Raw genomic sequence first — 287,141 nt, 5'->3', positions numbered from 1 at the left:
AGAAAAAATGCAAATATATACATGTGGGATTTTTCTTTGTCCCTTTAAGTCGGGTATGATCTAGGTCTCTACATGGTGCCTCATTAAAAAATCTTTTCAGGAAAAAGAGCACATCCATTTAGTGAGATCCTTTACCTTTTCTAACTGTAGTACCTTCTTAGGTTGCAGGCGTACCATGATCGATGAAGCTCTCGTCCATCAAGCTCGGACAGTCTGTAGTAGCCCTTCCCCAGTACTTCAATGACTCGGTAGGGTCCTTTCCAGTTTGCTGCCAGCTTTCCTTCTCCGGGTCGAGCTGTTCCAATGTCATTTCTAATTAGGATGAGATCATTCTCTGCAAAACTTCTCGGCACTACCTTTAGATTATATCTGGAAGCCATTCGTCGTTTTAGAGCTTCTTCCCTGATTCGAGCTCTTTCTTGGATTTCGGGTAACAAATCGAGCTCTTCTCTCTGAAGTTGAGAGTTTGCTCGTTCATTGTAGTGGACTACTCGGGGAGATCCTTCTTCGATTTCTATTGGAATCATTGCCTCCGCTCCGTATGCCAGTCGGAATGGTGATTCGTTTGTAGTAGAATGGGGGGTTGTTCGATACGCCCATAGGACTTGTGGGAGTTCCTCGGCCCAAGCTCCTTTTGCTTCTTGTAGCTTCCGCTTTAGTCCGGCCAATATGACTTTGTTGGCCGCTTCGGCTTGTCCATTGGCTTTGGGATGTTCGACAGAGGTGAACTGGTGTTTTATGTTCAAGTCGACCACCAATTTTCTGAAGCCTGCCTCTGTAAATTGGGTACCGTTGTCCGTGGTGATGGAGTATGGTACCCCGAACCTCGTAATAATGTTCCTATATAGGAATTTTCGACTTCTTTGAGCGGTGCCATTGGCCATGGGTTCTGCCTCGATCTATTTTGTGAAATAGTCTACTCCTACTATGAGGAATTTTACTTGTCCCGATCCCTGTGGGAAGGGTCCGAGAAGGTCGAGTCCCTATTTCACAAATGGCCAGGGTGAGGTCACGCTGATGAGCTTTTCTGGTGGGGCAATGTGAAAGTTGGCATGCTTCTGGCATGGTGGACATGTCCTTACAAATTCTGTAGCCTCCTTTTGTAGAGTTGGCCAATAGAATCCCGCCCGGAGTATCTTTTTGGTGAGAGCTTGCGCTCCGAGATGATTACCACAAATGCCGCTGTGTACTTCCTCCAAGACTTCCTTTGTGTTGGAAGTTGGTACACATTTTAGTAAAGGTGTTGATATCCCTCTTTTGTACAGCGTGTTGTTTATGATAGTGTAGTACTGTGCCTCCCTTTTCAGCCTCTTTGCCTCCTTTTCATCTGTAGGGAGTTCTTCTGTTTTGAGGTAGTTTATTATGGGGGTCATCCATCCTTGATCCCGACCTATTATGGCTAGGATTCTTTCTTCTTCCGCTATTGACGGGTTCTGTAATAGCTCCTGGATGAGGCTTCTGTTGTTGCCCCCTGGTTTGGTGCTGGCTAATTTTGAAAGGGCGTCAGCTCGGGCATTTTGCTCACGAGGTATGTGGTGGATCCTATATTCCCCGAGTTGTCCGAGCTGTTCTTTGGTTTTATCCAAATATTTTTTCATGGTCGGATCTTTGGCTTGGTAGCTTCCTGTTATTTGTGAGGTGATGACTTGTGAGTCACTGTAGATGTTGAGTTTCCGAGCTCCAACTTCCCTAGCCAGCTTCAGACCAGCTAATAGTGCTTCGTATTCTGCCTGGTTGTTTGAGGCCGGGAATCCGAATTTAAGGGAGAGCTCAAGTTGAGTTCCTTGGTTGCTTTCAATTATCACACCCGCACCGCTTCCTGTTTTATTCGAGGATCCGTCTACGTATATGTTCCATTCTATGGGGATTTCCGGGATGTCTGTAAATTCTGCGATGAAGTTGGCCAGGTGTTGCGATTTGATTGCTGTACGCGCCTCGTATTGGAGGTCGAATTCGGACAACTCGATTGCCCATTTGTAGGATTTTTCCTGCTAGATCTATTTTCTGCAATATCCCTTTTATGGGTTGGTTGGTTCGAACTTTAATGGTATGCGCTTGGAAATATGGGCGAAGCCGCCGGGATGTGAGGATCAGAGCGTAGGCAAACTTTTCTATTTTCTAGTAGTTCAACTCGGATCCCTGTAGTGCTTTGCTAATGAAGTAGACGGTTTTTTGCCCATATTCGTCTTCTCTGACTAGTGCTGAGGCTATTGCCCGGCTCCCTACTGCGAGATATAATATGAGCGGTTCTCCTTCTCGTGGCCGAGATAGGATAGGTGGCCGTCCTAAGAACTCCTTGAAGTCTAGGAAGGCTTGCTCACATTCTGTCGTCCATTCGAACTGTTTTCCCTTTCTTAAAGTAGCATAGAAGGGAAGAGATCTTATCGCAGCTCCTGCTAAGAATCGGGATAGAGCGGCCAACCTCCCGTTGAGTTGTTGTACTTCTTTGATACAGGTTGGGCTCTTCATGTTGAGTATGGCTCGACACTTGTCTAGATTTGCTTCAATCCCCCTTTGTGTGAGCATGAAGCCCAAGAATTTGCCAGCTTCTACTGCGAAGGTGCATTTTGCGGGATTGAGCCGCATGTTGTGTTTCCTGATAGTGTAAAACACTTGAGTCAGGTCGGATAACAATGTATCTTCATTTTGTGTCTTTATCAACATATCGTCTACATAAACTTCCATGATTTTTCCGATGTGATCTGAGAAAACTTTATTCATTAGCCTTTGATAAGTAGCTCCTGCGTTCTTGAGACCAAAAGGCATCACGATGTAACAGTAGTTTGCTTTCGGTGTTAGGAACGAGGTTTTTTCTTGATCTGGTGGATACATGGGGATTTGGTTGTACCCTGAATATGCGTCCATGAATGAGAGATACTTATATCCTGATGAAGCATCCACTAGAGCGTCGATGCTTGGGAGTGGGTAGGGGTCTTTTGGGCAGGCTTTGTTGAGGTCGGTGTAGTCGGTGCACATTCGCCACTTTCCATTTGACTTTTTCACCAAGACGACGTTTGCTAGCCATAGTGGATATTTGACTTCCCTTATGAACCCGGCCTCAAGTAGCGCTTGTACTTGTTCTTCTACAGCTTGAGCTCGTTCTGGTCCAAGTTTTCTTCGTCTTTGTTGTACCGGCCGGGATCCCGGATAGACTGCCAATTTGTGGCTCATTAGTTCGGGATCAATACCTGGCATGTCGGCAGCTTTCCATGCGAAGAGATCAACATTATCTCGTAGGAACCGTATTAGTGATTCCTTTATGTCTCCTTTCAGGATCGTGCCAATATTAGTTGTTTTATCCGAGGTGTCTCCGATCTGGATTATTTCTACTTCTCCTTCGGGTTGTGGTCGGAATTCTTCTCGCCTCTGAACTCCACCGAGCTCGATTGTGTGGAACTCTCCTCCTTCACCTCGGAGGTTTAGGCTTTCGTTATAACAGCGACGTGCCATCTTTTGATCTGCCTTTATCGTAGCTATCCCTTCCGCAGTTGGGAATTTCATACATAGATGTGGGGTTGAAAGTATTGCGCCGAGTTGATTTAACGTTGTCCGACCTATTAAGGCATTGTAGGCTGAGCTTACATCGACCACGATGTAGTCTATCTTGAGTGTTCTGGATTGGTTCCCCTTTTCGAAGGTTGTATGCAGCGATACGTATCCCAGCGGTTGAACTGGGGCATCTCCTAGTCCGAATAGGCTGTTCGGGTATGCTCTTAGCTCTTTTTCTTCTAGACCGAGTTTGTCGAAGACAGTTTTGAATAGGATGTCGGCAGAGCTTCCCTGGTCAATTAATGTACGGTGAAGGTTGGCGTTTGCCAGTATGATCATAATGACCATGGGGTCGTCGTGTCCCGAGATGATTCCGGATGCGTCTTCCTTGGTAAACGTGATTGCTGGGATGTCTGGGGCTTCCTTTTTTCCTTCGACGTGGTATACTTCTTTGAGGTGTCGCTTTCGGGATGATTTGGAAATTCCTCCTCCGGCAAATCCGCCGTGTATTACGTGAACGTGTCTTTCCGGTGTGCGAGGTGATCGTTCAGATCGTCCACCATCCTCATCCCTTCTTCTTTTTCTTGGTTCGTCATCTCGATTGGCCAAAAACCGATCTAGCTTTCCTTCTCTTACTAGTTTTTCTATGACGTTTTTCAAGTCGAAGCATTCGTTGGTAGAATGCCCTCGAAGTTGGTGATACTCACAGTACTCATTCCGATTTCCTCCTCCTCTTTTGCCTTTAAGTGGCCGAGCTGGAGGGATTTTCTCTGTATGGCAGACTTCTTTGTAAACATCTACCAAGGATACCCTAAGAGGAGTATAGTTATGATATTTTTTATTTTCTCTCCGGAGCGATCTTCCTTTTTCTTGGATTTTTTATCTCGGTAGGCAGAACCGAACCTTGAGGTTTCGCCAAGTCGAGAGTTTTCCTCCATGTTGATGTATTTTTGTGCCCGTTCTTGTACTTCGTCTAAGGATGTAGGGTATCTCTTTGATATAGATTGGCTAAATGGTCCTTCTCGTAGGCCATTTATAAGGCCCATAATGGCAGCCTCTGTTGGTAGACTTTGTATGTCCATGCATGTTTTGTTGAATCTTTCCATGTAGTTGCGAAGGCTCTCCCGATCTCCTTGCTTGATCCCTAGTAGGCTAGGTGCGTGTTAGGCTTTGTCCTTTTGTATGGAGAATTGGGCCAGGAACTTCTTGGCCAGATCGTCGAAACTCGAGATGGATTTTGGAGGTAGGTTGTCAAACCATTTAATGGCTGTCTTGGTGAGAGTTGTTGGAAAGGCTTTGCAGCGAACTGCATCTGAGGCATCTGTGAGGTACATTCTACTTCTGAAGTTGCTGAGATGATGGTTGGGGTCCGAGGTGCCGCCATATAGAGTCATATCCGGAAGCTTGAAATCTTTTGGAGTTTTGGTCTTCATAATTTCTCTGGTGAATGGATCTTGATCTTTCTGAGAGCTATCTTCTGCGGATGATCGAGTAGCTTTAGTTTTAAGATCGGCTTCGAGTTTTACAAGCTTATCTTCTAGTTCTCTGCGCCGCCTTATCTCCCGGCGTAGATCTTCTTCCTTTTCACGTCGATGTTGGGCTTCTTTCTCGAGTTGCTCCAATCGATTTTGAAGTGCTTCTATTACTCCTGGATTTGATTAATTTTTGTCTCCATTGGTTTCTGGAGTATCTTTCAGTATTGTGTCCGCGTTTTTATGCGGCGTTCTATCTTCCAAACCTGAATCGTGGTCGTTGTCATGGTCATCTGCCATGACAATGGGATGACTTCCAGGTTCCCCGGCAATAGCGCCAATGTTCCGAGGGTTACCTGAAACTGTAGGTCGATCTTGGATGAGATCGTCTGTGTTGGTCGGAACCGACGTGTCCGGCAGGTGGGTATCAGCCGGAGCTGGTGTGTCCGACTTGTTGGACTTGGTGGTGGTGCTGATCCTTCATCCCCGGAGGGTGGAAGGTACCTGCAAGAGACTCCGATGCTTAAGTTAGCAAGGGTATTAAGCAGGTATTGAGTAGAATCAGAGTATGAGTTATACCTGGGTGCTCCAGTATATTTATAATGGTGAGATGTGGCCTTCTGTGGATAAGATAAGTTAGTTATCTTATCTTATCTTTATCTTTAAGTGAGGTCATCTTTATCTTTTAAGGGAACCGCCCTTCTCTCTGTAGGCTTGGGCCGCCTTAGGATTTGGGGCGTGTTCCTCTATTTGGGCCCTTCTTTGGGCTTTCTGGGGACTTGGCCGAGCTCTTTGGGAAGAGGTCGGTTTGTCCTGACCTAAAGAGGTCGGTCGCTTTGCCTGTAGAACATCCCGGGTCGGACAGCTCGGCCCAGGGTATGAACAACGATGTTCCTATATAGGAATTTCCGGTTTCTTTGAGCAGTGGCATTGGCTAGGGGTTCTGCCTCGATTCATTTCGTGAAATAGTCTATCCCTACTATGAGGAATTTTACTTGTCCCGATCCCTGTGGAAAGGGTCCGAGAAGATCGAATCCCCATTTTGCAAATGGCCAGGGTGAGGTCACGCTGATGAGTTTTTCTGGCGGGATGATGTGAAAGTTGGCATACTTCTGACATGGTGGACATGTCTTTACAAATTTTGTAGCTTCCCTTTGTAGAGTTGGCCAATAGAATCCCGCTCGGAGTACCTTTTTGGTGAGAGCTTGCGCTCCAAGATGATTGCCACAAATGCCGTTGTATACTTCCTCCAAGACTTCCTTTGTGTTGGAAGTCGGTACGCACTTTAATAATGGTATTGAGATCCCTCTTTTGTACAGTGTGTTGTTTATGATAGTGTAGTACTGTGCTTACCTTTTTAACCTCTTTGCCTCTTTTTCATCTGTAGGGAGAGTTTCTGTTTTGAGGTAATTAATTATGGGGGTTATCCACCCTTGATCCCGACCTGTTATGGCTAGGACTTTTTCTTCTTCCGATATTGATGGGTTCTGCAGTATTTCCTGGATGAGGCTTCTATTGTTGCCCCCTAGTTTGGTGCTGGCTAGTTTTGAGAGTGCGTCAGCTCGGGCATTCTGCTCGCGGGGTATGTGGCAGATCCTATATTCCCCGAGTTGTCCGAGCTATTCCTTGGTTTTATCCAAATATTTTTTCATAGTAGGATTTTTGGCTTGGTAACTCCCTGTTATTTGTGAGGTAACGACTTGTGAGTTGCTGTAGATGTTGAGTTTCCGAGCTCCAACTTCTCTAGCCAGCTTCAAGCCAGCTAATAATGCTTCGTATTCTGCCTGGTTGTTTGAGGCCGGGAATCCAAATTTGAGGGAAAGCTCAAGTTGGGTTCTGTTCCGAGGGTTACCTGAAACTGTAGGTCGATCTCGGACGAGATCTTCTGTGCTAGTCGGAACTGATGTGTTCGGCTGGTGAATAGCGGCCGGAGCTGGTGCGTCCGACTTGTTGGACTGAATGTGCTGCTAATCCTTTGTCACCGAAGGGTGGGGGGTACCTGCAAGGGACTTCGATGCTTAAGTTAGCAAGGGTATTAAGCAGGTTTATGTAGAATCAGAGTATGAGTTATACCTGGGCGCTCCAGTGTATTTATAATGGTGAGATGTGACCTTTGGATAAGATAAGTTAGTTATCTTATCTTTATCTTTAGCTTTGAGTTGAGGTCAGCGTATCTTTCAACGGAACCGCCTTTATCTCTATAGGCTTAGGCCGCCTTAGGATTTGCGTCGTGCTCCTCTATTTAGGCCCTTTACTGGGCTCTTCTGTCGATTTGGACGAGCTCTTTAAGAAGAGATCGGATAGTCTGACCTGAAGAGGTCGGTCGCTTTATCTCCAATCATCCCGGGTCGGATAGCTCGACCCAGGGTATGAACAGTTCCCCTGCTTGAGCTCGGTTCTTCCTTTGGAGGTCGAGTCCTTGACTTCGGTCCTTCTTTAGTGAAGTCGAACTCAAGCATTTTGTCGATTCCTTTCTTTGTAGAGTCTTTTTTGAATGTAGAACGTTTTCCTCTAAAAGCGCGCGCTTTTGTATTAGCGCTTTTTTGGGAACGCAAGCGGTTTTAACATCCGCATTTAATTGGCATTAATTGCCCCCATTCTCTCTTGGCTTTATTTTGAATTTTTCTCAATCAAAAACGATTTTTCTTCTTCATTTCTTCTTCGTAACTTCTCCCTTTACTCTCTCGTTTTCTGTTTCTCTCATCTGCTCTCTGTCTTTCATTTGCGCTTCTGCTTTCTTGCGTTGCGGCATCACTTGGCGATTTTCTGGGCAGCCTTTGTTTCTGCGCTTCCATTCTTTTCCTCGAAGCTTCTTTCGTCTCCAGGTTAGTCCCATTTCGTGTTTCCTCATTTATTTTTGACTTTGCGATGGAGTTTTCCTTTTGATCTTCCTTTTGGAGAAAGTTTGGATCTTTCTGTTTTTATTATGCTTGACTTGTTGCATGCTCTGGATTTTTCCCCTTTTTTGGTGCGAATCTCTTCTTTGTTTGCTTGAATCTTTTTCTTTTGCATGTTGCCGCCGTTTCTGCCTGTGCTTTTGCTGATGATTTTTTACTTGATTTCAAAAAGTTTGCGCCTTTGCTGTTTTTCTTCTTGGTCCTTTTGGTGTTCTGATAAACTGTAGCAGTAGTGTTTTTCACTGATAAACTGTAGGAGCGATGCTTTTTCTGATAAACTGTAGAAGGGTGGTGTTTTTGCGTTTTTTTTTTTTTTTTTGCTTCTTTTGTTTCTTTCAGGATTTTATTTTCTTTTTGATGAGTGCCGGGATGTAGGCTGTAGAAACAACTTGAAAACCTTGCCTGTTTACTGCCTCCAAGGGATGCCCTCAGACTTTCTTATCTTGAGTCTTGGGGCTTTTCCTTTCTGTTTGTCGAGATGTTTTGCTCCTCGTCCGGAATGTTTTTAAGCAATCCATTCTTCTCTTCTTTTGTAGGATTTAGTTGACCTCATGTCTTCCCGAAATAACGTTGTAGAGATGCCTTCCCAGGTTCCTGCGGGTATGGCCAATTGGGTGGACTCCATGGTTCTCATGTGTGTCTCGCTGGTTGATTCTGAGTTTTGTGCTCAGCTTAGCCAGTTTCATAGTGTTTGTAGTAAGTCTGGTGATGAGAAGAATTATGAACTTGTCCCTCCCTCTTCTGACGAGAGAGTCTGCTTTTCAACTCGGGTTGTTGATGGTCGCCCTTTCTTTTATGCTTATGATTTTTTCTTTGGTCAGCTGGGTATTGCCCTTCCTTTTACTCAATTTGAAACCGACCTGTTATGGTCTTGTAATGTTGCCCCCTCTCAACTTCACCCCAATTCCTGGGGTTTCATAAAAAATTTTCAATTGTTGTGCAATGGTTTTGGTATTCCTGCTTCCCAATCTCTCTTTTTCTACTTGTTTGTCTTGACTAAGCCCGGAGTGGTGAAAAAGAAGGCAGCTTGGGTCTCCTTTCGTTCCACCCAGGGAAAGAAGGTCTTTTCCATGTTTGACGAGTCATTCTGCAATTTTAAAAACTACTTTTTCAAGGTCCGAGCTGTTGAAGGAACTCGGCCCTTTTTTCTGGATGAAAATGATGAGCCTGCCTTTCCTTTGGAATGGCAAAAAGACGTTAGGGTCTCCAGGTATTCTTGGGAAATGTTGGATGAGGCTGAGCGAGCCTTTGTTACTGTTTTGGAAGAACGCTGGGGTCAACCTCCCCATCTTGATACAAAAAAATTTCTAACCAATCCTTCTCTTCTTCAAACTGAACTGGGTATCTTGTGTTTCCTTTATTATCTGTTTATGTTGCTTGTAGCTGTCTTTCCGACTTGTCCGACTTGTAGCTTAACTTTCTGTTTTATTTGCAGAGGCAATGAAGAATAATGAATCTATGAAAGCTTTTAAGAGGGCACAGAAGGCGACTGCTGCCAGAAATATTGCTGCCAAGGCGGCTGGGGAGGGGTCCTCCCAAGTGCGCGAGAAGCCATCAGTGCCGAGTTCCCCCGGGGTGAAGAAGGTGATCCCAACACCTCGGGTCCGCTTGGTGGATCCTCACCCTACTTCTGCCGCTCCATCTGCTGCCCCTCCAAGTAAGAAGCAATAGACGGCTGAGCCCTTCGACCTCAATGCCCCTGATTTCAATGCCATTGAGTTTGTAGATCAACAAATCAGGCCCTATGGTACCATCTCCATGGACGATGTGTCCATTCTCCATCATCTGGAGTTTATGGCCCGAAATCATGTAAAGATGGCATATATGTCGGCTGCTATACATCGGACTGCTCAGAATCTCCCTCTCCATGCCACCAAAGCATTTATAGAGGAGGCAAAACAAGAGTTCGACTGGATGAGGGGGCTGAAGGAGGAACTTGAGGTGAAGGAGGCCAAGCTGGAGAAGGACTTAGAGAACGAGAAGGCGAGTTCTCAATCTCTGGCAGCTTCTTTGAGGTTAGCTGAGGACACAGCCATGATGCATAAGGAGAGTTATGTTACATCTTATCGGGAGGTGATGCGCCTGAGGGGGGAGCTCGACAATGTCCGGGAAGATTATTCTGAGCTCCAAAGTCATCTCGTTGGCAGCGTGACTGCTGCTTACGAGAACTTGAAGGAGCAAGTTCGAGTTATTACTCCCGAGGCCGATCTCACCCTCTTTAGCCTGGATAATGTTGTCAGGGATGGCAAGATTATCCCTGATGATGAGGGTGATGATGATGAGGTTGCTCCTCCCCCTGTGTCCTCTACCAAAGTGCCGATTTCTTCTGTTCCTCTGGTTGCTCCTGATTCGGATTGCCAGATTCTGAACCGGGAGTATGAAATTGTAGATGCTGTGCCCATTCAGACTCGCCCTCCTTCTCCTTGTCCTGATGCTGCCAAGAAAACCCCTGATGTTTGTTGATCTTTTGCTGGATGTAGTTGGCCCGGCTTGTGGGCTTTCGAAACTTTTTATTTAATTGCTGACATTTCTTAGTTGCTTATCTAGCAAATTTTTATTTTGAAAGACAAACAATAGCTTGCTATCTTTTTGATAGTAGGTTTTGGTGGCCTTTCAAGGCCTTTATAACTCTGTAGAAAAAGAAGTAGTTTTTTGACTTGGCATCTTCTTCTATTTTCTGCTGATGTTGAAATCTTGCAGCTCGACCTCCTTGGATTATTTCGTTTTATTGCTTGTATCTCGGATCCTTTGAGGCTGTGATTGTATAGGTCCAACTTGTTTCTCGGTTTTCTGTATTTGTGATCGATTCCTTTGCGTCGGTCCTCTTCTAAGTTATTTTTGTAATCCTCTTTTTGGACCTTTGTCAGGTCTCTTTCAGGGATTACTTTGATAACTTTTTAGTGGTAGGAGTCCGACTTGGTTATGTCGGTCTCCTTTAAGTTATTTTTTGTAGTCCTCTTTCTTGGATCTTTGTCAGATCTCTTTCAGGGACTACTTGTATAACTTTTTAGTGGTAGGAGTCCGACTTGGTTATGTCGGTCTCCTTTAAGTTATTTTTTGTAGTCCTCTTTCTTGGATCTTTGTCAGATCTCTTTCAGAGACTACTTGTATAACTTTTTAGTGGTAGGAGTCCGACTTGGTTATGTCAGTCTCCTTTAAGTTATTTTTTGTAGTCCTCTTTCTTGGATCTTTGTCAGATCTCTTTCAGGGACTACTTGTATAACTTTTTAGTGGTAGGAGTCCGACTTGGTTATGTCGGTCTCCTTTAAGTTATTTTTTGTAGTCCTCTTTCTTGGATCTTTGTCAGATCTCTTTCAGGGACTACTTGTATGACTTTTTGTTTTGGGCTGACTTTTACGTCAGGCCCTTCTAAGTTAAAGTAATCCTCTTTAATAGGGTTGGCCAGACCTCTTTCCAGGGTTTACTTATAACTTGGGTTGACTTGGTTCGACTTCTTAACGTTCAACCAGTCCTTAAGTTATTATTTTAGCGATCCGTAAGACCTCGTCAGGTTCTTTTTTGGATTGCTTTCGATAACTTCTTACATTATTCTGTGTTCACCTTCGCCGATTTGTAGAAAGTGGTTGGCATCTTTATATCGTCCTTTGGGTGAATCGCGTTTTCACCTTTATCAGACGATTTATCTTTATCGTGGTCGTGCAATGAAATTGTTTTTCACTTTCTGCCGACCTGTCGCTTTATAATCGGACGATGAATACTTCAGATTAATGCGTCTTGGATTCTTTGTAGAATATCTAAATAAACTTTATTCAAAGAAAAAATACAAATATATACATGTGGGAATTTTCTTATCCCTTTAAGTCGGGCATGACCTAGATCTCAACATGGTGCCTCATTAAAAAACCTTTTCAGGAAAAAGAGCACATCCACTAGTGAGATCCGTTGCCTTTTCTAGCTGTAGTACCTTCTTAGGTTGCAGGCGTGCCATGATCTGGGAAGTTCTCGTCCATCGAGTTCGGACAGTCGGTAGTAGCCCTTCCCAAGTACTTCTATGACTCGGTAGGGTCCTTTCCAGTTTGCTGCCAGCTTCCCTTCTCCGGGCCGAGTTGTTCCAATGTTGTTTCGGATTAAGATGAGATCGTTCTCAGAAAAACTTCTTGGTACTACCCTTTGATTATATCTGGAAGCCATTCGACGTTTTAGAGCTTCTTCTCTGATCCGAGCTCTTTCCTGGATTTCAGGTAGTAGGTCGAGTTCTTCCCTCTGAAGTTGGGAGTTTGCTCCCTCATTATAATGGACTACTCTATGCGATCCTTTTTCAATTTCTACTGGAATCATTGCCTCCATTCCGTATGCTAATCGGAAAGGGGATTCCTTTGTGGTGGAATGTGGCGTCGTTCGATATGCCCATAGAACCTGTGGAAGCTCCTCTGCCCAGGCTCCCTTTGCATCTTGCAGTCTTCGTTTTAACCCTGCCAATATGACTTTGTTGGCGACTTCGGCCTGTCCATTGGCTTGTAGATGTTCGACAGAGGTGTACTGGTGCTTTATATTCAAGTTGGCTACTAATTTTCTGAAGCCTGTGTCTGTGAATTGGGTGCCATTGTCTGTGGTTATTGAATATGGGACTCCGAACCTCGTGACAATGTTTCTATATAAGAATTTTCGGCTTCTTTGGGCGGTGGCATCGGCTAGGGGTTCTGCCTCGATCCATTTTGTAAAGTAATCTACCCCTACTATGAGGAATTTAACTTGCCCTGATCCCTGGGAAAAGGGACCGAGAAGGTTGAGTCCCCATTTTGCGAACGGCCAAGGCGAAGTCACGCTAATGAGTTCTTCTGGCGGGGCGATGTGGAAGTTGGCATGTTTCTGACATGGTGGACATGTCTTTATAAATTCTGTAGATTCTTTCTGTAAGGTTGGCCAATAAAACCCTGCCCAAAGTATCTTTTTGGCGAGAGCCCGTGCTCCGAGATGATTGCCACAAATGCCACCGTGTACCTCTTCTAACACTTCCCTGGTGTGGGAGGTCGGCACGCATTTTAGTAATGGTACCGAGATCCCTCTTTTGTACAGGATGTTGTTTATGATGGTGTAGTACTGTGCCTCCCTTTTTAGCCTCTTTGCTTCCTTTTCTTCTGTAGAGAGCATTCCTGTTTTGAGGTAGTTGATTATGGGGATCATCCATCCTTGGTCCTGGCCTGTTATGGTTAGGACTTTTTCTGCTTCCGAGATTGATGGGTTCTGTAACATTTCCTGGATGAGGCTTCTATTGTTGCCCCCTGATTTGGTGCTGGCTAGTTTTGAGAGTGCGTCAGCTCGGGCATTTTGCTCACGGGGTATGTGGCAGATCTTGTATTCCCCGATTTGTCTGAGATGTTCCTTGGTCTTATCCAAATACTTTTTCATGGTGGGATCTTTGGCTTGGTAGCTCCCTGTTATTTGTGATGTGACCACTTGCGAATCGCTGTAAATGTTAAGTTTTTGAGCTCCCACCTCTTCAGCCAGTTTCAAACCAGCTAGCAATGCTTCGTATTCCGCCTGGTTATTTGAAGCTGGGAATCCGAACTTGAGGGAGAGCTTAACTTGGGTTCCCTGGTTGCTTTCTATTATCACTCCTGCGCCGCTTCCCGTTTTATTTGAAGAACCGTCCATATAGAGATTCCACTCTATGGGGGTTTCCAGGGCATCTGTGAATTCTGCGATAAAGTCGGCCAGGTATTGTGATTTGATGGCCGTCCGAGCTTCATATTGGAGGTCAAACTCTGACAGCTCGACTGCCCATTGTAGAATTCTGCCTGCTAAATCTGTTTTCTGCAATATTCCTTTTAAGGGCTGGTTAGTTCGAACTTTAATGGTGTGGGCCTGGAAATAAGGGCGGAGTCGTCGAGATGTTAGAACGAGAGTATAGGCAAATTTTTCTATTTTCTGATAGTTCAGCTCGGATCCCTGTAGTGCTTTGCTAATGAAATAGACGGGTTGTTGTCCGTTTTCGTCTTCTCTGACCAGTGCTGACGCTACTGCCCTGCTTCCTACTGCGAGATATAATATGAGTGGTTCTCCTTCTCGTGGTCGGGATAGGATAGGTGGCTGTCCTAAGAACTTCTTAAAGTCTTGGAAGGCTTGTTCGCATTCTGTCGTCCATTCGAACTGTTTTCCCTTTCTTAAAGTAGCATAGAAGGGGAGGCTCTTATCGCGGCTCCTGCTAAGAATCGGGATAGGGCAGCCAATCTCCCGTTGAGTTGCTGTACTTCTTTGATGCAGGTTGGGCTCTTCATGCTGAGTATGGCCTGGCATTTATCTGGATTTGCTTCAATTCCTCTTTGTGTGAGCATAAAACCTAAGAATTTGCCTGCTTCTACCGCAAAGGTGCATTTTGTTGAATTGAGTCGCATATCATGCTTCCTAATGGTGTCAAACACTTGGGCTAGGTCGGACAATAATGTCTCTTTACTTTGTGTTTTAATTAGCATGTCGTCCACGTAGACTTCCATGATCTTTCCGATGTGATCTGAGAAGACTTTATTCATTAGCCTTTGGTAAGTAGCTCCTGCGTTCTTGAGACCGAAAGGCATCACGATGTAGCAGTAGTTTGCTTTCGGTGTTAGGAATAATGTCTTTTCTTGATCTGATGGATACATGGGGATTTGATTGTACCCCGAGTATGCGTCCATAAACGAGAGATATTTGTATCCGGAGGAAGCATCTACTAGAGCGTCAATACTTGGGAGTGGGTATGGATCTTTTGGACAAGCCTTGTTGAGATCGGTGTAATCGGTGCACATTCGCCACTTCCCATTTGATTTTTTCACCAAGACAACGTTGGCTAGCCATAGCGGGTATTTGACTTCTCTTATGAATCCGGCTTCCAGTAGTGCCTGTACCTGCTCGTCCACAGCTTGGGATCGCTCTGGCCCAAGTTTTCTTCGTCTCTGCTGCACCGATCGAGATCCTGGATAAACTGCCAACTTATGACACATTAGCTTAGGGTCTATGCCTGGCATGTCTGCGACTTTCCACGCGAAGAGATCGACGTTATCTCGCAAGAATTGTATTAGTAATTCTTTTAAATCTCCTTTTAGGATTGTGCCGATATTGGTTGTTTTTTCTGAGGTGTCCCTGATCTGAATCTTTTCTATCTCGCCTTCTAGCTGGGGACGAAGTTCTTCTCGTCGGTGAACTCCGCCCAGCTCGATTGTGTGGAACTCTTCTCCTTTGCCTCTGAGGTTTAGGCTTTCGTTATAACAGCGACGTGCCGTCTTTTGGTCTGCTTTTATCGTGGCTATCCCTTTTGGGGTTGGGAACTTCATACATAGGTGTAGGGTCGAGACTATTGCGCCGAGTTGGTTGAGTGTTGTCCGTCCTATGAGAGCGTTGTAAGCTAAACTTACATCGACTACGATGTAGTCTATTTTGAGGGTCCTGGATTGGTCCCCTTTTCCGAAGTTTGTATGTAGTGGTATGTATCCGAGTGGTCAAACCGGGGTATCTCCTAGCCCAAACAGGCTGTTTGGATATGCTTTAAGTTCTTTTTCTTCCAAACCGAGTTTATCAAAGGCTGTTTTGAATAAGATGTCGGCAGAACTCCCTTGGTCTATTAAGGTGCGGTGTAGGTTGGCGTTTGCCAATATGATGGTGATAACCATGGGATCATCATGTCCCGTGATGATGCCGGATGCGTCCTCTTTAGTGAATGTAATTGCCGGCATGTTGAGTGTTTTCTCCTCTCCTTCGACATGATATACTTCTTTGAGATATCTTTTGCGAGAGGATTTGAAGATCCCACCTGCTGTGAATCCCCCGTGTATCATGTGGACATGTCTTTCTGGTGTCCGAGGTGATCGTTCTGTTCGTTTGGTATCTTCATCCCTTCGTCTCTTTCTTTGATCATCATCTCGGGTGGCCAGGAATCGATCTAATTTTCCTTCTCTCACCAATTTTTCTATGATATTTTTTAAGTCGAAGCATTCGTTTGTGGAGTGTCCTCGGACTCGATGGTATTCACAATATTCCTTCCGGTTTCCTCCTCCCCTTTTGCCTTTGAGTGGCCGTGCTGGGGGGATTTTTTCTGTATGGCAGACTTCTTTGTATATCTCGACCAGGGATGCCCTGAGAGGAGTGAAATTATGGTATTTTTTGACTTTCTCCCCTTGTCGATCTTCTTTTCTCTTGGATTCCTTGTCTCTGTCATGGTAGGAGGCCCCTGATTTTGAGGTCTCTCCTAACCAAGCGTTTTCTTCCATGTTGATGTATTTTTCTGCTCGTTCCTGTACTTCGTCTAAGGAGGTCGGGTACTTTTTTGAGATAGATTGGCTGAAAGGTCCCTCTCGTAGGCCATTGATGAGTCCCATAATGGTGGCCTCCATTGGTAAACTTTGTATGTCCATGCATGTTTTGTTGAATCTCTCCATGTAGTTGCGGAGGCTCTCCCGATCTCCTTGTTTGATCTCTAGTAAACTGGGGGCGTGCTTGGCTTTATCTTTCTGAATGGAGAATCTGGCTAGGAATTTTTTAGCTAACTCATCAAAGCTTGAGATGGACTTCGGGGGTAGGTTGTCGAACCATCGGATCACTGTCTTTGTGAGAGTTATTGGAAAAGCCTTGCAGCGAACAGCATCTGGGGCATCAGTGAGGTACATTCTACTTCTGAAGTTGCTGAGGTGGTGGTTGGGATCCGTGGTGCCATCATACAGGGTCATATCTGGGAGTTTGAAGTCTTTTGGAATTTTGGTTTTCATGATTTCTCTGGTGAACGGGTCTTGCTCTTTGCGTGAATTTTCCTCGAGATTAGCCCGGGGGGCTTTTGATTTGAGATCGGCTTCCAATTGTTGTAGTTTTTCTTCCAACTCCCGACGTCGTCGCACCTCTCTTTGGAGATCTCTTCCAATTTCCCGTTGTTGTTGGGTTTCTTTTTCCAGTTGTTTTAGGCGATCCAGGAGCGCTTCTATTGCCCCTGAATTTGGTGAGTCTTTGTCTTTGTTGGTTTCCGGAGTGTTTTGTAGCGTGACATCCGCGTTTTTGTGCGGTGTCTGATCCTCCAGACCTGAATCGTGGTCGTTGTCATGGTCGTCCGCCATGGTGATAGGATGACTTCCAGGTTCCCCGGCAACGGCGCCAATGTTCCGAGGGTTACCTGAAACTGTAGGTCGATCTCGGACGAGATCTTCTGTGCTGGTCGGAACCGATGTGTCCGGCTGGTGAATAGCGGCCGGAGCTGGTGCGTCCGACTTGTTGGACTGAATGTGCTGCTGATCCTTTGTCACCGAAGGGCGGGGGGTACCTGCAAGGGACTCCGATGCTTAAGTTAGCAAGGGTATTAAGCAGGTTTATGTAGAATCAAAGTATGAGTTATACCTGGGCGCTCCAGTGTATTTATAATGGTGAGATGTGACCTTTGGATAAGATAAGTTAGTTATCTTATCTTTATCTTTAGATTTGAGTTGATGTCAGCGTATCTTTCAACAGAACTGCCTTTATCTCTATAGGCTTAGGCCGCCTTAGGATTTGGGTCGTGCTCCGTTATTTGGGCCCTTTACTGGGCTCTTCTGTCGATTTGGCCGAGCTCTTTAAGAAGAGATCGGATAGTCTGACCTGAAGAGGTCAGTCGCTTTATCTCCAATCATCCCGGGTCGGATAGCTCGACCCAGGGTATGAACAGATTCCTTGGTTGCCTTCGATTATCACACCTGCACCACTTTCGGCTTTATTCGAGGAACCGTCCACGTATATATTCCACTCTATGGGGATCTCCGAGGTGTCTGTGAATTCTGCAATGAAGTCGGCTAGGTATTGTGATTTGATGGCTGTCCACGCTTCGTATTGGAGGTCGAACTCGGACAACTCGATTGCCCATTGTAGGATTCTTCCTGCTAGATCTGTTTTCTGCAATATCCCATTTGTGGGCTGGTTGGTCCGAACCTTAATGGTATGCGCTTGGAAGTACGGGCGAAGTCGTCGGGATGTGAGTATGAGAGCGTAGGCAAACTTCTCTATTTTCTGGTAGTTCATCTCTGACTCCTACAGTGCTTTACTAATGAAGTAGACGGGTTGTTGCCCACCCTCGTCTTCTCTAATTAGTACTGAGGCTATTGCTCGACTTCCTACTGCGAGGTACAATATGAGTGGTTCCCCTGCTCGTGGTCGAGATAGGATAGGTGGCTGTCCCAAGAATTCTTTGAAGTCTTGGAAGGCTTGTTCACATTCCATTGTCCACTCAAAGTTCTTTCCCTTCCTTAAAGTAGCGTAGAAAGGGAGGGATCTTATCGCTGACCCTGCTAGGAATCTGGATAAGGCTGCCAGTCTCCCATTGAGTTGTTGTACCTCTTTAACGCAGGTTGGGCTCTTCATGTTGAGTATGGCCTGTCATTTATCTGAATTTGCCTTGATTCCTCTTTGTGTGAGGATAAAGCCCAAGAACTTACCGGCTTCCACTACGAAGGTGCATTTAGCCGGGTTAAGTCGCATGCCATGCTTCCGTATGGTGTCGAATACTTGAACCAAGTCAGACAGTAATGTTTCTTCACTTTGTGTCTTTATCAACATGTCATCCACGTAGACTTCCATGATTTTTCCGATGTGGCCTGAGAAGACCTTATTCATTAGCCTTTGATAAGTAGCTCCCGCGTTCTTAAGGCCAAAAGGCATTACGATGTAACAATAGTTTGCTTTGGGTGTTAGAAACGAGGTTTTTTCTTGATCCGGTGGATACATTAGGGTCTGGTTGTATCCCGAGTATGCATCCATAAACGAGAGATACTTATATCCCGATGAGGCATCTACTAGAGCGTCGATGCTTGGTAGTAGATAAGGGTCTTTTGGGCAGGCTTTGTTGAGGTCGGTGTAGTCAGTGCACATTCGCCACTTCCCATTTGACTTTCTCACCAAGACAACGTTTGCTAGCCATAGTGGGTACTTAACTTCTCTTATGAACCCTGCCTCTAGTAGTGCTTGCACCTATTCTGCTACAGCCTGAGACCGTTCTGCCCCGAGTTTTCTTCGTCGTTGTTGTACCGGCCGGGATCCCGGATAGACTGCCAACTTGTGGCTCATCAGTTCGGGATCTATGCCTGGCATGTCGGCAGCTTTCTATGCGAAGAGATCAACATTATCTCGTAGGAACTGTATGAGTGATTCCTTTGCGTCTCATTTCAGGATCGTGCCAATATTAGTTGTCTTATTCGAGGTGTCTCCGATCTGAACTTTCTCTACTTCACCTTCGGGTTGTGGACGGAGTTCTTCTCGTCTCTGAACTCCGCCAAGTTCGATTGTGTAGAACTCTCCTCCTTCGCCTCTGAGGTTTAGACTTTCGTTATAACAGCGACGCGCCATCTTTTGATCTGCTTTTATTGTAGCTATCCCTTCTGTAGTTGGGAATTTCATACATAGATGTGGAGTTGAAACTATTGCGCCGAGTTGGTTTAACGTCGTCCGACCTATTAAGGCATTGTAGGCTGAGCTTACGTCGACCATGATGTAGTCTATCTTAAGTGTTCTGGATTGGTTCCCCTTTCCAAAGGTTGTATGTAGCGATACGTATCCCAGTGGTTGTACTGGGGTATCCCCAAGTCCGAACGGCTGTTCGGATATGCTCTTAGCTCTTTTTCTTCTAAGCCGACCTTGTCGAAGGCAGTTTTGAATAAGATGTCGGCGGAGCTTCCTTGGTCAATTAATGTACGGTGGAGGTTGGCGTTTGCCAGTATGATAGTGATGACCATAGGGTCGTCGTGTCCCGAGATGATTCTAGATGCGTCTTCTTTGGTAAACGTGATTGCTGGGATGTCTGGCGCCTCCTTCTTTCCTTCGACATGGTATACTTCTTTAAGGTGTCGCTTGCGAGATGATTTGGAGATTCCTCCTCCCACAAATCCGCCGTGTATCACGTGGACGTGTCTCTCTGGTGTGCGAGGTGATCGTTCAGACCGTCCGATATCTTCATCCCTTCTTCTTTTTCTTGGCTCTTTGTCCCGGTTGGCCAAAAACCGATCTAGTTTTCCTTCTCTTACTAATTTTTCTATGACGTTTTTCAAGTCGAAGCATTCGTTGGTAAAATGTCCTCGAACTCGATGATACTCACAGTATTCGTTCCGATTCCCTCCTCCTCTTTTGCCTTTGAGTGGCCGAGCTGGGGGTATTTTTTCCGTATGGCAGACTTCTTTGTAAACATCTACTAAGGATACCCTGAGAGGGGTGTAGTTATGATATTTTTAATTTTCTTTCCGGAGCGATCTTCCTTTTTCTTGGATTCTTTATCTTTATCTCGGTAGGCAGAACCGAACCTCGAGGCTTCCCCAAGTCGAGAATTCTCCTCCATGTTGATGTACTTCTGTGCTCGTTCTTGTACTTTGTCCAGGGATGCAGGGTACTTCTTTGATATAGATTGGCTGAACGGTCCTTCTCGTAGGCCATTTATGAGGCCCATAATGGCAGCTTCTATTGGTAGGCTTTGTATGTCCATGCATGTTTTGTTGAATCTTTCCATGTAGTTACGAAGACTCTCCCGATCTCCTTGCTTGATTCCTAGTAGGCTGGGTGCGTGTTTAGCCTTGTCTTTCTGTATGGAAAATCTGGCCAGGAACTTTTTGGCCAGGTCGTCGAAGCTCGAGATGGACTTTGGAGGTAGGTTGTCGAACCATCTAATGGCTGTTTTGGTAAGAGTTGTTAGAAAGGCTTTGCAGCGAACTGCATCTGAGGCATCAGTGAGGTACATTCTACTTCTGAAATTGCTGAGATGATGGTTGGGGTCCGAGGTGCTGTCATACAGAGTCATATCCGGAAGTTTGAAGTCCTTTGGGATTTTGGTCTTCATAATTTCCCTGGTGAATAGATCTTGATCCTTGCGAGGGCTATCCTCTGGAGTGGATCGAGGAGCTTTAGTTTTGAGATCGGCTTCGAGTTTTAGAAGCTTATTTTCTAATTCTCGGCGTCGCCTTATCTCCCAATGTAGATCCTCTTCTTTTTCGCGTTGATGTTGGGCTTCTTTCTCAAGTTTCTTTAATCGATCTTGAAGCGCCTCTATCACCCCTGGATTTGATGAATTTTGTCCCCGTTGGGCTCCGGAGTATCTTTGAGTATAGCATCCACATTCTTGTGCGGCGTTCTATCTTCCAAACCTGAATCGTGGTCATTGTCATGGTCGTCTGCCATGGTGATGGGATGACTTCCAGGTTCCCCGGCAACGACGCCAATGTTCCGAGGGTTACCTGAAACGGTAGGTCAATCTCGGACGAGATCTTCTGTGCTGGTCGGAGCCGACGCGTTCGGCAGGTGTATAGCGGCCGGAGCTGGTGTGTCCGACTTGTGGAATTGAGAATGCTGTTGATCCCTTGTCATCGAAGGGTGGGGGGTACCTGCAAGGGACTCCGATGCTTAAGTTAGCAAGGGTATTAAACATGTATTGAGTAGAATCAGAGTATGAGTTATACCTGGGTGCTCCACTGTATTTATAATGGTGAGGAGTGACCTTCTGTGGATAGGATAAGTTAGTTATCTTATCTTATCTTTATCTTCAAGTGAGGTCATCTTATCTTCAAGGGAACCGCCCTTCTCTCTGTAAGCTTGGGCTGCCTTAGGATTTGGGGCGTGTTCCTCTATTTGGGCCCTTCTTTGGGCTTTCCTGGTGACTTGGCCGAGCTCTTAAGAAAGAGGTCGGGTTGTCCTGACCTGAAGAGGTCGGTCGCTTTGTCTATCGAACATCCCGGGTCGGACAGCTCGACCCAGGGTATGAACAGAAACCATCAACAAAAATGCATAAAGTGTTCATAAAAGAGCCCACAAGTCGGGCCTTAGTAACATCATCATTTTGGACCAAGGAGAGGATTTGAGTCGTCAGTAGGAGAGAAGATCGGTTCAGCTGCAGGAGTCGGAGGGGTCGGCGAGATCTCTTTGGCATTAGAAGTTGGAACCACCTCGGGAGCTGCCGAAGAACTCGGCAATTTGACTTCACGAGGGGGGACTCAATTATACGTTGCCCCGCCGTCTTCAACTCGGAGTCTATTTCAGGACAAGGAGGAAAAACTATCTCTCTATTGACAACAACCTTGTCAGGATGAAGAGGTGACAAGTCCAAGTCGGGAGCAATAACTCCGACCTGTTGTTTCAGCACCCTGAACCCCTCTTCAGTGCCCTCAACAATGGAGTCCTCCAAGTCCTGATAACCCTCCCGAAGTTGTTCCATCTCTTTTTTCAAATCAATATTGGCCAAAAAAATCCTGATGTAGTTCTGCTCAGCCTTCTCCTTCAAGCCCTCAGCCATTGCACAGGAGCCCATTAACTGCTTCTCTCTTTCCCGAGCTCGGGAGAGTTCTTCCTTCAATCGAACATTCTCCTCCTGCAGCCTCTTCTCATCTTCTTGATACATGGCAATTCTCCCCTGGAGATTCTTCAAAGAGTGCTGTGTCGCTCTCAAAGGAGTCTTCTCCAACTCCTCGAGAAGAGAGGTGTAAACCCCCATAGTCTGAATCCCTCCCCGGATCAAAACCTGGAGGTGAGTTCGGATAGAAGCATCATCTATTCCAAAAGAACAATAGGGGATGATGTGCTTCTTACTGAACTTCACCCCATCAATGCTGGTGTCACCAACATTAGAGGCACCAGCTTCCAAGGTCTTACGCTTCTTGGAAATAGGATCCGAGGAGGGAAGAACGGGAGGAGTAGGCACAAAAGGAAGAGGAGGAGGAGGAGGAGGAGGAGGAGGAGGATTGAGAAGATTTACCGACCTAGCCAGAGAAGCCGTCCCCGCCTCCGACTTGGGAGGAGAAGAAGTAGCCGACATCCCGCCCTCCTGTGCCTGAGCAGCTCGGACGCGTGCATTCTTTTTTGCCTCTTGCACTTTAAGATAGGCTGTCTTTGACCCACTTTTCATTTTTCTGAAAGAAAAAATGAGAAACAATTAGCACACAAGTTGGGAGAACAAATCGAAAAAATACGAAAATACCTATAAAATAAAAAAAAAGCTACCTAGCTCAGTCCGGATAAAGCTCGGAGATCCAAGAAGAAATCTCTTAGTGTCAAGGTTTGGAGCATGCCCCAATCCTCTCGGAAAAACTCAACCACCGCCTCCTCTACCTCCTCCAAGTCTACTAGGTTGTATTTTTCCACGGGGGCTGTCTCTACCCAGTACAAGGGAAAGAAAGGTTCATTGTTCTCATTCAAGAAAAAGAGATGATAACCTTCAACAGCTTGGATTTTTAAAAAGAAATTCTTAAAGTCGTGGAACGACTCGTCAAAAATAGAAAAACTTTCCAACCTTGAATAACTCGGAAAAAAACCCACTGTTGCTTATTTTTAGCACTAAAAGACTTTGTCAAATGAAAAAGATAGAAAAAGATTTTTAAAGAAACAAAAAATCCGAGTTCATGGCTGACGAGTCGATAAATTTTGAGAAAATCCCAAGAATTGGGATAAAGTTGGAAAAGAGCTACCCTACAATGGGACAACACCTCTATCTCAAAATCAGAGAAAGGAAAGGTAACTCCCAAACAGATAAACAGACAGTCATACAAAAAGAAAAAATGCGGATCAGAGTCGTTAATTCTCCCACAACAAACTCGGTCCTCTGGGTCAAGGGCCACTATTTCGTACTTGATTTCGTCAGCATCAGAACTACAAATCCTATGTTGTTTACGGAGTTCAGTTATAAAGACGCCATCTACTATAGGATGTTTAGAAAAGACAGAGGAGTCTACCCATCCCAATAGAGCCTCAGAAACTCGAGAAGACATTTTTTCAGAAATAAGAAAAGATATATAAGGGGATATACCTACATCATAGAGGAAAGAAATCATCAAAAACAAGTTCGAAACAAAACAGTCCTCTCCAAATAAAGCAAAAGAACAGTCAACAACCACAAAAGAAACGATTCTTGTGAAGAAAAATCTCAAAGTCTCCTACTATGAACAATAAAGCCTACTCAGAATCTCCCTCTCAATCATTCAATTCACTTAACAGAAACAAAGAAAATGCTGTAAAAGCCAAGAAGGAAGAAATGCAGCGAGAAACTAACCTTTTTGTAGAAAAGGAAGTTGTATGCAGAAATGGAGTGAGCAAAACACCAAAGCACCAAGATGTATGGATGAAGAAAGCGTGAAAGTTCGAAGAGAAGACGAAAAAAAAGAAAGAGAAAGAGGGAGAAAGTATTTATAAGATGCCAGGGACACAGTCGTAAAATAGCCCACTCATTAAAGAGATGAGTCGTTACCAATGTTACTGCCCTCCACGTGTCGAAGCTGAAAAGCCTACAGACCTGACGGTTCACAACATGAGATCACATAAGTTTTTAATACAAATCACGTTGGTTTTACGACTTGAAAAAGAACTGCCGATTTACGACTCTCTGACCTTATCTAATACTCGAATCCGAATCAAATAAAGAGATTGGACTCAAGTAGGGGCACTGTTCATACATTGGCCCAAAATGTAAGCTAGACCCAATGCGAATAAAAGGCCCGATCCAGTAGGACGGCCTCGTCCACATATCCGACCTCTTCTACGAGGTCGGAACATATTAAACAAGCAACTCACACTTAACTACGTGAGTAACTGGCTGCCAGAATCTCTCACCTACTTCTAAAAGAGAGATTTCAACAACCCTAAGATAAAGGGACGGTTATCCACCCTTAGATGTGGAACTATTTCAACGGTAGTTATTGGTTCATCCTCTATAAATACACTGACACACTTAGGTAAAGATAAGTTCCAATACACAAAACCTATTTAATCCTTTGCTAACTTAGGTATCGGAGTACCTTGCCGGTACCACCCCCACCTATTCAACCGTATTCATACAACTCGGACGTCGGTTTCTGGACGCGAACAAATCAGAGACCACCATCCTTCAACGTTTGGGCCTTCCATTTGAGCCCAATCACCCAGTTTCAGGTAAACCCCGAAATAATTATATATTTGATTTACAATTTTAAATTGAGGAACTTCTTAAAATTTTGAAAAAGAACCATGTTAATTATCTCTATAATTTTCTCTTAGTGAGATTTTTTTAAATGAAATTGCTAAAAATATTATTTATGGATGGATCTTACTAAGATTATGTTTTCTAAACACAATCGTCACTATTATTTAAAATAAATATTAAAAAAATTTTAATAAATATACTATAAAATATTAAAAGCTTAACCTTATTTAAAATTTTTTAATAAATATACTGCAAAATATTAAAAGCTTAACCTTGTTGAAGTATTTAATTTATAAAATGTATATTTAGTACTTTAAAAAGTACAATACAACATTTATTAGAAAATTTTATTTAAAAAAATTAAATAAAACAAATATATATTAATAAACTATTTTTTATTAATATATATCAATTAATATATATTTAAAAAAATTAAATAAAACAAATATATGCATATCAATTCTAAAATAAACTATTTTTTATTATTTTTTATAATATTATCTTTTAGTTTGACGTTTCAATAATTAATTTATAATAGATATATATTAATAAAATTTGGTTTCTTCACACACCAATTTTTTCATAAATCACCACAGAGTGCAGCAATTTCTGCATGTACACTATTTAACATAAATCATGACAGATTGTACGTATAATATAGTAACGTATTTTTTCAAACAATTTAAATGAGTAAATTATCCATAATTATAATTAATATGAACAAATAAAATATTTATCTCAATCAAATTAAATTAATTAATTAATTAATTAATATATTTAAATAAATCAAATAAAATAAACAGAAAATACTTTCACAAATATACCACATCAACTCTTCAGCTATACTATTAATTAAAGAAAACTGATTTTAATAATATATAATAAATTTATACCTATTTATTTCCATATTCCTATTATATATAAATAAAAAATATTAATATATAAACCACAAAACGTTTATACAGCGTGAGCATTAAAGCCTACTTTTTTTATTGATTTTTTTTTCGAGTTAACTATTAATTTGATATACGAAAGATTCAGTCACTCACAACAAAAATTTTTTATCAACAAAATAGTCTATATGAATTATTTAAAAATAGGATAAAAAGAACTAATACATATTATAATTTATGTAAGTAACAAAAAAACTTTCATATTTTGCAAATAACTTATTCACTAAATTTAAATTTTTGTGGTAATATTTGAATAAATATTTAGAAATTATACAAAAAAAAATTAAGATAAAATTTGATCTTTAAATTTTTTTATTTTTTTTAAAAATATGATTATTCACAATATTTTTTTTAATTCACTTGACAAAAATTACTAAATTTTAAAAATAAAAAATCTTAATTTTTTAATAATGATTACAAAATTTTTTATCAAAAATTAATCTCAAATTAGTTTTTAAAATATATTTAATATATATATATTTTTTGGTAGTATTTTTAAATTTGTTGGAACTTATTTATAGCATGAGTGAGTGTTGTCGCTTCTGCATTGGGAATTTCATTTCATCATGAATTTATAGGTGGCCAGTATTGTAACTAAAGGCCTAAACCATTGTACTCTCTATAACTTAACCAAAATCATGTGTTACAATATAATATTACATAAAGTAATATCTAATATTAAAATATTTGATACCAAAAAAATTAAAATCAACCAAAATTTATTTTATTTGGTATTTATTAATTATTATTAAAAGTAATATTAAATAAAATAAATTTAAATTTTTTTATTTTTAACAATTTTTATTTATATAAATTTATGATTTTTTTTCCATCTCACCTTTAAAAAACGCTAAAAAAGTTATAGATATATAAAGAGTTTGTTTGGATGAGCTTTTAAGTAAAGATCTTTTTTTAGTTATCTTTTTTTAAAAAATCTTATAAAAAAGTAAAAATAATTTTATGTTTGGATATCTATGCAAAAAGATCTTTTTATCTATCAATTATGTTTGTGCATAACAATATAAAAGTACTTTTTTATTTATTTATTATATAAAAAATATCTTTTTTTTTAAGAAAAAAAGATCTTTTAAAAAAGATATAAATTACAGTTTTTTAAAAAAAATTATTTTTTATTTTTCTAATAATTTTATTTTTATTACTAAAAATTTGCCAAACACATTAAAATTTTTTTTTTTAATAAAATAATGGCGCCCAAACAACCACAAAACCTAAAAATAAAAAGAAGCTTTTATATAAATATAGTATATGACGTAATAACGAGTGTTTCATCAAAATAGTTACTTATGTAAAGTTTCTTTGATATTTATAAAAAGATTTAACTATTACATGTCTAAAAAAAAATTATTTTAGAGCATTGTTTTAGGGTTAGGTGGTCACTTAAAAATACTACGAGCATAACAAAAAAAATTAATAACTAGAATAATTCTGTATATTTTTAATATGTATTGTTTAACTTATTTGAGGTGGATTTTAAGAAGGGTCAATAATTTTTAATATTTTTTTGTTATCAACATAAATATTAAATTATATTTAATAAATAAATTTTATTAATTAATAAGTACAAAATTTGAAAAATTGTAGGAATAAATGGTATTGATTCATGTACATAAAACTCTAATAAATATGAATATAAATTATATATTTTGTGTATATAAAACTTATATAAATATGAATGTAAGTACTGACAAAAAAAAATATTTGTTAGTAATATAGCACTGTTCGAACTTAATATGACTATATTATACTAACTATGATGACTATATAAGTGTTGTTAAAAACATAATTATATATTTTTTTATATTTTTGTTATACCTTTTTAAATAATATTTATAAAAAAACATTAATAAAAAAATTATAATTATCAATAATTACCGTAATATATTCATACTAAAATGAATCAGTGCTTGATTTAGTTATTGATTCTTTATTAATCCTTAGTATGATTTCCCTGCATGAATGTACTAGTTAGTTATATGGTAAACGATTTTCATAACTAACATGTAAGTACCCAGTGAATTTTATATTTAATAGTATCCTGATACATAGTGGAACTCTTGCTTAATCAGTTAAACTAGGATTTCTTATTAAAGTTTCTGCTAGTTCTGTGTACCACATTTGGGCTTCTCCCATTTGCAAGATCTCTTTCTAGTTTTTTTTTTTTACTTCTGTATTGGGCAGGTTGTAGGCCTTTGTTTTTGTGATGGCCGAAAGCATAATAGGCTTTTCTTTTGATTTCATGCTATGAGCAATTAATATTCGTGCATGAAGAAAAACTCGTATACTAAACTATTCAAGCTATGATGTTAATAGTTTAATTAGGTGGAGTGAAAGTTAAGAGAAAAAAAAATTAATTTTTTTTTATTTTAAAAAATCTTATGTATTCCTACTATAATTAATTATCATTAATATGATATTAATAAAAAAATAATCTAGATAACAAAGTATAAAGCTTCAAACAGGAAAAAAATTGGATTTCAATAATTTTCTATTCCATGTTAAGTCACAGTGTGTTATGTTTTTGGTTTGAAAGGCCCAACATGTCTAGTAGTTAAGCATATGTTAGTATGATAATAAATTAATAATAGAGATAATTTAAAATTAAATTAAAAAGACAAACATTTATCTTGAGCATACATTTACTTCAAACAAAAACGCTTACTATATTATATATAATTAAATGAGTATATACCTATTTTGGTCCTCAAAGAATTTCATACTGGACACTTTAGTCCCCAACTAAAATTAATTACTCGATTGGTCCCTAACAATTAACTCCGTCAGTCACTTAGGTCCTTTACTCCGTTAATTCTAACGGAGGACAAAATAGTCCCTGACAACTCTAACAGGGGACAAAATGGTCCCTGGCCTCCTCTGTTCAGAAACGACACTGTTCTCTCCCATTTCCATCATATCTCGCATAACACTAACAGTCTAACACTATAACTTCAAACTACACAATGCACACTCTATAAATTTAATGTCCACAAGAAAAAAAATTTTCAACTTATTCTCAACCAATTCATACTCAGGAAACTAATGCTTATGTCTCTCAACTAGTTGTCGTCTTCGATGGATCCCATGAATCCAGACAGCAAGTCTGATTTGTTAACGTCTTTCACCTTCTTCTTCGAACCAATGTTCAGTAATCGCTTCAGTTTCCATATGAGTGGCAACGGCGACATTGCTCGTTGTAATAGCTTGGATGCGAGGTCGAAGCTGTCTGCCAACTTGGACTCTGGGAAAGAAGGAATGAAACATTCGGTGTCTATTTCAAATGAGAATTTGCATATGATGTCGAAGGAGAATCTTCTCATGATGTCCTAATGTCTAACAGTCTATATTGCTTGCTGGAGAGTGGAGAAAGGCGTGCCCTTGGAATAGTTGTGGAACTTGGTCTTGAGAATGTCGCGGACGTTGTTAGGGTTGGAGGTGATGTTATCAAAGATGTGCAAGTGGATGCTTTTGGTGGGTGAAGTGCAGAGGAGGTGGATGTACCAGTCACAAAGATTTAGGAAGTGTGTGGTCCATGACATGTTGAGGTAGGTGCGACACGTGTGACAATTACACCATGGCTTAATCTTGGAGCTAAAGAGAAGGAAGGAAGAGATGGAAAAGAAGATTGTGAAGGTGAAGAAGGAGAGTATGAATGTTAGGATTATGCGAGATATGATAAAAATTGGGGAAGAACAGTGTCGTTTTCGAATAAATGGATCAGAGATCATTTTGTCCCTTATTAGAGTTGTCAGAGATCATTTTGTCCCATGTTAAGAGTTTTCAGGGACCATTTTGTCTTCCGTTAGAGTTGACAAAACCAAGGACCTAAGTGACTGACGGAATTAATTGTTAGGGACCAATCGAGTAATTAATTTTAGTTGGGGACTAAAATGTCTAGTTTGAAATTCTTTGAGGACCAAAATGGGTATATACTCTAATTAAATTCATTAGAAAAGTAATTTGTAATATTAGTATTCTTCTTTTTCATGTGAAAAATGTGTGTATTGTCTTTTAACATATAGGTATGAGTTGATGATTCATTCCCTTTTAATTACAGAAGTTTATCATTAACAATGAAATAGATTCTAGTCATGAACCAATGTCAATTCAACTGTGTCTAACATAATATACTCTAATCACCGTTTTAAAGAAGTACTTTTCATACTACAATGATTGTTAATAATATATGAAAGATCTGATTGTAATCAAGCAAAGCTAAGCTACCCGTTATCATCATTTCACTTCACAAGTCGCATTCTCTAACTCTAATTAAAGTTATGATAACTTGAAAGTGATGTTTGTTCAAACATCTTTTTTTTCTATTACATGTTTAATATTTGATCAGGTAGCAATTAATTAATTAACTAATTATCTATAAAGAATGCTGTACTAGTCAATGATCATATGTAATTACATGTAAATTTTAATTTCTTCACAAGTCTGCCAAAAATTGAAATATATAATTTATGTATATATCTTTCTCATCTATACTATAATTCTACCCTTTCTTTTTTTGCTAATGTAATGATTAATAACGTGCGTTATTCCCTTGAATAATCCAAATTGATCAGTGAATTATTAGAGGGCATGGAACTGCACAGAGTTTTGGTAAGGCATCATATTCAAAATTTGTAGCTAATAGTAGTGGTCGCAAAATAAGGCACTCAAGCTAGTCCATAACTCCATATATAGCCATTATCATCATGTATGTTAATGTTTATTTTGGTCAAGATTGTGAAAAGGATATTATTTGGTGTCTGATTTGCATTACTATGTGTTTCTACCCATCAAGTCACTATTTTCTCAGCTTCCATAGTGGTAGTGGTAGAGACATCATTCTTGCTTAGCTTGAGGCATATGCCAAAATATATATTATTAGAAAAATTAAAGAAAAAGAAAACTACTACTCTTGATTTCTTTTTTTTTTTTTTGAAAAAAAATATTATTCTTTCTATTTCAAATTGTTAAGGTAATTTTACAACCGCTAGAAATTAGAATAGCTAATAATAATTTTATTAATTAAAACAAAAAATACTATTCGTACGTTAAAATCAGCTACTAATATATTTATATATAAATACATATATAGTTTAATTTATTTTTAATATGTATTTATCTTTTAACATGTATTTTATACTGCTGACTGATTTTAGTATACACATAGTATAGTCTAATTAAAAATTACGTATTATTATCTTAATAATAATATTGTTGGTTAGACGCTATTGGCTATAGTCCCATGAATGGTTAATGAGACGTACGTGAAAGTGATGGGAGACAGAAAATGTTATATACCAAACAGATGATACAGCGTGGTTGGTATCTTCTCAATTCTTGCTAAGGTTACGTCAATTGTATTGGTCCTAAAGACAAAAAAATGTTATTCTCAAACTATATACTTATTATGGATCTTTGAGTAACATACTTAAGAAAAGGTACTTTGTTTGATATTAATTTTATCACACAACCCTTGGCGTTTCCTTCAAACCAATTTGATTGCTTAAACCCCACAACAAATTCATATGACAATAATTAATGTATTTTCCATGTAACACATCTTTATGATAGGTGGAGTCATTATGTGACATATTTATTACTAAATATATTGTTCGTATTATACAAGAATTAATACCAAATCCACATTGTCATATCATGCAATCTCCGGTATTGAAGTTGTTTGAGTTGATGATGAACATTAGATTAGATTAGGTGTTATTGTTTTTATTTATATATAGCTACTTTTCTCTTGAAAGCTAAGACATTTTCAGACTTTTTCTACTGCCTTGAATTTCGCTTCTTCCCTACTCAAAGGTAGCATTTTATGGCTTTTACATATGAATGGCCATCTCCACCTAACATATACATATCACACAACAAAAATAACACATTGCTTTTGGACTCAAACGAATAAGGGCTTAGTCAGTAAGTAAATTAACCCTTTTTGGTTCAATAGTAAATCTGAGACCAAACCTATATGAATTATAGAAAGTGATCATGCATGATTACTAGTTACAAAGCACAATCCAGTGAGCAGTGCCTAGTGGTAGCTAGAAGCCTTAATAAGCATCTAAGATTGAATCATAAGCTAGCTAGATTCAGTTCTGCTTTATTATATATATGAAGTGACTTAGGAGTTGTGGTGCACAGATCTAAGACACAATGAAATCAATTAGAGCAAAAAAAGACCCCACATTTTGCTTCCATGATATGGAGTCACTTACATGCAATATAGGGTCGCTGACCCCTTCATTTAGGCATGTGTACACTACACTTGCGAAAATTGCAATTATACTCTATGGGGATCAATGTATATAAAATATATATAATCATATTTGCAATACATTTATTATTATTATTTTTTTTTTGAGACAACCTGTTGATGTTTTCGTTCAACCAGAAAGGTTGGACCTATATATGATCACAAATTACTACTTAGCTTACAAAAAGAACCATGCTGAATTGCTTTGGAATAAGTTATGTTATAAGGTACTAAGCTTAATTAATTAAAGGGTTTAGTCAAAGCATAGTTTTATTGTCACGTTATATTTATATGTAAGATTATAAGAATCCGTGACCAGCAAAGAATAATGCTATTTTGGACTTTAATCTATAAGTGCTTGTGAATAATTAGACATCAAATGACATGATGGGTCATCCAAATTTGTTTTACCTTAATTGTCTCGTTATATCGTGTCATTAAAAGAAAAAATGCAGCTTCATCCTTTACCCTTCAGATAATTCCCTAACTAACCCCCATAAATTCTGCAAATAAAAAGTGATCTTCTATTCTTGGTGGGGATATGGTCAATATCTTAATGCTTTTTTATTCGGGATTGTCATGACCACGGGGGCAGCTTTAATTTACTCTTTTGCTTTGAGCCTGCTCCCTATGCTATTACCGTTTGGTCCCTTCTATTCATGATATCTCGTGAACCCTACTTTTGTCGCTTTAAACTATGTGTTATAGTGATAATCCAAGCTAGGTTAAATAGTAAATATTATTTTACACCAAAAACAATGATCTGATATCTATGTATGCTCAAGTATAGCAACTACAAGAAGATAGACTCTGGTATTATACTCAACTTATACAAACTTAACTCAACCATAAAAGCTAATTCAAAGGGTGTGAATTATGTACTTATAAAGATGATCGAAATCATATTCTTAATTTAATTAAAAATTTGACTGAGGTGAGCATGCGGCTATAGACTCCTTTGGCTTTCCTTGGACTCTTGTTTTACTGTCTAGGGTTTAGAAGGGAGAATAAGAAAAGTGGGTGGAAAAGAAAGAAACTTTTGTGTGAATTAGTTCTTGTTATTGTTATTTCACTCAAAAGGAGGTCTCTGCTTGCTCAAGGCATCCAACCCAACAAAGGGATTCACATGGGTGGCCCTCTCATTTCCCATTTCTACTTCTTTTTCTCATCTTATATATTAAGCTGTGGTCCATCACTTGCACTTTCCTATCTACTGATTCACAATCCTCGCTCTTATTTATAATCACCCCTTTAATATATGGCTGATGCAATTTCTACATATGCATCTCATAATTATGCAAATTTTAAATACAATTTTAGTCTTGATAGAGATACTAACGCTTTGTGTTTCCATGCCCTGAAGAATCAGAATCAGAATCACTTTACTTGTGTCTAACTTTTTAATTAGACAAGTAAAATAGTGGGGTTATTAAGCTACCTACTACGTCTTCAGTAACAGTAAACTGATTAATCCTGCTACTAAATAACTGTTAACTGCTAACTTCCATTTCCATCACAAAAATAAGATTAATTATAAAAAGGTGCAAGATTTTGTAATGCATGCTCTGTTTGCTTGTAGCTTACCTTACCTATTCGTTTGGTTGCTTTTTTTTTTTTCATAATTAAGTTCCCTTTCGTGTCCTATGTTTTAAGAATTTTATTATAATATAGTAATGTTATGTGTGTTTCCAAATGTAATATGGACAAAACCATCTCCCAATTTAAGTCAATCCAAACAGGGCACTCTCATCTGTCTCATTTCGGTTTTCTTTTCCATTTGCCTTCAACTTCCAACGAAACAACTCACCATTAAATGACACAACTACCCCACAGAAGCACAAGATTACATTTTCTAGGGAGAATTCTAGGAGGGTATTTCGGTAAAATCAGTTACTAGTATCCAAGTCTGTATCAGCTGCAATCTAAGGGATAAGCACAGATCTGCCGGAAAAAAAAAAGAACTTCTTTCTATTTCTCTGACTCTCTTTGTTTTCTTTTATGATAAGATCGTTGCTCGGATTATAACCATCGTGACCTGGCCGCAATATTATCACCGGAAATGGGTTTCCACCACAGCCACTGATAACACTGAAAATATTTAATAGGGAATATGGGTAACGAAGAAGACTTCGCCGGAGAACCCAACTCCTTTAGGAAGGAGGCACCCGCCGGAACTTCCAACCTCCTCCGGCGAGCAGCGGAGCTCATTGCCACCGTTCTCTCCCTCTCCCTCTCGATCAGGGCCTTCGCCACCAAATGGCAACTCATCCGGACCAAGCTCGAGGAGCTCCACTCCGGCCTAATCGCCGCCGAGAACTGCGACTCCGGCGAGAACCCACAGCTCACGGGCATCCTCCCATCGGTGATTTCGACCGCCGGAGAGTGCCGCGACTTGGCGCGCCGTTGCTCCGACCTCTCCTACAGCGGGAAGCTCCTTATGCAGAGCGATTTGGACGTGGCGATCGCAAAGCTGGACGGCCACGTCAGCACCCTCTCGGAGATTTACAAAAAGGGAATATTGGCGAATGGGTCTGCCCTCGTCGTTTCAAAACCGAGTCTTGGCGCTTCAAGAGAAGACATAAGGTTCTACGTGAGGGACCTATTAACGAGGATGAAGATTGGGGATTTGGGTATGAAGAAAGTGGCTCTCAGGAACCTGTACGAGGTTGTCGTCGAGGATGAGAGGTACGTTAAGGCCGTTGTGGACGTTGGTGACGTGGTTCATGTGCTGGTTGGGTTTCTTGGTTCAACTGAATCGGGACTCCAAGAGGAGAGTGCAAAGGTTGTTTCTGTGATTGCAGGATTTGGTTGCTACAAGGGCAATTTGGTAAATTCAGGAGTGGTTGCGCCGTTGGTTAGGGTGCTGGATTGTGGGAGCGAAGAAGGGAAAGTTGCTGCAGCGAGGTGTTTGGTGAAGCTCACTGAGAATTCTGATAACGCTTGGTGTGTTTCTGCACATGGTGGTGTCACTGCGTTGCTTAGAATTTGTGATGGTGATGATGGTGGTTGTGACGGAGATTTGATTGGTCATGCGTGCGGTGTGTTAAGCAATCTTGTTAGTGTTGAAGAGATTAAGAGGTTTATGATTGAGGAAGGTGCGGTTTCTACGTTTATAAGGCTTGTGAGGTCCAGGGATGAAGCCATTCAAGTGAATTCAATAGGCTTCATTCAGAACATTGCCTCTGGTGACGAATTGGTTAAGCAGATGGTGATTAGAGAAGGTGGAATCCGTGCTCTGTTGCGTGTTCTTGATCCTAAATGGCCCTGTTCTTACAAAACAAGGGAGATTTCAATAAGGGCTATTGAGAATTTGTTTTTCTCTCCGCTTAGCTCTGTGAGTGCTTTGATTAGTTACGGTTTTGTGGATAGTTTGCTGTATTATGTTCGAAATGGCGAGGTTTCCATTCAAGAATTGGCGCTGAAAGTGGCATTTCGATTGTCTGGAACGTCCGAGGAGGCCAAGAAATCAATGGGGGATGCAGGTTTCATGGCTGAGCTTGTGAAATTCCTGAATGCGAAATCGTTCGAGGTTCGCGAAATGGCAGCTGAGGCACTCTCTGGGTTGGTTATGTTGCCTAAGAACAGAAAGAGGTTTGTGCAGGATGACCATAACATTGCACTTATCCTTCAATTGCTTGATCCTGAAGAGGGGAATTCAGGTAACAAAAAGTACTTAATCTCAATCTTAATGTCATTGACAAGTTGCAATAGTGGGAGGAAAAAGATTGTTAGTTCTGGTTATGCAAAGAACATTGAGAAGCTTGCAGATGCTCAAGTTTCTTCTGATGCCAAGAAACTTGCAAAGAAGCTATCCACAAACAGGTTCCGCAGCTTGTTCAGTGGAATCTGGCATTCATGAATGAATCTGATTCTTTTTTTTCTTTTCTTTTTAACTGTATATTTACATAAGTGTCTTACAAGTTTTGCTAATTGGTTTCTTCTGTTTTCATTTCATGACAAGAATAGCACAGCTTCGTGTTGAGATTTGTAACAAGATGTAGTGATGATACCATAAAAGCTTTGTTGTAGATTTTTAAAGAGTTATTATATTATTATATTATATGATATGACAAACAAATAATGTTAATTAATTACTAATTACAGATATCTATTTTGGTGTGTTGTTGGAATTATTCTTGAGAAATATTTTATTGTTATGAATTTGTGGATGAGTGTGTGTGACCACATGGGAAAGACAGACACTTCAATCCGTGGGAAGCATGTGAGTATGCGAAGAAGATAGCGATAGATGAAGTTTCCATCTGCATTATTTGTCTCTAGCAATGCTTGCTCTTGGCTTTTACTGATTTTTTGTTTATACTTTATAGTAAATTCCTTGCTGCTGATGAAGAATGTATACACCAACATTTTCTTTTATTGATGCATATACTTTTTTGTTTTCTTCCTTTTATTAATTACTATTTGCTTTTCAAGTTCTAAAATAGCACATTTGTCTTATCTAGAGTAAAGTGTGTTTAGGTATAATCGGTGATTGGTGAAATCAATGATTTAAAATTTTGTCAAAGACACGCATAATAACCATCTTGTAAACATGTATTGATTATTTCACTTAATTTTCACGCGAGTGGGTGGCTAAGGATGTAGATTTTACTCTTTTATGTTGGTTAAAGATTCAGCCACTTGATGTAAATAAATAAATGGTTTAAACTTTAAAGGTGTGAATGGTGGAAATCTATAACCTTGTGTTATGTGAAGATGTGAAGGTGTTGGGTCAATAAAACCAAAGGTAGATATGGCTACACAATGGGAAACATGTGAATTTGCATATCCAATAGGCTCATCCTGGAAGGCACAGAAAACTCAAAAGATTTGAAGCTCTCATTCCGAATTTATTATTTCACTTATTGAAGGCTTTCAAGGTTCAAAGATTTGTGTTATTTTATAATATTGGATCAACATTATTCAATAGAATCCAATGCATGGAGAACACTGTTCACATTTAATTTCTTAACCATGTTTTCAAGATTGGTGTGCATATATACAAACATATTGTGGCGGTTTTCTAGTGATGTCACTTGTTCCTAAATGCAGTTAAGAAAACATGATAAAGCCATTTAGAGTTACAAATTATCTTTGTTACATCAGTTAGCTTGGATTCGGATGTTTTCCTTTTCAAAGAGAACATGAGAGAGTAGAGTTTCTTTTTTACTTTTTACTTTGGTTAAGGTGAGTGTAGAGTTTGTATCTCCGCGCCTACAACTATAAACAAGATTGCGGAGATTGGAGAACGTGGCCAAAGAGAACATGGATTAATCCGCGAATTGAATGAGTTGCTCTATGCAGAATTCAAACCCTGAAATTTGTTAAAGCGGATTAGTTAACCACTAGACCAAGTCATGTTGGTTTCAACTTTTAAGGGACTATGACCAAACTACCTAATACCAAACGGAATCTATGATAAGATAAAAATCAAAGAGAGTGACTCATTCTATCTCAATTTGATTTCTTATGCAACAATTAAGAGAATCACTTTACCTCTCATATTCACACCTAAGTTTTTTAAAAAATTCAAAGAAATTTCATTCATCAAAATTGAAAAAAAAATGACTACAAAGTTTAGAAGTTTTTATACTTCTTAGTTTTAAAATCCTAACTTATAAGTTTACTAAAACAAAATGAGTCAAATTATAATTGGGTCTAAAACAATAAAAGTAAAATAAAGCAAAATAAGTCCTAAAAAAATACTAACAAAATGATGCATATTTGATTCAATTTTACTAATGAGAGTCTTCAATACAACTTGAAAATAGTAATATGTTTGATTTTTTATAATTGTATCCGGTATCCATCTTGGCTAATTTTACAAATAATTTAACTATGTTTCCAAAATGTTCTTTTATTTTCTTAGATATTACTTTTGTAATTAGGCTATTTTTTTTGGTCAAGTGGACCCTCAATCTTAAGCATTAGCCCCATGTACTACACACTTACACACACTATATGGGTACACACAAATAGCTCTAAATTCTTCCATGAGAATTTGAACCCGGTGCACTCTATGTGAGGCAAACAAAGTTGCCATCCCACAAAACTCATCTCTACCAATAGAGAATAGGTTTTGATTTTTACAAAAATGGGCTGAACTGGGCTTTGATTTCCCATAACCCAATAATTCCTAAGACGGACCAATATTGAACCATGTCCAGACTTGGATTAAAATCAAAATCAGAATAGAATCAATTTACCGGGCTAAATCAAAACCAGACATGACAACAACAAAAAATCAAAACCAGACATTCGTGTTCCAAAAAAAAAACTAAAATAATACTTTCATCATCTTTTTAAGTAAATTTTTAAGCCATATAAATATTTAAATCTGAAAATAGCTACTTCAAATGAGTGTTGGGCTGCTGGGTGTTTACAATGCAATTAATTACAATTTAGAATCGATCATTTTAAATAAAAAATCAAATCAATTTAAAAACCCCTAATAATATTCATACATACCTTTAATAATACATATGTAATATGTACATATGATGTGGCAAAGTCAACACTTCTTGATACTTTAGCAGGTATATCTTCAGAGATTCGTTTACAACGTTTTACTACTTTTGAAAATATTTACATTTGACATTATATTAATTAACTTTTATATACAGTACTTCTAGAAAAATAGCTAGCAAATGCAATTGTGTTTCTGTATATTAGTTATAAATGAATTTTAGCTAATTATTTAATAAAATATTTAAAGGGCTTCACACTTGAACCATGCCTTGAAATTCATACAATAATTCAGGTAGATTGGGTTCAAACAAAAGTCAAACCGGAGATATTGTTGTCAATGATCAGAAACAATCACTGGCTTATGGAACCACGGTACAAAATCTAAAATCTTCTAACAATAAAACCAAGGTTCTAATTAATTATTATGTGTGATGTCACATGAGACCGCTAATTCAATAATAATCCTTATTGTGATCCTAGGAGAAAAACAGGGTAAATCCAGTATGTGCTTGCATAATAAAACTGCTCTCTGATTTATCAATATATGCATAATAATAGCATAGTATTATTAACACGTATATACATTATGTAAGGTTTGTGGGAAAATGACTTGTACATGTGATTCTATCTGTTACAATCTAGATACATCTACCTCACGTAAATAGTTTAGGTGATTGGGTCCAACAACATCAGTATATAGTGTGGGGACTTGGAAGAAGCTTCCTCCAACTTGTGTGTTACTTTCTTTGAGAATCACAGTGGGTGGGTCCAACCATGCAAGATGATATAGACCTAGCTGAGATAACAACAAAAAAGTTTGCTGCTTTTATGTCACTCTTGTAGAAAACGAGAATTGAATTATTCATAAGCAACCGTTGCTACTTGCTATCCAATTTTTAATCGCACCTGGGTGATTTAGTTAAGAATCGCAATCTCCAAATAACCCCTTTTATATATGTCCCACATTCGATCCCTCTAAGAACAAAAAATCTTGATGTAAGTTGTTTGGTTATGTTAATTTGTTATATTGGACTAATAATAAAATAATTAATTAAAAGCATGTGAAAGTGCGGGATTGAAGAATCGATGATGATAGGGTTGCTTGGTGTGTGTTTGTTTATGATCAGCCTATCAATTCTCACTTGTCACCTTCATTTTTTATGTCGTAATTATATTTCCCACTTGGACCCTCCATATTATATACAATCCAAAGTAGGCTAAAATTTTTATATATGAATAATTTTAATGTGAAATACAAAAATATTTGATCATTTTGGTGTTCTACACAGTTGTGGTAGTAGCACAAAACGTCATTGACGTTTTGTAATAAAAAAAATTTTTTAATCATAAAAGAACAAAATGTTACTGACGTTTTGTAATAAAAAATATTATTTTAATTATTAAAACACAAAACGTCATTGACGTTTTGTTAAAAAATTATTATTTTAATTAAAAAAACACAAAATGTTACTGACGTTTTGTAAATAACCATAGTTGTGTTTAACACACAGTTTGGTTCATGATGAAGGATTTCCCCAATAGCAATACAATATTAAAAAGAAAAAGTTCTCCAAAGTACTATTGGATTCTTTATGACTCAGAATTGGACTATATACGCCATAGGAACTTATTTTTACTTTCTTTTTTCCCTGGCATCAAGCACAACTATACTACTAAACACAGTATTAATGAATGATCAAAAGTAATAAATTTTGATAATCCTTTAACATTTTTCGTATTTAATTAACTTAATATTATAATGGGTCGTCTTCACTTGCAAATTTTCCAAGTCAAGTGAATGTGTACGTATAAGTTGGCAGACTTTTCCAGTCAACGTCAACGTCAACCGTATGAACACAGAAGAAATTAAAGGCAAACCACTTATTGGAATCCATCAGTAGATTGCATTATTGGCTTTAACATCACTGCAATTTCTGCAGTCAAAAACGGTGTTCTTCTCTTAGACAAGCGACAATGGAAGACCATATGGTTGTCTCAATCTTATTTTAGAATTGAATTTTCAAAGATTCTTGTGATGGTCCAGTGCAAATTAATTCTCGTAAATTACTGTATTTGGTAGTCCAAATATAAAAGACCATACGAAGATATATAAATCGGAATACACAAAAATATGTTTCGAGTTTGAAACTATTCTAGAATACAAATTTTTTACGTTTTTATCTCTGTATTTATATCAGATTCGGTTTAGATACCAATCAAGAGCCTCTGCACACCAAACCTTGTAACATGTACTGATGTACATGCTTTCATGGGACCCTTGGTCCTTCACCTAACATCATTGTAACATGTAAATGCTCCCCAAGAGTGTGTGTAGTAAATGCTATATAATGATTTACCAGGAAAAACTATATGCACTTATATATTAACTTTGTCAACGTCAAATTGTGCATATACATATGAGTATATCACCATTGATTACAACATTGCATGGTACTTAATTCTTAAATACTTGGAATGGTCCTTTCTTGCTAAGCACATGGTATTGGAATCCAAGTTCGCTCTTTTTCACTCAATTTATGACATTAGGTTGTTCCCATCTCTTCTACATTTTAATTATATCTTGCTAACTAAAACCTGCTCTGTTTACATATTAGTATATGTGTTTGCAGATGAAAGATTTTTATTATCACCAAATAAAGAGAATGTTTACAGCATCGTGCTTTTGTTTAACTGTACGTCTAAGATTGTTAATCAATAACGAATTGAATAATTAGGCAGCATTTAGTTCTCTGCATTTTAATAACGAAAATATTTTATAACAAAAAAAATTAGCTAAAAGTAGTTTAAACTTACTTTATTTAATATTTATTAATTCTAAATAAGGTTAGACTATTTTTTTGTTGCATTATCATTCAATAATTACAATGATATAATTTCTGCTTGTCATCCATCATACAAACGGTTGTCTTATTCAAAATTGTTCTTTGTTTTTCCTTTTTGTATGACCTATAATGATTGGGAGAACAAGCAGATTCACAAGAAATATTGATGTTGCAGTTTATATCCAATTAATTATTAAGAAGATTAAATTGTGCAATATACAATTATTTCATGATTAGGACTAGCGGAGATCAGCCAGCTAAAACTAAAATTTTAATATATTATTATCATCTGGTCTTATGCAGCACATATTCTGAAAATACATCATTGGCCGCTGAACATGTTTGAATATTTTATCAAAGTTAGTTGAATATTTTAACATATAAAATCCACTGAACATGTTTCAGAGAAAATTAATGGACAACAAGGTAAAAGAAAAAAAATAAACTAATAAAATCAATAACTAATCATAGTTAAAGCAAATCTCATGGTCTACTCTGCTATACATATTATATCCCCTGTTTTATCTTTTATGTCATACGGTAACATTTAAAAAAAATTAAAACTAATAACTTTAATTTAAAAATATTAATATTATAGAAAATTTTCAAATGCATTGATATATCGGTATTTTAATCATTTTTAGTGGTTGAGTTTAATTATAAAAAGATATATAATATATATAATTAAAATTAATCGTTAAAAATTATTGAAATATTGGTATATCGACATATTTAAAAAAATTTTAACATTATAAAAAGAGTTTTAAGTGTATCAAAAATATTGATGTTCTAGTTATTTTAATCGTTGATCTAAATTATAAAAAATATTTATAATATATATTAATTAAAATAAACGGTTAAAATAATTGAAACACGGATGTTTCTAATATACTTAAAATTTTTTTAATACTATAAATCTATAACCATAGCTAGTATTATTTGCATGCGGACTTTAGATTTTATTTTAGGGTAATACTATGGTGCTGAATAAAAAATTTTTCAGTAAGTGCTGAAAATAGGTGGCACAGTGAAAGAGTTACGCGTGTGTAGGTTGTCTTAATGATAGTTGACAATTTCTGCAGCGTGGTCAGAGAGTGATGGAAGAAAACTCTTAATTAGATGTTATTTAATTTAGTTAATGATAATGATTATGTTATTGGACTGTTTTTGGGAGTCCAACAAATATTAGATGATGACAAAAAAATGGATAACAAAATTTAAATTTTTGGTTGCTTCTTCAATCATTTTAAATAGTCTCTAAACTTTAGATAGTCCATTTTCAGTCATTTTTTTTATTCTTTTATAATATTTTTTTGACTTATTTTTTTATAGCAAATTTTAAATTTTAAAAATTTAAATATTAATTTTTTATTTTTTTTAACAAATTAGACAATTTTTTTAAGTATAATAAGCAGTGACGAATTTAAAAAAATTTAGGAGTGGAGGAAAAATATATATATTAAAAAATTTTGTTGAACATTATTAATTATATGGAGATATAAAATTTAAAAAGAGTTAGTGAATATTTTTTATTTTAAAATACTATTCATTATATATATTTTATAAAAAAATATTTTTTATTTTTAAAATTTGAACTTAAAATATTTTAATTAATTATAGATAACTTGTTATCTTAACTAATTTTTTTATAATTTAACAATAAAAGACTGAATTAATTAGCACATTAGCGTCTAATGATATACTAATATTTAAAATTTGAAATTAGAACTATATATAAATACTAAAAAAAATTAAATCTGTATATGGAAAGTATATTTATATAAAATAATAAAAACTTAATTTATAATATTTTTTCTTTCTTTTTAAAATAATTAAATTTGTTATATATTTTCTTAATTTAATTTTGGTATAATGTTGGATAAAAGATTTTATGCCTTTGTCTAATTATGTATTATAATTAAAATATTTTTTATTACTATTTCTAAAAATAAAAAATATATTTTAAATTAGTAAATTAATCGATTTATTTTAAAATTATATATGTAATATAGGTACATATAATAAAACAAAAGATAAAAGAAAAATAATAGGGATGAATAAATTGAGATTAAAATAAAATATATAAAGTCATAAAGAGAATAAAAAATTAGATTAATACATAAATTATAATTATTTGAATTAAAATTTGTAATTAAAAATATTAAAAAGAGAAACAATAAAATTAGAAGATACATAGAGTTATTGAGAGCTATATAAAAAAAGGATAATTTAAAATTTACCTTTTGATGAAGAGAATATGACCACTAGACAAGGAATAGAAAAAGAAGGTTGAAAACATAAAAATAAGAAAATGGTGTAAGAGAATAAAAGAGCGACGACACAAGAACTAAATTTGATTAGGTTAAATAATAGTCAAAATAATAGAAAAATAAAAAAGTGAATTTGAAACTTTGACTAATTGAATTTAATTTATTTCTATTAGGTCACTTAAAATTTAAAATGAGAATATATTATATATAACTGTTTTTTTTTTTAATTAAAAACACAATGGGATAAATGTCCCCTCATTTTTGTTACTGGGTTTGTGCTTGACAATTGGTCAATAACAATCACTTTTATTTACTTAAAAAATAGAGAATATAATATTCTTTTGTTTCAGACAATAATAAGAGTATAATATTTAATCGTTTGGTTTAAAAAATTTTAATTCATTTTTGAAGACTATCTTTAAAAATATGTTTTTTTTTTAATTTAATTTATCTAAATAATTTATTCTTATAAAAAGTTATTGTGGTAAAATTTAAAAATTTTATTTTTATTCTAAAAGCAACAATAAATATGTATAAAAAAACATGTTTAAAATTATTTTCATTATTTTTTGAGAGTGTTCAAGAAAAAGATTTTATTTTTATGTTCTATAAATATAAAAAAATTTATAACTATGATCAATTGTATATAGTCATGTAAAAAAATAAATAAGTTTAATTGAATGATAATACAGATTTTAAATTTTTATTTATTAAAAAGTATATAAAATTTAAAATTTTAATATATTTCTGGTCAAATCTAACAACATGAATACATATAATCAAATTTTGAAGAATATTTTCAAAAATAAAATAATTTTTTAAATAAACGGTTAAATATTATATTCTTATTATTGTCTATAACAAAAAAATATTATACTCTTTATTTTTTAAATAAATAAAGGTGATTGCTATTGATCTATTGTACTTAAAAAAATGTCTAATTTGTAAGAAAAAATTAAAAATTAATACTTAAATAAAAAATATAAAAATAAGTAAATTTTAAAATTTAAAATTTTTTATAAAAATAAATAAAAAATTATAAAAGAATAAAAAATGACTGAAAATTTGGACTATTTAAAATTTGGAGACTATCTAAAATGAATTGAGTAATACAGAAAGAAGCAGCCAAAAATTTAAATTTTGCTATATATTTTTTTATGTCAACATCTAATATTTATTGTAGTCCTAAAAAATGTCATACTAAAATTTGTTGAACTTCCAAAAACAGCCCATCAACATAATCATCATCATTAACGAAACCAAATAACATTTAAGTAAACGTTCATTTCCATCACTTTATGGCCACACTGCAGGAATTGTCGGCTATCATCAAAGCAACCTATACACGCGTAGCTCTTTCACTCCGCCACCTATTTTCAGCACCTGCTGAAATTTTTTTTCTTCAGCACTATAGTAAAACCCTTTATTTTATGCTATGAAACAACAGCAAACTAAACCTTGAAAACCGCGCAACAATTGTTTAATTATTAATATGCCAGCTGATGAGACCATGTGGAAGGAGGTTAACATCCAAAGATTTATTTCTCAACTTTGCATATATTATGATTATGGTGGATAACTAGTATTAAAATAAAGTTATCTTCACATCTAGTGGTACTATTAGATATTCAGTTATGTGAATTAATTATGGGGAGGAGAATAAACAAAACAAAGTGTTTAAAAAGTAGTACGAAGGATGAATTTGATTAAAAAAAAATTTTGGGGCGAATTTAAAAAATAACTAATTTTTTAAAGATAAATTTTGTTGTGATAAAAGTGGATGACCATGGATAACCACGCAAGGCTTAGCTGGATTTCATTCTCAAGACTAAATGAATCCATTTACAAGACAAATGGAAATAAATGAAAGTTGAAAGTGGTATCATTCTTCATGTATAAATAGCAAGCATCCTCGTATGCTTTTACACACACAGCAATAAAAGAAAGCTAATATACTCTCTCTCTCTCTCTTCTTACTAATACTTCTCTCTTTTATGTTGCAACCAAATACCCTTCTTCTTATATTACTATTACAATTCTTTCTCTTCTTTTATTTTATAAGTATTTTAAATTCTATTTTCTATTACTCTTTACATATAATATTAATAGCAATATTAACCATCTTTATTATATTGAGATAGTGTCAAATGCAAATTTCTCTCTCTTTATTTTTAATACTTTTTCTTATCTTTGTATATATATATATACAATACAACATATAATATTATTATATATATATAAAAATTATTGAGCTAATTATATTAATAATAGAGTCTTCTATTTTATATATCCTTTATTTTACAACACGTTATCAGCACGAGACTCTGATCAAATTTTTAGGAAGACTCAGGTAATATTTTCATTATGTCGAAGCTCTCTCATCTTGAATTCAATGCTCTTGATATATCTGGAAACAATTATTTATCATGGATATTAGATGCTGAAATCCATCTTGATTCAATGGATCTTGGAGATACCATTAAAGTTGAGAATAATGCATCTCAGAAGGATAAAGCTAAAGCCATGATTTTTCTCCGTCGTCATCTTGACGAAGGATTGAAAAATGAATATCTTACATTAAAAGATCCTGCAGATCTTTGGAAAGACCTTGAAGAAAGGTACAATCATCAGAAAACGGTGATACTTCCTCAAGCCCGGTATGAATGGACGCATTTGCGTTTACAAGATTTTAAATCTATAAATGAATATAATTCTGCAATGTTTCGAATCACCTCACGAATGAAATTGTGTGGGGAAAAAATAACTGATCATGATATGTTGGAGAAAACTTTCTCAACCTTCCATGCCTCGAATGTGCTCCTGCAGCAGCAGTATCGAGAGAAAGGGTTTAAAAAATATTCTGAGTTAATTTCTTGCCTTCTTGTTGCCGAACGCAACAATGAGTTGTTATTAAAAAATCATGAAGCGCGCCCAGCTGGCGCCGCCCCATTTCCTGAAGTAAATGCGGCAAATCATTACCCCAGAAGAGGTAAATGGCAAGCTTTTAATAACAAGAAAAATTATGGAAGGAAAAAGAATTATGTTCAAAAGAGAGGATCTCACCAGAAGTGGGACAAAGAAAGGAATATCGGGCAGAATAAATCAACCGAGGAGAAGTGTTTCCGCTGTGGTGGAAAGGGCCATTGGTCACGTACCTGTCGTACCCCAAGGCACCTAGTCGATCTTTACCAGGCATCTTTGAAAAAGAACGACAAAGGAAAGGAAACAAATTTTGTTTCAAATGATGCTGAGAACTCCACCACTCATTATGATGTATCTGATTTCTTTGAGGACCCTGAAGGAAATATTGGTCATTTGATCAATGATGGAATAGTTTAATATGTGGGATTGTGAAGTATATATGTAAATAAATAATGTAAAGAACTTATTGTTAAGTTTTATTTTCTATGTATTTAAGTTTCAAATGTGATGTACATAAATAATGAAATATTAATATGAATTTTGAAATTATTAAATGTGTCAAATTTTAAAATAAAATTTTAGTATATGACATTATTTTATGTACAGTGTTTCTTAGAAAAATAATTCTGATCAAGTATTCAATTTAACTGTGCATATTACTCATTTTATTATTTGTTTTTGAAGAATGGCAAGGATATGTAATGAAGATGTATGCCTTGCGGATAGTGCAAGTTCGCACACTATTCTCAAAAGTGATATATATTTTACCCGTCTTGTGCCAAAAGAGGAATATGTTAATACTATTATTGGCTCAGGCAATGTGATAGAAGGCTCCGGAAGAGCTGTAATTTTGTTTCCTGGAGGAACAAAATTTATAATAAATAATGCACTATTATCTACCAAGTCTCTGAGAAACTTGTTGAGTTTCAAAGATATTCGCCGAAATGGATATCATGTTGAGACGATGAATGAGGGAAATCATGAGTATTTATATATCACAACTCATGATTCAAATAAGAAAGTTATATTAGAAAAATTACCCTCACTTTCATCTGGGCTGTATTATACCAAGATTAGTGCAATTGAATCACATGCCACTGTAAACCAGAAGTTTACTAGCCCAAATGAATTCATAACTTGGCACGACCGTTTGGGTCATCCGGGAACAACCATGATGAGAAGAATTATTGAAAACTCTCATGGACATTCACTAAAGAACCAGAAGATTCTTAAAACTAGTGAATTTTGTTGTGCTGCATGTTCTCAGGGAAAGCTAATTTTAAAGCCATCACCAGTAAAGATTGGATTTGAGTCTCCTGAATTCCTAGAAAGGATTCAAGGTGATATATGTGGACCTATTCATCCACCATGTGGATCTTTTAGATATTTTATGGTCCTAATAGACGCATCTTCGAGATGGTCACATGTGTGTTTATTATCTTCTCACAACCTGGCGTTTGCGAGATTATTGGCTCAAATTATTCGATTAAAAGCACAATTTCCAGAAAATCCAATTAAAGCAATTCGTCTTGATAATGCTGGTGAATTTACTTCCCAAGCTTTTGATGCTTATTGTATGGCTAATGGAATAAGTGTTGAACATCCAGTAGCTTATGTTCACACATAAAATGGGTTAGCAGAATCACTTATTAAGCGCCTCCAATTAATTGCTAGACCCTTACTTATGAGAACAAATCTCCCAACTTCGGTTTGGGGGCATGCTATTTTACATGCCGCAGCACTTATTCGTTTGAGGCCAACGAGTTACCATCGGTTCTCTCCTATGCAATTAGCTTTTGGCCAGCAGCCAAATGTCTCCCATTTAAGAATATTTGGGTGTGCGATATATGTTCCCATTGCACCACCTAATCGCACCAAAATGGGACCCCAAAGAAAATTGGGGATATATGTTGGATATGATTCTCCCTCTATAGTGAGGTATCTTGAGATACAAACTGGTGATGTGTTTAAAGCCCGGTTTGCGGATTGTCATTTTGATGAATCAAAATTTCCAACATTAGGGGGAGAGAATAAGCTTCCTGAAAAGGAACTTAATTGGAATGCATCATCGTTGATGCATTTAGATCCTCGATCAGGGCAATGTGAACTAGAAGTTCAAAAGATTATACATTTGCAAAGAATAGCAAATGAATTGCCTGATGCATTTTCCGATACAAAGAGGATAACCAAATCTTACATACCAGCGGAAAATGCCTCAATTCGAATTGACGTCCCAGTAGGACAAGTAGCCACTGAAGCAAATTCACGCCAGAAGCGTGGCAGGGCGGAAAATGCCCCAATTCGAATTGATGTCCCAGTAGGACAAATAGCCACGGAAGCAAATACACGCCAGAAGCGTGGCAGGCCTGTCGGTTCCAAAGATAAAAATCCTCGAAAGAGAAAAGAGGTAAATATTCCTGTTGAAAAAGACATAGTAAAGACACCTGCAGTTGTCCAAAATTTTGATATAACGCCAGAAGACGTTCAGGTACCTGAAAATTGTGAAAATGACGAGATCTCGATAAATTATGTCTTTACAGGAGAGAAATGGGACCGAAATAAGACAATTGTCAATGAAATATTTGCATATAATGTGGCATCAGATATCATGCATGAAAGTAAGGATCTTGAGCCAAGATCAGTCGAAGAATGTCGACAAAGAAATGATTGGCCAAAATGGGAAGCAGCCATGAAGGCTGAATTAGACTCACTTGCAAAACGTGAAGTCTTTGGACCTATAGTCCGTACACCTGAAGATGTAAAACCTGTTGGATATAAGTGGGTATTTGTGAGAAAACGAAATGAGAAAAACGAAGTCGTGCGCTACAAAGCCCGACTTGTGGCACAAGGTTTTTCACAAAGGCCCGGTATAGATTATGAAGAAACGTATTCCCCTGTAGTGGATGCGATAACTTTGCGTTATTTGGTCAGCTTATCTGCATATCATAAACTGCATATGCATTTAATGGATGTGGTAACAGCCTATTTATACGGCTCATTAGATCGGGATATCTATATGAAAGTCCCTGAAGGATTAAAGATATCTAAACCATCCAATGAATATTTGCAAGGGTTATACTCAGTCAAATTGCAAAGATCTTTATATGGTCTAAAGCAATCTGGACGAATGTGGTATAATCGTCTTACTGAGTATCTGACCAAAAACGGATTCAAGAATGATGATATCTGCCCATGTGTTTTCATAAAGAAATCTGCATCTGGATTCGTTATAATTGCTGTGTACGTTGATGATTTAAATATCATTGGGACTCCTGAAGAGATTCCAACAATTATAAAAACTCTAAAAGAAGAGTTTGAGATGAAAGATCTTGGAAAGACTAAATTTTGTCTCGGCCTGCAGATCGAGCATATAAAAGACGGGATCTTTATTCATCAAACAACATACACAGAAAAGATCTTGAAGAGATTTTATATGGATAAGTCACATCCATTAAGTACCCCAATGATCGTAAGATCTTTGGATGTGAAAAAGGATCAATTCCGTCCTAAAGAAGAAAATGAAGATATCCTTGGTCCTGAAGTGCCATATCTTAGTGCCATTGGAGCACTAATGTATCTTGCTAATAATACGCGACCTGACATATCATTTGCTGTAAATTTACTAGCAAGATATAGTTCCTCTCCAACCAGAAGACATTGGAGTGGAATCAAACAAATTTTTCGATATCTTCATGGAACGGTTGATATGGGATTGTTTTATCCCTATGGATCCAAATCACAACTAGTTGGCTATGCAGATGCCGGATACTTGTCTGATCCACATAAAGGGAGATCTCAAACAGGATACCTGTTCACATATGGTGGTACAGCTATATCTTGGAGGTCCACAAAACAGACGATTGCTGCAACATCCTCTAATCATGCTGAAATACTGGCGATTCATGAAGCTAGTCGCGAGTGTTTTTGGCTGAGGAGTCTGATTCAATATATTCTATCATCATGTGGACTGATTGATCATAAGATAGCTCCAACCATCCTGTTTGAAGATAATACAGCATGCATTGCTCAACTTAAGGGAGGATACATCAAAGGTGATAGAACAAAGCATATTTCTCCCAAATTCTTCTTCACTCATGACCTTCAAAATCAAGGGACAATTGATGTCCAACAGATCCGTTCAAGTGACAATCTGGCAGATTTATTTACAAAGTCACTCCCAAAATCCTCCTTTGAAAGATTGGCACATGAGATTGGGATGCGTCGATTTCAAGACATTAAATGATGTCGACAAGAGGGGGAGACTGTACTCTTTTTTCCTTGGTCAGGTTTTTTTCCCATTGGATTTTTCTTGACAAGGTTTTTAATGAGGCAGTCCCTATCACTAAAGGATATTGTACTCTTTTTCCTTCACTAAAGTTTTTTTCCCACTGGGTTTTTCTTTAGTAAGGTTTTAACGAGGCAATAATCCTAAATGGTCATCCAAGGGGGAGTGTTGTGATAAAAGTGGATGACCATGGATAACCACGCAAGGCTTAGCTGGATTTCATTCTCAAGACTAAATGAATCCATTTACAAGACAAATGGAAATAAATGAAAGTTGAAAGTGGTATCATTCTTCATGTATAAATAGCAAGCATCCTCGTATGCTTTTACACACACAGCAATAAAAGAAAGCTAATATACTCTCTCTCTCTCTCTTCTTACTAATACTTCTCTCTTTTATGTTGCAACCAAATACCCTTCTTCTTATATTATTATTACAATTCTTTCTCTTCTTTTATTTTATAAGTATTTTAAATTCTATTTTCTATTACTCTTTACATATAATATTAATAGCAATATTAACCATCTTTATTATATTGAGATAGTGTCAAATGCAAATTTCTCTTTCTTTATTTTTAATACTTTTTCTTATCTTTGTATATATATATACAATACAACATATAATATTATTATATATATATAAAAATTATTGAGCTAATTATATTAATAATAGAGTCTTCTATTTTATATATCCTTTATTTTACAACAAATTTGATCATTTATCCTAAACATATACGTAACTTCAGCGGCCCTCTAATATGAAAAGACAACATAGAAGTAAGCACCATAAGGCAAAGTGATAACGTTTGAATATTATTTTGATTGAACTATTGGAAGATAGTATTTAATTTTTGCATGCATACGACATTGGAATACATCATCAAATTGTGAGATTGTCCTTTCGAACTTGAAATTGCATCTATTTGTCCCATAAAGCACCGTTTTGTAGCCATACTCATCACAATAGTGTGAGTGAGGATGTTAAATTCAAAATAAACGGCATTTATAATTAAAATCTTATCCAAACAGATAAGGTTAAAAGGGATTTTAGATGTATTGAAAAAAAAACCTAATAAATTAATACATGAAAAGATTATTTTTATTTTTTTATAAAATTTTAAGTGATAGAAAATATGAAAAAAATTAAAAAATAAAAATTCTAACCAAAAGTGAATTGGTTATAAAATTTATTGTACAGAGACAATCTTAAAAATTAAATCCGAGATATGATGAATAACTCAAACAATACTATTTGTGCCCGCTTAGACATTGTAACTAAGCTAGTTGTATTTTAAAAGACTTGAAAGAATCAAAATTGTTGAATTGTCCTCAATAACCTTTAGTAAGGAGTGACATATTCCTTTTCTCATCACAAACATTCATGTCTCAATATTGTCATGTTAAGATAAAGGAACCTTAATTACTTTCCCCCATAAGCCAATGCTCAACGAAAAAAAATAAATTGAAAATTAATTATAAATAGGGGCATGGTCGTCAATGTATATTGGAGTCAGAATTTCCAGCTATTAGTCCATGTTACGTGACCTATCCTCGCCCATAACTTATTATTTCAATTATCGTGATTTATTATTATTTTCAATACAAGTGGTTATCCAAATCATAAGAATACTGCATATTCACATTTGACTTTGTTGCTATAATATTCATTTTATAAAAATAGTATTGTATTTATTTTGTTCTTGCATTTTCTTTGTTGCTTTAATCATAGATTTTTTGGGCGTTGACCTAATGCATGCACAAGGTTGTCATTTAATTTTCCAGAGCTTATCAATTGACGCGGCTCCTTTAATGTCCTTCTTCATTCTCTCCTTTAAAGATGATGGAGTTTCTAATCTAATTCATAACTCTATCATCAACATCATGTTGTGGCAGGAATTCGAAACAGAGTGCGTGGAGTTTGGATATGCCATCAATTAGCTTTCACTTTATTGTCAATAGTAATAATAAAATTTAATCAAATTAATTCGACACAAATTATTCTTTTTTTAGTATTATTCATACTTTTTACAACTCAACTAATCAATAATACTAATTAATTGCTAATTGATAATTCCATTCTGGAGACTAGAAAGATGTTTAAAATATTCAGCAATGAATGGATCGCGACAGCCTAACTTAACTAATTAACCTAGTTTCTTAACTATGTAATAAAAAATTTTAATTTTCACCAATAAAAACATTTTATGATTAATCATCTTTTTTGTATCATGTCCAACATTAAATCGAATAAATTCTAATACCATATTTTTACTAATGAACTAATTCAACATCTCGTATTTATAAATACCATAAAAAATTTTATCTTTATTAATTCGGGACTTGTAAAAATCAAATAAATAATTTAAAAAATAAACTTTTATGAGACATGATAGATACATTATACATAGATATATACTTATTTCTGTATCTCTTTTTATAAGGAAATAGATAACTTGCTTTTGATAAACAAATAGAAAAATATATTAAAATAAGAAAATTGCTCAAAAATAACAAGTATTGTGCAATTGAAATGGGTGTTCAATTGTTGTTTTCATTATGGTGGAGCAGATATATGACTATATTCCTTTCCTAGGTTTTGTGTGGGACTGTTCATAGTTCATAGGAAATTTGGAAACACACGTGGGAAACGGATGACTTTGGTAGGGTGAAATGGGGACCCATGCACTTTCATGGAAACAGCGTAATAGTAAAATATGAATTGGGTGTGGTTGGCGCCATATGGAAAAGAACATGGTTACGTAGGACATTATCCAAGTAGCATTACAATTTGCTCCTATACGTGCTTACCTACTTTGAGCCAACCACGTTTGAATATGGTAATGTCCTTCATTACACTCCTCAAATGCTTAGATACGTAACTCTTCACCTCTCTTTTATTCCTCAAGATCTCAACTATATATGTTCTAATGCACCTCTTATAGTTAACAAGCTAAGAGTAATTATTATTACTAATGACTCGTAGTGCTAAACTTTTAAATTAGTCTACATCCAAGTGTCTAATTAATGTATAGACAAATGGGCTAATAAAAAATATGGAAAACAAAAATATTTTGTCGTACATATATATACATATGAAAGAGAAGTTGCAAATAAAACAATTAATTAAAATAGCTAAAATTAAGAAGAGTGTTTGTTTAAACGAGCAAATATTTTGTGCTTGTTTAAGCACCATTAAATCGATAAAAAAAATAAAATTGTCAATTAAAATTTTGTTTAATGTATTTGATAAATTTTTAATAATAAAATTAAAAATATTAAAAAAATTAAAAAATTTTTTTTTAAAAATTATAATTTTACATTTTTTAAAAGATGTTTTTTTAAAAAAATTATTTTTTACATAATAAATAAATAAAAAAATATTTTTATCTTATTTTATTTAAATATAATTGATAAATAAAAATATCTTTTTATACGAAATATTCAAATATAAATTATTTTTATTTTTATAAAAAATTTTTTATAAAATATCATTTAAAATTTTTTATTTTTTGAGAATGATGCTCAACACAAATTGTTAATGTGAAAGAGCACGATGCTAATCAATTAAGGGAATATTGTATGAGAAGAATAATGTGATAAAGAATTGGTTCTCTCTTTTCCCAAGCACAAATGGGATCAATTTCTTTTCCTTTTAGTAAACTTTCATTTTGTTGATATTTGATTTTATGAGATGCTCTTCATCATCAACGGAATTTGAACTTCTTTTACGATATTAGAGAGATTCTCATCTCTTTTTATCACTTTTGTTAAAGTAGTGAAAAATGCTGAATTGATGCCCTTGCGGAGATTTCGTGGTTGGTAGCAGGTTAAATTGATTTGGTCCTCATACAGCAAGAAGGTTTAGCCTCTTTGGCTCTTTAACCCCAAAACCCAGATATTAATGCCGTAATGCCTCTTTACCAAAAGCTGAAAATCTATAATGTATCTCCAACGACAGCAAATCCTTTTTTTTTTTAATTTATACCTGGTGAATAATGTGATTTATTCAATCTATCTTTTAAAAACAAAATTAATTATCAAATCAGTCTATATAAAATATGTTATAATAATACAACATGTATATTAAAAATATGTAAAATATAAAAATATTATTTAAAAACTATTTTATGAAGATAGATCTTATGAACGTTGAAATTATACTTAAAGGCTTAGTTTCATTTTGAATTAATAATAATAATAATAATAATAATAATAATAATAATAAGTCACACTTGTATAAAAAATCACCGATAATGAACATTCACCTATTCTCTCTTTTTTCTCTGACTTTTCTCTGTTTTTAACCTCTTGCTAAGATTTTCACAAATTTAAACAGTAAACTTTGATTTAATGAATATATGCTTAATAAAAAATAGCATAGTTTCTATTCTAGTAGAAAAAATTTCAATACCCATAATAAACGTATGCTTGTACAAAAATAGTCCTGTGGGATTAATTCACAATATACTTAATTTATCTTTAAAAAAACACACGGATTATTATATTGTAGTGGATATTTATTATCCTATCGCAGTATCGCTTATTATTTGAGTTATTTCTCATCCTTTGATTTTTAATCGTCTAGTAGCAAAGCATGACTATTTGATAGTCCATGATGACGTGTGAAATTATAGATGGGGACGTAGGGTGTGGATTAAATCGCAATAAAATGCATTGAAGAGGTTACTGTATGTGTCAGAAGATCAGAAATCTTTTTTAGCATTATGGGCTGTCTTTTTCCGGATGTTTAGGAAACAGGCCACAGCCTATCACCGTCCAAGTTCCACCGCGTCAGCTTTAATCCGTTTCCTACGTTGTCCCCAACGTACACTACCCTATTCATATATACATACAACTCTCTCTTCGTATTTTAATACGAAAAATATTTATTAGATAAATATTTACATGTAATTAGTTTTATGTAAAATTATATATAATTATAAACCTTTTTTATTATTTTTTATTTTGTATATAATTATTCTTTTTTTTAAATATTCTACATTTTTATTGAAGTTGTCATTTTTTCCCTACATGTTGTCAAAATTATTATTACATTTTTTTCTAGAAAATAAATATTAGATATAAAAAAAATAGTACTAATTAAATAGCAAAATCATTTTAACATTATTATCACTATCGCCCCCCATTATACTAGCTAATACTAATATTAATATATATAGCTATATATTATTACGTTTAGATTCATCCAAGAAAAAAGGGATATCACATTTGTCATGATAGTGATAAACTCTTTAACGCTAGAATAAGTGTTTACAAAATTCATTCATGATTGTGGTTGGAGAAACTTTAATATATATTCTCCTTAACAATAATGTTGGATGAACTGTTCTTTAATTTTTACTTTTTTAATGTTATTTAAATGTTTCAATTTTATCTTTATCCTATTCATATTATGAATAAAAAACAATATGAAATTTAAGTACACTACTGTTAATGAAAATGTGTTCATCCATCGTATGTATATATAATTATATATATTGACATATCTATGGCATTTCCTAATCCAAACTTTTTTGTACCTTTTTTTATTAAGTATCTAAGATTCGATTTCATGCTTTCACGGTTTCAGCCTTTGCTGTAAAGGCCTTAGAAGTCACGAATCCTAATCCTCTCCACGGCTACATACTATTAGTACTATTACTACAAACACCGACATTATCCATTTCCCAACTACTATGTTCAAATAGCACCCACTATTATTATTATCCCGTGCCACTCATCGTATCTTGATTTTTTATTTTCATATTGTAGAGCAGTATATATATATATATATATATATATATATATATATATATATATATATATATATATATATATATATATATATATATATAAAATATATTTTTAAATCTGCTTTTAATAAATTATTTGTATTACAGGTGCTCTTAAAAAAATTGTTAAATATTAAATCATCTAAAATTTAAATAATTCAGTAACACTAAAATAATATATAAAAAATTAGTCATCGTATTTTTTTGAACAAATTATCTAAATAAAACAAATGAAATTCAAAATTATACAATTACAATTTTCTACAAACTATTATAAACGTATGTATTTTTTGGCATTTTTATATAAACCGGTCGTAGTGGTTTAGTATTTGATTGTAATTCACTACAAAAATAGCGTAGTTTATGTTAAAAAAAATGAAGAACAAGAATCGCTATAAGAATGTAGCGATTTTTGAATTAACTGAAGCATGCATAAATCGCTAGAGGATATAGGGATTTATGTGAAAATAATGTGCAACCTAATCTGTTAAAGGAGTGCAGCAGTTTTGTGGAAGTGGTCTATAAAATCAGTGCACTACTTAGACTGCTTTTGGTAATTTTTTATAAACCATATGCACATAAATTACTACATTCTTTTAGCGGATTACTTTGCAATTATTTACGCATAAATTACTGCATTTTTCTAACGATTTACGCATGTTTCAGCTAATTTAGAAACGGCCATACTCCTTTAACGATATTTGTTTTTTACTTTTTTTCAACATAAATCACGTTATTTTTGTAGTAGATTACGCTTAAATATTAAATTACTACCGCCTGTAATAATTTATATAAAAATATCAAAAAGCACATACGTATAACAGTATACAGAAAATTATACTTATATAATTTTAAACTTTATTTATTTTATTTAGATAATTTATTCTATTTTTTTTATGCACTTACCTAATTCTTAATAATATATATTTTTTTCTATAGATCAATGGTCAATGGATAAATCTAAGTATCTAATTATTACCACTTTAATTTTTTTCCAACCAAATTTTGCTGACTCACCAGCCATATCCATTTAATTAATATGAGAATCACAAGAAATAAAAGAATCAATATTCAAAGCTTACACACAGAAAAGAAACTCCCGGCTCATATACCCTGTGAAATTCCGAGTATTATCTGACGTGTGAAACAACCCACGCTGTATATCTTCCAAAATTGAAGACCATTTGTGATTGGATTGGGGTAAAGGCAAATCTTGGATACAACTAAATATTAAAGAACTTTGTAATGGAGAGTAATATATATACCCTACTTCTATATATTGTCAACCGCGCCTCCGTCGGAATAAATCCAATTTTTCTCTATTAAAAAAAAAAAAGAAAAAATGTGAACTTTGATTTTTTTTTTTTTTATATAGGCTCGTCCAACGGCGAAACACACAAGCAAGAGTGACAGTCTGACAGAGACAGCGCCAGTGTACCTGTACGTAGACACTAAGAAAAATAGCAATGAATTCATGTAGATATATATAGTCATAGTGTTTAAAATTGGATAAGTAGGCTCTAAATGGTAGAATATGATTAACATATTCTTTCATATTTTTAACAAATATTTATATATAATTATATATTTTCCTACCACTTATAATATATCAAGTTTAATGGCAAAATTATAGATATCCTAATATTTAAGGTATGTAGCATTCTTCAATAATCAAATACTAAATTAAAACAACAGACTAAATTTCACATTTTCACACTTATTGTATGAAGCTGAGTCATCGTGCATGTGGATAATTTTTTAAGCTACTGAGATAATGACATAATAAAGATATAAAATTATATTAATAAATAAAATATAAATAGAGATATTATATTTAAAAATATTAAATTAATATATTTTATATTTATTTTAATAAAAAAATAAAAAAGTATAATTTATTTTTTATTTTTTATTATTTTTATTAATTTTTATAATTATATATTTTTTTAATTTTAAATATAAAAATAAAATAAATTAAATTTTTATAATTTATTTTAATTTATTATTAAATAAAATATAAAAATATTATTTTTTTATTTTTTATATTTTATTTTTAATGTCTTATCTCATCTGTGTTTAGAATCAAATGCGGCCTAATAGAATGATTTTACATTGTTTTTTATTATGTTGATAATTTGATTTATTGACTATAGGATATATAAAAAATATACGCTTTTAACGAATGAGATCAATTAAAAAAAAATCTCTTATCTAAAAGGGACCTTGATATTTCAACAATTTAGGCAAGTTTGACAATTAAGTTGCTGCATGCCTTCGTTAATCCTAATTCCTATACACCGGATATAAATTGGTCCTTTTCAATAATACACAGTTCAACATGATTAATAATAAATATTTTATTATTTATTAGAATATTAAAATATGAATTTTTGTAACAAATATGTAAACATACTTCCTATGAATCCATAAATAAAATAGTTTTAACAGAAGACTATTTTTTTTTAAGTTTCTACTAATACATAAATTTTTAAATTATATCCTTAATATATATGGTAGATCGCAAAACCTTTAGAAATGTAGTGTTATTTTTTCTTCTGTAAATTCAGCATTTTAAATACATTTTTATAATTTCATAGTTTATTTCTTTAAACATGAATATTAAGTGTTTACAATATAGTTTAGAATGATTGAAAGTAAAAAATAAATCAACATAAACACTCCTAAATCATAAATATTAATACACACGTAATACGTAGATATATATGAGGAGTAGTGTATTGGTATTTTTTTGTATTATGACTGACAGCTCAACAAAAAGAAAAGATGAAGAGAGAATTTAAAGATAATCAAGAAAAGAGAAAAAATAATAAAAAAATGGAGTTAGCGCTCTATTTAAACACTTGCCACTCCCCATCGTAAAGCTCCACATTGTTTCCCTTTCGCTCTCTGATCTTCTCTCTCTCTATATATATCTCTCTCGTCAGAATGCCGGCCGTGGGAGGAATTGGCCCCGGAGGGGGCAAGGAGTATCCCGGAAACCTAACTCCTTTCGTTACAGTAACATGCATAGTTGCAGCCATGGGAGGCTTGATCTTCGGTTACGATATAGGAATCTCCGGTATAATAGAAAAACAAGATTTGAAGCTTATTACGAATAACTTGAATGAAACAGATCTAAGAACTAATTTGAATTTGTTTGCATGTGGTGAATAGGTGGAGTGACTTCAATGGATCCGTTCTTGAAGAAGTTCTTCATGTCGGTGTACCGCAAGAAGCACAACGACAAGACCACCAACGAGTACTGCCAATACGACAGCCAGACGCTCACCATGTTCACCTCTTCCCTCTATCTGGCGGCGCTGCTTTCCTCCCTGGTGGCTTCCACCATCACCAGGAGGTTCGGCCGGAAACTCTCCATGCTCTTCGGCGGCCTCCTCTTTCTTATCGGTGCTCTCATTAATGGCTTCGCCCAAGCCATTTGGATGTTGATCGTTGGTCGGATCTTGCTCGGTTTCGGTATCGGTTTCGCCAATCAGGTATATCTTTTTTCTCATTTCTGTGAGTTATAAATAATTATTTTGCTTCGGAGTCTCTTTAAAGTATTCAATTATTCCTTAAGATTCTTGACCGTGAATCTGTTTTTCTTTCAATATTGACAATTAAAAATTTCACTCGGTTGATTTCAAAGCACACGTTAGCTAAATTTTTAGAGAAAAAATATCTAATTTTAATTTGAAAAAATATCAGTGTGTTGTCTTATTGGGCAGCACCGAACATGGCTATGTCTCCGATATTCTCTGTCTCTGTGCTGAAATGAACTACAAATCTCCGCTGTTTCAAATTAAGACAGGAAACGAGACAGATCTCTGTTGAGCTTTGATTCCATCCTTCCGTTTTCTTCTTTTATTTTATTTTATAATAATCTAAGAACGGGCAATTAGAGTCGTTCAATGCGTCCGTTTTCCACTATTTGATCATCATTATTGGTTATATCAAGTTTTCATTTTTATTTTTTCTTTCCTTTTTTTTAAATATATTTTTCCAGATCTGTAAACTTATTTTCCTGCTGTCGTAAATTAATCCTTACCCTCTAAAAAAACAAAAGGTAGCCGGTACTGAAAAGACAACAACAGAGAAATATATTTATTTATTTAAGCTGAAAGAAGAAGAGACCAAGTCTTGGTAGAAAGTTACTGACAGATAGTAAAATGCACTTGTAAATCTTTTAATCATTTATTTCATTGAACATATTTAAAATTTTATTTAGCCCCAAAAGTCACACATCTAATTTTCGGCTTGATTTGACTCTCTGCTTCTGAAGCCTTGTTCAATTGGAGCAAATTTCATTTCCACCCCTGTTTTTTCCTCTCCAATTTGAAGGTTGAGTGTGTGTAATGGCTCAATTGGGACTTAAATTAGTCCAGCTTGGCAGCTTTTAAATTACTAGTGGCAATATTATTGTGGAACAATGGCACGTTTTTCATCCCATGTGATGTGACATCCTCGATTTTAATTTCCTCTCTGCTTAATCCTTTTTCCACGGCGTTGATATGACCGTTTTGATTAATCTATATAATTAAAATTAAAAGAAAAAGAGAGGCCCACCAATGAATAGAGCTGTTAGTTGCACGGTTCTACTTTTTCCAAGAAACGTGACAAGTTGTTTCATATTGTGTATATGAACATGAGTGTTTACTATTTAATATTTGATTTTACAATTAACCATTATGGTGAATTATTTAACAGTCCGTGCCATTGTACTTGTCGGAGATGGCTCCATACAAATACAGAGGAGCTTTGAACATTGGATTTCAATTATCTATCACAGTTGGGATCTTAGTAGCAAATGTGCTCAACTACTTCTTCGCAAAGATCAAAGGTGGATGGGGATGGAGGCTTAGTTTAGGTGGTGCAATGGTCCCTGCTCTCATCATCACAATCGGATCATTGGTCCTTCCAGATACACCCAACTCCATGATCGAGCGTGGAGAGCACGAAAAGGCCAGACAACAACTGAGGAAGGTTCGCGGCGTAGAAGACATTGATGAAGAGTTCAACGATCTTATTGCCGCAAGCGAAGAATCGAAGAAGGTGGAACACCCTTGGAGGAACCTGCTGCAGCGCAAGTACAGGCCTCACCTCACCATGGCAATCATGATTCCATTCTTCCAGCAATTCACGGGCATTAATGTCATCATGTTTTATGCGCCTGTGTTGTTCGGCTCCATTGGCTTCAAGGACGACTCTGCTCTCATGTCAGCCGTCATTACCGGCGTCGTAAATGTGGCTGCCACAGTTGTCTCTATCTATGGGGTTGACAAGTGGGGTAGGAGAGCCCTTTTTCTAGAAGGTGGAGCCCAAATGATCATATGTCAGGCCGTAGTAGCTGCTGCTATTGGAGCCAAGTTCGGAATTGATGGAAACCCCGGTGATTTGCCAAAGTGGTATGCTATTGTGGTGGTGATGTTTATTTGCATCTATGTGGCCGGATTTGCATGGTCATGGGGTCCTCTTGGGTGGTTGGTGCCCAGTGAGATCTTTCCATTGGAAATTCGTTCAGCCGCTCAAAGTATCAACGTGTCTGTCAACATGCTCTTCACTTTTTTTGTGGCGCAAATATTCTTGACCATGCTTTGCCACATGAAATTTGGCTTGTTCATCTTCTTTGGATTCTTTGTTGTCATAATGACCATCTTCATCTACTTCTTCCTCCCTGAAACTAAGGGTATCCCAATTGAAGAGATGGGCAAGGTTTGGAAGGCACACCCATACTGGTCTAGATTCGTTGAGAATGATGATTATGGCCATGGAGTTGAGTTGAATAAGGGAGCTGTCAAGAATGTGTAATTACACTAAGCATTTTATCTTTTCTGTTTCTAGTGGCTAGTCTTTATTTTTATTTTTTTTCCTGGTTAAAAATTAAATGATAATCAGTTTCAATTTCAATGTCAATGTATGTATTTTCCTCTCAAATGAACAAAGTCCAAGTTTACTCAGGATATGCTTTTTTCTTTCAATATTATCCAATCCAATGACACAATTGTTACGAATTTTCTGGATTTCATTTTCATATAAGCAGTCCAATATTTTTAGTATAAAATGGTTGCTCTGATTATTGCGAGTTGAAGGGCGCCTAAATGGGTGATACGGTTAAAGTAATAATAATGACATCATAATTTATCAAATTTAAATAAAGTCAATAGCGTGGACTTACAACCGCTTATGGTTAAAGGGACCATTCACAAATCACAACGAAGAATCATCTGCCACAGTATAAAATATAAAAGCTCTCACACGAATACAGCATAAATTTTCTGTCTCAAGATATTTGTTACACGAACACATCCAACACAACACAGCACAACCAGCGAAACATAAAACATTTGTTATGGTTTATTTGCATCAATATAATATAGTTTTCTCAATTTAACGTCTCGTCTCTCGTGTGTAGGTTGCTTAGAGAAATAAAATCCAATTACTAGAAATGCCCTTCATAGTCTATAACTCAATATGTTGATGAATTAATAATACACACACACGATGGTCTTGGACTGAGAGCAACACAAACGATGGAACAAGATTTCCCAAATAATTTGGAACTTTTGCCGTGCTAAATTTTAGGTGAAAACTCAAGTGTAATCGACTTCAAGTGAAGTTGATAATCAAGAGTCGTTAGATGATTTGACTGATTTGACTAAATTTTCATCCAACAGCTCTCAACTATCAACTTCACGTGAAGTCGACTGCACTTGTATTCTCACCTAAATTTTATTTAGTGCTAATAGATCAATAATCTCCAACCAACTTAACTTATTATTGCATGCTGATTCAATCGTATTTTTGGAAGACATATAGGAATTGCACTTAATTAAAAAAGGTATAAACCAGCCAGATATAATGGACACGAAAAATCTCTCATTTCTCAAATGATTTCTTCTTTAATCATTCAACACAAGACAAGAATATAGTCCTAGCTAGTTTTCTGGGATCAAAATGATTGCTTTGTTGGAAATTTTGAAGCCACTATTTACTCTAAAAGTAAAAACTAACTATATAAAAATTAAGCTCTAACCCTTGTTTTTTTTTTTTCTGTCCTTGGGAAAGTTCGTTGGAGGTTCCAACTGCCAACAATAAAAGTTTCTCATGCTTTTGAGTAGCACTTCTTTTCCCTTTTTTCATTGATGTAATGAAGAGAGTGTAGTACCTTTCGGTGGACAAGCGTGACCATCAAAATAAACCAAAGATGTAACTTATATCTTATCATCATATATCATGACTCACAACTTACTAAGAGGAACAAAATCTTTGGGGCCAAAAAGGAGAGGTGTCCCTCAATTAAATCACGGTCTTTGCACCAAAGCAAGGGAGTATAGCACGAGAATGAACGCTTTTCGATGTATTTGGCTTTCTTTTTCTTGTGTCTCTAAGGATATGTTTTTGGATAAGAAAGAATTTAATTAAGAAATGGAATTAATTGCTTCCTTAGCTTATTGAACACTCGTTATCCCTCTTTCTGGCCTTCTTATATAGGCACCATATATCATATGCCGTTGTTTTGGGGCCCTCCTACAACTTTACTTAATGGAGACTAACATGTCTTCCACCTTCATATTTATTTGGATGGCGAAATGCTTTTCACGTCACCATGACAAACACCAATTGAAAACTCACATGGAAGTAGTGTTAATTATATCTTCTTTGTTTTCTATGAGATGAACAAGTATTAACTATATTCTACAGCGAGGTTTGTTGATTTGTTTCAAGTAATCATTAAATTGGGTAGAAATTCACTTACAATTATATTCATATGAATGACTGATAATTCCTTCAATCTTTGAGTATTGTCTGGGAAAATGAGAGCGAGAGAGAGAGGGGGTGGGAAACACAGGGAGGGGTAGGCATAGGGAACGTGACAAGGATCCAAGGGTTTGGAATCAAGAAGAGTATCGGTGGCTGGAGAATGAATCATTTTCTGTCTTTGTGAGTAATCTGCCGCAGGACATATCTAAGAGAGTATTATTCCAATTGTTCAACTGGACGGGACGAATCAATGATATATATTTATCACGAAAATAAAAAAGTGGAAATATATACATGATTGCTTTCGTGCGATACAGAACCAAAGGAGGGACATTGAAGGCTGTTGCGGAAATGAATCATCAGAGACTGAGAGGAAATATTTTGTTTGTGGAAGAGGCAAAATACAGAAGAATGTCGGGAGCAGTAATAACAAGTAATAGACATGCGGAGGGAGACAAGCGACAAAACGCTACATGGCAGCCACGTAGAAAAGTTGCTGAGACTAATCCTGAGGCTCCTGGAAATGAGGAGCTGAAACAGGAAAGCGACAAAGATCCGTATGAAAAGGGTCGGACGAAGAAAGTGAAAGTAGCAATGGCAACAGAGAATCTGGAATGGTTGCAGAAGAGCATCGTCGGGGCACGACCAAAGCCATTAACTTCGATTCTTTAAAGGAAATGATCGCAAAGAATGTGCCTAATGTTGTTCAGGTGCGGGAGATGGGCGCATATAAAGCACTTCTGACTTTTGACAGTGTACGGAATGCTGACGATGCCTACACCTTTAACATGAATAGCCTCTTACAGTTATTCCATAGAGTGTGGCAATAGGAGGAGTCGGAACATAGTGAAACTCGAAGGGTGTAGCTGGAATGCTTTGGGGTCCCGCTGCACGCTTGGTCAGTTAACACTTTTAGAACGATAGGAGGCCAATGGGGTGAAGTCGTTGGATGTGCCAAAGAAACGGAAATGTGTAGCTCTTTCACTGTAGGTCGTGTTCAGATTGACACTTGCGTAATGGATGTGATTCAAGAATGGATCCACGTCACAGTTGGTACGGGAGGCTTCGATGTCCTGGTGAAGGAGGTTGGACATGAGGCGTGTAATCTGCTTTGCACCAGAAAATCTGAAGATGAAAAGACAAGTATACAAGGAAATTCCGATAGCAAAAGCAACAGTGCCGGCGGGGATATAATGCAGAATTCTGATGAAGGGTCATTGCATGAAAGGATACAGGATGAAGATCGGTTGTTGTTGGTTCCACGGGATGATGAAGAAGACAAGGGCAGAATTGTAATTATAGACACAATTTTGAATGAATGGAATAATGGCTACGCGCAGCGTAATCTCGGAAAAATCGGAACGTATCCGGCATTAACTAAGGATAATCATGTTATGCACGAATTGGGGGGAAGAGTCGTTATGCTCTATGAGGAAGATTCTGAAAAAACAGTAAATGGTGCCCTAATTGGGCTGGAAAGGGAGTCCGCAAGTGCAGCACTAAAAAAGTCACACTTAGAAAGGACTTGGGCCATAACACAACATGGGGACAGACAGCAAAGGTTGGGCCCAGGAGTCCAAGTCCACGAGCAAGCGGACGCGGGTCAGCGGCCCTGTGAAGCTGGTTCGGGTCGGACTCCATTGGGAGATGAGGGTCGCGATTCTACCAACCTGACCTGCACGGGAGAACAATGCGGCGCCCTTGGAGAGTTCCCAGTCGCTGGCAGGCAGGCGGCGATCAACGGGGAAGGTCGCGGAAAGGGTAGCCTCGGCGAGAACATGGGGGGCAGATGATATGGGCTGGGTCTGACCGCCTCCAAATCACCAGGACTGATGTTGATGACGACGCGGGGAGTGGAGTCGGTGGTGGGGAAGTTGGCTCTTTGGCGGCGGTCGACCAGGGTCTGTATGGCGCTTCAGATCTCAAGGTGGCAAGGGGAGAATGACGTGACAAACTCCATGAGAGCAGCAGGCATGGAGGCGCGGTAATGGTTGATTACGCAGAGGGGAGGCACGGGAAATAGAGCGCCAGACCAGGGAATGAAACTGGGAGTGACCAAATGCCACATAATTGTTGTGGGCGAGCCGGTAGGATGCTATGCAGGCAGGTTGAGGAAGACTTTGCAGAGACTGAACCGGGCCAAGAAGGAAGGGGGAATGATGCGGAAGCAAGTGACAATCAGCACACCGATCTAGAGGAGCAGCTGGTAGAAAATAGAAAGACCTGGGAGCTGACACGCGAATCAGGAGCGATATTATACAATGAAAAATACGACATCATGGCAATTCTACAAGCACAGAATGAAGAAATAGCTCGTAAAAGAAAGATGGCAAAGCAGAAAGCAAAAATGAGACGATGCAGACCCAAACATGCAAAACAGGTGTGTAAAACAATTTTAAAATGATTTTCAGTTCATGGAATGTTCAGGGGTTGAGGGGAGATGAAAAGTTGAGAATGGTAAAGGACCTAAGGAATAAACATAGGCTACAAATTTTAGGTTTGATTGAAACTAAAAGGCAGATAGTGACGAGATTCGATGTTGCCAGAATATGGGGACAAGGTAGTCCAGGTTGGGAATATGTAGGGTCTGATGGGGCGTCTGGTGGACTATTGCTAATTTGGGATGAGGAGATGTTCAAATTGAATAACTGTTATAAGGTAGAGAGGTGGTTGTGTGTTGAGGAAGTGATATTAAAAAGTAGTTTTAACTGTGCATTTGTCTTGGTCTATGGTGCACATGATAGAGATGAGAAGATGCAGGTATGGGAGGAGCTGAGCTATATAGCGGGGTTATGTCAGGTTCTGTGCTGTTTTATGGGAGACTTCAATGAAATAGTACATATAGAGGAACAGAGAGGCACTACTGGGTTGACACGGTCTGTGGAAGATTTTAAGTTTTGGATACAGGACATGAACTTAGTGGATTTGCTGCTCACTGATCGGAAGTTTACATGGTTTTGCGGGCGTTCTTGCAGTCGCATAGATAGAGTCCTGGTTAGCTTGGAGTGGCTAGAAGAGTTCTGATAAACCACTATTTTATGGTTTATCTTGTGCTCAATTGAGTAGTTTTTATCAACTCTTTACCCACTTATTCATATGATTTGCATGTTTTACATTCCCTTCCCAGAATTTGTGCTATGACTGAAAACATGCTTCTTTGGTCTTAATTTTGCTATGTTTAATCCTCTCTTATTACCATTTGATGCCGTGATATGTGTGTTAAGTGTTTTCAGAGATTACAGGGCAGGAATGGCTTAGAGGATGGAAAGAAAGCATGCAAAAGTGGAAGAAATACAAGAAGTTGAAGGAACTACAAAGCTGTCAGCCTGACCCTCTTGCACTAAAACGGTCATAACTTGAGCTACAGAGATCCAAATTATACGGTTTCAGTTGCGTTGGAAAGCTAACGTCCGGGGCTTCGATTTGATATATAATTTACCATAGTGGCCGTACAGTTAGGCGACGCAAATGCGTGCTCTACGCGGACGCATTGCAGTGACGAAAATCAGCGTGGCAGATTTCGCAACCAGCGAATCCTGGGCTATTTTCGGCCCAGTTTCAAGCCCAGAAAACACAGATTAAAGGCTGCAAAGTGGAGGAATAAAGGGGACACCTCAGATCAGATCATAATTCACTTTTCATAATTTTAGATGTAGTTTTTAGAGAGAGAGTTTCTCTCCTCTCTCTTAGGATTTAGGATTAGGGTTTTTAGAATTTAGGAATATTTCTTCTTCATCTCAAGTTCAATGTTCTTTTTATTTTTCTCTTTTATTTGTTTAATGACATTCATGTTATGATTTTATTAATCAATATACATTGAGGTATTTCAGACTCATGATTGCTTTTCTCTATTTTTAATTTAGATTATTTACTATTGGCTTTGGTTGATTAATTGGTAACTCTTGAGTTGTCAAACTCATCGTGATTGATAATTATTGTTCTTGCTGATTGATTTAGATTCCTATAACTCTAGTCTTTCCTTAAGGAGTTGACTAAGACTTTAGGTATTAAATTAATTTGTCCACTTAACTGACCTTCATAGTTAGAGGTTGACTTAGTGGTAGCAAAAATATAGTTATCATCACCATTGAGAAGGATAACTAGGATGGGACTTTCAGTTTTCATACCTTGCCAAGAGTTTTTAGTTATTAATTTATAAATTCCTATAATCTCTTTCACCTGTTCAAAACCTTTTTCAAAACTCCAAAATATATCTTTTTATATAACCAATAATAAATCATACTTCCATGCAATTCCTTAAGAAGACGACCCGAGATTTAAATACTTCGGTTATCAATTCCAAAGGGGTTTGTTAATTGTGACAACCAAAACTTTTGTAAGAAAGGTTGATTGCTTGGTTTAGAAACTATACTTGCAACGAGAATTTATCATAAATTCTAAACCATCAATTTTCAGTTCTTCAAAATGGCGCTGTTGTCGGGGAATTGCAAACGTGTGCCTTATTATTGGTTATTGTAAATATTTTTCAAAAAAAAAATTCAGATTTTTATTTTAAAATTCTTTTATCTTATCTTTTTTTTTTTCAAAAATCATATCTTTTTTCAAAATCTTATCTTATCTTTTTTCAAAAATTATATCTTTTTCAAAATATTTCATTTTTATTAGTTTTTGTTTTTATTTTCTCCTACTACTATGAACTCTCACCCCTCTAACTTTAAGTTTGATTCCAATGTTATTGTTAGGAATGGGAACTATAATGAGAACATACATCAAGGTTGGAATAATCAAAGATGGGAGGAGCCACAAAAATTTAATCAACCCTCATAGCAACAACCACCTCCAATGGACTATCAACAACCGTTCTATGATGCATATTAAGGCAATGGCTATGGTGAGCACTCTTTTGATTATCAACAACTCCCACCATATGCCTATGAACCCCCTCTTCAACATGACTTTGGACCACCATACTCACAAGCCCCTTTCCACCATTCACCTCCATATGACCCTAACCTCTATCCACCATACCAACCACCGTATGAGCCAAATGAACCATACATAGAACCACCCCCATTCCAACACAATTACTCTCATGAACCACCACCTCAATATACACCATCTCCTTATCATTATCGAGCTGAATCCTCCTATCCACCCCAAACCTCCATGGAGAACACACTTACCTCTCTCAGGGGTCTCACCTCTAAACTCCAAAATCTTATATCCTGCATGGACCAACCCTCCACCTTCAATGTTCAACCCTCAAGCTCCAGTGTACTTCCACCTCAACCACAGAAGGATCTCTCCATCCCATCACCACCATCTATGGAAGAGCACCCACATCCATCAATCCAAGAGCAACATGATTTCAATGCTGCTATTGACATGGAACAAGAAAGAAGGAATCATCCTCGCGAATCCATACTTCATAAGGAGTTAGAGGAGGCATTAAAGGTGAAGGTAGAAGAGACCTTTGCAGCTGAAGGAGTAGTTGAAAGGAGTTGTCATAGAAAAGAAGCCATCAAGGAGGAATACAATTTCATACTTAAACACCTGGATCAAGCGATAAATCGATTACCTTTCTGACGTTCGGACATTCAAGGAACCCCCATGGCTTCATGTAGAGAATCTACTGAAGAACATGGCATGAAGGAGAAGTTAGAAACTCCGGTGGACAGTGAGCAGCACGATTTGGTATTGGAACAATTGGAAGAAGCTACGCCTGCCATTGAAGAGGAAGAAGTGGTTGAAGACTTAGGAGATGCGAAACCTCCATGGGAAACTCAAGTTGCAGAGCCCCCTTCTAAGGAGTTTGAAACTGATGTTGAGGAGGGTGTACAACCTCCAAGGCATCTCATGATTGAAAACTTTGAAAGGGATGATCAAGAGATGAATTCAATCATTAATAAATTCTTATCTACATTTGAATCCTCTCCCATTGGACTTGACATGGAGATTAAAGAAGAAGAAGCACAACCTCCCATGCCCTTGGTGAACAATGAAGAAGAAATTAAATCAGAAAAAAGCTACCAAGAGGAAGAGGTTGATATTGAAGAAGCTTGCAAAGAGGTGGAAGATGTCAAAGAAGAGCACAAGGGAGTGGAGCTTGCACGTTCATTAGAAACACCTCCCCCTAAGTTGCCATCATCCTTCACAACATTCAAGTGGGTAAAATTCATATCCCTTAGCTTTCTAATTCCACTTGAATATGGGCTACTGGAGACGGATGGTCAACTTAGAGCTCTTTGTGGCATTAAGAGTAAGAGGAAGATGGTCAGTGGTAAGAATTGTCCTGCAAGGTTCATTATGGTTGGAAGTTTTAAGTTTAAACGTAAAGGTTGGTATAGAGCTCAATTGAATGCGTCTAGGAAGTTGTTTGGATGTTTCAGTGAGAATTCTAAAGCTGAACCACCCGGATGGAATCATGATAATCAACTTGAAGACGGATGTAGAAACAAGATTTGGGATCCGGGAATATATGAGGATCAATTTTGGGAGCTCAAAGCTTGTAAAGAACTCCATCAAAGCTTGAGGAATTTAATTAGTATGGATAGAGCTTATTGGAAGACCAAGCATTGGTGGAAGTTTCAGGATGAGTTCAAGCACAAGCCGCCATGACAAGGAGCTCACCAAATGTCCAACTTAAGGACTTTAACTAAAAGTGCTAGGTGGGAGACAACCCACCATGGTATGATCGTTCCTTTTTCAGTTTTAATTTTAGTCTGTTTTTGAGTTTTGATTGAACCTGGAATCATGTATAACATTCATATTAGCATTGCATTCTATACACTGCATTATAAAAAAAAAATTTCGCACGTGACGCGACAGCGTCACCGACGCATCTGCGTCATAGGTGTGTTGGGAAGAAAACAAAATTGAACAGAGAGTCACGCGAAAGCGCGGCTAGAGGCGTGCCTTTGGCACAAATTGGTCCACGCGACCGCGTCGATGACGCATCCGCGTCATGTGGGAAAAACGCCTACCACGCGTCCGCGTCACCCACGCGAACGCGTGCCTCAAAATCGACATAAAAAAGGGTGTATGGCCGAAAGTTGAGCTAGAATTGGGCTGGACTCGTGCTAGAAGCACAAGCCCTGCCACCCGTACGCGTGCCCCACGCGTCCGCGCCGTTTTCAAATTTAGGCCATCCATGCGATCGCGTCAACCACGCGACCGCGTCACCCAAAGATTTGGCAATATGAATTTCAAGCAGAGAGTTGCGCGACCGCGAGGCTGCCCTCGCGCTAATGGCACAAATCGATCCACGCGACCGCGTGGATGATGCGTCCGCGTCATTTCATAGAAGCGCTATCCGCGCGAACGCGTGACCCACGCGTCCGCGTCGAATGCGCCGCACAACTTATCTTAATCTGCCAAAATATCTTATCTTTTTCTTCCCCAAATCCTACTTTTTCTTTTCCTTTCTTATTTCTTTCTTCCCCCTTCCTCCTTCTTCCTTCTTTCTTCTTTCTTCTTTCTTTCTTTTTTATTTTCATGCATTTTTATGTTGGTGTTGGAGCTTTATTTGGACTTTACTTTATTATAACTGAGCTTATGGATATTATAAGGATTGGTTTGATAATTGATATTTTAAATTTGGCTCTCATATATATTTAGATTTATTACTTTCATTCCTCTTTTAACGCACACTACTTGTAATCCACCTGTATTTGAGATTATCATTCACAATTGTCATCATACAAGTGCTCTTTAATCCAGCTTATTTTAACAATTGATGCTTGACCTATGCTTCTCATGCCTTTGCCTGCATGCTTTTACACATCTTGCATCTAATTGATTTAATATGCCTTGCTATATTTCCATTGATGTCCTAATTGCATGTAGTCGCGACCATGTATTTAAGACATTATCCCTTACCTTGGTATTGATTATCACTTAAATCTTCCTCCTCCCGGTTCTAGCTATTTGAATTACATGTCCCTTTCCTTTCTCCCTTTTTCAGGATGGCCACCAAGAAGGGTAGAAAGAAAGCTACTCCCAAACCACCGGCAAGGAAAGGAACAAAAAGAGCACCAGCTGAGGAACCACAACCCCCATTCACCTGCACATCTCAGCATGCACCGAGGACGGTGTAATATTTAAGTGTGGGGAGGTCGATACCGACTTCCGCGGGTTAGTTATTTTCTGACTCAACACCAATTTTTAAACTTCTTTGTAGTTAGTTCTTGCATTTGCATGTTTGATTGCATTATAGTTAGATTTTGTGCATATTTTACCACCACTTGGTTGAAGTAATAGATTTCTTTTTAAGACCCTATTTTTAAAAAATTTCACTAATTTAAATTTAAAAAATTAAAATTTTCTATGTGTTAAATTTGTTTGAAGTTGTATTTAGAACATGGTTTTTGAGCCAAAGAACACACAATCTGTGAGATTTTGAGCTTATTTACATGGTTACATTATTTAACCATAAATTTTTATTCTTGTGTGTTTTCTTCTCTATGATTGTAATCTTTATTTTGTTCCAATCTATATGTCCAATATTTATTGTATTTACATGCTTGCATATGATTGAGGCCTGATAAACCACTATTTTATGGTTCATCTTGTGCTTAATTGAGTGAATTTTATCAATTCTTTACTCACTTATTCATACAATTCGCATGTTTTACATTTTCCTTCCCGATTTTGTGCTATGATTGAAAACATGCTTCTTTGATCCTATATTTGCTTATTATTAATCCTCTCTTATTACCATTAGATGCCTTAATATGTGTGTTAAGTGTTTTCAGATATTATAGGGCAGGAATGGCTTGGAGGATGGAAAGGAAGCATGAAAAAGTGGAAGGAATACAGGAAGTTGGAGAAACTGCTAAGCTGTCCAGCCTGACCTCTTCGCACTCAAACGGCTATAACTTTAGCTACAGAGGTCCAAATGACGCGATTCCAGTTGCGTTGGAAAGTTAACATCCGGGGCTTCGATTTGATATATAATTCGCCATAGCTGTCTCGACGCCAGGCGACGCGAACGCGTGACCTGGCAGGAAAGCAACCCGCGCGGCCGCGTGAGCCATGCGGCCGCGTCACTTTTCCGCGACCTGTACGGACCAGAAAGCGCTGGAAGTGACTTCTGGGCTGTTTCTGACCCAGTTTTCGGCCCAGAGAACACAGATTAGAGGTTATAAAGTGGGGGAATCCATCCATTCATTATCAAGCACTCATAATTCACTTTCCATGATTTAGATTTAGTTTGGAGAGAGGTTCTCTCCTCTCTCTCTCTTAGGATTTAGGACTTCTCTTAGTTTTAGGAGTGACCCTCAATCCCAAGTTCTTTATTTTTATTTATCCCAATTTAATTTATGAACTTTTCCATGTTAAGATTTGAATATTTTATTTAATGATATTTGAAGCATTTCAGTTTATGATTGTTTCTTTTTATTATTCCCAATCTGAGGATATTGTTATTCTAGTAGATTTAGTTTTTCCCCTTTTGGCCTTGGTTAAATAATTGGTAACTCTTGATTTATCAAACTCATTGCTGATTGAAAATTGGAATTAATTCATCCACTTAACTTACCTTCATAGTTAGAGGTTAACAAAGTGGGAGAAAAATCCAATTCTCATTACAATTGATAAGGATAACCAGGATAGGACATCCAGTTCTCATACCTTGCCAAGAGTTTATTTTATAGTTATTTATTTATTTTTCTTATTATTTTTTGTGCAACATACTGCCCTCTTACTTCTAAAACCCCAATTTTACCTTTTTCATAGCCAATAATAAGAACATACCTCCCTGCAATTACTTGAGAAGACGACCCGAGGTTTAAATACTCGGTTAACAATTTTTAAAGGGGTTTGTTACTTGTGACAACCAAAACGTTTGTACGAAGGGATTTCTGTCGGTTTAGAGACTATATCTACAACGCGACTATTTTTATGAAATTCTATACTGGCAAAAATCCCAACGTCAAAATGGCGCCGTTGCCGGGGAATTGCAAACGTGTGCCTTATTATTGGTTATTGTAAATATTTTTCAAAAAAAAATATCTTTCTTTTACTTGTTTATTTGTTTTCTCTTTTTCTCCCTTATTTCTGATAGCTACTATAGATTCTCACCCCTATCGCTTTGAGTTTAGTTCTAACTTTGTTGAAGGAAATAGAAACCACAGTAGGAATATGCATCAAGGTCAGACCAATCAAGGATGGATGGAGTCAAGAGGATCTAATCAACCCTTTAGGCAACAACACCCTCCAAGATATCATGGACAACGACCATTCTACAATGCATACCCAGCTGAAAGATATGGTGGACAACCTTGTAACTACCAACAAGCCCCACCCCGTGCCTATAGACCATCCTCTCAACATGACTTCGAACCACCATACTCAAAAGCTTCTTTTCGCCATTCGCCACCATACGATCCTTATCCGCCCCAATACCAATCCAATTACTCCCAAGAACCACCACTCCCCCATACGCATTACCCATATCCATCAAAGTCAAAATCACAGGTTAGCCTCGAAGAATCAATGAAACAATGTACTGCACTCCTTCATCAATTGGAGCAAGCAATGGTGGAGAAGTTAAAACAATTATCTTCCAGACACTCAGCCCCTCAACAGACCCTCATGGCTTTATGTAGAGAATCCAATGAAGAACGCAGTACAAAGCAGTCGCTGGAAGCTCTAGTGAATAGCACAGAGCATAACTTCGTACTAGAACAAGCAGAGAAAGTTGTCATTGCAGAAGAAGAAGAGTCGGTTGTTGTGGAGAACTCCGTCAAGGATGTTACAATTGACGCTGAGGAGGATTTTGCACCGCCTCCAATGCAAATATCTTATGAAGAACTGAACGGAATAACCCAGGACACAGGTTTCCTTGATGATGATGATCACGAGACTTATTCTCTTAGTGACGACCTTGCATCCGCAAGTGATTTCTCTGAGACAGAAGAATCTTCCCCGAGTGAATATGAAGATGATGCTAAGGTAGATTTTTCTCAACTCCAATATATGACTTGAGCGATGATGAGGGAGAAATTGAAGACTCTGATCAAGAGATGGTTGAAGTGGAAGAATTCACAGAAGATTATAAGGGAGTAGAACTTACAGAACCACTGGAAACACCTGTCCCAAGGCCGTTACTGCCCACCACAAACTACAAGTGGGTAAAATCCTTGTCTTTTATATTCAATATTCCACTTGAATATGGTTTGCTTGAAACAGATGGCCAGCTTAGAGCTCTCTGCGGCTTTAAGAGTAAAAGGGAAATGGCTCATACTCAAAGCCGGTGCACAAGGTTCAATAAGGTTCCACGCTTCAACTCGAAGTATATGGATTGGTATCATGCTCAATTGCATGGATCACGGAGAATGTTTGGTCACCATGGTGAGATTCTACCTTTTAAACCGCCCGGATGGAAACATATAGATCAAGACGGAGGCGGATTTAAAAGCAAGGCTTGGAATCCTGGAGTTTATTCTGACATTTGTCACCCCGGGAGCCTAACAATCTGTTTGAAGCTGCTCAGAAGCTTTACATACCTAGTTTGGGACCCCGGGAGCCTAACAATCTGTTTGAAGCTGCTCAGAAGCTTTACATGCCTAGTTTGGGACCCCGGAGGCTATTGGCATTCCAAGCACTGGTGGAGATTTTTGGACGAGTTTAAACATAAGCCGCCATAACATGAAGCTCCTCCACTGTCCAATTTAAGGACTTTAACTAAAAGTGCTAGGTGGGAGACAACCCACCATGGTATGGTCGCTTCTTTTTCAGTTTATTTCATATTATTTGTTTTTATTTTTATTTCCTTTTTATTTTATTTTTATTGAACCTGGCATCATGCATAGCATTCATATTAATCACTGCATTTTGCATTTTTCATGCATAATAAAAAAAACACACGCGACGCGGCAGCGTCACTGACGCGTCCGTGTCGCAAGTGCATTAGGAGAAAAGAAAAGTGAACAGAGAGTCATGCGAAAGCGTGGCTGGAGGCGTGCCTTTGGCACAATTTGACCCACGCGACCGCGTCGCTGACGCGTCCGTGTCACATGGGAACCACGCCTCCCACGCGTCCGCGTCACCCACGCGACCGCGTGACTTGGTAATCGACGTAAAAGGGGTGCATGGCCGAAAGTTGTGCTGGAGTAAGGCTGGACTAGCGCTAGACGCACAAGCCTTATCACGCGAACACGTGCCCCACGCGTCCGCGTCATCCTCCAATCTTGGCCACCCATGCGATCGCGTCAACCACGCGACCGTGTCACCATAAAAATTGGCAAAAAGAATTTCGAACAGAGAGTTGCGCGAACGCGAGGCTGCACTCGCGCCAATCGCACAAATCAGGCTACGCGTTCGTGTGCCCCACGTGTCTGCGTCGCCTAAACTTATTGCGCCCCACGCGGCCGCGTCACCCACGCGACCGCGTCACCAGCGTCGCACAACCTATCCCGATCAGTGCCAATTTTCTTATCTTTTCTTCTCTAATCCTAATTTTTTCTATCTTTTCTTATTCTATCTTCCTCCTCTCTTATTTACTTCTTCTTCCCTACTTTCTCTTCTCATTCTTTTTATCTTTCATTTTATTTTACTTAATTTATTTGCATATTTCGTTCATTGCATTTTAATTTAGTGCATATTTTTCTTTTCTTTTCTAATTTCATTATTTTTTTCTTTGGTGTAAAAAATTTTTTTATTTAGCTGTTGCATCTTCTCTTGAATTATTTTGGGTGCTTAGTGACTTGTTTTATTCTGGTTAGGTAATATTATGTAAATCAATGCATATCTTTTATACCTGTATTAATTTTTCATTGACATGAATTTACATTACCTCTCCTTACCCACACTCTCCCTAATTGTTGCAAAATTTTGCACCACTAGTATGCCATGTGCTTCTGTTGTTTTCTCACTTGCATGTTGCAGCTACCATGTAATTGAGACCTTTATTATTTGGCATTAACACCCATATTTTATTTACGTTCTTATCCTTATCTCTGTGTTACCGTTCTTCTTTTTCACTTCTTCCAGGCTGGCCACCGAAGACGGGAAAAGGGAGGAACTTTTAAAAGGGGAGACAAACAAGTCCATCTGCACAATCCTTGAAGAAAAGTATCAGTTGGAACCACCCGTCCACCTGCATATCTCAGCAAGCACCGAGGACGGTGCAATCTTTAAGTGTGGGGAGGTCGATACCGATCTCCATGGGTTAGTTATTTCCTATTTCAACACTAATATTTTATTTTATTTGATTGTTCATTGTTGCATTTGCATATTTGTTTGATTTTTGCATATTTTACCACTTGGTTAAAGTAATAATTTCTTTTGCAAGAAACTTTTTATAGTATTTCACTAATTTAAATTGAAAATTTTGTGTTAAACTTGTTTTGAAGTTGTATTTGGAATATGGTTTTTGAGCCAAAGAACACACAACTTGTGAGATTTTGAGCTTATTTATATGGTTACATTATTAAACCATAAATTTTTATTCTTGTGTGTTTTCTTCTCTATAATTGTAATCTTAGCTTTGTTCCATTCTATATGTCCAATACTTAATATATTTACATGCTTGCATATGATTGAGGCCATTGTTTGATTCTAGCTCACTTATCCCAAAATTAGCCTACCTTTTACATCACTCTTGTCAGCCCCCTTGAGCCTTTAATTCCCTCTTATTCTATAAACCACAACACTAGCCTTAAGCAGAAAAACAAATTTAAAATTCCAAGTTGAATCCTTGGTTAACTTAAGATAGAAATTGTGTAATTGTTTAAATGTGGGAAACCTATTGGGAACATGGATGATAAAAACAAAGGGTAGGAAGCTAAAAAGAATGAAATAATTCAAAATAAAAATTTTGGGAAGCATGCTCATGTGAAATCAAAATAATTGAATTACCATGTGCATTAAAAAAAATAATTCAGTATTTGAATAAAGGGGATACAAAAGAATTCCCCAAATGCAAAATAAAGCAATGCACATGGGACAAAATTAAAACTAATACATGAGCATGTAACATCAAAAGTGGGAAAAATATGGGAGAATAGGTAAAGAAGCTTTGCTTTACAAAGTGTGTATGTTAGGTGAGATCTTAGACTAATCAAGGATTCACTTAATTAGCTCACTTAGCCTTATATATACCCTTACCTTTACCTCAGCCCCATTACAACCCTGAAAAGACCTCATGATGTTTGCATTGGTATGCTAAATATTTGTTGATTGATTAGATGAGGAACAAAAGTTTAGAAAGCATGATTAGAGAAGAGTAGAGAGATTGACCCTAGACACTTGAGAGATTAGAGTGATATACACTACCAGTGAGGGTTCAGTGCTTAATTCTATGTTCCTTGCTTTCATGAGCTATCTTCTTACAAGTTTACTTGTCTTTATTTTATATGATTTGAATTAGTGAAATCTGATTTATGTTTGTCTTGGAGAACTTATTTATTTTTAACCAAGTAGGTAGAAACATTTTTTGCATGTAGTTGCATTCATCTAGATAGGTTGCATTTCATACATCCTACCATTCCTTTTCATCTTTATAGTTTCTCTTGAGTTTAGCATGAGGACATGCTATTGTTTAAGTGTGGGGAGGTTGATAAACCACTATTTATGGTTCATCTTGTGCTTAATTGAGTGGATTTTATCAACTCTTTACTCACTTATTCATACAATTCGCATGTTTTACATTTTCCTTCCCGATTTTGTGCTATGATTGAAAACATGCTTCTTTGATCCTATATTTGCTTATTATTAATCCTCTCTTATTACCATTAGATGCCTTGATATGTGTGATAAGTGTTTTCAGATATTATAGGGCAGGAATGGCTTGGAGGATGGAAAGGAAGCATGAAAAAGTGGAAGGAATACAGGAAGTTGGAGAAACTGCTAAGCTGTCCAGCCTGACCTCTTCGCACTCAAACGGCTATAACTTTAGCTATAGAGGTCCAAATGACGCGGTTTCAGTTGCGTTGGAAAGCTAACGTCCGAGGCTTCGATTTGATATATAATTTGTCATAGCTGCCGCGATGCCAGGCGACGCGAACGCGTGAGTCACGCGGACACGTGACCTGGCAGGAACGCAACCCGCGCGGCCGCGTGAGCCATGCGGCCGCGTCACTTTTCCGCGACCTGTACGGACCAGAAAGCATTGGAAGTGACTTTTGGGCTGTTTCTAACCCAGTTTTCGGCCCAGAGAACACAGATTAGAGGTTATAAAGTGGGGAAATGCATCCATTCATTATCAAGCACTCATAATTCACTTTCCATGATTTAGATTTTGGAGAGAGGTTCTCTCCTCTCTCTCTCTCTTAGGATTTAGGACTTCTCTTAGTTTTAGGAGTGACCCTCAATACCAGGTTCTTTATTTTTATTTATCCCAATTTAATTTATGAACTTTTCCATGTTAAGATTTGAATATTTTATTTAATGATATTTGAAGCATTTCAGTTTATGATTGTTCCTTTTTATTATTTCCAATCTGAGGATATTGTTATTCTAGTAGATTTAGTTTTTCCCCTTTTGGCCTTGGTTAAATAATTGGTAACTCTTGATTTATCAAACTCATTGCTGATTGAAAATTGGAATTAATTCATCCACTTAACTTACCTTCATAGTTAGAGGTTAACAAAGTGGGAGAAAAATCCAATTCTCATTACAATTGATAAGGATAACCAGGATAGGACCTCCAGTTTCCATGCCTTGCCAAGAGTTTATTTTATAGTTATTTATTTATTTTTCTTATTATTTTTTGTGCAACATACTGCCCTCTTACTTCCAAAACCCCAATTTTACCTTTTTCATAGCCAATAATAAGAACATACCTCCCTGCAATTCCTTGAGAAGACGACCCGAGGTTTAAATACTCGGTTAACAGTTTTTAAAGGGGTTTGTTACTTGTGACAACCAAAACGTTTGTACGAAGGGATTTCTGTCGGTTTAGAGACTATATCTACAACGCGACTGTTTTTATGAAATTCTATACTGGCAAAAATTCCAACGTCAAGGCCATTACTTTTTTTGCTCACTTATCCCAAATAAGCCTTCCCTTTTATGTCACCCTTGTTAGCCAATTTGAGCTTTTTAATCCCCTTCTGTTCTATAACCATATCACTAGTCTTAAGCAAAAAAACAAATTAAATATCCCAATTAAATCTTTGGTTAGTTTAAGATAGAGGTTGTGCATCAACTAAGTGTGGAGAAACTATGGGAACATGGGTTAATAAGGGAATGTATCATGTTTCTAATTCTGAATATTAGGAAATTTGGGTATCTACTCATGTAAAACAGAAAATTAAAAATTCCATATGCATTGATGTGTTATTTTAGTTTTTATGTCTCTATAAAAAAAAGAGAGAGAAAAAGAAAAAAAAATATATAATATAAATAAATAAATAAGGGGACAAAATTACCCCAATGTTAAGTTAATAAAAGATCAATGCATATGTGACACAAATTAAAAGAATAGTTGATACATGAGTATGTGATACAAAAGTGGGAATGATGGATAGCTAGATTTTAGAAGTTATATAGAATGTATGTAAGTTAGGTGATAGCCCAGGTTACTCAAAGATTCAATTTATAGTTCACTTAGCCATATATATATCCTCACCCTTGCCTTGGCCCCATTACAACATTGAAAAGACCTCATGATGTTTGCATTAGTATACTAAATATTTGTTGATTGGTTAGATGAAGAACAAAGTTTAGAAAGCATGATTAGAGAAGAATAGAGTGATTAACCCTAAACACTTGAGAGATTATAATGATATACACTACCAGTGAGGGTTCAATGCTTGATTCTATATTCCCTGCTTTCATGAGCTATCTTCTTACGAGTTTACTTGCTTTTTATTATATGATTTGAATTAGTGGAATTTTGTTTGTATTTGTCTTAGAGAGCTTGTTTACTTTTAACCAAGTAGGTAGCAACATTTTGCATGTAGTTGCATTCACATAGATAGGTTGCATTGCATACTCTCTATCATTCCTCTTCACTCCTTTATAGCTTCTCTTGAGCTTAGCATAAGGATATGCTAATGTTTAAGTGTGGGGAGGTTGATAAACCACTATTTTATGGTTTATCTTGTGCTCAATTGAGTGGTTTTTATCAACTCTTTACCCACTTATTCATATGATTTGCATGCTTTACATTCCCTTCCCAGAATTTGTGCTATGACTGAAAACATGCTTCTTTGGTCTTAATTTTGGTATGTTTAATCCTCTCTTATTACCATTCGATGCCGTGATATGTGTGTTAAGTGTTTTCAGAGATTACAGGGCAGAAATGGCTTAGAGGATGGAAAGGAAGCATGCAAAAGTGGAAGGAATACAAGAAGTTGAAGGAACTGCAAAGCTGTCAGCCTGACCCTCTCGCACTAAAACGGTCATAACTTGAGCTACAGAGGTCCAAATGATGCGGTTTTAGTTGCTTTGGAAAGCTAACGTCCGAGGCTTCGATTTGATATTTAATTTGCCATAGTGGCCGTACAGCTAGGTGACGCAAATACATGCTCCATGTGGACGCATCGCAGTGACTAAAATCAGCGTGGCAGATTTTGCAACCAGCGAATCCTGGGCTATTTCCGGCCCAGTTTCAAGCCAAGAAAACCAGATTAAAGGCTGCAAAGTGGAGGAATGAAGGGGACACCTCAGATCAGATCATAATTCACTTTTCATAATTTTAGATGTAGTTTTTAGAGAGAGAGGTTCTCTCCTCTCTCTTAGGATTTAGGATTAGGATTTTTAGAATTTAGGAATATTTCTTCTTCATCTCAAGTTCAATGTTCTTTTTATTTTTCTCTTTTATTTGTTTAATGACATTCATGTTATGATTTTATTAATTAATATACATTGAGGTATTTCAGACTCATGATTGCTTTTCTCTATTTTTAATTTAGATTATTTACTATTGGCTTTGGTTGATTAATTGGTAACTCTTGAGTTGTCAAACTCATTGTGATTGATAATTATTGTTCTTGCTGATTGATTTAGATTCCTATAACTCTAGTCTTTCCTTAAGGAGTTGACTAGGACTTTAGGTATTAAATTAATTTGTCCACTTAACTGACCTTCATAGTTAGAGGTTGACTTAGTGGTAGCAAAAATATAGTTATCATCACCATTGATAAGGATAACTAGGATGAGACTTTCAGTTTTCATACCTTGCCAAGAGTTTTTAGTTATTAATTTATAAATTTCTATAATCTCTTTCTCCTGTTCAAAACCCTTTTCAAAATCCCAAAATATATGTTTTTACATAACCAATAATAAATCATACTTCCATGCAATTCCTTAAGAAGACGACCCGAGGTTTAAATACTTCGGTTATCAATTCCAAATGGGTTTGTTAATTGTGACAACCAAAATTTTTGTAAGAAAGGTTGATTGCTTGGTTTAGAAACTATACTTGCAACGAGAATTTATCATAAATTCTAAACCATCAATCTTCAGTTCTTCAAGTTCCTAGAGGCACATTTAAGAGGTGGACCAAGGGGTTTGTTAGATCATTGCCCACTAATAGTGGAGGGTAGGAAGTTGAGAGGAGGTCCCAGGCCGTTCCGGAGCCTTGATTCATGGTTTACGCATGAGAGATTTTGCAGGATGGTGAAGGAGGAATGGAGAGGGTTGGAAGAGCTACAATTCACAGATAAATTGAAGGCGCTAACAGAACCACTGAGAAGATGGCATAAGGCAAATTTTGGTGACATGGATAAGAAGATTATAAAGTTTGAGGAAGAGATCAAGAGGATTGATGATATGGTCAGCAATGGAGTATATGATGGAACATTGGAGGCTAGAAGAAAGGAGTTGGTTAAGTGCTATGAGCGATGGTATGTGAGGAAAGAAGTACATTGGAAGCAGCTGTCGCAGTCTTGGCACGTGAATGATATGGACAAAAATACAAGATACTTCCACAATATAGCTTCAGCAAGAAGGCGGAACAATAGGATTAATACTCTGGTTATCAACGGCAAGTTGGTTCGGAATCAGGCTAAAATAAAGGTTGCTATCAGAGAGTTTTATAAGGACTTATATCATCAAGAAGACTCTCCTATTATGGGTTTCAGAGATGGTCTGGTGGTTCAAATAAGTGAGGAGGATGCTATGGCTCTAGAAGTGATGCCGTCGGCAGAGGAGATCAGAGAGGCCGTGTGGGACTGTGAGTCCTCCAAGGCGCCAGGGTGTGACGGATACAACATGAACTTCATCAAGCGATGTTGGGATGAGATTGATTCTGAATTCACAGTTGCAGTGATGGGGTTTTTCCAGACGGCCAGGTTACCGACAGATGCCAATATCACTTGGGTGGCGCTGGCACCTAAATTCATAGGTGCGAAGGAGATTAAAGACTTGCGACCTATCAGTATGGTGGGTGGTGCACGAAATTGTGATCAATACTTTTCACAGCTCAAATAATCCCTGGTAATGAATCCAAAAACTTGGTGCTCAATACCATGGCATAAACACAACTTCGCACAACTAACCAGCAAGTGCACTGGGTCGTCCAAGTAATAAACCTTACGCGAGTAAGGGTCGATCCCACGGAGATTGTTGGTATGAAGCAAGCTATGGTCACCTTGTAAATCTCAGTCAGGCAGACTCAAATAGGTATAGTGATAAACGAATAAAGCATAAAGATAAAGATAGAGGTACTTATGTGTATCATTGGTGAGAGCTTCAGACAAGCGTATGAAGATGCCTTCTCTTCCGTCTCTCTGCTTTCCTACTGTCTTCATCCAATCCTTCTTACTCCTTTCCATGGCAAGCTCATGTAGGGTTTCACCGTTGTCAGTGGCTACCTCCCATCCTCTCAGTGAAAATGTTCCTATGCTCTGTCACAGCATATGGCTAATCAGCTGTCGGTTCTCGGTCAGGCCGGAATAAAATCCATCGATCCTTTTGCGTCTGTCACTAACGCCCCGCCTGCTAGGAGTTTGAAGCACGTCACAGTCATTCAATCATTGAATCCTACTCAGAATACCACAGACAAGGTTAGACCTTCCGGATTCTCTTGAATGCCGCCATCAGTTCTCGCCTATACCACGAAGACTCTGATCTCACGGAATGGCTGGCTCGTTTGTCAGGCGAGCACTCGGTTGTCAGGCGATCAACCATGCATCGTGTATCAGGAATCCAAGAGATAAACACTAAAGCCTTGATTGCTTGTAGAACAAGAGTGGTTGTCAGTCACCTTGTTCATGAGTGAGAATGATAATGAGTGTCACGGATCATCACATTCATCAAGTTGAAGAACAAGTGATATCTTGGAACAAGAACAAGCGGAATTGAATAGAAGAATAATAGTAATTGCATTAATACTCGAGGTACAGCAGAGCTCCACACCTTAATCTATGGTGTGTAGAAACTCCACCGTTGAAAATACATAAGAACAAGGTCTAGGCATGGCCGAATGGCCAGCCTCCCAAAGAGGGTTCAATCATAAAAACATGATCAAAAGGCTCCCAAATGATCTAAGATAGCATGAAACTCAAAGATAGCTACCAAGATGTAAATACAATAGTAAAAGGTCCTACTTATAGAAAACTAGTAGCCTAAGGTGTACAGAGATGAGTAAATGACATAAAAATCCACTTCCGGGCCCACTTGGTGTGTGCTTGGGCTGAGCAATGAAGCATTTTCGTGTAGAGACTCTTCTTGGAGTTAAACGCCAGCTTTTATGCCAGTTTGGGCGTTTAACTCCCATTTAGGTGCCAGTTCCGGCGTTTAACGCTGGAATTTCTGTAGGTGACTTTGAACGCCGGTTTGGGCCATCAAATCTTGGGCAAAGTATGGACTATCATATATTGCTGGAAAGCCCAGGATGTCTAATTTCCAACGCCGTTGAGAGCGCGCCAATTGAGCTTCTGTAGCTCTAGAAAATCCACTTCGAGTGCAGGGAGGTCAGAATCCAACAGCATCTGCAGTCCTTTTGAGTCTCTGGATCAGATTTTTGCTCAGGTCCCTCAATTTCAGCCAGAAAATACCTGAAATCACAGAAAAACACACAAACTCATAGTAAAGTCCAGAAAAGTAAATTTTAACTAAAAACTAATAAGAATATACTAAAAACTAACTAGATCATACTAAAAACATACTAAAAACAATGCCAAAAAGCGTACAAATTATCCGCTCATCAGTGGGGTGTGTGTATAAGGTTATTTCGAAGGTGCTAGTTAGGAGGATGAGATCAGTGATTCCAGCATTAGTAGGAGAGACTCAGAGTACATTTGTACAAGAAAGGAAAATCCATGATGGGGCGCTTATTGCATGTAAAACTGTTAGTTGGCTTAAACTGAGGAAAAAAGAGGCTGCCTTAATCAAGCTTGACTTCCAAAAGGCATATGACAGGGTTAAGTGGAGCTTTGTGAACATTGTGCTGCAGAAGATGGGATTTGGGCATAAATAGAGAGCATGGGTGATGGAGTGTGTAGCCACTGCGTCTATGTCGGTGCTGATAAATGGATCGCCATCTAAGCCTTTCAACATGGAAAGAGGATTGAGACAAGGTGACCCACTATCTCCATTTTTGTTTGTACTTGTGGTGGATGTGCTGTATCAAATGATTGGAGAGGCAGTGAGGAATGGTCGTATATCACCGTTGCTGGTTGGTAGATATAGTGTAGCATTGTCACATCTTTAGTTTGCTGATGACACTATCCTCTTTTGCCCACCAGAAGAGGAGACTATAAAGAATTACAAGAGGCTTCTGCGATTCTTCGAGTTGATGTCAGGCCTGAGTATCAATTTTGATAAGTCTAGCCTGATTCCAATTAATTGTAAAGAGCAATGGGTCGAGCGTATGTGTAACTTGCTGGGTTGTAATAAATACCTTGGAATATCCCTAGGAGCTAATCTGAGGTTGGTGAAGACATGGAAGCCTATCATAGATAAGGTGGAGGAGAAACTCAGCTTGTGGAAGGCTAAGGTGCTAAACAAAGCTGGGAAGTTGGTACTTATCAAATCTGTGTTGAATAGTCTGCCAGTATATTATTTGAGCTTGTTCAAGATGCCGAAAGCTGTTGCTGAGAAATTGATTTCGCTGTAGAGAAGATTCCTGTGGAGCTCAGAAGAGGGTAGGACTGGCATGGCATTAGTAAGGTGGAAAGTGGTACAGGCGCCGAGGAAGTTAGGTGGGCTGGGAGTTAGGGATGCTATGGTTCGCAACACAGCGCTGTTGTTTAAGTGGTGGTGGCAATTTGTGAAGGAAGATTGCCCACTATGGAAAAAAGTCATAGTTTCTTGTCATAATCTAAACCCCAATGAGCCTTTATCGACTCAAGACTTGCCTACTAGAGGAGGACCATGGAAGGATATCTACTAGTTACACATCAGGAACCAACATTTAAGGGATAAGATGGTCGCAGGCCTGTCCATGGAGGTTGGGGACGGGTGTAGGACACGATTTTGGGAGGATGCATGGGTGCTTGGTGGATCTCTGAAGAACCGATTCCTGAGGCTTTTCTCTGTTTCAAACTAGTGTGGATCTGTTATAGGGGATTGTGGTTTTTGGGATGGGTTTGAGTGGATTTGGAACTTCCAATGGAGGCGAGAGCTCTTCCAATGGGAGTTGGAACTCTTGAGTGCTTTGCATGAGGTTTTGAGACCCGTGAAATTAGTTCATAATAGAGAGGACAGAGTGGTGTGAAAATATGATAGGCGAGGTATTTTTACAACTAACTCATTTGTGCAGGTGATGCAGGAGGAACTGATCCCAGCGGAGGTAACTAGTTACAGCTTCACCAAGACTGTCTGGAAGGGGTTGGTTCCGCCTAGAGTGGAGCTGTTTGTCTGGTTTGTTCTGATAGGAAGAGTGAATACAAAGGACAGGTTGAGACGGTTTGGAATCATCAGTCAGGAAGATGTTACTTGTGTTCTTTGTAACAACGAGGTGGAGGATGTACATCACTTGTTTCTAGGATATCTATTTGCATGGCAGGTGTGGAGTGCTTGGATTTCAGCCTTTGGCCGACGATGGTCTTACCCGAGATCGATAAAAGAACACTTTCTTAGTTGGATAGAAGAACCAAGGAGGATGGAAGAGCATAACGAGTGGAGCGATGGGGATCCCTTTAGTTGTTGATGGCTATGCCAGAGATGACATGGGGACGGATTTGTGTTGTTATATTTGCTAGGTCTGTTTGTTTTTAGTTGTGTGACTCTGGTGCTCCACTACTATTGTGTTGAGCTATTTACTTTCAAAAAAAAAAAATATTCATATGAAGTTGTTAGTCGAGATTATTAGATAACAATTTAATCAAACATGTTAAATCATCTAACCATATCAACTAACTTCTTTATATGAAGATAATGCATATGAATCGGATATAAATTTCTTATGTAAGTGAAATAAATCGAATATTGCATACCAAATTTGTTCACAATGAATAAGAAAATCATTAATGGTAACAATGTGCAAGAATCTAACTATTTTTAGGAGATAATAAAGTTCTATTTTCACTGTATTAAGATATAAAATAACTCAATATCATTTTGTTTCTATTATTACTTTCTAAATTATAGGATGCATTAAATAAATTTAAAAAAAAAAAGATTCCAAATTATTTCCGAATGATTATGAACTTTATTTTATGTTCTTTTTAATTGTTGGAATTAATTCACAATTAACTTTAGATATGAAGTAGGCATTATTTTATCTTCTATGAAATAAATTTTTGTACTCCATGAAAAAATCATCCATTCATTTGAATAAATTAAAAAAGAGAAAAGAATAAAGAGAAAATAAAAACTTATAGATAAATACATTAGAATAAGAAATTAATTTACACCATAAAATAAACAAGAATTTTTCTACTTCTTTTTTTTTTTTTTGGTCAAGAAGAATTTTTCTACTTCGAGCGTGGTTCACAAAGTAAATGGGCCACTTAAGTTCACATTGCTTATGAATAATTGGGCCAGAAGTGTAGTTTAAATATCGTTTTTTCAGGTAACAATTGTTAGATAATAAAAACCCAAACTCTGACGCGTAATTAGGGAATGGCCTTGGTCCAATTTTATGGGAGTGGAATAGCCCAAATTTGGCCCAAAGGGGGGTACATGCAAAAGTAGAGCGAGGAATTACCGTCCAAAAACAAAGTTATATTTTTATTCGAGAGAAATGGAGCATGAATATGAGATTATACAACAACAACAATAACAATAATAATTCAATACATGATTACAGCATAAAGGTAATAATATTATAAAATTCAATCAACAACATTTATTTATATATTTATTTACAATAGCATAATGAAATCATATCAAATAAGAATAAATGGCCTAAATCTGGAATCAAGTGCGTCTCTAATGGCTGGATCATCCCACACTAGATTGTTCCACCATTCTGTTTCACCAGTTATTTGAATTAGTGTGTCCTTAGAGTGAAAATTCAGAGGCAGCTTCCGCAGATGATCGCATCCAACAACCATGATGAATTTCAATGAATGAAAAGGCAATACTCCATTGTATATTCTCTTGAGTCTCACCAGAAAAGATAGTTTAAGAAATCTAAGATGTGGAAACAAATCCATGTCCACAGTTTCGCCTTGGTCTTCCTTCACCAACTCTTGAATTGAGTTGCAATTTCTAACTTGAAGAATCTCAAGGCACTGAGCATGCTTCAGCCATGTCAAGTGAGTTATTGAATCACATCCGTTGATCTCTACATCACGAAGCGCCTCGAGGTGACACGTGTAAGTGATGGATGGAACTTCCTTGATGTTGTACAAATATTGCAAAGTTATAAGCTCCAAATGCTTCATTTTAGACCAAGATGCCAACAATGTTGCAATCTCAATTGGCTCATCAATAAAACTAAGCCAAACATATCTCAAGCAACCTTGCAACTTGGTGGAGCTAAGCAATTTTTGGATGCCTCTCATGGTTTTTAAGTTGATGCAAAGTTCCTCCAATTGAGGCAAGCTTTCTAATTTGTCTATCAAGATTGCTTCTTGATTATTATCTACCTCACTAAAAGACATGCCTCCTCCCACCCTCCCTCCATACCCAACTCTTAGAATCTGCAACTGTTTAAGGCTTTCCAAAACCTCAAGAATGTTTGATGAAGTAAAAGTATCTTTCATGAGGAGGACCTTCAATTTCTCCAACTTCTTCAATTCAATTGGCAACTGAATCTGTGTGGATACTTCTGAGAGTGACAGGTTAAGAAACTCCAAGTTGATCACCATGCCTATTTCACTTGGAAGGTGTCTGATATGCCTATTGTTTGATAAATCCAACACCTTCAATTTTGACATGATTTGTAGATTTGAGAAATCAACATCGTCCTCAAGATTTTGCAAACACAGGGTTACTAGATTGGGACAAGGCGGTAACTGGCGCAATCCGGAGGCTCTTATAATGGAAATCTTCTCAACAAGTTCCATCTTTTGGGAATGTAGATGGAAAGCGTGCTCCTCCACCACCACTTTGTCATCTTGATCGCATGCTATCCACAGAGCCATATCTCGCATCACATCATGCATCTTGATCCTAGGCCACCACTGGAAGATATCAGCCATAACATCCTCAACCAAACAACAAAGCTTTAATTTTTCAATAATAGAATGGCCTTCCTCACGCATATCATATATGCTCTTCTTACTCCTCCTCCCAAGAAACCCTTCTCCGATCCATCTATCAATGACATCTTCAACTTTGATCTCGTAGTCTTCTGGATACACGGCGCAATACAGGAAGCAGTTCTTGTGCGCTTCATCTGGCAGCCTGTCGTAGCTAAACTTGAGAACACCGAACACATTCTTCTCCAAATCGGAAGCAATCCATGGGTTCCTCCTCAACTCATGTTTGGCTTGCCTCCAAGAATCAATACTCCTGACTCCAGACATGGCACTCCCCACAATGACAAGTGCTAGTGGCAACCCTTTACACTCTTTAGCCATCTTCTTTGCCTGCCTTGGAATTTCCACATTGCTCTTTATTGTTCCTTCACCTACTTTCTTGCAGAACAAGGCAAATGAATCCTCTTCACTCAAAACTTCCATTTTGAACTTCTTATCTGCTTGCATCTTATCACACACATCCTCTTCCCTTGTCGTAAACACTACTTTTGATCTACAACCGGCCTTCTTCGGATTCGGTACTCCTACCTCTTGAAGCTCCAACTTCCCCCATAGATCATCCAACATCAACACAAACCTCCTCTGCCTTAGGACTTGGTAGATTTTGCCCACCTTCTCATGCTCGCTACTTCTGTTCCAAGAATCGTCCTTCACCCCTAACCTGTTTCGAATATCATTCATCACTTTGGCATTATCACAATCTTTAGCAATGGTAATCCACAACACAAGATCAAACTCGTGATTGCGGTTTCCAAACTCATTGTGAATTCTCTTCATGAGAGTGGTTTTTCCCACCCCACCCATGCCATATATTCCAATGATGCCCACATTTTCATCTTGAAGGCTGTTCCACACTCTGTCTACCATCGAATCCACACCCACGGTCTCTATGTGAGGAATTTCATATATCGGCTTCAATGATAGGTGGTGAGTGATATCAACACTGTGTGTGTAACCTTCTCCTTTACTCAAAACTTCGTTAACTTTGAAGATCATCTTATGAACTCTTTTTCCAAACTTATATCTTGACACACAATTACTTTGTCCACAACAGATTAGACATTTTTTGTTGGGTTCTGGAAGATCTTTAGTTTCCTCCATTTCCTGTAATTATACGATTGGTATTAATTTTTTAATATTTATTCTTTGTTTCATTTGCCTATGACTTAAAGTTTTTCAGTTATAACTTTGTACCTATTTCAAATTTGTTTTAAATAAGAGTAAGCCTAGCTACAAAAGAAAATTATTGAAATATTTGACCAACAAAATAAAATGTATAATAAAACTAGGTAAAGCTTCCCCTTTTCATCTTTGCACAATCCCTCTCCCCTTGATTTTAGTGTGTGTGTTTGATTTACAATTGTCATTAATATTTACTAAGTTCAAGAATTTATGTGATTGGGACGTATTCTCCGTTATTATTTTTTATGTTGGGAGATTTTGTTGAATTTTATCCTTTTTCTATTATTATTCTTTTGTGTTGCAAAGCTCTTGTTTTTTTAGTTTAATAGTAATAGATTACTAACATCTATCTTATGTTTTGTACTCTATTAATCGTATGGCATAAATTCTCAAAGATTATAGCATATAATTTCATTTGCTAGCAAAATTTTCTCTTCTAGTATTGAAAGAATGGACTTCATGTAAGTGTATGAATAAGTGAAAAATTGGTCATCAGTTAGTAGAGATACCTGTTGGAGATTCCGAACTTGTTGGAGCCAACCATTGACTTCATGTCTTCTACGCCTCTCTCCGTGGATCTCATCGTTCTCAATTCTTATCACCACATCTCTGCAAATGTTATCAAGATGTTCCATCTTTTCTTTTAATTTGGTTAGGTTCTCCTCTTGCTTCACAATGTAATCAGCGTGCACTTTGATGCAACTGTACAAACGGTTACCAGCATCCCACAATATTCCCACAGCCTGTTCCATCCTTAATTTATTTGATTATCTACTTCTAAATCAAGCTTACTTCGTCCATTATCTTCTTCATTTTTTCATGAAAATACACACACATAGAAACAGAGATAAGCTAAACATTAGAACCTTTTATATGGTTATCCTAAAATTAAACAAGAGGAAGAATAATTTCATTTGTACGCATGATGAAGATTATTTAACATAGCAATTCAACTCGAGTAAAAATGTGTAACGTAACATGTAAATGATATTATAATCTTAAAAAGATATTATGTGATCATTTTGTCTCATTCATTAAGCTGACATATATATTTTTTGGATTAGATAGGGTTTGATACTTTTGAGGTTATATCACACCTTGCAATAATATTTGTTGACTTATACCGGACAAGAATAATTATAAATAATACATTTATATGTAGTAGTGCTTTGATTACCTCCTATTGAACTGGGCAGCCCGGCACTTAATTTATGTATAGCTTGTATTTTATTGCCTACAATGCTATTTATAGGATTAGCGTGGAGATTCTTATCGTACGTGTTTATGGTAGAATATTGCCCAAGCATTCTTTAATTTGCATTTGTCGTTTTCTTCTATTAGAGGTTTAGAATCTTTGCTTTTGCTTTTGTTACTCTTTGGTCTTATTACAAGAAAGAATTTTTGAAAACCGAATTATAAATTACGCCATTCCATGAACATGGATTTCGCGCAATGTTTTGAAAACACTTCATTTATAGTTCACTTGGTTAAATAGTCAAAGTTACAATTGATGCCCCTGATAAAAAATAAAAATCAAAACAAATTACAATTGAACAAGGAAGTAATTGCATCACACGATGTATATCTCTCGAACTGAATACAAAGGTATGCCCATCAGATGATCAAATCTAAAATCTGTCCTAAAGCATTATAAACCATTATATTTGACTATAAAATCAAAGCGTAACAGACACAAGGATTTAGAGTTCAAGAACTTAACACAGTGACATCTAGTTTCTTAAGAAGATGAATCACTTATCAGAGAAGGAACACCACCAGTAAAGTCATCGAGCGTATGTACATAGACAAACTTGATTCTAGTTTTTGAATGGAATATCAAACTTACAAACATCTCTTCACTCAATGATTCTTTCCCACGCCGAGAATTTGAGCCATCATGGCAGTAGAGGAATTGAATTTATATCATGGCAACAATCCGTTATGCAAAGTTGCAAACTGGAATAAACTATTTCACATCAACCCATCAAAAACAGCAGACCTATTACAAAATGACATTTATCTACATATAGGATGATCGCCCACCCAAGCACAGTTTTCTCCAAAGTACACTTGCCATTCACCTGATATATTTTTCTTACCAAAAAATATAAACTAAAAAAGACAACGCTGAGATTTTATAATTTGATTCTCTGAAGACTTAACCACAACGTTCTTTCCTATTCAATCATTGTATTTCCAGACCAACACCACTATACAGAGTCTACTACCACGTCGCCCTGCTGCTTTGCAAGGTATCTTTCCCTCCTTTCTTTCTGAAAAGAAAATAGATTGTATAGATGGAGCATTTCTAAAATGTAACATTGCAAAAAAGACTTCCCATCAAAAGTCTAAGAGAAAATACTCACCCATTCATCTATGACAAGCCCTTCTCCAATGATCTTAGGACCTGCATCTTCTGCAGGTTTCTTGCGTGCCTCAAGTGCAGCATCAGCCTCAGACAGCTGACGGTTCAGTTTTTCCAAAGCCTAAATCAGAGAAACTTACAATCTCATAAGTACATTACTTGGAAGACAACCACCATAAACATGAGGTGAAAAAGGGAACAGCAGAAACCAAAAGTCTTAAACACACTTAAAGCAACAGATACTTAAATGAATAGGTGCAAAAAGTGAGATTATAAAGGAAAGGTAATAAGCACCAAGACACATGAACATGCAAAATTTCAGTACTCACTGAGGTGGGACGCTCTGGATCTAGAAAAACAACCCGCAAAATCTGCTCCACTGCTACTTGGTCTTTCTGCTCATCAAACTGTACCCGGGAAAAAAGAAGGGAAAGAGAAGAAAAGGGAGAGAGGGGGGATACTTGCAGTTAGAAACAAATTTAAATGCAATACCATGAAGTGGACAACCATCAAAACAAAATTCCACAAGTCCTCCTATGGTGCCCGTTAATAAACTAAAAACAGCAAAAATTTGCAGGATTATTAATAACATGAAGATTATATTGATAAGTATAGAGAAAATCAGACAAAAAAAAAAGGATGTGTTATTCAAATGAATCTTTCACTGCATCCTTTTGGATAAAAGTATGACGAAACTCAAGTAACAAATTCTTTTATTATAGTATGAAATATACGATAGGTGATCCAACAAGATACGTTATTGTTAGATGTTCATGCTGTGGTCAGAGTAGATGGGGATTTGGAATAGGAAGGCAGGCAAGACAACTGCAGTATCCACTGATAAAATCATCAGCATGATATTTTATAACTAAATAATGAAGTTGTGGTCAGAGTAGATGGGGATTTGGAATAGGAAGGCAGGCAAGACAACTGCAGTATCCACTGATAAAATCATCAGCATCATATTTTATAACTAAATAATGAAGTTAACTAACCAGCTCGGGGACGTAATCAATTGATCCTTTGACCTTCAAGCTCATGATTTTAAATTTGAGTCCAGTTTTTTCTGGCTTTTCATTATTTTCTGGTTGCTCTACAAACTTGAACACTATCAAGCAAAACATAAATGGTAAGGTAACTTGGCCTTGTATTTCCAACAATCTTCTGGTACACATAAAAAGAAACATACAGAGAAATAATATATTGATCATTACCGGTTGCTATGATACTCTCACCCGGTGCGAGGATAGCCCCAGGAGGACGCATGAAGCAGCTTTTAGGTGCAGTCGTTTGAAACTGCATATACATATGAAATAATAATAATAAAAAAGGAATCTTGTCAACATATATAGCTAAGTTGTCCTACTGATTTAAAATCATAACATATATCATTAATTAATTAATACAGTTCGAATTGTTCTCCTGCAAACTATTAGAAAGTAAGTAAGTAACAAAAAGAATACACAATTGAGTTCAAGATTCAGCCAAAGTAACTCAATAGTAACAAATATTAGAATTGGGGAAAAGGAAATGCTAAAAGGGGGGAATAAATCAGCAGTTTTAGATATTCACTCTACCTTGAAAGCTACATAGGATTTACTGGTGTTTTTAATCCTGATAGCACTCCTAACCTGTTTGCCTGGCTCATCTATAGAAGATAGCAAGGAACGATCAGACATCCACATAACACAAGGATTAGATTGAGCAATCATCCACAGCATCAGCATAAAGAATCTTATCTATTGGATAAAGATCAAAACCACGCATTGAGCAAAAAAATATGAAAAAACGAGCAGTGTGTGACGTCAACACATGCTGAATTGCTGAGACAGGAAGATGCAAGAGAAGCACAAAGAACTTGCTATCTTTTTGCTAACTATCTCATTTATTAAACCTATTGCTTTCAGACTTTATGGTTGAGACTTGTCGATCAGAAACATCCATAGGATTTACCTTATGATAAGTAGGCTAAACTGTACAAAGTATTTAGTCTTCCATAGCATGTACATTAGGGTGTCACATTGTTAACATGAAAATTTAACGTCCTAAAAGAGAAAACATGAATACAGAAAAGCATTCAAGGCACACAAAATGGATGGACCTGTTTTGTTATAATTTATAAAGGCAAATGTCCGTTAGCAGGAATTCATGTTGAACACTTATCTGCCAACTTTTCATCTAAATCAACTTCTCAAGTTCCAACCTCTTATATCTGTCGAGACCAGAAGTGATTTAGTGACAATCATAAGCAAAACTTTTCTTTTTTGAAAACAAAAAAAGTTTCCTTTCTTTGTTAACATAAAATGTTTGCTGCCATCATTTAATTTCCATTATCATATGGACATGCGCGACTACATCAATAACGAATGCATGAATTAACAGTTTTAACCTTTAGAATACCGCAATCCACTCCAGCTGAAAGTGTAACAACCGTGATTGGAAATACATCAACAACAGCAGATAATGTCATCGAATTGTAACGATATAGTATCTTAATTCTAGAAAAGTAAAAACACACCCAGCGCCAGCTCGCTTTAAATTTAACATTTATGGAAAGTTTGAAACACTTCAACTGTGATTAAACATTTTCACAAGCCGTTATATTTTTCCCTTCTTATTGATTTATTGAAAGGAAGCGAAAAGCACGCAATGATCTAAAAGTTTCTATTTTTAGGATAGTCTAATTAAAGCCCCTACGCCTGGTGAGGTTTAATTTGAATTAACATCAGCAAAACAGAAAGTACAGTTGAAGCCCTAAACCCCAAAATTAAGATCAGAAGCAGAGCAATTAAGCATGTATTAACAATAAGTGAAACAAATGAAAAAGGAAAAACGAAAGGAGAAGACATACAAGGGAAAAAGAGCTTGTTGGAAGGGTCAAGCTTGAGACGACGTCGTGTTGGGAGGAACGACCTTGCTACAGAAGAGACGGAACTAGAGGCGTGGTTGGAGGAGGAGCCATCGAGCGGAGGATTGTGTGAGGTAGGGTTGGTGTGGTGGTGGTAGCCGTGATGAGACGACGTCGTGGTGGAGGTATTGGGAGGCATGGTGCCGGAGGTAGCTGAGGAATGGCGAAAGGGACGCTTGAAGAAGTTCCAGACCTTAGGTTCCGAGTGAGGCTTGGGTTCAGCTACGGCCATGCGTTCTTCTTCTTTTCTGATCAGGAACGAGAAACGGTGAGAGACAGTGAGAGAGTCTCTGACGAGAAAGGGAGCAAAACGACTTAACGACGACTCGAGCGAGTGGAAAGCGAGCCTTGACTTTTTCGTTAAAGGTATAAACGGCGTCGTTTATGCGGTTCCAGCATTTGACGCGCGGATGTGAGAGAGGCTCTGAACTGCTATGTAGAAGAAAGTTTCAAGTCCACGCGTTTGGCCTTTTCTTCTCTTCTTCTTTAGTTAAGTGCTGTACTGCTGTTGGATTATGCAGGGTGATTGGTATGCGCCGAAAACGTGTTTTCCTCTTATTGGTAGGGTCCTCTCTTAACAATTTAACATAACTTGTTCACATTCTAATGCCGTAGTTAGTATATACGGGGGTTTGACTTTTGCGGCAAATGTCATTTTTCACTTCTTGCGCTTGCTTCTTTTGAGGGAAATCCATCATATTCATCTCAACAAAATAAATTAATACCAACCTTAAGTCGCTCTAATAATCAGCTAACTCGTTTCTATAACCAACATATAGTCTTGCTTAAGATATAAAAATAATAACGGAGGAGTTTTTTTGTTGGGTGAACTGGAGGAGCCTGAGCCTAAAGATAAGACAAAACTACATCACTTCTAAATCTCTTGGGGTTCTTTTTTATTGACATCACACATTAACTTGATAATTAATCCATTGGGAGGAAGATCTAGAACCAGAAACCTAGGAGGTTTACGCATAACTCATTTTTTTTTGTTGCTGTATGCAAAGGCGGAATTCGAACTCCCGACACTTGCTTAAGTGGAATAGTGAGTTAATCACTAGACCAACCCAACTTAGTTGCATAACTCATTAATTTGTCGTTTTTTTTTCTTCTTTTCTTCTTATAATTTGTCGTTTTTTTCTTCTTTTCTTCTTTTTTTTTTGTTGGTCACGAGCCTACTACTACAATCAAAATTTATTCACCAGATTTTTGTTTAAAAAATCTTAAGCCCAAAGATATCCCAAGACAGGATTCCTTCTCTGTGAGAAAGGTTGAATATTAAGCCCATTATTTTTCAACAGGTGTCAATGTCATTTTGCTATCATTTTCTTCTTATTTTCTTGGCTAGTATAGTATAGAATTAAACTAATCCATATTAATTATCATCAATATGGTTAATAGTATTCTTAAATTCATAAGAGAAAGTTGCAGAACCTGTGTACAAACGAGAAGATAACTCAATTTTTTTAAACAATAAAATTATACAACCAAACAAAATAATTAACTAAATTCAATCAAGTATTTAAATTCTTGTGCGAACGTTCATTTTTGTTGTTGCTTCTTCTTTTTTACTTTTATTGTGTATTTTTTTCCGTCTCCATTATATTTTTTGTTATCATCGTCGTCACTACTACCTCCTCCTCCTCCTCCTCCTCCTTTTTTATTTGAATTTGTTCTTTTTCTTCATTTTTCTCCACCTCTTTTTCCATCATTATCATCATCATTTTCGTTATCGTATTTTTGTCCTCATTGTTGTTGTTCTTTTATTGTTACTATTATTGCTGCATTTTTTTCTTTTTCTCTTCTTATTTCTAGTGATTTTTCTAGCATTATATATTTTTTCTTATTCTTTATTTGGTTTTTTCTTATTTTTATTCTTGTTAAAAGAATAAATATAAGAAGAATCATGAAAAGGTAAAACAAGTTAAAAGGGAGAAGATAACAAAAAAAGAAGAAGATAATAATAATGGAGGAGGAATTTGCTTGTGCGTCGTTGTTATTAAGTAATTTCGGTGCATTCTGAGTTTAATTTCAGTGCATTTTTGTTTGAACTTAATTTAAACTAAGTTTGTTTATGTATCGTCATCATTAAGAATTTTCGGTGCATTCTGAATTTAAATAAAGTATACACAATTCAAAACTCTTCTTCCTCCTCCCTTTCATCTTCTACTTTGTCTTCTTCTTTTTAATTTTTTTTTCATCTTCTCTTTTTTATTTCATTTTTTCATAGTTATTCTTGTTTTACTTTTTTTAAGAGGAATAAAATCAAGAAAAATAAAAGAAAAAAATAAGTGACTACAATAACATGAAAAGGAGAAAGAAAAGAAAAAACAAAAACAAAATATAACAATGTAACAACAACACCAATATATAGAAGAAAGAGGAGAAAAGCATGAAGATAGGAATCGTTTTTCATATTCTTTGAGTACGGCACACAAAATGTCATTGAAGTAGGCATTTCGTTTCCATTAGTAAAGTGCGCATATGTACACGATGTGTAATAAAAATAAATTTTTGTTAGATTTGAGCTAATTTAATTAAATTTAATTGTCAAACAATTTAAATATATAACAGAATTGTTTTTTAAATTAACTAAGCAAGCACAGCTGACTTATATGTGTTTTATAATACTGATGATTTGCAAATATGTGGATGACTATGAGCTAGAAAACCCTAAAATTTGGGGAGAAATAATAATTTGCTCGATAAGTTAGGTTTTAAAGTATATAAACAAAATATAGCTTCTTAGGGACAAGATCTAAGTCATCTAACGAACAATCCACGTACATAAGCTATAAGATTAGTTGTATGACATGGAAGTGTCTCAAGGAAATCAGACACAAGGGAAGATTAGCAAGCAAAGCATCATAATTTCTGTTCTTAATATAAAGTAAAATTTGGTTTCATATTAAGCTTACGCAATTAGTTGTTGACTAGCTAGGGCTCCAATTTTCAAAATATGAACACCTTCTGCAATTATTATTGGCCCAAAATTAAATAGTTGAGGCTACGTAAACCTAAGGGAAGAAAATTAGCAAGCTAGCTAGCCAAAAAGAGCTGTTATATATATATATAACTTATTTGAGTGTTATTAAATCGTTAAAAAGAATTAGTATGTTTAATAAATTTTTAGTAATAAAAATAAAAGTATTAAAAAAAATTATTTTTTTAAAAATTACAATTTAACATAATAAATAAATAAATAAATAATTTTATATTATTGTAATTAATAAATAAATAAAATTGATATGAAATATTTAAATATTAAATTATTTTTATTTTTATTTATAAAAAACCTTAAAAAAATTTTTAAAAATTCATTTAAATAAGTTCATAGTAGGTTTAAAGTTCTTAAAATAAGAATATTAAAAAACTAACGAAATTTATTATGTTTAATAAAAATTTAAACAACAACATTTAAAAAGATAAATAAAAAATATATTATTAAATGATTAGACTAAAATTAAATTAATAATTAAAAATATTAATAAAAAATAATAAATTTTATTAGTTTTTTTAATTTTTTTTCTCTTGAAATACATTGAGTTATGATCTCATATATATGGAATTGGAAATATCCGTACATGCAAGGTTAATTAAATATTATTGGCTGACTTATACCGTGGAATTGGCATAGTTGAAAGAGGCTGCCCTTCTGTTTTTTCCACTTAATCTAACGAATTGCATAAGTACTTGTATTAGAATTAGAATAAAATAAATTCATAAGATGATGATGAAATTTACATTGATAAACTTTTACTTTATGATAAAGAAATATTAAATTACCATCGTTTCAACTTTAAATGAATAGAATAGTAAGATAAAAACAAAAGCATATCATTATTTTAAGGTGGATATTAATTACCATAAAAATTTTATAATTATTTTTATATAAAAATATTTTTTATTATTAAATAATAAATTATAAAATTTAATTTTAATATATTACAAAATATTAATTTTTTTTAAAATATAACTAAACAAACAAAATATATTTTTAGTATCTTCATCTAAATAGGAATTTTATCTTAATGGAGAGAACTCGACTTTTTACTATAATTAATTATTCAACTATATTTAACAAACACTATAAAGTAAGTGATTTTTCAAAGTAAATTCGGGTCATACATATGGACGCACGCCAGCTTTACCGCAGCAGAAATAATAACATTATCCAACCTCGTGAGTATTCATTCTGTCGTCCTTATTCAATTAAAGTCAGTAATATATGTTTTTACTCACTCTAATATATATATATATATATATATATATATATATATATATATATATATATATATATATATTAAATTTAAATTTAAATTATATTATATATATAATAATAATTATATAAATTTCAAATTTTAGTTTTATTTATTAGATTTAATAATTATAGGACTGAATAAAAATAAAATGAATACCTACAAAAATGAATTTAGGAGTTCAATTTTTTAATTTTTTCGAAAAAATCGAAGGGAACTCTAGGTAGATTATTATAATGCTACTTAACAGTATTTTATTTTATTTTTGTAATACTAAAATAAAAAGCATTTTAGTATACTTAAATTTGTCTACTTCTTTTCTTTTTATGTACTATAGTATTGACCGTTGGTATCGGAGATGCAAGTGCATATATATATATATACATATATATATATATATAATGCTGTAAAACCCACATGCATGATTATTGATGAACATATATGCTTCAAAAAAGGGAACGCTTGTTATTTTTCTTTTTTGACTATGTCGCTATTTCGGCTGTTAGATTTGACAGTGGCTTAAAAATGTGTTACAATTTAAGTATTCAGGTAGTCAAAGATGATAAAAACTCTTTTTAGAAAAAGTAGGTATTCGAGGGACTACAACTAAAATAAAATTAATAAATATGCATGTGTATGGTTCAGAACGGCATCTCTTGTATGTGGTTCTATATTCTAAAAAGGATTACATATAATAAACATGGTAAAACTAAAGGGCGGTGATTGATTGACAATTGCACTTATAACTGATTCGCTTCAAGAATTTTATGTAGCCATGTTTAGTCTCAACTATTCTTAGTCTCCTAAGAAATTGAAAAGAAAAATACTAGTTTGAAGTATTACGCACATTATTGTATATACAGGTAAAACAGTAAATAATCAAGGTGAGATCATGTCGTGAGTTATTTGAACACCTCATATGAATGAGTTATATGGTAAAAGAAATAATCATCAAGTGAATAAATATACATCACATGCATGCATGCATGTTCATAGAAGAAAACCTTGTAGTTTGCATATTCATAAACGCAAATTAAAAATGCATAATCAATTCAAGAAACTGTGACCATAAATCATACTATATGTATATATCCCTCTTCCACAAAGAAAAGAAAAGAAAGACACGTGAAATTAATAACGCCGTGGTGTATCTGTAAGTGTAAGATAGAAGAACAAAGAAGGAAAATTGGGGGAGGGGGTACGTGGCATGGGGATGCTGATTCGTGATTACAGCTAATATGAATCCAGATAGAAAGCAGGGTAAGGGTCACACTCACACTCCTTCGGAAAATGATGGCTTGACTCATAATAATATGAAGTATTATATTTACATGAATGAAGGAAAAATCTCAAATAATGATATATATGAGTGAATGCAGCGCAATCAGATCATCACCAAATAAATAAAGTGATTGATGCAAAATTTATTACTGCTATTATTTTCTTCAGTATTACACAAGATAGTGAATATATGCTAGGCAGTATGCTAATAAGCTAGTCACGTATATACACGTATACTGTATTCATACGTACCTAATAAATAATGATGAGAAAAGAGGGGACACGTATGGAAATTGGTAACAGAGGACGGTACCAAATCCGTTTGACTTTGCCTTTTGTTCCTCTCCTATTTATACACCAAGCAACTACGTTCCATTTCGATCCATTTTCTCATCTTCCTCACGTCTCCAAACATTATATTAACTTCCGCTCCTTCTTTATTTAATTTTTTCCCTGACTCAAAACCTAGCTTAGCTTTAATTTGACCTCATCCAACAACATAACTAATTAAGCCATGGGAAGAACACCTTGCTGTGAGAAGAATGGGCTGAAGAAGGGGCCATGGACGCCAGAGGAGGATCAGAAGCTCGTTGATTACATTCACAAACATGGCTACGGCAATTGGAGAACACTCCCTAAGAATGCCGGTATGTATATATATACTTGCACACTTTGTTAAATCTGTTTTTTAATTTGTTGACTTATATATAAATATATATATATAGGGTTGCAAAGATGCGGAAAGAGTTGCCGTCTGCGGTGGACAAACTATCTCCGGCCAGATATAAAGCGAGGTCGATTCTCCTTGGAAGAGGAGGAGACCATAATACACCTTCACAGCATTCTTGGAAACAAGTGAGTAATAACTGGCTCAATCTTTGGATTTTCGCGGTTTAGAATTTAGAATTTAGAATTTAAAATTTAGTGTGATGCAGGTGGTCTGCAATAGCGTCGCGGCTACCGGGGAGGACAGACAACGAAATAAAGAATTATTGGAATACACACATTAGGAAGAGGCTACTGAGGATGGGAATCGATCCTGTGACACACAGTCCACGCCTAGACCTTCTTGATCTCTCATCTCTCTTTGGTTCATCAATATCACACATCAACAATAACATGCAACACCATCTTAACCCTGAGCTTCTCAAATTGGCCACGTCACTCTTCTCTCATAATAATAATAATAGTTCTCTTGACAACAGCCACAACCAAATCATCAGTAGTGATGTTTCCTTGTCTTTCCCTCAAGCAAACTTTCTAGAATCCAATAATAATGTCGACTCACCATACCCATCAAATCTACTGCACCATGACCTAATGAATACTAGTGATTATTGGCACGCCGATAATAATAATAATATTGGAATTGCTTCAACTTCTAGCCCTTGTTATGTCACTGACCAATTACCAACAAGTTATTATTATAACAATAATAGTAACAACTACTACTCTCATCATGCAAGTCTTGTGGACCCACCTATGTCTGAAACGTCAACCTTTCATTCCAATAATAGCAGCAGTAATACTTATGTCAATGGAAACAACAGTAGCACCGAGGATGAGAGAGAAAGCTATGTCAGCACCAATAACAGCGTCTTGAGATTTGAAATCCCAGATATGTTGGATGTCAATGCATTCGTGTAATCAAGTATCCACCAAAAAATAGCTTCATTGTTATAATTATATTTCCACGAATTGTTTTTTGCATAACTGTGGATCAACGGTACGGTGTTGATAGCCTGTAAAATATTTTCTTCATGGATATTTAATGCTACTCATCATAGTTTATTTAGTCTTGTAAATTGAGCAAGGTTCCTTCTTTTACTCCAATTATGTTTACTTGTTTATTTACAAGTTCTATTATTGTGATGCACTGTGCATGTCTGTTTCCTTCCTTAGACTCGCAAAGTCGCTACACATACATATTCATTGGATTACTTAAACAAATCAATAAACCAAAAACCAGTCAAATCACTAGAGGGGAAGACTTAAAATAAACTATGAAGAATATGATTGGTGAGTACTTAATACTGGTCAATTTCTTAAAATTATATATTCAAAATAAGATAACTTGAATAACAAATATAAAACCAAATTTGATAAACATTTTGGAATTCCGCTATCATTTCCATTTTCTGAAAATTTCTCAAAAAAATAAAAATAAAAATTATGATTAGCATTTTGAGTGGTAATGTCGTGGGGTGCATGGTGGGGAGTTATAAACAAAACAATCATACTATGCTACAAAGTACAAACATAAAAAACTACCTAAGTATCTATATTAGAATATAAAATATATATTAAAAAAATTTAATTTTAATATATTATTACTATATATATATATATATATATATATATATATATATATATATATATATAATTTCGTAATATCATATTAATAAAAATATTATTATATACATATTTTTTATTTAATTTTAAATGTTTACTGCTTATCTTTTTAATATATATTTTTACTTCTCTTTTTTTAAATATTTATTATATATAATTTGAAGAAAATAATTAAAAATTAGAATCAAGATTTAATTGTTTTAAAAAAATTAATTTTGAGTTAATTTTATAACTATCAATATAATTTTTTTATGCTAATATCTAATTATATTTTATATACATAGAAAAAAATATTATTTTTAAACAGTAAATATAAAAATTAGTTACTTTTATTTGTTCAACACAGTTAATACCTAATCAAATATAGAAATATACACATTAAATTCTTTTAAATTTTAGATAATAAATATTAAATTTAATTATTAATAAAAAAATTAAATTATTTCACATAAAAATAATAACTAAAAGTATTATTATTTAATTTTTTATCTACAAAGACTCAGGTCTTTTTAATCGATGAAAACTTTGTCTCTTGCGATTTTTTTTGTAAAAGTAATTTAATTTTATAAATATTTGACATAATCTATAATGCCATGACAAAAATGACATAATTTTAAAATATTTATATTCATGTAATCTTATTACGAATAAAAATACTAGTACTTAATAATACAACAGCAACAACAATAGAATAATGATCAGACCTCAGAAATTACCATAACATACGAAAAATAATTCATTATTAAATAGTGAAAATTCGTGCAATTAATTTGATATAAAATTAATAATTAAATTTTTTAATTAAATTAATTGCATTTGAGTTGCACAATTTTGAATAATAGCCAATCATAAATACGAAGCGGAAAAAATGAGAGTAAAATATTATTGCCATCAGCCAGTGAGCCCCTCACCTTCGTTTCATATTCTCACCAGATTTTAGTTGGACTATCTTCAGATAGAAATTTTTAGACAAAAAAAGAAAAGGAAAAGAAAGAGAAGGAGGGGGACAAAGGGTAGAGGAAGGAGAAAGATCGAGAATATTAAAGGGCAAAAAGATAAGATTATATGAGGTCTCAGAGATTCCGACAATGAGACGGGGAGTCTAAGATGCCGGCGAGGAGGGCGGAGATGGGTGCTGGAGCAGCTGGTGTGAACACGTGTGGGGACAACTGTAATAAACACGTAACTGTCTTTTCACGTATTGATAAGGAGTAAAAGTATTGCATGGGGAGCTTTGACATAACGCATGAGGGTACGTGTCCATGCACGAGAGGTGACACCCCAATATGAAGGGGTCCCAACTCCCAATATATGCAGCCCCACCTTGCTTTTTTCTTCTAAATCATGGCGTGCTTCTTGTGCTTATTTTTTTCTTTTCTTTCCTTTTTTATTTTCATTGTGTTATTATATTTTTATAAATTAAAAGAAATTCGAAGTCGAGAACTCTTATAGAGAGGAGGAAAATAAATGTCATTTGAGTTATACTTTATTCACATTATATTGTTAGTACTATTTGTGTCGGGGTTTTAATTTTCAATAATGTTATACAATTAAATTTTTTACGTAATTAAGTTTAATTAAGCCATGGTATATATATATATATATATATATATATATATTCTTTTTAATTTTTTATTTAGTTTTTTCTCTTTTTTTTCTATCATCATCTGTCGTCATTGTCATTATTAATATTATTTTTTTCTTCTTCTTATACGTTTCTCAATTCTTTATTCTTATTATCTTTTTTGTTTATTTATTTGCTAGTGTATTTTAAAATTTTATAAAACAGAAGAATAAAAAAATAAAAAAATAATGACAATAAAAAAAATAATACCATTTTTTATATAAAATACAAAAATAAAATAAAAATAACACCAAAATTTATTATATAAAACACAAAAATTTTACCACAATAAACATTTAAAGTTTAAACGATATCGATGACAATATAAATAGTTAATCTTTAATAAAATATGTGAATTACGTAAATAATGATGTCTGGATTGATATCGGGGTATTCTTTTTTCACAACTCATCTTAACGTATTTCATTTTCAATTTTTTTTAACATACAATTATATTTGCTTCTGACCTGCATTTTTCGTTTTCAATTTCTTAAAAATATTATAATTTGTCCTCAATGAGTTGCTTTGAAAAATAAAAAAATAAAAAATACAATCACTCCTTACAAATTCGCTTTTCAAAAATTAAAAGAAAATCATGATTCACCACCAGTTCCTTAATTTCAAATTCAGCCTCATGTTTTTGGAAAACATGAAAAAAATCTCATTTTAGAAAATCACTCAAATTCCTCACATATATAATTTTTTTTAATTGATAGATAAACTATTAATTGCATCAGCAGCGGAAAAACACGTGGGCTCAATAATTATATGGCAGTGAGCTGGGATGTGGAAATTGGATGACTTGGTGACATAAAAGATTTGTACGGACTGTATATTAAAATATTATGCTTAATGTTTTAAAAGTCAATTGGTCCTTAACGTCCAAAAACAAAAAGTCAATTGGTCTTGGACAAAATGAATCAATTATTAACTTTTATATTTGCACATTATTGCCAAGCAGCTTAAAAGCCACTAATATTTTAGAATTATTTTATTTAATCAATAATTTTGATAACATTATTCTTATTTTAAGATATAGGTCGTTTTTTTTACGTTCGGACTTATTTTTTTTTTTACAAAAAGAATGATATATCAATTTTTTTTAAAAATGGTAGCAATAGATACTTACAAAAACACTCCAATATTCAAATAAAAAAAGTGTAAATCTTTTAGAAAGAATATAAAATGAATTGCATATCTATAATCTAATGAGTCATCAATATTTATAAAGTTATTTGTGATTGGGATGGTTATTCGCATATTCCAGTTTTTCGAAGTTTTAGTTAATCTTCGGGTGATTAAATTTAGTGATTCGTTTTAGATTTGTTTAGAGATATTAGCGAAAAGATTCTTGAGTTTGGTGTGTAGTTATTTGATTTTTTTCCGATTCCAAACTTATAGATTTGTTTTAGGCTGAGTTATAATTAACGAATCAGATAATATAAATTGAAAGAGTTAAAGCATAATATATTAACCGTATATCAAAATAATTTTATACAATTATCTAAATTCTATGCATTATTTTAAATAATTATTCATATAGCGCTACATCAGCAAATAAAATGCTGAGTTGGTTCTGTTTTATTATGCTAGACTTATTAATTTTGTTTAGATATTTAAATAAGGTAAAAATGAGAAGATGAAGAATTTATATGATGTACAAATTAAATTATTTTCTCTCATTCTTTAAAATAATTTTTTTTGTTTTATTTAAGAGTCAAATAAAATGATATCATTTATTTATATATCTAACATGACAAATTAAAACTAACTCAATGTTTTATTCGATAACTCAGCGTCAAAAATAGTTTAAGACTAATATAGTACTTAGAATTAAATTTTAGAGATTAGTATAATAAATTATAAATTTAAAGGACTAATTGCATCCACGTTAGTTGCTCCAATATACGGTCTATTTCTCCCAAATTAAATTAATTAATGGATCCATCACTGGCCTGACTTGTTTGGTGGTATTGAAACTCTTCAATTGCGTGTGCGGCTGCTCATGATTTTTGTTCGGAAAACGTTCCATATATATCAATTTTTCATGCACGTCTTTAATTTATATGGTCATAATAGCACAACTTAAATAGGAAATTGTCATCATCACTTCTTAGAAGAAACAAGTATTGCTTGGCACCATATATGTATAGGTAGTTTGTCTGCGTATTCTCCCGGCAGATCGTAGTTCACCTATCGTACAATAATGTTCCGACATTTTTGTAATTTTGCTTCCGAATATCGGATTGTTCTTCAATCTGAATACGACTCCTCTACTCATATATCAGAATTATAGCTTCCATGCATGTTTCTTAGTACTTTCCCTAAAAGTAATGCGGGCGCAATAACATATTCATATTTACCAGCAAATAATTTGCATTTACTAAAACAGTAGTGAAGTTATAAATAAATAATATTTGATATTCATTATGGGGTTTTGTTAGAATAAAGTTTTAACTGTACTGTATAGTGGTTTACTAGATAAAATTATAGTTTTGGTATGTTCAATATATATAATATAAATTTTCAATTAAAACTTGCTATAATATTAATGAGCACAACCTTAATTAACAAAACCCCTTCTGATTTAATTATATATAATATCATCCAATTATATACGCATCTTGATATATATATACTTTTTTTTGCATTACTAAAATAATCATGCAAATAAAATAATTAGCATAATAAAATGATTTAATTAAATAATATTTTAAATATTAAAATTAAAATTAAATAAATTTTACTCAATCCAAAAATTAGTTTATGAGACGAGGGATGGATGTCTTATATTTATAAATCATTATAAACTTTATCTTAGAAAGATGTAAGGTTTATAATGCATTCTCTTCACACCCAAAAAATAATTATTTGGAGTGTAAACATTTGTAGGTGAGTGACCCAATAACAATATATCAGATAAACTCTGGTACTATATTACAAGTTTACATTTATCAAGAATAAAATCTCTTCATAATTTATAAATGTGAAGCATTCTTTATCTCATCATAAGCTAATTTTTAGAAGTGAGTAACACCCACTCAACTTTAATTCGAATACTAAAAATATCAAATAAGAGGATGAAAATAAAAAAAAATTAATATCCGAAAAACTCAAAATATTTACATTTTGTTTAAATTTTTTACGTAAACTTTATAATTTCAATATCATTAAAAAGTGAAAGAGTGTAATAAAATTGAGTTGTTAGAAATTAATAGTGCAGATTAAAGCTAAGTAAAGAGAAGATTTAGGTTTTAATATATAATTATATACACATTATTTGACAGTTGATTATGTCAGCAAAAGAAACTAACCAATAGTAGTACAATAACAAACGCACGAGTTCTTTATTAGTCCATGCAGCAAGCAATTATGGTGCATAAATGTTGGTGAATAATATGGCACATACAGTTGCAACCACATCATTGAAGTCACCTTCGTTGCTTAATTATCTCCATTATAATAGCATTAGAAGGTTCCGAATTGTAGTAGGTGATAGATGATGAATATATATCTTCTATTTTGTGCATGTAAAGGGTTCGTCATTTTTACGTCAACACATGCAGTAACAAGCTAAAACTTTATCTTATCTTATAAGCCGCATTCATCATCAATGGAAGCTCAAGTTGTCAATATATATAGGTTCAAAAGATGAGAAATTTGACTAGCTAGCACCTCACCAAATAACACACAAGCTCTATGTAATGTAAATGATAAAAATAACAAGTTTGAGTTTCTATTAAAGGTAGATGTGATCTAAAAATATGTAACAATTTTTACAAAATTGAAACTTCATATGTGACAAGTTATAAATTAATTTTAAGCATGAAGTAAGATTAAAACAAAAATAATCGACTTAGCTATTTCAAAAATTTTACCAATTAATTTAAAATAGTATGTGAAATGAAAATGCACGGTGTGATAAAAATATTGCATGTAAAATAATTAAGTTACTGGAAAAAAATAACATTGCTTTCATTCTCAGCCGTCCATTGAAAACGCAGAGTCTGAAAAGCTTTTGAATAAGTAAAGTCTTAAAAGCAGGTTTATCACGGTTTCTTTCCTACTCTTTAATTTCTGCCCGCAGTTTTCTTTGTCTATTTTTACGTATGACACCGTCATACGTTGAAGCAAAATGTGAAATGCTCCCAAAAAAGAATCTGTAGTAGAAGAAATTTGATTACTGGTAAGTAGTACCCAACTTTTCTCTTGCCACATTATGGCCTTAATAATTGACTTTACTTTGTATAGGCTAAGCTATATATTGTACGGTCATATATAATATAAGAGAAGGTAACTTACATGTTACTTTAGAGAGGATAGGATAGCATTTATCAATATAAAATGATTATTTTCTCGTTCAATCATGCTACGCTACATTTTGTATGACTAATAAGATAATTAAGCTATGAAATACGGATTTTTTTTTTAATTGGTCGCATGTTAAACACACTTTGGACACAATATTTATTGATATTTATTTGACATGTATATTTTTTGTGTCTAATTACATCTTAATAAAAAATAATAAAAAATTTTTTAAATACGTTTAAACACATCTAAATACAATTACGTGTAAACGTATTTAATATTATTCTTAACATATATTCTTAAAATAAGTTTAAAAATAAATATATATTATTAATTATTAAAATAAAAATTATTTTAAATACTTTATATCATTAAAAAAGACATTATAAATAATTAAAAAATTAATTTATATTCTAATATCAATAAAATATCATTATATATAATTTATTTAAAAAATAATTTATATTTTATATATATCGTATTCTCATATCTTATAAAAATTTTAAATTTGTGTTTCTGTTTGTCCTGTATCTATATCAATATACATACATCCCCTAAAAAACGACTAGGATCGAAGCCAGCTCTAATTAATTAATTAAAAAATAAGTTCATTACCAAAAAAAATCCAACACCCACTACTCTAATTTTTTGGATTTCAAAAGAAATAAGAGGGAGTTGGCTTATATTATAGATGATTTCCTAGATTTTTTTATAATATATTATTGTATTTAAAAAAAATTGTAAATGTGTGTAAAAAACCTAAAAATATTGACCGGTAGTTTGTTTAAAACCCAACTTTCAAACGACAAACTGATGCTGGTGTGCTAAACTACTGCTAACCTTTTCCTTTTGCCGCTAGTTTAGAAGCATTGTTTTTGCTTCTTCTTTTGAGGCTGTTGGATAGGGAATTTAAGTTAACGGTTTTACAAGAAAAATTAAACTTTTTTCTTTAACTAACAATCACCAATTTTTAATTACTTTAAGTCTAACATATATACCCTTCTTTTCTCTTTCATGATTTGAATTTGTCTTTTATTTGGTGGGAACTCATGAAATCGGGAAATTTGTCCGCGGGAAAGCTTGATCCTAATTGCTTTTCAATTAGTATTATTTTGCATATTTTTTAAATGGCAATTCACTTTAAACTATTCACATTACACGCAATTTCATTTACATACCAAAACCTGGTAACAATTCTTTGGTGCCTTGCAATTTTGTAGGAAAGTGTCGAACTTTGTCTAATATATGATTTTTTTTTTTTTTTGAAAAAATTGTCAATAAACTCTCCATTTAATTTTAATTTTCACATTTTTTTTTTATGTTTTTTGAACAATTTTAGCAACTCATCACAATTCGACTAGGTAGACAATACCAAACTTTTTATTCTCTCTCTCTCTCTCTCTCTCTCTCTCTCTATATATATATATATATATATATATATATGATTTCACAAGTGTGCTTTATTATAACCTTTCTTATTAGTTGAAGTTTTGATGTAAAGCATATAAACATGTCCCACCACGCATTACAGAGAAATATTCAACGAATAGATACGTACGTTAATTAAGTTTCTATCACAATCTGCGTTTCAATATATAGTCTTAGGTATAAGGCCAATTTTTTCTGGTTTTGACTAACAAATGAAGGCTAATTAATTAATCAATAATGATCGATCTCATTGCACTTGGTATAATAAATTTACTCAACTTTAGGTTGAAAACAACTCTAAATATATACTATATACTAGCTAGTTCAAACACCTAACTTGAATTGTCAACGGCTGCCATAAATATAAGTTTGCACCTAACACGCACTACAACAGCCCTCTCTGGATAAGATGATCATAATTTAAACAAAAGTCAGATAATTTAATATACTTATATAGTATATAGTACTATGAATGAAAATATAAATGTGCTTCAGCGTTTTACTTTTTACTCAAATGTTAATTTTAGTTGACAATTACCAAACTTTTTTCATGTCTATTTTAAGTCGTGACAAATGTGTATATATAGCTAATTTTTATAGTGCATATGTATGTTAATATAGCTTAATAACGTTTATTTTAATTAGTGTGATGAAATTATCTCTTAATTAACATATTTTTTTTGAAGTAAGAATATTTTTTTTGAATTTGTTTAGATTTTTATATAATTTTTTATTATATTAATTTTTTTAAGAATAAAAAAATCAAACTCAAATTTTACATTATTGTAAGAATTTATATACAATATCATGAAATTACTTTTTCTAATAATTTAAGTTAATAAAAAAAACAAATGAATAATTATATTTATAACATTAATAAGTGCCAAAATATGAAATGCTAGAAAAATTACAGTTCAAAGTTGAAGTCGAATTTTCAACCCACCAAACATGTTAATAATATGTGAGACTGTGCCAGAAAAATACACTTAAACTTTCGGCGTTGCTATATGAAATTGATATTGTATTTTGAAAAAACTCTTGTCGTAATCCAGTGATTAGAAAACGCCAGATTAGCATAGAGTTCGATAGTTTGATGATGTGATTGAGTGGTTAATTAATTATATGGGTTTTGATTAGATAAAATACGCGGGTGCAATTACACTAATAATCTCAACAAAAGTAGTGGTATTGTAATAGCTAATGAGCTACTTTCTTTGGCAGCAGTCCTTGTCATATCATATCAAAGCAATGAAACAAAATAAGATTCAAAATGCATAAGTCTGAAATTATTATTTGGAAAACGACTTCGGTCACTGTTAGGGGGAGGATACATCGATTTGGTCAATTTAGCTGCTATAGAAACACATGCATAGTCCAACTACTTTATACGTTTTTTAAATTTAAAAAGAATTCAATTAAAGCTAAGCTTGTCTTACACACACACAGTAGCATTGCATAATATATCTAAACTCCTTATGAATATATATACAAAAAATTGAATATATCAACAAGTAATAATATTTGTGTGTATTTAAATATTATTATGTTAAATATATATCTGACACATCAACACAGTAATTTAAGTCAACTTTTTGTACTTCATAGCTATTAAGTTGCAAATTTTTAAAATAAAAAAAGAGGTATTTTAATTTTTGTAGTAAAAATAGATACGTTTATTCTATTAACTTTTTTTTATAAATTTTACAAATTGGAATAATACCGAAAAATATTATAAGTTACAGCTAGTTTTATTTGGAGGAATCTGGTATTATTATGAGTATTATTTACTTGGTTTGTATTAGTGGACATGTCAATACTAAAAAGAGATTAAGTAGATTTGATATCATTGATTAAAATGATAATATTTATATTCTATGTAAAAAGAATATGAGAATGAGTATCAATTATTTTTTTATTGTGAGTTTATTTTGGTAAGTAGTGTGGTATGTTTAGTTGTTCGTCTATGATAAACCATGATCTATTTCAAGAATAATTAAGTAATATTTTAAAAGTTGAACAGATACACTTGTAAAAAAAAAAAACGCAATAGATAATAGATTGATTTTTTTGCTATCATTTGAAGTATTTGGCTGAAAATGAATGATAGAATTTTCAGAAATCAAAAAGTAAATATAGCGGAAGTAATTAACAAGTCGATTAGAAATTATAAAGAGTGAAATCATAATGGATCCTTATGGTTATTAATGGCAATATCGGATATGACTATAAATTAGTTTTATTTTAATTGTCCAATACTATTTGTATTGTTATTCTACCTTATTGTGTGTTGAATTTTTTATTTTAAAAAAAAAAAGATATGTTTAAGACTAAAATTAAATATGTATAAAGTCTCAATCATTAGGCAAACCAAATACACATATTAACTAATAACTAATAGAGGACTTATGTGTCTCAATCACATAATTTATACATTTGGATTTATGTTTTTTATTTTTAGTATTTTTTAATTTTGTAAAAAAACAAAAATAATAAAATTTGATTTTTTTTTATTTTCCTTTATTATTTATTTTTTCTATAAAATTTTAAAAGCTGAACATTAAAAAAAATCATTAAATGAAATGGGAGAAGTGGAGAACCGGAGTAGTAGTTTCTTTTCCCCCTTATATCGCGGACATGAAACTTTTTCTTTTGGATTTTATATAAGATACACTCCGTAGAAGTCATATCTATTAATTTGTTAGCCCAATAAGGCTACTCTTTAGATCCGCACATAAAACAAGTATCTTATTTGGATTCAGGTCTGCAATATTTGTGAAAAGCTTTTGACCAAAAGTATTGTTGACCCAAAACATATTCGTCACAAATAAGCCTTTTTATTGTACTCATTCGTACTCTAGTTTTAACACCAAAAACTAAGCCTTTTGATCCACAAACTAATTTTCAATAACCCATATTTCTTCCGAATGTAGATCTGCTTCCCCATGTTCTGTACAGTTGGGCTTTTCCCGGCCCGTCATGGAAACAGAGCAAAACAAAAAATTAGGGTTCACAAACCAAGTTGGGTTGGTCTAGTGGTTAGCTCACTAGTCCGCTTAAGTAAGTGTTGAGGTTCGAATCCCGTCTTGTGCATGCAGCAACCTATTGGCCAGCGAAAAACTCTTAAATGGAGCTCAGTACCGCGACGGATTAGTCATTGATCTGTCGGGTTGGAGAATACCATGAAAAACCAAAAAAAAAAAAATTAGGGTTCACAACTTATAAAAGTACTAACTTTAGTAACTTCTCTGACTAATCCCAAATCACGCTTTTTATTTTTGGTTATTATCTATTTATCCATTCTATTATATGATTCAAATATATCTCAGTAAAATATTTCATTTATTTTAGAATTAATAAAATAAAAAAATATTTGAAAATTTAATTACGAATATATCGTTATTGAATTACTATTTTGTTCTATTTTAATAATGTACATGAACCAAAATCAAAGATCCTCTCAATCAAGAAGTGTAAGAACAAGCACATTGCATCGTTAAAACAATACTTAGATATAATTAAAAATTGTTAAAAAAGAGGTCTCTTAATCCCGCGAGTATTCTAGAGTGAGAGAGAGTAAGCGATGAAAATACGAAATATCAAATACGAGTTTAAAAAAATAAATAAAATGAATAATAATTGGTTAGGGAGGTGCATTGATAGGAGCGTTATGGGTGTTATTTGCCGACTAAGAATCGCGGCAAGGGGAAGGACCCAGTCTGAGTCTTGTTGAATGAATGAATCTTCTTCCTTCATCACATTCTCATTCAATTCCGCACCTTCTGCTTCCTCGTCTCCACCGCCGCCGCCACCCACATTCGTTTCCGGATCCTCTTTTCTAGCATGTTGTCCTGCCTCTCCTCCTCAGGTTCAGCTTCCCTCCTGGCTTATTCATTCTCATATATCTTCCTCTTTTAATTTTCACTTACACTTCTCCGGAGTAACCGCTTCTTAGCTGAAATGGTCGGGACATACCTGATCTCATAATTTATTGCAACTCATTCATGGTGGTGTTGCTACAAAATGAATTGCAATAGACATAGCAACTTTTACTTTCTAAAGTAACTCTGTATCAGTAACTACTTCACCATATACCGTTTAGTCCAATGGAGAACCTTTAATTACTACTGTTTGAAATTTGAAGAGCGTATTCTTGTATAAATTCCACGGATGGTTTAGACACTGATGCAATCTATGATAGGAGGACACTCCAACGTCATTTGGTCCATATAGTGCTATAGCCAATCCCACATACTGGACAAGGCTTACTAGTTCTTGAAATTATTCGGTGCTGCATTATGTAGGGCTGCTTCATTTGAAATTAGTTATCTTTTACTACTGGAAAATATCAGAAAAATTAGCAGTGAAACTTAAACCGCTCCAAAACTGAGTAGTAGAGATCAATTTAATCTTTTGTATTAGGTGAGTCAACCACTTGACGCCTTTGAAGGAATTGACATTTAGTATTTTTGTGAAAAAAAATATTCTTGTTTACATGTGTACCTTTTATAGTTGCAACAATTGGAAAGAAACCATTGTAGGTAATAAGTTAGGAGAAATGTTTTATCGACTGGATTCATAACACAACAGTTTGGAATATGGTCACTTTAGTTTTATAATGTCAGTTTCGGGTTTGCAGGTTTTTGATGCTTGCAAATATAAGGAGAGTTGCCCAGTCTATTCTTCGTGTTCATAGAAACAGGTATCAGGGAGTGAGTAGAAATGGGGCTTTTGTCTCAGCAGGACCTAATATCAATCGATGCAGGGTGTATGTGCAAAATAAGTTTCCCAGTGAAGCTTGTACTTCATGCTTATGGCATGGAACTAGGGGGAACTTTCACAAAGGGTGTTCTTTCAGCAGCTTTGCTGTAACCTCAACAAGTAATGCAGCAGCATATAATTCTCAAATAGCTTGGAAGGCTTGGAAATTTTTGTATAAAAAGTATTATTCCAATGGCCACAACACATTAACCTCAATACATATGATTGCTCAGGCAGTGAGCCTCACTTTTGCTCGTTACTATTTGTTGGTCCCTAGTATCTTTGTACTAACTTGGGGAGAACTAGCATTGGCTCGGCAAAGAAATTCGCCACATGCAAAACGTTACCCGTCACAGAATGCTTTGTATATGCATGCACAGGATGGGTACAACTACGTGTTAGTTTTTGCAGCCGCTATAGTAGAAGGCCTCATTTTGTTAGTGAGAGCTATCTATCTAGCAATGTTATTCACTCCAAGTATACTGATGGCACCGGTTGCAGATTATTTTGGACCAGAGTTTAGGAAAGTGTGGCTCCGGGTAGTTCATCGTACATTAGAAAAAGCAGGCCCGGCATTCATAAAATGGGGTCAATGGGCTGCTACACGACCTGATCTCTTTCCTCGGGATTTATGTATGAAACTTTCTGAACTTCATACTAAAGCTCCCGAACATAGTTTTTACTACACAAAGAAAACTATAGAGAGAGCTTTTGGGCGAAAGATATCTGAAATTTTTGAAAACTTTGAAGAAGTTCCTGTAGCATCTGGTAGTATTGCTCAAGTGCATCGTGCTCTTTTAAGATCTACTTACCCTGGTCAGAAGGCAAAGAGCCAGGTGGTTGCAGTGAAGGTTAGACATCCTGGTGTGGGAGAATCTATTAGAAGAGATTTTGCAATTATCAATTTGATGGCAAAATCTTCAAGGTTTATTCCTGCTCTCAATTGGTTAAGATTGGATGAAAGTGTTCAACAGTTTGCAGTTTTCATGTTGTCTCAAGTTGACCTTGCAAGGGAAGCTGCTCATTTGAGCCGTTTTATCTACAACTTCCGTAAATGGAAGGATGTCTCTTTTCCTAAGCCTGTCTATCCACTTGTGCATCCTGCAGTCTTGGTGGAAAGCTATGAAAATGGGGAAAGTGTGTCATATTATGTTGATGAACTTCAAGGACATGAGAGGATCAAAAGTGCTCTTGCTCATATTGGGACTCATGCACTTTTGAAGATGTTACTGGTAAGAAATGACATCTTTCATTTGCAATTTTTATCCAACAATTTTTCATGCAATATAATTTGTGAACAATCAAGTTTTTCTTAATTCTATTAAATATGTATCTCTCAATTGACATGTAGAGAAAAAACTTTCATGGTTCTTTATAGGTGTTCTCTATTAAATATGCTAAGAGATTGGGCCTTATAATTTCTCTTCTTCTTAATGTAATTCCTTCTTTTGTAACCGAAAAAAGATATTAGCTTGTCTTGTTAGGAATATCAATAGAGGATTCATAAGCAAAGGTTTGGTTTTAAAATGTTGTAATAACAGCAAAAAGGATGTTTTTTGTTTTTTTTGGGGGGGGGGGGGGGGGGGGGAAGTTGTATAATTTCGAATAGTTTTTATGGAAAATTTTAGCATTAAATTGTTGCTTATCTTTATGTTATCTTCTGCTTGTATTTTCATGAAAATTTATAGTCTTAGTTCTCATTAACTGTTATTAACTTGTACTATATAGATTTTCAATTTACTTTGGATGAAACATTAAACCGGGAACAGGTTATTTACTCTCTAGTTTGTATGCTTATGTTATGCTGTTTGTATTTCATGATAAACCTGGACCTTTCATTTTCTATAGCCTCTTTATGGTTTTTAGCTAATGGCAATTCTCTTTTATTTCACAAATTTTCTTATTTGATCCACAAACAAATTTACTTTCTGACTTTCCTTGTTTGATCTATAATAATCATATTACATCCTATTTCCTATGTTCAGTATGAACTAGAAGTTGGATCCTTTGATATTTTAGACTTGAACATGATAAAGTTTAGCTTCCAATATATTGTGGTATATTCTTTCAGGTGGATAACTTCATTCACGCAGACATGCATCCCGGAAATATCCTTGTTCGACTCTCTCAAAGCAAGCGCCGGAATCGGCTCTTCAAATCAAAGCCTCATGTGGTTTTCCTTGATGTAGGCATGACTGCTGAACTCTCTGGTAGTGACCGGGTAAATCTATTGGAATTTTTCAAAGCTGTTGCCCGCCGAGATGGTCGGACAGCTGCAGAGTGCACACTCAGATTATCACAAAAACAGAACTGCCCAAATCCAAAGGCTTTCATTGAGGTAATTTGTTCAAGATACAACTGTTTGAATATGGATTATTACATTGTTGCGTTCTGTCTACAGGTGAGCATAGTAATGAGGTCCTGCTTGTTGTGTGTGGGGTTCAATGGATTGCAGATATATGTTCTTTTTTCATTTACTTAACCCCGTGATATGATTCTGAGTCAGTGCATACATTGGATTCTTCTGTTTTCCTAATAGGAAGTGGAAGAGGCATTTACCTTTTGGGGCACTCCGGAAGGTGACCTGGTTCATCCTGCAGAGTGCATAGAGCAATTACTGGAGAAAGTCAGGCGTCATAGAGTTAATGTAGATGGCAATGTTTGTACTGTCATGGTGACAACCCTGGTTCTCGAGGTAACTTTTTTTTTGGGTCATCTTTTTACCAAGCTCACTACACTAGTATGCGACAATACCACTATCATGTGAGTTGGAAAGTAATGGAAAACAATATGCCCTTTATAAGTTATCATAGCTGATTATACTCTCCTCCCTGTTGTCGTCTTATTAATGGAGAAATGATACTTGTATTCATTTTTTCTTGGACGCCAGAATTCCTTCCCTCCACCGTTGGATGCAGTGTGGGATTTACAATGTTATAATTTCACACTCCGTCTAACGCAGAGAAAAAATGAATACAAAGCACAAATCCTGCTATCAAAATTGTTTGTGTAACTTGTGCATAATGTAATTTGCGTAGGGTTGGCAGCGTAAGCTTGATCCTGGGTATGATGTGATGCAGACGCTGCAGACATTGCTGCTCAGAGCTGATTGGGCAAAGTCTCTTTCTTACACAATTGATGGGCTTATGGCCCCCTAAATAGTGAGGACCCCTTTGTTTCTTGAGGCTCTCCAGAAGCAATTTTGACGAACATAAAACTAAAGCATGAGCTCACAGCCTAAAACTAAAGGCGCTATTACATTTTTTGTTTCTTTGTCAATTTTTCCTAAAGAATTATACATGTATTTATCTCTTGATTATTTTCCAGCGGTTAATGCTGCGTGCATGAGCATTATAGTCTACAGTAAAAAGTGTAATAAAGCCGTCTATATTTGAGCTTCATACTCTGTCGTGCATGCACAGAATACAGATTAGAGTTTTTATTCTTTAAAAAATACCGAAGTACACTTTATTGTCGGAAGTAGATTTTGCCATTTTCTAATTCGATAATGCCACTCTCTTATTATATGCTATTTTCAAATTATCAACTTTTATGGGTCATTTTTCATTACCAAGAAAAATAAAATAACGAGGATGAAGGATAACTTACGTAAATAAGAAGTGATATTATCAACTATTTTTACTTTTCCTGTATGATCCTGATTGCTAGTTGTAGATGCGTAAATTCGGGTTAAATTAATGGTCATGACTAACAATTTAATTGCAAAATGAAAAGTGCTATTAGCACTATATAAACAAAGAATTACACTGTTCACATAGTCTATTAAATCACGTTCTTTTCTTCTAACTTTAAAATTCTCACAATTTCATTCGCTCATTTTCATGTAATTACAAAATTGCATAATTAAGCTTATGCAACTTTATATAGTTACAGGTTCTTTTCTTTTATTCTCTTTTCCACTGTACGAGTGCTTTTATTCCTAACGCTAGGAACCTAATAACATTTCTTAGAAGCACGTGATTTTTGTTTCTACGGACCAACTCTTCTTTTGGATTCAAACCCGAGTGTCATTCGAAAATCGAAATCACTTTCAAAAGTTAATGAGCTAAGCAATTTCCTCTCTCAATATTTCGAAAATTCTCTTCAATTTAACCACTAAGCAAATATATACACAGACCATCAAGGATTATTTCAAACTCGGGTAGGGCAGAGATAGATGTCAAAGCAATCAAAAAATGGTTACACTGAAGAAACTAATCAATTTAATTAGAGTACCTTTTTCTAGGAGCTACTTTTATGATTTTTTACTGGGGAGCAATAATCTATACAAAAATGGAAGATAGTTGGTGCAATCATGTTTTGGCTGGCTTGTTTGTAAGCTCATGCATTTCCTTAATTGCTGTATTCATGCTATGAAGCACCATTTTCTTTACCTGTTTCAAGAGGGCCTTGTCAATTCCATGCTTACAACAATAGCAGAAAGCAGGAGCTGGTTTACAAAATAAAATATACCTGCAAAGTTTCTACTTTGGCTTTATGGTCTGCCGGCAGCAGTCGGACCTCATCAATCAGCTGGATACACTCGGAGACATTTTCCGGTGACACAAATTCCAACACCACATGAACGCAACACTGTAGATTATAAAAGAGGGGGGAAAAGGATGGGAAATTTTTTTTCATACATTCCTAAAGTTTAGGAAGAGAGAGAAAGAGTCATTATGCTAATGCAAAACCTTAGGATTTCTGATCTGGTATGGACATCCAGCGGGAATGACAACGGCTTCTCCAACATGTTGCTTGAATGTCCATGGTTCAACCTCTGGTAACAAGGACGATTGTGTAAATAGAGTTGCCTGCAATTGTAACAGATCATGAAACACAGAAGCATGTGTACTTACGAAACTCCTCTTTAAGCCTTATTTTGTGATTTTTGTCAAGAAAAATGCTCTGATCTAGAATTGGATGAACCATCTGCAAAAAAATGTCAATCAATAACCACCGGTTCAAACAAAATCCTCAAGAGTTGTCTTTGTTTGAACTTACCACTTTGTCATTGTCATAGTTATGAGTAAATTCATCACAATGTCTTATAAGGTATTCCATGAGCTTTGGAACGTCTTGTCTGCGAAATACATCCCATTGGGCCCCAGAATGCTCAGCAGAAAACTTATTTTTATCTTTCGAGCTTTCAAACAGATTTCTTGGATTACGGCCTGTAGACAACCCATGGAGAACTGTGGGTTCCGAATCGGAATCAGATAAATCACATTCTCTATCCTGGGAAAAGCTGTTCTCTATACTTCCAGTAGTTGCTTTTTCAGTGTGAGTTGAGACAAAGGATGTTCTATTGACTCTCCTTAAAAAGTCAACTTCTTTGGCCACTCGCTGTGAACCTTTTTGTTCCACTTCTTCAACATGTGGTGGTAACGTTTCTTTTACTTTCTCTTCCTGTTGTTGTTCAGCAGTAATTTTAGAAGAATCCCTTCGACACAAAGCTTTATGCTTTTTCAGTAGTCGTCGAATTTTTGAAAGCTGCTCTGTAGATAGGGGAACATCCGTGGTATGTGCCATAATATTAACCTAGAATTACAAATCAAATGGCTAATGAAATGGATAAGGATAAACCGTTAATGCATCATTCTACACACTACACGATCCTTTTTCCCACAAAGTGCAGAACAGATCACTGCTATTCAACACGAAGCTTTGGCATAAATTTGTTCAGTGAATTTTCATGTCAATTTGTTGCTTAGAGGAAAGGAAACAATTGCAACTCATAATTTCTAGGTATGAGCATGATTGAGTACTGGGGTTCAATATAAACATGAACCATCAAAAACCCAAAAGTAGTTGTAGGATTTTGGGCTTCACCACAGGAAGCAACCTAATTCTGTAAGATTTTAAATTACTTAAAGCTGCTAGAGTTTCAATGCAGAAAGTAAAAAGACTTAAAAGCGAAGAACTGTATTACTCTGAATATACTTGAGAAGAAATCAAATGCAACATAACAAGGAAGGAAGCATACCACATCATATGAATCATAGCAGAGTTTAGTCACAGAATCAGCTTCCTTGTCGGCACAGCCATATGAAATATGCACGTATGGTCCAATGTCATGTTTAGTACTCTGAAGTGGCAAACTTGCTGCCAAATTCAGAAGACCAGACATAGGATTCATGTATTCTTGAATTGGTAGAGCATCAATTACTTCAGAAAAATGACCTGGAAATTGCTCTTTGAAAAGTTGGGAAGACAACAACCCCTTTAATTTCAGCATCTCATGGCAAGTGTTTTCGCAAGGACGACATTTGAGAGACCCGCTAAAAGACTGCCTAATGTTAATTTCCACCTGCCACAGAGATAGAGTGCTAAACTTACTATCATTGTTATAAAGAACAGGGAAATAGATTAAACATCCAGTTTGTATGTATGCCCCCATGCATATACTTGTGAAGTACAACAAAGCCCTATAAACTAAAATTGGTATGTGTTTATAAATATGTTTAAATGAATAAAATATTACTGCAAGAATGCAGTACGATTTTATGGCCAACCAAGATTATCAATTAACAATTCAATTTAAAAAGTATAATAACAAAAAACAATAACTGATACACTAACCTCACACCAATCCAAACAAGATTCAAGTAAGTCCTTATCACTCTCGTATCTTGTAATGCTCCGCTCAAGATAACTACAGAACATGATCAGTGGATCCCAGCTGAGGTTTGATGTCTTTCGAAGAACATCTTGCACCACTACGGGATGGCCTTTTCCCCAGTGTTTTTGAAAGTGTTCAAAATTATCACCATTGATGTCCGAAACTGTGGGGTTAAACAAGCAATTATCATTTGAATCCCCTCTTAAAGCTGCTTCTTGCAACTGCTTATGTCTTTTAGTTTTGTGATCTGTGTCAGAACACATTGAGCATTTTGAACTTTTGTCTGGTGTTTCTGGCAATTCATAACTGCAAACAATTTCTTCTGCCTTTAGTTCCATCTCTTTGATCAAACTAGAGGGAAAAATATATCTCAAATCACGGTGGCTATGACCACAACCACCAAGTTCTGTAGATGGAAATGATACATTGTCAATGCCATTACAATGAGTTATATTGCAACTAGAAATGGCCTTCTCATCCGCATTTTCTTTCTCACGGGCAGCGCAAGTTTTTGTTTTAATCGGTAGCTTCAACATTGATTCTCCAGAAATGCTTCCCTGACTTAATTCTTGAAAACAATTTAAGCAAAGGCTATATAAGCAACTAGGGCAGCTTCTATTGAGATCCAAAATGGGAGTTTTGCAGTGATTGCTGAGTCAAGTAATAAATTAGTTAGCATCGAGCACCAGAGAAACTTTTGACTTTTCTAAATAGCACTCAGAATAGAGTTTACCAGAAATTTTTCTCATTGAAGCCAAATTCAACCTGCCTGATGTGAATATCAGAAGCTTCTATCCCTGTCCAACATAAAAATGCATCTCAGATAACACTACTATATTAGCAAACGAAATTCGAAGAACAATAATATTTACCTTTAATTCTTGCTTCAGTTTCTAGCTGAGTATCCTGATATTCACTTATTTGTTTCAGTACTGGAAGGAGCATACAGAGTAGGTAATGTAAATGCAATATTCTACCAACTCTGCTTTTATCAGCCGAATGTTCCTAAGACAATGCATGTTAACTGAACTGTCAGCATATGCTACCAAAGCAACATTGTAAAGCAGAAAAGCATCAATTTTGATGTCAGACCTTACTTTCACTGTCTTTATATTGACTTGCCAGACAGTCCTTACAAGTGCAAGTTCCTCTACAAACAGGGCATGCCTTCTTAACTTCATTCTCAGTGCCAAAATACCTGTTAGTTTCAAGAAATATCAGCAAATGTCTCATATTTGAATCCTCAACTACAAAATCATATTGGTTAATATATAAGCATTGAACATTGGGGCAGTGTAAACGAATGCAACAATGACAGACCGCTGTTTTATGCAATCCATGCAGAAGAACTCCTTGTTACAGCTAGAACACTTGATAAGATTCTGAGAATTACTCTTCTGGCACCAATGACACCTCTTCTTCTTACCCTTTCCCTTCTTCTTCAAGCCCTGTCCATACTGCACAACCTGAAAAAACAAATATCAACAAATCACAGGGGAAAAAAAAAAGAGAGTAAAACTTAGCAGCTTCTGCTAAACCCACAGAAAAAAAAAAAAAAAAAAAAAAAGAAGAGTAATAACTAACGAACCCACCAACCTGCAACCTGCCAACAGGGACTCTATCAACATTCTTGGACCTGAAGTAACGCGGCGTGACGGCGAACGCTTTGGAATTAGAATCAGCAGCCACTTTTACATCAAAATGGGAACCCACATTGCCATTGAAACCATTGGCGGTTGAAGCTGTAGAGATAGCCATCACTCCATTCGGCAATTCTCTCCGCAACTCTCCTCCTTCGCTGCACTCTTCATCTTCTTCATCATCGTCATTCTTCTTGTTCCTCTTCTTCCTTTTCTCAACCTCTCTCGTCAAGACCATCCTTATAAGCTCCAAATGCTTATCATCACCACTCCGCAACCCCTTGTTTTTGTTTTTCCTTTTCTTGTTCTTATTCTTCTTCTGAACGACCAATGCCTCTGAAGTACCATCGGAAAGCTTGCGCTTCTTTTTGGCGAGAAGAGCAATCTTGGAGTCCTTGCGTGCCCTAATTTCGACATTGTTGGCAGGAGAGGAAGGAGGGGAAGGAGGAGGAGAGTGGCTCTTACGCTTATTCCTCTGAAGCTTGAGGGACTCAGGGACCTTCTCCTTGTACTGGCGATGGCGACCTTGAAGGTAGTGAACCTCGCACAGCTTCAGATTATCCTTCACTCTCCGCCGGCACCGCCATTGCCGCCCGTCCGTCCTCCCGCACCTCAGGTTGTCCGGCGGAACATCCTCCTCCTCCCCGGTGGCCGCAGCTGATTTTTTTCCCATGAAAGTTGGAATTTTTTTAAAGAAAAACAGAATTGAGATTTTTCTCGGGAAAATTTTCTGGGAAAAAGTGAAACCTAAGCAGAGGGAGAGAAAAATCCCGTCTTTTCTGCACAGGGCGCTGGGGAACGGAAAAGGGTTTCTCTGTTTTTAAGGCCCAAACGAATGTGTATGTTTTTTTTGTGTATTTTATTGCGGAGAAAGGAAAAAAGTGAGTGTGGCAAGTTAATGTAATTATTGCCAAATTCAGAGTCTTGTTTTGGTCCGTGGTCTTGTGGGATCAAGATTTTAATTAGAATCTTGTCTTAATTCTTATATCAGATCATTGATGAACTGATGTATAACATTTTTCTGTAGAAATCAGGTTCTCCGGAATTTTTTTCACCTTAATTCTCCCCATTTTTTACATTTTGTTTTGGACCAAGTTTTTCACTTTTTGGTTCCGAAGTTGGTCACTGAATCTTGTTGCGAGATTTTTTTTTCTGAAAAAGTGTACCCTTTTCGGTTTCTTGGGCTGGAATCAATCGCATTCTGTCTTCAAATCATGGTGTATTGAAGATGTAGCATTCAGTATTTTGATTAAGCAACTTGGATATGAATATATATATATGTATATATATATAAATGATAAAAAATTATTAAGTGGCCAATGTACACACCAGTGTCACTCTTTTCTGGTTTGGTTTTTTAGCTGCCTTTGATGTGTGATGTATGATGTATGAAAGCATGAAAGGCTGAAAGCATAGCGTTAACATTTTTCATTTTGCTCTTGAATTTTTTTTTTTTTTTTTTTTGTGTACATTTGCAATTGCAGGCTGATTGTGTGTGCCGTATTGATGTATTCTAAATTTCGAATACTACATTTGAGGTCTGATTAAGGATAACAATGAGTAGGTAGGGTAGGATTAGATTCAATTCTATAATTTTATTTGCAGGTTGAAATTTTTATGAGAAAAGTTCTGCATATAAGTCATTAGGGCTTGTATGCTTTACAAGTTAATTAACGAATAAACTCCAAAAAACGTGATGCAAGGTCTACGTTCTTCTTCTTCTTCTTTTATTGCCTTCTCTTTCTCCTTCTTCTTTTTTTTGCTGCACGTTCTTCTTCCTCTTCTTCTTCTTTTTCTTCTTCTTCTTTTCTTTCGTTTCTTACTTTCTCTTTCTCGTTCTTCTTCCTCTTCCTCTTCTTCTTCTTTTCTTTCGTTTCTTGCCTTCTCTTTCTCCTTCTTTTTCTTACTGCACGTTCTTCTTCCTCTTTCTGTTCTTCTTCTTCGTTTACGTACTTTTCTCTCTGTTTTCTTTCTTCGTTATTCTTGATTTCCATTTTTTTACATCAAGCTCTGAAATCGTTTTTGAAGAAGAAGAAGCAGCAGAAGATGAGGAGGAGACAGAGAAAGAGTCCTGAAATATGCATAAGGTGTACTTCAACGAATTTTGGGTGTATTTCTTAAATCCTTTGGGTGTATTTCTGTAATCCTTTGGGTGAATTTCTATAATCGTTTGGGTGAATTCCTGTAACCGTTTAGGTGTATTTCTGTAATTCTTTGGGTGTATTTCTGTAATTGTTGGGGTGTATTTCTGTAATCGTTTGGGTGTATTTCTGAAGTTCCATTATCTTCAAATTTGGCAAGAAAATTGTTTTCATGGAGGAAGAAGAAGAAGAGTCGTTCATAATGCATGGTGAGTAGCACGCTTTGGAAACAGGAAGTTATTGAATAAGGTGCGTTTTATTTACTCTTGAATGTGGAAGTGTGTAATGCGTTAATTAAGTGTAATGCGTGTGTTTTATTGGACTTGTAAGACTTGTATGTGTAGCAGGCCTCAATTTTTTTATATAAATTTAATTCTATTATATCCGCGAGTTGAGAATATCTCACTCCTAATTCTATAAATATGCAACATTATTATAAGAATCTTTTGGATTTAGTGAGAGATTTTTAGTTCAACATCTACTTGAATATATATATATATATATATATATATATATATATATATATATATATATATATATATATATATATATATATATATATATATAAGTTTAATCACCGTACCATGCACGTGATAAGATTGAAATTATAATTTTAAGTTGTTATGTTAAATTTTATTTTAATTATAATAATTTAATTAATAAAAAATAACTTGTATACGTTATTTTTCTTTTCTTAATATAGTATTAATTATATTAACTATAAAATAGTTATTTAATCTACTTTTTTTAATAAATCAGGTATATATACTCAATATGACCATAAATAATCTAGTAATACTTAAATCTACCAACAAAATTTTATATATTGGTTTACTGTGAAGTAAGAAAATATCAAAATCAGCTCAAAATGAAGAACAAATTAATAGAGAATCCTAATGCAGAAAGTTTTGTAATAAACAATAAATAATTTAAACCTACTGAGTAACAATTCAATGCTATCCTTTGATACCTGCAAAATATATACATGAAACAACATTGTATCAATGTTTGTATATAAAATTATATGATTAACGTAATTATAAAATTGTTTGTCAAGAGAATAAAATTATACGAATTTTAATGATAATTTTAATATTCTCAAACTATTAATGTACAATAAGAATTCATCTATTAGTTCTTACAATTTCTAAATTTTTTTAAGTGATAGTAATAAATTTTAATAAATAAATAGATTTAGTAAGACATTTTGTTATTATCTTTTTATTATAGGCTCTCAAAAACTTCTCTATATACTACATTCATCGTGTAGTTATCTTCCAAGTGTCCATGATCTTGCAACAGCACTCGCAGACCATCTTTACTCGTTACCCTTGATAACGCAACATACAATTGACCATGGGTGAAAATTGGCATTGGAAGGTAAATTCCAACTTTCGACAGAGTTTGTTCCTGGGACTTATTTATTGTCATTGCAAATGACATGATAATTGGGAATTGTCTTCTTTGAAACCTGACCGGCAATGTTTCATTATTTGGAATTAGATTCAGTCTTGGGATAAGAATAATACTTCCACCTTTGTTACCAGTTAAAGTCTTGCATTCTATCACATGATTTCCCATTCTTCTAACTTGCATCCTCGTTCCATTGCACAAACCATTAGTTTGGTCTATATTCCGCAGCAACATAACAGGAGCGCCAACCTTCAGAACCAACTTGTGTGGTGGTAGACCTGAACAATTTATTCCATTTAGAATCTCCGGCGAAAAAGCATCTAACTCAAATTTCATATTTTCCTCTTCAGCACACACAGAGTCTGAACTTAAGTAGACTCTTTCTTGTCCAGGTAACCCTGCAGTCATCTTGTTGTTGACATCAGTGACACAATTCAAAGTTGGTGCAAGAATTGCTCTATCCTTGAAATAATTTTCAACGGATAAATTGGATAACATATCTGGATACACGAAATCAATGAGGTCATCCAAAGTTGTCTCAGAGTTCTTAATCAAAATGTCAGATGGTATATGAACGATCGATTCACCATCTGTTGTACCAGTCAAACCATCACCAATTTTGAGTAGCCATTCTGCAAAATTTTTGAGTTCTTGTATGTTGTTGTTTTCACCTAGTGACAATCTCATGTTTTTTGTAAGCTTCAAAACCTTACAGTTATGCCACAAATATGAAGAATTAATAGAAGACTGAATTATATCTTGCCTTGAGCCTCTGGGAATCACAGGTAAAATTTGTCTAAAATCTCCTCCGAAAACAACAACTTTACCTCCAAATGGCAAATGAACATTATACGAATTTGAGCACCTTAAGATGTCTCTGAGGCATTTGTCTAAAGCTTCGTAACAATACTTACTTATCATTGGAGCTTCATCCCATGTGATTAATTTGGCCTTGGATATTAACCTTGCAAGAGGACTTCCCTGTTTAATGCTACACAAAGAATCCTCATTTATGGCCAAAGAAATTTTAAACCTTGAATGTGCAATTATTCCATTAGGCAACAAAAGTGCAGCAATCCCACTCGAAGCAACATTTAAAACTATACCTCCTTTAGACCTAATTGAGCATGATATAGTTGACCATAAGAATGTTTTTCTACAACCACCTTGACCGTATAAGAAGAAAAGTCCACCTATATTACTGCTAACAGCACCAATTATTTGATCGTATGCAAATTTCTGCTCATTAGTTAGCCTTTCTAAATACCCACTTAGTTCATTCGCAAGAGCATTAATGTCAAAATAATTGAAACAATTGACTATTACGACTTATCCACTTATATATATATATATATATATATATATATATATATAATATATATATATATATATATATATAATTTTAATGGAAATACTTGATACTAATAGAAAAAATTTATATAAATAGAAATTATTTAATTTCAATTTCATATAACAAAATAGTGGTTTTCAAAAATTATGGAATTTTTTTTTGACATATGTATTATGCCATACATATAAATTATACGGGTTATTATATAAATTCATATATATGCATAACAAAACAGTTTAATATTATATATTTTCTACATTAATTATATGGCAATATTTAAAAAAAAAGAGATAAAAGAAGAGATATATAAATATGTATAATATTATTGCTATATATGAAGCAGTTTTATATTGCTTTAATTATAGAGTCTTACTATAATTATATAAAAATTAATTTAAAGAAATAATTTCCCTTGCCATAAATAATATACTAAAACTGTTAGTATATTATCTTCTTTATGGTTAATTGAATTTATCAATGATTTTTCCGTGTAAATCGTTATTACCCAGTTTTTAATAATTACTTAATATACAAAATTTGAAATTGGTAATTGTTATTACTAATTCAATTAACTGGTTAATTGAGTAATAATTGTCAAATTATTAAGGTGCAAAATCATTGATTTACTCAATTGATTTTCATATATTATTTATATTTCAAGTAATAATTTGAAATTATATTATTTATCCAGTTAATAATACTATTATTAAAAATTATTTTTTGCATTGATTTTTAAATCAATTATTAAATAATTATTTTTGTTAAGATAATTGTTTATAAATTATTTCAAATTATATTTTGTTAAGATATAATTATTTAGATTATTACTCATGACATGGGTATAATTTCATTTTATACCAATTAATCAATTATAATTATGACACGAGTGTAATTTCAATTTTATCTACGGATTATTTCTCGTAATAATATACAACATATTATTTACTGTGATAATTTGATTTGATTAATTTCTAATTATTTACGTACATAAATGATTAAAATATATAACATAAATATCGTAATTATTATAATTCTATGATATAATTATAATTAACATATTTTATCATAATTAAATATTGATTTGATATAATTATAATGAAAATACTTTTCCAAAATAATATAATCTACTATTATTCATCCACTAATTATTTGGCAATAAATTTTAATATAATTTTTTACATCTCCACTATGAGAAATAACTACTTAGATATACCAAATAATATGTAACATATTACTACTTGTATAAGTTAAGACATAAAGACAGGATTTAATTAAGGTGATTAAAACTTTCACCAAACAGAATATGACCTCAATCGAATAAAAAATGATACTTGATTTTGCATTAATTAGCTAGTCAAAGAAATAACATACTCATTCATTATTTATGTTTCATTATATTTTTTAAATAATATATAGAAAACATATATCTTATGTATAAAAATGTGACTATTAGTAATTTTATTAATAAACCTTTTTTAAACTATTATTAATTTCAATTTTAATAGAAAATCTGAGGAAATAATTTCGCTTGCCATAAATAATATACTAAAACTGTTAGTATATTATCTTCTATATGGTTAATTGAATTTATCAATGATTTTTCCGTATAAATCGTTATTACCCTGTTTTTAATAACTACTTAATATACAAAATTTGAAATTGGAAATTGTTATTACTAATTTAATTAACTAGTTAATTGAGTAATAATTGTCAAATTATTAAAGTGCAAAATCATTGATTTACTCAATAGATTTCTATATATTATTTATATTTCAAGTAATAATTTGAAATTATATTATTTACCCAATTAATAATACTATTATTAATAATTATGTTTTGCATTGATTTTTAAATCAATTATTAAATAATTATTTTTGTTAAGATAATTGTTTATAAATTATTTTAAATTATATTTTGTTAAGATATAATTATTTACATTATTACTCATGGCACGGGTATAATTTCATTTTATACCAATTAATTAATTATAATTATATGACACGGGTGTAATTTCAATTTTATCCACCGATTATTGGCAAATAAATTTTATTCAAATTATAAATAAAATATGTTTTTATTGGCAAATAAATTGTCTTTAGGTCAACGATTTAATATATATGTAGGTTCGTTTTTTGTCAAATATAATGAAAATACAAATAAAGAAATAAATGATAAAAATAAACTTAATAATATTTGACACTACTTCATTTTATTAAATTATTTAAAAATAGTACATCCACAAAAAATAATCGTAATATATAAATTGAGGTAATAATTTAAAATTCTATAATTATAATTTAATCAAATACTAATAGTAAAACCAAATTACCTAAACAATATTGAACCTATTCTAGTCCTTAGTCACGTATAGTATAGAAATATTCTTGTAACGACAACCAACTGAAATAACATCGTAAGTTTCAATATTTAGAATTCGTGCAAAATCAGACCATCCTCTTGTTAGATAAGCTTTATCATCCGCTATCCATGCAATGCGGCAAGGTATAAAATTGCCACACCGAGAAATCAAACTAACTCTTATTCCCCTCAATGCCATTACATGCATGCAAAAGAAAGCTGGTAATTTCTGAAAAAATCAAAATATGTTAAAAAAATTATTCTAATAATGAACAGCTTAAACTAAGAAAATTTAAATATATTACCAATCGTTGAAATTGTATATCTGAATTTGTCATGTATTTAGCAAAACTGAACGCTTACAGACTATTGCCTCTTCTTTGAACGCTTACATCCATGTAGTTGGAACCCGAATCAGTGAAGCCAACTCGATGAGGTATTTCATGGATGTGATACATTATAAATGATTGTGGTAAAAGACAATCGAACTGGAACATTAGACAATAAGAATAACTTAGAGTAACAACAAATAAAAAATTATCAAAAGAATAATATAATAGAATGTGTATATAAAAAAATATTATAAAAAATTATAAATTGTACCTTAAAAGGATCAACTTCAATAAAAAACGAAGAATACATTCTTATTCTATGAAGTAGTAAAAAAAAAACACTAAATATAAAATTATGAATTGACTCTCAAATTTAAATTCATGTACCACAGGAAAACACTATATATAGATTTTAGTAAAACAAAAATAAATATGTAAATTATTTATTATTAAGGTAATTTTTTAATAATGCATTAAATTTTGATTTGATACAATTATAACGAAGATATGTTTCTAAATTAGTATAATTATATATTATTCATTAAATATTAATTACAATATAATTATATTAAAGATATTTTTAATAAAATAATTTAGAAAAATTATTTGATATACGTGAATCGGGTAACAAAGATTTATTATTATTATTATTATTATTATTATTATTATTATTATTATTATTATTATTATTATTATTATTACTATTATTGATATTATTATTATCATTAAAATTATTAAAAGTATTTTTAATTGATAATTGATAAGTAGTTTAATAGTGCATTAAATATTGATTTGATATAATTATAATAAAGATATGTTGCCAAATTAGTATTATTATATATTATTTATTTAGTATTAATTATAATATAATTACAATAAAATAATTTAGAATAGAAAAAAAAAATTATTCGTTTTGAAAGGAAAACAGAAACATGAGAGATCGACACGTCACCTTTAGTAGCTGGGAAAAAACTAAATTTTAGTATATATATATATATATATATATATATATATATATATAAGGTACGGCATGTTGCCACCCCTTTGACTAGCCTTTAAATTTAATAATATATTATTTTAATTCTTTAATTAATTATGTCTCTTATTTTAAATAATTTATTATTATTTAATTAATTTAAATACTCACTTTATGATATCAATTGTTTACAAATTTTATTTTTTATTTTTCTTTTTTTTAAAGATAGAATAAAAAATAATATTTAAATATACTTAATTGCACTAATATGTTTTTATTTTCCTTTGTCATTTTCTTTCATACTTTTTTTTCCATGTTTTAAGGGTATGCTTAATTATTTCATGCATAATTATCTTAGAATTCTAAAGTTATAAAAATTTGTTCCTTGGGATAGGGTAACAAATTAAAGAAGAACAATTCACCACTAATTGGCCTTCTACCTTCCTTTTATTATTATTGATAAGAATTTTGCTACATATTCAAGTGATTTATGCAATTAAATAATTAAATCATTTAATTTATGCTGTGTGAAACATTGTCTTTTATTTTTTTCTTCTCCTTTTTGTTTTCTTCTTTTTCTTTTTCTTCATTTTCTTTTTATTATTGTCATTATCACCACTAGAAGTGGTAAATGGGCCTAAACCCACCGTGCTAGTACGCATAACCTGTCAAAAAAGCAGGCCATACTAAAAAATTGGGACTGCCGAATAACAAAAACCCACCTAACCCACATCGCTTAAACCGTGAACTTTGGCAGGGTAGGGCGGACTTCCCCGGTGGCCTGAGCAATTTTTTTTCCCATACAACCCGACCTGCGCTCAATGAAACCCTACCCGCCCTAAATCCTAATTGCAGCCTCTTCAGTCCTCACCACTCGGGTATTGTCACTCTCACTCCTTCCTACTCTCAAACAACACAGAGCTTCAGCTTCTCCACTCTTCCGCCGCTGATCGCTCCCAACCGTATTGCGTTTGGCATCGTCGCAGTACGTTCTCACTCCTCACGCTCGCACTTTTGCATAGATAGCAAAGTCACACCTAGCAATTGCGGTGCTCTTTGTCACCGTCGCTCTTCGATCCTCCTGGGTTCTAGCCACCGCTACTGCTCCGTCTAGCCATCGTCGTCGCTGGTCTTGGGCTCCTGGGTCCTGTCCTCTTGCTCTCTGGGTATGCTCGTCTGTCCTCTTGCTCTCTGGGTCTGCTCATCTGTCCTTATCGCTGTTGCTCCTCGCCTTCTCTGTCCTGGTCGTCAGCTTGTCACTGCTCGTCTGGTATGTTAGTTTTCTGGCTTAGATTTTAGATCAGAGATTTAGGTTTGTTTGCTGTGTTTTGTGTTGTTTGATAATGGTTGAGTTTTGATTAAATCTAATGCAGATTCATATATTATTTGCTGTTTTCGTTTTATTTGATAATGGTTGAGTTTTGATTAAATCAGAATTGTTGAAGCTTTTTTTAAAATGGTTTTGAGTGTTGATTAAATCTAATGCAGATTTGCTGTGTTGATTAAATGATTTTGAATGTTGACTAAATCAGAATGGTTGATACCTGGTTTAACAATTAACATTTACTTTTATTTCAGAAAATATGAATTTTGAAACTGTGAGTAACCTTGTTACTGCTGGAGCTAGTTCTGGGTTCTCATGTTTTGAATAAGTATAGAAGTCGTTTATTGCTAGATAATGTTGAAGTTATAATTTGTACTCGAAATTGGATACGTGGATATGATGATTATGATATAATTATATTTATAACATACATACGTGAATGATTTTATTCATTATTATGTATTATTTTTCTAATATATTTATTTATTTTTTTTCTAGAGGAAGACTTAGATGAGGAAGATATTGCAAAAGGAGAAGGTTATTCTTCAGGAGTTGGTTCCAATGATATTATTGACTTACATGAAGATGAAGATGAAAACTAAGTATTTTGAATTATGTTTATTTTGCTTTAGAGACTATTTATAATTATGTTTTTGGATTTTGAATTATATTTATTTTGCTTTTGAGACTATTTATAATTATGTTTTTGTATTTTGGATTATGTTTATTTATTTTGGAGACTATTTATATTTAACATTTACTTTTATGTTAATTTACACAGAAAAGGTTGTTTTATGCCCTTATAAATATTATTAAAAAAAAGAGATTAGCCCGCCAGCCCGCTATTAGGCGGGGCGGGGTAGGATTCTGGGACCGCCTCACTAGGCGGGGTGGGCGGGCTTCCCCGCCTACCACTCCTAGTCACCACCACCATATTACCACATCCATCTCCTTCTCCTCCTATTTTTTTTTAAATTTCTTTGATATCCTCTTTCCTTTTTTTCTTCCTCGTCCATCATCATTATCGTCATCACTAACAACACCAATATTTTACTAACATCTTTATTGATTCTAATTCTCTGTGGTGACATCATTAAATAATTTCGAAACCGAAAGTATTATCAGAACGAAACTATTGTATAATACCAAATGAACCGAAAACTGTCCATTATATAAATTCGAATTCAAAAACACTTGCGTCTCGAATAAACCGAAAATATTATCAAAACGAAATCATTGTATAATACCAAATGAACTGAAAATTGTCCATTACATAAATTCAAATTCAGAAACAACCGCGTCTCGAATGAACCGAAAATATTATCAAAACGAAACCATTGTATAATACCAAATGATCCGAAAATTGTCCATTATATAAATTCAAATTCAGAAACAAGTCAATTTTGAACAAATATATATCCAAATCAATTTTTTATCAGACAATGTCATCAATATAGCAAAAAATTGATGATAACGATAACGACAATACGCAGTGACGAATCCAGAAAATTTTGATAGTGGGGACAAAATATATAATATAATAATAATTTTTATAATAAAAATATTATATGTACATAAAAATCAGCTATTAAAATATTCATTAATTATTATATATATTGTTTAATTTATTTTTAATGTATATTTTTTTGTTCAATATGTATATAAGTGGTTATTTTTTATATACATATAACATCATTAGTCTTTAAAATATTTAATTTACAAATTAAAACACTAAATAATAATTTAAATAATAACACATAATTTAGAATTTTATTATTTGTTTTATATTTTTAAAAAATTAAGTAATCTTTTTCTTAACAATGCAATCGGAATATCTCTCTTTTTATATAGAATAATGCTATACATTTAAGGTTTTTTTGTTAAATAAGTCCAACCAAATTAATCTAAGATAACAAAAATCAGTTATGGCTAACATTATTATAAGCCTTATTATTTAATTTGGTTAGACTTAATTCATAAAAAGACTTGAATGTGTAGTATTACTCTTATATATATACTAGCGTGATAACCCGTGCAATGCACGGGATTCACGAAATCTAAACCTTTTTAAAAGGAAAATACTAAGAATATAACTAAAATGTATTCTATAAAAATAAATCTGTTGTATTAACTTTGAATAATTACAAAATTATCATTAGACTAAAATAAAAAAATAGATTACAACAATTATTCAATATGTCAATAAATATATGACAGATTTTGTAAGATAATAAAAGTTAATAAAATATTCAAACAATTGCTAAATACTAAAAAAAACAGAAAAAAAAAGTACAATAGAGATGTAGTTTACTATTACATAATATCTTAAGAACACATAACGTCAGGATACTTACTGTTAGCAAAACAAAATATACACAACATATATAAATTTGTTCATTAAACAAAAAATAAAAGATGTCCAAGACAACTTAACATATAATTCAAAATATCTATCAAATACAGTTATACATAGGAGGGCTAACAACGCTGAATCGATAACTCTATATGACGGTTACTTATCGAGCTGAGTTTCAAAGTGATGGTATCACCCTCCTTTAAATTGTATCTTCTACAACATTCACTCCACCCGACTCCAAATTTCCATTCTGTACGTCTTCCTCCACTATTCACTAACTGAAAAAAGAACACATTCTTCTCAAGATTGGAATCTGGACCAGTGATCATCCAAATGGAACCATCTCCAGATGGTTTAAGATACACAGCAAATTTTGAAGCCAAATACTGCAACGAATAATTCATAGTTAACATAAACATAATATTTTCATACACAATGAATAACAGATTTAGAAAGAACATCCAATAAGTTTGCAGGAAAAAAAAAAGAAAACACTCTTTAAGATCAAGTTACCAATCTAGATTGTCCAACATCTGAAGCTTTGAGCTTCTTTTCATAAGAAACTTCTGGAGCATATCTAATTCAAGATAATATGAACCTTAGTCACAACAATAAAAAATAGAAACCTATCAAATGATATTAAAGTACAAAAGAAAGGAAAATAATTACATGTAGCATTACCTAGGTTCAGCCAATTCATTTGACGCGTTAATGTGTTCATCAACTTCCAATGATAAACTGCTGCCACTAGACAAATCTATCAGATCATCTGGATTATCCCCCACCAATGGCCTATGTTGATCATTGTCTTCATCACCATCCGATGATAACTGTTCATCTGATGGTTCAGACCCAGATAGAACAATCACATCAGCTGATGAGTCTTCTTCCATCCTGCAGGTATACTTTATGTGGAAGACTCTTGACACATTATCAAGTGTCTCTGGGTCCATTAGCTCAGGAACATAGCAATCAGGATCAAGGTGAACTTGGATGGGTTGGTTGTCCTTATCGAACAATGAAACAAAAAAAATTCCAAAACCAACATACCTAAATTGAACACATGCCGGTCTATCAATAAGATAGAAAGTTCTAATCAGTTCAAATGAGTTCTCAGTTATCAGCAACTGATCATTCTTTCTGATCACCTCCAGCGATAAACAATTATCTAACTCGTCAATGACATAGAATATTGGACCGAATCCTTCCCCATGAGTTGAAACAAAATTTGAGGGAAGAGCTCTATCACCCTATAATCAAATTTCTTTCCAAAGTTAACTCGTGTAACAAAACATGCTAAAAAAGCTTCACATAATTTTACCTAATCAGTTAGCAAATAGAGGTATTTTAAATCTACTATTATTACCAACTGAGCAACACAAGAGAACAATAATCACGGAAATGAAGTAACATTATAATGAGAAGGAAACTTTAGAATAAATAATTGAGAAAATTCTAGTCCAGTAAACAGCTCAATGAATTAAAAAAAAAATATCCATAGAAAAGCAACAAAGGGGCAAAGCAATCAGTCTCACACATGCAGAAAATAGTAGAAAATAACAAATTAAAGAACATCAAGCCAAATCAGTAATCTAATTAATTCAGATTGATACTACTGCACAAAACTGCACATTGGCCATTATATTTCGTTACCTGCTGACTAAAATCACAAAATCTGAAAACCAGTTCTTTTCCGCTGGGCCAATATACCTGGGTTGCTAAAAACCTCCTATTAGCATATAAATGCACGATTAGAATTTAAGACCGACACTTTTAACCAAGAAAATAACTGACTAAGTATACGAAAAAAAATTAGTAACAAACTAAAAGCACATTAATGAAAAATACCCAAGAGACCACGTTAGAAAACTAATATACAACATATTGTATAAATTACAACTCACTAAGTATACAACATATTGAGTGGAAAAGTAAATGAGATTTCAATCGAATTGAAAATCCATCAAAGAAAACATCTTCTCTAATGCTCAGCACCATACCTGTTTGGATCTTCTCTATTAGCATCCATGATCATTCAGACTTATCAAATAGAGAGGCTTCATATAAAGATTCAAGAAGAAATAAAGGATGTTGTCTCCTACTGCAAAAGAGAACATTATAATAAAGTAAACCCTAACAGCATATTTCAACAAATTCAAGAAAAACAGGTGATAAAATTGAATAAAGAAACTTAAAGAACAAACATAAAGAAAGAACAGCAACCATTCACAAACAAAAGAAGAGAGACAGCAACAAAAATATCATTATTTATTCTAGTAAATTAAATTTCTACTAAATTTTAATTATAATGTTGAGAAGTTTAAGAAGGCTAACAACTACTACTAATAGTAATCTAAAGAAACAATCATGAATTATGAATTTGTTAATTAGAATATGCATTACAAATACAAACAACCAAAAAAGAAAAAAAGGGAATATACAAAAATTAGGTGAATAATAAAGTATAAAAGACCAGAATGAATATCAAAAAATTATAGTTACAGTTTTATTTTTTTTACTCTTAGAAATGTTTAGGATTATCTGCATAATATTTTTTCTTACTCGATAAAACATAGTAATACCAAAATTATGGAACTTCACACAGACAATACAACCTCACTGAAACTGAATTAATTAACTTGCTAAAAAGAGATTAACAAAAAAAAAAGAGAAAGTGACTAATCAAAGCCACAAATTTTATGTTAAACTGATTTGAACTCATAAATACTACACTTTGTGTTATTGTAACTATTGCAGCATTTTCAGCTCGAGATAAAATCTACATACAACAAAAGAGAAAGTGTATTGTAATTATTGCAGCATTATCAGCTCAGAATAAAATCTAGAAACAACAAAACAAAGGCGAGAACACAGAGTCAAACACAATTTTTTAATTTTCACACGCGGGAGAAAGGATCCAAAATCGTTAACCAAAAGTAAGAATAAATTATACAGAAATTTGGGACCTTCTTATGAGTAGAAATTTATTTGAGAAACTTTAAAGCATGTAACTTCTAGCACCTTAAATCAGTTAGGAAATTGAAGATATTTTAGAAATTTCACATACAAACAAAAGCCCAAAAGAAAACATTAAAACTGATAACAAATAAGATAAGAAAATATCAACACTAACACTCCAGACATGTGAATTAGTAAAATCAAAAAGTAAAACAAATTGATAGTATTGCACAACAAACACAACAGGACCTGAAACAAAAACACAACAGATGAAACAAAAAAAATCCAGCACAGAGGAGGGGGAGCAAGTCAGCAGAGATCGAGAGCAGGGACAGTGCAACCAAACAATGAACAAAACTAAAAAAACTTTGAATCAGTTACACACTGCAAATTCAAGAAACTTTAATAAAATTTAACTATACAAACAGATAATAAAGCAGTAATAGAGTTATAAATCTAAAATTTATCATCAAATATAATCAGTGAGCAAAGCCAATCAATCAAGAATTGACTGCGCATTCAAGAAAAAGAAAGAATCAAAAAGAACATTTAAATCACAGCAACAACACAATAACACCAATTCAAAAATTTAAAAAGAAAGCAACTAAAAAGAATATCTAAAAATCACCAAGATTGAAAACAATAATTTGATCTCAACAAATTAAAAGCTAACCTTCCAGGAAAGTGAAGAATACTCAAACCAAAGAACCTTCAATCACAGTTTAAACCAAAATTCAGAATCCCCTCAAATTGAAGCAGCAAGCAACTTGAAAATCAAAGAACCAAAAAATAATTTTCAAATAAAAGATTCAGATCACCAATCCTAACCAAAAATAAAATCAAATTCCAATAACAAAGAAATCTAGAAGCCTAGAACAGAGCAGCAAAGCAGATCCTGAGGAAGAGGGGGAACAGCACTGACCGGTGAAACAGAGCTGGTTTATTGTTGACTAAACAATATTAATCCCAAAACTATATCACTATATCACTATATCAATTTCCCCAAAATTAATCCCAAACTACATCAGTATATCAGTTCACACTTCACAGTTGAGAAAAAAAATATTCAATCACTATATCACCATATCAGTTCACAGTTGAATCACTTGAATCAGAGTTCACAGAGCTTCACTATTTCAGTAAATCATAGATTCAGAGTTGACAGAGCTTCACGATATAAGAGTTCACAGAGCTTCACTATATCAGAGTTCAATCATAAATTGATAGTTAACAAAAAAAATTACCTAGAGAACATGCAAGAGACTGGGGTTGCAGAGAGGGACAGAGACACCGAGTGACCAAGGGAGACAGAAACACCGAGTGAGACAGAGCATGCAAGAGTCCTGGAGTAGACGCTGGCTTCGAAGGTTGCGATGGCTGCCGCGCGATGGAGGCTTCCAAGATTGCGATGGCTGCTGCGCGATCGAGGGGAAGTGAGCGCGCAGACGGTAGCTGTTCGAACGAACAATGGCGGCGGCACGAGGCGGTGGCTGCACGGAGGTGAGGGGCGCTCTGGAGCTCGATGAGATTGAAACGGCGCTCTGGACTCTGCAATGCTAGCTCTGGCACGGGAGGATGCACTTAGGGCTTGCTAATTGCCTTAGTGAGTGGAACGGCAGCGTTTTGCTGCCTAGAAATTTTGAACCTTTTTTTTATCAAAAAAATATCTAACTATACACTATTAAAATACTAAGATAGATAACTTGATTAGATATATCAATAAATAAATTAATAAAAGCAACTAAGTATTTGAGTATTGGATGACTACTAAATCGAAAAAATAAAAAAGGATGAATAATATATTTTTATTTACTTTTTAGTGGAGTTGATATATTTTTAATAATAAAAGAAAAATTACTAAAAAATTCATTCAATTTTTTTTAGTAATTCAAATTTATGTTTTAAAATTTTGTTTGAAATATATATTTTCACATGATAAATAAATAAGAAATACATTTAACCAATTTGACTAAAAAATATCTTTTTACATGAGATATCTAAATCTAAATATAAAATTATAACACAATTTAAAAAAATACATATTTTAAATGATTTTGGAATTCATTATTTAAATTATTGCATACATTTTAATAAGTTGTAACAAAACAAATATATATATATATATATATATATATATAAACACCAAACAAAGGCCACATTAGATTTTTTTTTTAGTAATTCAAATTTATGTTTTAAAATTTTGTTTGAAATATATATTTTCACATGATAAATAAATAAGAAATACATTTAACCAATTTGACTAAAAAATATCTTTTTACATGAGATATCTAAATCTAAATATAAAATTATAACACAATTTAAAAAAATACATTTTTTAAATCATTTTGGAATTCATTATTTAAATTATTGCATACATTTTAATAAGTTGTAACAAAACAAATATATATATATATATACACACCAAACAAAGGCCACATTAGATTTTTTTGTTTTAGTAATTCAAATTTATGTTTTAAAATTTTGTTTGAAATATATATTTTCACATGATAAATAAATAAGAAATACATTTAACCAATTTGACTAAAAAATATCTTTTTACATGAGATATCTAAATCTAAATATAAAATTATAACACAATTTAAAAAAATACATATTTTAAATGATTTTGGAATTCATTATTTAAATTATTGCATACATTTTAATAAATTGTAACAAAACAATATATATATATATATATATATATATATATATATATATATATATATATATATATATACATACACCAAACAAAGCCCACATCTATATACAATAACCATACATACAAATTTAAGCACAAGAAAGAGAACAATACGTTTTATAAATATCACAACTCCAAAGAATGAGTTGATAATTACATACCAAAATAGATCCATTGACAATATACTTTACCAATTTCCCAAGTACTTAACACAACTAAGCAAAATTCTAACAATTCTTCAGAATCTTGCAATGATATTATACATATCTATATAAATATATATTGTAATGTAACAAACAATTAGCCACTACACTCATCCATCCTTTCCACAGCATCGCTAGTATTTTCACAATGTCCAAAGGCCCTCCGAAGCTCCTCCCTAATAGTGAGAGGCTGATGATTGCCAACTAAATTGGAACCTTGTGAGGAGCAGATTCTTGCATGAAAATCATGGTTAACAGTCTACAGAGAACACAACAAAATATAAGAACAAGGAACACAGAAGAAAAAAAAAAAATAAATAAATAAATAAAACAAATTGAGATGATAAAGAAATCAGGTATGATAAAAATTTGGAAAGTAATAACAGAAATATTAAACAAATAAAGAAACCAAAGCTAACAGACATACATGTATGCATATATGTATTAGTGTAAACATAGTTTACTAATAGATAAAGAATCAAAGCCCATTAGATAAAGAAATACCCAACAATTCCAGTTCAGAACGGAAATCGGTGAAGCATCATGCATTGGAGCACCTGAGCTCGACGAACATTGAACGGTTGCATTGGAGTGAAACTCAACTGGATTCTTAAATTCGAAAGGAAAATGAGGAACAAAGGGATCCATAAGAAATTTCTAAATGGAACAAGAGAGGAATAACATCAGTAACACTTAATACATCGCCCATGAAAAAATACATAACAATATAGGCAATTGAGGTTAACTTGATAAAAAAAAAAAACAAAGTGGAGTAACGCAACATTAGATTTACATAATAATGGTACCACCTGCTGTTGATTATCATGGATGGAGTCCTCTAAAAAGCTCACAATATCAATATCATCACATATTGCATGAACAACATGAAGAGATTTATTCAAATCATATCCAATGGGTCTAGGATCCACTATGAAGACAATTTTCTTGTTCATCAACTGAGAAATCATGCTATTCGGAACAGTGTAATCATCCGTTGACTAACAAAAAGAAAAAAAAAGAATAGGTACATTAGCAAAATTCACATACCTGAACCATAAACACTAAACTGAAAACAAGGACAATTAAATTAAATTAAAAACAAAATGATTACTTGGGACGAATTTCCTTCGTCCATCAAAAAATCTGAGCAACTCTTTTTCAGTATTTGCATCACCTCATCATCCTCAAGTATGAAAATATTGTTCCCATTTGAATGGGAAACAATAATTTTGATGCGATACCTAAATAATGTAAACAAAAGTAAAAATATACACTGAGAGACAGCTGTAGAAGATGCAATTAAGCAAAAAGAAAAACTGGTACCAAGAACTCCAAGAGATAAAATAGATACCTTCTTATGACATCAAAACACTCAACTTTACACAGATAACAATAAAATAAATTCCCAACATGAGAAACAGGTGCATTACACAAACAACAATAGTACCACCACTTCTGATGTTTCAGCACATCAATAATTTCACCGATCAAAATACAAATCTGATCCTGTAGAGAAACAGTAATTGGTATATTATGATACATGTTTTATCATACAACATATGCTGAGACACAGTTCAGACGGTTGAGAACATAAACATAAATACTAACATTTCTTGATGCAGAAGAATATATTTTAGCACAAAGAATGTCAGCAAGCATCTCTTTAATGCTATGCAGTTGTATTGGAACACCATATATGAGTTGGTTGTCATAACTTCTAAGATGTCCACACTGAGAGAAGTCTTCAACTATTGGGCTAAAGGCCGAATCAGAACTAACATCCTTAAAATTTGGAAGCAAAGCATGAATTACAAAAGGTAGCAAACTTTGTAAAGTAAGAGTAAAAATCATATTGGCATGTAAAGGAAACCATTCAAAACAACAGCCAAAGAATTAGAAAGTGGGGATCAACAAACTATATCCAAAAAATGATTCCTCCAACTAATCAATTAATTAATATATAACATAAAGAAAGAGTACTAACATTAATGCACCGATCAGCCTCAAGTTTGTTGAAAAAACATGCATCACTAATCACATTGATGATTTTAAAGGTACCGCAATAACCGCGAGTGTTAATCCTCTTTGATTGAACTTTGAAAACAATCTCTTTCCCAATGAGTTGATGAAAAAACTGTGGACAGTATTGGTGCTCAATTTTCTGTGATAGAAATTGAAAAGTCATCACTAATTAATGGACGAAATTGAGGAATAAAAAATAGTTATTGATAGAGTATATAGAAATAAAATTGAAGAGAAATAATCATACCTCCTGTTCATCTTCTAACAACAAAAACACATCAGAACAGGTTCTCCCTAATAACTTAGTGGCTGCACTGTCTAACAAGACAAACATTCCACAAGAAGTCCCATCTTCAACAAGTATCTTAATCCTATAACTATAACCAAGAAAATAAATATCAGATTAATCTTTCTGTGAGTCTCACAAGAAGCTGATATCTGAAGCTTATTTATATTATTGAATCAGAACAAATGAAAGAAATTTTTTAAATCAGAGCATGGATTTACTTGATCATAAAATGCTGGACCTCTCTACCGCAGAGCTGACAATGAAACACATTATCATCACCTACAATTGCATGACCACAAACACAAGAAAAGACCCACCACTCTGGATCTTCAACAATCTCTTTAATTTTTCCAACCACAAAGAATTGTCCATCCTAATAAAAAAAATTTTATGAATTGAATAGACAAAGCATGTCCACAATATGAAAAAATCAATTAACATGAGTACTTCTTACATAGACCTAAAACATGTTAAAAACCTAACAGTACACACCTCATTGTTTCCCTTGAGATTAGCAATAGTCCGTATTAGTTTCCAGTCAAAAGATTCATCATCAATTACAAATACCAAATCCCCAATCTGATTACTATGTAGTCTACTGAAATGGTGACTTGCGATATGGTATCTATAAAAAAACATTAATATTAGAGTAAAAGAATTTCAGGAAAAGAGATAAAGAGAGAGACAGAGAGAGAGACAGAGAGAGAGAGAGAGAGAGAGAGAGTGAAAGAGTAAGAGTGTGAGTGAGTGAGCATTAGAGACAGAGACAGAATCAGCAAGTAAGGAATAGAGAGAGAATGAGCAAGTGAGGGATGAATAGAAAGGCAGAATTTTTCAGTTCATTGTGACAAAACTTGAGTAAAAATTGAATGGAACTAACTGATTGAGAAAATTCACAGTTTCTTGCATATCAGGGTTGATTGAAACCCGAGAAACATTGATCACATTTTGGAGGCTAACTTTATCTACAAATCACAAAACACAATAAGAAAGAATTAATTCGTAAAGAAACAAGTAATTCGTAAACAAAAATATATAAACAAATCAAGCTCAGACATGTGTCCAACATGGACAACTTTTCACCTCCAATGATTTTGATCTTGAAAGATTGCAAAATAAGAACTGGCGGTCTCTGATACTTTTGCAAACTACTGATGTCTATAAGAGCAGAACAGTCACCAACAAGACTGCAGGGTATTTTCTTCCTGGGTAATCATTATAATAAATGGAATACAACAATAGAACAATTCAGGAGCAATAAAAAGAAATGAAAAAGTGGCATAACATAATTTAAAAATAGAATGAAAAACAGAAAGGCAAAGGATACCTATCAGCAAAAACCTCAAGCACAATAACTTTCAATATCTTTCCATTACACTCAACATCCACTTTCCTTTTCAATCCGCACAGCATCCCAACAAAATCTGTTTATTCAAATTATACCAGAAAAGATTAAACTGCCGGATACAATACCACAAGACATTTCATTGAGGTGTTAATAATCTTACTTTAAAAGACCTTTATTTTGGGTGAATTTTGAAAAAATGAAACTTACCTATTAAGTACTCATAATCAGTGCGCTTTTGAAGAATCTCGTCCATAGAGGTTAAACTTAAACCAGGATTAGGTATGACTTTATTCGGAGCTGCAACAACAGAAGTACTACACTTGAAAAGGATCTGGAATCGATGTCTTGTAACCCTAACCAATCCACCATTAGGTATCACTTTGAAGTCAGAAATAATGCATACATGTCCTTCTTTTAACTGATGAACAAAAGTTTTGATCAAATCATCCTCAACAGTTGCTTGGACCTTATTGTGCTGGAAATTAAAAAAGAGGGAAAAAATAATCTGACCATTTCTAAATATCATACCATGAAATACTACATGCTAAAACTGATCACAATCAAAATTTTAAAATACACAATTTAGTTAAGTAAAAACTGAGCTTTTGATAACACACACACAGTCACTAGGGGTGGCAAGCGGGGAAGCCCGCCCCGCCCCGCCCCGCCCCGCCAGAAGCCCGCCCTTTGGCGGGCTGGCTCGCCCCGCCCCGCCTAGTGAGGCGGTCCCAGAATCCTAGCCCGTCCCGCCTAACTGCGGGCTGGCGGGCTGGCGGGCTAAGCCCGCCAAAGCTCATCTTTTTTTTTTTTACTATTAACTACTAAGTAATATATAATTTCACAACCATATTAATAAATTTATAATTTCTAATGGCATAAAAAATTATATTTTTTATATTCACAAACATTAAAGTCTTTGTAATTATAAAATATCTAATAAATATAATTATAAACCAAATTTTCATTCAAAATATAAGTATAAATATTCTCTCCAAAGCAAAATAAATATAATCCAAAACATAATTATAAATATTGTCTCCAAAATAACATAAACATAATTCAAAACACTCAATTTTTATCTTCATACTCTTGTAAGTTAGGTTGAGGAAAGTTAGGTATTGGCAAAAAAATTACAAAAATACCCCCTCACTAATAAAAACCTTAGCCCGGCGGGGAAGCCCGCCCCGCCCCGCCAAAGCCCGCCAAAACCCGCGGTTTAAGTGGTGCGGGTTAGGCGGGCTTTTGCTATTTGGCGGTCCCGATTTTCCAACCCAGCCCGCCTTTTTTGGCGGGTTACGCGGGCCGGCCCGGCGGGTTTAGGCCCGTTTGCCACCCCTAACAGTCACACACACACTCACACACACACACACACACACACACACACAGTCACACACACATACTCTGACACACACACACACAAACACACACACAGTCACACACACACACACCAACAAACACACACATACTCACCTGCTTATCCATCAAGATTACATGTAACAGTTTCTGCATATTTTCATTAACAATGAAAGCATCTTCCCAAATGGTCAAGATCTTAGCCTCAATACTCCAAGTTTCCTTCCATGGAAAGATTTTGTGAAGAGGATCAATACTAACACTCATCTTATCGATTAATAAATAGTAAAGATGAAAGAATATGCATGCAAAAAAAATTAAAGAACAAAAAATGGGCAGAAGAAAACAGCGTGGGATATGAGATTTATCTCAACAGAAAGGAATGCAAGGGAAAAAAGACAAGTAAGGAACAACTGATAGCTCTTGAAAAATCTCCACAATACTGCATTACCTCAGTACTACTTATACCAGAGGAATGAGCAAGTTTCTAAAGCAAAGCTTGTAGAATACGTTTCTCTTAGACTCCTTGGCTAGATTGATTGATTGATTGACATATGACAGTCAATGAGTCCATAGCTAATTAAATTAGATATACTCATACCTCTATATTATATAGACAATGGCGGAGCTTTGTTAGGGTAAGGGGGGCCATGGCCCCCCAAAATTTTTGTAAAAGTATTAGTAATTCTACTTTAAAAAAAATAAAATTAGTTTGTTTGATTAAATTGATATATTTTTAATTTATGTATTTAAATTTTATGTTCATCTTCACCATTCTTTCAAACTTTTTATCCTATCCTATTTGACATAACAAATAGTATATATTTAAATCAACAACAAATGACATATTTTTAAATCAACGTTACAAACTAAATATCATTATAGAATTAACACTAAATTATATTTAGCTTCTCATATAGCTTCATGCATTATTTTATTTTATTTTATTTTTAAAATAATAAAAATTATAATATAACTAATAGTAATATCAGTTATTAATAAAAAATTATTATTTTATTTTTAAATCAACTTTACAAATTTAATGCCATTATAATATAACACTGTTTAAATTAATAAATTTTGATATTTTTATTTTATTAGAAATGTAAGACTTTGTTTTGTTGTATTATATTATTTAATTTATAATAAAAGTAATAATAAAAATAATTAATCTTGAGACTTTTGAGAAATAAATATGATCAAAACTAAAATTAATTTTTTAAAATATTAAAAAATAATTTATAAGTTATAATTAATTTTATATAATTTAAATAAAAAATCAATTTTTTAAAAAGAAAAATCAATTTTTAGATAAAAAAATTAATTTTTTAAATAAAAATAAATTTTTATGTGCAAAAACTAATTTTTTCATGTAAAAACTGATTTTTTTAAATTAATTTTTTATTTATAATCAAATTGACTTATTAACCTAAACAAAAAATTTTATTAATCAAAATTAGAATTATATTTTATTAATCTTAATCATATATAATCCTACATATTAATAATAAATTTAAAAATAAAATAATTATATTTATAAATTTTATTTTAATATAAATACTATTATATAATTTTTTTTAAGGATTTTTGGCCCCTCTAAAAAAAATTTTCAAGCTCCGTCACTATATATAGATATGTCATATCAACCCATCTATGAATCTACTACCCCAAACAATGATTCTACTCATCACAATGAGAGTTAGTAAATGTGTTAGGTAAGGATACATTCAAAACAGCAGATGAGTGGGAAAAAAAAGTTTAGATAAAAATTAAAAAAAATCTCAAACTGAAACCAACATTCATGAAACAGATGAGATTCAAACTTCATACCTTGTTAAAGATGCCCAAATTTTGAATTCCCAATAAAGAATATACACAACAACGTTATTATGTATCCAAACCACATTTTCATGTGAACATTACATCAAACATAAATAACAGAACATGTTTCTCAAAACAGAAAACAGTTTAAAAACTCAAGGGATTTGTCGAATGTAAACAAAGTAATAAATCATAAATATATTCATGAAAAGCACAAGAGACATGCAACAAACAATTCAACATGTACCAAAAGGAGATCTGATAATAAGTTCAAACTGAAGGTTAAGAGCAACACCCAAAAAAATCGAACTAACAACATGAACCAAAAAAAAAACCAAGTGACATACAGAATTTGCAAATTAGTAATTTCAGAAAACCTAAACAATAACATGTGGGTTAAACATCGAACAGATACCAAAACGATGACAATTTGCAAGATTAGGAATTTCACAAACCCTAGAAAAAAATCTCAATTAACCATAGAAGAGATACAAAAAATGAACAGAATTTGCACAATCAGGGATTTGAGCAACCATACACAATAAAACCCAGATAAATCGTCGAACCGATGACAAAATTCATCAGAAAAATCGACAGAATCAAGGAAAAGAAAAAGAACCAAGAGGATAATAGTTTTCGATGAACCCGATTCATTGATCTGATATCTGTTTTTCGGAGAATTTGAAGAGAAAGAAGCCCCTGACTAAAGAACAGCATGCATCGCGACTCTGATTGAATCACACACCCAGCAAACAAAATCAACGATATCAAGAGAACGATTCGAAGCTCTGGGTTCGATGAACCCGATTCATTAATCTGATATCTGTTTTTGGGAGAATTTGAAGAGAAAGAAGCCCCTGACTAAAGAACAACATGCATCGCGACTCTGATTGAGTCACACACCCAGCAAACAAAATCAACGATATCAAGAGAACGATTCGAAGCTCTGGGTACTTGGCTTTCTGCTTCTGGAGAGGGCGAGTCGGAGGGAATCATCGTTGAGCTCATAGAAACCAAATCGGGGTTCAAAGTGAAAAACAGAAACCACAAAGACCCGAAAATGAAAAATGAACAAAAGCAACAACATGACTTATGTGTTAATGGCAGTATGGCTACCTTGAGTTCACATTTTTTGGACAAAAAAAGGAAATTAAAAAAACTTATATCCTATATATTTTTCAATAACAATTAAATTTAATCTCAACTTGAATACATTAAAAATAGTAATGAAACCAGTTATTAACCATTATCTATATTTTTTTCTAATTATCAATTTCTTTTTTAGTTCTGATTAATAATTAATTAATTATTGCATGGATTTATTTGAAATTGGAACATAAACACATATTTTTCTTGTAATTAAAAAGGAATTGATTAAATAAATAAAAAAAAATAAAGACAGATATATTTTTAATAACAATTAAATCTAATCTTAGGTTGAATACATACATTTAAAAATGGCAATGAAAACAATTTTATTAACCAGTATATATATTATTTTCCGCAATTATCATATTTTCAATACTGATTAATAATTGATTATTATTGCACGAGTTTATTTGAAATGGTAAAACAAAACATATTTTTTGTTGTAATTAAAATAGAAATTTGATTAAATATATATAATTATATCCACATTACAATTCAGAAGAGACTAAAATTGTATTACAAACCAAACAACAATTTAAATTACTATCTGAACATTAAATTAAGAAGCATGAAGATCCTGCACAACAACAACTTATAGTAGTATCCTAACATATTAAACTAAAAAGCATCTAGATCCTCCACAGCGTCATGATCACTTTCACATTGGCTAAAAGCATCTTCAACTTCAGGCAAAGAATCAACCAAAACACGAATCTGAAAAAAAAGTTTAAATCCTCTCAGTTATTGATATTTTTAAATACTAATAATCGAACAACTTATAAAAACCATAAAACCAAACCTTATGATCATTCATCTCAGAAGCAGCCTCAAAAATATTAATAACAGAGGCATCATCCCAAATTTGTTGAACAATATACACAGATCGATTCATCTCATAACCCACAGGCCTAGCATCAACCATGAATACAACTTTTTTGTGCAAAAGATTTAAAATGAGTTTCAATGGAACAACTTTGGAATAAGATCCCTAAAAAAAAACAAAATAGTTAAAATATAGCATAATAATAAGTTATGTATTTCTTAGGAATGTCAAAACATACAAACTAACTATATCTATATCTATATATCTATATAACTATATACTAATTAAAACCACAACAGGATGAGAACCTGATTCAACTCTGGGTGATTATCCAAGAACCTGGAGCATTTAATCTTTATTAGTTGCACAACCTCACGATCTTTAAGAACAAATATATTGTTCCCATTGGACAACATCAATGCATTGAAGCTGACATAAATCACATGATAAAATTTGTTTATTAGCTGACACAAGAGAACCACACAAACAAGTGGAGAACCACCACTTATGTTTCTTGAAAACAGATGATATAGTTCCCAAAATAAAAACGAAACCACCCTGCCAGCACACAAAAAATTAATATAGCATTTCAAACTTCAAATAATTTACAAAACTATCAATTACTAAGTTTTCAGCATATGATATAACAAGAATAACAAAAAAGAAAGGACAAAGAGATTTTATCACAAATGAGAATAAATAATATACGTTCTCAACATCAGAATAGCAGCGATTGGGTGAAATCAGATCAGTAATAATATCTTCAATAGTTTTTGATTGAATAGAATTATCACACACTACTTGAGTCTTGTAATCTTCCGCAGTTACATACTGCAAATAGGCATCATAGATTGGTGCAAAAATCGGATCGTGAAGCCTTGCCTGGGATAATTTGCTTAGAATAAGTATCGAATACATTGATCAAGAAAAAAAGAGAAATGCATCAACATGTTGTAACATAGGGTTAGAATCATACATTCACATAATCATCGATTGCAGCTGCTTCCAGATTACTAAACATATTTACAAATTTAAAGGACCGGAGTAATCTGGATCAACTGCAGAAAGAATTTCAACCTTGAAAACTTTCTCCTCTCCAACAACATCACCAAACATTTGTGGAGATATGATCGACAGACCTTGGGAGTTTAAATAAAAGAATCAATACAGTTGAACACAAAAAATAAAATTAACAAACACTAAATGAGGTTCAATATGAAAAAGTTCATACTGCAAGCACACTAGGATCAACAGGGAATTCTTCGTCTACCCCGAGAAATGCTTCAGAACACGTTTTTCCAAGTAGTTTTGTTGCCGCATTATCAAGCAAAACAAACAAAACAGCACACCCACCATGATGAATCTTTACACGAATCCTATATCTAAGACAATTAACAAACAAGAATGATAACTAAAATCAAGAAACTAAATCTGCTTAAAAACACATAGAGTGAAGCATAACAAAGAACTAACCAAAAATCTAAAATATTAATAATTAATCTATTAAATAGTAGATTTATATGAACCTTACTTGACCAACACATGTTCAACACATGAACCACAAGCATCACAAAGGTAGAGATCCTCATGGTCAACAACGGCATGACCACACACACATGAGTAGTACCACCAATCTGGTTCATCCATAACTTCATTAATTGTCCCAATAACAAAGTAATGATCATCCTGTAAAATTTTAAAGACAATGATATAAACCCATCCTCATGGTCAACAACGGCCACACACACATGAGTAGTACCATCCTCATGGTCAACAACGGCATGACCACACCACACATGAGTAGTACCACCAATCTGGTTCTCCATAACTTCATTAATTGTCCCAATAACAAAGTAATGATCATCCTGTAAAATTTTAAAGACAATGATATAAACCCAACATACATGTTTAAGAAGTTGAAGTTTAAGTATTAATGGAGACTTTGCTAATCTAAAATAGTACCCCGTTATCTAAATGAATATCTTGAATATTACGATATCTTTGGATTGAAATAATCACCATCAACTTTAGAAATTAAGTATCCAAGATCATTGCTCACAAGTCTTGAGAATCCATAACTGGATACACTAAATCTACAAAAAAATATACAGTAACTGATCTTCATGAGACAAAACATATACATGAATACCAACAAAATAAGCAGCAGCTTGCACCTTTACAATAATTATTTCACAACTAACCTGCTTAGGAACTCAACAGACTCAGGAATGTCGGGATTAATAAATAACCTAGAGACATTGATCACATTCTGTAGAACTACTCCACCTGCATCAAAGAATCTTACTCTATTAACCTCAAACCATATTTAACTTAAAAGGTCAAAAATCAGAAAAGTAGATATTAGATAAAAAATTCGCTGAATATGCCTGAAACTAACCTTCAATTGCTTTGATTTTAAAAGACTCGAGCACAATCAACGGAGATCTTGGATATTTTTGTAATTTATCATATTCCAAAAGATCACAAGCATCTCCAAAGACATTGCATTGGACCTTTTTGCTGGAGAAATAAATTTCAAAAGATCAAAAGAATCTAAGTATATATTTATTGTTATAAACATAAAGGCTCAAACAAAAATAAATTGAATGAATAGAGCATAACTACTGATATAGGAAAAAGTAAGAGACATATTACCCATGAGTGAAAACTTCTAGCACAACTACTTTGATCAGCTTCCCATATGATGCTACATCTCTTTCTTTTCGAACACCAGTAATGATCCCAACAAAGTCTAATAATTACATTGAAACATTTACAAATTTGAATTACAAACCAGACTTGTTAAAACATAATACTATGACCATAAAAAGGTAGAGCAAGAAACTTGTACAAACCAATAAGGAAATTGTGCTCGGTTGTCATTTGATCAATTTCATCTATTGATCTCAAACACAAACCGGAATGCGGGATCCTTGGAGATACCACAGAAACAACAGAGGTCTTGTATTGGAACAAAAGTCTGAACCAATGAGTGGTCACTCTGTTCATACCAGTGTTTGGTACAACTGTAAAATGGTTCATCAAATACAGATCCCCTTCGTGTAGAGAGGAAGCAAACTTTGATATAAGCTGATCTCTAATCGTTGCTTGGATCTTGTGTAACTGGATTTGAAAAAAAATGGTTCATATTTTGAATTTATTAACATATTTAGCTATCCAAACAGCATAAAAACAATTGATTAAAAAGCTAAAACAACAAAAACAAATCACTTTGCAACCAACAATAAAAATTCCGTTCTGCATATTTAAAAACAAAAAAAGTTTCCAACAACTTAAGGAAATACAAACATAAAATAAGACTTATCTTCTCATCCATTAAGACCATATGCAACAGATTTTGAGAAGCATCCAAACCAGGATTCTTGTGGTACCACAACTTCACAACTTTAACATGCACTTTTCATGATTCTCTCCAGGGAGTGATTTTCTCCACCAGATCAACACGGTTATTCATTCCCAACATATATAGGATAAGAACACCAAAAAGAGAAGATATACAGAGAAAATTTCAGCACTAAGATGAGAAGATAAACAGATAAACAGATATGTTGGAGTTATAAATTTCAGCACTAAAGTTTACAATGAAAGCTTCACATATAGGGCAGAGATAGACTAATAGGCATATATAGATTGATATCCCTACACACATCATTTAGGAAGATATCACAAGTAACAAAATACACATCGGAAAAGAGCAAAAAAAAAATATGGGAAGAGGCCTGTTACAAATTACCAAATACCTACCACATATAGTTGATTTGACAATTCACAATAAAGCAGAAACAGGATTTCATGAGCCTAGTATACCTAACACCACACTTAACTTCAGTCTAATAGCAGAAACAAAATTATATAAAATATAATCAGCAAAACCCCCAAGAACAAAAAATTCCACAAAAACACCAAAACCACAAACATAGGAGAGAACCATTGATTTAGGAAAAAAATTTACAATCACCATGATTAAATCAGAAACCAAACAAGTGAAAAATAAACGATGGATAAAGAAAACAGTAACAATTAACAGGAAAAAAATTTGAAACTGGAGAAGGAAACCAGAAAGATTGAAAAGGAGGAGAATGGAGCCATAGAACACAAATACCTCTTGAGCCGTAGTGGCGACATCTGCTATCCAAACAGAGAAATGGAGATGGAGCATGATGTATGATCGGCAGAGAGAGACAGAGGAACCCTCGTGGTGGAGAAAGAACACACGCAACGAAGAGAAGAACACCCTGGCAGTGGAATCCAATGGAATCGCAGAGATACAAATACCTTCTCTGCATGTGAGCAAAACCCAGTAGAGAAGCAGAAGCTTCAGCCCAGGCTGGCGCTACGAAGATGGTGCGATGGGTGGAGTGAGCTTCGCGATGAAGAAGAGAACTGTCGAGCTGAAGTGGAAGCGTGTTTTAGGACTTTAATTAGGGTTATGGTTAAATTGAGAGAATTAAATTAATAAAATCAAAATTCTGGAACCAAATATTTTTAGATTGATAGTACAAAAAAATATTGATCATTTTAGATATTTAATTTTTGAATTTTAATAAAAGTCAATATAAAAAAAATAATTTGAATTGATTTCTTTTAGAAATAAAAATCTGGTTTATCTATTAAAAAAGATACATTTTAACTAACACAAGAAAAAAACAAAATTAATTGAAATTTGGATAAATTAACTAAATGATGTTAAGAGATGCCAAGAAAAAATTTAGATATAACATTATAAAAAAATTATTATTAATAATATATTTATTATCTAAATATATATGTTAAAAATAGTTAAAATAAATTAAAATTGTATGAATAGAATATAATTTAGATTTTTATCAAATTTTTGTATGATAAATTAAAATCATTTTTGCACTGGTATCATGTGACTATTCTTTGTATAAAAACATAAATAATTAGTTTTCATTAATAAAATTATGATATTTTATTTTCATCAATATATTAACAATACAGTTTTTTTCAACTTATTTGGAAAAAAAAATATCAAATTTACAGAAATAAATAATGAAGTTTTTTAACAAATTTTAATACCATGAAAACCACATACTAAATTAAGAACAGAGTATCTTTTAAATGAGCATAACAATTATCTGCTTATAGAATGTACCATATTTATATACAACATTTGATTATATTATATATAAATCAAAGGTTAATATAAAAGAACAACATTTATAGACTATAATAAATGCATAATACTTTAGTCTATAATTAAGTACTTTAAATCTCAATAGTCTAATACAAAATATTTTATAATAGAAAAAATTTTTACTAAAATTTAAACTGAAATAATATTAAACTGCTCCAAAATTATTTTACACTCAAATAAAATACTTAAAATATTAGACAAAAAAATTAGAATTAGACATAAATATTAGAACCAAATTAATAATAAAAAAATAGAACACAGAAGGCACCAAGAATTTTTTTACTAACAAAATATATAATATGGATTAAAATCAAATTTTTTTGACAGATTAAAATCAAATTTACATTGATATCATCTAACTTTTTTTTTAAGAGAAGATAAATAATTGTTTTTTATTAATAAGAAAATCATATATTTTTTGTTATTAATATATTAAGAATATAATTTCTTTCTATTTTGTTTCGAAAAAATAATATTACATTTTAAAAAGTAAATAATCAAATTTTCGAATAAAATTTTGTATTTTCAAAAAGATACATAATATATGGAAAAACATCATTATCTGTGTAGAAGTGATTTTTAGGGAAAAATAAAGGAGGACCATAATTATTGCATACTTGATGTGACAACACCCAATCCTTTCTTAATGAATATGTTAAATTCAGCGGAAACAACTTTATGTCTACGAAATGCAACAAATGAAAAATAGAATAGTTTTTATTAAAAAAATAAAAAAATGAATTTAAACAATTTAAATGGATTATTGAATGACAAGGAAAATTGAAATACAAAACTCCAATAGGAGCTTGATTTCAATTTCATGATTTCCTGATCAACTAAATTCGCAGAAAAAACAGCTTACGTGAAGGAATCACAAAAAAAAAAAAAAACCGCTGACGCCGAAAGCAAAGAGGAGCACATGCACCCTTGGTGAGGATAAGCCACACTGGAGAAGAATGTACAACTTTGATGTATATGGCCCTGAAACGCGGATACCTATCCGATTGGAGATGAAACCACACGTATGATAAAAAAAATTGGCCTTTTCATATCAAACAAGATAACTATATTTAAAAAATGGCTTAAAAAAAAAAGAAAGCAAAATAAAATACAAAAATACAAATTATCAAATTCATAAACTAAAGAAGAAAGCATCTTTTAAATAAGAACTACAATAAGCTAGTCATAGAGAATTCCATATTTATATACACCATTTGATTATATTATATAGAAATCAAATGTTAATATAAAAGAAGAACACTGATAGACTCTAATAAATGCATAACAATTTAATGCATAATTAAGTACTTTAAATCTCAATAGTTTAATACAAAATATTTCCTGATACAAAGAATTTGCTTTAAATTTAAGACTGAAAAAATATTAAAATCATGCAAAATTATTCTACACTAAAATAAAATATTTAAAATATGAGAAATCAAATTAGAATTTGACCTAAATATTAGAATCAAAATAATAATAAAAAATAGAAGACAGAAAAAATCAAGTAATTTTTTTTTCTAACAAAAGATATAATATGGATTAAAATCAAATATTCTTGACAAATTAAAATCAAATTCGCATTGATATCATTTGACTTTTCTTTCTAAGAAAAGATAAATAATTGTTTTTTAGTAATAACACAGTCATATATTTTTTTATTAATATATTAACAATATAATTTCTTTCTAATTTTTTCTGAACAAAAAATATTACAATTAAAAAACTTAATAATTAAATTATTGAATAAAATTTAATATTTTCAAAAAGTCACATAATATATGGAAAAATATCATTATATGTGCAGAAGTCATTTTTAGGAAAAGATAACAGAGGACCACGATAACAACTTGGTGTCACAACACCCGTTCCTTTGTTAATGAAGTTGTTAAATTCAGCACAAACAACGTTATGTCTACGGAATGCAACAAATGAAAAATAAAATAGTTTATATTAAAAAAATAAAAAAAATTAAATTAAACAATTTAACAAACAATTTAAATGGATTATTGAATGACAAGGAAAATCGAAACGCAAAACTCCAATAGGAGCTTCGGATCAATATCATGATTACCTGACCAAGTAAATCCACAAAAAAAAGGGGCTTGCGCGAAGGGATCACAAGAAAAGACAGCTGACGGCGAAAGCAAAGAAGAGCACATACACCCTTCCTGAGGAGAAGCCAAACTGGAGAAGAACATCCAGCTTGGATGTATGCGGGCCTAAAACGCGAATAGCTCTCTACATCATAGAGGAAACCACGGGTATGCTAAAAAAATGGCTTTTCCACAGCAAACAACATAACTGTATTTAAAATATAGTTTTTTATAAAAAAAAGGAAAAAAAATACGAAAATACGAATCATCAAATTTATCAACTAAAGAAGAGAGTATCTTTTAAATAAGAACTACAATTATCTGCTTATAGAACATTCCATCCCATATTTATATAGAACATTTGATTATATTATATAGAACTCAAAGGTTAATATAAAAGAAGAACACTGATAGAGTATAATAAATGCTTAACATTTTACCACATAATTAAGTACTTTAAATCTCAATATTTTAATAAAAAATATTTCCTGATACAAAGAATTTGTATCAAATTTAAGAGTGAAAAAATATTAAGATCATGCAAAATTATTCTGCACTGAAACAAAATATTTAAAATATCAGACATCAAATTAGACTTTGGCATAAATATTAGAACCAAAATAACAATAAAAAATAATAAACAGAACACACAAAAAAATAAAAAATTCTAACAAAAGATATAATATGGATAAAAATCAAGAAACTATAAATTACAGAGACAAGATTAAAAGATATAACAACAAACAACATTATATCTTATCAAAAACTTCCTTAAAGACAATGTTTTCAGTCCTACCAGCATCATCTAATCCTTCATCACAAAGTAAAATCTTAAGACAATTTCTATTCCGAACCCGGGAAAGAGCTACATAAAGTTGACCATGAGAAAACACAGGACGACGCAAGAACAAACCGACCGTTGATAATGTCTGACCCTGGCTTTTGTGGATTGTTGTTTCGAGGGTTACCTGAAACTGTAGGTCGATCTTGGATGAGATCGTCTGTGTTGGTCGGAACCGACGTGTCCGGCAGGTGGGTATCGGCCAGAGCTGGTGTGTCCGACTTGTTGGACTTGATGGTGGTGCTGATCCTTCGTCTCCGGAGGGTGGGGGGTACCTGCAAGAGACTCCGATGCTTAAGTTAGCAAGGGTATTAAACAGGTATTAAGTAGAATCAGAGTATGAGTTATACCTGGGTGCTCCAGTGTATTTATAATGGTGAGATGTGGCCTTCTGTGGATAAGATAAGTTAGTTATCTTATCTTATCTTTAAGTGAGGTCATCTTTAAGGGAACCGCCTTTATCTCTATGGGCTTGGGCTGCCCTTGGATTTGGGACGTGTTCCTTTATTTGGGCCCTTTGTTTGGGCTTTTCTGTGACTTGGCCGAGCTCTTTGAAAAGAGGTCGGGTTGTCCTGACCTGAAGAGGTCGGTCGCTTTGTCTGTAGAACATCCCGGGTCGGACAGCTCGACCCAGGGTATGAACAGTGCCCCTGCTTGAGCTCGGTTTTTCTGTTGAGGTCGAATTTTTTGACTTCGGTCCTTTCATGATGAAGCCGAACTCAAGCATTTTGTCGATTTCTTCTTTTTGTAGAATCTTTTGAATGTAGAACGTTTTCCTCTAAAGGCGCGCGTTTTTATATCAGCGCTTTGCTTTGGGAACGTGAAAGGGTTTAGTACCTTCATTAATTAGTATTAATTGCCCCGTTTTCTCCTGGCTTTTATTTTGAATCTCTCAAAAAACGGTTTCTCTTCTTTCACTTCTTCTCCGTAACTCCTCCCTTTACTTTCTCATTTTCTGTTTCTTGCCTAGAGTTTGAAGTTTCCTTTTTGTGACGTCTGTTCTGCTGCTGTGTTTTTCGGAAGAGGGCTGATTCCACATTTTCTTCTTCTGTCTTTGCATTCTTCCACTTCGAGGGGGTGATTTTGTTGCTTCTGCTCTTCAGCTTTCTTTCGAGGTTTTCTTCTATTCTCCAGGTTAGTCCCATTTCGTGTTTCCTTGTTTATTTCTAATTTTGCGATGGAGTTTTCCTTTTGATCTTCTTTTTGGAGAAAGTTTGGATCTTTTCTTTTGCATGTTGCCGCTGTTTCTGTTTGTGCCTTGGATGATGATTTTTGCTTTGATTTTGAAAAAGCTTGTGCTTTTGCTGTTTTTCCTTTGGTCTTTTTGGTGTTCTGATGAACTGTGGCAGTAGTGTTGGTAAACTGTAGGAGCAATGCTTTTCCTGATAAAACTGTAGAAGGGTGGATTTTCTGCGTTTTTTTTTTACTTCCTTTGCTTTCTTTTCTAGACTTTATTCTGATGAGTGCCGAGATGTAGATTGTAGAAATGATTTTGAGGACCCTCTTTGTTTACTGCCTCCAAGGGATGCTCCAAGACTTCTTTTCTTGAGTCTTGGGGTTTTTCCCTTTTTGGTTAATCCGTCCGTTTGAGATGTTTTGACCCGTGTCCGAGATGTTTTTAAGTAATCCACTCTTCTTTTCTTTTTGTAGGATTTAGTTGGCCTCATGTCTTCCCGAAATAATGTTGTAGAGATGCCTTCCCAGGTTCCTGCGGGTATGGCCGATTGGGTGGACTCCATGGTTCTCCTGTGTGTCTCGCTGGCTGATTCTGAGTTTTGTGCTCAGCTTAGGCAGTTTCATAGTGTCTGTAGTAATTCTGGTGATGAGAAGAACTATGAACTTGTTCCTCCTTCTTCTGACGAGAGAGTCTGTTTTTCAACTCGGGTTGTTGATGATCGCCCCTTCTTTTATGTTTATGACTTTTTCTTTGGTCCGCTGGGTATTACTCTTCCTTTTACTCAATTTGAAACCGACCTGTTATGGTCTTGTAATATTGCCCCCTCTCAACTTCACCCTAATTCCTGGAGTTTTATAAAGATTTTTCAATTGTTGTGCAATGGTTTTGGTATCCCTGCTTCCCAATCTCTCTTTTTCTATCTGTTTGTTTTGACTAAGCCTGGAGTGGTAAAAAAGAAGGCAGCTTGGGTCTCCTTTCGCTCTACCCAAGGAAAGAAGGTCTTTTCCATGTTTGACGAGTCATTCCGTGATTTTAAAAACTACTTTTTCAAGGTCCGAGCTGTTGACGGAGCTCGGCCCTTTTTTCTGGACGAGAATGATGAGCCTGCCTTTCCCCTGGAATGGCAAAAGGATGTGAGGGTCTCCAGGTACTCTTGGGACATGTTGGATGAGGCTGAGCGGGCCTTTGTGACTATTTTGGAAGAGCGCTGGGGTCAGCCTCCCCATCTTGATACAAAGAAATTTCTAACCAATCCTTCTCTTCTTCAAACTGAACTGGGTATCTTTGTGTTTTTTTTGCTATCTGTTTATGTTTACTTGTAGCTGTATTTCCGACTTGTTCAATTTGTAGCTTGACTTCTGTTTTATTTTGCAGAGGCAATGAAAAATAATGAATCCATGAAGGCTTTTAAGAGGGCACAGAAGGCGACTGCTGCCAGGAATATTGCCGCCAAGGCGGCTGGGGAGGGGTCCTCCCAAGTGCGCGAGAAGCCATCAGTGCCGAGTTCCCCCATAGTGAAGAAAGCGATTCCGACACCTCGGGTCCACTTGGTGGATCCTCATCCTGCTTCTGCCGTTCCATCTGCTGCCCCTCTAAGTAAAAAACAGAGGACGGTTGAGCCCTTCGACCTTAATGCCCCTGACTTCAATGCCATCGAGTTCATAGATCAACAAATTGGGCCCTATGGTACCCTTTCGATGGACGATGTGTCCATCCTTCATCATTTGGAATTTATGGCCCGGAATCACGTGCAGATGGCGTTTATGGCGGCCGCTATACACCAGACTGCTCAAAGTCTCCCTCTTCATGCCACCAAGGCATTTATGGAGGAGGCCAAGCAAGAGTTTGACCGGATGAAGGGGCTGAAGGAGGAGCTCGAATTAAAGGTGACCAAGTTAGAGAAGGATCTACAGAATGAGAAGGCGAGTTCCCTTTCATTGGCGGCTTCTTTGAGGTTGGCCGAGGACACAGCTCTGATTCATAAAGATAGTTATGTTACAACTTATCGGGAGGTGATGCGTCTGAGGGAGGAGTTGGACAGTGCTCGGGAGGATTATTCTGAGCTCCAAGGTCATCTCGTCGGCAGCGTGACTGCTGCTTACGAGAACTTGAAGGAGCAAGTTCGGGTCATTGTTCCCGAGGCCGATCTCACCCTTTTCAGTTTAGATAATGTTGTCAGAGATGGCAAGATTGTCCCTGATGACGAGGGTGATGATGACATTGATCCTCCTCCTGTGTCCTCTGCCAAAGTGTCGACTACCTCTGCTCCTCCGGTTGCACCTGATTCGGATTGCCAAGTTCTGAACCGGGAGGATGGAACTGTAGATGCCGTGCCTATTCAAACTCGTCCTCCTTCTCCTTGTCCTGATGATGCTCCTGATGTTTGCTGATCTTTTTCTGGATTCTCATGTTAGTTGGCCCGGCTTGTGGCTCTTAAAACTTTTTTATTTATTTGCTGACGTTTTCTAGTTGTTTTGTCTGGCAACCTTTTGAAAAACAAAAGTAGCTCGTTATCTTTTTTTTTGATGGCCTCCAAGGCTTTAAAACTTTGTAGATCATACCAAGATTTTTGATATTTTCTTCTGTTTTCTGATAATGTTGGTCCTTGCAATTTGACCTTTTTGGATTGCCTCGTGCTTATCGTTTGTAGCTTGGATCCTCTGTATTTGTGTGGATCCGACTTGTTTTCTCGTTTTTGTAGGTATTTTTGATGTTTCTCCAACTGATTTCTTTGTGTTGATTCCCTTTATTTCTGTAATCCTCTTTCCTGGACCTTCGTTAGGTCTCTTTCAGGGATTACTTTTGTAGGAGTCCTACTTCATTTAGGTTGGTCTCTTCTGAGTTATATCTGTAATCCTCTTTCTGGATCTTTATCAGATCTCTTTCAGGGACTACTTGTATAACTTTTTTGGTAAGAGTCCGACTTGGTTATGTCGGTCTCTTTTAAGTTATTTTTCGTAGTCCTCTTTCTTGGATCTTTGTCAGATCTCTTTCAGGGACTACTTGTATAACTTTTTTAGTGGTAGGAGTCCGACTTGGTTATATCGGTCTCCTTTAAGTTATTTTTTGTAGTCCTCTTTCTTGGATCTTTATCAGATCTCTTTCAGGGACTACTTGTATAACTTTTTTGGTAAGAGTCCGACTTGGTTATGTCGGTCTCTTTTAAGTTATTTTTCGTAGTCCTCTTTCTTGGATCTTTGTCAGATCTCTTTCAGGGACTACTTGTATAACTTTTTTAGTGGTAGGAGTCCGACTTGGTTATATCGGTCTCCTTTAAGTTATTTTTCGTAGTCCTCTTTCTTGGTCTTTGTCAGATCTCTTTCAGGGACTACTTGTATAACTTTTTTAGTGGTAGGAGTCCGACTTGGTTATATCGGTCTCCTTTAAGTTATTTTTTGTAGTCCTCTTTCTTGGATCTTTGTCAGATCTCTTTCAGGGACTACTTTGATAACTTTTTAATTTTGGGCTGACTTTGTTATGTCAGGCCCTTCTAAGTTAAAGTAATCCTCTTTAATAGGGTTGGCCAGACCTCTTTCCAGGGTTTACTTATAACTTGGGTTGACTTGGTCCGACTTCTGGTCGTCGGCCAGTCTTTAAGTTATTATATTAGCTATCCGTAAGACCTCGTCAGGTTCTTTTTTTGGATTGCTTTCGATAACTTCTTACATTATTCTGTGTTTATCTTTGCCGATTTGTAGAAAATGGTTGGCGTCTTTAGATTGTCCTTTGGGTGAATCGCGTTTTCACCTTTATCGGACGATTGTCTTTATCGTGGTCGCGCAGTGAATTTGTTTTTCACTTTCTGCCTACCTGTTGCTTTATAATCGGACGATGAATACTTCAGATTAATGCGTCTTGGAATCGTGTAGAATATCTAAATAAACTTTATTCAAAGAAAAAATGCAAATATATACATGTGGGAATTCCCTTGTTCCTAGGTCTCAACATGGTGCCTCATTAAAAAACCTTTTCAGGAAAAAGAGCGCATCCATTTAGTGAGATCCTTTACCTTTCCTAACTGTAGTACCTTCTTAGGTTGCAGGCGTGCCATGATCGAGGAAGCTCCCGTCCATCAAGCTCGGACTGTCTGTAGTAGCCCTTCCCCAGTACTTCAATGACTCGGTAAGGTCCTTTCCAGTTTGTTGCCAGCTTTCCTTCTCCGGGTCGAGTTATTCCAATATCATTTCTGATTAGGATGAGATCATTCTCTGCAAAACTTCTCGGTACTACCTTTTGATTATATCTGGAGGCCATTCGTCGCTTTAGAGCTTCTTCCCTGATCCGAGCTCTTTCTTGGATTTCGGGTAACAAGTCGAGCTCTTCTCTCTGAAGTTGGGAGTTTGCTTGTTCATTGTAGTGGACTACTCGGGGAGATCCTTCTTCGATTTCTATTGGAATCATTGCCTCCACTCCGTATGCTAGTCGGAATGGTGATTCGTTTGTAGTAGAATGGGGTGTTGTTCGGTATGCCCATAGGACTTGTGGTAGTTCCTCGGCCCAAGCTCCCTTTGCTTCTTGTAGCCTCCGCTTTAATCCGGCCAATATGACTTTGTTGGCCGTTTCGGCTTCTCCATTGGCTTGGGGATGTTCGACAGAGGTGAACTGGTGTTTTATGTTCAAGTCGACCACCAGTTTTCTGAAGCCTGCCTCTGTAAGTTGGGTACCATTGTCCGTGGTGATGGAGTATGGTACCCCGAATCTCGTAATAATGTTCATATATAGGAATTTTTGGCTTCTTTGAGCGGTGGCGTTGGCCAGGGGTTCTGCCTCGATCCATTTTGTGAAATAGTCTACTCCTACTATGAAGAATTTTACTTGTCCCGATCCCTGTGGGAAGGGTCCGAGTAGGTCGAGTCCCCATTTCGCAAATGGCCAGGGTGAGGTCACGCTGATGAGCTTTTCTGGTGGGGCAATGTGAAAGTTGGCATGCTTCTGGCATGGTGGACATGTCCTTACAAATTCTGTAGCCTCCTTTTGTAGAGTTGGCCAATAGAATCCCGTCCGGAGTACCTTTTTGGTGAGAGCTTGTGCTCCGAGATGATTTCCACAAATGCCACTGTGTACTTCCTCCAAGACTTCCTTTGTATTGGAAGTTGGTACGCATTTTAGTAAAGGTGTTGATATCTCTCTTTTGTACAGCGTGTTGTTTAAGATAGTGTAGTACTGTGCCTCCCTTTTCAGCCTCTTTGCCTCTTTTTCATCTGTAGGGAGTTCTTCTGTTTTGAGGTAGTTTATTATGGGGGTCATCCATCCTTGATCCTGACCTATTATGGCTAGGATTCTTTCTTTTTCCGCTATTGATGGGTTATGTAATACCTCTTGGATGAGGCTTCTGTTGTTCCCCCCTGGTTTGGTGCTGGCTAATTTTGAAAGGGCGTCAGCTCGGGCATTTTGCTCACGAGGTATGTGGTGGATCCTATATTCCCCGAGTTGTCCGAGCTGTTCTTTGGTTTTATCCAAATATTTTTTCATGGTCGGATCTTTGGCTTGGTAGTTTCCTGTTATTTGTGAGGTGATGACTTGTGAGTCACTGTAGATGTTGAGCTTCCGGGCTCCAACCTCTCTAACCAGCTTTAGACCAGCTAATAGTGCTTCGTATTCTGCCTGGTTGTTTGAGGCCGGGAATCCGAATTTAAGGGAGAGCTCAAGTTGAGTTCCTTGGTTGCTCTCAACTATCACACCCGCACCACTTCCTGTTTTATTCGAGGATCCGTCTACGTATATGTTCCATTCTATGGGGATTTCCGGGATGTCTGTAAATTCTGCGATGAAGTCGGCCAGGTGTTGCGATTTGATCGCTATACGCGCCTCGTATTGGAGATCGAATTCGGACAACTAGATTGCCCATTGTAGGATTCTTCCTGCTAGATCTATTTTCTGCAATATTCCTTTTATGGGTTGGTTGGTTCGAACTTTAATGGTATGCGCTTGGAAATACGGGCGAAGCTGCCGGGATGTGAGGATCAGAGCGTAGGCAAACTTTTCTATTTTCTGGTAGTTCAGCTCGGATCCCTGTAGTGCTTTGCTAATGAAGTAGACGGGTTTTTGCCCATGTTCGTCTTCTCTGACTAGTGCTGAGGCTATTGCCCGGCTCCCTACTGCGAGATATAATATGAGCGGTTCTCCTTTTCGTGGCCGAGATAGGATAGGTGGTCGTCCTAAGAACTCCTTGAAGTCTAGGAAGGCTTACTCACATTCTGTTGTCCATTCAAACTGTTTTCCCTTTTTTAAAGTAGCATAGAAGGGAAGAGATCTTATTGCGGCTCCTGCTAAGAATCGGGATAGAGCGGCCAACCTTCCGTTGAGTTGTTGTACTTCTTTGATACAGGTTGGGCTCTTCATGTTGAGTATGGCTCGACACTTGTCTGGATTTGCTTCAATCCCCCTTTGTGTGAGCATGAAGCCCAAGAATTTTCCGGCTTCTACTGCGAAGGTGCATTTTGCAGGATTGAGCCGCATGTTGTGTTTCCTGATAGTAGAAAACACTTGAGTCAGGTCGGATAACAATGTATCTTCGCTTTGTGTCTTTATCAACATATCGTCTACATAAACTTCCATGATTTTTCCGATATGATCTGCGAAAACTTTATTCATTAGCCTTTGATAAGTAGCTCCTGCGTTCTTGAGACCAAAAGGCATCACGATGTAACAGTAGTTTGCTTTCGGTGTTAGGAACGAGGTTTTTTCTTGATCTAGTGGATACATGGGGATTTGGTTGTACCCTGAATATGCGTCCATGAATGAGAGATACTTATATCCTGATGAAGCATCCACTAGAGCGTCGATGCTTGGGAGTGGATAGGGGTCTTTTGGGCAGGCTTTGTTGAGGTCGGTGTAGTCGGTGCACATTCGCCAATTCCCATTTGACTTTTTCACTAAGACGACGTTTGCTAGCCATGGTGGATATTTGACTTCCCTTATGAACCCGGCCTCAAGTAGCGATTGTACTTGTTCTTCTACAGCCTGAGTTCGTTCTGATCCAAGTTTTCTTCGTCTTTGTTGTACCGGCCGTGATCCCGGATAGACTGCCAGTTTGTGGCTCATTAGTTTGGGATCAATACCTGGCATGTCGGCAGCTTTCCATGCGAAGAGATCAGCATTATCTCGTAGGAACCGTATTAGCGATTCCTTCATGTCTCCTTTCAGGATCGTGCCAATATTAGTTGTTTTATCCGAGGTGTCTCCGATCTGGATTCTTTCTATTTCTCCTTCGGGTTGTGGTCGAAATTCTTCTCGCCTCTGAACTCCACCGAGCTTGATTGTGTGAAACTCTCCTCCTTCACCTCGGAGGTTTAGGCTTTCGTTGTAACAGCGACGTGCCATTTTTTGATCTGCCTTTATCGTAGCTATCCCTTCCGCAGTTGGGAATTTCATACATAGATGTGGGGTTGAAACTATTGCTCCGAGTTGATTTAACGTTGTCCGACCTATTAAGGCATTGTAAGCTGAACTTACGTCGACCACGATGTAATCTATCTTGAGTGTTCGGGACTGGTTCCCCTTTCCGAAGGTTGTATGCAGCGACACGTATCCCAGCGGTTGAACTGGGGCATCTCCTAGTCCGAACAGGCTGTTTGGGTATGCTCTTAGCTTTTTTTCATCTAGACTGAGTTTGTCGAAGGCAGTTTTGAATAAGATGTCTGCAGAGCTTCCCTGGTCAATTAATGTACGGTGAAGGTTGGCGTTTGCCAATATGATCGTAATGACCATGGGGTCGTCGTGTCCCGAGATGATTCCGGATGCGTCTTCCTTGGTAAACGTGATTGCTGGGATGTCCGGGACTTCCTTTTTTTCTTCGACGTGGTATACTTCTTTGAGGTGTCGCTTTCGGGATGATTTAGAGATTCCTCCTCCGGCAAATCCGCCGTGTATTACGTGAACATGTCTTTCCGGTGTGCGAGGTGATCGTCCAGATCGTCCAACATCCTCATCCCTTCTTCTTTTTCTTGGTTCGTCATCCCGATTGGCCAAAAATCGATCTAGCTTTCCTTCTCTTACTAGTTTTTCTATTACGTTTTTCAAGTCGAAGCATTCGTTGGTGGAATGCCCTCGAAGTCGGTGATACTCACAGTATTCATTCCGATTTCCTCCTCCTCTTTTGCCTTTAAGTGGCCGAGCTGGAGGGATTTTCTCTGTATGGCAGACTTCTTTGTAAACATCTACCAAGGATACCCTAAGAGGAGTATAGTTATGATATTTTTTGATTTTTTCTCCGGAGCGATCTTCCTTTTTCTTGGATTCTTTATCTCGGTAGGTAGAGCCGAACCTTGAGGCTTCGACAAGTCGAGAGTTTTCCTCCATGTTGATGTATTTTTGTGCCTGTTCTTGTACTTCGTCTAAGGATGTAGGATATCTCTTTGATATAGATTGGCTAAATGGCCCTTCTCGTAGGCCATTTATAAGGCCCATAATGGCAGCCTCTGTTGGTAGACTTTGTATGTCCATGCATGTTTTGTTGAATCTTTCCATGTAGTTGCGAAGGATCTCCCGATCTCCTTGTTTGATCCCTAGGAGGCTAGGCGCATGTTTGGCTTTGTCCTTTTGTATGGAGAATCGGGCCAGGAACTTCTTGGCCAGGTCGTCGAAACTCGAGATGGATTTCGGAGGTAGGTTGTCGAACCATTTGATGGCTGTCTTGGTTAGGGTTGTTGGAAAGGCTTTGCAGCGGACTGCATCTGAGGCATCTGTGAGGTACATTCTACTTCTGAAGTTGTTGAGATGATGGTTGGGGTCCGAGGTGCCGTCATATAGAGTCATATCCGGAAGCTTGAAATCTTTTGGAATTTTGGTCTTCATAATTTCTCTGGCGAATGGGTCTTGATCTTTCTGAGAGCTATCTTCTGCGGATGATCGAGTAGCTTTAGTTTTAAGATCAGCTTCAAGTTTTACAAGCTTATCTTCTAGTTCCCTGCGCCGCCTTATCTCCCGGCGTAGATCTTCTTCCTTTTCACGTTGATGTTGTGCTTCTTTCTCGAGTTGCTCCAATCGATTTTGAAGTGCTTCTATTATTCCTGGATTTGATGAATTTTTGTCTCCATTGGTTTCTGGAGTATCTTTGAGTATTGTGTCCGCATTTTTATGCGGCGTTCTGTCTTCCAAACCTGAATCGTGGTCGTTGTCATGGTCATCCGCCATGTTAATGGGATGACTTCCAGGATCCCCGGCAACGGCGCCAATGTTCCGAGGGTTACCTGAAACTGTAAGTCGATCTTGGATGAGATCGTCTGTGTTGGTCGGAACCGACGTGTCCGGCAGGTGGGTATCGACCGGAGCTGGTGTGTCCGACTTGTTGGACTTGATGGTGGTGCTGATCCTTCGTCCCCGGAGGGTGGGGGGTACCTGCAAGAGACTCCGATGCTTAAGTTAGCAAGGGTATTAAACAGGTATTAAGTAGAATCAGAGTATGAGTTATACCTAGGTGCTCCAGTGTATTTATAATGGTGAGATGTGGCCTTCTGTGGATAAGATAAGTTAGTTATCTTATCTTATCTTTAAGTGAGGTCATCTTTAAGGGAACCGCCTTTATCTCTATGGGCTTGGGCTGCCCTTGGATTTGGGACGTGTTCCTTTATTTGGGCCCTTTGTTTGGGCTTTTCTGTGACTTGGCCGAGCTCTTTGAAAAGAGGTCGGGTTGTCCTGACCTGAAGAGGTCGGTCGCTTTGTCTGTAGAACATCCCGGGTCGGACAGCTCGACCCAGGGTATGAACAATTGTCATCGCAAAGGACAGAGAAACCGGAAATTGACGGCGTTGGAATTTTAACGGTATAACCGTATCACTAGGAATCATACTCATTCTGGTGATAAAAACTTTGTCCCCAACATTGCTACCAGAAACAATATTTGCACCAATGACATTTGTCCCTAGATCTCGCACGACAAGTCGAGTCCCATTACACAAACCACCGGCCGGATCAATATTCCTCAACAAAATAATAGGAACGCCTATTTTCAACTTTAACGAATGATTAGGTAGACCAGAACACCTAATCTGATTCAAGAATTCAACAGTTATCCAATCAACATCAACATCAGAATAGGCATCACTACCACATATCGAATCAGCACTGAGATAAATTTTCTCCTCACCGGGCAACAAATCAACTATATAATTGTTTATCTCCTCAACATTGTCGACAGTCAGAGCGAGTATTGCCCTATCTTGGAAGAAACTTGGATCACAAAAATTCTGAACCAAATTCAGGTATATTGTATTTACAATATCTTCCACTGGATCAGAAGGAATATCAACAAAAAGTTTATCGTTGACCACTGTTCCACATCGACCTTCACCGATTTGAAGTATCCAATCTGAAAACAACCTTAACTCCTGAGCAGTTGATTGTTCAGACCCGATTCCTAACCTCATATTTTTTGTCAATCGCAAAACTTCACAATATTTCCAAAGAACAGAAGAATTTATGGAAGCCATAACAATCTCAGCACGCGAACCTTTTAGAATAACTGGCAAGACCTGCCTAAAATCACCACCAAGAACAACCACCTTCCCACCAAAAGGTAAATTTTTATTCCTATCAGAGACTGAAACCATAGCTTGAAAACATATTCTCCTAAATTTTAATTATTAGGATTTAAGGGGATACGTGACATATAATCCCCTTATTTTTGGGTAATTAGAGTTTTTGTGGCAAGAAAACTAAAAATTGATTTTTACCCTCTAATTGGAATTAATTGACTAAGGAATTGGCAGTTGATGAACTTTAGAGGAGACTAGAAAGGTCTAAGGAATTAGGGTCTAGTCACATATAGTTTGCCATAAATTAAATCCTACATTTAGGAAAAGATATTATTTTTATTTTTAGATAATTAGATTTTAAATTAATTAGGATTAGTTATAAAAAGGGGAGACTTCTCTTCTATTAGGGAGACTCCATTGGGGGGGGATTGGATCCCATCATTGGAATACATTTTGTTACCTGAACCCTTATTTATTTTCTACTCTGAACCATGAGCCACTAATCCTCCATATCACGCAACGTCCTATCGAGCTCTTCAAATGCTAATTTGTTAGTCATGGGTGCCTCATCCCAAATAATCAAATCAGCAATTCGAAATACCTCAGCCTTTGGGCTATCCTTCTTAATCCGGAAAACAGTGTCTTTAGTAAGCTCAACAGGAATATTGAACATAGAATGTGCCGTCTTACCACCCGGTAACAACAGAGAAGCAATACCACTAGAAGCAACATTAATAACAATCTTTTTCTCAGATCGCAATCTAGCTGACAAAACTCTGTATAAAAAAGTTTTTCCAGTGCCACCAAACCCATACACAAAAAAGAATCCATGTCTCTTATTCAAAACACAATCAATAACTTTATCGTAGACCACCCTCTGTTCTTCATTTAACTTTAATATATTTGCATCATGCTCCCGAGACAAAGAAACAGTATCATACTGTAACTCACGTAGTAGCATCAAATTGCTAAATTGAGAGACTAAAGAGTTATCAGGAACCGGCATACCAGCATAATTTCTCAATGATTTTCCATTACTCTGCAATAGTTTCTCAATCTCTAACAAACCAAACATTTGTAACTCATCCTGACTCATAGTTAGATCTACGTTTAACAATAATTAATAAATATTAACACCATAATATAACTTATCTACTGTGTGCATGCGTGTGTGCCCACTTGTCATGTAATAAATTCACGATGATAAAAAAATTGTACCAGGGTATTGCAGCTCATGTCTTCTGCGATAAAGAATATCATCAGACAAATAAGCCCAAGTTTGCTCCCAAACTGATAGAGGTCTTCCCATGGAACCAGATAGCAGCAAGATCACAAAAAGCCTCCTTAACTGTGCAGCTGACACTAACTCGGCGACTTCCTTAATAGCAGAAACATACTCGTTATCATCTATCAAGAAACCCATGGCAGAACATGCCTCTTGAAATGTATCATAAGTAACACCATTCACAGTTCTTATACTTCGAAAACTGGTACAACCTCTCTGCACATTCAAAAGCATCCGCATGTAGAAAAGTTCACCGGATGAGGGATGAGCGAAACTCAGTCTTCCAATAGAGAATCCCCTCTGTCTTGGTTTCCACTCCCTGCTCTTCAAACAGTATACAAATTTACCTGGATATTCAACATATGTTAGAGACCACCCCTCCGTGAACCGCCTGTTGGCCATCATCCAACCCGTAAACATCGTAAGCAAATCTTTGTTGCGCAAATAAACATGAGTAGTGCTATCAGCATCATCGAATACAACATGTTGCTGGTTTGGCAAGTGAAAAGTCAACCTCTGTACCGACGGCCATCTTTGATGAATATCGTAAGCAAAAATTCTCCACATGGATTCAGAAGGTGACAAATAACGACAATCATAATACTGTTTGATCTCATCAACCACCTGAGAAGATTCACCAACATCATATCTTTCTCCAACAGTTGCAGTCACCCGATCCGGACCCTTATTAACATACTTAAAAAGATACTTAATGACATTTGACTTGTTACAAAACTCAAGATTTATGTGAGCTTGATATTTCATTAACAACAGTGGATTATATGGCACAACAAATCTGTTGTCAATATCGACATCGTTGATTTTCACCGTCACACCCATATTACGACGTCTATATATTGGATACCCATCTTCATCAAAACTCGTTTGGTCAACGAATCTTTTTGGATAAAATTTTGAGCACTTACCATCTTTCATGCAAGGAGAACTCGGTCTAAGTGCACCACAGGGACCATGGATCATGTACTTGGTGACATTATAAAGAGATGGAAATTTCTGTGGATTGGGTAGCTCGGCACAAATGAATTCATCAACAATTTCGACACTTTGTAAGTTGCTTTCTCTATTAAGCCAGAGTAACATGTGTGCATGAGGTAGACCTCTTTTTTGGAACTCAATAGTATACATACCTAAAAAATACAAAAAATATACTAAAGAACCAAACAACTGTATGTCCGACAACAACAAACAGAAATTGAAATGCTTAGCGAGAAAAGAACATACCTGCATTAAGTGGACCAAAAAACACACCTTCCTTGAGATCACTAAGGAGGCTCTTCAACTTGGCATGAAAAACACGACAAGAGATATCAAGACGATCAGCGATGGGAATTCGCTCTCGCTCTGTGAACCGCTGGAATTCAAGCCAATTTGGATTACATGTAATAGTGAGGAATAAATCTGGATAGCCAAAATGTTTACAAATTGCCATGGCATCCTGACAACGGTTAAACATATAACGTCTACCACCAGTGAAGGAGGAAGGCAAAATAATTCGTGTCCCAATTGAAGAAGCCTCATCATCACCACGACGCATAGCCTCCTCTATTCCTTGAAGAACTTCTCCTCTAATTGTACTTTGCTTCATTCTAATGTCATACAACCTCTGGGACTCAATCATCGTGAAACAATCAACAACAAATTGTTGAAACAACCGCCTACACTTGTGAATAATTCCATCTTCGTGCTCCCTAATCTGCAGACGAAAACATATGAATTCCCTGAGAGAAACTCTTGTTCTCCTTCCAGGAACATATCCAGACTGTTGACCTCGATAACCAATGTTCAACTGATAACCATCCTCACCATATGGAAACAACAGAGGATACTGTAAGGGCCAATATAGAGCATGAGTTTCATATATACGTTGCAACCGACCAGCAGTAGATCGAACAATAATGTCACGACCATGGTCCGACGAATCAAAATCGCCAACAATTAAAGCAGCAACTTCATCGCAAGAGGGAGCACTGTACATTCTTCGATCAACGTTCCGTTGCGAATACAACTTCAATGAGAAAATCTCAGATGGATGACACTGTGCTATGACATTATGAGTATCGATCATTTGCAACAACTCAGTTATCAATTCTTAATCTATCTCAGATGTTTGCCTAAAAGAAATATATATTAACCACAAAAAATATATTTAAAAACCACATAAAATACAATTGTAAGATATTTTGATATATAATTATTAGAAAAAAAATGACTAATAGCACATTATAAACAAAACACAGTATAACTATGAAGTCACATCTATAAACCTGTTTTCCAATACAAATAACAGTAAAACATCAGGAAAATACAACAGAAAGACTAAACAACAATGTTTCAATACATTATCTCATGCTGAGTGTCGTATATGTATAATTGCGCAAATTTAGGCTTCTCACCAACATTTGGGAGCAAACTTCCAATCCGATGATAATTTTGACCACTTATTATAAACTGCGGTGGACCCCTCCCATCATTCACCGAATCCAATACCTTACCGCCAAGAGACGTGAAGGCAAACATACTGTTATAAGATCGAATATTTTTTTGGAAATACAAACTCTTGCTATCATCTCCATTGATCAAATTATATAACAGATCTGGGGGCCTTTGGAGATAAGGTAACTGAATTTTTCCCTTTGAGCAACAAACAGTAAAAATAGGATGATTAACTGTAGAATCTCTTTCAACACGTTCTAATAACCAGAAATACGTGCCACAAATTGAACATTCATAGTTAGGGTCACCAACATCAAGGCAGCCTGGTAAACATAAAACCGAGAAAAATATACCCAACAATAATAGAATTTCATCTGAATTACATGACACGAAATAAACTCAACACAAAATGAATAAACTATTAGTATAAAGATATAATATAAAATAAATACTTTACTCATTTGAGTGTTGTGAGAAAAATACGTCAGAAAATATTATTTATATTTTACACTAATTGAATAATATCTCATGACATAATCACAATCAGATGTTTTAGAACTAAATAAATAAAGTTTCTATTTTACTATTCTTGATTAATATATGATTTAAGAAAGAGAATGTACCTTGTATCTCACTTTGCAAGAACAGAGGATGATCAATAACAGAACCAACTTGACTGAATGAATTTACGAAAGGATCATATATTTCTGATTGGTCTATATCATCCATTTTGATTTAGAATAAGACAAACTTACGTAAAGATAAATTTGACAACCAAATATAAACAAAAATAAATCATGCAAAAAGAAATCAATTAATTATCTAATAATGAACATGGAATGTGAACAGTACAAATATAATAAAATACGAAAATCAATAAAAATAAAACATTCATTTATGAACTAAGTAAATATAAATAAAACTAAACGCACATTCAAAATGAGTTTCACTTTTAACAACATTAGAATACACTTTGTTTTATTATTTTAATCACTGATACTAACTACGAACGTTAAAATTAAATAATCTAAATTACTGATTATGATGTAAAAAGATAGCAGCAAGAACCGGACCAGAGCTGCCGATTCATTCGGAAAACCGATGAATGAATCGAACCGACAGTTCGGCCAGTCCGACTTTAAATTTCGACCTGTTCTTCACAAATCGCACGAAACCAACCAAAAGTGGCACCGGTTCGATGCAATACATGAATAGGCTGTGCTCACAACAAATGCAAATCTTGGATCCTTCAACATCACTTAAATATCAAAATCCAATATTCATGAACAGACTGTGCTCACAACAAATGCAAGTCTTGGATCCTTCAACAGCATTTAAATATCAAATCCAATATTCAAAAATCCTTCCAATGGGTATTGAACCCATGTCTCATTGCTAGGCAAGCATAAGGAACACCACGAAACTGTTGTGTTTAGTTATAAATCTACATCCTGATTATTCTATATATTATATACATACACAAGTAAATTATTTTATTTTTATTTTACTTAATTTTAGTTTTATACTCAACTTTCTTAATTCTTTAGAATTTATAGAATTATTAAAATAAGTATCAAATATTTTAATATTTACATTTACATATTAAAATTTAGTAAAGATATCAACACGAATTTTTTTTAGAATATTGGGTTAATAAGTCTTCGAAGATTTTGCCGTATGAAAAATTAGTAAGAACATCCAAGTATGACACTAAATTTCACATCATAAATAAATTAATGGAGAGAAGTAATATATTCATGGTTCACTATCTTGAAGGACCAAATTAATATTTATTTTTTGATTCAAGGCCTAATTAATCAGAAGGCGAAAAATATAAGGATGGACCTAATAGTCACTTTATTTAATTTTTGACTACTTTATATCTTTTACTGACGTACATCCGGTTCTATCGGTTCAAGATTTTATTATTCTTCAAGACAAAAATAAACACTAATTAAACAATTTAATAACCTCTAATCCTTGTGTAAGTTTGAAAGAACTATATAAAATAAACCTATCTATTGATCTAAACGATTAAATAAAGAATTTTATAATCGCAGTAATTATGTTTAAAAAGAGACAAAGTAGAGAAGTATAAACATATGTTTAATTATAAATTTTATAGGTTACTAATAATTAAGCTAACCCTTTTAGGTGTAACAGCATAAAAAAACAATAATAAATGACTTAAAAACATTTGCTATTAGACATAAATCAAAGAAACTTAAAATATAATTTAACGGAAAAAAATCAGACAGGGATCAAATAGTTAAAGAGATTATTATACCTGACAAAATAAAACTTGAACTCTGATTAACATTCTGGGACACCTCAAATAAATTTTCTAAAACATAAGAAGAAATAGAAACATTGAAAACATATAAAATAAACAGATAGATTATTATAAACACAAAGATTAAGTACAAAAACATAAAGAGAACAATAAAAATTACCCATATAATCATTCAAAGTGAGGGCAGGCATCGAGGAATCAAGCACCTCTAAAGCATTACAAAATGAAGAAAAATTACAAACACTCACATAGATATAAAATCACTAAAAATTGGAGTAGAAAAGACTAAAAATATCATGAAAGTCAATTCAGTACTAACCTCTTGCATTTCGACGTTGACTTTGCGTTCGCTTTCTTTTTAAAGAATTTTGCCTATATTCTCTAGCACGAATAGAGTTATGAGACATCTGTGATACTCGTACTAAAGAAAACAAGAGGTTGAAACATAAAAGCTAAGAAGTACGCCTGATTCAGTCCCAAAAACACATGCACATCATTAAGTTCCTATTAAGTTACTATAAGCAACAATTGGAAAAAAAAAGGAAGGGGGAGGAGGGAAAGGGATGGCTGGCAGCAAAAGTTGTCAAAGACACCAACAAAGAACTCATATAAACATTCACACCTCTGATAACGCATAAAATAAAAGAAATAAAGTATTATAATGAACAGCAATAACTAACCAACATAAAAAGATAAAGTTATACAACAATAAAGAGATACAAATAAGAACTACTGTATTTCATTAAAACATTGATTGATAGTGATATAGACAATTACATATGCCTATCACCCCTATGATAAAGAGTATTCCAAAATATGACCACATATCCTAGTATGTAACATAAAGAGGGTACAACATTGAAAATGTGTCCAATCCCTAGCAGAGTCACTATTACAAAAAAAGGAGTTGAGAATAGACCAACTTGGCACATTACCCGAGCCAACACAGAAGGAAAACCCCTATATCTGACAGTCCTATTTGTTGGACACAATCCAAAAAAGTGAAATCAAAATAACATCCAGCCAGCATCATTACATGTCCACCTATTTGCAATCACAAGCCTTCCTAAATACTTATAGATTACAATACATAAAACACCTACACCTAGACACAGCAGCTCAATTCCACACCTTCAATCAAACTCCATTAACCTTGGCAACCTTCAACCCACGCCCATCTACATCAACAGCAGCCTCTTCAAATTGAGGATTTAAATTCCTCTTACCCTTGCAGGTGACAACATGATTCTCATGAATAAGCTTCTCTCCATATTGCGAAGATGCATCAACAACATGGGACAACACCTCCTATGACAAAGAAATAAAAAAAGGCATTAAAGTGACTCAAGAATACAAAATACAGTTAGGAACACCACAGATAGGAATAAGAAGAAAAATTATTATCCATGAGTACCTGAGTTTCTTTTTCCGCTGAGCTAAGCAATATATTGAGTTCAGCAGAAAGATCATCACTAACAGTATTATTGCTGGGTGTTTTCTCTTATTTTCCATGTTCACCATCATTTAAGGCAACAAACTCAGTCACTCCAGAAACAGCAGGCTGTTTTCCAGCTAAAAAATCTATAAGAATCGGGGATTTACACAAAATCCCACGACACTCACCAGCATCTTTCTCACTTTTCATAAAAGTATCTGAAAACTCCTTCTTAATACCAACATCCCCTTTTCCATAAGGAACACATTTGTGTAAATCATGCTCCTATTCATATGCCATAAGAGTTTAAAAATACATAAGAGCAGAACAGAAATTCACCACAGTAAGATACATAAATAAAAAATAAAAAATTAAGCATGAATTAACAGGATCTAAAAATATTTGTATGTATATCTAACCTTTTTTGGAGTAGACTCGTCATCAGCGTCATAATTGGGAAGTTCAAACATCGCAATAATAGTGGAATCATCACAAATTCTCCTAACTCGGAAAGTCCCATAAAATGTATCATGTGGGACACCTTTGGTATCAACCTTGAGCAGCAACTTCTTTCCAATGAGCACTTGAAATATGGGAGAATAAGTATCCCCACATATAAGCTATTTTGACAGTAATATATAAGAAATATAGAGTTTGAATAATAAATATGCCAAACCATAAACTGAACAACACATAAAAGAGAACTAAAAACATACACTTGCATCTCTTTGAACCTCAGTAAACAAGTCAGCACATGACTTCTTAAGCAAATAAGATGCCCACGATCAAAGAGAAGGAAAATACCCTCCCCAGTATGATCTTCAACTGTTATTTTAATTTTAAATCTGCATAGAGAAAAAAATAAAAAGTACACCATCATTCAGCTAAATAGAATCAGGAAACCTTATTTTTATAAACAATCCACTCTACAATATGAGAAAACATTTTCAACAAATTTTCTAACCTTGGAGTCACATTAGTTATGTGCTTCAAACAAAAATCACAGTAATATGCACCATTTTGAGGATAGATACCCTTTCCACACACACAAGCAAAATACCACCAACCTCCATCCTCAACAATACCTTGAATTGCACCAAAGATGATAAAAGAACCCTCCTATCCAATGGGCATTTCAAAGTTAATTAACAACATGAATGAAAAAATAGATCTGGAAATTCTTGTTTGATTTTCTTTTTCGGTTCATTTGTGTATAAAAGAAACAGAAACACAACTAACTCAAAAGAAAACAACCTGATTGTTATCTTGAAGCTCTTCAATAGTGCATTTTCTAGTTAAACGCATGAAATCATCTTCCAATGAGAGAACTTTACCCTCATTTGCAATAAACAGCGGATGGGTACCATTGACACCTTGCTCAATCATACTAAAAAAAAATCAATGCAAATACTTGTACTTGTTACTCCAGATAGCTTGTAAATAAAGAATACAATAAACATCAACTAAATAAAGCATGCTAACCTCTGCCTGAACTCAACAACTTCAGGAATATCAGGATTAAATAACATTTGAGTGGCATACATCACATTTTGAAGACCTACTTGACCTACACAACAACAAAGAAAGAGTCTAGCAAACTTTATTGGAGACAATACCTCTAGCAGCCATGAGATGTACAGAAAAAAAATACCCCTAAAGAACTTGACTTTTGCAAGCTGAATCACCACAACAGGCTGCTCCACATAGCCAGAGGCTGATTCCAAACATAATCCCCAAACAATGCAAGCAAAACTGAATCTCAAAAGATAACAAAGATAAAACAGAAAATAATCAAAAAATCAGATAAAGAGAAAGCAGCAGAAAATAACTCAATGAACACTCTTTTGAAGTTAATTCCAAATTTTCCCTCTTTTGCATATTCTTTCTCTTCTCCGACTGAAGTTAAAAGACCAATGACATCTATTCCAAATAAACACAATCTATTAACTATTCAAATGATTTGTTAAAAAAACTTCAATAACAGAAAAGCAAGAAGTTATACACACCAACTAAGAAATCATAATCTTGGGTCATGTTCAACAGCTCAGAAAAAGGAAACATGTTGAAACAAGTCTTAGGGATTACATCTTCATCAACAGCTACAACAGTGGTTTGGTGAAGGAAAACCAATTTGAATTCATGAGAAGTTGCTCTATAACTACCATGATTTGACACAACAGTAAAATATGCCATTCTATAAACTTGTCATTCAACTATATGATCCCTAAACCTATTAAGCAGTGGTTTCTTGACTGTAGCTTGTATTTTTCCACACTAGAAATGGAACAAAAGAACAAAATCAGAATAATCAAACACATAATGTAAAGTTGAAAACTTAAAAAAACAACAAGTAAGACCATATTTAAAAGAGAAGCTAATAGGGGCTAACATGCTCATCAAGGAGAATCATCTCCATTGAGTTAGGAACCTCATGGTTACCAAAAGAGGGTACAACCCAAAGCCTTAGAACCCTAACTTTCAGCCTCCAAGCCTCTCTAGGAGGATGCATCTTAGAAATCATATCAAATGGAGGAGGCATTGCAATAAAAAGAAAGGAGATAAAATGAGTTGATGAAATAAATCAAAATGTAAACAGTAAATTTCTGAGATAAATAAATATAACTTAGGAGGAAATACAACACAGCAGAATGTTTGTGCATTCAATGTGCTTCACCCACATTCCTTTTATAGAAAAAATTCAGGACACAATGTCACATTTTTTAATTCAAATTCAGGAGGGAAATGGAGGGTAATTGAGTTGAATCATCATATTTTTCATTTAATGAGTAAGAAGCAATGATTCATTTTATATCAATCACATCACAACTCACCAAACAGATGGGATAGAAAGCACAAACCTTTATAAAAATTCCCACATTCTCATCTCCATTCAATGGCACATACACAACTAATCATAGGAGCAAAAGCTGAAACAACACAAAAGCAAGAAAAATAATTGATAATTTCGAGATATAAAAAGATAGGGACCAGAAATTGATATATCACACCACAACTACTATACTGCAGCTACATGTCATTAGGCCATAGCAAATGCAGTCAGCAACTATACCAAACAATGATTCTAGTGATGGCAATCAGAGTTGGTAAATGTGTTAGGTAGGGATACAATTGAAACAGCAGATAAATGGGAACAAAAGTATAGACAAACATGAATAGAAACATGTCAATCACATCAACATTCATGAAATAGATGGTAATGAAAGCTGATACATTCATCATGATACCCAAATTTCCAATTTCCAATAAAGAATATATAGCACAACCTTATTATGTGTGGAGAACACTTTTTCATGGGAAGACCAGTGGCTGGATAGTTTTTTCTTTGGCTAGGGACATGTGCTAGTTAGACAAATAATAGCATGAACACATTTTACTCGCACACGGACATTTTTTTTCTCAAGGAACGTGTTAACCTGAGGCCAAGCAGCTGTATCTCCATCTAACAGCTGAAGAATAAAACAGAATTAAAACAACCAAGAGATAAATCTAATCCAATTCAGTTGAACCTGAAAAAAAAAACAAATAAACAAAAGGTTACACATCATTTTTTGTGAATCACATAACCACTCATGAATAGATTAGGTACAATGAGGAAAAAGCTATGAATCAATTCATATCAATCACATCAGTAATCACCAAATAGGTTTGATAGAAAGTCCATACCTTCATAGGCATTCCAACATTCTCATCTCCATTCAATAGCATAGAGACAACTAATCATAGAACCAAAACCGGAACCAACACAAAAACAGGAAAAACAAATGAAACTTTGAAGAAATCAAGAAATAGGGACCAGAAATTGTGAGTTAGAATATATTGGTTAGGTCAGGATACATTCAAACCAACAGATGAGTGGGGAAAAATAGCAAAATGATCCAATCTTAATCTACGAAAGCCAAATCCATTGGGAATGACATCTCAAATTCAGGAGAAAGACCCCATTTCTTTTCAAGAGGTGAAATAGCAAATAAATTTTACATAAATAATTTAAAAAAAAATGAGAATCAAATTGAGTTGAATAACCAAATCTTTCATTCAATGAGGAAAAAGCTATATATAAATTCATAACAATCATATCACAAGTCAGAAAATAGGGTTGATACAAAGCCCATACTTTCATACGCATTCTGACATGATCATCTCCATTCAATAGCATATAGACAACTAATGATAGCAGCAAAAGCTGAACCAAGAGAAAAACAGGAAAAAGAAGTGAACTTTTCAAGAAAAAAAAATAGGGACCAAAAATTAAGATTTCACACCACTACTACTACAATGCAGCTACATGTCATTCGAGAAAAGGGAAGGCAGTCACCAACTACCCCAAATAATGATTCTAGTCCTGCCAATGAAAGTTAGTAAATGTGCTGCGTAGCAATAAATTGGAGAAAAGAGATAAATGGTGACAAAAGTATACACAAACATTAATATAAAAGCTGTCAATCACATCAACATCCACGAAAAGGATGAGACTGAAAGCTCATACCTTGATAACGATTCCAAAATTTTAAATTTTCAAGAATATATAGCACAACCTTATTACATATGGAAAACACATTTTGATGGGAAAATCAATTTATATCAATCACATCACTACTCACCAAATAGGTTTGATAGAAAGCCCATACCTTCATAGGCATTCTCACATGGTCATCTCCATTGAATAGCATATAGATAGACAACTAATCATAGGATCAAAAACCTAAGCAACACAAAAGCAAGAAAAACAAGTGAAACTTTAAAGAAATCAAGAAATAGCGACTAGAAATTGAGATATGACACAATACCTACTACAGTGCACCTAGAACTCATAAGAACATAAGGAAGGCAGTAATCAACTATCCCAAAAAATGATTCTACTGATAACAATCAGAGTTGCTATAAATTGGTAAGGTAAGGAAAAACTCAAACCAGCAGATGACTGGGGAAAAAAATTATACACAAAGATAAGTACAAATCTGTCAATGACATCAACATTCATGGTAGAGATGAGATTGAAACCTCATATGCTGATAATGACTCCAAAATTTCGAATTTCCAATGAATAATACAGAGCACAACCTCATTATGTATCCAGACCACATTTTCATGCGAATATAACATCAAACATAGATAAGGGGACATGTTTCAGAACACAGATAATAGTATAAAAAGTCTAGGGATTTGTTGAATATAAACAAAGTAAAGAATTAAAAATATATTCATGAAAAAAAATAGAAATACATGCAACAAACAATTCAGCAGATAACAAATGCAGATCTGATAATGAGTTAAAACTGAAACTTAACAGCAACTACAAAAAATTCTAAGCAAGAACATGAACCGACCAAAAAATTGAATAACCAAATCTTTCATTTAATGAGGAAAAAGCTATGAATCAATTCATATCAATGACATCACCACTAACCAAATAGGTTAGATAGAAAGTCCATACCTTGATAGGCATTCCTACATTCTCATCTCCATCCAATGGCACATAGACAACTAATGATAGCAGCAAAAGCTGAACCACCACAAAAACAGGAAAAAGAAGTAAACTTTTGGAAAAATTAAAAAATAGGGACCAAATATTAACATTTCACACCACAACTACTACAATGCAGCTACATGTCATTCGAGAAAAGGGAAGGCAGTCACCAACTACCCCAAATAATGATTCTAGTGCTGGCAATGAGAGTTAGTAAATGTATTAGGTAGCAATAAATTGGAGACAACAGATAAATAGAAGCAAAAGTAATCATATGAGATAAACCTGAACCAATAGAAAAAAAAGGAAGAACAAGTGAAGCTCTCAAGAAATCAAGCAATACACACCAGAAATTGAGATATGAGACCATACCTACTACAGTGCAGCTACACCTCATAAGATCATAGGGAAGACAGTAATCAACTACCCCAAACAATGATTCTACTCATCACAATCAGAGTTGGTAAATGTGTTAGGTAAGGATACATTCAAAACAGTTTAGATATAAATAAAAAAATCTCAAAATGACATCAACACTCATGAAAGGGATGAGATTCAAACCTCAGACCTTGTTACAAATGCCCAAATCTCGGATTCCCAATAAAGAATACAGAACAACCTTATTATGTATCAAAACGACACTTTTATGTGAACATTACATCAAACATAGAGAACAGAACATGTTTCTCAAAACAGAAAACAGTTAAAAAACTCAAGCGATTTGTCGAATGTAATAAAAGTAATAAATCATAAATATATTCATGAAAAACACAAAACATATACAACAAACAATTCAACACGTACGAAAAGGAGATCTGATAATAAGTTCAAATTGAAGGTTAACAGCAACACCCAAAAAAATCTAACCAACAACATGAACCCACAAAGAAAACAAGTAACATACAGAATTTTCAAATTACAAATTTCAGGAACCCTAGACAATAACATGTGGATTAAAAATAGAACAGATACCAAAACGATGACAATTTGCAAGATTAGGAATTTCACAAACCCTAGAAAAGAAATTCTCGATTAACCATAGAACAAATACAAAAAATTATCAGAATTTGCACAATCAGGGATTTCAGGAACCGTACACAATAAAACATAGATCAATCGTCGAACCGATGACAAAATTCATCACAAATATCGACAGAATCAAGGAAAAGAAAAAGGACCAAGAGTATAATAGGTTTCCATGAACCTGATTGATTGATCTGAGATCTTCAATCTTACCGGGAATTTGGGAAATCAGTAACCCAGATGAACGGCGACGAACAAACTTCCAGGAGAACACAGCTCGTAGACAAAGTTTCGTACCGCAGACGAAACGAAATTTGAAGAAGAAAGCAAAGCTGCTAGGGTTCAACGAAATCATTACCTATTCAAGCAGATCCATGAAGAGGGAAGGTTGGCTCAGTGATTCGGTGAAAAGGAAGCGACTTTGCGTGAGAGAGAGGTGAAAGGGATGGCTGACGACTACTGACACAAGAGCACATGCATCCGTGAACGCAAGGAGCCAGATGGATCAGGTGCCACCGTGGAAGAGAGGCGCCACCTGGGAGTGGAACCGGCGTGGAGTGCGGGGAGCTCTCCAGCTCGGAGATGAATCTACGCCTTACTAGTGTATATATATATATATATATATATATACTTATTTAAAAATTTACTTATCATACAATTAGAAGCCAACTCTTATTGAGATTCATAATTGAGAAAGTTCTTTCAATTAATGCAGTTGTTACGAAAAAAATTAAAACTAATAACAAAAAAAAGATAAATAATACTCTTTCAATTCGATTTCTAAAAGAAAACAGAAATTTTATTTAAATTGAGAATTGATCATTCTAATGACATCTAATATAAAATTTTTAAATTGATTATGAAGTACCAAAAATTGAATAAAAAATTATTGTGGGGTCAAATTTAATAATTTAGTGGGGGCGAATAAATATTATTATCATATACTACTCAAAAAAATTTCAAATTATAGTGGGGGCGCTTGCCCCCACAACTATGTATGTACATCCGTCCCTGTCAATACGTATTAGAAGAAGACAATGATGTTAACGATGATGATGATGATGATGATGATGGAGGAGAAGGATGAAAAGGAAGGAGGAGACAAAATTCCAATAGGATGAGGAGGAGGAGGAGGAGTTGTTAGTGACGATGGTAACGAAATTGAAAAATAATTAAAAAAAAAGGAGAAGAAAAAGACGTAGCATCCGGAAAGAAGAAGAAGAAGAAGTGCAGGAAAAAAAAGGAAAAAAGAAGCGCGTAACTCAAATCACTTGGATAAATTTAAATGTTAAAATTATTTGGACGTGAAGAATTGTTCTATTGATAATATTATCATCATGCTTTCCAAAGCAAAAAATCAAAATGAAAAAAATTTAAGTGCGAACAATTTTAATTTATGTTGGCTAGTATTTTATTTTAGCCAGCACTCTAATAAAAAATATTAGAAGGCTAGTAAAATTTATTAATTTTTATCTGTAGTTAGTCATTAATGTTTAAAAATATAAGTTAAAATTTAAAAATATATTGTTGGATTACTAAATTAAATAAATTAAATTGATAGCTAAAAATAATAAATTTTGATAGTTTTAGAATTTTTTTTTCTATTTTTATTCCAGTAGTTTAGTAGTATACTTTTAGCCAGACCTCCGTTTTATTTTGGTCATTGAGGAAAAATTCAGAATTAAGAAGAAAAATTAAACTGTTCTATACATTTCGTATACCAATTTTAATAATAATAAAAAAGGTTGTCATCTATCATGTGAAACATGAACATCTGGGAATATTAGTTGTTGGGTTAAGTTTTCAAACTTTCAACATGTAAAATCCAAAGAGGATGAATATAATTACATGTAACTATCGTTCTAATATTTGCTTTGTGGTTGTCTATGACGGGTTCCTTCATCAAAGTTGAGAGTCCATCAAACCAAATGTGTGATTGCTTCAAGTGATGTTCATTTGAAAGATGTTGTAAGGTTGACATCATCTGAAGTTTTGAACTTTCCCAAGTTATATATGATGGTGAGTGATTTTTATTTAGTAAATGTTATGGTGCTTAAGAGGTAGTGCTTATTTATTAAAAAAAGTTAAAAAATAATATTTAATTTAAAAAATATAACAATAAATAATTTTAAAAAACTAAAACTTATTACAAAAGATAAGTTAGGCAAATTTAGGTACTAATTTATAGATATCATAGAATTAATTTTTTTATTTTGTTTGATGTACTACTGTAGAAGTTGTCATTCGAATGGTAAATGATATATTAGGTTGTTAAGTTTGAGTGGTTCTAAAGACAAACAGAGATAATTGATTATTGAGCTTAATTATCCAAAAAAAAAAATAATACTGACAATAATTGTTCATGTTATGTTAAGTGAAAATAAAATGCTGGAGTACAATATTTTTTAACGAGGAGTGTTAAGGGACCAATAAATTTTATGATTTATAATCATTAATTAATTATTATTGATATTTTTAATAGTGTGAAATTTTATCTAATTGTATGAAATTACTTACTTTTTTTTTATTGATTAAGTGCTAACTAAATTTCAATAAAATTGTTCCTCTCTAAACTTTCTTTTTTTTTTCAAATTTTTTCGCAGCAATAAGTTATAAAACCAAACAGCAAATAGTTGAGTTCTTTTATCTTTAAACTTCAAATAGAAATAGAAGAAGTTAATTATTTTTTATATGATAGATGAAAGAGTGTATTACATTGGTATGAATTAAAATGGGTGAATTTCACAAGTGTGATGCACAATACAAAACGTTACTTACGATTTATATAACAAAAGAAATCGTTACTCACGATTTCATAAATCATATTTTTTAAAATTAAAAAATTAAAATCATGACTAACGATTTCTTATTTCTTTTTTGTCTTATTTAAAATCGTGAATCACGATTTCTGTTAACTTTTTTTAATTTTTTGTCTTATTTAAAATCGTTACTCATGATTTCTTTTTATCCCATATTACTGCATTACACCAAAACATCATAATATTAATGAAAAATACTAATAATAACTCAATATAAAAAAATTAGCCTAATAGAAGAGATATTACAAAGTACAAACTATTTTTTCAAATTCTATTTTAAATAGGTTAGACTTTAGAGGTTCAAGTACCACCTTTTGATTTTTTATATGGAGAAGAGGATGTAGTAATACAATAATGTGGAGAAGAGAGATATTTCATATATATATGGTGCTAGCAGAAAACGGACCCTCCGTTTTCAGTTTAAAAAAAAATAAAAAAAAATAAAATTACAATACGGACGGTCCGATTTGTAATTTCAAAAATAAAAAAAAATTTTAATGTTGAAATCGGACCGTCCGATTTCCATTTCAACAAATTAAAAAAAATAAAAAATACAAATCGGACCCTCCGATTTCCTGTTTATTTTATTCTTCAAGCAAATCGGACCCTCCGATTTGTGGTTTATTTTTTTATCAAGCAAATCGGACCGTCCGATTTGAATAAAACACCATATAAAAAAAAAACACCTAATTTTCCCATAACAATGTATTACACCTATATTTAGCCAATATAAAAAAAAAATTAGACTGAATTACTGATATTCAATAATGCTATATGACTAATTATTCTTCTACAATCATTGTACAATTAAAGTATAAAAAATTTTCATATTTACATTTATACATATTTTTAGATCATTAACACAAATACAAAAACTTATTACTTTTTGGTTGTAAAATAATTATATATAAAAAAGAAATAAGTTTTCCTATCATTATTGTATCCATATCCGACCTCAACACTTCACCCAAATTCTTATGTCCGAGGCTCTGTTTTATTGGAAGGGTGAAATTAACTAAAAGTGGTAGTACCTCTTTGCAATACTTTAGAAGATCCTATGAGAATGTTCCAAAATAATAAATTCCAATTTCCCAAACAATATAAGGTGGCATTGCTCATATTTTGATAAAGTCAAACATATAAAAACGTGGAATTTAACTAAATAAATTAAATTTATAATTTCGTTTGATGAATAATAAAAAATACGAACAATATGAATAATGATCTATATTTTAAATTCATTAACTATTTAAAATAAAAATTATATCTAATTAATTTAAATTTAATTTTTAAAATTAAAATTAACTTTTTATTTTTAATTTATTATTTAAATTATTAAAAAAATATTATTTCTCTATACTTTCTCACAAACTTAAACTCCTTGATGGTTCAGGCAAGAAGGGAGAAAAGGTAGAAGAAACAATAGAAGACATCTAAACAACATTATTATATTATTATTACCTTAGCTTACTCAAATGCATATATGCGTTGTTCTTGTTCCACGTGTATGTATATAATAAATAATCCCGTATTACCAAAAAACATGATTGAATGCAGCGTCAATGGCAATAACAAGGAAGGAACTGAGCTGGAATTTGCATCAACGCTGCACTCAATGATGCTTTTCTAGTGTGGGAGCTGTTGGTTTTCCACTTTCCATAGCTGTAGATATTGCATGCATCATCAGCTATTTGTTAGAGAATTTTGAATGCAGTACATCAACCAAGTTCCATTCCTATTCCTTTAATTTGTACTATCAGCTATTCCATCAGCCTCTCTTATAGTTATTGTACTGCTAATCACTTGTACAGTTGTACTAGAATCAAATCTTGTACTACTACTATTACATTGGTCTATATCTATTTTAATTTGGTCAACGCTTACATCATTTTTCATCACATGCAACACTCATTATATGTCTTGGGATAAATATCCTTGACGGCTATAACTAAAAAGATGTTGCAAGAAAAATGTTGGATACTGTCATATTTTTTATTAAATTAGCAGCGATTTCATATGTTATTAGGATTTTTGTTTTGATTTATTTGCCCGCGTTTTGTTTTTTTTTTTTGTTTTTTTAATTTTTATTCTGTATACTTGATCTTTTACATTATACCTAAATTATTGTTTATAAATAAATTATTACTTGATTTTTACTAATTAAGATTTAATTATTAATTGTCGAGTTTTGTTAGGTTTAAAAAGAAATGAAAAAAATATTAACTCTACTGTCAAATTTACTCAACGGTAACTTCTATTAAATAAAAAATATAAAAAATAAAAGTATAGTAAAAAATTATCCAACATAACCATTATGAAATTTACCAATACGATAATAAATAGTTACTAATAAAGAGTTTATTGTCAGATTATATTCGATAATAATATATTTACTGACGAAATTTGTTTATATTTACTGACGAAATTTGTTCATATTTCTACCGATAAATCCAATAGTATTGAACGAAATTTTTTGTAATGAGGTGAGAAATTAAAAATATAAATAAATAAAAGGGATAGAGGTCCTTAGACGGTTAGACCTTTGTTTTTTAGAAAAACAAAAGCAAGAGACCCTTGAATTATAGTGATTTGCGTGGATCTGTATGTTGCTGTGGGCTGATGAGTTGCTACCTGTTATTCCCAACCAAAAAGGGCCAAAAAAAAATTTGAAAGAAATAAAGTATTTTTGGTTTGCTTTTTGACTTTTGTGTCATTATCAATAGGTCTTTGAAAATAATGCTGAGTTTTACCTACAAAGTGCAAAATGGAAGCACCATGCAAGAGTGATCAAGCTATAAAGAGAATATTAAAGTAAAAAATGATCAAGTTTAGTTACTTCTTGTGTAAGTCTCTTCCACTGAACTCTTTTTGACAGATGAGGGAACTCAAAGAATAATGTGTTCTGTTATGTTTTAATTTCAAGTTCTCTTTTCCAAACAAAGTGAAAGAAATAAAAAACAAATAAATAAATAGAAATAACCAATCTTAATAATTTGATTTTCTCGGATCAAACTGGTTTATTTATATGATTTATTTTCATAGATAGGATTCGCATTAAATAAATAATATCTCTTCTATGGTAAATTTATAGGAAAGTTCTATGGTGACATAAAAGGGGAATGCTAGGGGAACAATAACTTTGTTGAACAATATGAACAACCACCAATCAAATAAAAACACACTACACCTCCAAATTAACCCTCTAAATTTTAATATTAAAATAACCATCCGTACACTAGTAAAATGAACATCCGATATATCTATTGTTTACATTGTTTAATATTTTCATTGTTCACCTATACTTTTCTCATAAAAAATGGTGGCTAAGAATGACCAAGAGTTAACTAGCTTATAGAAAGAGGACAAGTGGTCATACAATAAGTTTTGCTTTGACTATAATGCTCCAACTCTTTGCAAGCCTACCATACTCTATATGCTCTAGTGCTGCCAAGTGTCAAGCTTGTGATATTTGAAAAATTTTCTAAAATACTTCAAAATAGGTTCAAACTCTTACCCCCTAAGAATACAAAGATGATGCTCAGACCACTAGGTTGCAATGCTTCTTATGGACAAATTATAATATATATAACAATTATTTATTTTACTTATATTTAATTTATTTTAATTTTAAAGTCATTCATTTTAAAATTAATTATATTTTATTTAACTATAAATTTTATTAAATATATACAAATTAAAATGATAAATAAAAAATTTTATTAATCACACTTTATTTTTTTTATGATTATATGATATCTATTAATATTATTTTTTCAATAAATACTTGTAGTATATAATAATAGGTAAAGACTCACATGCAGTTGCATTCATATGAAGTTAATAGTTGAAAAAGTTTAGATGATATTTAGTCAAACTTGTCAAATCATCTAACGATTCTTAAATATCAACTTTACATAAAAATAACTGTATGTGAGTTTTCACCTATAATAATACAATAAATATAAACTAATTAATAAAATATTAAAATTTGAAAATAATAATTATTTTTATAAAAACAAAATAAAAGTACTTATAATAAAAAAATTAAATTTTATATAATTATTTAATGATACCAGGTTAATCGGTTTGACCAGTGACTCATCGATTGAACCAATGACCAAGTGACCCAGTAACCTTACACCGCATCGATTTTGACATTCATTAGACTGGTGTGGAGCGCAATAATTTGCATGAATTTAATGCAGGGTAGACTTGTAATTACGTTGCCCAAAAGATATTTTTTATGTTTGGGCATTACAAGTAAGTGGACAAACTTCAATAAATTATTATAATTTCTATTTTTCTTTTTCCTAATACTGATCAATATAAATAGTTATGGATTTGTGAAACAAAATATCTTCTCCATTTACTGAAATCAGCTATCTTTTGTGCAAAAAAAATGATCTGTTTAAAAAAGTTTATAATTTAATTCTAATAAATAAAAAATCTCAATCTAAAAGTTTATATTAATTCAAGTATTAATTCTAATGTGATTCTTTATCTATTATTATATACTATAAGTATTTTTTGAAAAAATAATATTAATAGATATCATATAATTATAAAAAAATAAATTGTGATTAATAAAATTTTTTATTTATCTTTTTAATTTGTATATATTTAATAAAATTTATAATTAAATAAAATATAATTAATTTTAAAATGAGTAACTTTAAAATTAAAATAAATTGAATATAAGTAAAATAAATAATTGTTATATATATTATAATTTGTTTATAGAATAATAAAAAATATTGCAGCATAGTGGTATTAACATCATTCTTATATCTTTGTGGTCAAGAGTTTGAACTTTTTTTAAAGTATTTTAGAAAAATTTTCAAATATCCTAAGCTTAACACTTGGCAGCTGAAGCATGGTGGAGCATAATAGACTTGTAGAGAACTGAAGGGTCATAGTCAAAATAAAATCTATTGGATTATTATCTGTCCTCTTTCTATAGACTAGTTCACTCTTAGCCATTCTTAGCCATTACTTTTCATGCCACCATAAAACTTTCCAAATTTATAACATTACACTATTTTTTCCATCCAAATTCACTACATATAAAAAGTTTTTTTTTTCAAAAAAATAAATTTATGTTCAATAAAAATTATAATCATACTACATATATATATATATATGCAAAAAATTAGTTATCAAATTAGTATAATATATTAAATATATATATATATATTTATGTACAAATATATAATAATAAAATAACTAAATTGATGTGGGTGATATGATTTTTTGTATGCTGATAATATTTTTTATAAAAATTATATAAAGAGCAAAATTAAAGTAGTTAGATAAGTGAAGAGTTGGTTTTTCCTCTTAAAAGAATATGGACTCTCATATATATAACAGCGCAGCACTCATCACTTTCAATAATTATGTGGAGATCAAATTTCTTTTGCCTTGCTAGAAGGGGAAAAAAAGGTAATTGTCATTGTAAATATAAGCTACCACTTTGAAAATTTTATACATGTGAAGAGATTTTATTTTATTAATTAGAACTTAGAAGGTAACAACACAATTCTGTTCATAACCAAAATCATAAATATATACAGAAGCGTTTTGGCCAAATCAAATAAAGCAAAAGATCCAGAATAATCCTTAATTAAAATTTCAACCAGTTATTGGAAAAAAGCTGACAAAAAAAGAACACTTTTTTTGAAAAAATGAAGAGCGTATATATTGGTTTGTCTGTGTGCGATTTTTTTGTAAATGTATGTGTATATAAAACTTGTTTATGCGCCGTCCACTGGAGCCATGGCCACACACGTCCTTTTAACTGAAACCAACTTGCGATTGAAAGATATAACAAACTTTAGTCTTTACATATAATAATATCTTATATATATTGTTTCTTCATCAATCATCATCATTAGTAAAAAACTAAAAAGTGGACGTGACTCTATATACCATCATCATATTAATCATATAAGACATTTTAAAGCAAAACTTATGTACCTAGAACTAGTTATAGTTATAGGACGATGTTGCACAGGGCAATATTATAAACTATAGGTAGCTCTAGGTAAGGATGACAAAATGGACTGAATTTACAGGACTAACCTATTAAATCGGTAAAAAAAAAGTTAAATCGGATTAAGATTTGAAATTTGTCCAAAAAAAAAATTTGGCAAGTTCGTACTACAAAATCTATAAATTTTGATAAGACATGACAAGCCCACTTATCGGATAATATTAGAAGTGAGTTAAGCCAATTCAAACTTGACTAGTAAACAGTTTTATAAATTGAGCTCATGAGTTTATGTAGCTAAATTTAAACCTAAATTTAAACTTAAATATTAAATGAGACTAGTTTTTTTTTTTTGGTGACTAAATGAGACTAGTTTAAACTTAAACTCAACTTATTAGCTTTATGAGCAAGTTTAATTATATATATATATATATAAAAGTTGTTATAATTATTTATATTTAATTATAATAAAAAATATAAATTATAATGGATAGAGATATAAATTTTTATTTATATAAAATAATAAATTATGTTATTATTATTTTTTTTGGTGACTAAATTATGTTATTATTATTTGAGTCAATTCTTTTTAATTTATTAAATACAAAATAAATAACTTATATATACTTTTAAAATATATAAATATTTTTTAAAAAGAATTTACCAAATCAAACCTCAAGGAATCCGAATGTAGATAGTAAGATAGGTATAGTAACAAGTAATGACAAAATGGATAATCATCAAATTCGATGGGGTCGCCAAAAGGCAGATGCTTATAATTTGATGTTGGTGCATGGCCTCAGTAATGATACCACCTGAACAATTCAATTAAGAAAATATTACTGAGAGCTTTTATATAAAGAGGTATGCATAAAAACTTTTAAAACATTATTTTTACTCTAAATTAAAGAATCAACCCTACCCAGCTACCCTAAAGTGTGTAAATTGGTAATCATGCAAATCACTGATGATTGATCCTTAAACAAAAGCTGGTGAGACGGCCTAGATGGCTAGATAGTAACAAAACCTTAGACATAATTACATATGCTCACCACATCTTACATACAAAGCCATGCCAAAAGTCCAAACTCATAATTTTTAAGTGCCAATCATGCTTAATAAATTATTTATTTTTTAGATATCCAAACCAATCATTAGATTTGATTATAACAACTACTTACAACTACCAATGTTAGTAATTACTTTTATCTGCCGCCCAACAATTTTATAACAGAATAAGATGATTTCATCAATGTGCTCAACCATTCTCAGCCACCCATTCCTCGCAACACTCACAATAAACCAAGAAATACAAGTTTCTCATTCGTTGACAATTCTTATTTTATTACTTGCCTTACAAAATTTCAAAGCTTTTCCGGCCGCTTTGCAAATCATGTTATCCCATAAATAACTTCTCAAGGATGTGTCCATAAATTACATATATATATTTTTTAATCCACAAACCTAACTAAAATGCAGTATAATAGGAAATTTGAAACAAATAGTATCACTGAACAATTTTTAAAGTGAACTTTGAGGATGTATAACTCCTTCAAAATGGATGGACTAAAAACTTAACTTTCAGAAGAAAAAAAAGGTAAAATGGTTTTATGCTTTTATTAATAGGAGAATGTTTTACTTATTTTGTTAGAATATAATTAGGATCAATTAGAATTAATTAGTATTATTTAGTATTGTTAGAATATAATTAGGATCAATTAGTATTATTTAGTATATCTGAATATTTATTATAGGATATTATATCTTTATTATTTCGATTCTCTTAGCACCTATAAATACCCTTCTATATTGTATTATTCCAGATAATTTGAATAGACAACTTGAATATACTCAATAATACAAATATATTTTCTCCAATTTAATCTCTTGTTTCTAACATGGTATCAGAACCATGGTATCCTTCTTGAAGAGGATAGGTTGTTTTCCTTGCGATGAAATAACCGTAATTTTTGCATTTTTTTTCTATGCCATTCTTCTTTCCCTTTTGTCACTCCTTTTATGCTTTTTCACCTCACCGACTAGCCTATTTTCTCTGTCTTGTATTTTTTTGAGTAGATCCGCTGCTTACCTATTCTCATGAAGAAATCATATAGTTTTCGCTCTCTTTCGACAATTCCGTCTGTATTCTTTCCCGTCCTGTAGTTTCGTCTGCTTTCCCGTCCTGCAGTTCCGTCTGCTTTCCCGTTCGGCAGTTTCGTTTGCGTTCCCTTCCGACAATTTCATTTGCGCTTCTTTCCGGCAGTTTCATATGTAGTTCCTTCAGACAAGCGGCTGTTCCGTCTGTGCTTCCTTCAGACAAGCAGCAGTTCTGTCTGCACTTCCTTCAGACAAGCGGCAGTTCCGTCTGCGCTTCCTTTCGGCAGCTTTGTCTGTACCCGTTTTATCAGTTTATGCATTTTTTCTTTTTATTTCGTTATTTTAAATAAGTTTCAAACTCAAGTATTTTTTATTAAACCATGGATTAGTAGTATTCACACAAAATGATAATTTAATGTAGGCAGTATTTTTTATCGCTGTATTGGTGTCATCAAGCCTCTCCTATAAGTGCTAGAAAGAAATGCTAGAAATATCTATTCCTCATAAAAGGTTATGCATTTTCTTGTTGACAATTGTTCATTTATGGCACGCTGTGTAGGTCAAACTTTCTATTTTTGGCAGTAATTTTCACTTGACTATCATTGCTAGACGCTCGCGGCACTATGCTGGGACAAGGTTTGTACTTTTCCAATCCTTTATATGAGTTTGTCACATGATAAAGCTACATTCTGTTTCAATTCTTTACACTTGCAATCCTTGAAGATATACATCTGCTTTTGTTTACATTTTAATTTTTCTAATTGAGATTTTTTTTACTGGTTTTTGCCATGTACTTCAATCCATGAAATTCATGTAAACGGGTGATTTATCACCCAGAAATTTGGTATTTTCTTACAAATTTTGACATTTTTATCTTATTTATTTCTTGACATATTCCTTGCTTGCTGTATCATGTGATGCAAATATTTGAAACGAGGAGCGAATGAAAAGGGAAGAGTAGCTAATGATGTTGAGACAGAGCAAATAGTCTTTGCAGATGCTCGTGATGGAAGCCCAATGAAAATAAGTTTCGTGGTGCAGATCCAGGGTTCAATCCCTCTGTTCTGGTCTCAAGAAGCCTCTCCATTGAACATAAAACCTGACATTATATGTATGATGTAGAAGCAACTATTCTCTGCTTGTTATGTAATTTTTTCTGAGAGCTTTTTTGCTTCTTTTTTCTTTTTCTAGTATCAAAGAAGGACAACATCTTTAAAGCCACAAGGCTTCATTTTGAAAATCTTGTTAAGAGATATGGAAATCCAATTATCATATTGAACTTGATTAAGGTAGGCAGCTTCCCATTTCTAATGTACAGTTAGGAATATTGAATTTTTCGGTTGTGTCTAACCTCTAAACTAGAATGTTTTCTGATTCATTTTTTTGTTCAAGACACATGAGAAGAAGCCACGAGAAACTATTCTGCGAGTCGAGTTTGCTAATGCTGTTAGGTCTATTAACAAAAATATAAAAGGGGAAAATCGACTGAGGTTCCTCCGTTGGGATTTGCATCGACACTCAAGATGGTAACTTGCTCTTCCCTCCAACCATTTCAGTTTTTTATTCTTGGGTGTTATTTTGACTTTATTGGATCAATTACTTCAGCAGCAAAGCTACTAATGTGTTGACCCAACTGGGAAAAGTGGCTGCATATGTGTTGAAGCTGACTGGCATCTTCTACTGTTCTCTGACACCAAACTTGACACTAGAGGGACTGTTCCAATATTCCTTCACAGGGTATGTTCTATAACAGCACTTTGGATGCTGTTTGCTGATGTATTTTCTTATTGAATTACTTTTTATATATTTTGATGATTTATTAGATGATCTTTGTATTAAGCAATAACCAGGAATTATATTGCATAGACTGCTTGGGTTTTTTGAACAATAACCAGGAATTACTGCTGCAATATGCCATGAGGTCACAAGTTAATTCATTTTTTATATTGTAAATCTGTCTGTATTAATCCATTTTCTAGTTGTGTTCCAATAGTATTTTGAAATGAAGTGCTGATCACTTAACAGAAAGGACTTAGAAAGACATTACAAGAGGATGTCTGCTAAATATTATCCTTTTGGAGAAAATAATAATCCACCACTCAAACAAGTTTTTATGGCATCCTTGCCAGATGAACTTCAGCCAGAACTACAACGGATGATAATGACTATTCGCAAAGAAGTGGTTACCACCACCATTGGAGAAATATACCAGTTGGCTCTAGCTGCCTTGGATAAACTGTGTGAACAACAATAGATGTTCAAGCGGCTTAATCAAAATTCAGGCAAACTCAAAGGGGCATGCAATAAATCCTACTTGAAGATCAAATGCAAAGAACCTGGCATGTGTGAATAAGCCTAAAAAGAAGACACATTGGCAGTGACAATCTAGAACATTCCAATAGAAGACATTCAAAAGGGGAAGAAGAAAGTAAAGGTGTTATAGTATCGATCTTTTGAAGTACTAGAGATCCAACTTGTGGTATCAGAGCCTACCTGTCATAAGAGGAAGAAGGAGGTAATACTAGCCAAAGCAAGTAAGAGAGAATTCAATAAATATGAATACTTCATCGTCTCTAAGTCCTCTTGAACCCATACATCATTCTACTTCTTTAAGCATAGATCGCTTGTCCTCTAGTCTAAAGAAAATTCTTGCTAATAAATTGATCAATTAGTAGAATTTACCCATTTTCTAGAAGACTCCCGAACTTCAGCCACTAAATATCTACTTATTAGCCCATATTCTTTCTACCAAAGACAAAAGAAATCGACCCTCACCTCCATCCGCCATCTTATCACTAGAAACCCTTCTTCTCCACCTAAAGAAGTCATCCAGTCCTCTCATCTACAATAGTGTGGTTTAAAAGCCACTACTGTTGAACAATATATAACCCTAGAAATTCTACAAGAACTCATCCAAAATTATAAAGACCAAGGCTACACTCATTTACATCTAAGAGCAGTCAGACTTATTCAAACTCTTCATGGAAGAAGATCCCTTCCGATGACAGCTAAAGTTGCTCTTTTGGATTCCACTTTTAAGGAATACCAATATGCTTTGATTGGAGCATTGGTCACCACACTCTCAAACGGAAGTGTCATCCTTACTATAGCTCCAAATTTCACCATCAAGTTATCAGACCCAACAATATCTTATAGACTAAAGATCCAAATACAAGTAGTTGGAGTAATTCAAGACTCTAATGCTGAAAAGGCAACCTTGCACCACAAAGTCCTCTACAGAGTCTAAGACTATGCTCTTGATCTCAATCTCCCAAACACTACAGGAGAATCATTATTCATGTTCACTGATAATGCCAGAGGACCAGCAATCATAAACATTCAAAGAATGATCACTATTGAAGAACTTCCTTCTATCATTCTATTAGAATGGATTACTGATTATGAGAAAGCCTTCCCAAAGAAGCAAGTTGATATTCATACTACAATATCTCTAGATATTACCCACAATAGTGATGGAACAGTAACTACTATTTTCTAAAAACCACGAGTAATCAAGCAAACTTTTCTACAATGACCATCCTTTAGGAGGATTAATATGATCTCTCTTGTTCAGGTGCAAACTACTCACAATCAAGACGATCCACCTGTACATTTCTATGAAAATTAAAAACCTTTTTATGTTTCTCATATAAATGGCCACTTCATCTAGGATGTTGATCCCTCAATGTGTGATTTCGACTGTGACTGTACTGATCAATGGAGTGACACTAATGATGAAGATTATGATAAACATCAAAGGAACAAGAAACAAAAAAAGAAAAGGTCACAGCAAACTCCTTGCTCATATATGAGACCTGAACCTCCTGATGATGCAGATATGACACCAAAGCTGAGGAAGAAGAGACTATCCCAAAAGGGTCCCATAGATGATCTTTATCAGTCAGTCAAAACAATTTCGTACATTGTAACCTTCAGAACTTATGAGGAAGAATTTCCACCTTTAGTAACTCAGATTAATGAAAAGAAAATCACTAGAAGACCTTACGTAATTCCCTAAGGGATTACTCCGCATGGACATCAAACAACAACCCCTCAAGAGGAAGTTCTTTATTTGGCACACGGATAATAGAGTCAGTCAGAATAAAGTATTACTTTGCATAGATCATACTCTTGATGCTCTTGTAGAAAAAATTAAAGGTCTTTTAACACAAATAGATTCTGTGGTAGAATAAGTTGCTGAACTTAGAAATCGGCTCTCTACACAAGCTTTTCAACTTGACCAAGAACTCAAAACCTATATTGACAATAGGTATTTTGGCCCAGAGTTCTACAAGAAAAGTAGAAAATAGGACCAAGTTAAGGCTCAACTTTGCCAAATTGAGATGGATAGAGACAAAACGGTTGTACCTCAGGCATTGGCTATAGACCGATTATCCATGTACTCTAAACCATATCCTTTATATCCACCTATCCTATTTTTCTCAACATATTCACCACCTGAAATCCCAGATTATGAATCCATCTTCAGATCTACTTATTATTTAGCCAGACAAGCCAACACTAAAAAATATGTCTCTCCTCAAGGGCGACGTCTTTCGTCTCAGCCACAGCCACTTCTCCAACCCATACCTCGTTCTCCCTGGAAGCCAAAAAAGTTTTTCAGAGAAGATGCACCTTTTAATACCCCTACAAAAGATAAGGATATCAAAGAAGGATCACATGCCCCAGGTCGAATAATTAATACCTTTACTCTGGATAATCAATCAGATAGTGAAGAAACCACTAATGAATCTAATGGAGAAACTGTTGAATGGTCAGAAGAAGACTATGAAGCAGACCTTTCAGCAATAGCCATGTTCAACCCTATAGAAGAAGAAGAAGAAGAAGAAGAAGAAGAAGAAGGAGAAGAAGAAGAAGAAGAAGAAATAACCTTTGAAAGGGATGAACCAGCAGGCTTCAGTTAATCCTCCACAGACACGATCTTCTGAAGTAAAAACTTCTAACAAAAGATTTACCTTTGATGATATTCCACCATCAAGATACGTGGAAAGGTTAAATAAATTTGGTGCTTGAAATGAAACCAACATGGCTAATCCAAATCTTTCAAGCAGACAAGTCCTTGCAGATTTAATAAATCGGATGACTGACAACCTCCGAGAATGGGTTAACAACCTTTCTGAGTATGAAAGACTCCAACTCATCAATAGTACTTTTTCTCAGTTTTTGGGGATACTACACCAGGAATTCTTGGGAGATATTACAATTATCCAAACAAAAAATTCTCAAGAGCATTTTGAAATGAAGTGCTGTTCACTCAACAGAAAAAAGTTAGGAAGACATTACAAGAGGATGGCTATTAAACATTATCCTCTTGGAGGAAATAATAATCCACCACTCAAACAAGTCTTCATGGCATCCTTGTCAGATGAACTTCAGCCAGAACTACAACGGATGATGATGACTCTTTGCAAAGAAGTGGCTACCACCACCATTAGAGAAATATACCAGTTGGCTCTAGCTGTCCTGGATAAACTGTGTGAACAATAACAGATGTTCAAGCGGCTCAATCAAAATTTAGGCAAACTCAAAGGGGCATGCAGTAAATCCTACTTGAAGATCAAATGCAAAGAACCTGGCATGTGTGAATGTAAGCCTAAAAAAAGACACATTAGCAGTGACAATCTAGAACATTCCAACAGAAGACATTCAGAAGGGGTAGAAGAAAGTAAAGATCTTTTCGCTATTTTAAAAGAAAAAACCTCCATAGCAAAAAGTCAAACAAATGCTTCATTTGCGAAAAATAGGGTGACTTTGCTAGATCATGTCCCAATAAGACAAGGAAAGAAATTAAAATGCTTTAGTTTTTAATGGATGGAGCCTCCATAAAAGATGAAGAAGATATTGAATCAGTACTTGAAGAGCAAGAAGATAAAGATGATGATACCCAATATGTTTTCCAAGACTCCGACTTGGAAAAAAGAAGTTCAGAGAAAGATTTCCACCCAAAGAGGTCAATCTTTACAATAGCTTTCATCACCACAAGAATTCCTAAAGGATAAAAAATTCCAAAAGAAGAACTTGGATATCTTGGGTCTTTAGGAATGAAGCAGATTGATGGCACTCTCTGACCTCATTTTGACTTAAAGGTCAAAACTTTCATCTATGACAAACCACTGAAAGTTGTTGCACTGATGGATGCTGGATCTTGTGCCACTGTCCTAAAACCACATGTCTTACCAAAAGAAATGTGGGCGCCTTTCTATAGGAGGTTTGCGGTAGCTAACAACGAAGTCTTCACCATCAATCTAATTTCCAAAAAATCTATTGGATTGAAAATATTTGCAGGTCAGACCATTTGGCTTAGAGTATTGGAAAGTTATCTCCCAGATAAAGGTGTCCTGTTTGGATTCGATGCCTTTTTTGAACCATGGGCTACATATTAAACCCACTAGCCTAAGTTACAAAGGGCAGTTCTTGCCTTACACAGGAATACAAAGCATCTTTGAAATCCAGGAAGCTCCAGATGAATACAAAGAGGTCTAGCAACAACTCCTTAATGCCTGTTGTCACAGTCATGATCAATTCAACCACCTTGCACTTTGTAAAAAAATTTAGATTTTTATGTCCGCCTTCCTTTTAAAAAGAATGAGGACATCAACTCAACAAGTGCCACACACTCAGGGATGAATCCTAAAGATTTCAAAATGGCAAGAGCTAAATGTGCAGCTCTTCTTGTTCAAGGACTCATTGAACCAACCAATTCTAACTGGGTATGTCAAGCCTTTTATGTTGAAAAAAGAGTCGAGCAAAACAGAGGAAAAAAGAGGCTTGTTATTGATTACAAGCCATTCAATGTCCTTTTGCAAGATGACAAATTTTCTCTACCAAGAATCCCAGTTATAACACAACGGCTAAGTGGAGCAAAAATATTCAAAAAGTTTGATCTAAAGGTTGGTTTTTGGCAAATAGGGCTCCATCTTGAAGATAGATACAAAACAGTCTTTTGCATTCCTGAAGCCCGATATTAGTGGACAGTGATGTCATTCGTTCAGACTCAAAGTAGCCTCATCTCTCTTCCAAAAAATAATGATTAAAATTTTTGAGCCCATTTTACATTCCACACTCATTTACATCGATGACATCCTACTATTCTCAAAGGACAATGAAGTCCATAAGGTGCTCCTGGCCCAATTCACTCAAATAGTTAAAGATCAAGGAATCATGCTATCATAAACAAAGAGCTCCCTTGCTAAAACAAAAATTGAGTTCCTTGGGATGGTCTTCGAAGATAAATTTTTTCAACCAGGGAATTGTATTGCCAAAGAATTGATTCATTTCCCTGACGAAAACATGACAGTCAAACAAGTTCAATAATTCTTGAGAATTATAAACTACATCAGAGACGTTATCCCAGATGTGACCAGAAAAATCAACCAACTGTCAAAACTCTTGAAAAAGAAATCCCCCACCATGGAGACTTGAACAAACCACAGCTGTCAAAATCCTGAAGAAGATAGCACAAGACCTCCCTCCTATAAAGATTCCTAGCACAGGAAAAAGGATATTACAAACAGATGCTAGTGATAAATTCTGGAGAGCTGTGTTACTTAAAGAAATTGATGGGACAAGACACTACTGTGCGCATGCTAGTGAACAGTTCAAAGAATCAGAAAAACACTACCATGCTACTTACAAAGAAATTCTTGCTGTTAAACACAGGACAGAAAAATTTAATTTCCACTTCAATTCTTATCATTTCACTGTGGAGATGGATAACACCTCTTTTCCGTCAATACTGAAAATCAAGAAAAAGATTCTGCCAGACTCTCAACTTTTGCGATGGAAAGACTGATTTTCCCGTTATAAATTTGAGGTGAAACACATAAAGGGACACCAAAATACACTTGCTGATTTTCTGTCTAGTCCTACCAAAGAACCAATTCCAAAACCAGTCCTATACATTTGCTCTATGAGTACACATAATTCTTCATACACCATTCTATTTCTTGATTGTCCACTTCACGGGAGCCCATACAGAAGAAAGATTGGCCCTTTTCCCCTCAAAACAAGACCCCAGACAAACCCGGTTCTACTGGCTATACCAGCTTCTTGTCATAAGCCAAATCCATCTGAACCCAAGGTACTTCAATATGGATACTCCTTTTTGCACTATCCCAGTAATCCAAGGACCTATACCAGAAAAGATGATGTGGTATATCTGGATCCTGTCTTCCATATACACATGTGCCATTATAGTGCCACTCTTCTCCATATACCATATCTTGTGTAATAGCACTCAAGCACAATCTCATTTGGTCCGATTATTCTCTATGTATTTTCTACTTGATGCATGGAGATGAATGTTATAAAACATGCTTGACCGCCATCAATTATGGGATAAATCTTTCCAGACAAAACAGAAATTTTGTTGTTTTGTCACCCTACAGAGAAGTTACTTCACTAGTGGTGACCCACACACCATGAACAGGATCGATATTGTTGCATACTTTACTATGTGGTCTACAGATGAGAAGACAGTCTTGAATACTTTGACCAAATACCTTTGTCAACTCTGGCAACTTGGAATATATGGAGAAAGAGATGTAGTCGAAGGACTCTCATTTAGAACGGATGTTCCGTCAATTACACTCTAAGAGTTTCAGTCCAGATTCATAACCTCAAGAATAATTAATCAATTTAGACAGTACTCTTTTTACAGTCCAAGAATAGGGCAAAATTATCCTGATCAGCCTAGCACATCCAGACGTATCCCAACAGCAAGCAGCAATTTTGATGAAGATCTGAGTTCTGAAGATATAAGTGGTGGAGTATATGCTTTACCACCAAGCCCAACCAGAATTGATGCATGGATACCCAATGACACTGAAGGTCCATACTCAAACCCATATGACCCATATTTGTAAGATGTCCAAGATCCTAATGAAAAAAATACTGAAGATCCGCTTACTTATTTACAAGACCCGAATATGGATCTTAGGGCTGTCAACTTGATCTGTGATGATACATCATCTTTTCCAGACGGCGATGGGACCCTTCCAGAAGACTATTTTAAGTCGTTCATCTATTAAAACAAATGTCCCCACTATGTATAATTATTGAGTGCACTAAAATAAAGTGATATCTGTCACTTGTCTAGGTAAAGTTAGAAAGAGATAAGGCTTATCCTTATCTTCCAGCTGCATTGTATAATAGGCTTGTTTAATTCTGTAAGATATTGCTGTCATCTGAGACCTCTATAAAAGGAGGAGCTTACCCCAGTTGTAATCAGATCTCAACGAACATTGTAATATATCCACTTTCCCTATTTTACAAAAATGTTCTAAATCTCTCTTCTCTCTCTGAAAGCTTAGCTAGTGTTATTTCCTTCTTCCTTATCCAGTGTCATTAAGTATGCGCTGGACTTGCTTCTGTCTTCAAAGGATCTTGCTCATCAGAATATGGCACAGATAGGATCTTCAAAAATTTCTCATAATGAAAAATAGACTCGATCTTATAATACCAAGTTTTGCTCGGACCCTTTAAATCTCACCCGATAAAGTAATTGATAGGGTGATAGGGATAAGTAAAGGTGTTATAGTATCGATCTTCTGAAGTACTGGAGATCCAACATTTAAAAATTTAAATTCTTTTTGCTCTTTGCTAACAAGTACCTTTTAAAGAAAAAATAATGAAATATTAAAATACATAAGAAAAATCAATTTTTGAATTCTTAACTCTTCTCTTCTCATAAAAAAAATCTAATTTTTATCCTAGCATATAATTCTAAATTGGTAATTTTCAACGGTTGAAACTTGGAATTAGAGGTATTAATAGGACCGAGATAGTTTGATGGTATTTTTCAATTTAATTCAATTTAAATTATTGCGGGTTAGATTAAATTTTGAGTAAATAAATTCGAATGGTAACAAAATTGATAATAAAATAATAAAATTATAGTTATACTCTAAAAAATTGACTTATTATGACAAAACTATTCAACCCCTAAAAAATTACCCAAAAATTTTAAATTATCCTTTCCTGACCTTACCTATCACCATCGTCACAATACTCTTTTTCTCTCCCTCCTCTCTTAGCATAGGCTTGCAGTCCCTCTTTATCCCTTCCCTTTTCACATGTGTCCACCTTTACCACCGTTATCTTTGGAATGATGAACAATGAATTCCATTTTTCCTGATTCGAGTTCTTTCCATAACCTCCAGTGACAACCCAAACTTGTTTTGCGACCTTGTGAAGCTCGAAAAACTCGTCATTGAAGCTCAATGTGAAAACTTTAGGAAAAGAGAAGAAAGTTCCATTTTTCGGCTAAAATTCGGGTCAATTTAGTTGGTATTTGGATTTTGCAAGTAGGATTGGAGATGCGTCACTGAAGAAGACAAATGTAGTAATTTTTTCTACGCTAGAGACGGTGACGGTTCTGAATACGAGTGGGATTTCAAAATGCGTTACCGCAATCTCTCACTTCAAAGGTTGAGTGACCAAAATAATCATTTAACACTTTTACTACTAAACAGATTCAACAATGACAACTAAAGATTTAAATATAGAGGAACAAAGTGGTCGTATTTATTCCAATGATTTTTTGGTTTATGCAAAAGAAAGAAGATGGTTCAATTGAGAATAATCATGTTGGAGGATGGACTAAAAGTAGCAACCAATTGATTGGGGTTTTAAATTTTTATTTTTCTTTTTTTTGTTTTTTTTTTAATTATTTCTATTAACTAATTTGAGCTATATTTTGTTCAATTTTAAATGGAGTTGATAATTTTAATGATGTTCCTTTTGTTCATTTTCTAATTTTGTGGAGAATTTTATAGTGTAATTCTATGTTTTTTTTATGTTGCTAATAATTTTTTTTTGACAAGTTTTTTTGTGATTAACTCCATTAGCAGCACTCAGATGATGGAAAAGTGAAGATTATTTTAAAATTTTTAGGTAATTTTTTAATGTTTAGATAATTTTATAGTATGAAATTAATTTTTTATAAGTACAATTTTAATTTTTTGACGATATTTGAAATTTTCATAATCAGAAGTGATTATTTACTTTTAAATTTTTTATTCAGTTTTTAAAAAAATAGTATTAATATAAATAACTTCAACTGAATAAATAAATTTTAAAGTAATATTAAATAAGAAATTAAATAATAATATGCAAATACCTTAAAATAATATATAAATAATATTAAATATATTATAAGTTTAATCTTAAGTTTAATAATAAGATGACAATAATGCATGACACGATCTGATTTGAACTGGATCAAATTGATTTTAAAAAGTAGCTAGATATAAAAAATTTTAATCTAATTTGGATAATTTTTAAAGATAAAATATAATCTAATCTAATCTAATGGTAGAATTAAAATTATTTAATGTTAAAAACAATGAATAAATGGTTTGGAGTTGTTTGGACTTTGAATTTAAAACTGAAACAAACACCCCTACTTGAAAGTTGAGAGTGTTGAGGGGGGGGGGGGGGGGGGGGGGGGGGGGGGGGGGGGGGGGGGGGGAAGGAGGGAGCTTTGTATATATAGTGGTAGAACATGCAAGGTGCGTAAAGGAATGACAGAAGGGAACCTACGTGTCTGACTTCACTCACTCTCAACGCCGGATATCACAATGACGTCACACCCACTCCATCCCACCTGCGACTTCGACACTGACTCCGTCGCCTCCTCCCCTCGCTCCGACAACTTCCACGATGCCCCTCAACGCGTCCGCTTCATGTGCAGCTTCGGCGGCAAGATCCTCCCTCGTCCTCACGACAACCAGCTCCGCTACGTCGGCGGTGACACCCGCATACTTGCCGTCAACCGCTCCATCTCCTTCCCCGCCTTCCTCCTCAAGCTCTCCAAGCTATCAGGTCACTCTCCAACTCCTCTTTTCTCCCTTTTTCTCTCTTCTCTTCTCTTCTTCACTTTCGTGATTTCATTCGCTGCAGGTATGACCAACATAACCGCCAAGTACCAGCTTCCCAACGAGGACCTTGACGCGCTTATTTCTGTCACCACCGACGAAGACGTCGAGAACATGATGGACGAGTACGACCGCGTCGCACACAATCAAAATCCCCGATCCGCTCGTCTTCGCCTTTTCCTCTTTCCGGAATCATCCGTCGCCGACGATACCTCCCGAGCCGGCAGCATCAGCTCCCTCCTCAACGGCTCCGTTAAACGCGAGAGCTGGTTCCTCGATGCCCTCAACGGTGGCGTCTCAGCCCTCGAGCGAGGCCGCTCCGAAGCTTCCTCCATGGTCTCGGAGGTTCCCGATTACCTCTTCGGGTTGGACAACTCCGAAGAAACGCAAAGCAACCGCGAATTACGACATAAGGACCGACCCGGTCTATATTCGGATCCGGGTTCTCCTGCCCCAGTTGCGTCTCAATTTTCCTCCACATCATCAGTGCCGTGCGTGCCATCTATCCCCAACCTTCCACCAGTTAAAACCAAACCGGCGAACCCGGCTCCTGAAGTGGAGTCCAAGGAGATTCAAATCGAAGCTGAACCGGCTCCACAACCTCAACCGCAACCAAACACGTATCCGGGTAACACTGTTCTGCACTACGCCGCGGATGCCTCCTATTCGGGCCATTCTGTTCAACCGGTTCCGGTTTACTATTTTCCCGGTCCGGTTCAACCGGGAACTCTTCCGGTTCATATGCAGGCTCCATATCCATACGTTCAACAACCGTATCATGCAGTGGTTCCGGGTCAGGTTCCAGTCGGGTACCATCATTTGGTTCCGGGTTCGGGTCAAGTATATGGCGCAGGTCTGAGGCATGTAAGCCCGATGCACCATCCATACAGTGCATCTGCCACAGCAGCTGTGGTTCAAGACGGTGTGAAACAGCAGGTGTATCAGGCAGTGCCTGGTTCCGGTTACCCAGCAATGGTAATGACAGGTGGGGATGAACCACAGAGAGGTGGTTCGGAGTTTGTGGCGGGTCGGGTCGGGTCACCAACTCCCTAAATGAATGATGTACCTTTTTTTTTTAGCATGACCTACTTTACTTTTGGTCATGTAAATGGATGCTTAATCTTTGTGTGTATGCACTCTCAGATTTTTGCTACTTATTTGTTCAACGCACAAAAAAGCCAAGTGTGATATATATTTCATAAAATTGTTTGAGCAAGTGTGATATATATTTCATAAAATTGTTTGAGCAAGGGATTTTATTGCTCAAATTGTATATATTAATAATGACAAATCTGTTGATTAATAGAGCATTGCTTTAAGCTACATTTGTTTTGCTGTATTATTTTCGTATATTAAAGCCAACAAAATCATATTATTGCAGTGACAACAGTTAAAAAACTTGTCAATGTGAAAAATGAAATTTCAGTTTTTTTTTTTGTTACACATTTTAGAAGTATTTAAAGTGAAAGCATTGTGATGATGAAAATATACTATCGCTTCAGTCAAATTTCAGTTCAATTTCTAAAGCGAATATTGGTTCAGGAAGATAAATTTAACTATTTGTGAAGGAATTGAATTTTCTTGTCAATATGGATTAGGGAGGAGATGCCCATAAACATTTGAATTGAAAAAAAAAATATTAAGACTTGTTTTTTTTCTCCTTCTTTAAATATTCTCTTTTATATTTCTTTTTGCTATCCCATTATCCAAACATATCGCTCTAGTCTCTTCAACCATCTCTCATCAATTATGGGTATTTGTCTCGTACTCTATTTCCGAAAGCAACAAAAGCTTGGGAATCTTTTGACCTAATCTCAACTTGTGTAAAGGAACGACGTTTGTATTTTGTTATTAAAAAACAACAAATTTTATGAAAACACAAATGGGAAGTGTTGGCTAAGGGATATGCCTGTCTGCTTTGCAAGTCATCAACTCATCATCTCACCACATTTCATGCACCACATAATAAAAAGCCACAAAGATACGTAGCGGAAAGAATATATTTAATAGTTAATTACCAAATCATGCTGTAATGCTGTTTGCACTAAACTAAAACTATTTTTAATGAAACAATGGAAGGAAATGAAAGTCACAGTTTAAAGCTCAAACCATCAATTATTACTTAGAGCTTCAATTATATCTTGTGAGAATCTAGAAGATCATATTATTTAACTTCAATCATCCTTTCAAGTAATTTATTGATTACTTTTTGCGATTGTACTAAATACTAATACGCTGATTGTGTATTCTTATGATATGTTGTTCAATTGCTTCAAATTCGAGCAACATTTGATGAGGACAGAACGAAATTATTATTCAATCATGGAGACATAGCCTTAACTCAAAATGCTCCATTCAGACCAAAATTATGAACCCACCTTTTTTCTTGCAAAGAAGTCACACATAATGCATTCATGTCTATTTTCAATGCCCCTGAAGGCTGAAGCATTATTGAATAATAATTTCTTTTTCTTATTTCTCTTGTTGGAAAGGAGAGAGGGAGCAATAAAAAAAAGGTTTTTGAATATTTAAGTTGTGCAAAAGAGTATTTATAGGTGTTAAGAGAATTAAAATAATAAAAACGTAATATCCTATAATAAATATTCAGATATGTTAAGTAATGCTAATTGATCCTAATTATACTCTAGCATTCTCCCCTCAAACTCAAGTGGCAACTTGAGTTTGAAACTTATTTGAAATAACTAAATAAAAAATACATAAACTGATAGAACGGATGCAGACGAAACTGCCTAAAGAAAGCGTAAACAGAACTGTTGGAAGGAAGCACACACGGAACTGCCGGAAGCCCGGAAGGAAGCGCAGACGAAACTGTCACAAGAAAACACAGACATAACTGTTGGAAGGAAGCGCAAACAGGGAATGCAGACGGAATTGCCTAAAGAGAACGTAGACAGAACTGTCGCAAGAATGGCCAACTGCCGAAAAACTGCTGAAAAGATGGCGAACGGTAAAAAAACTGCTGAAAAGTGATAAAGTGTGAAGAGATGACAAACTATCATAAGGTAACGAAAAACATATGGTTTCTCTATGAGAATAAGTAAGTAAGTAGTGGATGAGATAATTGGTGAGGTCAGAAAAGCATCAAAGCATTGACCAAAAAGAAAGAAAAAAATAGCACGAAAGAAAAGTATAAAACATATGATGATTTCACCGGAAGAAAATTAAAGTATAAAACATACGATGATTTCACCTGAAGAAAATTAACTTATCCTTTTCAAAGAAGATACCATGACTCTGATACCATGTTAAAAAAGAGAGAGCAATAGAAAAAAGATTTCTGAATATTCAAGTTGTGTAAAATGATACAATATAGAAAAATATTTACAAGTGCTAAGAGAATTGAAATAATAAAGACGTAATATCTTATAATAAATATTTGGATATGTTAAATAATGCTAATTGATCCTAATTATACTCTAATATCTCTTATTATTATTCTTTTTCAGCTCAAATCAATGATAAAATAATAAAACACAGCTACTCTCTTGGGCTTTTTGAGGTCAATTGAGTCATTTTCTTTTGGAATGGATGCATATTTATACATCGGTAGAAACCATATGAAAAGATAAAATATTAGAAATGAATCATTTGAAGATTTTATCTAGTAAGTAAATTGTTACTTGAACACTGCAAATGGTTTGGTATATCTAATCAAAAATACCAAAGTAGAACAATAAATATTTTGTTTTTATTTTTAACTGTTTCAAATGATACCAAAAAAGCTTTCATAGCTCAGTTGGTTAGAGCACCCGTTTAGTAAGCGGGAGGTCTTGAGTTCGACTCTCAATGAAAGCATTCGGTGTTGGACAAACTTAAAGCCATTTTGCTGATCTCTCATTAAATCTGTGGGGGCGTTGTTGTGCTAGGAATTACAAAAACAGCTGAATGTTTTTATCCTTGAACTTGATTTTGGTCATTATTCCTACAAAGAAGACTAAGATATATAGCACAAACTGAAATGTACAACACCTTGGATTGATAACAATTCACTAGTATAGCAAACTCGACACAAAAAACTTAACCAGAGGAACTAAGCTCTTCAGGCTATGTACAAGTTTAACATTAAAAATACTTAATCCGTTGAATATATATACAACAATGATGTAGAACAGATATACAACACCACTCATAACTCACAAAGACAAACTATATTACAAAGGGTTGGTAAAACTAAAATCTGTTTGTTGAGAACGAAACACAGAAGCTGTATGTAGAGTAGAAGTGCAAATTTAACAGCTCACCCTGCTGAGACAAATTGGAACAGAACATTGATCTCTATCTGAAACCAATTTAAACAATCACATAGAACACACAGAAATTCTTTCTCTATGCCTCCTTACCACTGAGTCCTGAGTACAAACTTTCAAGGACCGATGGAATCTGCGCTGTATTTCTTTGCTCGAGCGAGAACATCCGTGAGAAACTCGTAATGAAATATGTCATGCAGACATAAGGATTCAGTTCAGGTGAAGAACCATTGTTTCAAATATTCCCCACGTGCACTTGAATTCAAGCTGGATTGTGTAAATTTGTGTTCTTTTCCATGCTACCTTTATCATTGATAGACTCGACTGTAATAAGAGGAGGAGGGTTTAACTTGCCCTTTCCACCAAAGCCATCGATGCATATTGTGTCACCACGACCATGCCAAGTTCCATCCTGAACATTGTTCATCTCCAAGGTTCTAGACTCCTGCATCATATTACAAACGATACCAATATTCAATATTAAGATTGATACCAATTACGCATCTTAAGTTAGAACCATATAAGTTATGATCATTACTGATTTTAAATATAAGTAACCACAAGTGTACTCTTTTTGGATCATACAAAGGAACAACTCACGATCCTATTACGATACAGTCAATTCAATGGTGGTGGAGGTGTGAGTTGACCTAGTATACGATGCAAACCGAGCATTTCTCTTAATCGGGTGCAAATATAGTCCATATTCCATAGTTTCTTTCCCATATCACAACAAAATATATCAGGAAAACCAAATTGAAATGAGATAAAATTTTGAAAATGACCTGACTTAATGTACAGCAAGGACAAGCAAAATGGTAGACGCAATCATCCAAGGAACTATCACTACCCTGCAGAAGGTTTCAGTACAAGAAACGCATTAGTTAGTCAAATTATATCGCACAAGACACAACAACGAATAAAAGTAAATGAATAAGTAATGTATAGTCTTGCTTTTTTGTTCTCATATGAGGAAATCACACGACTCAAAATTATGTGTCAACAAACCTTTTTTAAAATAAACCTTCATGTATGCAAAAATATGTCTATAAAATTTGCTGTTGCCTGTTATAATCCTCCATGATTGAGTTCAAATTAATTATACCAATTAAAGAGGAAAAAAAGGAGAAAAGATAAAGGCCAGAACATAATTGTGTATATTTTATTTATGAGATATGATGGAATACTAGCAGGTCACCACCACAGCATAATTTTGTCTGTTTTATGGATTACAAATTATCAATCAATGATGCCAGCTTGTTATAACAAGGTTCCATCTTTATCCAAACAATGGGTTTCTAGATACACTACTAATAATTTCACCTTTAAATATAATTGAATCCAATAATAATTGTCATTCTTAAGAAAGAAAAAAAAGGAAGACCAAAACCTCTCAAGGCATAAAAATTGCAAGGGTGATAAATAAAATAAATGGAGAAAAGGGTCACCTTGATGTTGAACTTATGTCTTATACGTGACCGGAAGAATCCTAAATACAATCCTACAGAGAAGATGAAGGCAACTGCCAGATAGAGAAAGCAGTGCCGTTTCGTGACAGCAAAGGCAATGAAATTAAGGAAGGCACCAATGGCAAGCAGGAAATACATTGCTGCCTGCAAAATTAGACAGGGAAGTTCCAATAATTTCAGAGACCTACTTAATATGAACAAAAACTGCCAATTCTAACATTGAAATTGAATCATTCCCAAAGTTCAAACTTAAGCATACCTGAATGTAGCAAGAACCAAAACCAGCTCTCTTCATGTTCTTCCCAAATCGGTAGCAAGGACAGCTGCAACACCAAATATTCTAAACATTTCAGACATGACATAATACAGCATGAGAATCTTCAAACTGAGTACTCTATATATACCTTATCTATACAGAAATAAACAATTAAAAGAAAAACGATAAATTTCCCTCAACATGATGAACCTTACCTTCTTTAACATTATACATGAAAGAAAAAAGAACACACAATAATCAAACATAGAACAATAGTTACAAAAATCCTGGTACAAGTTAATAATAAAGCTGTACGTTGATGTACACAATTTGCAACTTTTGTGATAAAATTACCTACCATGTGGATTCAAGAAGAATGCGACGATCATCGAAACAATCAAGGAGTTCACCTTCCCACATCCTCAAAACCCCGCCAAACTCTCCACCATTTTGTTCTTCATCATCATCATCATTCCCAACAACCCTCCCAAGCTTCCCCCAATTCCGATGCGAGGTTCTCAACGCCACAGAGGAGCACAGCATGTCGAAGTCCAAAACCGCCATTCCCTCCAACAACCCGTCCTTTTCTTCGTCCTCCACCATAAGCACCGCCCTCTCTTGCTTCTCCTGTTGTTCCCCCATTGTAATTGTTTGCACCGAACTTTCCCTACCCACAAAACGTAAAGAAAGTTCGGTTTTTTAAGGCACCACCCTTTTGGGTTTTGCAAACGCAGGGGTTTGAAAAAGTGCAAGAGAGAGAGAGAGAGAAAGAGGGAGAGAAAACAAAATAAACAGAAGAAGATAAGATAGAAAAGTTTGTTTTGTTGAGTCTGAGTGTGCACACAAGAATCTTTTAAGTTGGCGGGTAATAATTCTGTGGGGCCCAAAATTTGCTACATTATCAGCGGCTTAGCTTTTGCCACCTGGCAACTTGATTTGAGATAATAGTAACCGTGTGATTATTTTTGTCGCCCTATGGATCACGTGTATTTTTAGGTGGGTTGATTTTATTTTGACTATGGTAGTTGTTTTGGATTCAATTGTTTGATTTAGTAGTCAACAAAGGTAAGTTCTATTAATGATTGTTGTTTGTTGACAAGCTAAGAAGAACAGAGAGAAGTCAAATGAGTATATTCATATCCATATCTATATCTATATGTACCAAAAATAACAACTTATTCCCGCCATCGCTTTGCTTACGGAGCAGGAATGCTGGAAGTTGAAAATAGAGACACAAAAAGGACTATTCCATTTCATGTAATTAGAATTGAATATTGTCTTAGCTGTTGGAGTGATTCAATGGATCATAGCAGAATAGCTTCCAACTGATACTGTGAGACCAATGTGAGTCCATTATATACATTGTTGTTAGCGTAAATTTAAGTCCAAACAGCGTCGTCTTTAAACTGGATATCGAGGGTTGCGTAAAATTAAAGCCCAATATTATGGCGTGAAACTTAAGGCCGACTAATGTGTTGTTTGCGTCACTTATACCACATGCGGTGGATGGTTGATAGGCCCAATGTTGTGTGTTTTTATGGAGTTCAGGAGTTGTATAATGTCCAATTTGGATGCGACAAAAACTAATTGGATATCATGTCATTAGAAAAAGTGAAAAATCACCTACTCATATCTTAACATAAAATTGATAATTAAAAATTATTTGATAAAAATTTAATTAAATATATCAAATTATTTAATAGTTTTTAGTTATTAATTTGGTATAAAAACAGAATATTCATCTTAAAAAAAATTGTTGAGTTTTGATCTTTAGAATGAGTAGGAGAACTCATATTTTGGCCTGGTCAAGTAGTCATGGATATAATACGATGATATTCCAAGATCTAAAGAAGTCATGGATATAATACGATGACAAAGGAGTTCATGACCCGTCTTATTAAATCAGTTTAGTTCGAGATCATCCACTTGGTTTGAATACGTCTCATATTAATCTAAGAAATCGAGATATAGAGAAAGAGAATAGATAGATTTATTATTACGATTATGCTAATATGGCATAGGTGCCATTAACAATAAGAACTAATGCTAATCCCAAAGTATTTAATTTAACTAGACGTTGGTTGTAAGAAGCTGGAACCACTGGTTTTGGGGATTATCCAAACAAGCAGAATCATCGTCATCAATGCAGATGCATTTTTCGGTGACTAACTTAGAAGAATGAGAATCAGTGTCCAAGCACAAAAGTTCCCCATTCTTATTTTTGGTGGCCAAATGAAGACCCGTCACCGAAACAAATCTCCAAGAACTCTGTGGTGACAAGCAATCCTTTGAGAGTGTTGGAGGAAGGCCTTCACCAGTTGCCTTCAGACACAGAGGAGAGTCCATCATTCTGATTGGGGCTCCATTATTATCTCCTTCGAAACTCCACCGAACATGGTTCTTGCAGTCACCAAATTCAAGTTCCTTCTTGCTGCTCACGTGCGTGCAGTTACCGCTCAAAGGATGGAACAGGATCTGGGACTTTGAAAGGTTAGAAGTTGGATCTGCATCGGAATATCTGTTAGAAAATTAAATCAAGAGGTATGCAAGTAACAAAAGTTTAGAAAAGTCAAAGGCAAAATTCAATTTGAATTCAAAGTGGTTACAAGTTCATGGTTCATCACAAAGATTCTACAAACTTCTTGTGCAATCTATCAACTTGCATAGATTAGAATTTTCATGAAGCATGGTTAAAGAATTGAAGAAGCAAAGTTTGAGTTGAATACAATAATCATCAAATGGCTAGATATTGTTAGAAGCTAATGTTGGAAGCTTGAAGATTTTTTAAGAACATTCAAGAGAGTAGTATAACTACAACATTCTACAACATTGAAGAATTCAAAATCAAATTGAATTGAAATTAGAAGATTATAGAAGCTACATAAATGCAAGTTGAAAGAAGATTCATGAAGCCAAGTCATAAAATGGTAGTCATTACAAAATTGATTTGTGATTCATAAATTATTATTTGAGTAGGAAGCATTGCCTATATAAAGGCACATATGCCTTGTGTATTGTATGTGTGTTCATAATGAAATGGGTATGTTTGTGAAAATTCTCTCCCTTGTTTTATGAGTGTTAGTGAGTTTGAGAGATGAAAAATATGATAGCGTCGTTTATATGAGTGAGTGATCCTAGGGCCAATATAGCGTGGGTATTATACTTTCATTTGGTATCAGAGCTGGTTAATCCAGCGCCTGGTGTGTGAGAGTTTGCGAGGTGTGGGAGAGTTCTCACATAGTTGTTGATTCATAGAGTCGGTATGGCAAACACTTTCAATATTGTGTGGTCCGGTCCCAAATTAGATGGGAAACTCGATTATAGTTATTGGGAGACTTTGATGTCTACCCATTTGAATGCCCAGAACCTGTGGAATTTCATTGAACCGGGTTTGCAAGAAGGAGCAGATGCTGCCCAACAGAGGAGAGATCAATTGGCGCTATCTCAAATTCATCAAGGAGTAGATTATACGGTGTTTGGCAAAATAGCAAATGCCAAAAGTGCAAAGGAAGCATGGAACACGTTGAAGCTGTCATACAAAGGCATAGATAAAGCTCAGAAAGCAAAGCTACAGTCTTTAAGAAGAGAATATAAAAGGTACGAGATGTCTAGCTCAGAAACTGTTGAGCAATATTTTACTCGTGTTACAGATCTTGTCAATAAGATGAGAGTCTATGGAGAAGATATGCCCGATAGCAAAGTAGTGGAGAAAATTCTTCGCACCATGCCGATGAAGTATGACCATGTGGTGACTACGATACTAGAGTCCCACGATATGGATACTATGACGATTGCAGAGTTGCAAGGAACTATGGAAAGCCACATTAACAGAATATTGGAGAAGTCAGAAAAATCAACTGAGGAAGCCCTGAAAAGCCGAGTGAATTTCAACAATGTTGCAGAATCAAACCGTACACAAGAAGGACGAGGTCGTGGTTTTAATTTTCAAAGTAGAGGTAGAGGAAGTTTCAGAGGTAGAGGTCGTGGCAATTACAACCAAGGAAGTTACAATAATTTTACACCACCTAATCAAGGAAGAGGTGGAACGAATTTCAGGCCTGTCAACCGAGGAAGAGGTCGAGAAAATTTTCATCAAGAAAGAACCAATTTCAACTGCTTTCATTGTGAAAAGTATGGACACAAAGCAGCAGATTGCATATTCAAAATGGTGAATAACAATCAAGCACACGTTGCAGAAAATCAGCATCAAAATACTGATGATAATCCGGGTACTCAGACTTTATTTTTACAAGTAATTCATGTGCTGAAGATGAAAATATATGGTACTTGGATAATGCTTGCAGTAATCATATGTCTGGTAGAAAGGAATTATTTTCTTCATTAGATGATTCAGTTAAACTATTATTGAAGTTTGGTAATAGTACAAAGATCCCTATTGAAGGAAAAGGGCACATACCAATTAGATTGAAAGATGGTTCTCTGAGTTATATTTCTGATGTTTTCTATGCTCCTGAACTTTATTACAATTTACTGAGTATGGGGCAATTATCTAAGAAGGGATATAAGATGATAACTTATCGTGGATATTGTACTGTATTTGACAACAATGGAAGGTTCATTGATAAAGCAAAGATGACTTCAAACAGAATGTTTCCGTTAAAAATTCAACATGTTAATCCCTCTTGCATGAGTTCTGTGATACTTGATGATAACTGGTTGTGGCATATGCGGTTTGGCCACTTTCATTTTTCTGGCCTAAACTACCTGTCAAGAAAAGGACTTGTTTCTGGTCTACCACGGATTCATATTCCCAATTGTGTTTGTGAGATTTGTCAACTGGGAAAGAAGCACAGAGATCCATTCCCTACAGGAAAGTCTTGGAGAGCTAGAAGATTACTTGAAATTGTGCATTCAGATCTTTGTTCTGTAGAAGTTCCAAGTAATGGTGGTAGCAGGTACTTTATCACTTTTATTGATGATTTTAGTAGATATACATGGGTATACTTTCTGAAGCAAAAATCAGAAGCATGTGATGTCTTTAAGACATTCAAGGCGTTTGTCAAAAAACAAAGTGGCTGTAAAATCAAAATTCTCAAAACAGACAGAGGAACAGAATATCTTGCGTGTTCAGAATACTTTAAGCAACACGGAATTCAACACCAACTAACAACTAGATACACTCCTCAACAAAATGGAGTTGCTGAAAGAAAGAACAGAACCATCATGGAGATGGTCAGATGCATGCTCAAGTCAAAACAAATGCCTAAAGAGTTTTGGGCAGAAGCAGTCGCAACAGCAGTTCATATTTTAAACAGGTGTCCAACAAAAAATGTTCGTGATAAAACTCCAGAGGAAGCTTGGAGTGGAAAGCGGCCTTCCATTCATCATTTCAGAGTCTTTGGGTGTATTGCTTATGCCCACGTACCAGATCAATTAAGGAAGAAGTTAGATGACAAAGGCAAGAAGTGTATCTTTATTGGCTATAGCACAGACTCAAAAGCATACAAGTTGTACAATCCAGAAACAAAGAAAGTAATCATCAGCAGAGATGTGACGTTCGACGAGAAAGACATGTGGAACTGGGACACAAAGACAGAAAAACATCCGATTGTAATTTCAAATACATGTGATGATGAAGAAGAAAGACAACCAGATGCAACCGAACAACCTGAATCATCTAGAAGACCTCAAAGAGAGCAGAGACTACCTGCTAGATTAGCAGATTATGAAGTTGGCAATGACAACGATCCGACTGATGAAGAAATCATAAATTTTGCTCTATTTTCAGATTGTGAGCCGTTGAACTTTGAAGAAGCCTTTAAAGATAACAATTGGAAGAAAGCAATGGATGAGGAGATTCATGCCATTGAGAAAAATGACACATGGGAGCTGACAGATTTACCAGCAAATAAGAAGCCGATTGGAGTAAAGTGGGGTTTACAAGACTAAGTACAAACCCAATGGTGAAGTTGATCGTTTCAAAGCAAGATTAGTTGCAAATGGATACAAACAAAAACCAGGTATCGATTACTTTGAAATATTTGCTCCTGTTACTAGATTAGACACTATTCGTATGATTATTTCATTCTCGGCTCAAAATAAGTGGAAGATACATCAAATGGATGTTAAGTCTGCATTTCTAAATGGCACTTTAGAAGAAGAAGTGTATGTTGAGCAACCTACAGGATATGAAGTTCTTGGAAAAGAAAATAAAGTTTATAAATTGAAGAAAGCTTTGTACGGGTTAAAGCAAGCACCAAGAGTATGGTACAAGAAGATTGATTCTTATTTCATTGAGAATGGTTTTAGAAGATGTCCGTTCGAGCATACTCTTTATATCAAGTTCGTTGAACCTAGAGATATCTTGATCGTGTGTCTTTATGTTGATGATTTGATCTTTACTGGGAACAATTTGAAGATAATTACAGAATTCAGGGAGGCTATGATAAAGCACTTTGAAATGACGGATATGGACATGATGTCTTACTTTCTTGGCATTGAAGTGGTTCAAAGAGATGATGGAATTTTCATTTCTCAGAAGAAATATGCAAATGATATTTTGAAGAAATTTCAGATGGAGCATTCAAAGCCAGTTTCTACTCCAGTCGAAGAGAAGTTCAAGTTGCTGAGAGAAGATTAAGGAAGAACAGTGAATCCTACATATTACAAAAGCTTGATTGGAAGTCTAAGGTACTTAACTGCGACTAGACCAGATATTGTGTTTGGAGTTGGTTTGCTTAGCAGATTTATGGAGGAGCCTTGTACCAACCATTTACAAGCGGCAAAAAGAATTCTTCGATATATCAAAGGTACTTTAAATGATGGAATTTATTATGAGAATACTAATGAAGTAAACCTTGTTGGCTACATTGATAGTGATTGGGCCGGAGATATAGAAACAAGAAAAAGTACTTCAGGGTTTGTATTTCATCTTAGTTCTGGTGCAATTTCATGGTCGTCAAAGAAACAACCAGTAGTAGCACTATCTACAGCAGAAGCAGAATATATAGCAGCAGCAAGTTGTGCAACACAAGCAGTTTGGCTAAGAAGAATTCTTGAGGAATTGAACGAGAAACAAAATACTCCAACAACAATATTTTGCGATAACAAGTCAGCTATTGCACTTTGCAAAAATCCAGTATTCCATGGAAGATCGAAGCATATTGATATTCGGATTCATAAAATCATAGAGTTGGTGAATGAAAAAGAAGTTGTGATCGAGTACTGTCCAACTGAAGAACAAGTTGCAGATATATTTACAAAACCATTGAAGACCGAATTATTTTACAAGTTGAAGAAGATGCTTGGAATGATAAACTCTACAAGCTTGATTTAAGGGAGGCAATGTTAGAAAATTAAATCAAGAGGTATGCAAGTAACAAAAGTTTAGAAAAGTCAAAGGCAAAATTCAATTTGAATTCAAAGTGGTTACAAGTTCATGGTTCATCACCAAGATTCTACAAACTTCTTGTGCAATCTATCAACTTGCATAGATTAGAATTTTCATGAAGCATGGTTAAAGAATTGAAGAAGCAAAGTTTGAGTTGAATACAATAATCATCAAATGGCTGGATATTGCTAGAAGCTAATGTTGGAAGCTTGAAGATTTTTGAAGAACATTCAAGAGAGTAGTATAACTACAACATTCTACAACATTGAAGAATTCAAAATCAAATTGAATTGAAATTAGAAGATTATAGAAGCTACATAAATGCAAGTTGAAAAAAGATTCATGAAGCCAAGTCATAAAATGGTAGTCATTACAAAATTGATTTGTGATTCATAAATTATTATTTTAGTAGGAAGCATTGCCTATATAAAAGCACATATGCCTTGTGTATTGTATGTGTGTTCATAATGAAATGGGTATATTTGTGAAAATTCTCTCCTTTGTTTTATGAGTGTTAGTGAGTTTGAGAGATGAAAAATATAATAGCGTCGTTTATATGAGTGAGTGATCCTAGGGCCAATATAGCGTGGGTATTATACTTTCAATATCACATTAATTAGCACTACACTTCTGGATTAGATGATTAGATGAAGTAGATGATTAGGGTATGTACCTTGGAGTAGAGATTGAAGAAGTTGAAACTTGTGTGGGAATTTAGGGTCTCTATAACGTGTCCAATCATGGGTCAAAACAGCATAGCTCTCATCAGCACCAACATTCCCTTGTCGATAATAATAGCTTCCTCCAAAAGACCACAAGCTCCAATCCATGTCCATCGCTGCAAGGTAAGACTTGAAGCACACGATGTATTTGTTGTCCGCATCATTTTCACCCGTCATGTCATAACCGAATTCGCTCACAAACATTGGTGCTGGGTTGCTTCCGCCTATCAAAAATCCCCATAGATTTTGCACCGACTCCAGGACAGAGGCGCAAACCCGATTCACCGGTTGTAGGCTCCAACTGCCTGTGTCGCCGGTAAAAGAGTACAAGTGCGCCTCGTAAACTATCTTCTTGGTGAAGTTTAGGTCAAGGGGCTTGTTCTTCAAGAACGTGAAGTCTTTGTCGAAGTCTAAGCCTGAGATAACAACTAAGAGATTAGGGTTGTGTTGGTGAATGGTTCTCGCTCCTTGCCTCACGTACTTATACCAATCCTTTGAACTTTCACGTGAACCTCTAAGCTCATTTCTCAAGTCCATAGCCACAACCTAATGCAACAAAATTAAGAAAAAGATACTTGAGTAAAAAACGATTAGCTAGTTCAAGGAGTGTGATCTTTGACATACCTATATCTGCGTGGTTTGGAAAAAAGATTCAAATAAAATTTTATAATATAAAGTTTTGAGTATTATATTTATAAAGTGAATAGAGTTCGTTGAATTTGTGTGCACTATGTATGAATCTGAGATACTATTGCACATCACGATACCTTATATATATGTAATGTGATAATATATAACAACTGAATTATATCATATAAATATGATTCTGTTAATGAACTAAAAAAATTTAAAAATTAAAACTTAAAAGTATAAAATAATCTACTTTTGAATATTTTATGATATGAAAAACACAATTTTTCTTTCACTTCTTATTAATACATTGCCCATGTAACATTCCGTTATTTCAAAATGTCATTAACATAATATATATATTAACAATAATGTTAAAAAGACAATAATTTATTATCTATTATATATCTCTAATTTTTACAATAAAATATGTCACATATCACTCTTTCATTGTAATTAGAATCAAATTTTTCTCTCCAAAATTAAGAAATTATCCTCTCCTCCTTACTAATTTTACAATCAAAATGTGTCACATACCATTCTCTCGTTGCAATTGAAATCAAATATTTTCCTCCAAAATTAAAGAATTCTTCCCTTCTCCTTACTAATTTTACAATCAAAATATGTCACATGTCACTTCCTCATTGCAATTGAAATCAAATCTTTTCCTCCAACATTAAAGAGAGTTCTCCTCTCCTCCCTCTTCCTTTCTCTATTTATCTCATTCCTTCAACCACTCTATCTATTTTATATATCATTATCAATGACTAATTACTCTTTTGACAATCAAAATATGTAACATAACATTCTTTAATTAATTAAAATTAAAATTGAAATATACCTATATTATGTATCATATATTACTATCTAATTTATTACTCAAATGTGTTATATGACACTCCCTTATTAAAATTGAGACAGAAAAAATATTTTTTTTTTAAATTAATAAACTCTCTTTTTAAATTCTCCCATCTACCTCTCTCTATTTTTCTATTTCTCTATACTATTTTTACTCTGTATATAATTTATATTTTATATTAGTAATTTGGCAAATCAAAATATGTCATTCGATATTTTTTTACAATTAAAATAATTTTTTTTCCAAAATTAACAAACTCTCGCTCTCACTCTCATTCTTCATCTTTATTTTTTTCTCTCTTTTCTCTCATTCTCTATTTTTTCTATCTTTCTCTTCTAGAGAAAATAAAATTAACAAAATAATATAATTTAAATAAAAAATATTATTATTATTGCTATTATATACATAATTTTTTAGTTTTTTATTTAGTTTTAAGTTTTACCACTTATCTTTCTAATCTATATTTTCATTCTCTTCTTTAAGATATTTATTACATATAATTTGGAGAGAATACTAATGTTATAATTAAAAGTTAGAATCAAGATTTAATTATTTTAAAAAAATTAATTTGAGTTAATTTTATAACTATTAGTATAATTTTTTTATGCTAATATCTAATTATATTTTTATATACATAAAAAGAAAAATTATTATTTTTAAATAACAAGTATAAAAATTAATTATTTATATTTGTGCAACAGACTTAACAATAAACACCTAATTAAATATAAAAATATATATGTTAAATTGTTTTAAATTTTAGATAACAAATGTTAAAATTAATTATTATAAAAATTAGACTTTTTCATAAAAAATAATAACTAAAAATTTTATTATTTGATTTTCTATCTATAAATACCTTGGTCTTCTTAGTTAAAGACTTTTATCAACCTACAACTTTTCGTAAAAGTAATTTGATTTTATAAATTTTTTGTGCTATGCATAATCTATATTGTCAAAACAAAGTGAATTGTAGTTTTAAAAAATTTATATTCCCTTAATATTATTACAGGTAAAAATACTAATTTAATTATAATTTTATGTATATAACATTTAAAATTATATACTTATTATTTTTAAAGATAATTAATGAACATAAAATAAGATAACTTTATCTTCCAAACGTGAATAATCTGTTAGCAAAATTAATCCATGAAAATAAATGTTGTTGTTCACACTGAATATGACAACTCACATGGCGTTTTGGCTTGAAATGGCGGGCTACAAAAGCCAAACCTTGAAGCCATTCCTGAGGTTGAAAGTGCCTGTCATTGAAGAAGCCATTCTGATCTTGACGATCACAGCACCATTTAGGCATGCTAACATGGTTATCAATGAGCATCATGACCCCTTGTTTATCCAAGGCATCAACCACAGCATCATAAGCCTGAAGGTGCGTCATGTTCAGCACCCAAGGGTTGTGCTTCTCTATCGCTGCCACCCTCTCCGGTATGTCCAGACTCCTCAAGGTCTCGCCAATGGAGACGTTGGCGTAGCGAGTGAACATGTAAGTGGCATAGGAGAGACGAACGCAGTTGAATCCCCGTTCAGGAAACTGCTTAACGATGTCGTTTAAGGGTAACTGGTCCAAACCCTCCGCCACCATTGGCTTTGCATGTGCAACCCAATGGGCGCACGTGAACTTCACGCGCTTCCCCGTTGCGTCGTCGATGATCCATCGCTTGTGGGTTGAGAGGGGCAAGGCGTTGCAGTAGCAAGTCAGTGTGGCCAAGAACAAGAGCAAAACCGAGACTTTGCATAGCATCTTCATTTTCGAATAACAATCAACTCACATCAATATTATTACTATTGATTTTATAAGTAGATGAAATTTTATAATCGCGTTCGATGAAACTTTTTAATTTTAGAGACACTGAAGAGTTTTAGGTGAAAACCGAATATTTATTTGGTCACGTAATTCGATTAATTAGTTTATTCATAATTTTGAAAGTAAATAATATCGAATGCAAAGATTGTGAATACATACACTGGCGGAATTACGGGGGCCTAAGGTGCCGCCTTTAAAAAAAAATTAATACTATTAGTTTATTATTATTATTATATATTATAGATTAAATATATTTTAGTATATTAATACACTAAAAAAAATTTACATGTTAGTAATTTAATATGTATAAATTATAATATGTATTATAATATATTAGTAGCAATTAATAAATAAATTAAAAAATAAAAAATGTATAAATATATAAATAATTAAAAAGTTATTAAAAAAATATAGGTTTGTATTAATGTTAATGTAAAAAAATAACAACTATAAAAAAAATTTATTTTGACTCTGTCTATGATAACAGTAATAATTAAATAGACTTTTTATACAATAAAATTATAATAAAACAAGATTTTAAAATAAGATAAAAGATAAATTTTTAACAGATTATATAATTATATATATTAAAAAAATATTTTAAAATTTATTTCAAATAATAAATTGATAATTTTAGTTGTATAAAATATTACAAAACAAATTTAAAAATATCAAATAATTATTAATTTTGACTTATATATTATAAATTATATTTTATTAATTTTTTATTATATTATATTTTAATTTATTTTGTATTTAATTTATCCCTCTTATAAAATTTTTGGATTCCCCACTCATTACCGTTTTTTAATTTACATATGGAACCATCGAAGGTGTAGTGCGCTGATATGGGGGAGGAGAGTGCTATACAGAATGGTGGTGTCAGGGGGAACAACTCGGACCCTCCGAGTGCGAGTCACAAGACGCACGGTCCGAGTAGCGTGTAATCCGCTGAGGCCAGTGCCCAACTCGGACCCTCCGAGTTGCATAACGTTACGGACCGTCCGATTTCTACTCAAACCAATCGCACGGTCCGAGTTCACTCATGCACTGAACACGCGTCGCTCTTTGGTTTATCCCCGAACGGTGTCCCTTTTTGAAAAAACAAACAACTTTAACCCTCTCTCACCATCCGAAAACCAAAGTCATACTCACACTTCACTCTCACACCTTCTTCTTCCTTTCTGAAGCTAAGCTTTGCATGGTGGAGGAGAAGAAATAATGCCCAAAAAATATAAAGTTAAAGATGTTGATCAATTTGAGTTTCATATTATTCATTATTTCAGTGATCTTGATTATGTAAGTTTTTTCCAATTATTTTTAAATTTTATAAATTTTTTTATACTTATAATTATTAATATTAAGAATTTAATTATTATGGTTGTTGTTAGAAATGCAGTTGAAAAATATAAAAATAGATGGATTATGACTAATTTTTTAATATTTGTTAGATTTTTCTAAATTTTTTTTACAGATTTTTAATAAAAAATATTATTATTAATAAGAAAACATTATCATTATTATTGATGGAAAGCTTTCGGTAGTAATAAAAAAAGAAGTAAATAGATTTCTTATTCAGTAGAGAAATGTTATTTTTTTTAATTTTTTATAAATTTTGAGTATAATTATTTGTTAGTTAATCATATTTAAATGTTTATTTAAAAAAGTAACTATAACTGTTATCGAAGAATTTAAATGTTAATGTTATTGTTATTGTTATTATGAGTGAGAAAGTGTTAATGTTGAATGAGTAATAGGATTATTTTAATTAAGCTATGCTAGATTTTTTATTATGACAATGTTTATAGTTTTTAGAATATGAATATTAATATTTTGTAGAATATGAATGATGGCATATACTGATTGTTAATATTTTTTATTATCGAGGAGAAAATGTTTAACAAATATGTAATTAGTATTAGATACTATTTAAGATGTTGTAATATTGTTGAGAATTTTCATTAAGAATAAATGTATTGGTAATGAATTTTATTTGTAATTATGAATAATTTTAAGGATTAATTAAATAATTTTAGAAGTTAAAAGAATTAGTTATATAAGGAATTAGTGAAATGATTGATGATGGTAAGTTAGTAATTGATAGTTATATGACTAGTAATTTGTTATGTTTTTTTGTAGAAATTAAGAATGTTGACATGTAACCACCCAGTTCCTCCGGATCGGTACAACGATAGGGTGGAGGAGCATTTACGAATTACCGGGTTCTATCATGTGTCTCAGATTGGGATAGTTCAGTGTCAGAAAGCATTGGTAAATGCTCTAATCGAACGTTGGCACCCAGACACACATACGTTTCACCTTCCCATTGGTGAATGTTCCGTGACTCTTGAAGATGAGGCTCTAATACTTGGTCTTCCCACAGATGGTCTTCCAGTCACAGGGATGACAATGAGTAGTTTTGAAGCCATGAAGGCGGAGTGTTTGCTTCAATTTGGGGTTGCACCTCGTAAGGAGGACTGTAGATCAAGTTGCATAAAACTGACATGGCTGCGGAATCTAAAAGAGAATTTAGAGTTGACTGACGAAATCAGTATACAGAGGTATGTGAGGTGTCATATTATGTTGCTGAACTTATTGATGTATTAGCCATCTGGATTATATAATATTGTCTCATAATAGCCTAATATGCTAGATTAGATATTTTTCTATTAATGTATTAACCATCGTATTATATAATGCTACAGATATGTTATAATACTAGATTGTCATTAATTACTAGGTATGTGAGGTGTCACATTATTTGCTGATTGGGACGATACTGTTTGGGGATAAGTCTGGGGCAGGTGTGCACTGGAAATTTCTACCCTTGCTTGAAGAGTTCGATGAGGATGAAGAATCTCGTAACGATGGTATTATGTTAACTATTTTGCTTTACATATTCGATTACTTATTTACTTTCTTTGCATAAATGGCATCTCTTATTGGATTTTGCTTCTTGATTTGTGGTATTTATGTTGGTACTTGAATATGTAATGTGCTGCACATACTTGTTTATTCAAAATTGTTTACAGGTCAGGCACGCAGTCCAGATGACAACGTCAAAGGTTACAATCTGAGGATTGATCCGCCACGTCAGAGTGCTAATCGTTTCACCCCTTCTGTCTTCAAAAAAGCGGCCAAGAAATGCAAGAAGTTTGTGAATGATGTAAAGTGGAAAATGAGAAAGTAGTTGTTTCCTTATGTTTAGAGTTATTTGTATTTGTTAGACATTATGTACTGATGACTTTATGTAATGTTTAGAGTTTTTTGTATTGGTTAGACATTATGTACTGGTGACTTTATGTAATGTTTAGACTAATTTGTATGTGTTGGACTTTGTATAGAGTACTTTATATGTGTTGGACATTATTGATGTATTAGCCATCTGGAGTATGTAATAATGTCTCATAAAAGCTTAATATGCTCCTACAGATATTTATCAATTGATGTACTAACTATCATATTATATAATGCTACAGATATGTTATAATACTAGATTGTCATTAATTATAAGGTTACATATAGCAGGTCATGTTACCTCAATTTGCTCATTCAGGTTATATTATACAATATCATCTTAAAACTGTGAACCTAGGGGCATCTCTGTTGGTATTTGAACCAACTGACCGACGGCATCTGCTTCGACTATGTCCCTCAGCACCACGTAGAGTACATCGCCTAGGACGACGTAACATCCTCGTGTCCATCTCATTCAAAAAGCGCGTCGTCCTAGGGCGACCTTTCGTCACCCGTCGCAGGTACGGATTCGGTATGAACCGAGGTCCGTTGTAAGCAGGCCATGTAGTGGGATTACCTAGTGGCCTAAACCGTGCTCGGTACACCCGCCGCACTTGATCCATCTTATACACATCATGAACATACAATCGCCAATCCAGTCGCTGGTTGGCACAACATGCGAACACATGTCTGCAGGGAATCCGGTCCACCTGGAACTCACCACAGTCACATCGAAGGCTACGTAGATCAACTGCAAACTCCAGTCCACTTGGCATCTCACGAACCTCAAAGATCTCATTCTGGCGGTCAAAACAACTAACCTGGATGTTTCCTGATGCAAGTTAGTTTGCATGCAACTTCGATGTCACTATCTCAGAAAACACATGGCCAGCATTGATTCGGGCTTCCGCCTCCGCTCTTTTACGGGTGAACAACTCATTTAGCCTGTAGAATGTTGCCTTCACAAGAGCAGTAATGGGAAGATTGCGTGCACCCTTCAAAACTGAGTTGATGCACTCCACTAGATTCGTCGTCATGTGACCCCATCGGTACCCGCCATCAAAGGCCAATGCGTACTGTTCGCGAGAAATTCGGTTTAACCAGTTTGTGTACGCCTCGCCGCGGTCCCTTAACCGTTGGTAACGCACTTCGTACTCCCGCACCGTCCTGGAATTTCCTAGCAGATCAAAGCATATAGAAAGCAAAGTAATTGAGTTCAATAGATTTATTTAAGGCAAATCTATTAATAATTTGATTAAATTTAGTAAATGTTTACCGATGTTAACGACCAATTTATGGAGGTGCGGTGCCTTGAACTTTCTCAGAAAATTCGACTCTATATGCCTGATGCAAAACATATGAAAAGCTCTAGGAGGTGACCAAGCTCTGTTACTACGTTTCACAGCTGCATTGATGGACTCGTGCCTGTCAGATATTAGACTCACTCCATCCCGAGTAACAACATGTTGACGGAGGTTACTAAGGAAAAAATGCCATGCCTCAGAAGTCTCTCCCTCAACAATAGCAAACGCAATAGGGACGATATTGTTGTTGCCATCCTATGAAACTGCCACAAGCAGACAACTCTTATACTTTCCGTACAAGTGAGTCTCATCTACCTGGACAATTGGCTTACAATGTCTGAATGCCCTAATACAAGGGGAATAATTCCAAAATACACGATGCAGTACCCGAATATCACCCACCAAGTCATCGCCTTGATATGCAGGTATAGTCTCAAAATGGACAACAGCTGATGGCTCCTTGTGACACATGGCCTCAAACCATATAGGCAACGCCTCATACGATGCTTCCCAACCTCCAAATATTTTTTCTACTGCCCTCTGCTTAGCCAACCATGCTTTCCGGTAACTGATGGTGTAGTTGAATTTCGATTGCACTTCTGTTATAACCGATTTTACCTTTAAGGAGGGGTCAGCTTCAACCAGTGGCTTTATTGCTTCTGCAATTGTGATAGAGTCCAGCTTCGAATGATCCTGTGAAATGGTGGCTGTGGTACAGGTGTGGCTACCATTATTATACCTCCTTTAACCCAACAGTACTTCCTGCTGATCAAGCTAACCCTGATAAGCCAATCACACCCTGACCCATACTGTGTACACTTTGTATAAAATGTCAACGGCTCAGACTCATATACCCGGTAGTCTACGCTTCGTCGTATGGTATACTCCTTTACCGCCTTAATAACAGCTTCTCTGGAACTGAACTCCATCCCAACGGCAAATTCACCATCTGCGACGATAGGAATTTCTGCTGAGACAAACGCCATAAGATAAATTTCATTAATACGCAGATATTTCAAAACTGATTCTAAAGGTAAATCAAATTTCACTCCATCCAGTATGCTATAAATCAAAACCTTCAACATGTTATGATGTCACGCTAAACAAAATAAGCACATCAGCAGCAAATGTAAAAAACCAGACCGGACCGACCGAATCGACCAGAAAACCAACCGAACCGAACCGGTCCTGTCCGATTCATGGCATTTGAACCGTACAATAAATCGAACCTGTGCACATAATAATTACAAACTCATGCAATTTGCTACAACCATATCGTAGACAACTTAAATATTATTTCCTAATAAACACTTGAAGCATATAAAAGAAAAAAAAAACTCCTTAATGAGTCGAGGACTGGTTGGATCCTGACAACTACGACACATAACGCATGATTAAATAATGTTAAAAAAGGGTAAATTAGTAATAACTCAATCAATGTCTAACTAAAAAAACACTTCTACCACGATTACGTACCTGCAGTCATATATTCCGAAAATTCCGGAACATGCATGGCTTCCAAGTCTAAAAATCCAATGAATGATGGCTCCTCAAACGGCACTTCGTTTGCGAGTGCATTTGCCACTTCTGTCACATCTGGCTCCATGGTTCTGTCACCTTGATCTTCATCACCATCTGGAACAACAAATTCATAGTTGCTTTCGAACTCTTCTTCACTGTCACTATAATAATCTTCCTGTAGAATATTCCAGTCAGCCCCAGATTGTTCAAACTCAACATACAACTCGATGAACGAGATCTGAGACCAGTTTTCAATATACATTGAAAACATCTCCTGCATGCTCGCTTCGTCCGTCACATATTTGGTTTGATACTGTACGAATCCACCAAACACCGGTATGGGATATCTGTATAGAATACATGATATCTTTCTTGGCCTCTCAGAACCAATTTTTTCACAGATTACTCCTTTGAGCTCCTCAAATGAGATAATAAAAGGAATAACAACATCTACTGGGTTTTCACAAATAAATTTTACTCCTTCAGCCGTTTTTAACAAAATCTGACTAAAATAAAATAATTTTAGCAATACTCTGTCACCCATTTTTTTCACTCACCACAAAAGAAGCATAACCTTAATATTAGATACTACATTATCAAAATCAAAACTGAAAAAAAGAGAGAGTTTTTTAAGAAAAAGGCAGACGCAGCCGCTCAAGAAGAAGAAGGAAGACGCAGCTAATGTCCCACCACTTCACTTCACCCTTTTATATCACCAACTTTAAGGAATTTGAACCCTACGACTAGGTTAACTTCTTGAACCAAAAAAAATTTTTAAAGGATTGAATTCGGACCATCCGATTTCTTCCGAACCGTTCCACAAAACGGAGGGTCCGAGTTCAATGATCTCCAATTCAAACTCTCAGCTAAGAACTCGGACAGTGCGATTTGCATTCGCATTCCTTAGTTGTGAATTTGTTGGGTCCGAATTCTTCTACTAAAATTTCTATCTCATTACCAAACAATTCGGACCGTGCAATTTGTTAATAAAAAATATCAAGCCAAAAAACACGCACGGTCCGAATTCCTTCATCTCAAACTGACAAAAATCTGTCTTACATATACGTGTAGTCCCCCCTAACTCCATATCCAAGCATAGCACACACATGCCCTCCATAACCATAAAATTGAGCCACTCATTACATATATTTTACTTATTTGGCCATCATCATTTTTCAATGAGTTGTTATGAATCATTTATCGTCACATCAAAGATTTGAAACCTATTTTTTATTATATTATTCAAAGTTTTAAAGATTTGAAGCCTTCGTATTTTCTCCCACACCTCTAATTAAAATAAAGGAATTAAGGGTATAAGCAACGTTAGGTTAATATAAATAACGAAGCAGCTGGCGGAGAAAAGAACACTTCATCGTCCATCTCAAGTTATTCTCATCATGATCATCATCTCCTAAATAATTGATTAACTTTGGAAGCTTGAAATTGCAGTTACTAGTCCGTACATTGAACATGATGATGATCAATATATGTTTTGGCCGCGTCAGCTGTATACACTTTAACTGCACAAGTTGTATAGATTATTAGATCCCATAAAAACATGTTTCATTACTAGTTTTATAAGTGAATATATAAGTAATTAACTTTTCTAATTAATTCATGATAATCAACTGCTGTCACATCCTCGCAATAATTCAACATTATGATTTATGCATAGTATATCGTAAACAAAAATTGAAGAGATGTTTCACCTAATTTATGAACTTCTAGTTCCTATATGTTGAAGTGTTGAACGTTGGAGGAGAAAAAAATTATTTAATTAACTTAAAAAATATTAAAATATAATATTATAATAAGCCTTTTTTATGGTGGGTTTGTCAGAAGCCCCACTACACTACACTGGGTGGGAATTATTTTTCAATCTCAAGATAAAGTTATTAGTATGCATGCTTTGAAAAATGAAAAAGAATAGGAGTATATATCAAAAGAATGAAAACTAATTTGTTTAATAAAAATATTATGTGCTAAAGAAAAATTAGTCACTAAATTAATATTATATATTTGTGTATAAATATATAATATTTAATTTATTTTTAATATATATTTTATATTTTGATATATATTTATACAAATAACTTATTTAATGAATATTCTTTTTATATATAACGTCATTGTTTTTGTAAATGCCTTACAGAATCCTAAATTTTGTGGTGTAATACTGTAGTATATATTATGGCAATATGTCATTCAAAGCTAAATAGAATAAAGTTTAAAAAATAATATATTACAATCCTCTAATTGCTAATACTATATTCTGTTTTATATTATTAATAAATTATTTTGACAATGAAAATCTTTTCATCATTATGAAAAATAAAAATAATGAAAATCAGAAAATAATTTTAAAAAATTACACAAAGAGAATTTTATAATATGAGATTTGGAAGTAACAATATGTCAATATCATTCATAAAAAAAAATTATTGCTATACAATAATAGGATTAGAGCTAAAGTTTTTTTTTAATGGGTAAATTATAAAAAAATGATTGAAAGTCTTAATCCATTTTCATAATTATCTTTCTAATTGCTAAATAAATAAAGTTTTGATTTTTTATTTTTTAATATTAAAAAGTAATATATATTTGAATTTTTAATTTTTTAAATATTAGAAGGATAATTAGGATGATAAATTAGAATTCTCAATCATTATTTATATTATAGTGTTTTATTTGTGCACTACCAGAATATTTATTATTAAAAAATATTATGTTAAAAATTTATTATTATACATATATAATATGTTATATAATTTAATGTTAATGTGTACTATATATATATATATATATATATAGTTAATTTTGTAGTTGATTTTTTGTGTAAACATAGTGTAGTTGTTTATTTTTAAGTAATGATTCTCAAGAGAATTGAAGCATGTAATTTTCAAGAAGAAAGATGAATAGAAAATAGGGATATATATGATGATGATGTATACAAGCTAGATAGTAAAAACCAAAAAAGAACTTAGGGCAACTTAGTAAAAAAGACAATACAGTAAAGTAAAATTGAGAGATTATGAAAAAAATACATTACACCTCCTCATTTTAAAAACAACGACTTTCTATTTATACTATGACTCATACAAACACTCTAACAGAATTTTGCTTTTCTTGACCTGCACTAGCATTATTATTTAAATTTGTGTTAGTGTCCACTACATCTTTTACACCCCCCTCAAACTTATGATTGGTCTTGGGACCACTCTAAGTTTGTACTTGAACTTATCAAAGGTTGCTGCTGACAAGGATTTAGTCAATATATCAACAATCTGCTTTTGCTTTGAGATATGGACCACATGTAGTTCATTGCTTTTGATCTTGTCTCAAACAAACTGTATATCAAGTTGGAAGTGCTTAGTTTTGTCATGTAACACTGGATTGGAAGCAAGCATTATAGTGTTTAAGTTGTCACAGAAAATAGTTAGAAATGTCTAAAGTTGAACTTTCAACTCGAGCAAAGAAGTTCCTAATCCAAACTGTCTCTGCTACACACGCTGCAAGACTTCGAAATTTAGCCTCCATCGAATTTCTATTGACAGTGATTTGCTTCCTACAACACCAAGACACAAAATTAGATCCTAAAAAAAAATACAAAACCCAGTGACTGACCTCCGGTCTTCAAGGATTAATGCCCTATCAGCATCAGCGAAACTATACAATCTGAAGTCTGTATTCTTATGAAAGAGTAACCTTTGTTGCTTAGTGCCTTGAAGATATCGAGGAACTCTCTTTAGAGCTTTCCAATGTGCAAGCAACGGTTTATGCATAAACTAGCTAAACTTGCTCACAACGAAGTAAACGTTCGGTCTGGTTATTGTGAGATAATGAAGACTTTCAACAATATATCTATATAGTCTTGGATCCTCAAATTCTTCTGAACCTATAGTCAACAGCTGAAGAGATGATATCATGAGAGTTGGCATTGCACTTGTCTCTCCCATGTTTAATTTTAAAAATAAATCATTCACATATTTTGTTTGAGATAAATGAATATGTCCTGCAGTAGTTTTTCTAACTTCAACACCTAGAAAATAACTTAGTTCACCTAGATCCTTTAATGAGAAAACTATATTTAAAATTTTAATCATCAAGTCAACTTGAGTTGAATCACTCTCTGTAATAATGATGTCATCTACATAGCATAGAAGATATATGACATGATTAGAAGTGTATTTCAAAAATAAATAGGTATCTGATTTTACAGTGGTAAAGTCAAATGTTTCTAAAGTTTTGTTCAACGTTAGGAACCATTCTCGTGGTGCTTACTTTAGATCATATAGGGATAGATTTAGTTTGCACACTAAGATTTTAAAATTGACTTCAAAATTCCTGGACTACTGCATATAAATAATTTGAGATAAATCTCCATTAAAAAATGCGTGATTAAAATCAAATTGTCGAATAACCCAACCTTTGGATAAGGTTAAGCTTAGCACAATTCTCACAGTAATAAACCTAATCATTGGACTAAAAATTTGGTCAAAATCAAAACCTTCACTTTGTCCAAAATATTGTGCAACTAATCGTGCTTTATTTGTATTTTTGCACAAATTCATCAGGATTCTTTTTAGTGGTGAAAATTCATTTAGAATCTATTATTTTAGCATGAGATAATGACAAAACTAGGTTTCAGGTATTAGTTCTCATAAGGACATTATATTCTTCTTTCATAGCCTCATACCAATGTGGTATAGTGTGAGCAGTAGCTATAATTTTTGGTGGTCTTTTTTCATATTTCTCATCACTATGTTTAGTTAGAAAAATTTTGGATTTAGACTTGTCTGTCTTGGATCTGGTGTTCATATGGTGGACATTAGTGTTTGGTGAAATGGGGGAATTTTGTGGCACACTATGACTGTATTGTGAACTATCACAGAGTAACTGACTCTCTATAGCAGAACTAGGAATAGGAATTTCATGGTGCAGAATTAAAGGAGAAACTTGATCAGGCTGAGAAATTTTTATATTAAAGTTAGTGTTAGTACTATTACTCGACTTATGAAGAGAGTTGAATTATGGGAGAATTGATCATGAGAGAGTGTTTGTGTAAGTAAACCAACATATGTTGATACAGTAGGAATAGTCTGAAAAGAACTCTAATTAATGAAATTATTATCAGTACTCAGGGACGGATCCAAGTATAGAGGCGTGGGGGCAAGCGCCCCCACTAAAATTTGAAAATTTTTTGAGTAGTATATGATAATAATATTTATTTGCCCCATTAAATTATTAAATTTGATCCCACAATAATTTTTTATTCAATTTTTGGTATTTAATCATCGATTTAAAAATTTTATATTAGATATTCGAGAGAATGATCAATTCTCATATTTAAATAAAATTAGTGTTCTTTTTTAAAAATTAACTCAAAGAAATATTATTTATCTTATTTTCAAATTATCTTTAATTTTTGCGTAGTAACTTTATTAATTGAAAGAACTTTTTTAACTATGAATATTAATAAGAGTCGGCTTCTAATTGTGTTGGGAAGTGAATTTCTAAATAATTGTTTAGTAATATATATGGAAAGAGAGAAATTTTGATGGTAGTGTTAAGAGAAAAATTACTTAATTTTTTAAAAATATAAAACCTAAAACAATATAATTTTAAATTATATATTATTATTTAAATTATTATTTTAGTATTTTAATTTGTATATTAGATATTTTGAAGGCTAATCATATTTTACAATAATAAAATATAATCATAACAATAATTATGCTATATATACATATTATCTATTAAAATATAAAATACACAATGAAAATAAGTTAAACAATATATGTATTTATACACAGATATATAGTGATTAATACATAATTTAATATTTAATTTTGTTATACGCATATTATTTTTATTATAAAAATTATTACTATGTTATATAAATTTTGCCCCCACTATTAAAATTTTCTGGATCCGTCACTGTCAGTACTAGTCTTCGTATATCGTAAGTTATTAGATGAATTTATAAATAATTCTTTATATGAAAATATAGATGCATCAAAAATAACATGTCTACTAATAAACACCTTACTAGTGGGTGACAAGCACCTATAACCTTTGTGATTGGCTGCATATCCTAGAAAAAGACACTTGTGAGATCTATAATCAAACTTATGTCTATTATAATGTCTCAGCAGTAAATAACATGTGCTGCCAAAAATTCTCAAATATTAATAATCAAGAATTTGATTAAATAACAATTCATATGGTGTCTTACCTTGGAGAACAAGAATAGGTAATCTATTGATTAAGTATGTAGCAGTAATTACTGCTTCATCCCAAAAAGTAAGAGAAAGGGAAGCTGTAAAAAGTATTGTCAAAGCTATTTTTAGAACATGGCAATACTTTCTCTCAGCCCTGCCGTTTTGTTCATGTGTACGAGGACATGAATATTTATGATATGTATGCCATGTTTAAGTATAAATTCTTTAAAACTATTAGAGCTATACTCTTCTCTATAATCAGTTTGTAACTCCTTTAATTTATATCCTGTTAAATTTTTAATGAGAATCTTTTATTGTAGAAATGCATTATATACCTAAGATTTAGATTGTAATATATATAGACAAGTGTACTTACTATATGCATCAACAAATATAACATAGTACCTAAAACCAAGATGAGATATAATAGGGGCTGAGCCCCAAACATTAGAATATACTAATTGAAGGGGTACAGTGTAAGTAGTAGTAGAATAAAAAAAGACATCTTGTATAATTTTGCATAAATACAGTTTTCACACAATGAATTATCAGAAGTTAAATTAAATAAGTTAATTGTATTTTAAGTAATAATATTGCATTTATTTAAGACTGTGTGTACAGTCTGTTTGATAGCATGTCCTAGCCTCTTGTGCCACAATTCAAAATAAGAACATGTAATAGTTAAAATTCTAGGTACAAAATTTAAAGAAGAAAAATGAGGAACAACAACATTAATAAATTTGTAGATTCCTCCTCTACAAAATTTTTGCATGAGAACCTTCTTGAAGAACTAACATTTAACAAAACAAACAAAGGCATGAAATTCAAAGAAAATATTTTATCTAGAGCAAATTTAGAAACACTGATTAAATTTTTCGTGATCTATGATATGTGAATTAATTTTTATAATTGAAACCATCTATTTGAGTCTTGTGCATAAAGAATTGAATTTCCATAATATTTAATAGACAAACTTGATCTATCACTTACAATAACCTTATCTGAGCCAGAATATTCTGTACTGATAAGAAGGTTGGAGTGATTTAGAGTGACACGTGAGATGTACCTGTGTCTGGGTACCAAGAAATGTCTGCTGCTGATAAGGGAACAACCATGTATGCCTCAGGATGATGAAATGAGGCTATAGGTGGTGGTGGCGTGGTGGATAGCACTGGTGGTTGTGATGATGGTACAGAAGATGAAGAAAAATAAGATTGAGGCCTGTAAAAGGGTGCAGTGGGACTTGAGGGAGAAGGAATTTGTTGAACAAATATATGATAGTAATGCCAAAGAATATGACCCGTTCGACCACAAACTTGGCATTGTGGTCTAGAATTTGAATTAAAAAACTTGTCTTCTCGAGAAAATCTACCCCTTCTGCCTCATCGTCCTCCAAAACCCCTTCCTTGATTGATGGAGGGTAAAAAATTGCCTTGTGTCAAATGAGCTTGTGCCATTAAATTAAACTATTTGAATTTCAAAACTTATCTACCATATAATCATGAGTCATAATGAGAGTTTCAACTTCACTTAATGAGTACATTTCCGATTTTGCATCGATAGTAAAGATTAGTATTTGATAATCAGAATTTAGACCCTCAAGAAGTGCTTCAATATGCTCTGCTGATGTAAGAGGGCTTTCTAAAGCCGCAAGAGAATTAACAACATGTTTGATTTTGAACACATAATCAGAGTCAGATAATCCATATTTTTTGATGAGTTTCAATTGTGTCTTGAGTTGTTTGATTTTGTACAGAGTTGACTTAGCGAAGTAATTTTCAATCTTTTTCCAGATTTGAAAACTAAAAGCACGGCCTACCATTTTGTTTTTGAAATTCGGATCAATTGATGCAGGTATCCATGACACGAGGTTGGAGTTATCTTGCCTCCACTGCTTGCAGTGAGCAGATTCTTTTCCAACAATTCGACCTTCTTCAGAAAGGTACCTAGGAAAATTTTTCTCTAGTAGAAGATGATCTTGTAAATCTTGCTCATAAATGGTAGCCACAACTTGTTGTAATTAAGTCTTGTGATTATTTTTGCCAAGTTTGTCTCCAATTAGGGTGAGTAGTCGTTGATTCAAGAAGGATGTAGTGATAGGAACAGATGTAATGGCATTTTGGGGGGTTATTGTTACTGTTGACAGAGTTGGAATTTGAAGGTGATTCAGTCATTAAAGAGTAGAAATTTAAGCTTTATATACCAGATCAAGAGAATTAAAGCATGTAATTTTTAAGAAGAAAAATGAATAAAAAACAAGGACATGATGATGATGTATACGAATTAGATAGTGAAAACTAAGAAAGAACTTAGGACAATTTAGTAAAAAAGACAATACAGAAAAATAAAATTGAGATTATGAAAAAAAATATATTACAGCTCCTCATTTTAGAAGCAATGACTTCCTATTTATACTATAACTCATACTAATACTCTAACAGAATTTTACTTTTTTTGAGCTGCACTAGCATTATTATTCAAATTTATATTAATGTCCACTATATCTTTTACAATGACAATTATTTTTATTTTTTTTTTGCTAATTTTTCACAACTTTAATAGATAAAATAACTGGTTTGAAGTTTTAAAATTATTGTATCTAAATTAAAATGGAAATCAAACTCTTTGAAATTTAACTAAGAGAGAGGTAAGTTATAATTTATTTTTCACCATATATAATATCTTTTTTTTCTAAAAAAAAAAAATAGTAAATAGCGTGGGATGTAGAAAGTGTGTGTATATATTTGGCATGTTGTTGTAATAAACTAATGATACCAGTCAATAAAGATTTTTTATTTCTATCTACCATTTGCATATATTGTTTTGATAATCATTAACAGAGTGCCAACGAATTTGTTAACAGGATTAGGAGTGGTAAAGACCTGGGAAGTATCCTTATATCATATTTATATATATAGAAGCTAATCGAGTTGATGTCGCTCTTGCAGAGTTGGGCCATTTTATTTTGATTCGGATGTGTACGAGTGTATGTTTGATTGTTTATATCTCTTATTTCTCTCTGCTATATGTGTTTTTATATTATATATGAATTATACTATCTGTATATTAAAAATTAATTAACAATCTTATTTTATATAAATATACGTATTTGATATTTTATAAAAAAAATTATATTATTAAAAATAAACTAAATTATTAGTCTATTGTAGATTTTATTATTATATTATGACAGATTTAATTATTATGATAATTGATTATATAATTAAAAAAATAAATATATATAAATTTATAGTAACTGGTTTAATAATTGATTTTTTTATATATTAAAAAAATTATTTTTATATTTCTATTTTCTCCAACAATACGAGAAATACTTCTTTTCTTAAATTGATTGTGTAATTTTTTCTTTCTTTTATTTGGGCTCTTTGCCTCGTATATCAGTATCACCGAAAAAATTAAAAGAAAAGAAAAGAAAAAAAAAAAGGAAACAATGAGTTTTTTAGAGACTAGATGACAAGGTATGCTGACTAACTCATCTCACCGTGCTATTTAAAAATGAAAAATGGACGAAGGGCAGAATAATTTTGTTAATAAAATAAATGCGTTGATTATGTCATTATGCTAGTTAAACTCATTTTTTGATGGCCAAGGATAAAACAGTTAAGGGAGCCATTTAGATAAAGATGTTTAAAATATTTTTTTAATATATTTTTAATAATTAAAATTTAATTTATATAATCAGTTAAATTATGTTATTTTTGTTAAAATAATTAGATTAAATAAATTAGTTTGACCGAAAATTTAATAAACTAAATTTTAAATTAATCTAAATTAATATTTTCTTTTATAAGAAATAACTATAATATTTTTATTATAAAAAAGATTAAAATACTTTTATTATATATATTAATTTTAAAAATCTTAAATTCTAATACTATTACGACATAGAGAAAAGAGAAAGGTTAAGATTATATATATATATATATATATATATATATATATATATATTAAGTCATTTTTCATAATAAGAGCATTGTAGTCATTTTTATAAAAAATATTAATTTAGATCGGTTCAAAATTTGGTTTATCGATTTTTCGATTAAACTGATTTGTTTGGCCTAATTTTGACAAAAATAAAATTGATTATATAAATTAAATTTTAATTATTAAAAAACGTCTTAAAAAAAAGATGTTTAAAGTATTTTTATGTGAGGGGCTCTCAAAGTTAATTATATTAGATAATAACAAAAGTGAGAAAAATGTGTATAATCAAACAGAAATAAGAAATTCACATAAGTCTAGAGTCTAGTCATTTAAATTTGTCTCTTGATCTATCTTATGTTGTGATTTGTGATAAGAGTGTTTAATAGAAATTTATTAATCTCATATAAGATTAGATATTGTATTTACATTTGACTTTATGTTTTGATATGGTTGTTACAGATCACGAGTTAGGCATCATGCGTTACAAATCGGCTTTATGGATCATAGCACATCTCAAATGGGATAATTTAAAATCTTAACGTCCGGTCAAATACCAAAATTTTCGATATGCTATAATTGACCTTCAATACAAACAGTTATCAGAAAACGTAACCAATTTATTTTACATCATCTATAAACGTATGGTATTTTTATTGATGCAGATATACTTTAAAATATACAATACTAATTTAAGTATTGGAGTATTTTTTATAAGTACACTCTTTTTTTTTTATTTACACTTTTCAGGCGTGATATATCTCTGAACCAAAAAGTTCAGACTTTAAAATTTATAACTCGGCGTTGAGGATAACAACTCGACATCGATTCTCAGAGACCGACTTATATTCAAATTATTTACCCAATAACATGTTTGAAAAGATTACTATGAGAAGTTTTGGAAATTTGTAAAAAATAATTTTTTTTAATTATTAAGAGCAAATGTAAGATATTTTTATTTCGATTATTTTGTGTATATTAAAATCAGTCATTAAAATTAATTATTAGTATAAAATATATATTGAAATATAATATATATTAAAAATAAATTAAATTATATATATTTATATATAAATATATTTTTAATAATTATTTAGTGTAAGGGTAACATTTTTATTTTTATTTTATTTTATGTTGGCAATAGTTGATGGGTAGCCGATAGCATACGATTTTGTCCTACATTAATGATTAACCATTAAATACTAAATCTGATAACGTCTTTATTATTTAAGAAACATCAGAAAAATCAAATCAATTTTTTGATTATGTTACCCCGGTGAATACATAAAGAAACAAAGAAGCAGCTCCAAAATCAATTGATATATTTTTCCGGCTTGTTTGTAGCATTTTTTCCCTCTCGTGTTAAAGGTTGCGGGTTGCCATATATTTCATCCTGGTGTTTTTTTTTATTTGTTGACAGAATATTTCATCGTGATGTTGATCACCTAATCAGAAGCAAAATATTATATTTGTAAAAATAGCAATATTCAAAAACATGCATTTCTTTCTTTATTCTTAAGTTGATGATTCAGCCATCATTGTAGACCACCACCTTCATAACACTCACTGACTCACATATTAACGTTACAATAATGTTAAGAACTAAAAAAAAAAAAATCAAAATTTAGTTTATTTTTAATTATTTTTTATTAATACTTTTTTATTATCAAATATTTATGTTAATCTTAAATGTCATATACGTTTAATTTAAAGTTTAAAGAAAGGCGAAGAAATGAAAAAACAAAAAAGCAGAGAAAAAAGGGGAGTGAAGCAAAGCAAAAGCAATAAGAGACAAGGGGTTCCTCTGAGTCAACACGCCCTTCTTTTTGTGTCGCTAATTGTATTCAGTCTTCAACATGAACAACAAACTTGACTCCAACCACTTATATACTTGAATCCACCTTCACAAACCAAGCCCCCTCTCTCCAAACATGGGAAGAGCAAGAGGAAGATGTGTCACTACTCTCCTCTGTTTCTTCCTTTTTTGTTTCTCCATTTTTTCCCCAAAACCTTGTACTTCTTCAGATACCTTAACAAAATCCCAAATCCTAAGAACAAACCAAACCCTCTTGTCCCCAAAGGGAATCTTCCAACTAGGTTTCTTTTCCCCCACCGATGATGATTCCACCTCGTTGTACCTCGCCATATGGTACAACAACATTCTTCCTAGAACAGTGGTTTGGGTTGCAAACAGAGATACCCCACTTCAGAGTTCCACAGGGTTTCTCCAGATAGCTGAAACAGGATCCATCAACATAGTTAACCATTCCTTGAAATCCATATGGTCTTCAAATCAAACCACACAGCAACCTCAAAACCCAGTTCTCAAGCTCTTAGATTCAGGGAACCTTGTTCTAAGAGAATCAAACGAGAACGACGACCCATCAAAGTTTCTATGGCAGAGCTTCGATTACCCTACGGATACTCTGTTATCGGGAATGAAATTGGGTTGGAACTTAGACACAAACACGGAGAAGCACCTAACATCATGGAAGTTCCAAGACCAAGACCCTTCAACCGGAGATTACTCTTTCAAGATGAACTTCCATGGGCTCCCTGAGATTTTCCTCTGGAACAAGGACAAGATAACATATAGAAGTGGACCATGGAACGGTGCGAGATTCAGCGGCGTGCCAGAGATGCAACCCGTAACGGATTCAATCAAATTCACGTTCCACGTTGATGAGCACCAAGTGTACTACACATTCTTCATCGGGAACGAATCGTTGTTCTCGAGACTGTTGGTGAGTTCTTCCGGAGAACTTCAGAGGCTGACTTGGATAGAGAGCACGCAGGCATGGAACAAATTCTGGTACGCACCGAAGGACCAATGTGACTATTACAGAGAGTGTGGGGCGTACGGCGTGTGCGACGCAAATGCATCGCCGGTTTGCCAGTGTGTGAAGGGGTTCAGACCGAAGAACCCGCAGGCATGGAACCTTCGGGATGGGTCGAATGGGTGTGTGAGGAAGACGGAGTTGGAGTGTGAGAGTGACGGGTTCTTGAAGATGGGGAATGTGAAGTTGCCGGAGACGACGTCGGTGTTTGTGAACCGGAGCATGGGGATCATGGAATGCGGAGAAGTGTGCCGTCGGAACTGTTCATGTACTGGTTATGCGAATATAGAGATCACCGGTGGGGGCAGCGGATGTGTCATGTGGATTGGCCCCCTCTTAGATATCAGGCGCTATCCTTCCGGTGGTCAAGATCTCTATGTCAGGTTAGCAGCTTCTGATTTGGGTATGTCCATTCATTTCTTTCCTTTTTCTTCTTTTTTATTTATCTATTTCATCATCTGAACTCAGTGGAATTAGTATACTAAAATTAGTTATTAAAATCAATTATCAATATAAAAGATATACTATAATATAAATACATATAAAAATTAATTAAATTACACATATATATTTATACATAAATATATTTATAACTAATTTTAATAATTAATTTTAATATATGAATAATATTTTTTATTTTAAATAGTGTGCATTTAGTTTGTGGATAAAAAATTATGGACCTTTTTATTTTTAAATTAAACTAGAGAAAGACTAGACATTTCCAAAGATGAGATAGACCTGGACTGGAATAATGCACAGAGAAAGAAAAAACATGACGGAGAATAGGATGTGGGATGGAAGAATTTAGATTATTTACCTTTTGAATTTTTATTTTAGAGAATAAAATATAATTTTTTAGGATTTCTCTCATGTTTTATTTTAATTTTATTTATAAAATAAATGATAAAATATTATATTTTATTTTATAAAATAAAATTTAAGATTTTAAAAATTCAAATCCGAGATAAAATGGGTTGAAAATTTTGTGGAATTTGTTATTGCAATCATCGGGTAGCATATTCCAACTCGTGTTAGAAGTAGAATAAGAGTTAGCTGGAGTAGGAGACCATCAAGACTCTTTAAATAGACGTTTCTCTGTCCATCAAATTTAATAAGCCTTGTTTTAGTTATTATTCTTTCATTCATAAATTGACCCCCTTTATTTTTTTATTTTGTTTAAAGAAATACTCATAAATTTCTTTTTATGTGAATAGTAACTCATACAATTAAGATATCAAATTATACATATAGGTGAACAATGATTTAGGTGGGTAATTTAAAGGTGTAGTATGTTTTGATTTGATTGGTGGTTGTTCATGTTGTTCAAGAAAATTATTGGTTACTTAGTATAACCCAAGAATACTAGGTGAACAATGATTATGTTGAATAATATGAACAACCACCAATCAAATATAAGTACACTACACCTTAATTTAATACTATTCATTAAATTTACTCTTTTAACCTTATTAATTCACATTATTCACACATTGTTCAAAAATATTATTAGTTACCTATAATTTTCCTAACCGAAATTATAATAACTGAAATACATCGTTATTTTGAAAAAAAAAAAAAACATCGCCTTGTCATGTAAACATGTTTATTTACTCAACTGATCTTCTGGCTATAAGCTAAGGGTGCAGCAATATTTCATTCGTTTGTGTTGAAAATGTATATATGTAATGATGACATGATATATAGCTTTTCTGAAAGAAATTAGAGTCAAAAGGTTGGTGAAATATTAAATGGAATCTTAAATATAATATACCACTTGTAGTATTTTTTTTTTTTTGGATGAGTGGTGACTATACCACTTGTGGTATACTTTACTGGCATTACCCGTCAATTAATAATAATAATAATAATAATAATAATAATAATAATAATAATAATAATAATGTAAAATCTTTAAATTAAAAGGAAATGTACTAAAATCTCAATATCGCTTAAGAGACATTAAATTTACTAAAAAGAAAAGTTATTGACATGTAAATAAAATACAGTTGTGTTATAATTTATAAACAAACTCTTACCCAAGACTATATCGTTTTTTTTTTCATATAAGGAATATTTTAATGAGAACCAGTTTAGAAAAATAAAGGCTATTTTTAATAATGATAAAGTTAGAAGACTGAAAATATTTGTTTTTTGCATTGCATTGCATGTCATGTGAGTATGTGAGATTGTGAGTGAGGACAGAGCAACGCAATGAGATGAAACGAAGGACCACACCGCAAAATTGCTTGCTGCGTTGTAAATCTTGTCTTCACCACGTGCTCTTCAATGTTTTCGGGTCCCATGCATAATGCATTGCTTATAATTTATGAATATTTCGGGTCGGGCATTTTTCATTTTTTTTTTTGTTTGGTACACATAAATATGTGATTAATTGTATAATTTCTACCATGCATGCGATTTCTAAAAGTGGCTATCTTGCTATACCAGCAAAAGCAACAATATATATATTTTTTTAATTTTCCCCCAACATGTGATGGAATAAGCTTTATTTTATTCTCATAAATTAGCACAGATGAACTACCTTCCAAACTCGAGATAAGGAAACATTGATGAAACACACTAGAAGCCAACTAAACTCAGATACGTAGCTGTTTGTTTCCGAATCACGAAGAGAAAATAGAAAAGTGCGTAAACTGCATTGACTCCAGTATATATTCATGTCGGTCCATTTAGCCTTGATTAGTTGCGTAAGTTAATGGGACTCTCTAAAAAATATTGTGGGCCCACTTCCTAATAGGGCCTCTCCCTTAGATTGCTATCCAGGACGGCAATATGGGCCCACCCAATTTTAAATGTTCGGCTCTCAAACGTTGTGTTCTGGCCAACCTTTTTGACTTCTGAGGTTTTCTTGGTTCACACTTCACACTTCACACTTCACACTTCACAGCACACACCCCTTGGAGATCTTCATGCGTTAGTGTTTTACACGAATATATGATGCAAAAAGGACACTTTTATTTGTTAATATATTCTTTATAGGATTTTGTTTTCATTTATTTATTTCTGCATGCAATCTTACTTTCTCATTTATGGTTCGCCTAAACTAAATTAAATAGGGGACTTCTTCTCACTGCACGTATTTTGTTTAAAATATAATGTGACTGTACATGCATCAAGAAGCAGCTGTATATGTTAGATGGAGCTAGATGATCCTATTTAAGTTTAATGAAAAATAGTTTAGGGGAATTTTAAAAGATTACTAATTAAAGAAAAATTTAATTTTGATGTACTGTTAGTGTAAAATAATTTTATAAGTGTATCGGATTATATAATACTATATTAATAAAAATAATTATCTTTCATATTAATTATATAAATAATTATTTAAAAAAATAAATATAATTGATAAAAAAAGGGCAAAATTGTCACCTTAAAATTATCTTTGGTGAAAGAAATGGAGCCTACCACCTTCTGTGGTGGGACCCAAAAAAGGTCATTTTATTGTTTTTTTTCAAGCCATTTCGGTAGGAGTAGGACTGTAGGAGCATTTGACACCGCTTCTCTCTCTATATCCCCGTCCCAATTTTCTAACTACCCTTTTTGTGATCCATTTTTTTTTATATATTTTTATATTTATTTAATAGCGAGTTTCGCTTTACAAGTGCAAAGTAATCCAAAAAGGAAAAGAACCTTTTGAAATTGATTGGTTTACATTCCCTTGGCGGTGGTGCTTGGAGCAGAATTATATTGCTAACTTTGTCACATGATCTTTTTTGTTACTTAAATTCCATGCAAGCACCATGAATGTTCCTTTGTACTTAGCTTCTTTTATGAGCTTGTGTTTTCTTTTTGCAACTGAATAACAGGTTATATGACATGCCTTTTTTGTCCCTAGTCCCTACACTAATTTACTAATCTAAATAATAATAACTTTTATCTTGTAGCAACTAGACCAGATATAAAGTGGATATCTTAACTTTCTCTCCTTTTAGTTGACACAGAATCTGGAGATGGTTCTCACAACACAGCTAAGGTTGTTGGCATTATAGTTGGTGGTGCAGCTCTTATACTTTTGGCACTGGCCATCTGTCTCTTGTTATGGAAGAAAAGGAAATTCCCATGCATGTTGGAGAGGGAGACAGTGCACAGAGGTAATTCACAATTAGTATTCTGCTACAAATGAATGAAATCAATGCCTGTGCACTTGTACTGTTTGATGAAACGTTTTTGCTTGCCAGGTTCTCTGGAAAGGAGTCAGGATTTGTTGATGACTGAAGTGGTCTTTTCAAGCAACAGAGAACAGTCTGGTGAAAGGAAAATTGATGACTTAGAGTTGCCATTGTTTGATTTTAATACCTTAACAATGGCTACAAAGAACTTCTCTGAAGAGAATAAACTTGGACAAGGAGGATTTGGTGTTGTTTACAAAGTAAGTTGTTGTAGTGTGCCACCAAAATGCACCCTATCACATTCATATTGTCATCCTTGAAATCCTAACAACAGTAACTATGATTATATCAGGGCAGGTTGATGGAAGGCCAGGAAATCGCTGTGAAGAGGTTATCAAAAAATTCTGGTCAAGGAGTTGAAGAGTTTAAGAATGAGGTCAAGCTGATTGTCAAACTTCAACACCGGAATCTTGTTCGGCTGCTTGGTTGCAGCATTCAAATGGATGAAAAGATGCTTGTGTATGAGTACTTGGAAAATAGAAGCCTTGATGGGATTTTATTTGGTAGTTATTTCAACATTCTTACTCATAATATTACTTGATGTTATCTCATTCAGACTTTTAATGTGTAATTCAATATTTAATGTTTGTAACCATCATGGCATCATTTCAGACAAGGCAAAAAGCTCCTCATTGGATTGGCCAAGGCGCTTCAGCATTATTTGTGGTATTGCTAGAGGACTTCTTTATTTGCACCATGATTCCAGATTTAAGATTATCCATAGAGATCTCAAGGCAAGCAACATTCTACTTGACAAAGAAATGAATCCAAAAATATCAGATTTTGGAATGGCTAGAATTTTTAGCACAAATCAAACAGAAGCTAATACAATGAGAGTTGTTGGAACATAGTAAGTGGCACCACAACAAACTAGTACTCTCCAAAATATTAAACATAGTGACCTCTCTAACTCTAACTATAAACACTTTGATTATGTGCAGTGGTTATATGTCTCCTGAATATGCTATGGATGGGATCTTCTCAGTAAAATCTGATGTTTTTAGTTTTGGGGTATTAGTGTTGGAGATCATAACTGGAAAAAAGAATAGAGGATTCTACTATGCAAATGCTGAACTGAATCTTCTAGGGCATGTAAGTGAAAAATTTTCTTTTATTAGTATGTTATTACATAGTTGATGCTAACCATATCCTGCTAATAAAGAATGAACTGAGCCTTAAATTGTATTGTTGTAGGCATGGAAGCAATGGAATGAAGGAAATGCATTGGAATTAATTGATTCGTCAATTGACAATTCATATTCATCATCTGAGGTTCTTAGATGCGTACAAGTGGGGCTCTTATGTGTGCAAGAGCGTGCAGAAGACAGGCCAACAATGTCTTCAGTGGTCTTGATGCTAAGTAGTGAAACTGCATCAATGCCGCAGCCCAAAAACCCTGGGTTTTGCCTGGGAAGGAATCCAATGGAAACTGATTCTTCTTCAAGTAAGCAAGATGAAACGTTCACTGTGAACCAAGTCACAGTCACAATGCTAAATGCCAGGTAGTGAAAGAAGCACGACCTTCATCTAGATCTAGCACAGTTTGTATATTCCCTGAGCTATATAGAAAAAATCTGTTAATTTTTCCTTTCTTGGTGATTTTGGGTAACTTCGAGATCAAGTTTGGTCTTGTTTCATTGTAATATGCAAGAGATGCTTCATCAATTATTTTTACACAGTTTATAGCACTTCATCTCAAAATTTTTTCAGTTTGATCTTGTTTCAAAACAAGTAGCTTAACAATCACTTCAGTATGTACATACTACATGGTACATCTGATGATATACCCGAGCCAGTTGCATTACAAATTGGCAGCGTAGACTTGCTCTTGAAAGAACTTAGATAACTTATCTACGTACTTCAAATAATAAGAAAATATATATACCAAACAGAAAACCGAAAAGCCAATCATTGGGAGGAACTTGACAATATCTGAATTGTCAAAGTGCTAATGTGACATGCAGCATATCTTGGCCTTCAAAACTTGGAAGAAGCCCAACTTGCAAAACAAATTGAGGAGTACCAGTAGCTATTCCTCTTCATGGACCACAATCACATTCTTTTAATGTGTGTTGTGTTAGACTTAGTCTGGAACCTGAAAACTGCATTGACTGCCAGAGTGCAAGTCTTTGGTTTTTTCTTAGTTTCAATTTTGACAAGGAAGTGTGCTTTCCTGATCTGAAAACAAAAAGTTTACAGTGTGTAGTTGTAAAATGCTGTGGAAAAAAGTTGACATACAGAATCTAACTCTAATAGAGACTAGTGGTGAAAGTACAAGATACCAGAGAAGAGAAAACAACCTCAGCTACCAACAAAGGAAAGATAGTGCAGAATCAATCTTCTAGTCTTGGTTTTCCCAGCATGACTTAAATCAGTGAGTCATTATTGCACTGACAAAATATCAAATTGAATTATGAACGTGGCAGTTGCATACCAACCTATAAGATGCATCAACAACGAGACTCCCTTATACTGCCCCGTAGTGAGGAAGTGAGGCAGCTTTGAGAACAGAAGAACAAAAGACAATTTTGGAGATTAACTCTTGAAAAATGTCCTTTGACTCTATGAGTAACCGGGAACCTTCCACACAAGCCCTATTAAGAGAACTATTGGAAAAAAGAACGTACATTTAAGAGGTTTAGTCATGATCAACATGAAAAACAATCACATCTGACATCACCATGCTCAATAGTCTTTACAGGATAGTCATTAATATAATAAAGCCTACTTTTAAACAGTGATAATTAAGCTAGGAATCTTTCAAAAAAATCTTGAATCATATGTGCCTTTATCCTACCAGAAATATTTCCATATTTCGCAAGACTTGTAAACGCCTAATAAAGACTTATTATGAGCAAATGACATTTATCTAGTCTTGATTACGTGCGGATCTCTCTGGACTAAAAGTCATTATGCTTTCAGATATTTACCCACCTTTGGTGCAAAAATTTATGCTAATTAATCATTATATAGTTCATAGTCTTCAATTTAATTATATAAATTTGTTGTCTTTTTCTAATAATCATTGAGAGATACTATTGATAAGATGTGTTAGCTAATAGCCATCCAAATAGAAAGCATGTGTCCTAACTCCTAAGTCAAGCAAGCTACAACTGTTTCACTTCAGTGTGAATACACTTTATCTCTTATGTCTATTTCCCTTTCCCTTGATGAACAAAGAGAATGAAGCAGAAACTCCATGTACTCTGCAGAAAATCCTCTCTGCCTTATCATGGGTCAAAATCAAAAACCAAAGTTACATTGCCATTATTGGCTGCTAAGTTCTTTGACAGTAGTCCTTCTTAACATCTCATTTGGCTCTTGCTTTGACACCATATCCACTGACAAAGCCCTCAGAGATGGTGAGATTCTTGTTTCTAGGGATAAGACTTTTGCTATGGGATTCTTCAGCCCAGGCAGGTCCACTTCCCGTTACATCGGAATCTGGTACAACAATCTGCCACAACAAACTGTTATTTGGGTTGCAAACAGAAACACTCCCATCAATGACACATCTGGGGTTCTCTCAATCAACCAACATGGAAATCTAGCACTCCACCATAATCATAGCATTCTTCCAATTTGGTCTACCAATGTTTCAGTCACACCTTCAGACACAAACAAAGTTATAGCTCAACTCACAGACATAGCCAACCTTGTTCTGATCCTTAACGACACCAAAACTGTCATCTGGCAAAGCTTTGATCAACCAACAGATACTTTGATTCCCCACCTGAGATTAGGATTTGACAGAGGAAAAGGCCAGAGCTGGGTCATCCAATCTTGGAAAACAGATGATGATCCTTCACCTGGTGACTTCACATTGAAGTTCAGCACCAATGGTATGCCACAGTTGTTTTTATACCACAAGAATCTTCCATGGTGGCGAGGAGGACCGTGGAATGGTGAGTTTTTCATGGGTATACCCAACATGAAACGAGATAACAACATTTTCAATGTTTCTTGTGAGGAAGATGAGAACCATGCAGCACTCTCATATAACACCTATGACAAATCCGTTCCCAGTTGGGTGGTGGTTCAGCAATCTGGTTTCTTTCAAGTGTTCACTTGGGATAACCAGAAGAATCAGTGGAACCGGTATTGGTCAGAGCCTACTGGTCAATGTGATAACTATGGAACATGTGGACCTAACAGTAACTGTGACCCTTTGAACTATGAGGATTTTCAGTGCACTTGTCTGCCCGGGTTTGAACCGAAATTCCCGCGTAACTGGTATGAGAACAGAGATGGTTCAGGAGGGTGTGCGAGGAAGAAAGGTGCCTCTGTTTGTGGGAGTGGAGAAGGGTTTGTGAATATTGAAGGATTGAAGGTTCCTGATACATCTGTGGCTATAGTTAAGGAGGGTTTGAGTTTGGAGGAGTGTGAGAAGGAATGCTTGAGAAACTGTTCTTGCAGTGCTTATGCAGTTGCTAATGTGGCCAGTGGTGGAAGTGGATGCTTTGCATGGCATGGTGATTTGATGGACATAGAGAAGCTTAGTGATCAAGGCCAAGAAATATTTGTACGTGTTGATGCTGTTGAATTAGGTACTCTCTTCTACACAATTTTTCTCTTTTTTTTTTTCATCTGAAATGAAAGCGGTTCTGCTTCATTATGTTCTTGTTTTTTACTCTCAGCTAATTATTACAAGAAAACAAAAGAAGCATTTGGTAAGAAAAAGATTGTAGGGGTTCTGGTAGCTTCTTTGTTTGCAGTTCTCCTTATTCTGGCCTGTGTATATCACTTGCGGTTGCAGAAGAAAAAGAAAGAAGGTATGTGATTCAAGATTACTTTCATGGATGATGCTATTGATTTTACACGGGACTTCCATATGAAATGCAATGATGTTAGAAAGAATTGGTTAAGTATTAGAATTCATGAGATGCTTTCGTAACCTATATAGGTATAGTAGTTTCATAGGGAATGTGATCACCTTGAATTTATTTCAGATAAAATGTTGCGGCAATTGAATCAAGATTCTCCTAGAGAAAACAGTGATATTCAAAGTAAAGGAGATCCAAATCTCCCCTTCTTCAGCATGAAAATAATCATGGCAGCCACAGAAAATTTTGCTCCTCAGAATAAACTTGGACAAGGTGGATTTGGCTCTGTCTATAAGGTAAACTAAAACTCTTTTTATGTCTCTTTTTACTTTCATTTTCTTCTTTCAAGACACTTAAGAAAACTAATGGGAAAATAGAGTAACAGTGTCTTAAGAGTTGTTAAATATTTCAGGGTCAGCTATACAATGGACAAGAGATAGCAGTGAAAAGATTGTCCAGAGATTCTGGACAAGGAATAGAAGAATTTAAAAATGAAGTTACACTATTAGTTAAACTTCAACATAGAAATCTTGTGAGATTGCATGGTTGTTGCCTTGAAAAGGAAGAAAGAATGCTTGTCTATGAATACCTTCCAAACAGAAGTTTGGACTTCTTTATATTCGGTAAGTCTTCTGTTCACTCATATAAGCTTTTATTTAGATTAGCAGCTATAATGGTTACTAAAGTAAAGAGGGAAAATTCTCTCCATTGAATTACCTTCTTCCATTCCACTTTTAGAAGCAGACACCAAATCTGGGCTGTGGCTACTCCATTTTACAAAGAAGCTTGTCACAATTCTAAGGGGAAAAAAATCCTGTTAGTTCAATTTTTCAATCAGAATACTAATATATACAGCAAACATATTTTTTTTAAAAAAAGGGTATATTCCTTTTCCATTGTAGGTTTTTATACTTTCTTTGAATTTAAGTTAGAGCCCTATATGTGCTTAATATTTCATACAGTGGTCATTCTTGGAAATCATGGTCATATTTCAGATAAACTCCAAAGGTCATTGTTAGATTGGGATCGGCGTTTTGAAATTATTTATGGGATTGCTCGAGGTGTATTATATCTTCATCAAGATTCAAGATTAAAAATAATTCACAGAGATCTCAAAGCTAGCAATGTTCTCCTTGATGCCACAATGAATCCGAAAATTTCAGACTTTGGCATGGCTAGAATATTTGGCGAAGATCAAATCCAAGCCAGAACGAGAAGAGTAGTAGGAACATAGTAAGTATTAGGAACATAGAATAACCAAGACTCACGAAATTAATTAGTTAATATTATTTATAATCTAATCGTTTTATGCTTTTGTAGTGGTTATATGTCACCCGAATACGCAATGGAAGGACGATATTCAACAAAATCTGATGTCTTTAGTTTTGGAGTCTTACTTCTAGAGATTATTGCCGGCAAGAGGAACACAGATAGCAGCGACAAAGAAAGAGCCTCCCCAAATTTAATTGGATATGTAAGTAAAGAAGAGAGATAAGGAAAATAATATAAGCAATGGTGAAGTTGACTCATACAAAGATTTTGTTATGAATTTCTAGGTATGGAAATTGTGGACAGAAGGAAAGGCTTTGGATATGGTAGACACAACACTAGACCAATCTTATCCTCCTGAGATAGCTTTGAAGTGCATTCAAATTGGACTATTGTGTGTGCAAGAAAATGTGAACAAGAGACCTTCCATGTTGGAGGTTGTTTTCATGTTAGGGAATGAAGCACCTATTTGTCCACCTCAAAAGCCAGCATTTTTATTCAATGGCAACCAAGATGACTTGCAAGAGTCATCAACATCTGGAGGAGTATCTTCAATTAATGAAGTAACAGCAACTACCATCTCTGCTAGATAAAATCAAGTTATATGCAATGGTTACACAACTTTATAGGATGCATGAAAAGTTGTTTATAGTCCTTCAGAAACTCATACTGTTAAATACTTAAATATGAGAGTAATAGGTTGGCCACTTCATGAGCCAGAAATTCTTTGGATGAGTTTTTTTGGCTTAATTAGTCTGAAAATTTTCAAGTCCAAGTTTTCCCGTTGTTCAAATCTTGACTAGGGAGTTTGTTTTCTTTACTATTTTAGTAATTGACTCACATTTTGAGTTATGTATCAGTATCAGAGAACTCATTATACATGTCTATTCTTAACCGAAAAGCAATTCTCACAAAACAACTGCATATCAATTTAATGGCAAATTAAAATTTTAGTTATAGGCTTGATACTCATGAACAATTTTTGGCTTCATTTATGCAAGAATCCAACTCCATTTTTAATAATAAATCTAATTAGTATTAATGGTAGTTAAGGGATGTAGGCTTGAATAACCATCCCCCCTGCCCCCAAAAGAAGTTTCAAATAAAAAGCTAACTTCCAATAACTAACTCCATGACAGAACAAAACTAATCATGCTCAATTTCTCAATGTGAAAACAATGATGGATTATCCCCGCCACTTGCTGTAAAGATTATCCTTTGCGTAATGCTTAAACACGGTGATAACTGATAAGATTGAAAAATTTGGAATCTTTTGAAAGTTGTATCATTTGTTTTCAATGGGCCTTGAACCTACTAAGAGTATTAAGCTTAGTAATATGTTCATAAGCTGTTATATTACCTAAAAGTGCAAATACGTGGTAGTGTGGGTCTCTTAGGACCACAAAGTCAATTTTAATCTTAGAAATTCGTACACCGTCAAGCCCGGTGCAATGTACCAAATGGACAGCAGCCTCTGACCTATAAGTCATGCTAACAATAATTTGTATACGTCCTAGTCTCATAGACTTCAACGTTCATTAGAAGATAGTTCTTCATTATCTTTTCCCGATCATTATTCTATAGAAAATTTATTGATAAGGTGTGCTAATAATCACAAGGAAGGGTGACATACTGACACGAGACATTTAACATGTCCCAAGTATAGCACTTTAATTCATTATGTCATATTTAAATACATTCACATGTGTGTAAGACTATGAATAAACTTGTCTCAAACCTTCATTTTCTCTTCAAAAGATCCTTTCTTTCTTGTGAATGGCCCAAAACCATTATTCTCTGCTTAGTTCTTTGAGTGTAGTCCTTCTCAGCATCTCACTTACCTCATGTTCTGATACAATTACCATTGACAAAGCCCTCAGAGATGGTGAGATTCTTGTTTCTAAGAGCAAAACCTTTGCCATGGGATTCTTTAGTCCAGGCAAATCCAGTTCCCGTTACATCGGAATCTGGTACAACAACTTGCCAGAACAAACTGTGATTTGGGTTGCAAACAGAAACACTCCCATCAACGACACATCAGGGGTTCTCTCAATCAACCAGCATGGAAATCTAGCACTCTATAACAACTATACCACTCTTCCAATTTGGTCTTCAAATGTTTCACTCACACACTCCAACAACAACGTTGTAGCTCAACTCTTGGACACAGCAAACTTTGTTCTGTTCCAAAACAACACCGGAACCATCCTATGGCAAAGCTTTGATCACCCTACTGACACCTTCATTCAGCACTTGAAAGTTGGTTTTGACAGAAGAAGTAACAAGAGCTGGTTCCTCCAATCATGGAAGACAGATGATGACCCTGCTCCTGGTGCATACACGTTGGGATTCAACCCCAATGGGAAGCCACAGCTGTTCTTATACAACAAGAACCTTCCATGGTGGCGAGGAGGATCATGGAACGGTGAATTGCTCATGGGTATACCAAACATGAAACGAGACATGCTCAAATTCAATATTTCTTATGAGGAAGATGAAAACCATTCAGCACTCTCATACACCATGTTTGATGAGTCCATTGTGAGCAGAATAGTGGTTCAGCAATCAGGTTTCTTTCAAGTGTTCACCTGGGATTTCCAGAAGAGTCAGTGGAACCGGTACTGGTCAGAGCCAACAGGTCTATGTGATAACTATGGAACATGTGGATCTAACAGTAACTGTGACCCTTTGGACTATGATGAGGCCTTTCAGTGTAGTTGTTTACCTGGGTTTGAACCCAAGTTCCCGCGAAACTGGTATGAGAATAGAGATGGATCAGGAGGGTGTGTGAGGAAGAAAGGGGTGTCTGTTTGTGAGAATGGGGCAGGGTTTGAGAAGATTGAAAGCTTGAAGATTCCTGATACATCTATGGTAATAGTTAAAAAGGGTTTGAGTTTGAATGAGTGTGAGAAAGAGTGTTTGAGAAACTGCACTTGCAATGCATATTCAGTTGCTGATATTAGGAATGGTGGGAGTGGGTGCATGACATGGCATGGGGACTTGATGGACATTCAGAAGCTCAGTGATCAAGGCCAAGATCTTTTTGTCCGTGTCGACTCTGTTGAGCTAGGTATGACTCATTTTTTTCTGTTAACTTATTATTGGAGTTTAGAAGGTTCTGTTTCATTATGTTTGGTATTGTTTCTTATTCTCAGCCAAGTACTATAAAAGACCAACATTGTTTGGTAAAAACAAGTTGGTAGCGGCTCTGGTAGCTTTCGTGCTTCTGGTTCTCCTTCTAGTGTCCAGTGTGTATTACTTGTGGAAGAAGAGTAAAAACAAAGGTACGTGATTTACTTTCATGGATACTAACAAGGTGCTTCATATTGAATAAAAATAATATCATTAGAAAGAATAGTTGAAAACTGGGTTTATACTTTATACCTTTTGGAACTAAAGGAAGTTCACCAAGACCAGAGTAGCTTTTTGAAAGAACTAGTTTCCCTAATTCTAAGTATCCCCTGTTGTGATATTTCATCATTATCAGCAGCATTTGTCTTAATGTTAGGAAAAGTTTGATTTTGGATCTCTTCTTATGCTGCAAAGAAAAAACATGTAGTACTTTAAAGTAATATTTATCACCCTCTAAAGACAACAAAGGTTGGAACTTGGTTTTCCTTTAGTTCATATAGAAAGAATCATATGTAGTAACTCGGGGGGGGGGGGGGGGGGGGGGGGATAATTCTGCAATGGTACTACAGTTTCTTAAGGATTCTGGTAATATTATTTTAGAGGAAAAGAAAATTCTGTTCAATTTGAGCCTTATGTGAAATCTTACGAAATTTGAAATTCCAGAGAAAATGATGTGGGATTTAAATCATGGTTCTCCAAGAGAAGAAAACGATGTTCAAAGCAAAAGACATCCAAACCTTCCCTTATTCAGTTTTAAAATGATAATGGCAGCCACAGAAAAATTTTCTCCAGATAATAAGCTAGGCCAAGGTGGATTTGGCTCTGTCTATAAGGTAAATGGAAACTCTTAATAATTAATGCATGAGAATTCTTATACCACTTGGCTCTATCTTCTTTTAGACATTGCAGAAAGCTAATGCAAAAATTGTCTAAATTTGCAAATATTTTAGGGTCATCTATTTGATGGACAGGAGATAGCAGTAAAAAGACTCTCCAAAGATTCAGGTCAAGGAATAGAAGAGTTCATAAATGAAGTTACACTGCTAGTTAAACTCCAACACAGAAATCTTGTGAGGTTGCTCGGTTGTTGCCTTGAGAAGGAAGAAAGAATGCTAGTTTACGAATACCTTCCAAACAAAAGCCTAGACTTCCTCATATTTGGTATGCAACTATGCATTTTTCTACTAACTCATTAACTTTCCTGCCTCTGTAAGCTTGCACATAAATTTTGGGACAAGGAATAGACTGTGCACAAAAATAGCTCTCATGGCTTTAATAAATGACCTGATTAAAATCCATTGGAATCACCATCTACTGTTCTCCATTTTCACTTCAATGTCTTCTAATTTAGCAAGAAATGCTACATATCTGCTACACTTTTGCTGACTAGATAAACTCCTCTCATTTTGGCATTTATTGATAAAATAAAATGTGAATTGTAACTAATATTAACCATGGCATTCCAATTTTTGAAAATACCAATGGTTCATTGTAGATGAAGTTCGAAGATCATCGTTAGATTGGGGTCAACGCTTTAAAATTATTTCGGGAATTGCTCGAGGTGTATTGTATCTTCATCAAGATTCAAGATTGAAAATAATTCACAGAGATCTAAAAGCCAGCAATGTTCTTCTTGATGCTGTAATGAATCCCAAAATCTCAGACTTTGGAATGGCTAGAATATTTGGAGAAGAACAAATTCATGCAAGTACAAAAAAAGTAGTTGGAACCTAGTAAGTATCAATGCATATACCAAGAACAGAAAAACTAATTGCATTTTAATAGTAATCTAATCATTCTAAACAATTACAGTGGTTATATGTCACCTGAATATGCAATGGAAGGACGATACTCTACAAAATCAGATGTCTTCAGTTTCGGAGTCTTGTTATTGGAGATTATTGCTGGAAAAAGAAATACAAATTGTGAGAAAGGAAGAGCAGCCTCCTTAATTGGATATGTAAGTAAACAAGAAGTATTCTTAAAAATGGCAAACAATTGAATCAATTAGATGCATTACTGAGACAGATTTTGTTATGAATTTGTAGGTGTGGAAACTTTGGACTGAAGGAAGGGCCTTGGATGTTGTAGATTCAACACTAGGCCAATCTTATCCTCCAGAAATAGCACTGAGGTGCATTCAAATTGGACTATTGTGTGTGCAAGAAAGCGTCAACAATAGACCTTCCATGTTAGAAGTTGTTTTCATGCTACGCAATGAAGCACCTATTTGTTCACCTCAGAAGCCAGCATTTTTATTCAATGGCAACCTGGACATGAAAGGTTCATCAACATCTGGAGGAGGATCTTCAGTAAATGAAGTGACAGTAACTACCATCTCTGCTAGATAAAATCCACCTCCAATATTGTAAAGAGTTCAACATGGTTAGTAGGTTCTATTAGTTTAAGTTGCTTGAGAAACTCTGTTTCTTCATTACATAATGAGTATATTTGCATGAAGATTGGCCTAGTGCAGGTTCACTTCTTCTTGAGATAACTTGATTATCTTTTTCGCTTACAATACTCTATAACAAGACAAACAGAAAATTGAAACAAAGGAATATAAAGAAATCCAAGCTTTTGTTAGGAAGGTATTCACATACTAACATTCTTTCTTCTTTTTCAAAACAACATCCGACTAATCTCACAAGATTTCTATGCTGGAGTTTAATTAATAGTGTAATTTCATTTTTGAATTCTTCAGTTCCTTGACCTGAATTGCTTGACAATCTTTTCACTGCTATTTCTTGTCCCTCAAGATAACCCTGAAAACATTTATAAATACTTTTAAACTGTTGGAGATAAGTGTGTATGTCTAACAAAATACTATCATGAATTATTATTATTATTATTATTCCTTTTTATAAGAATAAACTTTTATAATTTATGATAGTGTCCTTAATTAAAAATTAGAAACGAATAATTACGATAGGGATCGTAATAATGAGATATACGTTTTTTGAGTACTTTTAATTTAAATTGTTCTTAATCGTAGAATCACTAAAAATGGGACATTAGTGATTCGGATAGATTAATATATATATAATAGTCTTCATTGGATGAAGATTAATAAGATCTCATTTGTTGAATTATATATATAAATGGTATATATAGAGATATAACTATTGAACTGACTCACTCTAAGAATTTCTAATGGTTATAATTACCGTATATTTGTCAATTGGATATTCTTATGATGAACATAATATTAGAATTTTCCTTTGACCTGCGACTATCATAGTAATTAACAATGTATTTGTTATACTTTGATTCTGGACACCTAACACTCTACGGTGTTAGTTGAATGGACATTGGGTATGATTTAAATACTTGTAGAATTAATGATTAGTCAAAATGGAATCCATCAACTATGGTAATGAGTTTGAGCTCTACGATTGTAATGAATGAAATAAACAATGCCTTGGCCAAGGGGTTTGAATGAATTAAGAAATGAGTTTCTTAAGTCATTCATAATTCATTATAATAATGGTAACAAGTTAGAGTTTGACAATCAAACCGTACTCTAAAAGTTAGCCAAGAGCTGAAAAGATGGAAGGAGTTGTATTTTTGTTCATCTTGGGTTCTTAGTAAAAAATATTATTACTTCATACTATCGGGTCGTCAAAGAGCGTTGCTAGACGCCAACCTTGATTAGTAAATTTAGTATGACTAATATACTACCCGCTTAGTATTGAACCTATGGGGTCACACACTAACGAGTGTTCTAATCCTTGGTAAATAATTATTTAATTATTATTTTGATTAGATCAAATAAATAATTATATTAATTCAAATGGAGTATTATTATATTCTTTGCTAGCACCATGAATATAATAATATTATAATTGAGAATATTAAATAATTAATTATTTATTCTATGATGAGTTTTAAATATGGATAAGATCCTAACTGATTTTGTCTCAAATTAAGTTGTAATTTGATTCACAAATCAGTCACCAATCTCATACTATATATGTGTATATGATAAAAGAAAGAAAATATAAGTTTTCTCTTTTTACCTCCACATACACAAATATTCCAAATTCTTAGTGAAGAATTGCTGGTGCAAGGAGTTGCAAGAAACTTCTCAGTTAAATCCATTGGTCAAAGAGTTGACAACAAGGATTAGTCTCGGTGTGGATACACATAGTACCTTCGTACCATCGAAGGAGAAAGCTTTATTCACTAGGGTACTCAGGTATTGGCATCTAACCCATCTTATTTCAATAAAATTTTAAGCACAAAATAGATCAATAGGATTACTTTATTACTTCCGCTGCGTGTTATGAACACTCGTAATCCTTCAGTGGTATCAGAGCAATGGCACTTTTGTGTTTAAAGTTTTATTGCAAAAATTTTCATAATTAATAGGATTAATTTAAGTTTTATTATTATAGTGAATGTGATTCCTAATAATGGTATGAGATGCCATTGTCAAAATTATAAATTTATGTGGGATAAAATTATATGTATGTTAAGGAACATACTGTTGTTATTGTTTTATTTATTTATGAAATAAAACTAAAAGGAAAAAAGGGATAAATAAATTTTATACTTTGTTTACGAGGAGTTACCTGACAACCAGGAGATTCGTACTCAAGGATAAAATTTATATATGTATTTGATACATGGAATGAATTAATTTTTACTTGAACCTAGACAACCTAGGGGTATAAAATATAATTTAATTAAATAATAACCTGACAACCAGGTAATTATTTGGGATTAAAATTGTATGTGATACATTTAATCATCTATTTAAAATTGTATGAGTAATGACTTGACAACCAAGATACTCATTCATGATTTTAAATATATATTTTTTTAAGAAATAAAAGATTTCTTAATTTTCTATAATAATAATTATTGTAGAAAGTGTTATTTGTATGTGTGAATACGTACTTATATTTGTTTTCTTCCTTTTAGATTCATGAATAATATGTCTGCTCTATCACTGCGTGGCATACTTGAAAATAACAAATTGGCTGGAGCCAATTATGATGATTGGTATCGCAATTTGAGAATTGTTCTCATGCATGAAAGGCTAATTGATATAATCGATAAGCCTGCTATTACGGCCCCAGTTCCTAAAGAGGATGGAAGTATTGATAATGAGGCAACCAAGACTTATGAGAAGTACTTGGAAAATTGTCTTACTGCCAAATGCATCATTTTGGCATCCATGGGTTCTGATCTTCAGAGGCAACATCAGGATATGGATCCACCGACTATTGTTGAACATCTTAAGAAGATGTATGGTGCACAAAGTAAGACAGCCCGATATCAATTGTCCAAAACTTTGTTTAGATCCACACTTGATGTGGACTCTCCTGTTGGACCCCATGTTTTTAAGATGATTGATCTTATTGAACAACTTGAGAAGTTGGGATGCAAATTGGGCAAAGAACTTTCACAAGATTTGATCTTGCAATCTCTTCCAGAAACTTTTTCACAATTCATTGTTAGCTTTAATATGATCAAAGTAAGCTGTGATCTTCATGAAATGCTCAACATGCTAATTGATTATGAGAATCAAATTGCATCTGAGAAAAAGAAAGGAGTTGCTATGGTAGTTGGCAGCTCTTCTAAGAAGAAAGGAAAGTGGAAAGCAAAAGGAAATGGAAAGAATAATTTTAAAAGAGAACCCATGGCACCTAAGGGTGGTGTGACCAAACCCAAGGGCAAGCAAAAAAAGGCTGACAAAAATGATGCTGAATGCTTTTATTGTAAAGACAAAGGTCATTGAAAAAGAAACTGCAAGGAGTACCTTGCTTCTTTGAAAACCAAAGAGGAAGGTAAGACATACTTGAAAACAGTTTTCATGATTTCTTTGGCTACTATTAATTCTTCCATATGGGTATTAGATACCGGAAGTGCTCATAATATTTGCAATTCGTTGCAGGGACTACGAGTAAGTAGATGGCTGAAGAAGGGAGAAACTTACCTTCAAGTCGGGAACAGAGCAAATGTTGCTGCTGTAGCTATAGGATCTATTTCTTTAGCAATGCCTACGGGCAAGACATTAGTATTGGAGAATTGTCATTATGTTCCTAATTTTGTTGCAAATGTTATTTCTGTTTCTATGTTGGACAAACATGGTTTTTATTTTAATATTAAAAATGGCATTTGTTCTACTTATTATGGTGATGACTTATACGTAAATGGCTATCTCCAATATGGCATTTATATTCTTCCCGATTTAAATGGTAATTCTGTCATGCATGTTTCTACTCTTAAAAGAGAGAGGAATAATCAAGTAAATGAATCATATCTTTGGCATTGTAGACTTGGTCATATAGGAGAAAAAAGGATTTCTAAGTTACATAAAGAAGGTTACCTTAACAAATATGATTATGAATCATATGTAACTTGTGAATCCTGTCTCAAAGAAAAAATGACCAAAACTCCATTTATGGGACATGGAGAAAGGGCTACAAAATTATTGGGACTAATACATACAGATGTTTGTGGACCAATGAAAATTCAAGCCAAAGGAGGATATTATTATTTTATCACTTTCACTGATGATATGTCTAGATATGGCTTTGTGTATCTTATGAAACACAAATCTGAGTCATTTGAAATGTTCAAAATTTTTCGCAGTGAAGTTGAAAATCAAACAGGTAAAAGCATTAAGGTGCTTAGATCTGATAGAGGAGGAGAATATCTAAATGATCATTTTCTTGAGTACTTAAAGAAAAAATGGGATTCTTTCTCAATGGACACCTCCTGGTACCCCACAACACAATGGTGTTTCAGAGAGGAGGAATCAAACTTTATTAGATATGGTTCGATCCATGATGGGTTTTACTGATCTTCCATTGAATTTATGGGGCTATGCTTTAGAAACAGCAGCATATTTGCTAAATAAAGTACCCACTAAAGCAGTTTCTTCAACACCGTATGAGATATGGAAAGGACGAAAACCAAATCTCAAACACATTAGAGTTTGGGGATGTCCAGCATATGTTAAGAAATTGCAAAGTAATAAACTTGATGCTAGGTCCGATAAATGTAGATTCATTGGTTACCCTAAAGAAACAATGGGTTATTATTTCTATCACCCTTCTGACCACAAAGTGTTTGTGGCAAGAGGTGGAACCTTTTTAGAAAAGGAATTTCTTTCTGAAGGAAGACAAGGTGAAGAAATAGAACTTGATGAAGTTCAAGAAACCAATGAAATAGTACAAGCTCAAAAATATGAAATTCAAGTTGAGCAACCAATTTTGGATGTACTTAAACTAACACCAAATTTATCATCTTCAAGAGTTGAGGATAACGAACCAATAGTAGTTCAAAGAGAGATTAATGAACCAATCCTTGAACTACCTTTGGAACCGGTTCAACAACCTCCAAATTTGGTACAAGAACTACCTCTTCGACGGTCCACAAGAGAACATCGTCCACCACTAAGGCTAAACCTAATGGTGCAAGATGATGTGGAAAATGGGATCGATTATGATGATAATGATCCTAAGACTTATGAAGAGGCAATGCAAAGTTCCGAAAGTCTAAAATGGCAGAGTGCCATGGAATCCGAAATAGAGTCTATGAGGATCAACAATGTTTGGACTTTGGTTGAACCCTCAAAAGACATAAAACCTATTGGTTGCAAATGAGTTTACAAGAAAAAGATTGGAGCAGATGGTAAGGTAGAGACCTATAAAGCCCGTCTAGTTGCCAAGGGATACCGTCAAAAGGAGGGAATAGATTATGAAGAAACATTTTCTCCTGTGGCAATGCTTAAATCTATTCGGATTCTACTTGCTATAGCAGCATACTATGATTATGAAATATGACAAATGGATGTGAAAACAGATTTTTTTAATGGAGAACTCAAAGAGGAAGTGTACATGACACAACCTGAAGGTTTCACACTTCCGTCTGATCATAGTAAAGTTTGTAAGCTACAACGCGCCATTTATGGGCTAAAGCAAGCTTCTAGAAGTTGGAACATTTGTTTTAATAAGACAATCGAAAAGTTCGATTTTATCCGGTGTGAAGAGGATCCTTGCATATACAAAAAGTTTAGTGGGAGTACAATCATTTTCTTAGTACTCTATGTTGATGACATATTACTAATAGGAAATGATGTACCAGCATTGCAAAATACCAAAACTTGGCTATCTCAACAATTCTCCATGAAAGATTTGGGAGAAGCAGCCTATATTCTAGGAATAAAAATCTATAGAGATAGATCTAAAAGGTTGCTTGGACTCTCACAGTCTATGTACATTGATACCATTTTGAAAAGGTATAACATGGAAAATTCTAAAAAGGGCTATTTACCAATAGGCACTGGAATTACTCTCAGCAGAAAGGATTGTCCTAAAACTTCTGAAGAGAGAGTACGCATGAGTAGAATACCATATGCTAGTGCAGTGGGAGCTATCATGTATACCATGACATGTACACGTCCTGATGTCGCATATGCGCTAGGAGTAGCCAGTCGATATCAGGCAAATCCCGGTGAGGAACATTGGAAGGTGGTTAAATCCATTCTTAAATATTTAAGAAGAACCAAAGACCAATTCCTCATCTATGGAGATTCTGAACTTATACCAAAAGGATTCACTGATGCAAGTTTTGCCTCAGATAAAGATGATAGCAAATCTACTTCAGGTTATGTTTTCACCTTAAATGGTGGTGCAGTGAGTTGGAAAAGTTCCAAACAAGCTACTGTAGCTGATTCAACGACTGAAGCTGAGTATATAGCAGCAAGTGAGGCTGCTAAAGAAGCTGTGTGGATGAAGAAGTTCATAAACGAGCTTGGTGTGGTACCTTCAATTAAAGAACCACTTCCGTTACTGTGTGACAATAATGGAGCAATTGCACAAGCAAAATAGCCAAGATCACATCAAAAATCTAAGCATATCTTGAGAAGGTATCATTTGATAAGAGAGATCGTTGCACGTGGAGACGTTGAAATTCAAAAGGTTGCAGGGAAGGATAATGCAGCAGACCCATTCACTAAGGCGCTTGGATCAAAAGAGTTTGATAAGCACATGTGGGAATTGGGATTGAAATATATGACTGATTGGCTCTAGTGCAAGTGGGAGATTTTGTTGGAAATACATGTATGCCCTAGATCCAATTTGTCATTGGCTCTAGTGCAAGTGGGAGATTGTTGGAGATAAGTGTGTATGTCCAACAAAATACTATCATGAATTATTATTATTATTATTCCTTTTTATAAGAATAAACTTTTATAATTTATGATAGTGTCCTTAATTAAAAATTAGAAACGAATAATTACGATAGGGATCGTAATAATGAGATATACGTTTTTTGAGTACTTTTAATTTAAATTGTTCTTAATCGTAGAATCACTAAAAATGGGACATTAGTGATTCGGATAGATTAATATATATATATAATAGTCTTCATTGGATGAAGATTAATAAGATCTCATTTGTTGAATTATATATATAAATGGTATATATAGAGATATAACCATTGAACTGACTCACTCTAAGAATTCCTAATGGTTATAATTACCGTATATTTGTCAATAGGATATTCTTATGATGAACATAATATTAGAATTTTCCTTTGACCTGCGACTATCATAGTAATTAACAATGTATTTGTTATACTTTGATTCTGGACACCTAACACCCTACGGTGTTAGTTGAATGGACATTGGGTATGATTTAAATACTTGTAGAATTAATGATTAGTCAAAATGGAATCCATCAACTATGGTAATGAGTTTGAGCTCTACGATTGTAATGAATGAAATAAACAATGCCTTGGCCAAGGGGTTTGAATGAATTAAGAAATGAGTTTCTTAAGTCATTCATAATTCATTATAATAATAGTAACAAGTTAGAGTTTGACAATCAAACCGTACTCTAAAAGTTAGCCAAGAGCTGAAAAGATGGAAGGAGTTATATTTTTATTCATCTTGGGTTCTTAGTAAAAAATATTATTACTTCATACTATCGGGTCGTCAAAGAGCGTTGCTAGACGCCAACCTTGATTAGTAAATTTAGTATGACTAATATACTACCCGCTTAGTATTGAACCTATGGGGTCACACACTAACGAGTGTTCTAATCCTTGGTAAATAATTATTTAATTATTATTTTGATTAGATCAAATAAATAATTATATTAATTCAAATGGAGTATTATTATATTCTTTGCTAGCACCATGAATATAATAATATTATAATTGAGAATATTAAATAATTAATTATTTATTCTATGATGAGTTTTAAATATGGATAAGATCCTAACTGATTTTGTCTCAAATTAAGTTGTAATTTGATTCACAAATCAGTCACCAATCTCATACTATATATGTGTATATGATAAAAGAAAGAAAATATAAGTTTTCTCTTTTTACCTCCACATACACAAATATTCTAAATTCTTAGTGAAGAATTGCTGGTGTAAGGAGTTGCAAGAAACTTCTCAGTTAAATCCATTGGTCAAAGAGTTGACAACAAGGATTAGTCTCGGTGTGGATACACATAGTACCTTCGTACCATCGAAGGAGAAAGCTTTATTCACTAGGGTACTCAGGTATTGGCATCTAACCCATCTTATTTCAATAAAATTTTAAGCACAAAATAGATCAATAGGATTACTTTATTACTTCCGCTGCGTGTTATGAACACTCGTAATCCTTCATAAACTCCTTAAAATATTTTTCTAAATTTTCATATTTTGTATGGATAGTAGTTTTATTGGTGATGGCTGCATGTTTCATAATCAAGACAAACATGATTTAGATTTGTACACAAAAAAAAGTAAAAGTAATTTTATATTTAAATATCTCTTACAAATTTTTTTTTTATTTATCAATTATGTTTGGATATAATAATATAAAAATATTTTTTTGTTTATTTATTATGTTAAAAATATTTTTTAAAAAAAATTATTTAAAAAAAATATGTAAATTGTAGCTTCTAAAAAAGATGTTTTTTTTCTAAGGCTTTTACTTTTCTTTTTTGAACAAAAGAGCTCAACACAATAAATTAGAACGACAAAGTCTCGAACATAGTCTCAAACAACAACAAGCAAAGAATAGAAGTCTGAAACAATCTCTAATGTTATTTTCGGCATTGCCATCAACAACAAAAGGGATCCAAATTACACCTTTCTCTGTAAGACTGTAACTAGCTAAGGATATGTGAAACACCTCTTCTACTCCAGATTCCTTGTTATTAAAGATCCGTCCATTCCTCTCTAACCACACATTCCAAATAACTCCAAAAACACATATGAGCCACTTGTTCCACTCCTCTTTCCTGTTAACAACTCCTATTCAACTTTCAAAATGTTCTTTCAGTGACCCCGAAATAGACCACAGCCTCCCAAAGTCACACACCACACCTGTCAGGTAAACTCAACCAAGAAACAAGTGATAGATATGTTTGACATCTTTTTTACACAAAACACACTGTTATCACCATGACTAATAATACCTAGCCTAAGCAATCTTTTTTTGGTATTCACTCTTCCTATCAGTACAAACCAGGCAAATAACTCCACTTGTGGTGGAACCAAACCTTTTTATACTGTTTTGGTAAAACTATAACTAGAGATGTCCTCCAAAAATGTTTCTGACTACATTACCTGCATAAAGGAGTTAGTTGAAAAAAATACTTTTTTCGTCAAACTTTTAAATAAAAAGATAAAAATAAAATGTTTTTACTTTTACTACTAAAAATTTGTCAAACACGTTAAAAAATAAAAAAATAAAAAAATAAAAATTTTAAAATATCTTTATTTTATTAACTTGATGACACCCAAACAAACACATTATTTTGTCAAACAACATGTTAGACTTAAATATTTTCCTTAAGATAATGTTACAGTATCAAATTTACGTCTTTTTAAGTCCATACTTTTTATATGTTTTACTCCTATTTTAAAATCATTGTGAATTTCACTTACTGGATACTCAATGCATTAAAACACCTATTAACGGTTATAGTATTTGAAGAAATTTAATTGTTAAAAGAAAATTAACTTATATACAGAACCAAAACCACCTTGACCAAGTTTATTAGAGGGAGAGAAGTTATCAGTTGCAGAAGAAATGGAGCTTAGATCAAATAATGGTAAATCTGAATGTTCAGCATTCTCAAGGTAGTCTTGTAGATTTAGAGAATCCTCAATCTTGTATAAATAGCATTTTTGTTTGCCGATTAAACTGTATTTTTGTAACTAAATGGCAATAATGTGGATGCAGTCTTGAACTGAATTATTAATTATTAATTTAATCCTCAATATTTAAAAAAAACCCCGGTGGCCAACTAACAATTAACTGACTTTGCAAGAACAACTTTATTTCGCATCTCCTACTAATGCATTTGTACATTAATGGAGGATTTATTGTAGAGTCACTCTGGCGAGATTGTCACATTTGATGCATGCATGGGATCAGTTTAGGTTGCCATTTTTCTCTGGTTCCTTTTTATTATCATTTTTTATATATCCAATAATTAACAATCAATAATACATTTATAGTACCTAGAGATCACTAAATGGCCGCGTAAGGGAAACTTCAATCTAGTTCTTTTTGTCACATGAAAAGTTCATTCGGATTAATGCTAGTTACAAAGTTTCTAGCTACTATGACACGGTCTGAGTTTCTCATTTGAAGGAGCCAAGGATAGTCATGTTTAACGGCCAAAGATTGTACTTGTTGTTATTTCGTTTACTGATGAAGATCCATCTTCCATTATTGCTGATGGCTCTTGCACTAGCTCTCGGTTGTCGCTGAATAAAAATGCTGGTTTTTGGGGTTGGCGAATGGGTGCTTCATTTCCTAGCATGACAATAACTTCTAACATGGATGGTCTATTGTTCACATTTTCTTGCACGCACAATAGTCCAACTTGAATGCACCTCAAAACTGTAGCAGAAGGATAAGACTGCCCAAGTGATGAATCTACTATATCCAAGGCCTTTCCTTCTGTCCAAAGTATCCACACCTACCAACACATAGCAAAATCTCCAATTGAGTCATACCAATAGTATTCAGTTCATTTGATAGATTGAACAATTTAAGACATGACCACTTACGTATCCAATTAAATTTGGGGAGGATCGTCCTTGATCATGGTCTGTGTTCCTTTTGCCGGCAACAATTTCTAAAAGTAAAACTCCAAAACTAAAAACATCTGATTTTGTCGAATATTGTCCTTCCATTGCATATTCTGGTGACATGTATCCACTAAGATATGTCAAAATATTATAGGTAATTCGAATTAATTCCTTTGTTTTTGGTTATTATAAGCTTACGACACTTACTATGTTCCAACTACTCTTCTTGTTCTTGCTTGAATTTGATCTTCACCAAATATTTTAGCCATTCCAAAATCTGAAATTTTGGGATTCATTGCAGCATCCAGTAAAACATTGCTAGCCTTTAGATCTCTATGAATTATTTTTAGTCTCGAATCTTGATGAAGATATAATATTCCTCGAGCAATTCCAAAAATAATTTCAAAACGTTGATCCCAATTTAGTAATGATCTTTGAGTTTCATCTGAAAATGAACCATGGAATTTCAATTTCTTTTTAGTAAATGAACTAATAGAAGAATAATGTTAACAATCAAATTAGATAGAGAATGACAGCCTACCAAATATAAAGAAGTCCAAACTTTTGTTCGGAAGATATTCATAAATCAACATTCTTTCTTCTCTCTCAAAGCAACAACCCAATAGTCTCACAAGATTTCTGTGTTGAAGTTTCACTAATAAGGTAACTTCATTTTTAAATTCTTCGGTTCCTTGACCTGAATTTTTGGATAATCGTTTTACTGCTATTTCTCTTCCATCAATTAAGCAACCCTGAAATATTTGTAAATTTTTTTAATATATTTTTTTTGAATTTTTTATTTTTATTATAAATTATATTCTTTTAATTAAGCAACATGTTAACTAGTTATTTACTTATTTATAGGGATGGCAGCAACAACTTTATCCGCATATACTCAAACCGGTCGAAAGAGAATTGTCAACCCCTATTTAACCCGCAATGTATATATATATATATATATATATAATGTGTTAGGATGAATGTCAAACCAAAAAATTTTATTTATATAAAAAAAATTTATTTATTAAATTAATTAAAAATTTAATACTTTTATTTATATAAAAAACAAATCTGTTTAATTAATGATATATAAATATCAAATTATAATTCTAAGATCTCATTATATTATTGAGTAATAAGATTAAATACTTTTAAATTAAGAGCAAATAAATTTAGAATTAACATATTATAAACCTGCAAATACAATAGAGTTGAATTTTAATAAAAAATTCAATACGTGAATAAAGTTATAATTAGATGCAAATTCTACCTTATCCTGTTTATTGTTACTCTAATTATTTATTCTCTATTCTCATAAAAAATATTTCAACCTTTCTGTTCATACCCTGACCCAATGTTAAGGGCCCAGGTCCAATCGAAAGGCCTGATCCAATAGATTAAGCCTAGCAAAGCACCCACCTCCACTCAAGAAGTCGGTGTCAACCACGACTTAGAACGAAGAAGTCGGTTATGAGATTAGCTGGCAGATAAACACTCATTCAAATGAGTAACCGCCCCTGAAATCTCTCTAACCACTTCATAAAGCCATATCTTAACCTCCCTAAGATAATGGGACGGTTACTACCCTAAAGATACGACACTACTCCAACGGTGGTTATGGGCTCACCACTATAAATACACTGACACCCCTCAGGTATCTCTAAGTCCAATACTCTCTAAGACCTGCTTACACCCTTGCTAACTTAGGCATCGGAGTGTCCTTGCAGGTACCACTCCCCATTCACACGCGAGCACAAGTCGGACGGAGCCTCCCGAGTTGCGGACCTACCCGGAGTTCTCCTCCATTATACACTTGGGCCGTCGAACGCCGTCCATTGGGCTAATCTCCGGTTACCTACCGTAACATTGGCGCCGTTGCCGGGGACCCGCGAGATCATCCCTCGATGGCAGATAGATCCCACGAAGAAGGCCATGTCGAAACAGATTCTGAGCAAGAGAATCTAGACATGGGCAATGACAATGAAGACACAGCCCAACATCAAGACAATGATCAACACAGAGAGGGTACCTCCGGAGTAAAGAATCCGAAGGTAAATTCCTCAGATGGGCGTGAATCAGAAAAAGGCGGACCAGCTCACGTAGCTGAACTAATGGGATTGGTCCATAGCCGCCTGGAGCAATTGGAACAAGAGCGGGAGAGGCAAAAGGAAACCGAAAGGTACCTTAAAGAAGAGATGGAACGGCGAAAAGAGTTAGAAAGAAAACTCTTGCAGCTAGAATCCTCCCTCAAGAATTCCCGCGATGAAGGAGAAGATCAACTCCCAGGCGGAGAAGATCCTTTCAGCGAGGACATAATGAGGGCAAAAGTTCCAAGGAACTTCAAAAGCCCTGATATGGACCTCTATGATGGAACTACGGATCCAAAGCATCATCTTAGCAACTTCAAAAGTCGGATGTATCTAGCTGACGCCTCCGACGCTACGAGATGCAAGGCTTTCCCGACCACTTTATCGAAAGCAGCGATGAAGTGGTTCGATAGCCTTCCCCCAAGATCCATCACTAGTTTTGAAGACCTCTCAAGGAAATTCTTGACGAGGTTCTCAATTCAAAAAGATAAGGTAAAACATGCACCGAGCCTCCTGGGAATAAAACAGGAGGTCGGAGAGTCTTTACGAGCCTATATGGAAAGGTTCAACAAGGCATGTTTAGAGATCCAAGACCTGCCCACAGAGGCAGTAATAATGGGGTTAGTCAACGGACTTAGAGAAGGCCCCTTCTCACAGTCCATATCTAAAAGACACCCCGTTTCTCTAAGTGATGTACAAGAAAGGGCCGAGAAGTACATCAACATGGAAGAGAATGCAAAGCTAAGAGACCTGAGTTCGCGACCTGGACCCACTTCCTCCTCTAGGGAGAGAGAAAGGGAAGTCAAGAAGAAGGAAGAGCTCGGTCTCGAGAGGCCCAGGAAGTACCACTCTTATACTCCTCTAAAGACCTCTATAGTGGACGTATACAGAGAGATTTGCAACACTGAAAGGCTGCCACCCCCAAGACCTATTAAAAATAAAAAAGGGGGAAGTCGCAGCGAGTATTGCGAGTACCATAAAATATATGGTCACTCCACCAACGACTGTTACGACCTCAAAAATGTGATAGAAAAGCTGGCTAGAGAAGGTCGGCTTGACAGATATCTCATGGAGAGGTCAGACACCCATGGAAAGAGAAAGCGAGATGATATGGACAGGAGAGATCCTCCACCACAGACCCCTGAGAGACACATCCACATGATCTCAGGAGGATTTGCGGGAGGTGGAGTCACCAAATCTTCTCGCAAAAGACATCTGAAAAGAGTCTATCAGGTCGGGGATGAAACACCCGACCTCCCCACTATATCATTCACAAAAGAAGATGGGCAAGGGATAATCCCCGGGCATGATGATCCCGTGGTGATAACTATGATCCTAGCCAACGCCCATCTCCACAGAACCCTAGTAGACCAAGGAAGCTCGGCGGACATCCTTTTCAAGCCCGCCTTCGACAAGCTAGGGTTAGATGAAAAAGAGTTGAGAGCTTACCCCGACACCCTATATGGGTTAGGGGATACGCCAATAAAACCACTGGGATTTTTACCCCTTCACACCACTTTCGGAAAAGGGGAAAAATCAAGGACTTTGAGCATAGACTTCATAGTCATCGATGAAGGGTCAGCCTACAATGCCTTAATCGGCAGAACTACCCTTAATCGCCTGGGAGCAGTGGTATCGACTCCTCACCTTTGCATGAAATTCCCGACTCCAGGAGGAATAGCAACGGTGAGGGGAGACCAGAAATTGGCAAGGAAGTGCTATAACGAAAGCCTAAATCTGAGAGGAAGGGGCAAAGAAGTCCACACCATAGAGCTAGGCGGCACAAGGACCAAGGAAGAACTGTGACCCCACCCGGGAGGAAAAACCGAAGAGATACAAGTCGGTGAGGAGGAAGGAAAAAACACTTACATAGGAGCCAACCTAGGGGAAACCCTAAAACAAAGGTTGGGAGAGCTCCTAAGAGCTAATTCCGACCTCTTCGCATGGAAGGCTTCCGACATGCCCGGGATTGATCCCGAGCTCATGTCCCACAAACTCTCGGTTTACCCAGGGTCCCGACCTGTACAACAAAGAAGACGCAAGCTCGGCCCGGAACGAGCATTAATAATAGAAGAGCAAGTACAGGCGCTCCTGCAAGCCGGTTTTATCAGAGAGGTCAAATACCCGACGTGGCTAGCCAATGTAGTGCTAGTCAAGAAACAGAATGGTAAATGGAGAATGTGCGTCGACTATACCGACTTGAATAAGGCATGTCCTAAGGACCCTTATCCTCTACCGAGTATTGATACCCTGGTGGACTCCAGCTCGGGGTACCGATACCTATCATTCATGGATGCCTACTCGGGATATAACCAAATCCTGATGCATGAACCCGACCAGGAGAAAACATCTTTCATCACACCTAAAGCCAACTATTGCTACGTGGTCATGCCATTCGGACTAAAGAATGCAGGAGCCACGTATCAAAGGCTGATGAATAAAGTGTTTTTCCCCCATCTAGGGAGCCTAATGGAAGTATACGTCGACGACATGCTAGTAAAAACTAAGGAAGAAGTCGACCTCTTAACCGACCTCTCACAGGTCTTTGACACCATAAGGTTGCATGGGATGAGACTAAATCCTGCAAAGTGCGCCTTCGCGGTCGAGGCAGGAAAATTTCTAGGGTTCATGCTAACACAGAGAGGGATTGAGGCCAACCCCGACAAATGCAGAGCCATCCTAGAAATGAAAAGCCCGACTTGTTTGAGAGAGGTCCAACAGCTCAATGGCCGACTAGCAGCCCTCTCCAGATTTTTGGCAGGATCGGCACTGAAATCCCTTCCACTATTTTCTTTATTGAGGAAGGGATGCCAATTTGAATGGACTCCGGAATGCGAGGAGGCGTTCCAAGAGTTCAAAAGATTTTTAAGTCAACCTCCTGTCTTAACACGACCAGTACCGGGAAAAGACCTTGTCCTATACCTATCCGTGGCAAGCAGGGCTGTCTCATCAGCTCTGATCAGAGAAGACAAGGTCGGGCAACACCCGGTTTACTTCACCAGTAAGGTCCTACAAGGCCCTGAACTAAGGTACCACAAACTAGAGAAGTTTGCCTACTCCTTAGTAATAGCCTCGCGAAGACTACGACCTTACTTTCAGACTCACACAATAAGAGTCCGTACGAACCAACCCATGAAGCAAATCCTCCAAAAGACGGATGTTGCAGGGAGAATGGTTCAATGGGCGATAGAGCTCTCCGAGTTTGACTTGAGATATGAAACTCGGACAGCAATTAAGGCCCAATGCCTCGCCGACTTCATTGCGGAATATGCAGGTGAACAAGAGGAAAAACCGACTACATGGGAACTCTATGTAGACGGATCCTCCAACAAGACAGGGAGCGGCGCAGGCATAATATTGGTAGATGGAAAAGGAACCCAGATAGAGGTTTCCTTAAAATTTGAATTTCCGGCTTCAAACAATCAGGCAGAATATGAAACCTTGATAGCCGGATTAAAGTTAGCAGAAGAAGTTGGCGCTACAAAGGTGATGATCTACAGCGACTCGCAAGTGGTGACCTCCCAAATAAGCGGAGAATATCAGGCAAAGGACCCCAGTATGAAAAGGTACTTGGAAAAAACCTTGGAGCACCTTGGGCGCTTTGCAGAAACCGAGGTAAAACACATAACTCGGGATCTAAATAGCAGAGCGGACGCCCTATCCAAGTTAGCAAGTACCAAACCAGGTGGAAACAACAGAAGCCTGATTCAGGAAACCCTCCAAGAACCCTCAGTTGCAAAAACAGAAGATAAGCAGGAGGCACTTGAGGTAGTCGGTTTAAACCTCGGATGGATGAATCCCTTAGTCGAATACTTGAAATTCGACATCCTCCCTAAGGAGGAAAAGGAAGCCAAAAGAATCCGAAGGGAAGCACAGCATTACACCTTGGTAAGAAATGTCCTCTACCGAAGAGGAATATCAACACCATTGTTAAAATGCGTACCGACCTCAAGAACCGCCGAGGTGTTGGAGGAAGTACATAGCGGGATCTGCGGGAACCATCTCGGAGCAAGGTCACTAGCCAGAAAAATAATACGAGCTGGATTCTACTGGCCAACCTTGCAGAAAGATGCCACAGAATTTGTGAAAAAATGTCAACCATGTCAGATGCATGCAAATTTCCACGTGGCTCCACCAGAAGAGCTCATCAGTATTACTTCTCCCTGGCCCTTTGCAAAATGGGGAATGGATTTGCTAGGTCCTTTTCCCCAAGCACCAGGACAAGTCAAATACCTGATTGTGGGAATAGATTACTTCACAAAGTGGATAGAAGCAGAACCATTAGCTACTATCACCGCTCAAAGAAGTCGCAGGTTCCTCTACAAAAACATCGTCACAAGGTATGGAATACCTTATTCCATCACCACAGACAATGGAACCCAATTCACCGACGCGACCTTCAGAAATCTAGTAGCCAGTCTGAAAATCAAGCACCAGTTCACCTCGGTAGAACACCCACAAGCCAATGGGCAAGCCGAGGCAGCTAACAAAGTCATACTGGCAGGATTAAAGAAAAGACTACAGGAAGCAAAGGGAGCTTGGGCTGAAGAGCTCCCTCAAGTATTATGGGCTTATAGGACAACTCCCCAATCTGCCACAGGAGAAACGCCCTTCAGATTAGTCTACGGCGTAGAAGCCATGATTCCAATAGAAATCAGTGAGCAAAGCCCAAGGGTAATTCTCCACGACGAGGTCGGAAATATACAGGGGCACAAAGAGGAGCTCGACTTACTCCCCGAAGTCCGAGAGGGGGCCCAGATAAGAGAAGCTGCACTGAAGCAAAGAATGACTACGAGGTACAACAAAAAAGTCATTCGAAGAACATTCGCCACAGATGACTTGGTCCTAATTAGAAATGACATCGGAGTCAACAAATCGGGAGAAGGAAAACTCGCCGCAAATTGGAAGGGACCATACAAAGTCAAAGAAGTCTTAGGAAAAGGTTATTATAAAGTAACCGACCTAAATGGCACTGAGCTACCAAGGTCGTGGCACGCTTATAATATGAAAAGGTACTACAGTTAAAAGCGAACTCTACTCCCTGATGTACTCTTTTCCCAACTTCACGATTTTTTCCCAAAGAAAAGGGTTTTTTCTGGAGAAGGGTTTTTAACGAGGCATCATAGTAGAGGCTAAGGGAAAATAGGCTATCAAGACCCTTAGTAGCAAAAAGGTACCTTCCCAACTAATAAAGATCTTTTTCATTACTATGTCTCTATTAAATATCCTCCTTTATTTTTTATAAGTCTTTCTACGAAACGCACCGACTTAAGCTCGACAAAACGTGAAAATCCCATGAACCGACCTAACATGGTCGTCAGGATAAAACGACGAGGTACAAGTCGGTGTAAAGAGGTTATATGAGTTGATCGTATTAAACTCGGGAACAGTCCGACTCATAAGTCAAAGACAAGAACCCGAGTAGAAAAACTCGGATATATTTCGAGTAAATGAAAAACGCATCGCAAAAATAACCTAAGTCATAAAAACTCACTAAAGCAAAAGTTGAGTATAAAGGATAAACAAAAGAGATATCAAAACCTGGAAAAAGTTCAAAGGTTGCATACAAACCTTTGAACGAAAAGGGCTTGAGAAAACAATACAAGCTAGCAAAAGGTTTTTTCAGAAAAGATCAAACATATCCAAAACAGAAAAGCATGTGCACGCACAAGGTAACTTAAACCCTTATCCAAAAAAGGGCATTTATTTTTAAAACCCTTATCCAAAAAAGGGTACGGATTGGAATATTTTGTTTACGGCCTTAAAAGGCCAGAAAGAGAAATTGTTCGCAAGCACCAACAGATAAATAAAGTTTAAAAAAGGGGGGACCCACAGGCCGGGCCCCCATATAGCCATAAAAATAAAGAAGTCATTTTTTAATCGGAGTAGAGGAATCACCACCACCAGGAGGGACGCCACCAGGACCAGCCGGAGGAACGGAGGAAGAACCCGAGGCATCCTTAGGACGAGGAGGAGACTCTATAATCCTCTGCCCCCGAGTCTTCAGGTCCGACTCGGAAACAACCTCGGGAGCAGGAGGATACACGATGGCACCATCAATAACTACCTTGTCGGGATGTAAAGGAGAAAGGTCCAAGTCGGGAGCGATAACTCTGACTTGTTCCAAGAAAATTCTCCAAGACTCCTCGGCACCCTCGGCGATAGAGTCCTCCAACTCGGTGTATGCGCTCCGAGAATTCAGCAAGTCCTTCCTCACGGCCACAATATCTTGAAATAAGCTGTGGTAGCTGTCTTGCGCCGTTTTCCTCAGATTCACCTCCAAAGTGCATTGGGCCCGCAGCTTACCCTCCTCCTCCTTCAGGTGATCCCTCTCCTTCCTCAACTTATCTCTCTCTTCCTTCAACTCCTTCTCATGTCTTTCATAAATAAGAAGCCTCCCCTCTAACTCCTCAACCCTCGAGGATGCCCCCAAAGAGCTGAGGGGAGCCTTCTCAAAAATGTCCAAAAGTTTGCCACAAACACCCGCCGCCTTAAAACTCTCCTCAGCCATGATGGTGAGGTGGTTTCGAACAGAAACATCATCCATACTGATAAAAGGATAGATGTTCTTTCGGACGAATGCCATAGCATCCGCCTTAACCCCACCATCGATGGAAGAAGAGCCAGACTCTGAAGTCTTGCGCTTCTTCTTCTCGGGCTCGGAGAGAATTTGGGCAGAAGGGGGTGGTCGAGGCAAACTCGAAGAAGAAATAACAATGGGTTGAGAAGGAGTGCCAATGTTCTTAGGAGGAGGCGGTGGAGGAGGAGGAGAGGTGACCGCCCCGGACCTAGCCCGAGACTTCGCCTTGGCTTCCCGGACCCTTTGGTAGGCCTCCTGAGCGTTCTTTTTTGCCATATCTACAAAAGAAACAACCAAGTTACAAGTCGGTAAAATGTAAGTCGGCGGAAACAACTCGGAAATAAAGAATGCATGCACTACCTAGTTGAGATTGAACGAAAGTCGGTGTTCCCTGAAGAATTTTTCTGGTATCCAAATATGGGGACCTCCCCCACGCTTCTCGGAAAAACCCTACAATGGCCGCCTCCACCTCATCCAGGTCATCGGGACCATATTTTTCACAAGAGGAGGGCGGCGACCAATAAAGGGGGAAGCGGGGGGAGGAATGCTCATCCAGAAAAAAGGGGTGGTGACCCTCTACGGCTTGAAGTTTGAAAAAGAAGTTTTTGAAGTCATGGAAAGATTCGTCAAAAAGGGTGAAAATCCTCCGACCTTGTATGGCTCGGAAGGATACCCATTGCTGTTTGTTGTTCAGCCCACTAAAGGGCTTAGTCATATGGAAGAGAAAGAAGAAAATCTTTAGGGAGGTCGGAAAGTCCAGAGCATGGCTTATAAACTGATAAATCTTCAAAAAACCCCAAGAATTGGGGTGAAGTTGAGTAGGGGCAACATTACAATAATGCAAAACAGATGTCTCGAAATCTGAGAAAGGAAGAAAAACACCCAAACGGGTGATCATGCACTCATACATAAAGAAAAAATGAGGGGCCTCCTCATTTTCTCTCCCAAAACAGACCCGGTCTTCAGGACCCGGGATTATCAGTTCATATTTGGGCTCGTCCTCCTCTGAAGTACAGAGCCTGTGATGAGTACGAAGATGAGTGATGAACTCAGCGTCGACCAACGGTTCCTCCCCAAGGACCGTAACATCTATCCACTGAGAAAGAACGTCTACGGAAGCCATTTTTTATATAAAGAAAAGTGGCAGAAACCTACAAAAGGGAAAAAAGAAAAAATCAAAAAATACGGCCCCTAAAGAGGAAAGACACGAGGCTAGAATCTACAGGCCAGCCTATCCACTTACAAAACAAAAACATGCAAACATAAGGCATGACATGGAAAAAGCAAAACTAACCTTTATCCGAAAATGAAGGTTGGAGAAGAACAGAAATCTTTTGAATGCAAGGATGCAGCACGAACAGGATAAGGAGAAGTTTGAAAGATCGCAGAAACGGAAAATGGAAAGAGAGGGAAAGCATTTATAAATAGGCTAAGGGGCATAATGGTAAAAACGAGACAGTCATTAATGAGACTGCACCGTTACCAAAGTCCTCAATCCCTAAATGATCCCTCAACGGACACGACGCTTGAATTGACGTAACTGTCAGAAACAAAAGGTCGCGGAAATCACGTCGGTTTCAAAACCCGTGAAGGTCGGCTACGAACCCGAGTTAAATACTTGAACCCAAGCCTTAAAAGGATCTTGGGCTCAAATAGGGGCACTGTTCATACCCTGGCTCAATGTTAAGGGCCCAGGTCCAATCGAAAGGCCTGATCCAATAGATTAAGCCTAGCAAAGCACCCACCTCCACTCAAGAAGTCGGTGTCAACCACGACTTAGAACGAAGAAGTCGGTTATGAGATTAGCTGGCAGATAAACACTCATTCAAATGAGTAACCGCCCCTGAAATCTCTCTAACCACTTCATAAAGCCATATCTTAACCTCCCTAAGATAATGGGACGGTTACTACCCTAAAGATACGGCACTACTCCAACGGTGGTTATGGGCTCACCACTATAAATACACTGACACCCCTCAGGTATCTCTAAGTCCAATACTCTCTAAGACCTGCTTACACCCTTGCTAACTTAGGCATCGGAGTGTCCTTGCAGGTACCACCCCCCATTCACACGCGAGCACAAGTCGGACGGAGCCTCCCGAGTTGCGGACCTACCCGGAGTTCTCCTCCATTATACACTTGGGCCGTCGAACGCCGTCCATTGGGCTAATCTCCGGTTACCTACCGTAACACTTTCTATCTGGTATTTTTTCATATATATATATATATATATATATATATATATATATATATATATATATATATATATACTTATTCAATCATTTTTTATCGATGAAGATTAAAAATGAGACAACTTTGATGAAAAAAAAAATATTTTGCTAATATTTTCTCTAAACTTGATTAATCTACATAAGTTTTCTCTTGTATTTTCTATATATATTAGTGGCGATGTTTAAAATTAGAGTTTCATACCAAATATATTATAGAATTGAGATATGTTAAAGGAGAGATACCTTATATACAGAACCAAATCCACCTTGACCAAGCTTGTTAGTAGGAGAAAAATTGTGAGTTGCAGAAGTGATAGAGATTAAATCAAATAGTAGTGGCAAATCTGAATCTTTTGTGTTGTCAAAATTTTGTAGATTCTCCTCAACGTGAATACGAAAGGAAGAATGCTTGTGATTCCTTCTTCTACCTATCATCAAATGTGCAAAAAAGAAAGAAAGAAAAATAAGTTCAAATATGAAATGTGTCTATCTATATTACAAGAAATTTGATACAATAAGAATTGACTTACCAACTTGCTTCCTAACCTTGAAAAAGTACATGAGGATTGTGACGACCAAAAACATGAAGAAGGAAATAGAAAGCGCTAAAATAAGCGCCATCTTTTTCTTGCCAAGAGAAGCATGGTCATTGTAGTGCTTGGAATATTTAGCTGCAAATGTAAATAATAAGAACATAACAAAAAGAAGAAGATAGTATCTTTTCCATACGTACGTACCCAATTCTAGTGCATCGACACGTAGAAACAAAGTTTGTCCGACTTGGGAGAACTTTCTAGTATCTTCCATATCTCCATGCCAGGTAATGCAACCGGTATTTGAGCTCTGATTAGCACTAGTATAGGCAGCACAAGAACAATCCCTAAGGCACGTATCCCTACACTCCTCCATACTCAGCCCAAAATCCACGCTGGCCTTGGATGTATCCGGCGCCTTCACAAGCGCCAACTCTACAAACCCCTCCCCGCTTCGACACGTGGACACGTTGGCCTTCCTCACGCACCCACTTGACCCGTCTTTCAGATACCACTCTCTCTCCGACTTGGGTTCGAATCCTGGCAAGCACTCGCACAAGAACGTCTCTTCATGATAAGGGTTACAAATGGAATTCGACCCGCACCTTCTGTAGTGGTCACACTCTTCCCGTGGACCGTTCCAGAGCTCGAACCACTTCCCCTCGTGAGCTTGCCATACTAACCGCCTTAGGTACCCGGTTTCCTCCAGCACAGAGATCGAAAGCAGGTTTGGGTCGTTCACTCTGTAGATTGATGAAACCTCGTTTGAATCGTCGATGAAGAAGAAGCTGAAGATGAAGTCTTGAGTCATCTCCGCTGCCCCGCTCAATCTTAGACCCGTCCACGGCCCAACCCGCATCAAGGGAGCATTGTTCGTGTATAGAAACAGTTGCGGCAGCAACCCGGTCCGGTCCATCCTGTATGTCGCGTTGCCGGTTCCCGGGTCGTTCTGGGATTTCCATGACGTTAGAAACCGGTTCAATCCGGTTTTACGGTCGAACCCGAGCTTCATGTAGGGAAGGTAAGTGTTGCCAGGGTAATCAAAACTCTGCCACAAGACTTGGTCGCTGTTATTGTTGTTGATGGTCAAAACTAAATTTCCCGTGTCTAAGAGCTTAGCTGAAGCGTTGGTAGATATAGATGGGACAGAAACGTTTGAGGACCAAAGAGGGTTAGGGTCGTGGAGTACGAGGTTTCCATGGTTGTTGATGGAGAGATGACCTGAAGTGGTGTTAAGAGGGGTGTCTCTGTTGGCAACCCAAACAACGGTTTGTTGTGAGATGTTGTTGAACCATATCCCAAGATAGCGGGTTTGAGAATTTTGAGGGCTGAAGAAACCGAGTGCAAAGGTTCCTCTGCCTTGGGAGACAAGAAGGTCGCCGTCTTTGAGAGGTTGGTTTGGTGTTATGGTGTGAAGTGAGTTGCAACAAGGAAGGTAAAGGAGTAATGACAGTAGAAAGAAGGGACTCATTATTATGATGTTGGAGTTTAGTGTCTGTCGGCTTTGGAAACTTATACCAAGAAAACCCATTATGCTGTGAAGTGCTAATTAATTGGATCCGAAAATCGAGGAATAATGTAATGAGAAGTCAATGGCAGGGAAGGACTACGAAATTCTTTTCCGAAACTAGCACTCATTTTTTCTCCGCAGACATAGAGGCCCCTCATCCCTTGTCATTCTAATGTGCCCCGCACGTACAACAGTTGTTGATGATAAAGTGTGTGTTTGGATTTCAGTTTGCAAACGAGAGTTTGCATAAAAGTGATTTTGCAAACTTGTTTTTGATGAAAAGTAAGTTTGTGTTAACGTGATTTATGTTTGACAACTTTTATATCAAAATTGATTATAGTAAAATAAATGTTGTTTGGGTTATACTATTTAAAATCACTTTTATATGAAAAATTACTAAAAGAGACATCAATTAAAATAATTTTTAATATTATTCTATTATTTTTATTTTAAATATTTGAATATATCTTATAAATTCATTTTATAATAAAGTTAATATTTACTTATTAATTCATTGTTATTCATTATTCTATTAAAAAAATATAAATTTTAGATATATATATATATATATATATATATATATATATATATATAAGAGTATTTAATCAAATATGTTACCTTTTTATACTATACTCTCAATAATTTTATTCTTATAAGACTTTTTTGACATCCAACATTCATAATTTTATTAATATTTATGAATATTTTTTATTTAGTTTGTCTTTTTTGATGGGATCAATAATCTATATTATAAAAAAAGTTATAATAAAATATAATATATGAAAATTATAATTATAAATTTTACATAGTCGAATAAAAAATAAAAAAGTTCAGCCAAAACAAAAATAAAGTATAATAAAATATAAAACGAGAATTCATGTATAAAAATTCATATGAACAATATATATAAAACCAACAATATATATCATATGAATAAAAGAAATATAATAAAAGAGAAAAAATAAAATTCATATAAACAATATATATCAACAATATATATCATATAAAACCAACAATATAAATACAGAGCATAAAAAAAGAAAAATAAAATTTATATGAACAAGAAATAAAAAAAATATCATAAAAAAATTAATAACATACCTGAGAGATGAGAGATTACAATACTGAAAAATAATATAAAAAAGGTCAATGATAAAAATAAGTAAAAAATAAAAAAACAAAGTCAAATAAAAATAAAAAAGACACCTTACATATTAAACATAAAAAACAGATAAAAAAATTCATATGAACTAAAAAATAATAAGAAATAAAAATATAAAAAAGAGTACTATATATTTTATAATGTTAAACAAAAAGAAAAGATTTTATAATTTATTTTAATTTTGTGAGTACTCTTTAATTTAATATATTTTGGACTATAAATTTTTATTATTTATGACTCTTTTATTACTTATAATTACTATATAATAAAAACAAATAAAGTACAATAAAAATAAAAGACAAAAACAAAAAAAAATTATACAAACATAGTATATAATAATTACAACCAACAATATATATCATATGAACAAAAAAATTATAATAAAAAGTAAATAAAATTTATATGAATATAATCAAATAAAAAAATAAAAAATTTTATACATAACATAAATATAGTACAATAAAGGATAGAAAAAATAATTTATATAAACAAAACATAATAAAAATTAATAAAAATAAAATTTATATCAACAATAGTTGTCATATAAATAAAAAATTAAAAATATAACAATAGAAAATTAAAAAATAACATCAGAACACTAAAAAAATAATATAAAAAATATTTATCATATAAATAAAAAATACAATAAAAAACATAAAAATTAAAATATAAAAGAAAGAACTAAAAAATATTAAAAAGAAAATTAAAATCTTTACCAGTGATGGAAACAAATCTGAAAAAGAGTTTGATAAAAAAAAAAATTTCTGTAACGAAGAACATAGAGAGAACTATTACTGTGTGAAATTATGTGGTTATAGACATCCTTTTTATAGAAGAAAGGAAGGGTACAATTGGTAGATATAAAATAGATTTGCTACTTAACTCTTCCAACAGTCATTAATTTTTTTAACGTGAACGCAGAAGCTTGAATTTTTAGCTTCTCATGAACGTACGTTCACAGGTGAAAGCAATTCTGGGTTAGGGGTTCCAAAAAATTGCCAAACATAACAATGTAGCGTTCAAGACGTTCAAACGAACTTTTTTGTTCCTCAAAGTGAACCCCAAACACACCCAAAGTAGTATAAAAATACATAAATAATTCATTTTTATTATGAAAAATATTGTTACACAATAAAAATATTAAATAATGTGAAAAATAAATATATTAGATGTCTATTTTATTAAGTATATAAATAATTATTTTAATATTAAAATTTAGATAAATAATTTAAAAATATAATATATTTTTATTTAATTAATAATTATTTATGTTATTTAAGATGGTCATTATTTAACTAATACTTTCTATTTATTATTTATGCGGAGAGTCATTTAATGTTTTATGTGTTATGAGCTGACAAAAACGCAAACATACAAGAAAATTGAAAATAATGCTCATCAGCCGCCACGCATGCGGTGGCCACATGCATGTGCGTGCATCAAGGAGCCAGAGGGTGGTAGAAATAACGATGGAGCCAACTAATAATATAGAGATGGATGCCAGGTATGAGAATGGAAGGAAGCTCTAATTACAGCTAAGCATAACCATCAACATACTCTTCAACTAACTATATATTATCCCTTACAATATCCACTTTCTTTTCTTTAACTCAAATCATTACCACGAAAGTACGTCCCAAATACCAAGGGGACACGGATTGCTGCACCAAGGAGAGAAGGTGTGTAGAGAATAAATAGGAATTTTGGTTTATGAGAGAGAAGGCCAATCACATTATAAATTTGAATGTGTTTTTCATCGCGACCGGTGATGATAGTCGTTGTTATTTTATTTACTGAAGATCCTCCCCTAGATGTTGCTTCAAGTCACTAAATAAAAAAAGCAGGCCTTGGCTATCTAGCATTACAACATGTATCGTACCTTATAACTCGAAAGTAACGATTTATACTTCGGTTACGTTAGGTAATTTGAAATTGCAGATAAATAGGAACTTATCACATAAACGATACTTTCTAAAAATCTCAGTTAGGGCCGAGATCCGCTCAACAAGCTCCTAAACAGTTCAAACCCTAAAAATCTATAAAATGGCAACAACATTAATAGTCTAACACACAAGTCATACAATAACAACTCAACTATATACATAAATTTTAAGAGACTTTCTACTGACTT

The 287,141-nt window shown here is 34.5% G+C and overlaps 22 protein-coding genes, 1 long non-coding RNA gene and 1 other non-coding gene across 35 annotated transcripts; 11 read left to right on the top strand and 13 right to left on the bottom strand.

The window, feature by feature from the left end:
* The first annotated feature begins 33,667 nt into the window (after nt 1-33,667).
* Nucleotides 33,668-36,319, top strand: LOC130967407 (protein ARABIDILLO 1-like). Its single transcript, XM_057892252.1, has one exon. It carries the CDS (start codon nt 34,063-34,065, stop codon nt 35,809-35,811), a length of 1,749 nt encoding a protein of 582 aa, XP_057748235.1. The 5' UTR covers nt 33,668-34,062; the 3' UTR covers nt 35,812-36,319.
* Nucleotides 36,320-59,352: 23,033 nt separating this feature from the next.
* On the top strand, nt 59,353-62,509 carry LOC130968018 (sugar carrier protein C). The gene is made up of 3 exons (XM_057893093.1): nt 59,353-59,610; nt 59,706-60,028; nt 61,239-62,509. Exons 1-3 carry the CDS (start codon nt 59,478-59,480, stop codon nt 62,337-62,339), a joined length of 1,557 nt encoding a protein of 518 aa, XP_057749076.1. The 5' UTR covers nt 59,353-59,477; the 3' UTR covers nt 62,340-62,509.
* A 20,308-nt stretch (nt 62,510-82,817) lies between these two features.
* On the top strand, nt 82,818-85,623 carry LOC130966955 (uncharacterized). The gene is made up of 2 exons (XM_057891775.1): nt 82,818-83,585; nt 85,372-85,623. Exons 1-2 carry the CDS (start codon nt 82,818-82,820, stop codon nt 85,621-85,623), a joined length of 1,020 nt encoding a protein of 339 aa, XP_057747758.1.
* A 2,854-nt stretch (nt 85,624-88,477) lies between these two features.
* LOC130966954 (probable disease resistance protein At5g63020) lies at nt 88,478-91,731 on the bottom strand. Its single transcript, XM_057891774.1, has 2 exons — nt 91,489-91,731; nt 88,478-90,901 (listed from the first exon to the last, which is right to left on the bottom strand). The coding sequence occupies exons 1-2, from the start codon at nt 91,729-91,731 to the stop codon at nt 88,478-88,480; spliced, it is 2,667 nt and encodes an 888-aa protein (XP_057747757.1).
* An 895-nt stretch (nt 91,732-92,626) lies between these two features.
* Nucleotides 92,627-96,702, bottom strand: LOC130968459 (vesicle-associated protein 4-2-like). The gene is made up of 7 exons (XM_057893738.1): nt 96,196-96,702; nt 94,922-94,992; nt 94,559-94,640; nt 94,340-94,452; nt 93,674-93,751; nt 93,346-93,465; nt 92,627-93,252 (listed from the first exon to the last, which is right to left on the bottom strand). The coding sequence occupies exons 1-7, from the start codon at nt 96,482-96,484 to the stop codon at nt 93,190-93,192; spliced, it is 816 nt and encodes a 271-aa protein (XP_057749721.1). The 5' UTR covers nt 96,485-96,702; the 3' UTR covers nt 92,627-93,189.
* Nucleotides 96,703-102,164: 5,462 nt separating this feature from the next.
* Nucleotides 102,165-103,622, top strand: LOC130967382 (transcription factor MYB102-like). Its single transcript, XM_057892211.1, has 3 exons — nt 102,165-102,439; nt 102,518-102,647; nt 102,728-103,622. The coding sequence occupies exons 1-3, from the start codon at nt 102,307-102,309 to the stop codon at nt 103,437-103,439; spliced, it is 975 nt and encodes a 324-aa protein (XP_057748194.1). The 5' UTR covers nt 102,165-102,306; the 3' UTR covers nt 103,440-103,622.
* Nucleotides 103,623-115,161: 11,539 nt separating this feature from the next.
* Nucleotides 115,162-119,736, top strand: LOC130967794 (uncharacterized). The gene is made up of 5 exons (XM_057892806.1): nt 115,162-115,372; nt 116,144-117,497; nt 118,337-118,603; nt 118,805-118,960; nt 119,304-119,736. The coding sequence occupies exons 2-5, from the start codon at nt 116,151-116,153 to the stop codon at nt 119,421-119,423; spliced, it is 1,890 nt and encodes a 629-aa protein (XP_057748789.1). The 5' UTR covers nt 115,162-115,372; nt 116,144-116,150; the 3' UTR covers nt 119,424-119,736.
* A 603-nt stretch (nt 119,737-120,339) lies between these two features.
* Nucleotides 120,340-125,340, bottom strand: LOC130966434 (lysine-specific demethylase JMJ28-like). Its single transcript, XM_057891238.1, has 12 exons — nt 124,484-125,340; nt 124,208-124,353; nt 123,980-124,085; nt 123,760-123,892; nt 123,621-123,684; nt 122,848-123,538; nt 122,252-122,575; nt 121,270-121,806; nt 121,125-121,197; nt 120,960-121,045; nt 120,739-120,858; nt 120,340-120,659 (listed from the first exon to the last, which is right to left on the bottom strand). The coding sequence occupies exons 1-12, from the start codon at nt 125,198-125,200 to the stop codon at nt 120,579-120,581; spliced, it is 3,078 nt and encodes a 1,025-aa protein (XP_057747221.1). The 5' UTR covers nt 125,201-125,340; the 3' UTR covers nt 120,340-120,578.
* Nucleotides 125,341-127,892: 2,552 nt separating this feature from the next.
* On the bottom strand, nt 127,893-129,002 carry LOC130966952 (uncharacterized). Its single transcript, XM_057891773.1, has one exon. It carries the CDS (start codon nt 129,000-129,002, stop codon nt 127,893-127,895), a length of 1,110 nt encoding a protein of 369 aa, XP_057747756.1.
* Nucleotides 129,003-142,734: 13,732 nt separating this feature from the next.
* On the bottom strand, nt 142,735-147,916 carry LOC130966951 (uncharacterized). The gene is made up of 14 exons (XM_057891772.1): nt 147,767-147,916; nt 146,504-146,771; nt 146,276-146,372; nt 146,032-146,153; nt 145,829-145,913; nt 145,441-145,573; nt 145,167-145,321; nt 144,907-145,036; nt 144,246-144,419; nt 143,989-144,143; nt 143,749-143,878; nt 143,444-143,635; nt 143,142-143,294; nt 142,735-142,896 (listed from the first exon to the last, which is right to left on the bottom strand). Exons 1-14 carry the CDS (start codon nt 147,914-147,916, stop codon nt 142,735-142,737), a joined length of 2,106 nt encoding a protein of 701 aa, XP_057747755.1.
* Nucleotides 147,917-163,200: 15,284 nt separating this feature from the next.
* LOC130966949 (uncharacterized) lies at nt 163,201-171,285 on the bottom strand. The gene is made up of 2 exons (XM_057891770.1): nt 170,506-171,285; nt 163,201-163,221 (listed from the first exon to the last, which is right to left on the bottom strand). The coding sequence occupies exons 1-2, from the start codon at nt 171,283-171,285 to the stop codon at nt 163,201-163,203; spliced, it is 801 nt and encodes a 266-aa protein (XP_057747753.1).
* Nucleotides 171,286-171,709: 424 nt separating this feature from the next.
* LOC130966948 (uncharacterized) lies at nt 171,710-174,581 on the bottom strand. The gene is made up of 3 exons (XM_057891769.1): nt 173,738-174,581; nt 172,429-173,643; nt 171,710-172,314 (listed from the first exon to the last, which is right to left on the bottom strand). The coding sequence occupies exons 1-3, from the start codon at nt 174,579-174,581 to the stop codon at nt 171,710-171,712; spliced, it is 2,664 nt and encodes an 887-aa protein (XP_057747752.1).
* A 3,378-nt stretch (nt 174,582-177,959) lies between these two features.
* On the bottom strand, nt 177,960-180,386 carry LOC130970108 (uncharacterized). The gene is made up of 8 exons (XM_057896095.1): nt 180,329-180,386; nt 180,160-180,244; nt 179,932-180,064; nt 179,642-179,796; nt 179,394-179,522; nt 179,097-179,297; nt 178,657-178,962; nt 177,960-178,550 (listed from the first exon to the last, which is right to left on the bottom strand). Exons 2-7 carry the CDS (start codon nt 180,219-180,221, stop codon nt 178,884-178,886), a joined length of 759 nt encoding a protein of 252 aa, XP_057752078.1. The 5' UTR covers nt 180,222-180,244; nt 180,329-180,386; the 3' UTR covers nt 177,960-178,550; nt 178,657-178,883.
* A 148-nt stretch (nt 180,387-180,534) lies between these two features.
* On the bottom strand, nt 180,535-189,734 carry LOC130965293 (uncharacterized). 8 transcript variants are annotated; one of them, XR_009081207.1, is made up of 6 exons: nt 184,538-185,833; nt 184,133-184,201; nt 181,962-183,400; nt 181,536-181,604; nt 180,684-180,776; nt 180,543-180,597 (listed from the first exon to the last, which is right to left on the bottom strand). It is a non-coding gene; the product is annotated as an uncharacterized LOC130965293 (long non-coding RNA). The 8 variants fall into 8 exon arrangements; XR_009081204.1 differs by having other exon boundaries at nt 180,545-180,597; nt 180,684-180,951; XR_009081209.1 differs by adding an exon at nt 189,469-189,734 and having other exon boundaries at nt 180,549-180,951; nt 184,538-184,606.
* A 17,883-nt stretch (nt 189,735-207,617) lies between these two features.
* On the top strand, nt 207,618-209,198 carry LOC130970754 (protein PAL OF QUIRKY-like). Its single transcript, XM_057896930.1, has 2 exons — nt 207,618-207,934; nt 208,013-209,198. Exons 1-2 carry the CDS (start codon nt 207,691-207,693, stop codon nt 209,038-209,040), a joined length of 1,272 nt encoding a protein of 423 aa, XP_057752913.1. The 5' UTR covers nt 207,618-207,690; the 3' UTR covers nt 209,041-209,198.
* A 2,531-nt stretch (nt 209,199-211,729) lies between these two features.
* On the top strand, nt 211,730-211,803 carry TRNAT-AGU (transfer RNA threonine (anticodon AGU)). The gene has a single exon. It is a non-coding gene; the product is annotated as a tRNA-Thr (tRNA).
* Nucleotides 211,804-211,991: 188 nt separating this feature from the next.
* Nucleotides 211,992-214,789, bottom strand: LOC130967692 (cell number regulator 7-like). Its single transcript, XM_057892668.1, has 5 exons — nt 214,339-214,789; nt 213,984-214,047; nt 213,704-213,868; nt 213,041-213,106; nt 211,992-212,700 (listed from the first exon to the last, which is right to left on the bottom strand). Exons 1-5 carry the CDS (start codon nt 214,620-214,622, stop codon nt 212,518-212,520), a joined length of 762 nt encoding a protein of 253 aa, XP_057748651.1. The 5' UTR covers nt 214,623-214,789; the 3' UTR covers nt 211,992-212,517.
* A 1,053-nt stretch (nt 214,790-215,842) lies between these two features.
* LOC130966946 (glycosyl hydrolase 5 family protein-like) lies at nt 215,843-225,313 on the bottom strand. The gene is made up of 3 exons (XM_057891767.1): nt 224,738-225,313; nt 222,005-222,599; nt 215,843-216,484 (listed from the first exon to the last, which is right to left on the bottom strand). Exons 1-3 carry the CDS (start codon nt 225,311-225,313, stop codon nt 216,051-216,053), a joined length of 1,605 nt encoding a protein of 534 aa, XP_057747750.1. The 3' UTR covers nt 215,843-216,050.
* A 905-nt stretch (nt 225,314-226,218) lies between these two features.
* Nucleotides 226,219-228,560, top strand: LOC130966945 (protein MAIN-LIKE 1-like). Its single transcript, XM_057891765.1, has 5 exons — nt 226,219-226,313; nt 226,657-226,669; nt 227,510-227,935; nt 228,111-228,240; nt 228,403-228,560. The coding sequence occupies exons 1-5, from the start codon at nt 226,219-226,221 to the stop codon at nt 228,558-228,560; spliced, it is 822 nt and encodes a 273-aa protein (XP_057747748.1).
* An 889-nt stretch (nt 228,561-229,449) lies between these two features.
* LOC130966944 (uncharacterized) lies at nt 229,450-231,712 on the bottom strand. The gene is made up of 5 exons (XM_057891764.1): nt 231,388-231,712; nt 230,691-230,881; nt 230,299-230,604; nt 229,884-230,166; nt 229,450-229,784 (listed from the first exon to the last, which is right to left on the bottom strand). The coding sequence occupies exons 1-5, from the start codon at nt 231,710-231,712 to the stop codon at nt 229,450-229,452; spliced, it is 1,440 nt and encodes a 479-aa protein (XP_057747747.1).
* Nucleotides 231,713-243,371: 11,659 nt separating this feature from the next.
* On the top strand, nt 243,372-250,310 carry LOC130970363 (receptor-like serine/threonine-protein kinase SD1-8). 5 transcript variants are annotated; one of them, XM_057896433.1, is made up of 7 exons: nt 243,372-244,835; nt 248,395-248,544; nt 248,632-248,822; nt 248,915-249,125; nt 249,235-249,472; nt 249,564-249,714; nt 249,817-250,310. In XM_057896433.1, exons 1-7 carry the CDS (start codon nt 243,527-243,529, stop codon nt 250,126-250,128), a joined length of 2,562 nt encoding a protein of 853 aa, XP_057752416.1. In that variant the 5' UTR covers nt 243,372-243,526; the 3' UTR covers nt 250,129-250,310. The 5 variants fall into 5 exon arrangements, with proteins under 5 accessions (XP_057752416.1, XP_057752415.1, XP_057752417.1 ...); XM_057896432.1 differs by having other exon boundaries at nt 248,386-248,544; XM_057896434.1 differs by having other exon boundaries at nt 244,584-244,815; nt 248,386-248,544.
* A 1,443-nt stretch (nt 250,311-251,753) lies between these two features.
* Nucleotides 251,754-255,601, top strand: LOC130970364 (G-type lectin S-receptor-like serine/threonine-protein kinase RKS1). Its single transcript, XM_057896437.1, has 7 exons — nt 251,754-253,169; nt 253,260-253,394; nt 253,572-253,741; nt 253,858-254,068; nt 254,441-254,678; nt 254,766-254,919; nt 255,002-255,601. The coding sequence occupies exons 1-7, from the start codon at nt 251,822-251,824 to the stop codon at nt 255,305-255,307; spliced, it is 2,562 nt and encodes an 853-aa protein (XP_057752420.1). The 5' UTR covers nt 251,754-251,821; the 3' UTR covers nt 255,308-255,601.
* Nucleotides 255,602-256,377: 776 nt separating this feature from the next.
* Nucleotides 256,378-260,306, top strand: LOC130970365 (G-type lectin S-receptor-like serine/threonine-protein kinase RKS1). Its single transcript, XM_057896438.1, has 7 exons — nt 256,378-257,784; nt 257,870-257,998; nt 258,510-258,679; nt 258,797-259,007; nt 259,342-259,579; nt 259,659-259,806; nt 259,895-260,306. The coding sequence occupies exons 1-7, from the start codon at nt 256,491-256,493 to the stop codon at nt 260,195-260,197; spliced, it is 2,493 nt and encodes an 830-aa protein (XP_057752421.1). The 5' UTR covers nt 256,378-256,490; the 3' UTR covers nt 260,198-260,306.
* Nucleotides 260,307-270,338: 10,032 nt separating this feature from the next.
* On the bottom strand, nt 270,339-283,402 carry LOC130970595 (G-type lectin S-receptor-like serine/threonine-protein kinase RKS1). The gene is made up of 7 exons (XM_057896723.1): nt 282,543-283,402; nt 282,336-282,476; nt 282,049-282,233; nt 271,449-271,659; nt 271,115-271,352; nt 270,887-271,037; nt 270,339-270,795 (listed from the first exon to the last, which is right to left on the bottom strand). The coding sequence occupies exons 1-7, from the start codon at nt 283,348-283,350 to the stop codon at nt 270,484-270,486; spliced, it is 2,046 nt and encodes a 681-aa protein (XP_057752706.1). The 5' UTR covers nt 283,351-283,402; the 3' UTR covers nt 270,339-270,483.
* Between the last annotated feature and the right edge of the window lie 3,739 nt (nt 283,403-287,141).

Source organism: Arachis stenosperma, chromosome 3, assembly GCF_014773155.1.
Source record: "Arachis stenosperma cultivar V10309 chromosome 3, arast.V10309.gnm1.PFL2, whole genome shotgun sequence".
Classification (NCBI taxonomy): Eukaryota; Viridiplantae; Streptophyta; class Magnoliopsida; order Fabales; family Fabaceae; genus Arachis; species Arachis stenosperma.
Note: the sequence above shows the minus strand (reverse complement) of the source record. Positions and strands in the feature narration are given on the sequence as shown.

Bases quoted from the DNA above. Each gene is read 5' to 3' on its own strand.
- LOC130970595 (XM_057896723.1), bottom strand. From the start codon at position 283,350: ATGAAGCTCGGGTTCGACCGTAAAACCGGATTGAACCGGTTTCTAACG. The intron at 282,234-282,335 runs GTAAGTCAATTC...ATTTGATGATAG, and splicing joins CAAGGTTAGGAAGCAAGTTG to GTAGAAGAAGGAATCACAAG. The intron at 271,660-282,048 runs GTATCTCTCCTT...CAAATATTTCAG, and splicing joins GATTTGGTTCTGTATATAAG to GGTTGCTTAATTGATGGAAG.
- LOC130966951 (XM_057891772.1), bottom strand. From the start codon at position 147,916: ATGAGTGTTAGTATTGATCCTCTTCACAAAATCTTTCCATGGAAGGAA. The intron at 145,574-145,828 runs GTTAGTTCCATT...GTTTTTTTATAG, and splicing joins ACTGTGAATTTTCTCAATCA to ATACCATATCGCAAGTCACC. The intron at 143,295-143,443 runs GTACCATTATTA...TGTTCCATTTAG, and splicing joins ATGATAATCAACAGCAGGTG to AAATTTCTTATGGATCCCTT.
- LOC130966945 (XM_057891765.1), top strand. From the start codon at position 226,219: ATGGGGGAGGAGAGTGCTATACAGAATGGTGGTGTCAGGGGGAACAAC. The intron at 227,936-228,110 runs GTGAGGTGTCAT...ATTAATTACTAG, and splicing joins AAATCAGTATACAGAGGTAT to GTATGTGAGGTGTCACATTA. The intron at 228,241-228,402 runs GTATTATGTTAA...AATTGTTTACAG, and splicing joins TGAAGAATCTCGTAACGATG to GTCAGGCACGCAGTCCAGAT.
- LOC130967382 (XM_057892211.1), top strand. From the start codon at position 102,307: ATGGGAAGAACACCTTGCTGTGAGAAGAATGGGCTGAAGAAGGGGCCA. The intron at 102,440-102,517 runs GTATGTATATAT...ATATATATATAG, and splicing joins AACACTCCCTAAGAATGCCG to GGTTGCAAAGATGCGGAAAG. The intron at 102,648-102,727 runs GTGAGTAATAAC...AGTGTGATGCAG, and splicing joins CACAGCATTCTTGGAAACAA to GTGGTCTGCAATAGCGTCGC.
- LOC130970108 (XM_057896095.1), bottom strand. From the start codon at position 180,221: ATGTATGCCACTCAAATGTTATTTAATCCTGATATTCCTGAAGTTGTT. The intron at 180,065-180,159 runs GTTAGCATGCTT...ATTTTTTTTTAG, and splicing joins GTTGTTGAGTTCAGGCAGAG to TATGATTGAGCAAGGTGTCA. The intron at 179,523-179,641 runs GTTAGAAAATTT...TTCTCTATGCAG, and splicing joins ATAACTAATGTGACTCCAAG to ATTTAAAATTAAAATAACAG.
- LOC130970364 (XM_057896437.1), top strand. From the start codon at position 251,822: ATGTACTCTGCAGAAAATCCTCTCTGCCTTATCATGGGTCAAAATCAA. The intron at 253,170-253,259 runs GTACTCTCTTCT...TTTTACTCTCAG, and splicing joins TGTTGATGCTGTTGAATTAG to CTAATTATTACAAGAAAACA. The intron at 254,679-254,765 runs GTAAGTATTAGG...ATGCTTTTGTAG, and splicing joins AGAAGAGTAGTAGGAACATA to TGGTTATATGTCACCCGAAT.
- LOC130966949 (XM_057891770.1), bottom strand. From the start codon at position 171,285: ATGGTTTCAGTCTCTGATAGGAATAAAAATTTACCTTTTGGTGGGAAG. The intron at 163,222-170,505 runs GTTATACCGTTA...GTTTTTCAAAAG, and splicing joins GTATGATTCCTAGTGATACG to GTTGCCAGACAAAACAACTA.
- LOC130968018 (XM_057893093.1), top strand. From the start codon at position 59,478: ATGCCGGCCGTGGGAGGAATTGGCCCCGGAGGGGGCAAGGAGTATCCC. The intron at 59,611-59,705 runs GTATAATAGAAA...TGTGGTGAATAG, and splicing joins TTACGATATAGGAATCTCCG to GTGGAGTGACTTCAATGGAT. The intron at 60,029-61,238 runs GTATATCTTTTT...ATTATTTAACAG, and splicing joins GTATCGGTTTCGCCAATCAG to TCCGTGCCATTGTACTTGTC.
- LOC130967407 (XM_057892252.1), top strand. From the start codon at position 34,063: ATGGGTAACGAAGAAGACTTCGCCGGAGAACCCAACTCCTTTAGGAAG.
- LOC130970363 (XM_057896432.1), top strand. From the start codon at position 243,527: ATGGGAAGAGCAAGAGGAAGATGTGTCACTACTCTCCTCTGTTTCTTC. The intron at 249,126-249,234 runs GTAGTTATTTCA...GCATCATTTCAG, and splicing joins CCTTGATGGGATTTTATTTG to ACAAGGCAAAAAGCTCCTCA. The intron at 249,715-249,816 runs GTAAGTGAAAAA...GTATTGTTGTAG, and splicing joins AACTGAATCTTCTAGGGCAT to GCATGGAAGCAATGGAATGA.
- LOC130966948 (XM_057891769.1), bottom strand. From the start codon at position 174,581: ATGATCGATACTCATAATGTCATAGCACAGTGTCATCCATCTGAGATT. The intron at 173,644-173,737 runs GTATGTTCTTTT...TGTATTTTTTAG, and splicing joins TTTTGGTCCACTTAATGCAG to GTATGTATACTATTGAGTTC. The intron at 172,315-172,428 runs GTACAATTTTTT...TGTTAAACGTAG, and splicing joins ACATGAGCTGCAATACCCTG to ATCTAACTATGAGTCAGGAT.
- LOC130966434 (XM_057891238.1), bottom strand. From the start codon at position 125,200: ATGGGAAAAAAATCAGCTGCGGCCACCGGGGAGGAGGAGGATGTTCCG. The intron at 124,354-124,483 runs GTTGGTGGGTTC...TTGTTTTTTCAG, and splicing joins TCCCTGTTGGCAGGTTGCAG to GTTGTGCAGTATGGACAGGG. The intron at 122,576-122,847 runs GTTAGTGTATCA...TCTCTGTGGCAG, and splicing joins CTTGTTTGGATTGGTGTGAG to GTGGAAATTAACATTAGGCA.
- LOC130967692 (XM_057892668.1), bottom strand. From the start codon at position 214,622: ATGGGGGAACAACAGGAGAAGCAAGAGAGGGCGGTGCTTATGGTGGAG. The intron at 213,107-213,703 runs GTGACCCTTTTC...AACCTTCTGCAG, and splicing joins GACATAAGTTCAACATCAAG to GGTAGTGATAGTTCCTTGGA. The intron at 212,701-213,040 runs GTCATTTTCAAA...AATATGATGCAG, and splicing joins CTTGCTGTACATTAAGTCAG to GAGTCTAGAACCTTGGAGAT.
- LOC130966955 (XM_057891775.1), top strand. From the start codon at position 82,818: ATGGTGAAGGAGGAATGGAGAGGGTTGGAAGAGCTACAATTCACAGAT. The intron at 83,586-85,371 runs GTGGGTGGTGCA...TGTGTGTATAAG, and splicing joins ACTTGCGACCTATCAGTATG to GTTATTTCGAAGGTGCTAGT.
- LOC130966944 (XM_057891764.1), bottom strand. From the start codon at position 231,712: ATGCAGGAGATGTTTTCAATGTATATTGAAAACTGGTCTCAGATCTCG. The intron at 230,882-231,387 runs GTACGTAATCGT...CGTTTGTCTCAG, and splicing joins TTCGGAATATATGACTGCAG to CAGAAATTCCTATCGTCGCA. The intron at 229,785-229,883 runs GTAAACATTTAC...TTGATCTGCTAG, and splicing joins TAAATTGGTCGTTAACATCG to GAAATTCCAGGACGGTGCGG.
- LOC130966952 (XM_057891773.1), bottom strand. From the start codon at position 129,002: ATGATAAGTAAGTATTGTTACGAAGCTTTAGACAAATGCCTCAGAGAC.
- LOC130970365 (XM_057896438.1), top strand. From the start codon at position 256,491: ATGGCCCAAAACCATTATTCTCTGCTTAGTTCTTTGAGTGTAGTCCTT. The intron at 257,999-258,509 runs GTACGTGATTTA...TTGAAATTCCAG, and splicing joins GAAGAAGAGTAAAAACAAAG to AGAAAATGATGTGGGATTTA. The intron at 259,580-259,658 runs GTAAGTATCAAT...AAACAATTACAG, and splicing joins AAAAAAGTAGTTGGAACCTA to TGGTTATATGTCACCTGAAT.
- LOC130968459 (XM_057893738.1), bottom strand. From the start codon at position 96,484: ATGGCCGTAGCTGAACCCAAGCCTCACTCGGAACCTAAGGTCTGGAAC. The intron at 93,466-93,673 runs GTGAGTACTGAA...TCTCTGATTTAG, and splicing joins ATCCAGAGCGTCCCACCTCA to GCTTTGGAAAAACTGAACCG. The intron at 93,253-93,345 runs GTGAGTATTTTC...TTTTCTTTTCAG, and splicing joins GGCTTGTCATAGATGAATGG to AAAGAAAGGAGGGAAAGATA.
- LOC130966946 (XM_057891767.1), bottom strand. From the start codon at position 225,313: ATGAAGATGCTATGCAAAGTCTCGGTTTTGCTCTTGTTCTTGGCCACA. The intron at 222,600-224,737 runs GTGAGTTGTCAT...TTGTTGCATTAG, and splicing joins ATTTCAAGCCAAAACGCCAT to GTTGTGGCTATGGACTTGAG. The intron at 216,485-222,004 runs GTACATACCCTA...ATTCCGATGCAG, and splicing joins TCTTCAATCTCTACTCCAAG to ATCCAACTTCTAACCTTTCA.
- LOC130966954 (XM_057891774.1), bottom strand. From the start codon at position 91,731: ATGGAACAGGCTGTGGGAATATTGTGGGATGCTGGTAACCGTTTGTAC. The intron at 90,902-91,488 runs GTATCTCTACTA...GTATAATTACAG, and splicing joins AAGTTCGGAATCTCCAACAG to GAAATGGAGGAAACTAAAGA.
- LOC130970754 (XM_057896930.1), top strand. From the start codon at position 207,691: ATGACGTCACACCCACTCCATCCCACCTGCGACTTCGACACTGACTCC. The intron at 207,935-208,012 runs GTCACTCTCCAA...CATTCGCTGCAG, and splicing joins CAAGCTCTCCAAGCTATCAG to GTATGACCAACATAACCGCC.
- LOC130967794 (XM_057892806.1), top strand. From the start codon at position 116,151: ATGCTTGCAAATATAAGGAGAGTTGCCCAGTCTATTCTTCGTGTTCAT. The intron at 118,604-118,804 runs GTAATTTGTTCA...TTTTCCTAATAG, and splicing joins ATCCAAAGGCTTTCATTGAG to GAAGTGGAAGAGGCATTTAC. The intron at 118,961-119,303 runs GTAACTTTTTTT...TAATTTGCGTAG, and splicing joins TGACAACCCTGGTTCTCGAG to GGTTGGCAGCGTAAGCTTGA.